This window comes from Nyctereutes procyonoides, unplaced genomic scaffold (genome assembly GCF_905146905.1).
Source record: "Nyctereutes procyonoides isolate TBG_1078 unplaced genomic scaffold, NYPRO_anot_genome, whole genome shotgun sequence".
Lineage (NCBI taxonomy): Eukaryota > Metazoa > Chordata > Mammalia > Carnivora > Canidae > Nyctereutes > Nyctereutes procyonoides.
In genome coordinates, this window is record NW_026575020.1 from 9876154 (window position 1) to 10164511 (window position 288358).

Consider the following 288358-nt stretch of genomic DNA (forward strand, 5'->3'; position numbering starts at 1 on the left):
CATTTTTTAATGTCTGATGCATGCAATGCACTTCACTAGGCATTTGGAGGACACTAAAATGAAAACAATATGGTTCCTGCTCTCAGAGCCCTTACATGAAAAGGAGAAGATACCAATCACTATCATATAATGCTAGAAATGGGATGGACTATTGAAAAGGAACACTTGTTATGAAGCTTTTTTTTTTTTTAATGTGGGGTGGGGGGAGAAAGAAGATCTCTTTCAGCTGAAGCACTCCAGGGCAACTCCAACTCCACCTCTTGTTGACTTTTATTACCTTGAATTCTGGGGGCATCATTAGAGAATGCTTTGGACTTACTCTCTTTCTCATGGGTGTTTGTTTTGCCTCCCCAAACTAGACTCTAGTGTCCCTGATGTCAGGAATGTTGTTTTCTGCTCCTTTCCAGTGGTTACCAAGACTTCCCACAGAGTCTAGCACACCCCCATGTAGTCTCTAAATGCTGACGGAAAGAAGGTGAATTGAATTTGAATCCAATGCACCTATTATGCTGTTATATGATCTGACTCAAGGCACCTTCTCTACACCATAGTCACCACCCAGTGGACTAACTGGGAATTGGAGTTTAAAATCTTACTGGTAAAGAATGTCTGAGCACCATATATATTTGGTCTTTTGATTTGGACTGACAGCCCGTCTACAATTCTTCTATAAATATAAGTGAGTGAATCACAGTTCATTATGGTAACAATGTTGGGTATATTTGAATTGAAAGAGTGTTCAGTCTGAGTGATAATATGATTGGAAAGCAGCTGTTCTGTTCAAGTAAGGTGTGTGAGCTGCAGTGGTGCTGTGCATAACATACCAGGAACTTTGAACATGGTGCTTTTCATTTCTAAACTAATATCGAGATTGCATGGGACCTCGTGATTATGAGAGGACACTGAGAATCCTAGTTCAGTCCTACTTTAAAGATAAGGAGGTTTGGGTTTGAGGAGAGGAAGTAATTTACCTAAGATGACACAGTTATTCAGTAGCAGAGCTGGAGTTAGAGCCCTGGTCAACTGCTCTTGTGCTGAACCTTTCTGCTACAGCGCACAGCTTCTTTGGAGGGAGGGATGCTCAGAAAAATGATAATTCACATGACTTTGTCTCTACTCACTGCCGCTCTCTCCTATCAGTGGGCACCACCTGGAAAAAAGGCAGCAGGGCAGCCTAGTGCACAAGGTTTTTCCATTTTACCAACAGATTGCTCTCATGCTTTTGGGGAAAGAGTAACCTTAAAATGATGAATGTTTGTCCTATTAAAAGCTCCTCCAGCACAGGCATTATTGATAGTGTGTAAAAAGGCCATCCATTTTAGTGCAAATGAAAATTGAAATGGAGAGAACATCATGTCTTTTTTTCTAATATATGATGCTAGCTCAGGAGCTGGGTGATTGGTGTAAGCTGAAAACAGCTGTCCAAAGTCCTGGCGACCTTCGCCTCCTTCCTTCCCACTGGTGATCACAGGGACACTTGATCAGAAAGGAAACTAGCTTCCAAACATCTATGTAATAATGTCTGCAGGCTTCCGTAGGGCATTCAAGGACTCTCATAATCTGGTATCTATCTACTCCTCGGGTTTATCTTCCAACACTTTCAGTCTCCAAATCAACCTGCTGGTCATCTGAGATCATTACCATTATAATTTCTAGGTCATTTTAGGTTTTTCCAGTCTCCTACATATGATGTTTTCTCTGCCTTTTGATCCCTTCCCATGTATCCTGCAAGACTGAGTAATTTCTCTTTCTTTCCCAGTCCAGCCCAGTGATCCCCACCCCTTGGAAACTTCTCCACCCCTTCCATTTTCTAAAAAGATTTATTTACTTATCATACCCTCCATTTTTCAAACTGCATGAGCTGTGGCATCATCAAGACATTTGCCATGCTCTTGAATTTTATTAAGGGTATTCATATTAATGGAATTACGATCAGGTGTCTGTCTGTCCCCCCATCTAGCAGGTGTACTTTCTGAAAGCAGATGGCTGAGGCATCTTTGTGTTTCCAGTGCCCCTACACAGTGCTTGGAAGACAGCAGGCAGTTAAATATTTGCCTAAAGAAGGAAACTATCAATGAGTGGTGTGGCAATGAGTAACACGTGTAGGATCGGAAAGCTTCACCCTTGTGGATACTTCTTCTTTAAGCAGATTGTCTCAGCTCTAGACTCGAGCTTAGCCATAATCCACCCACGTGATCAGGAATTGAGAGCCTCTACCTAGGCTAGCACCTCAGTTGCCAAGAGTTGTGTCATCTGCATATCACCAAGCAATGACTTTCTGGCAGTAATATGGTGCTCACCTGAAAGAGGCTCATCTTTTAAAATGAAATGATCTTTTTCAGTGACATGAAAGAGCATTTGGGACCCTCTGTGCTGCATGATTAACATCCACGCATTAATCTTTCTGCTTTGTCACTGGGTTTGAACCCTTTGCTGGTGATCATTATCTGGTGGTACGAGAATTTCAGAGTAAACTGGCAGTTAATTTAACAGCATTTAGAACTAATGAGAGTAAAGGTGTCGGGATGCAATACACATTTCTTTGAAAAGTCAGGCAAGTATTGCAACTATTTTGAAACCTGGTTAAGCATACAAACCTTAAAGCAGCAGGATGAAAGAGCAGCTGAATTGTGATTTTGCTCAGACAGGGAACCATTAGGGGGGCAGCATGGAGAAATGAAAAGAGGATTAGGCTTAGAGCCAGGTTTGGTCTGGATTTGAAGTCCCTGCTTCACCTGTTCTCCGCTGTGCCACCTCAGCTGCCTCCATCTCTTTTGTCCATTACTGTACATATGAATTTCTATACGGCAGCACTGTCGATGCTAAAATGCAATAGTATCAATGTAAGCTCCAAATCTGGCGGGCAGTTGGTGGTCAAATATGTCCCTTCATTTCTCCTTCAAAAAGGGAACATTCTGACAGGACATTTGTTATATCTCTGTGTCCTTCGTGAGCCTGGGAAAAACAGCTGATTCAGAAATGGGGATGAAGTGGAATCAAATATGCATAAGGAGGTAAGATCACTCAGGAGCTTACTAAACCACTTCAGACTTATTTTAAATTGAGAGAAATCAGAGGGTCTGCTTAATCTTATGGCCCTATTGGTGCAGCAGCTGAAACCACCGGATAGCTAAAATGAATAGGGCATGTCTAATACTGAGACCAGCCTCTTAACTCATAACTCAGACTATGATGGTGGAAAGATCAGGAGCTTTTGTAGCCAACAAGAACGAGGTTCAGTTATGGCTCAGCTACCTTCCTAACCCCAATGGCCCCATAGTCATCTAATCCCTTTGAAATGAAGAGACCAACCTCTCTGAGTACAGTTATTTTGTTGGTAAAAGTGCAGTAGAGTACTTACCTCATAAGGTGGCTCTGAAGTGATCTTTTTCTTTAAATTTGATAATGCGCATAAAGCAGCTAATAGGGCACCTGACACCTAGAGGGGGCATGACAATTTAATTTTCTCCCCAACTTGAATTTTATTGTTGGTTTTCCTTAGTAGACTGAGAATTAATCACTTTAAAGTATTATAGCTGATTCATGGGAATCATCTCCCCCAGAATTTCAAAGTTCTATCACATGAATCCCTGGAAGTTTCTCAGAGTTGTCCTCAGTGCCACCTGAGGGATGGCAGGGTTCTTCATTTTAAGCTGTTTTGTGTTTAAAAGAATGGGTGACACTACTAACAAAGCAAATATCGACAGAAGTGAGGTCTGCAAACCAATGACCTGTCACGACTCCTCATTTGATACTAGAGTGAACTCAAACCAGTGAAGGGTTAGGGCTTGCCAGAAATCATTCTGCCAAGGGAATAAATGATGGCATATTGGGTACTTAACACAGAATTGGGTTATGTTATTCTCATATCCATGAGATGTCATGTAAGATAAGTGAGTAGAAACTCTTACGTGAAAAATTTCCTATCTCCTACCTTTCATGAGTTCTTCCCAAGTCTCCTTTCCTATCCATCCCAAATAACCTCACAATCTTGCTTAAAACTAATTGTTTATAGAGCAGTTTATATAAGAGATAGTCAAGTATTTCTATCACATTGTTTATCATATAATTTAAAAGAAAAAAGAAAGTGGCCCATGTCATGGGTGACACACTAGATAGATGGTGATGGGCATTTGGATCTGGGATGGAAGTGGAGAAATAATAAACCAGTGAATATTCTTTCCAGGATAATTGAAGGTAGCATCTCATGAACTGTGGAATATAGTATCAACTTTCCACAGAAGGCAGCACGTAAATGTACTCATATTAGGTTTGGGGATCAGAGTTGAGTTCTGATTCTGATTCTGGTCCACTCACTTGCTGTGGCCTTGAGCAAGTCGTTTCACCTGTTAGTCCTTCTCTACCTATAAAATGGGACATGTGAACAAGCATTTTGACGGTCCGTCCAAATTCAAACATTCTCTGATGATAGCTGAAAATGACATCTATCTTCATCCACTCCACACTTGTCATATGCCAAAAGTGGAGAAGAAGGTTTGTAGTAGAGGACTTCCCAGGTTTATCTACCCCTAAGCCTTTTAAAGTGACTTTTATTCAAGTCCTTGTCTCTGCTGCTGCAACATGGGTTTATCAGAAGATGCTGCCTTTTGTCCCTGGTCCTGTCCTTTGTGGCAGTAGCAGCAGTAACAGCAGCAGCAATAAAATGGGCCAAATAGCCTATGAAAGTTATTTTACTAAATTTGCTCTGGTCATCAAATGGTCACAGCCCATCAGTTTTGTTTCCTCCTTCCCCAGCACGTAGCTCTTGTTTTGAAATCCATCAAACTTTCCTTCCCCAGCTGAATTTGGTGTTCTTGTTCTTACTGTCAGCCTCTGTAGCCTTCAACTCAGCAAGGTTTGTTCTGGATCACTCTGGTACATTATGAGCAAAGCTTTTCTCCTAAAGACACCCACACTAGTTAGAGATGCTAAATATCATTACTGTGTCAATTATATATTTAACTGGATAATTGCAAGACTGAGATTTGCTGTTAGACATAAATTTATTGTCTAATGCTTCTTTATTTGGCGTTTTGTTCAATAGCATACGTTTTAACACTGCAGCTTGTATCATGCACCCAAATTGGGACTGTGGTAAGGCAGTTTGGCATACAGTGGGGGGCATCATTGTCTTGGAAGAATTAGATATGTTATACGTTGTGGCAGGCTTATATGAAATAGATATGCCTTTAGGGGTGGACAAAGTGTCCTAGACAATGTGCTGTTATAGATGCCTTCTATTATACTTTCTGGCTGTGTGATGTGAGGAGAAGAGTTTGAAAGAAGGATCAATATTTTCCTACTCTATGAATATGTAAAATCATTTATTAAAAAAACTTGCCAGGGGTCAAACCTCATAAAAAAGCAATCCATCCCAGAAATGAAGGGCGCTGGGTTTATGACTTGCAATCTCTATCCACAGAGTAACCTCCAAAAGATTCCAAATGATCTGACTCTTTCTTCTTCCTCCATTTTGTCTGAAGTTTCTCTACCACTCTCATACACCCTTGCCTCCTCTCTTCCAGACTAAGCATCTTTGTACAGACTGCTCCTGTCTCTGTTTCACTTGCTTCGCCATGTCTAGCCAACCTCTCACCTCATGATGTGCCCCTTTCTCACAGAGAACCTTGTCCTTCCCAGAGAAGATCTACTGTCTTCTCTACTTTCCTCTCTCCTGTTACCATGTGCTCTGCCTTCGAAACATTTACTCTGTAGTTTTCATGTGATTATTTAAAATACATCCAACCTCTTTCTCAATGGTTAAAACTCAATGGTTAAAACTATGACAGGTTAAAACCACGCTTATTTGGTTTTACCCAATATCTCCTACTCAGGACATCATGGAAACTCAATAAATATTTATATGTGAATGAGTATTTGTGCTCCCATTACTCATTCATTCAATTCTAGACTCAGCCTCGTATAACTACTATACATCTTTGGATGTGGTGGATACCAACTTACTATAAAAATGGCAACTGATGAAAAAAATTTAATTTTGTAATGAATACTGATCATATTTACTTTAATATAATATTCATTACTTATATTTCAAATGAATATTTCTAATTCTTTTTTAGAAATATTTTATTTATTTATTTGAGAGAGAGAAGGCATGGTGGGGAGGGACAGAGGAAGAGGAAGAGAGAGAGCCTGCCACTCTCTTTCAGGTTCTTAGTAAACAGTTAGTTGGCTAGCCACTTATAGAAATGCAGACGCTTCCATAGTTAATGCAGTTGATTATGCCCATATTTCAGGCGTCTGAATGTGAGTCATGCTAGTAAAAACTTAAGTATTAGAGTTTGGGAGTAGGGATGCTGACAAATGATATGCCCATTCTCCTTTTCTGAGTTCTGAATCAATTGAGATAGACAAAAGATTAAGGAAGAAGGAGAAATGAAGAATTTTATTACTTGTGAAAGCCAAAGTTGAGAATAAGACATAGTTATGGCACACAATGGGCTTCCCTCTTGCCTTGCTCTCCTGTCCCTTTTCCCCATCCTCTTTGAAGTATAGACCTATTGTCAAAATTGGACTAATGAAAGCACCAGCTCCAGACTGAAAACTTCAAGAAATTGCTAACTCCAATCTTATTTAAATTGCTGTAGAGATGAAAAAAATGATGAAAAGCTACCTGACTTAAGATGATTGTCTGATCTTGATACCAAAACCAAAGGAAAATGTGAGTGAAGCAAATTATAGGCCAATTTCATCTTCTAACAATAAAGTCTTAAATAGGTATTGAGCAAACAGAATCCAGTTGTCATATGCAGATAGAAGTGGATTTACCATGGCAATAATGAAATTTAAATCTCAGGGTCAGTCTAGGTCATATTATTTAATTTTGGATTTTTAATTTAATTTGGGATCTTTTTTCTTAAAGGGGGTTCCCCAAATTGTGGAGGTTTCAGGTCCCATAGAACCTGGATTGTCTCCTTACATACAGAGGTCCACAAACATACACATACAATTATTCTAGGAAAGCAAGAATCTGTTAACATAATTGATCACAATAATAGGAGAAAGGAGAAAAATATGATTACCTAAAGAGATAGGGAAAAAAAGCACTGGATGAAATCCAACATTTATTCTTAATAACAGAATCAAACATGCTTAATCTGATAGAGGGTAACCACCAGGAACTTTCTCCAAGCATTGTGCTTTCTTATGAAATGTTGAGAGCATTCCCTTGAAGGAACAAGGCAAGGATGCCCACTGTTGCTGCTTCTCTTCTCTACCACCCTTACAGTCATAGTCAATCCATTAATACATAATAAACAAATGTTATAAAAGTGGAAAGGAAAACATAAAATACATTTTATCTGAAGAGAAATAATTGCATTTATAGAAATTACCCCTCAAGAATCTAATGAACAGAATTAATAAAAGATCTGGCACGTTTATCTGATACAAGTTGAATACGTCAAAATCAATGACTTTCTGATGCAGAAGCAAAAATCAATTAGAAAATTTAGTAATAAAAAGATGTAATTTACACAATAAAAATTGTTATAAGTTCATGCATTTAAAACAGTTGCAACTAAAATCACATCATGGGTTGATATATTAAGGAAATTTATATGGCAGGACCAAGAGTAACCAAAACAAGAAAAATAATAAAAAGTGGCATTCATTCTGCAAGACAATGACCTATTATAAAGCTCTAGTAATTAAAACCTTGTGGTAGTATGCAAAAATAGCCACATAGATAAATAGAACACAATGGAATGTCCAGACAGAAATCTATGTAAACAGAGAATATTGGTATATGAGACAGATAACAGCATAAATTAGTGAGAAAATCAGGGACATTCAGTAAATGTTACCAGGACAACTGGGTTGAATATTGGGGGAAAAGTTCCAGTCTCTTTCTCCAATGAGACATGAAAATCAATTCCAGATAGAATAACAATAGAAATATGAACAGCAACACTTCAATTTTTGGAAAAAAAAATTCACATGGAGAAAGGTTTCATAAATGTCACATGAAGCATCATACATAAAGGAAAGGATTGATAACTCTGAATCAAAATATAAAACTACTACACACCAAAAAATAATAAAACAGTGAAAAGTTGAGCCACTGACAAAAAAAATAGGTATTTACCACATATATCGGCAATAAATGATTAGCGAGATGGACATTAACCGCTCCTGGCATGTTTTGCTTGTCCTTGCTGACATCTGGCATATTTCCCATTATGTGAGTGCTGCTTTTCCAAGGCAGAAACCAGGTGGGGGCAAAGGCAGGGAGCTTAGGTGTTAGTGATCAGATGCACCAGGCAAGACTCTGAGCAGGAACAAAGTTCCAACTGTAGAGGACAGCAAGCAATTTTTCAGCCTTCAGTCTTGAGGTTCATTTAAGGACACACTCACAATGTTTGAGCCTAGCCGTGCAGCAGTGAGGCCTTTGCTGTGGCAATCCTGCAGTGTGACTTGGGTGAACCATAGGCCCTCCAAGTCTGACCTCTGTCCTTCCAGAGATCCTATTAGCTGCCCAATATCCTTTTATTATATAGCTTTTCTGCTTAAACTGGCTAGAGTCTATTCTTCTGCCTCCAGGTAAGAAGAATGAGTAATACAATTCATATCCAGACTATATAAAGAACACTTACCAAATCAATAAAAGAATTTAAAAATGAACAGGCAATTCAGAGAAGAAGACCTGAACTGAATGGCTAACTAGTAGATGAGAAGATGCTCAACAGCACTGGTATGCAGGGAAATGCAAATTAAACAAGGAGATAATGCTTCACATTCACCACAGAAGGCAACATTAAAAATCTACTAAGACCAACCAAAGGAGAAATGTTGTAAAGGATAACTTATCACAATTGCTAATGGAATTGTGATGTAAATGGAATTGTGATGCACAAATTGCTGATGTAAATTGGTCCAACCATGTGGAAGAGCATACCTTGTATCAAGGGAAGCTGTGCATACCTATTATGGAACAAGTATGTACTCTGGAGAAGCCCTTTCTAAATGCTCCAGGAGGCATGTACAAAGATGTTTATAATATTGAAGGCTTGGCAACGACCCAGGGAGTCAATAGAAGGATAAATATATAAATTATTCCATTTTTTTAGTCAATGAAATTCCATGTAGTTAAAATGGATTAACAAATATGCACAAAGGATAAATGTCAAAACGATGTTGAGTGACCAAAAAAAAAAAAAAATGAAATGGCATACTGAAATTGTGTCATGTTGCGTTTGCTCTAAAAAAAGAAAACATTCTGTATAGTTTGGGGATATATATGTAGTGAAAATATAAAATCATGGGTATAAAGGGTAGTCACCAATTTTGAGATCATGTTTACCTCTATGCAGGAAGGGGTAGAGGGGAGGAATCCAACCACTTTCATTGTTATTTCCTTAAAAATATGATCTGAAGCAATGTGCCAGAATGATAAAGTATTAAAGCAAGTGGTGGGTATATGTGTGTCCATAACTTTATTTCCCATTCTTGTTTATGTATTTGATATATTCCTGCTTAAATTGATACTTGAGAACTTTATAGATGTTGAAGTGAAAGACAAAGAGCAGGAGGAGGTGAAGGCCCACAGCCTGACAACAGGAACAGCATGACCATATCTTTGAGTGATTTCAGTTCAATGCAGCAAAAGAATGTACAACAACCCTTTACTTATCAGTCTCCCCAGAGGTTGGGTATAAATCCTCCTTATTCTCTAGACCACTTAAGCTAGTGTGCAACAAGGGATTCCATGTGAGAAAACCGAGTTCCTTGAAGCTAAATTACCCTGAATAAGCAGATAGCAGATATTCGAAAATGCTGGTTCAGGGGGTGACTGGCTGGCTCAGTTGGAGAATTGTGTGGCTCTTGAACTTGGGGTCGTGAGTTCGAGCCCCACTTTGGGGGTAGGGATTACTTACATAAAACATTTTAAAAATGCTGGTTAACTGACTGAATCAATAAATCACTACCAACATACTAGCAGACAAATGCACTGTGTGGTGGGATAACAACCTGTGTTAAGAATAGAGGGGAACATATCTTTGTCCTCCCTGCCACAGTTGCTGTCAGGTATGCACTCAGTGAGTGGAATAGTAGTTGGAATCACTTGCTATTTAAATCTCTCCTTTGTCTTCATAGACCAAGCAAATACAATAGAATTTACATGAGTTAATTGAGAAGATGATGTGACTCAACTTTAAATGGGATGTTTTCATTATTACCAAAGTAACATCATAAACTAGAAACCTATGGTTTTAACAACTGAACATCATCCTGAAATGCTCATATTAATGACTTTAGGCTCGTTTGTTTATTTTGGATCAATTCACAAGAGGACAGCATCCTTCTAAAACTTTACCCTTACAACTCTTTTCTCCAAACGGCTGCACCTGCACCTTAAAAATTCTCTGTGTATCATAATTTTCCACTGTGTGTGTGCCTGTCACATGGTATATTCCAAAATGTCAGTCTAGGAGACAGGCATTTTTTAAGAGCATGATACAGAGTATTGTCTACAGCACTGACCTCTTTGGGAGTTTTACACCAGGTTGAAGGAAAGCTAATCAAATTTGCAAATGACAGGAGTCTCTCGGAGTTACAAAAAAATATTTTCATATGGAAAAAAAAGGAAAAAGAAAAGAAACCTGACAGTTTGGAATGATATATGAATAAAACAAAGTGGAATTTATTTATTTTTTTAAAAAGGGTTTTTTTATTTGAGTGTAGTTGACATGCAACATTAAATTGGTTTCAGGTGTATCACATTACAATTTGACAAATTTATACCTTATGTTATGCTCAACACCAGTGCAGATACAACATGGAATTTAAAAGAACTAAATGTTAGCGGTTGCACCTGAGTTGAAAAACCAGCTACTCAAATAGAAAATGGGGCAGATAGGTGTGAGGAATACCACATTTGAGAAAAATTAGACATTTTAATCAACAAGGTCATCGGAGTAATGACACAGCTTGGGATGTCACACAGAAAATAAACACTTTAATGGGAATGAATGAACTTAAATTCAGGACAGTAGTATGAAATGTATACACTTGAATGATGCTACTAATTTAAGCATGTGAATATGTCACCGTCTGGAGGTTGGACAGCTGCATTTTAGTGTAAACCTTTTTTAACAAATGAGCGAATACATCCACAAATGGCTGAAAGATAGTGTTTCCATCATCCACTGCTGTGTAAAAAACCAGCCCCAAACTTGGTGGCTTTAATGTGCTATTTTCCACAATTCTGTAGGATGAGGATGTGGTCAGGGTTCAGCTGGGTGATTCTCTAAGTTGTAGCCACTGAGGAGATTCACTGTTTCAGCTGTGTTCAACCAGCACCATGACTGGGCAGGACAAAGGGCCAGTAAGTCTTCTGCTCCAAAGTCCGGCGCCCCAATGTGCTCCATGTGGCCTCTCTCATGTTCATGCTCTCTTCATTTGTAGCTGTGCCAGGATTTCTCAGCTCCTGCACTACTGATGTTTTGGGCTGAACAATTTTTTTTTTTTTCTGCCAGGTGCAGTTCTGTGCTTTATAAGATGTGTAGCAGCCTCCCTGGCCTCTACCCATCAGATGCGTGGCAGCTCTTCCTCCTCTCCCCCACATCATGACAGTCAAATGTCCTGAGGCAAATTTGCCCCCAGATTGAGAACCATCAGTCTGGCCCAACCAAGATTTTTAGGCATGGCACCTGGCTTCCCAGAGAGAGAAAGAGGAAGCTCCCAGTGGTTTCAAGGCTTGGGCCCAGATGTCCCAGACCATTACTTTTGTCACATTCTTTCAATCAAAGTAAGTCACATAGCAGCCCAGACTGAAGGAGAAGGAAAATAATTCTACCTCTTAAAGGAAGAAAGGCAAAGAATTTGTGGCTGACCTTAATCCACCACACACAGCCTCTCTTCTGGTCTTGTCTGGGGTCCTCTTTCCTGCTCTACGATGATCCTTTTCTGGATCTCATTCTGTTCTTGTGCTACATAAGGCTGCAATGGGATGTCACATCCCATATTATGGAACAATGTAATGACCAAGAGGCAGAGTCAAAGGCTCAACACATACCTGGGTTGAAATCCCAGCTCTGACACTTACTGATTATGTCATTTTGGTTAAATTTAAAAGTCACTTTGCCTCCATTTCTTCATTTGATCTACTTTTTCATCTTACTACCCCTAAGAGTTGTTACAGATATTAAATAATATAAGTGCAAAACACTGCACACAGCTCTGGGTGTTTAGTAAATGGCAATAAATATTTACTATTACTTTGATATTCTTACCAAGGCCATATCCTGAGCTTCTACTTATGGATTTTCCCAAGATTCATGTTAGGGAAAGCCATTATAAAGTGATTTCTAGAGAAGTTGGCACCCTGTAAAGCTCTCTGAAAAATACTTGCTCCCACTTAGGTTAACCTGGAAAACCCTTCTCTGTGTGTAGAGTTTTTTTTTGTCTCTGGTGTCTAGATGGAATACATGGTATCCCATGTATTGTGTCCCACAGTGCTACATCTATTACCATGGTGAGGAATAATTTTGGTAGAAAGAATTACTTCCCAATTTCAATCTAAGCAGAAATAGGTCTTTTATCTGTTGAGTGTGAGCATGATAACCATATTATTTATCCATAAATCAATAATCATTTTGTTTGGACTTCAACAGTTCACATTTAACAAGTTAGTTATGTGCTTCTACCACCCTATTAAAAGCAATGCATAAAATTGTTGTAGAAGAGATGTATTCTTTAAAAAGTAGATTAAATGAAACTTAAGTTGCTTAAAATACTGAAATGCTATAATTTTATTTTAATCTGTGTACATTTCTCAAGGTACTAACTCATATTAGGACTATTCTGAAATGAATATATAAAGGAGGGATAAAAATTTCATGCATTTGTGTCCAAGGGGAATATAATTTTGTAAGGCATTAAAATTATGCAAACATATATTAATGGTGATATTCTTTGATAGGCAGCCCTTAATATGTTTGTAAGGCAGTTATTAAAATTCACTTGAACTTGGACAATAACATTCCAGTAAACAATACTGAGTACAATTTCAATCCAGGTGAAATTAGGTTTCTGTTCTGTTGGAAACTGCCACCTACACAGTAGGATTTCAACTTTGTCTCAGATGTGTGGGATAGAAACTGTATCTAAATAACAAAGCAGAGAAGAGAAACAGAATTTGGTGTACAGAATATGACAGGGTTGAAGAGCTTGCCAGAGTCTTGGAAATGTGATTTGCCCAAGAATGATAAGAACAAAGACATGATTATACCAAGTCCTTCAAAGACAGCTTAGATGTGGCAAAGTCTGGGATTAAAATGAATGGATCTGTTTAGCTGCATCTAGCATAAGATAAGATGTCTTTTCACATTGATGGAATTGGAAGATGAAAAAGGAAAAAAAAATCAACCTGCTTTTGGATAGATGAGAGAATACAATGAATGATTAGAACTAAGTCATTTTCAGGAAGTGTGTGCTCTAAAGAAACTTGTCAGGAGAACAGCTGCAGGTGGAAGGCACCGTGTGGGCCAATCTCAACCTGGAAGTCTCCAAGTGATCAAAAGAACATCTTAGCTTAGGTTTGTCTTTTAGAATTCTTTTATAGGAGGGCTGCTTTCTGTTCAGCCATTTTAATAAATACATAGTTCCAACTGGACAGTTCGGTGTCTATTGAGGGATTTGGGTGGACAGAACTTTCAGATCCCCCTACCTTAATATTACTTAGCTGTTAATGTCTACTATTAGCTATTAATGTCTACTCACACCCTATCTTTCATGCCTTTATTTCTGGGCACTCACTTCCTCAGAAACGTATCCATTATTGTTTTCTAAACTATTACTCCCTGGAAAATGGGTTCCAAATCTAAATCTCAAACCATGGATCTTATTATTTACTGTCCATCCTGATGAGCATATTGACTGTTTATACATATCTAGTACTGTCTATAGGATATGTCTGGATGGATGGCACATCTATAGTAGTCAGGGCAGGGCAGACTGTTGCACAAAAAAATAAACCTGGCAAATTAGTGACAATACAGTGAAATTTTATTGCTGTTCATGTCACACCTAATGTGGAGCCAATTGCTTTCTTTTAAGCAGAAACTCAAGGATCCAGACCCTTCCCTTTTTATTTATATATTATCTTTTAAAAAAGATTTTAATTTATTTATTTATGAGAGACACACACACAGAGAGGCAGAGAAACAGGCAGAGGGAGAAGTAGGCTCCTTGAGGGGAGCCCGATGTGGGACTTGATCCCGGGATTCTGGGACTACGCCCTGAGCTAAAGGTAGATGCTCAACCTCTGAGCCACCCAGGTGTCCCCAGATCCTTTCATTTTTAAACATATGGTATCCAACCCAGACCAGAGGTGGAAGTGGCATACATCTCTTCCAACCACATCTGATTGGCCAGAACCCAGTCACATGATCCCAGCCTAACTTGAAGGAGACTATAAATGTAGTCTTCATGTGAGCACCAGAGGAAACAATATTTTTTCTACTACAACATTCTCTCTAAAGTCCAACCTAACTCAAATCTAATTCATCGTCTTCCTTTCCAAACTATAGTTAACCAATTATTACAAACTATTTCCAATAGTCTTCCACTACTTTTTCGTAAGTATCTCAAGATTAAAAACATTATCTTTAACAAGTCATTCTACTTTATTCCTTATATAAAATTTGACACCAAAATTTATTATTTTTTTCTTTTATTTTTATTTTTTTTAAATTTTTATTTATTTATGATAGTCACACACACACAGAGAGAGAGACAGAGACATAGGCAGAGGGAGAAGCAGGCTCCATGCACCGGGAGCCCGACGTGGGATTTGATCCCGGGTCTCCAGGATCGCGCCCTGGGCCAAAGGCAGGTGCTAAACCGGTGCACCACCCAGGGATCCCTATGAGTCATACATGTTCAGTATTGCTGTCTTTGACTATCTAGTCATAAACTTCTGCTCGTATTACTTCAGATATCTCATTATATCATTTCTCTTTTCAGTTTATCCTGTATTGTTTTTCTGGAAATGTCTTCTTAAAGCAATGTTTCCTTTACTTCTCTCCCCTGCATGTTTTTCTCAGGATCAAGCCTGAACTCTCAAGGACCTCAGAATTTTGCATAATCTCGTCCCATACCACCCAGAGGACTTGACCTTCCATTGCTGTAGTAGTCAGGACTCTCCAGAGAAACAAAACCAATAGAATGTCTATGTCTAGGTTTGTCTCTAACATCTACATCTCTATCTAGAAAGAGGTTTATTCTATTGTGTCAGCTCACATGACTATGGAGGCTGAAAATCCACCATCTGCTGTCTGCAAGCTGGAGACCTAGGAGAGCTGGTGGTGTAGTTCAAAGGCCTGAGAGCCAGATAGCTGACAGTGTAGATCTCAGTGTGGATCTAAAGGCCTGAGAACCAGGAATGCTGTGGGCAAAGGATAGATGTCCCATCTTAGGCAGTGGGGCAGAAAGTAAATTCCAAACTCATCTGGTTTTCTCAATGGATTGGATAATGCCAACTCACACTGGGGAGGATCATCTGCTTTACCTAGTCCACGAATTCAAATGCTAATCTCTTCTAGAGATACCCTCACTGACACCCAGAAATAGCGTTTGACCAGTTACCTGGGCAAATTGTGGCTCAATCAAGTTGACAAATTAGATTTACCATTATGATTGCTCTCCAGCATGATCCCCATAATTTGGACAGGCCATTTCCCTCATAATTTCCACCATCTTCCTCCATCTCCCATACAAACAGGCCAGTGATCTTTTCCTAGTCTAAATGGCACCAACTCTTTTATTCACCTACCCAGATCCTATTTACCCTTAAGAACCAACCTCTATACTACCTCTGTGAAACATTCTTTGTCTATCCAGGCCATGCTAATCTTTTCATTTCCTGTGCCTAGTTTAGCACTTTTCTTGGTTTTTCCTTGTTTCATGTTCAATTTTTCTCTTAACTTAGTAGATAAGAACTGAATTTCAGGATTCAAAGTTTTTCATGATTGTGCAATTCAACTCATATGTGCTCATTTGTATCCTATTTTTCTCTTAATCTCTTGCAGAGCCTGGGAAAGTGATAGGCATATAGTCAATTCTAAATAAAATAAAAATGTTATAAGGTTCAGAAAATTGCCTTTAGGGTCTTGTTTTTAAAGTCTGATTCTGATTTAAATATCTACAGCTGTCTAAGGAGACAGGAAACCCAATGTTTAGGCCCAGGGAGAGTTGTTTATTTTTGTAGCACATCCTTCTATGGACATTTACATGAATTCTATCAGGTTGTTATTTTCATGGGATATTGTCTGGTATATAAAATTTTTACAGGACTACTGAAGAGGTTCAATATAGTGTAAGTACTCTTAACATAAACCTACATTAAGGCATTTAATTTACCAGAAATATTAAATAACACATTTATTTAATATTAAGCATATGGGCTATATATAGACACTAATGGTTTCTGAGCAACTTCAGCCTCTAAAATCAACTCACCTCATCTACATGCAGAATTTAAAGTTTGTACATTAATGTTTTTCTGAAGGTTTAGGTATTCCCAGAACATACGCGGCTAGTCTTTTGAATATTTGTGCTTTGGTCAAGTTCAATTATGAGCTTTCAGGATTTGATGATTCATGTCATTATTTCAGGCTGCTAATATGGTTTTTCTTCAACTTGCAGCTTCCTATCAATGAATTCTTGATTGTCCTGCCGGAATGGCAAGAATCAAACCCACTTTGCCAACAATTGTTATGTTTCTTTATTCCTTTAAATCCTTTTGTCTCTGGAGAGTTATTTTCTGTGCCCATATATTTCTCTGTGAAGTACTCTGCCCCTTAATTCTCTAGCACTCTCTTTGGTACATTCTTATAAAAAAAATCCTGCAACTCTCATTTCACTCTCAAATAAATACTTGACCATGAAAACTTAAACCAACTATGTTTATATGTATACTCACCTAAAATGAGTTGAACTACAGCAAAATGATTCAGGATATTCACAAACACCAGCTTTCTGTGCTATTTCCAGCTTGTTCCGTATATGTGAATCCTCTAGGGTCTCTGGCTTTCCTGTCAATCTGTATTATCTTACATTATTTTCCAAGCAGCCTAGCGATGATGTGAAGGCATCTAAGAAAGCCTTTCTTTTAAGAATATTGCTATGTTGTGAGTGATAAGCTAGATGAGACACTTGAGGAAAATCCTGTTTTAGGATCTGATTTAAATATCCACAGCAGCCCCAGAAAGCAGGAAAACCACAGTCTGGTCCTAGCATGGCCACTGATTCTGTATGACCATGGACAAACGAATGAATCTCTCTATATCTCAGGTTCCTCATTTGTAAAGTGACAGAGTTGGACCAGATGATTTCTGAGACCCATTTGCAATCTTCTATGCTGTATTTTTTTTCATCATTGATATTCATTGTGATTTGCAAAGAGATGAGAATTTTGAGCAAAGCTTTTGATTTAAAGTCTGTGTTCGGAAGTGCTGCTCATTGGGTTTGGGGAATACTAATGAGGGCATTTAGATATTTCATAGGATGAGCTCCATTGACTACCAGGATCTTCCTTCTCTTAAGCTTCAGATCCAGGAATACTCTTTTTCAGATCCATGACTCATTTTTCAGGATGATTATAGGTAACAATAAAAATGATTTTTTTTTTCTTTTAGAAAAGCCAAGATAATATAGTCCAGCCTTGTAAATAGGAATCACACATTTACCAGCCCACCAGGAGTGTTTTCAATCCTCTTTCTACCAAGGCAGGCCTGCCTGGAAAGGAACACTTAATTTGTACTTGCTTTCTAAAATCCTTAAAAATGTCTGAAATAATCTTAAATATGTCAAGAATGACCTAACCAAATACTTAATAGGATATGAGAAAACCCTCCCTGACTTGAAGAAAGCCCAGCTTAAGCCCTATTCTAATGAATCTTGATTTCTAGTCCCTAGCAAGTTTATCTAAATATAAAGCAAATGGTTCTCAAGCTTTAGTGAGCATCAAAGTTGCCTAGAAAATTTGCTAAAATGTGGATTCCTGATCCAAAATCTAGCCATTTTGATTCAATAGGCCAAGAGTCAAATCCAAATAGTTGCATTTCCAACAGGTGCTCAGGAGATATTGCTGCTGGTCTGATGAGTACACTGAGTAGTACTGTTCTAAAGTGCTACTGCATCATTGTCTGTTAATTTTGCACACAAATGATGTTAAGTATCAGTTAACTTAGTAGAATATATAGCAAACAGATATAATATTTTCTCTGATTAAGAATTAATCTTTTACTCTGATTCTCATGTTTCCTGTTTCTAACATAGTAGAAATTACAAAGCTCTTGAGGTTTTTATGAGGATTAGACGAGATGGTATATGTGCAAGCACTTTCTGAAATGATAAGTTTTATTCAATAGTACGGTGTGGTAGTAATTAATAGTATTAATGGGGATAGCACTCACTGAAGTATGATAGCACACTGTAAATTGAGCTATGGACAGAGAGTCCTCAATCCTGTACCAGAGCTTATTAGGTTTCTGTAGTTGAGCCTGGGGACCCATCTCCAACATAAAATAGAGTACCATGTCCACAATTGTTATTGTCCATGGGAAAATGCAGCCCAGATTCCAAAGTCAATTTTTAGAACACACCTATGTAAATTGGAAAGATATATCATATGGTTAAAAATACAGACTCAACAAGTTTCTTACTGTTAGAGAACTTACAAAGGAGCAAGAGGAGAAGGCCAGAATAATCCCTTTGGCACTGGGTAGCAGTCAGAAATGTCAGTATAGGGGTGTTGGGGTGGCTCAGTCAGTTAAGCATCTGACTCTTGATTTTGGCTCAGGTCATGGTTGTGAGACTGAGTTGGGCTCCCAGCAGGGAGGCTACTTAAGATTCTTTCTCTCCCTCTGCTCCTCCTCCTCCACTTTCTCTTTCTCTTAAAAAAATTTAAAAAAAGGAAAGAAAGAAGAAAGAAAAAAGAAATGTCAGTATAAACCCATATTTATAGATAAATATAGAAAGATGGATAGATATAGCTATGTGTGGATACATGGATGTGTGTGTGTGTGTGTGTGTGTTTCTTAGGTCTGTCTACTGAGGAGGCCTAGAAACAGTGCTAGCTCAGTAGAAACAAGCACATTCAACACCTGGGTTTTGATTTCTAAACACCATACTCTAATCAGAGAAGTCAGAGCTCCTTGAAGAAGTGGCTGATATTATTGGGGATGGCACAGAAAATACAGGATAAGCATGGAGTACAATGCCAAAAAAAGTAAGAAAATGCTATACATACATACATACGTACATACAATATCAGTATTGAGTTATAATCCAAAGAACAAAATAAGTAAAACTAAAAATAAATTTAGTAAATTAAAAAAGAACACCCTACTCATTAACATCTTAAGGATTTCTCCATGGTATTAAACAGGCACTGTTTAATATTATATGAAGGATAAAGGATTTGAAATCAGAAACCTTCCTTTTAAAGTGTGGTTCTGACCTTTGTAGTGTGTTCTTAGGTGAGCTGTCTTGCCCAATCTTTGATTTCCCAGTTTGTTATATGCCTTTCCTGAATTGCTATGACCCCCACATGGGATGATACAAAAAGTAATGTGAAACTGTAAAATGGTATGAAAATATTAGTTATTACCTATTGGTTTTATTAGCCTATTGCAGCGATTTCTCAAAGCATGGTCTAGGGACCTTAAGGGTTTCCTAAAACCCTTTTATGATGGTCCATGAAGCCAAATTATTTTCACAATAAATTTAAGGTGTTTGTTTCACTCACTCTCATTCCTTCATGAGTGAACAGTGGAGTTTCCTGGAAGCTGTGTGATCTGTGATGACATCATCACTGCAATACATCATGGAAGGTGTATTGTTCATCTTTAAACAATTTCTCAGTTTTAATTTCCAATATGGCAAATATTGATAGACATAGCCCACATAAATCGGGACTTTTGGGGTCTTTAGTTAGTTTGAAGAATACAAAGGTTTTTGAGACCAAGATGTTTGAGAGTATTTTATGACCCTAAAATAATAATTAAAATAAATTTTAAAATCTAAAATCAGCCATTTTTAGGGCAGACTCCTCATTAAAGTAGTGGAATGACTATTAAACTACTCTAAATTTGAGAAATCATTTCATTCAGGGAACAGGGGCTTCAGCCTAGCATGTCTGAGATACTGAAATGCAGTTGTGATCACAGCATCCAATCTGACGCAAGTGAAGTGATACAGAAACATAAACAAATAATTCTAATCTAGTATGGTAAGTGTGGAATTTGTCTGAATGCAGAAGCCTCATTGAGGAGAGACTAGGAATATTTATAATAACTTATAATAATAAATTTATACATAATAATAATTTATAATAATAAAATTTATGATAAATCAGAGCAGGAAACATTTGAAATTGGGCTTCAGAAAAAGAAGAAAGGAAAATCCAGAAATTGAAATTTTAGTCCAGAATTCCAGACATTCTAGAAATCAGTGATAATACTAGTAAAGGAATGGCAGCATGGAAGAGCAATGTTTCTTTAAGAGTAGCTAGAAGAGTCATGATTGATTTTTCCTTCAAAATATAGGTTTTGTTTGCCTGGTTTTACTATCATTCTTTGAGAGATTCCCACTGATGTTTAAATGAAAGTTTTATGGGTTATATGTCACTATAGGTCAAAACAGCATCTTTTTTTTAAAGGACTTTTTAAATGAGAAAAGAAGACCTAACAAAGATTCTTTGTTTTTTTTTCATGGCAGGTATAGAATGTTCTACTATTGTTTATTGTATTAAAAGTTCTTTTCATGGCTAGCTCAAGTGAGCCATACTTTGGTAGTTTGTCTGCTTTCCATATCTCAAATCATATTGTACTGAAGCTTCAAAGTTCTGTTTTCATTATTTCTGTCTTAAGAACTTGACAAAGAGCAAAAGGTTTACAGTACAGGCAAAAGATGATGTGCATTTCACATGCATCAGCTTGTGTTGAAAGAAGGAAGTAAATCATCTTTTGATGGCCAGCTGACTGCATGCATATGCGAAAAGAATGCTTTTCTCCTTTTCACACATTGTCTAAACCTAATTATCTTCCTTAAACCCTGGAGATTTTTGTTCTCTGGAGTTTGATAATCATTCAATGTTCTCCACTGTTCCTCTGGCATAAATATACCATTGTCCTCCTGAAATCAGTTTTTATTTGTATGTTCAGGTGTCCAGGTTCATAATATCAATGATAATTTTACATTTTCAAAAATTCAACTATTTCATAAGGCATTTGCTTACTGATTTCAACTATTTTAAAATTTTCAAGTTGATAAAGAGAAGGTTGATACTCAGACTTCATAGCAACTTCAGTTAATATTCATAGATACCTGTTTAGTAAATTTGCTCAAATATTATGCCACTTAACAAAGGGCAACTGGTTAATTTTTTAAAGTAAATTTTTATGTCCTTTAATCCAGATTAGACCATAGCTAGTGATACACTGTACATTTCGAATAGCAAAATGGTTTCCAATTTATTCCAGTAAGTCTAGACATAATCCCACACAGGATAATGGGCAATATCAAGATCTTATATAAGGAAATTTGGTTTTCCTTTCTTTTCCAATTGATCATCTGCCTGAATAACATAATTATGGAACACAGCTCCTGCAAGAAAACCAGCAACATATATGGGATCCCTGATCCTGAAAAATACAACTCATTGATTTACAGACTGTTGTTGACAATTTAAAAACAAATGCTTTAATAAAGCAAGTTGTTTTTTGAATGTTAACATAATAACCATGATAGGCAGCTCTTTATAATCAGAGGCTAATCTTTATTAATTCCTTTGACATTCAGTGCAGTGACATTAATTATAACAAACTCTTTCAGTGAGCATCTAATGCAGTCTAGAGCTCAATAGCAAATATATTGCCATTTGGAATTCATTGTTGTACAGTCACTGGGAAGTGTGACTGTTTTCTCCAATTCTGAGCATCTTCTTAAAGTGAATGTCTTACTTTTCTGTGGATTAAAAAAAAAATCTTATCTCTGAAATGTTTGATGATTATATCTTATTTTTTCTTCTTGAATTCCATGATTTTGAAGTTTTGTTTGACCTAAAGAAAAAGTTTTTATTTTCCATATCTAGACATTTTCCTCCAGATCTCTCTATTTGACTTATGCACATTCTCATTATTTTTTTATTTTTCCTGACTCATGATAACTTAAAAAAAGAATATTATAACCGCTTGCTATATGCAGTAAGCTGAATGGAGAACAACTATGCAAATCATTTATTCACTTTCAAAATTTAGTTGAAATAGAAAACAAAATCAGCCATGAAAACCTGACTACTTGAAATTCGTGTTAATTTATTTTGTCTCAGCATACAGGTTTTGTTACATCATCATGCTTTTGTTATCTTTTTTTCTGAATTGCTTTTTTCAGTAGGATCTTATTTTAGGAATAGTGATGCAGCATAAGGCATGCAGACTCTGTAATCAAACAACTCTGTTGTTTATTTATTGCATGTTCCTGGTGAAAAGATGGCATTCAATCTAAGGGGAGAATAAATTTTAGGCATTCTGTAAGGATTAGTTATAAGAGAGCTCAGAACACATCGTAGATGCTTGACTAATGATGAGTAATCAGAGCTAACATTTACTGATCAATTTGTGTTGGACAATCTACAGCTTACATATAACATCTCATCCAATACTCAGAACCCAGTGTGATAAGTAAACCTCTTACTCTTGCTTTAAAGGTAAAGCTATTGAGACTTACATATGTTTATTATTTTACTCAAGGTCACATAACTAGTAAGTGATGAAAGAATGAGTGGTTTGGGGACTATAAACCTAGGAAGTCTGATCTTAGAATCTGTTCCTTACTCTAAGTTGTTTCCTCAATATTATAGCTATTATTCCTTTTCTTAAATTTGTGCCAGAGAATTTAGTTTTTCAGTAACAAGTTCCCTTTTAGGAATTCTGAACAAGATGAGAGTATTGTTCTAGGTATATTCCCTACCCTCAAACTGCTTTGGGTAAGCTTAGGCCAGGGGTTCTTCTGAGTTCCTGGTGTATTAGTTTCTCCTTTCTTCCTTTTTTCCTCTCCTTCTTCTCCTTCTTTTCTTGCTTTTTTTTTTTTTTTTAAAAAGACATTTATTTACTTATATGTGGAATTTAAAAAACAAAATAGAGGATCATAAGGGAAAGAAAGGGAAAATAAAATAGGACAAAATCAGAAAGGAAGACAAGCCATAAGAGACTCTTAACTCTAGGAAACAAACGGAGGGTTACCAGAGTCAGGAGGGGTGAGGGGATGGGGAAACTGGGTGATGGGCATTGAGAAGGGCACTTGAAGTAATGAGCACCAGGTGTTTATGCAACTGATGAATCACTGAACTCTACCTCCCAAACTAATAATATTCTATATGTTAATTAATTGAATTTCAATAAAACAAAATTTTAAAAAAGATTTATTTTTAGAGTGGGGTAGGGGCAGAGGGTGAAGGAGAGAGAGAATCTCAACCAGACTCCCCGCTGAGCATGGAGCCAATGCTGAGCTCTATCTCAGGACCCTGAGATTATGACATGCGCCGAAATCAAGAGTCGGACATTCAGCTGACTGAACCACCCAGGTGTTCCTCTTCTCCTGTTTACTTCCTCTTTCATTACACTCTGCCACCTTCCCTATTTCTATTTTTTGTTTTGTAGAGATCAGCTTTATTGAGATATAATTAAGAAATGGAAATTATATATATTTAATGTGTATAACGATGTTTTGATGTACATACATATTGTAAAATGTTCACCACAATCAAGCTAATTAACATACCCACCATTTCCTATAGCTACAACTTCTCTTTTTTTCCCTTTGTTTGGTAGTGAGAACACTTAAAGTCATCCTCTTAAAAAATTCCAAGTATATACTACAGTATTTTTTTAAGGTTTTATTTACTTATTCAAGAGAGAGACATGGAAAGAGGCAGAGACAAAGGCAGAGGGAGAAGCAGGCCCCATGCAAGGAACCTGATGTGGGATTCCTGGGATCACGAGCTGAACTGAAGGCAGATGCCCTACTGCTGAGCCACTCAAGTGCCCCACACTACAGTATTGTTAACTACAGTCTCAGTGTTATACATCAGATTGCTAGAATTTATTCTTCTTGCATAAATAAATTTTTGCCCTTTGACTAACACCTCTCCATTTCCCCTTCCACTGAACCCCTGGTGATCACCACTTTGCTCTGTTTTTATGAGTCTGACTATTTTAGATTCCACATGTAAGTGTGGTCATGCCATATTTATCTTTGTCTGGCTTATTTCACTTAGCATAGTGTCTTCCAGGTTCATCCATGTTGTCACAAATGGCAGAATTTCCTTCTTTTTTGAGGCTGAATAATATATCTTTTTCTGTATAATTCACATTTAGGTTGGGTCCATGTCTTGGATATTGTGAATAATGCTATAAAGAAAGTGGAAGTACAGATATCTCTTTCAGATCCTCCTTTCATTTCCGTTGAATATATGCCCAGAATTGGGATTGCTGGATTGTATGGTAGTACTGTCTTAAATTTTTGAGGAAACCCCATACTGGTTTCCATAGTGGCTGCACCAGTTTACATTCCAACTGACAGTGCACAATGATTCCCTTTTCTCCACCCCCTTCTAAAATCTGTTATATAAATCAGAGCTGCTAGCATGTCCTAACCAGCTGAATTTAGCATCATACTGTGATCCCAGGGGTTATGCAGAACTAACCAGAATGGAGACATTCGTTCTCCTCTTTGGGGCGTAAACTATTCTCATAATCACCTCCATCACTCTGTCACTTCTTGTTCCACTTTTAAGAGTGAAAGCAAAAGAGAAATAGAATAAATAAAACAAAATAAGCTAAAAGATCACTCCATAAGATGGCAATGATAAAATAGTAAAAAAAAAATATGCAGCTATATTAAACACACACACACACAAAAGCCCATCTAGGCAAAACCAATTCAGAAGATTAATTAGAACCAATCATGTAAATCATAAATTACTAAAAGGGGTTGGGAGAGAAGTATCATCATGAGTTGGCTGCTTATTCAAAGAAAAGGACACTTCCATAAGACAGTCAGTAGAGGTTGCCACTGGCTGCTCTTGTTCCTTTTTCTTCCACCTTTCTCAACTTCTTCCAGCTGATTCCTCCCTTCACAAAGCTCAATCCTGCCCAAAGATTACTGGTTTATGTTACTGATTCCCCCATGTGGTTGACTTAAAAGAATCCCTTATGGAATTATCCCAATGAACACAGTTACTCTCCACTTACCTTGAAGGCAGAAGAATCTGGCCAATGAAGCTTGAGACAATTTTCGGGTTATTCTAACTCGCAATTCCCCTTCTTGTTGCCCTGATTCTTGAATCATAGTTATAGACTTTTTGAAGTGGGGCTGTTCCTTTCCCTTTATTTCATGATAAAAGCATCAAACATGTTATAGTCTTGGACCAGTACCCTGTTAATGACTACAGAAATTGATGAAAGATGAAGACCTATGGTATCTGGAGACTTTCTCCACTTTCTCGATTAAATAATTCTTGTGCATATGGGTCCACTAGAAGTTTCTTCTACTTCAGATCCTAGAAGTTAAGAGTTGGAAAAAACCCACTAGAGTCTTTAGTAAAGCCTAGTATATAGGGTCCAGGGGAAGGAAATGCTAGACCTACCAAGTCCCAGAGCCAACTGGTGACTAAGACAGGACTCAAGCCCAGTTCTTCTTGTTTAAAAAATACTCTGTGTAGGTGAGAGGTCATTCTGAGGAAACTGCTGGTATATCAACAAGCTGCTAATATTTTCCCCTCCTTGATCTTCTTGAAATGTCGAGAAGACTCATTTGGTCACTAGAACCTCAGAGCATCTGGTTCTCAAACAATGTGACTGTTCTCACCTATGACTCAGGTTTCAGGAAAATGTGATCCTGATGTTTTTCTGGTACTTTTATTAATTGCATCACACTTTATACTTTAAAGTAAGTCTGCCCCTTCATCCTTGGTTGACTCCTTGAGTTTTCCAATTCCAAAAATCTTCTGCAGGCTTATATCTATTCTGGATAGCAATATACAGCATCCTTTATAACAATCCTGAGTTCCTGGGAGTCTGTGTAAGCAAGTATAGGAGAGACAAGGCCACAGTTGCTCAAAGTTTGAGCGCAATTTTCTAAAAAAGATTTATGTATTTATTTATTTGAGAGAGAGAGAGTATGTGTGTGTGAACAGGGAGAAGGACAGAGGGGGACAAATAGGCTTCCCACTGAGTGAAAAGTTGGTCATGGGGCTCAGTCCTACAACCTGAAGATCATGACCTGAGCGGAAATCATGAGTCAGACACTTAACTGACTGAGGCACCCAGGTGCCTCTGAAGACAAATTTTCAGATAAAGCCTTGTGCTCCTCAATGTCCAGTCTCAATTGCAGACTCCATTAAAATGATATGCAGAAACGTCAAAGGGAAGTCATGATAGTTGAAAAGGGAACAGGGAAGTTAAGGAAGGCAATGCAAATGTCTATGGATATACACATTACAATCTAAGGAGCTTGGCTTTAACACTCAATACCTGTGTGACCTTGAGAAAGAATCTTAAACTCTCTGGGTGATAAATAAATGTTAACACTTACTACTCTAAAAAATGAATTATTAAAGAATTTGTTCTCAAGAAAGACGGAATGTGAGGGTTTCTGACTTTGTCTAAATCCTAAGTCTCGACTGTTTGATGTCACTGTAATTAAATAGCTAGTTTTCAAGTGTTTTTAAAACCAAAAGTTTTGGGGCAGCCCAGGTGGCTCAGTGGTTTAGTGCCTGCCTTTGGCCCAGGGCCTGATCCTGGAGACCTGGGATCAAGTTTTCTCTTTAAAAAATAAAAATCTTTTTTAAAAAGGCCCAGCGACTGGTATTTAGTATAGATTACAGAATGAATGGAATAGAACCATCTTCATCTCTAATTCCTCCCTTTGACCTGACTATACTACCCAATTATATTCAGTGCTATTGTTCCCTCACATAGGTGAGTCTAGCCATCATTTGACCCTGGATTCAAACCCAGGATAACTAGAGGATTTGTGACTTTCTAGACATTGTACAAATATTGAACTTCATTTCGAAAATCGGCAGATTGAAAGTCAGGTTTAAAAAAAAAAAAAAAAAAGAAAGTCAGGTTGTGTTAAATCTTTGGTTACAAACTTACCAAAGCTACAAAAGAATGAAAACAAAATAGGACAACATAAAGACCATCTATCTCCTTTGGGTATTTTAGCCTTCAGATTTAAAATTCCAGATTTTCAGAGATGGACAGAGAAATGCAGGAACAACCTGGAAGACTGAGGACTCTCCTGATAAGGCAGAGAGCAATAAGCATAACTTATTTGGTGGCCCACAAAAGACAGATACAAAACTCACTTTTCTCCACTGGAATGTTATCAGCACAGCAGAAATGCATTCGTGTTCTGGGGGTCGTACTGGGGGAGGATGCCCTTACAGCTCTCTTTGTGCACTCATAGGTTCTGTTCATCTTCCAAAGAATTGCATCTCACAACTCTGCAATTCTACCCAGACAGTTTTCCCAGGCTGGGGACCAGAGGTTGGACACAATGCAGTGTTAGCTTTGTACTTGGTAACTATATGAAGCCTCAATAAAGGAAAGTTGGACTAGTTCACCCTCCTGCCCTTGTTCATGGGATCTTCCAGGGGTTCCTCTATTGTCCAGCTCTTCCTGTTGCTGGCAAAGGCTTCCCAGTCTTGCTCATGTTCATCTCTAGTAGCCCATGATGCTGCATCGTTTGTTACCCCCATAAGCAACCACTCTTAACCTCTTGTAGTACTGTGGGCCAACTCATGTTTCTAATACCTGCTTTGTGTTACTTATCTTTGGAAATTTATTCCCACTCTTGTTCAATAGGTGGTCATTTTTCAGTACTTGACTAGCGTCACCTCCACCATGAAGTCTTTCTACAGGAAGAAATGAGCATCCCTCTTTTGTTCCCGACACTGTACATGCAACAATTCTGGCACTTAAAATTCTTACTCTGACTTCCTTTGTTTGTGTGCCTGTCTTTTCTACCACGCTGTAAGTTTCTTGAATGAAAGATTAGGTCTATGTTCATTTAAAGTGCAGTCCATAGATAACATGCAAGTTTCTTGTGCCCCACTCCAGATTTACTAAATCTCATTAATTGGAGAGGGAGATAAAATCAACATGTACTTTGATGTAAACAAGTTTGAGCAGCACTGAACTGTGACTTATTATTTCTCTACTCAGATTATTTAGAACAGTGACTACAACAGGTGTTGAGTGAATGAGCTAATGAATGAAAAGATGGACAGATGAAAAAGCTGTATAGATTCATATGTAATCTTCTAAAGAGATCTAGTTGAAATTGTTTCTGACTATGGAGTTCATCCAATGTGGAAGTCTAAAGACCTTTCCACTCTAGCGTCAGTATACGTACTTTCTGTTTTGTTCCACATCAGCCCAGACACAAAACTTAATCCTCCTACCAGTGTCTAAGACAAATCTACTCACACAGAACATTTTGTAAGGCTAGTAGGCTTACAGAGGATTGTGGAGGTCATAGAGGACAAGTCCCATCATGAAATCTTCTCCTTTTACTTCCTCTCTCCTCTTCTATCTGAATTACTCCCAAATATTTTTTTTCTTCTTGAGTGTAGCTCTTCTGCTCTCCTTAGCACCTCAAAATTACCCAAACTCAACTTTAGCTGCTCAGTAGAACTACATAGGTTGTTTTATTGACCCACTATCTTAACAAGGCAGTTGGAAGTTTTGTTTTTGGTTCTGGATTTAATACTTTTTACCTTTATACTTCTCTACACCGTGCATGATTGATAGAGAGAGGCTATCTTTAAATCATGGGGCTAAATTCTTTGTGGTGTCCTGGTGTAAACAGGGGGGTGGTTTAGCTGATTAAAAGTTAAATCTGGGGCAGCCCGGGTTCAGCTCAGCCGTTTAGCGCCGCCTTCAGTCCAGGGCCTGATCCTGGAGACCCGGGATGGAGTCCCACATCAGGCTCCCAGCATGCAGCCTGCTTCTCCCTCTGTGTCTCTGCCTGTGTCTCTGCCTCTCTCTCTCTCTCTCTGTCTCATGAATAAATAAATAAAATTTTTATTAAAAAAAGTTAAATCTTACAGGGTGTACACAGGGGGACAGTACAGCCTGGGTTCCAAGATGGATTTCTGTGTTGGTAGGAAGAACCAGAAGGGGAAAAGATAGGAAATAGTAAGTCCCTGCCTTGTCCAACAGGATGCTGAGCCTTCTGTTCTATTTTCAAGCTTTGTTTCTTACACAATCCTCAGTTCAATCCTTGTCATACTTTCCTCACATTTGGCTGAACCCAGAAATCCAGAGCTGCACATCAGAAGTTGATGAGTCCAGACTTTTAGTGGAAATTAATTTACTCATCACTCTGTTTAATTCACAAGGCCAGCGAGCCCTGGTGTACCCGTCACAATGAAAACTTTTCATTGTTCTCTATTATGATTATGATTATGATTATGATTTTGTTCAACAAGGCATATAAAGAGGAAAAGCACAAGTTTTGATGATTAAACATACTGAAACCTAAACCCAACTCTACCATTTAATAGTCTGTGACTCTGGGCCAAGCAACTTACCTACTAATGCTTCAGCTTCCTTATTTGTACAAAGGGATAATAATAATAAATTAGATTATATGGTTTAATGAGATAAATGCATAAAAAGCACCCAGCATGATGCTGATGGAGAAATAACTCCACCTCCCCTCCCCTTCAGTTCTGAGATCATTTTGTCAATTAGGCCTGTCCTCTGTCTATGAAATATGGTGGCTTGTGCTCAGGTACAGAGATGCCCAAGAAAAAGAGCTCTATATGTATGTATGCATATACATGTATACAGGCAAAAGGATTACCTTTTCATTTGTTTCAAACATATTTGAGCATATATTAGATTAAGTGGTTATCATAGTTTTAGATGTTCATTGTTATTTATAGTTTTCAAATTGATTTAATTACCCTGATGATCTTACAATAACTCTCCAAGATAGATAGGGCAAGAGTATCCTCTATTTTATAAAAGAAGATATTGAGACTCTCAATGGTTTTTCAAATTCACCCTTCGAGGAAGTGATGGAGACAACTCAGTCCATTTCTAATTAGTGAGAATTGCTTTACACTCAGCTGCAAGACGTAGCTTTTTTTTTCCTTTAAATTAAATCTAGCTCAGCTATCCCTCCACCAAAGCTGTTAGGCAGTGCAGGGACTGTCATCTTTCAAAGGTGTATTCTCTTTCCTTGGACTAAACAACTCTTTAGAGAGGATTTTTTGCCATAGTGGTCACCGGTGTCATTGCTCCTTGGCCAGGCCTAAGTGGTCTCCTTGAGGGTAAGAAGCTCCCCTAGAACACCATTACCTCCTTAATGGTTTGAGCCATGGGAACCCTTTCCTGACATCTGAAGGTCATACCTTTGTGGCCACCTTCATAGGCATCACCAATGGTTATCTACTGGCATGGTATGAACTAACCCAAAACATGGTTCTGCTGAGATGATTCCAGTGGCTGAATCTGGAACAACTGGAGCCTGACCAGAAATCTGTTTCTCTCTCCCCACCACTGTCTTACCTCTTATGTGGCTAGCTGGGGTTTTCTCATAGCAGGACAGCTTCTGGGTAAAGAGGGCTTCCGATTCCAAAAGTGTTCCAGGAACAGGCTACAGGAGCTATTCCCAAGGCCTGGGCTCAAGTAATGTGGCATGGTATGACTTTCTCTTGGTCAACACACCCCCACATTCTGCTCAGATTCAAAAAGAGAGGGCATAGTTCCATAGGTGGAAGAAGTGTCCAGGAATTTTTGATAATCTTTAATTTGCCACACCAAATTTCTGAGATCCTCTCACTTTTAGGGAATTACATTCCATTTCACTCATATGTTTACCCACCATGGATGAGCTATCTTTAAAGCATGTTTATCCTTGAGGTATAATTTCCTCAATTCTAATGCTAGGTTGTCTGTCTCATGACCAAGGTGAATGAGATTTAATCACTTATTAGGACATTCCCAATAGTTACATATCCATGTCTCATTTCCTAAAACTGTAAAAGTCTTAGTTATTCTGACAGCTGTGAAGTGATACCTCACTGTGATTTTGATTTTCATTTCCCTGATGACAAGTGACGGTGAGCACGTTTTTATGTGTCTTTCGGCCATCTGCATCTTTGGAAAAACGTCTATTCAGGTATTTACTCATCTTTTAATTGGATTTTTTTTTGGTGTGATTTGTATTTTTTTTATTTGGTTAACATATACTGTAATGTTAGAATATTAGTTTCCGGAGTAGAATTTAGTGATTCATCAATTACATATAATACTCATCGCAGCAAGTACCCTCCTTAATCTCCATCACCCATTTAGCCCATTCCTCTGCCTATCTCCCCTCCAAAAACCCTCAGTTTGTTTTCTATAGTTAAGAGTCTGTTTTATGGTTTGCCTCTCTTTTTTTCACCCTATGTTTATCTGTTTCATTTCTTAGATTCCACATATGAGTGAATCATATAGTCTTTGTCTTTCTCTGACTTATTTTGCTTAACATAATATAGTTTAGCTCCATACATGTCATTTCAAACAACAAGATTTAATTTTTTATGGCTCGGTAATACTCTATGTATAATATACCACAATTTATTTATTCATTCATTAGTCAATGAATGGGGCTTTTCCCATAATTTAGCTATTGATGATAATGCTGCTATAACCATTGGAATACATGTGTCCCTTCATATCAGTATTTTTTTTTATCCTTTGAGTAAATACCTAGTATGCAATTTCTGGATTGTAAGGTAGTTCTGCAGCTAATATTATCCTCAGTGGGGAAAAACTGAGAGTTTTTCCTCTGTGGCCAGGAATAAGACAGTGATGTCAATTCTCACAATTGTCATTTAACATAGTACTAGAAGGCCTAGCCTCAGCAATCAAACAACAAAAAGAAAAGCATCCAAATCAGCAAGGAAGAAGTCAAACTTTCACTATTCACAAACAACATGATACTCTGTGTAGAAAATCCAAAAAACTCCACAAAAAAAAAATTACTAGAAAAGATACATGAATTCAGTAAAGTTGCTGGATACAAAATCAATGTACAGAAATCTGTTGCTTTTCTATATACCAATAATGAAGAAGCAGAAAAAGAAATAAAGGAATCAATCTCATTTGCAATTATACCAAAACCCATAAGATATCTAGGAATAAACCTAACTAAAGAGATAAAAAATCCATACTCTGAAAACTATAGAACACTTCTGAAAGAAATTGAAGGTGATCAAAGACATGGAAAAACATTCCATGCTATGAATTGGAAGAACAAATATTGTTAAAACATGTATACTACCTAAAGCAATCTACAGATTTAATGCAATTCCTATCAAAATATCACCAGAATTTTTCACAGAGCCAGAACAAACAATCCTAAAATTTGTATAGAACCACAAAAACCCACAAATATCCAAAGCAATTTTGAAAAAGAAAAGCAAAGCTGGAGGCATCACAATCCAGGTTATATTACAGAGCTGTAGTGATCAAGATGTTATGATACTGGCACAAAAACAGACACAGATCCATGGAACAGAATAGAGAACCCAGAAATAGACCCACAACTATATAGTCAACTAATCTTCAACAACAGAGAAAAGAATATCCATTGAAAAAAAAGGCAATCTCTTCAACGAATGCTATTGGGAAAACTGGACAGCAACATTCAGAAGAATGAAACTGAACCATTTTATTAAACCATACATAAAAATAAATTCAAAATGAATTAAAGAGGGGTGCTTGGGTGGCACAGTTGGTTAAGCATCTGCCTTTGGTTCAGGCCATGATCTCAGAGTCCTGGAATTGAGCCCCACATTGGGCTCCCTGCTCAGTGAGGAGTCTGTTTCTCCCTCTCCCTGTGCCCATTCCTCTGCCCCCTGCCCCCCCCCGCCCCGACTCATGCTTGCTCTCTCTCTCAGATAAATAAAGAAAATATTTTTTAAAAATGGATTAAAGACCTAAATGTGGGACAGAAAACTATCAAAATCCTAGAGAACACAGTAAGCAACTCTTCAACATTGGCTATAGCAACTTCTTACTAGGCACATCACCAGAGGCAAGAAAAACAAAAGCAAAAATGAACTATTGAGATTTCATCAAGATAAAATCTTTGGCATAGTGAAGGAAGCAAACGATAAAACTGAAAGGCAACTGATGGAATGGGAGAAGATATTTGCAAATGACATATCGGATAAAGGGTTAGTATCTAAAATCTATAAAGAACTTACCAAACTCAACACCCAAAACCAAATAATCCAGTTAAGAAATGGGCAGAAGACATAAATAGACACTTTTCCAAAGAAGACATACAGCTGGCTAACAGACACGTGAAAAGATGCTCAACATCACGGATCATCAGGGAAATACAAATCAAAACTACAATGAGATACTACCTCGTACCTGTCAGATGGCTAAAATTAACAACACAGGAAACAACAGATGTTGGTGAGGATGCAGAGAAAGGGGAACCCTCTTACACTGTTGGTGGGAATGCAAATTGGTACAATCACTCTGGAAAACAGTATGGAGGTTCATCAAAGAGTTGTGTAAGTTCTTTATATATTTTGGATATTAACCCCTTATTGGATATATCATTTGTAAATATGTTTTACTTTTCAGTATATGGCCTTTTTGGTTTGTTAGTTATTTCCTTAACTGTGCAGAAGCCTTTTTATTTTGATGTAGTCCAAATCACTTATTTTTGCTTCAGTTTCTTTTGCCTCAGGAGACATATTTAGAAAAATGTTGCTACAGTTGATATCAGAGAAATTAGTACCTGAGTTCTCTTCTAGGATTTTTATGGTCTCACCTTTAGGTCTTTAATACATTTTGAGTTTATTTTTGTGTATGGTGTTAAAAGGTGGTCCAGTTTCATTCTTTTCATTCTATTTAGTTTTGCTAGAACTATTTATTGAAGAAACTGCCTTTTCCCCATTGTAAATTCTTGTCTCTTTTGTTGAAGACATGTAACTGTATGACTGTGGGTTTATGTCTGGGCTTTTTATTCTGTTCCATTGATATCACCTTGTACCTGTTAGAATGGCAAACATCAAAAAGACAAGAAATAACAAGTGTTGGGGAGCATGTGGAGAAAAAGGACCCCTTGTATGTTGTTGGTGGGAATGTGAATTGGTGCAGCCACTGTGGAAAACAACATGGAGATTCCTCAAAAAGTTGAAAATAGAAATACCATATAATTCAATAATTCCACTATTGGGAAATTCTCAAAGAAAATGAAGTTTGAAATGATACATACATCCTTATATTTATTGCAGCATCATTTACAATAGCTAGGAATGGAAGCAACATAAGTGGCCGTCAGTAGACAAATGTATAAAGAAAATGTGAGGTATTTATATATAATAGTATATATAAGTATATAATATATATAACAAAATATTACAGAGCCATAAAAATGATGAGAGTATGCCATTTGAGACAAGATGGATGGCCTGGATTATGCTAACTGAAATGAAAATAGACTGAAAAAAGCAAATACCATATGACTTCACTCATAAATGGAATATAAAAAAACAAATGATGGAACAAACAAAAAGCAGAATCAGACCTATAAATACACATAATAAACTGATAGTTGCCAGAGTGGAGGGAGGTGGGGGGTTCGGCAAAATGGATGAAGAGGAGTAGAAGATACAGGTTTCCAGTTATGGAATGAATAATCATGGAGATAAAAGGTAGAGAGCCTAACAAGTATTGTAACAGTGGTGTATCAGGACAGATGGTAGCTACAATTGTGGAAACCATAGCACAATGCATCATCTTGGGGAATCACTGAATTATACACCTGACACTAATGTGACATTTTCTGTCAACTATACTAAAAAAAAAAATAATCCTACAAAAGGTCTTCCCATTTCCTCAGGTTGGGATTGGAAGAGGGAGATATTTTATTGTGTTGTGGTAAGTCAACTTTCTTCAAAAAAGTGATTCTTCCAAATCAAGCCCCAATCTTCTATGTGTTTGTGTCCTGCTAATTTTAATTCTCGTTAAATCCTCCTACTACATATACTATATATATGTTTCATGGGTGTTAACTGAGTAAATGAGTGAATGAGAGAATACATAATATTGAAGGCATGCACATCTGTCTTTCTTAACAAAGATAGCATTAATTAACAGCACTCAATACTAAAGCTACTGTCTATGTCGATGTGGACACTCTGTCCTCAAGGGACTTTGACATTCATTGTTTCATAATACTAAGACACAGTAATTCAGGTGCAGTATGCTAAGTGCACGGATTCAAGAAATGGCAGCTGGTTTTGTTTTCTCTCCTATGATAAGACTTTAAATGGCAGCTCACTGCGATAATGAAGTCATTGTTAATTCTTACGTGGGAGCCCCTCAGGCAAATCTCTTTAAAGCACTAATTTCTGAGATAACTCAAATCAGACATCAAATTGTACTTTTCATAAAAATTCAATGTAACATCAAGCCAAAGGCAGGACAGATGTTGCCCTTATGAAATGATCAGTGGATTGCTTGCTAAAAGTTCATTTATAGGTACATCATTTTGTGTAACGTGCTTGTTAGTAATATTCAGAATGTCTGGCTAATGAGGCATTTCAGTAGTTTCCAGATCTGGGGCGGGGCCCTGGCACCTGTATTTCTAACAAGCTCTTTAGGGGAATTTGTTACATATCAATGTTTGAAAATTGATCTACCTGGTTCATATGCACACACATGTATACATATATTTGCATAACCACATACATGTATATATACATACACCTGTCCCCAAAACACAAAAAAGTAAAGAAGCCAAGAATTTGAGAAGTGGGATAGTAAGAAGGTTAAAAAGAGAAAGGAGGAAAAGAAAATTTCTAACTGGTTTGTTCTTCTGGCTTTAATTTCATTTTAGCTCCAGCACATTCTCCATTATGTTGGGAATAGTCACTCTTCTAAACCACAAATCTACTCATCATTTTTGGCTGAAAAAAACTTTTGACAGTTTCTTATTACATGTGGAACAAAGCCTAAATTACAGATCATGACTTTGAATGGGGACCCTCCCATTTTCTGAGACCCAAATTTTCTATGCCCTGCTTTGTATTTACTCTAGTCATTCTTGGCTACTTTTCCACTTGTTACATAAGCCTCTTATTTCCACATTTCCATGCCTTGCTTTAAGCTTTCTTCCTTAAATGCTCTTCTTTCAATGCAGATTAAGAGGTATTCATACTTTAATACTAAGCTAAGTCTCAAGTTACTGACCTTTCCTGACACTATCTAATATTTTAAGAGAAGATTAAGAGAATCTGTCTTCCAAGTCAATACTTGCAGGACTACATTTTGAGGCAAGGTCATCATTCCAGGGGATTACTAGAAGGCACCATTATTGAAAATTATGTGGCTTATGGAAGCCACACTGGGATTTTTTTTTTAACTTTCAGATTTGCTAACGGTAATATCTTCCTTAAATATGTACAGGACAGATACTTAAAAAAAAAATATTTCCTTATTTGAGAAGTGGGTGAGGGCAGAAAGATAGGGAGAGAGAATATCAAGCAAACTCCACACTGAGCACAGAGCCCATCATGGGGCTTAATCTCAAAATCCTGAGATCATGATTTGAGCTTAACCAACTGAGCCACCAGGCACCCCAGGACAGATACTTTTCATTCCTACTTTATGATGGAGACTTTTAGGGCCGAGAGTGTACATCCAAGTTTTAAAAAGGTTAATGTTCTATTTTGTCTGGGAAAAAAATCATGTATTAGTTCTGCACCCATTTAAACACCTGCATGTATTTTCAATGCTGATAAAGGAAAATCAGGATTTTCTAGTTTTTTTACCAACATCTCATGATAAAAATTGTGAAACATACAGATAAGTTGAAAGAATTATATAGTGGACACCCATATCCCTACTATAATTGTTAACGTTTTGCTCTGTTTGCTTTGTCACATTACCTCTTCTTCCATCTGTTCATCCATTGATCCATCTTACTTTCCATGAATCTCAGAGTGAGTTGCAAACAGTACACTTCAGATCCTTTCCTTTGTTAATGCAGAATGTTAAGACTTCCAAGTGAAAGCTTAGCAATTCAAGCATATGTGCTCCCTTCCATCAATAACATGTAATATCTACACTATAATCTTAAACTGCATGTGGTTTGTTTTCTGTCAAAGCATGGTTAAACTAATATTTGGGCAAACACACCTATTTCTCTGGTGCCTCACAAAATTCTGTCAGGTCACGTCACCAGAATGCAAAACATTTTTAATACTGATAGCTTACATATTGGAGAAATTCTGTGAGAAAAGTGATTTGATACTATGCTATTACTGCTTACATGAAGTTACTATGAAAATTTTGCTGGATAGCATATGGGGTTTTTTTTCCAGCTTATATAGATCTATGGATAATGACAATTTCCTTAATACGACTACTATCCTTAAAGTATAAGTCAAATGATAAAGCCTGGTTTGAATGAATGAGCAATGAATGTTTAGAGATCTAGTCCTTGAAATTACTGAATTGCTCAGTGGAGGAGAGACAACAAGACCCAGAAATAAAAGGTGGGGGAGGGTTGGAAGATTGATGAATCAAACGCTTGAATATTATTTACCTCAGTGAAATTAACAACCAGATGCACCAAGCCTGGAAATCGTTAAAAATTAGGACCTCTTGGGAGCTGGACTGAACAGGAGAAGTTTGTGGAAACTGGTGATTTCCACCAGAACAATAAAAAGATAATGATAATAACAGGATTTTTGTGCTTATATGTGCCAAGAACTCTTTTAAGTTCTTCACTTTTATACTACATCACAGTTTTACATTTACTTGATTTTCTTTTAATCTTTATAAAAGTTCTATGAGGTAGATGTTGTTACCATCATTTTGCAGATGTGAAAACTGAGTCTCAAAGGAAGACTTGATTTTTTTAAATCGATAAGTGTGTTCTGAAGTTCATGTTCCTCACATGGCATCTTGATAACACCTGTGAAAGATAAAGATATCCATGAGATATTAGATATTTTTAGCCTTTTGTAGCAGGAAAACTTTCTCATTTTAAAAAATCTTGTAAGCTTTTTTTTTTAATCAGATAATAAAACCCATGTAAGACCTTGTGTAAAGCCCTCTTCTCTGTTTTGTTTTAGAAGCTCAGACAGCAGTATATTGCTCAAATACTGTAATTATTCCACTCTTGTTTTGGTTTCTGATCTCACTTTTATCTTTACCCTCTGTGCACATAGTCAAAATATCCAAAGTAAATAAGCAAGTACACAGACAAATGTGACAATAAATTATTCCTTTAGTTACTCATTTGCTTCTATTCTGATGATTTTATTTAAAATTCTACACCTTTCATAATTTTTGGCATTGTTATGACTTCTTTAAGAATGCTCCCTGAGGATTCAAAATAGTCATCAAGCCATTCACTAATAAAAATTCATGTAGCGCTGAAAATGCAACATGAAAATCGTTACTCAGGGTACATTAAAATTGATATATCATTTGTTTTTCACTAATGAGAGATTTGCAGTACTGGTGGATTCTGGGTAGAAAATCTGATACAGAGTCGGCACCTGCCTTTCTGAAGATGTAAAGAGATCATGGGTCTTACATTCTTTCTCTGGAATAGTGCTTCCTTGTGTAGATTACCCTGTATCATATTCTGACCATATCCTTTTTGATCATTCCCCCCTCTTGAATGAATTTGTTCCTCAGCATTCTAATGGACTTCTATACCCCCAAAAGGATTATTAAGATGCGATTCTGGTCACATAGCACTAGACCTCTGAACAAAAGCTGTCATGAAAGAGCACTGGGAACCTTCCAAGTGGGATCCACAGACATAACGATGACTTAACTTTTTATCTCTGGTGTCAGGTAACTCTCATTTCAAAAGGGATCCATGTGTTAAAATAGACTTAAAAAACATCTTTTTAAGTAGTATAGCCTTAAAATATATATCCTCCTCTTCTCTCCTAGGATTGATGGGTTTTTCAGTCTCTGGAACCAAGGTGAGCTAAGAAAATGCCCGTATTCAAGCTAAAACAAAACAAACAAACAAAAACCTGCCAAAGAACATACAGTTGCAGCCTGAATCTATCTCAAAATAATCAAAGGAGAAACTCCCCTATTATTGCTACAATTCCAGCTCCCGGCGGAGTTGAAATATAAGATGTGAGCAACTGTGCCTGATTTCATGGGGTGTTTGTATCTCAGCTAGAAATATCATGCTGCTGTTCCTAACATAATAAAAAGAGAGGATCTTAGGATTGGAAATATAAAAGCAAGCAAACAAAAAAGAGTTTGAGATGATGTTACTATTAAAGCAATCAATGAATGGATGTATCAGATGGTATTAAGTGTTAAAATAGACAAGAGACAACATCTGAATTATATTTAAAAGGCAAAAAAGACTTGACTTGGCTGTGGTGTAGAGAAGATATGGAGTGTTGTAGAACAAAAGCAGAGCGATCAATGAGGTGGTTATTACAACTGACCAGATATCAGATTGTAGTGGGGTAGATTATGGTGGAGGAAGTGAAATCGGAGAGAAGTATGTACCTGTAGTGCATACTGTGGACCTAAATAAAGCCTAAAAAGATGAACCAATAGATTATATGGGTGATGGAATTATGGATTGTGAAAGGTTGGAATTAGGGATGACCTTTAGGTTTTTGGGTCGAGCAACCAGATGATGGTGGTAACATTCACTGAGTTGGTAAACTTGAGATTGGAACAAGTTTGGGGTTACACATAGGAGCTTTCATTTTAGATACAATAAATATACTATTGATTCCCAAGTGGCATATGAAAAAGAACTTGGGAAGCTAAAAGAAAAAGAGCTATTCCAATCTAAAAGACAAGAAATAGGTAATACACATGTAGAAGCATGCATAAGATAGAACAAGAAAATGCATGAATTAGGTTTCCCCTTACATGTCTAACAGCAGCTCCTGTGTTTTAAGTTAAATCCAAAGTCCTGATTAAGTTTGCAAACATCAGATAGTGATCACTCCTTGGAAAATTTGATGCTTTAGTTTATCATTAACAGTTTGAAGAAGAAAACATTTTATTGAAGTAGACTTTCAAAACATAAATAATTTTATTTGTCCACAAAAGAATGAAAGAAATTTCTGAATTTCTCGATGTAAAGGATACAAATTACAATTACTATTGACTTGTATTTTTCTCCACCTTTATTAACATTGTTCATTATAAAGGCAAAATATTTGTAGAATGAATGACCATTTTCATATCTTGTGTATTCAAATAGGCTGTTAGCTCCTGACAAGATATGTTATACTTCTTGGAATCCATCTAGTAATTAGGAACATAGCATAATAAAAAAGAATTAGGTTTTGGATTATAGAAGATATGGATGTGAATATCAGTGTTACTGCTTATCCTTTGTTTTACTTTGAGAAAGTTACTTAGCCTTGATAAATTTATATTTTTTCATCTGTAAACTGTACTAATAATACCTGTTTCACATGTTTGCTGTGGAGATTAAATAAGAAACATTTAGCAAAAGCCTAACACAGTTCTTGGCATATATTGAAGTACTTAGTCAATGTTGATTTCCTTTCCCTAAGCATGGTTTTATGGACAGACTCAATAAATATTTGTCAAATGAATGAATGACATTATCTTTAGAATATCATTACCATTAATACCTAATGGGCCTTGCATTTTGGGTCAAAAGGACGCTCTTCCAACCCTTTCATATTTGGTGTTAATAGCCATATAGTGTCACAGATCACAAAACCATACTTAATGTTTGTTGCTATTATCAATCAGGACAGCTGAACACAGCCCACAGAATATAATTGAGTCAGATTAATTTTAATAACTGAAAGTGAACATTAGCATTCGTGGGAATGGGAATAAAATTGTCCCCATCACAAGTTAAATTACTGCTGCTGTTCATAAATTTTAAAACAGCTGACTCTGAATTTCCACCTGCATCTTTTAAAATGATCTTTCTATCTTCCCATTATTTTTTTAATAGACACTTAGGCAGAATTCATTTCAGTTGTACTTGGAGTAAAACTAGATAGTAGCTGGGGGAAAAAAGAACCACCCTGTTTCTTACTGAACTACTTATACCAATATTACGTATACCTTAAGTGAGAAATTAGGGGGTGCTAAAAATCATTTTCCTCAAATTTTGTTTTGCCTTTGTATTTTGAATGATTATTCTTTTCTTAAAATATTGATTTATAGGAACCCTGACTACTAAGTATTATGTCATAATGCATGTACATTATTAAACTCTAGGTTCTGGGCAGAAATTTAGTAACTACTTATTAATAAATAACTAGATTTTCTAAGTTTTTTCTAGCTTCCAGAGAAGTCCTTCTGCTCTAACTTCTAATCAGCCAAAGGCATTAAACTCTTCTGCTAACATTCATTATCTGTAGAGGTCTGTAGATTCTTCTTTACTCTACCATTGAGTTTAGGAAACTGGAGTTTATATTTTAAAACCTCGTCCTCCAAAAAAATCACATGTATTTGAGCCATGTATACCAGGGGGGAAAAGGCTACTCAGTTCTACCAAGGATCAGAGTCACAGCACTAGGTTCTGAGTATTAAAAAAGCACTTCAGCCTTTCTCTCCAGTCTGGTGTAAAATAGCCGGCTTTATTGGAGAAGGTCAACATATCAAGGATGCATTCCTAAGAATAAGTGAAAAAATAATCTAAAAAATGCAGGCTAAATCATTTGCAACAACGTGGATGGATCTAGAGGGTATAACGCTGAGAGAAATAAGTCAATCAGAGAAATATAAATACCATATTTCACTCATTTCTTAAATGTGGAATTTAAGAAACAAAACAAATAACAAAGAGAAAAAGAGACAAATCAAAAATAGACACTTAACTCTAAAGAGCAAACTGAAGGCTACCAGAGGGGACACAGGTGAGGGGGAGGGATGGGTGAAATAGGTGAAGGGGATTAAGGTACATGCATCATGATGAGCACTGAGTCATGTAGACAATTATTGAATCACTACACTGCACACCTGAAACTCATATAGCACTGTATATTAAGTACACTGGAATTTTAAAAAATGTAGAAATACAAAGTCATTAAAAAAAAGGTAGGCTAAATTAAAAATATGTAAAGTGCAGGAAAACACTCTTAGGAAGGATGGCTTTACTACACACAAGAATTTTACATGGTTCATTTGAGATAAAGAAAGTAAAACTGGTCAGATGCTAGGGACTGTGCATACCAACAGGTTAGCTAAGGCTATATAAGACTTACCTCTTTCTAGGAGGGGTGATAAATAATGAGGAGAGCAGTAAAGAAACTGTCTACTTCTTGAAACTTGGCCCTAGATCATCTAAGATGAGAATTTGTTTTCATTTGTTTTATAATGACACAGGAAATTATAATTAAAGAGTTGACCCTGCTTCTGTTCTGAAACTTAGGCAAGTACATTCATTCATCAAAGAGAGAGAGAGGGCTTATTTAATGTGTTTTTAAGATATTAATAGGCAAAAGAGGTAAGCCTATATTTACTTTAGCACATGTCAGAATTGGGGGAAAATACCTCTCATTATCCTTTATTTATAATACAAGTCATAGAAAAATAGATACTTTTTTTAGCTTAAAGGAAAAAAAATATACATGTGATCAAAAGTAATAAAAATTAAATTTAAAAAATCTATATGCAGTCAATACCATGCTTATGGAAGGATAAGTAGACTGTTTCTTTATAGTTAGAAGCATGGGGGATCCCTGGGTGGCGCAGCGGTTTAGTGCCTGCCTTTGGCCCAGGGCGCCATCCTGGAGACCCCGGATCAAATCCCACGTCAGGCTCCCGGTGCATGGAGCCTGCTTCTCCCTCTGCCTGTGTCTCTGCCTCTCTCTCTCTCTCTCTCTCTGTTGACTATCATAAATAAATAAAAATTAATAAAAAAAAAAAAAAAAGAAGCACGGGCCTTGGAACTGGGCTGTCCTGAATTAAATCCAGTTCTGCCGTTCATTAGCTGTGTGATCTTGGACAAGACTCTTCACCTTTTTATATTGATTTCCTCTCCTGGGAATAGTAATGTTAACTATCTCACAAGGTTGTTGCAGAGATTAACTGAGTAATCCACATAAAGCATGTAGAACAACACCTGTCATATTTATTAACTACTATATGTTAGCCATTTTCTTTTTTAAAAAAATATTTTATTTATTTATTCATGATATATATATATATATGTATATATATATATATATAGAGAGAGAGAGAGAGAGGCATATATATATATATGGAGAGAGGCAGAGACATAGGCAGAGGGAGAAGCAGGCTCCCTGTGAAGAGCCCAATGAAGGACTCATCCTGACCCTGGGATCAAGCCCTGAGCCAAAGGCAGAAGCTCAACCACTGAGCCATCCAGGCATTCCTATGTTAGCCATTTTCATTCTTGAAATTAAAACATGAATACCTATCAGTAACAGTAATATTTGGTGTATATTAAAAATACCGGACATTGCAATAACATTAGAAAATAAAAACACAAATTCTCAGTAAGTTTGAAAAAGCAAAATTACCATTGTACTCAGGTTATATTATTGTTCATCTGTGGAGATAAAAAAGAAGAATCAACTGAAAATCACTGTAAAAATGAAAAGTTTAAACAACAGATGAGACAAATAGCAAGATGATATATTTAAGTCTAATCAAATGTAAATGGCTTTAACATTTGGATTAATGGAAAAGATTGTAAGACTGGATAAAAAGGTCAAGATCAAACTATTTGCAGTCTATAGGATCACCTGTTTTCAATAAACGACAGAGATTGAAAGAAGATTAATAGATGCAAAAAAAGAAAGAAAGAAAGAAAGAAAGCATTCCAGGGACACCTGGGTGGCTCAGTGATTGAGCTTCTCCCTTTGCCTTGGGCTAAGATTCCAGGATCCTGGGATGGAGTCCCACACTGGGCTCCCTACGGGGAGCCTGCTTCTCCCTATGCCTGTGTCTCTGCGAATCTGTGTCTCATAAAATCTTTAAAAAAAAAAAAAAAAGCATTCCATGATGATACTAAAAAATAAAAGCCGGAGTGGCTATATTAGTATCAAAGTAGATTTTAGACAAAGGGATAGTACCTGAAATAAAAAGCATCATTTCATGATGGGAAAGTGACCAATTAATTAAGAGGATATAACAATCTTAAATATGTATGCACCTAAGAACAGAATTTTAAAGTGCATAAACTAAAAATTAGTAGAAGCGAAAAGAGAAACTTAAAATTAGCAAGTACTGTTGGAGATTGCAACATTCCTCTTTCTTTCAGTATTTTTTTTTAAGATTTTATTTATTTATGAGAGACACACACAGAGAGAGGCAAAGACACAGGCAGAAAGAGAAGCAGGCTCTGTTCAGGGAGCCCGATGTGGGACCTGATCCCACAGCTCCAGGAACATGCCCTGAGCCAAAGGCAGGTGCTCAACCGCTGAGCCACCCAGGCTGCCTCTTTCAGTAAGTAATTAAAAAAAAAAAATAGGAAGAACACTAATAAGAATATAGATGGTTTAAATAACTCAAGTTAAAATAAAAATTAGTAAAAGGAACAATATCTGCAAAAATTCCAAATATCTGAAAATTTGAACAAGTCACTTCTAAATAGCTCAAAGGACAACATGTGTACACACAACACAAATAAAATTAAAAATTATTTTGAACTGATTGAAACTGATTCTGTTCCTGGCCATTGGCGTTCCTGGCCTCAGGCCCTCAGACCTGGGTTGGGACAATTGTACTGGCTTTCCTGGGCCTCCAATTTAAAGTTGGCCAATAATATAACTTCTTAGTCTCTATAATCACATGAAAAAATCACTGATAATAAACTTCTTTCTATCTCTTTCTCACTCTCTCTGTCTCTCCCTCTCTATATATCCTATTGGTTTTAATTATCTGGAGAAGCTTGACTAAAATGACCTCCATTTATTAAATTGGCAAAGGTCAAGAAGTTTGATACATTCATTGTTATCAAGATTATAGAAAAATTGGTACTCTCATACATTTCTAATGGGCCTATATATTAATACCTTTAGGAAATCAGCATGTGAATGTGTTCCCAAATGTAAAATTACATATTTTCAATTCCAGAATTCCTCTTCTAGAAATTTGTCTTCATTAAGAAAGGGCATAAACTTAACAGGTATAAAAATATTGATAATAGCATTACATTTTTAAAACGATTTATTTGTTTGTTTATTTATTTATTTATTTATTTATTTATTTATTTATTTATTTATTTGATAGAGGAAGGGAGAGGGGCAGAGAGAGAGAGACAATCTCAAGCAGACTCCTACTGAGCATGGAGCCTGATGCGGGGCTTGATCTCATGACCCTGAGATCATGACCTGAGTTGAAATCACAAGTGGGTTGCTTCACTGACTGAGCCACCCAAGTGCCCTTGACATTTCTTTTAGTAGAAAGTAGCATTAAGGGATCTCTGGGTGGCACAGTGGTTTGGCACCTGCCTTTGGCCTGGGGCATGATCCTGGAGACCTGGGATCGAATCCCACGTCGGGCTTCTGGTGCATGGAGCCTGCTTCTCCCTCTGCCTGTGTCTCTGCCTCTCTCTCTCTCTCTCTCTCTCATAAATAAATAAAAAATTAAAAAAAAAGAAAGTAGCATTAAGTATTTTTAAAAATAAATTCTGATTTACTTATGATAGGGAGACTGTAATAACAATAATGTCATTTGAATAATAGGAATAAAAAGCATTATTATGGCATTTACTGTCAGTCATTTCCCCATTGAAATGATTATGTAGCTCTGTGCTTATTGACATAGAAATATATTTATATCCATTTTATATTCAAAGCAGGAAAGCCTACAAAACTGTATAGTATAAGCCAATTTTTCTAAGTAGGTAGGCATTCTACTTACTTGAATATAGTATGGTATATTCATAGAATAATTCCTGGGGGCTTATTAGGGTGAGTATGAGTCTTGATTCACCTGGCATGGTCTAAGAGTAGTTATTAATACATCCTGCATTCTAAGAAGGTCCTAGTTTGCTTACACATAATATAGCCATGCTAGTTTTGTGTGATTTTTTTCACTTTCTTAATTATTTACATCTGTATTCAATTAAGTCTTGAAATGAGCATATATCTTATAAATCAGGCATAGGAGAAACAATGATGACCCTATTTAAATGTGGGGGAGTCCCCAAAATAAGAGTAAACCCATTTCTAAAAGGTGTTTTGTAAAGAAAACTGCTTTTCCGTGAAAGGTGTAAAAGAGTCAGTTCCCATAGATAGAAAGTAAGATGATAAAAATCTCTAAAAGTTGAAGAGGATCTGCAAAGAGCAGTTGCATATTCAATAGGCAATAAATGTTCTAAGAGGAGGAAGAGAATGGAGAGATATGAGACATGGAGAAAGTCACTAATGTGATTCTTTCTTGGTTAAAGGACATCATGGGAGGTTACTACTGTGTTGGTGACAATGTGTGCTTTCCCCTACCCCCCCACTATCTGGATTTATCATGAAAGAGAGGTTTACAGAGAACTGGAACAAAAATCTCTTACTAGTATGATGGGAATGGTGGCAGGATCAGGGGTTCCGAATTGGCGTGGAAGGCTTCAATTAATTAAGACTTAGCTTGAAGAGTTAGCATTGCCTCATGATGCAACAGAGAGGCCTGGACTGGGGAGAGGGATTGTTCTTACTCCTTGGAATTGAAGTTTGAATCAGCATCACTCGGAAGATTTCTGACCTTAAGAAAAGACTCATGATAAAGTTAAACCAAATCCTTAGAGAATGCCAGACTTATTTTAGCAGGAGCTGATATTGTTGAAGTTTGGATTATTAAGTACACCAGCACATGCTCAAATTGACCCCCCAAATGTCAGCTGGGATAAATCTGTAACACCTAAGTAAGTTTATCTAGCCCCCTGTCACCCTATTGCCAACATTCTATGATTTGTGGAGAGTCCAAAGCTCACCCCATGAAGGCTGCAAATTCCGAGGGGAATTCTCTTATCAAGTTCACCCTTGATCTGAGTTCTGCTTCTGTTCACTGTCCTATGCATGTGCCATTCCTCACAGAAGTCTGTAAATAGAATTTAGTCCTTTTCTTTATTACACACACACACACACACACACACACACACACACACACTGCTCACCCACCTCTTATTGAAGAAATTTGTGGGTGCAGCTGACTTTACTGAAAATCTGGGACTAAGGAGAAGTTTACAACCATGCAAACATTCTTCACTGATTATTAGACCCTCTGCATTTTCAAGTGTCTTAGCCGTTGCTGCAGATCCAGCATTTGCTTTTTGCATCTGTGCAGCTCACCTCTACCTGTCTTTCTCTCTTTGCATCTTTTATCCTCTGTTTCTTTTTTCTCAGACATAAAAACAAATGTTTCCTGTGCTCTTCTATGGAGAAAGTTAGCTTTCACACAGGCTTAGTTTTGGGCTCTTTTTATGGATTTAAGCCTTAAAATTACTCTGGTCTAATTAAATTCGTAGACAATATGTCTTCTTCTCCATTACCCGTCTGCATGAGGTGATTTTGTTTTACAGTTTTAATTGTATTTCTCAATTTGCTACCAATTCACAGAAGTTTTACATTTTTTTATGGTGGGCAGTTAAATAATTCATACTTCATTTTAATAAATAGCCCATTATAATAGTCATTCATTGAAAAGGGAAGAATGTTTTCATCTTATCTCCAGGAGTCAGTCATGTTTGGAGTAAATTGAAGCATTTTTATTATATTTAAAAAACTCAAAGCAATATTCTTTATCTGGTGGTATAGAGCCAAGTTACCGGCATTGGAGAAAGTTTGGGTAAGTAATGTAAGTAACTAACATATGTTGAATCCCAGAAAACTGGCTAGAGTTCCTTACAATATTATGCTTGTCTTTTTATTTATGCATTAATTGAATTTATGAAAAGTAGAAGAAAAAAAAGGAGAAGGAAGCTAGGAAAATACTCAAATCTAAACATATATTCTCACGAGAAATAAAAATATTAAGTAGAATCAGTGGCATACTAGATTGGTAAAATGTGAGGTCAAAGTTTTCATTTTTGCTTTTTTACCACATTTACTTATTGAAGTGATAAATACACAGATTTGGGGAGAAGTAAGTGCATAGAAATAGGTATTCCCCAAAACAGTCCAACAAAAGTTTGAGATGGTGATCAGTTCAGATGCAGGATTAAACTATTGGCTCTTTTATTCTCCATTTTTTTTTTCTGTCATAGAAATTCCAGCATAGGAAGTCCTTTCCATGTTCGGTTGCTCTAGATTTCACACATCGCTGGCAGCTCTGTCAAATATCACTGTGCCTGGGCTTTTTTTCTATGTTGACAATGATCATTTCACTTTTTCCAGTGGTTCTTCATCTGAAGGCTTTGTCATAGCATTAACTGAGGTTTTTCTAGACAAGAATTTATTTAAAAGTAAAATAGTAGTAACAACTATAAATCTTCAGAAACACAAGAATTCAGAATGTGCGGTGATTTGATGGCATAAACCAGCTGAGAAGAGAATGCTTTCTATTAATGGCCACATGTTCCTACTCAAAATGGTGCTTCTTGGGTCTCTTTCACTATCAATGGAACCTTGCCACCAGTTTACTATCTCCAAAACTTTGGGATGCATTTTTTCCCTCATATCAATATGTATACATTTTAACTTATTTATTTGTCACTGTAGTCCCCAAATACATAAATTGATTACAAGTATGTTAGTTCACCCCAAATTGGAAGGTGGGTGTAGTTTACTGAATTCTTTCCACTGAGCTTCAGAAGTAGAGGCTGTCTTCACAACAAATTCTTTTATTTTTTCCCCAAAAGTATAATTTCTGAGACTTTAATTATTATTTGCCTATGTTTCTCCAATGCTTTTTATGAATGGAGATTCCAAATAGTGCATCTGGATGGAGCTAATGCTACACGTGTGTATTCATCTCAATATCATGATAGCATGCCTTGCAAGTTTCCTGTTTTGTTAACTCACATTTGCAGACAATTAGATCTGTTAGGAATGGAGAACAGTTGGAATACAGAACAGTCTGATTTTGTCATGTGGTTCATTTTCCTCCTTTCCAGTCATTTAGTCCATTCATCCACCTGGACATGATATGGTATTGGGCATCATATCATATGATCTAGGCTCACTTGGTGTGGCAGGTTGGGTTCCTCAGAAGCGGACTCTGAGATTCAGATTCACGACCAAGATGCTTATTAACAAGTGTTCTGAGGATATAACAGTGGGGAGAGAAAGGGAGCAGGATTGGGCAGAAGAAACTGTGATGCTATCCTCAGGCAGAACTCAGTAGACCACATGGTGGGGCTCTGGAGCATGGGATGGCTCTTCAAAGTTGTCTCAAATTGAGTCAAGATTCAGGCCCTTCTACACACATAAAGATTAGTCATTGTATAGAGACATTCCCTGGATGGAAGCCAGTTGTCCCAGGCAGCTTTTTTCACCTGAGGCAGTCTTCTAGGATGAATGGCAGCTGAGGGTCATCTTTAGACAGACCCACAAGTGCTGGGAGGAAAATTTTTGTGTTCCTGAAGATCTGGGTAGCACATCACAGTACGCATTATACATGTTAACGGTCACTCAACTTACAAGGTTCTCTAGACCAATGGATTAGAAACTTTTTTTTAAAGAAACATTACTTTTTGTTCCAAGCAATCACCTACACAAAATCTTTCTATAGAGAAGAGACAAGAACTGCTGCTTTCCCAGGGTGTCCAAGAAATGATTCCTAAGATACCTCTACAGTTACTTAGACACCCAGAGTTTCTTGAGATACATTTCAAAACCTACTAGATAGTTGAAAACTTAGCTTAATTAGAATCAGCTGAAGAACTTATAAAAAAAAGTGAAACCACACATGTGGATTCTTGGGCTTCCTAGAGACTCTGGTTTGGTAGGTCTAGGATTAGGCATAGAATATAAATGCATAAACACACAGACACATTACCCATGTGATTCTGAAATGGTGCTCTTGGATAAGAGCTTTTGTTAAAACCTTATTTTTTATTAGAATAAAAAAATATGTATGGGTTTCTATTTATTATTTGAAAATGATAAAGGCTAGGGTAGATAGATTGGGAGGTGAGCAGCAGTAGGATCCCTGCTGTGCTGTAATCTTCTTCTGTTCTTAATCTTCTTTCCTTAGCTAAATGTTGTTGAAGCTTATGGATTTGTGTTATTCCTCAAAAGTAACTTGATTACTCCCTTTCTAGGTGCTTACTTTATTGACTCATTTGGTTAGGTATTAGGGAAAGGAAATTCTGAGATGACTCAGCCTACCATCTTTTTTTTTAAGATTTTATTTATTTATTTATTTATTTATTTATTTATTTATTTATTTATTTATTCATTCATTCATTCATTCAATCATACATTCATTTGAGACACAGAGAGAGAGGCGGAGACACAAGGCAGAGGGAGAAGCAGGCTCCTTGCAGGGAGCCCAATGTGAGACTCAATCCCAGGACTCCAGGATCTCGCACTGAGCTGAAGGCAGACGCTCAACCACTGAGACACCCAGGTGCCCCTCAGCCTACCATCTTTGCATTGACTTTCCTGGTACGTGCATCTCCAAATATATGTGGCAGACCCATCTCCAAATATATATGGCAGAACCAAATGTCTCCAAAGTGACACTCTCCACCAGCAGTTTATGAGTGATCCTGTTACTCTACATTCCAGTTAGCACTTGATGTTGTTTATTTATTTATGAAATAAATATTTGTTGACTACCTACTGTGTGCCAATCATCATTCTAAGTGTTTGGGATAGATCAGCAAACAAAACAAGACATGCTAGCAGTTAGCTAATAATAGACAATACAGCATGATACATAATCAATTGTATTGGATGTTAGAAGATGATGAGTACAGTGAAATAAAGGACAAAGAGAGCAAAGTAAGATCAAGAGTGGGATAGAGGGAGGAATTGAGACGGTAATTTTAAATAGAGGAGTTCAGAGCAGTCTTTCTGAGAAGGTGACACTTGAACAGATTCGAGAAGCGACAAGGGAGTTAACCACGTAGTTATCTGGGAGAAGTCTGTTCCTGCCAAAACTGGGTTCCTCAGTTAGGGCACTGTTGACATTCTGGGTTGGATAATTCTGTGTTGTGGGGGCTGTCCTATGCTTTGTAGGATGTTCAGCAGCATCCCTACCTCTACGCAGTAGATGCTGCTAATTGTATCCTCCCCTCCGGTTCTTGCAACCAAGAATGATCCACACATTTGGCAATTTGGATCATTTGGTGTTGAGGCCAAAATCACCCTGATTGAGAACTATTAGTATAAACTACAAATATAGTTTTGTCTTTCTCTATATGGGTCCTAATTGTCTCAGCTACCTATTATAAGGTCTGTCTTCCTGCTGAATTGTAAAATGCTGCTTTGTCAAACAGAAAGTTTTCATAATTTTGGGGGGTCAGAGTCTATCACTCTCTTATGTTTCTAAGGTATATTTATCTTTGAATAAACATTCTCTTAATTACTGTCTTGATATCTGATAGGGTGAGTTCTTCCTCCTCATTCTTATTTGAAATTAACTTAACCATTCTTTGCTATATACCCTGTTCCATATGCAATTTCAGACCAGCTTGTCACAGTCTATAAAAAACTGTGATGGGATTATGATAGGAATTCATTAAATTTATAGATTAATTTAAAGGGAATTGACACCTTTATGAAATTGATTCTTCCCATCCATGACCAAAAGTATCTCTCTCCATTTATTTAGGGCTTTTTTATGTCCTTCAATAAAGATATTATTCATTTTCTTCATATAGGGCTTGGACCTTTCCTGATAGATTTATTCCTGGCTATGTGATAGGTTCTGTTGCTAATGGAATGGTGTCTTTAAAAACAATTATTACATTTTCTTGATTGCTGTTTCTAGTGCATTGGGTTGTAATTAATTTTTGTATCTTCAATATAACAATCTTGCTTATTATTTCTGGCAGTTTCCTGCAGATTATGCTTAATAGTCCAAGAGGACAATCATATGTGGATAACAAAGGGAAAAAAATTTCCTTTCCAATCCTTTTACCACTAATTGCCTTTTGTTGTCTTTTTGCTTTGAATAGCAGTATGGCAGAGATTTTTCATTCTGTTCATCATCTTAAAGTGATTGATTCTAATATTTTACCTGAAGTGCAGTCTTGTACTTGGTTGATAACCTTTATCAGGTTAAGGATGATCCCTTCCATTTTCAGTTCACTATGAGTTTTCTCTCTCATAAGTATTAAATTTTAAACAATATTTTCTTGCATCTACTGAGATGATCATATGATTTTTCTCCTTTAATGAATGAATGGAGTAATTGCATTCACAGATTTTCTGAAGTTAACCATTCTTACATTCCTGGTACAAACCCTAATTCATGCTATCTGGAAAGAACAATTCCACTCTGCAATAAGAGGTTATCTGTTCCATTTCTAGAGACCTCATCTCTAGAAGAAGTTGCCTACAGAGGCAGATCCAGGTTTATAGAGACCTGAAACTATTCAGTTTGGAGTCTGTTTATAAGAATAAGCACTCAGATTTATGAACACAAATTAGCTATAAAAGTGAATACCTTTTTAAAACTGAACAAAACAAATTACAAATGTTATAAAGCTGATGAATATCATAAGTATCTCCAAATTTAGAAAGGTAACTTAACAGTTCATGAATTGCTTGATGATACACCACTGTAATACTGTTTCATTTTGTTTTTTTCTTTTTAGGTGACTTTTGGCCACATAATCTTGAAACCAATTCTTTATGGGACAGTGATTTTAATTTTTAAATATTTTCTATGTAGATTCTGGATAAAGTATTTGATCTTTCCTTTAGCATGAACAATCAACACTAGTTTTTAAAAATATTGAGTATTCGTAAAATGTGAAAATTCCCATGCATATATCCTGCTTTGTATTTCTGCAAACTATCTGCCCACCATAAATGCCAGAATTCTGATAAGTTCTATTTTGTGTGATTTGCATAAAAGTATATCAGTTACATTTATAAGTGTATAACCTGCTTTATTAGTATACTCATGACAGAGGAAAATTTCTTCTTTGAATAGACATTTTATGAAACAAATCTTCTGCTTACAATTTTACATGTGTGAGATCTGGAAGAAATTTCCAGAAACTAGCTTTTAGCTCCACAAAATTCAAACTTGGTTTCTTTTCCATTGCTCACACATGACCATTACTGAGATCTGAAGGATACCTTGAGATTGTGATAACACCTCTGGCTCTGTACTTTCACATAATTATTAGCTTCATGGTTAACCCACCATGGTAGGGACCACATATTAAAAATTCCGTAGAAAGAAAAACAACAGAAAATATAATGTATGGCATTAGTAAACTCGCATGACATCTTTCACAGTGTGTTCCCCTTGCAGCCTTGTGAAGTGAGGACATACACTCAACTTTTCACAGAACATTTACTTCCACATTGCTAATTAAAATAAGATGCTCATCAATCCTGTTTCTGACAGAGAGCTTGCTCACTGAGACAAAGACAAGGAAAATTAACTTTAAGAAAATGTTGATAATTAAGCTTTAACTTTCCTTCCCATTCTGAAAGTTTGCTTTCTTTTCCTACAGATAGAAGTGTATTTTTTCCAACTTTTTCCAAATACCCACCAATACCCACCAATATTTGATATTAGTGAAATAGTTCACTAAATAGTCTTTCATGTGATGATTCTCCATTTCCTTATAGATGGGTGACAGATAACACTTCTGAAGTGTTTTGGTCTTCAAACTCTTAATTCACATTTGTTTTTATAATGAAATCTTCAGAAATTTTGAATAGATGTTCTTGAACTTGACCATCATTGGCAAACAGTTCCAAATGCTGAAAAATCAAAACATCTGCTCCATGTTCTGCTCCCCAGAGTATGTTACAATTTCTGAGAATTTTGGGGGAAGGTGAGCAGGGGGATCATTCTAAAGAATTCAAGAGAAGATAATGTTGTCTTTCCCCACAACTTCCCTGTCTATGCATTGTCCCTCCTTCCCTTCTAGGCTGGCCCCTTATGGGTACTCACAGCCTTCAGATCCTTTCCAGTCCTTCTCAATCTGACTTTAGGGAAGGCTCTCATAGACTTTTGTCCACTGATTCATTCCTGATAGTTTATTTTTCCATTAACATTTCTGCTAGGATTCATGAAGCTTAACACACAAATGACCCAGAGAATGATTACCTGAGAAAGTATTCAGAACAAGGAGATAAATGTTGGTTCCAAATGTAACCATAAAGCATTCAAAATTAAATAGTTCTGGTTTATTAAAAGGGGGATAAACAACAAAGAGACATCCTTAAACAGAGGGTAAGGAAAAAATAAAACCTGAGAAAGATATTGAGGTTACTATCGCCTTTTAATGTCGAAGGAAATTTAAAGCTGCAGCAATGAATCAGCCCCAATTCCAAAATATTCAGAGTGTCTAGGATGAATAAAGTTTTTCAAATAATACATTTTGAAATTAGAAAATTAAAACAGATACCAGATGAGGGGAATTAGTTTTGCTCATTTTGATCCAAGAGACTGGAAGTTCTAGTGAAGAAGAAGCCATTTCCTTCTTTCTTAAGTGTAAGGATTTGTAAAATACCTGACATTTTTATTAAGCACTCTAACCCTTTGCTCCTGGGGATAAAAATAAATGCATCTAGTGGGGGAAAACACGTTGGAACTGAAAAATTGTTGGTACGATGTACCCCAGATGTGGCTGAGCATCAGCAGGACCCAAGGAAATTGTTAAACTGCAAACACCAGGATGCAAAGCCAGTACTAGGAACTGCTGGCCTTTTACAAGTAGGTCAGAGGAAAGAGGTTGAATTGGCTGCCCTTAAGGAATGGAGACATAATATTTTATATGTCCTATAATATGTAATATATATAATGGAGACATATATGTAATATACATAATGGAAATATATTATATATATATATATATATATATATATATATATATATATATATAAAAAGTTGTGGTAATCTAATAAATAACACTCCACTAATAAACATAATCTGGCCAAAGTATCCACATAGTTATAGAGTAGATCCCTGAGTTAGTTCTGGAATCTCCAACTCTTCTTTGTTTCCCTCAGTAAAAACCACCCTCCTTTTAGCACCTGCCACTTTAAAGCCAACCTTCTTCATGGTGACAGACTCATTTAAACTGTCATAAAAGTTTGTGAGGATTAAGGATACAAGTCTTGGAACTAGATCATGACCTGAATCCTAACTCTGCTGCTTATCTATCCTGTGAACTTGGACAAGTCACCTAATACCTGAACTTCTTTACTGCATCTGTCAAATGAAGGTAATGGCATCTAATTTATAGAACTTAATTTAATGGGATCCCTGGGTGGCGCAGTGGTTTGGTGCCTGCCTTTGGCCCAGGGCACAATCCTGGAGACCTGGGATCGAATCCCACATCGGGCTCCCGGTGCATGGAGCCTGCTTCTCCCTCTGCCTGTGTCTCTGCCTCTCTCTCTCTCTCTGTGACTATCATAAATAAATAAAAATTAAAAAAAAGAACTTAATTTAATTTAATGATGTATGTGAAGGTGCTTTACGAAGTCCTAGACATATTTTAGTTATAAGTTGTAATTGCTTTCTGTTGGTGTTTGAAATACACATGAATCCCTTTAGTGAGCTATTCACATATGGTATTGTTAGATATGTCACTCTTCTGAAAGTTTCATTAAAAACAACCTAATTTTCTTGACCAGTTTTTCATTATTTGCTGAAGTATATCTATTTGTAATCACACCTATAAGTTCTAGAACACAATATGTACCCAGACATTATATAATAGTGGGAATATATTATTTATCTTTCCAAAGGAAATAGTTACTATTTCCTTCCTATGGGGTCTACCTCACTCTGATGTCATAATAACCTTCATCAGATCCCATACCCCACTGGCTAGTAAAGAGCATCTCAATAGTGGATACCACACTTATTTTAGGGACAGGCATACTGTACAAGTTAGACCTAGAGTCCTTTCCTGTACTTTTGCAGGAGTTTGTTGAAAAAGACACCCCTTAATATTCTCCAAGATCAAGGCTGCAAGGGACATGCAAGCCTGAAATTGCTGGTTGTTCTCTTTCCCATCAAAGGAGATGAACTCCCTGAAAATCAAGGCCCTGTGGATGGGGAATATAGAAAAAGAGACAAACGAGGGATGCACACAAACACCTAGTTTCACTCATTCCTGAAGTGAATAGTGAATGTGGGGTAGCTCCATGGATGTTCTAGTTTTATAAGCTAATAAACCTTTTTAAAAAAGATTTTATTTATTTATGCATGAGAGACAGAGAGAGAGTCAGAGACATAGGCAGAGGGAGAAGCACGCTCCCTTTGGCAAGAGCTCTATGTGGAACTCGATCCCAGGACCCTGGGATCACACCCTGTGCCAAAGGCAGATGCTCAACCACTGAGCCACCCAGACATCCCATTAACAAACCTTTTTTTCCCCCAAGGTAGTTCATACTGGCTGTTTACCCTACCTCCAACCAGAAGAGTTCTGACCAGTAAAAACACATCTGTCTCTGTATCTGTGGAATCTCAGTTTGTGAATTCCACTGTAAAGCCTTCCTGAATCATTTTCTCTTTTCTATCCTGGCTGAATTAATGTTTGCACCCTCTGGGTATGCCTCCAATGTCGGTTAATTTAGCTGTCTTAAGTGTGAGTCTTCCTCATAGACTATAAACTCCCCTGGGACATGGACTGCGCTTAATTCAACTTTATAATTCAGCATCTTGCAGATTACCTAAAGTCTAGTAGGAGCTTAATGAAATCTGTTGTACAATCTAATGACTAAATGACTATAATAAGTCTGTTGCAACTCTCAAATGCAGAGACAAAATTTTATTTCTTCATTTCTACACCCTCCTATCACTAGACGCAAGGACTATTTGATCACAACATTAATTGAATGAGAATATGGGAATCTGGGAGACAGCAGAATACATCTTCCAGGATGAGAGATACTGAGCTAATATAGTTCCAGTACTTTGCTTTCTGATGATTTAACAAGCTGGAAAATCTAGAAGAATAGATTGTTTACACAATCCATTAGATTCTCTCCTTAATATCATCTCTCTTAAATAATCTTTTAGCAGACACTGGCTTGTCATCAATTATGACTGAATCCTCTAGCAAATACCTCTCTGAAGTAAGTTTCGCCACTGGGAAGGGAATGCCCTGATCTGCTGCTGTGGATACCTAGAATACCACCAGTCAAGTTCTCCTTGTAACTTACTAAAGTGGCTTTCTAATACCAATTAATCCCATGTGGGTTTGATTGGTGTAAGGTAGGTTTCCTAGGGCTAGGTTACTACAGGTAAGCCATTCAGGCTGGGTACCTGGGAGGTCAGTGTGTGAACCCCTGTCTGCAGGAGGCCTTCCCACTGGTAGTTGTCAGCCTTTTATTGCTCTCTGCTACTGTAAACTGTCTTGTCTTGATGGAGGTACACACTGAACACATCAATATTCCATCAGGACATGCATATAATTTTCCTTTAAGTGTGGCATATGCTAAATCCTTAAGACACTCTTGATATTTTGTCTTGGACTCTTATCTCTGAAATTTAAATATAAGGTAATGGAGAAATAGAATTTAATTCTTTAAAAATCTGATTGCTTAGCAATTTTAAGACTAAATGTATTGTTAAAGAAAGGTTGGGGAAACTGTAGATTGTATAGTGCCCAATGGTTATAAAAGTCCCCCCAAACTCCAGAGACATTAGCCCTCTTATACTGGCTCTTGATTCTTGGGCTCACATATTTTATCGCTACCTAAGACATTTCTCTGGGAAAATTTTCCGAAATCCTACTTAATACTGTGTGGCTTGAAAGGAAGGGTGTCATTCTTTGGTCTGAGAATCTCTTGAAGATAAAACAATGCTAACCTTTAGTATAATTACTGAGCAATTGCTCCCAGTGGGTGTAAATTATAGTTTGTTTTGCAAACTTTGGCTTGAGTTTCTTCAGAAGGATCTTCAGGGCAGCAGGGACTCTAATAAGGATTTAGGTGAGAAGGGGGAGATTTGGTTCACCAGATCAGAGGCAAAAAGGCAAACATTAGCATTTTCTGAACGTGTCCTATGAGGCCAGCATATCAAATATGCTCTGTCTGCAAAATTCACTTACAACTATGGGATGCAAGTAAACACAGAAATTAGGAGGTCATGATTGGTGGGATCAAGTTACAATTCTGTCCTTTACTAACTGAATAAACTTAGGCAAATGACTTGACCATCCAGAACTTCCATTTCCTTACTCATAAAATAGTATAGTAATAATCCCTCAATTCATATTTTTTTGAAAATGAGAATTAAATAAGATAATGCCTGCAGTCATTTCCTTCAAAACCTGTTTGTATGTAATGGTCTTTATTATTATAAAGTTGTCATTATTATTTCATTCAACCAGATAAGCAAACTGATTCTCAAGTAAGATGCCCAAGGCCATTTATACTGGCTGGCTGACCTTCTCCCTGACAACCCTAGTTTTTTGTATTTGGAGGGAGAGGTGACCAGGTGCCTGGGTGGGTGTGCATTTCAGGGGTGGAGAGATAGGGTGAGGATTTTTGCGGAGCCTTGCACAATGGGACGAGGACAGCAGGGCTCCCTGTTCTTTAAGTCTTATTGCAGCTGCTCAGCCTACCGTTATTTTTTATAGGCTATTTTGGAGCCTTTGCCATTTTTAGGCTTGCTTACCACATGTTTTAGTTTTTCGGGTGTCAGAAATGGCTTTGAAAAGCTATACGGTACCACAGCAACCTTGGCCATTCATCAGCTCTCAACATCCAAAGTGCTGCCAGTATTGTTGAGCAACATTGAAGGAAGGGAATTCACCCCTTGGGACTTGCTTTTGATTGCTATTAGATTTTTAGACATAGCGATTGCTCTCCTAAGAAAAATCTGCACCACCTGGGCTGCCCTGAAGTTTTTCATTATAGTGCCCAAGCTGTTCATTGAGATACAGTGAGAGTGTAAGCAGTGTCATCTATCCCAGTCTTGTTTGACTTGAAAGTAAGACCCGGTGTCTGAAATCCCTGTCTCTTGCCATGCTAAAACTGTACCCATCAATCTTTCTTCTCATCAGTTCTAGCAGAGATGACAGAGATGGACATTTTCCTTCTTGCTTCTCAAGTGAAGTCAACTGAACTTACTTTTAGATGCGCCACCTTGCTCATGCTACACAGCTAGAGCAAGAGCCTTAGCTGTTCTAGGATGAATGCAAGTGCTGCATGGGGCTAGTTTCAGAAGGACAATTTCCTGTTTTCTCCTGGTCCTTAGAAAAAAAGGTGAACTGAAGCTTCTATCACTGAAATGTTTCTCAGAGCCCACTTTATTCATTTGCCACAAGAGAATCTCAATATGCTATAAAACAAGTACAAGTGTTTGATGTTTTGGCTTCAGATCCAAACTGAAGCTGTGGTAGGAAAGAACCGTTATCTGGTTCCTAAGGTTTTGATAATTATTTTCTTATACATTATTGTCATTTGTTAGCTGCACAACCTTTAGGACGGATGTTACTGGTAAATCTAGGTCTGAGTATTTGTCTCTATTTTATTTTTCTCACCATGGCTAGACAACTTCAAGGTCATTGGACAAGTAGTCAATATTGTCAAGGAACTACAGTGATAAAAACAGGGTAGATATTCTGTCTCAAGGAAACTGCTTTGGGACAAAGTCTTAAAAAACTGCAGGAGAGGCTTGTCTTAAATATGCAAGGTAGAGCTTTATTGGAGAATGCCCTATAAGGCCAGAGAGAGAGAACTAAATTCTTAATCATTTTAATGCCATAGGGACTTCCAGGGATGATATATATCTATCCATGTGTTGAGGGTCTGTTATACCAGATTTTAGGACTGTTGGGGGAGTAGAATATAAAAATGACTTGGAGAGATTCTGGTAGAGGTTAGAAAATGTGGGAAATCCTAGACTGACTAAGTGGGTGCTTCCAGAAGGAATGCCATCTTGTCCTGATGGATGACTGCTTAGATGGACAAAGTATAACCCAGAAACTCTGTATCTGAGATCTCGATTATCCATTTGTTAGCAATGGCCTGAGAATGATGGTCAGAAGACAACTGAAAAGTGATTGGACTAAGGACATAGGAGATATTAGGTCTAGAAACCGTGTCAGGTTTTTTTCAAAGTATCTCACAACTACCGAATCTCATGGGCTATGGGAAGTGCTAACTATCAAGTACTGTAAGTTAACAGGAACACTGCAGAGGACAAAAGGAATCACAACCTCCTGGCAAAAATGAGTCTGGAAGTGATCATACCTTATCATTTTCCCACACAAAGACAGCATTGGTATTTGCAATGTCCTAAAAGTCCAGTTTTGCTGCAGAATCAACTTACTAGTCATTGGGTAGTAACATTGGGTAGAAGCCTCAGCTCATAAATAGTTTTATTCCAAAAAAGCATCAGGGAATGACAGGATAAACAAAATATAGTATGTCCATACAACGGGACATGATTTGGTCATAAAAAGGAACAAAGTGCTAACGTATGCTACGGCATCTGTAAACCTCAAAAACATATTACGTGAAAGAAGCCAGATGAAAGACCATACCTTGTATGATTGCTTTTATATGAAATGTCTAGAATAGGCAGATTAGTGGTGGTGGATGGCTGGGGATGGGAACGAGCACAATGTTTTTTTTTTTTTGGGGGGGGGGCTGTTTTAAAATGGGATTGTGGTGATTATGGCAGAACTCTGTAAATTTACTGAAAACCAGTGGCTTGCTTACCTGACATGGGTAAATTTTTATGGCATGTGAATTTTATCTCAGTAACACTGTTTAAACACAGACACACACACACGCAAGGGGTCTTTGCAGAGAAAGAACAGACCTAATGAACTCTACAAGGTACCAACAACTGGCTCATTAAGAGAGCACATGTCTTTGACATAAGCCCCAGGCGTCAGATCATTTATATCATCTCATTTTCTGCAGAGAAAAAGGAGGCTTATCAGCCTGGGGTTCACATCACAGCCTCTGGGCACAGTTAGTTGAGCTGTCACTAGAGGGCACTATTATGCCATTGCTGGTAGGGGCAATACTGGGCTGTCTCTGGATTTCCTCCCTGCTGCTGTGCAGGGACACTGCAGGCCCAGGGGCTCCGGGGGACGCCGACGTGCACGTGGTGTTTCAGGTAGATGACTAACCCTAGACTCGGGCCCTGTTGTACTAGCTGTTGGTACTTCAGATTGTGCTGGAAGGTTCTAGAAGGTAGGAGAGTCTCTGAAAGTCTTAGATGAAAACTGAACTCGGCTTTTCCCCCAGGACTGTGCTGCTAGTATGACTTCTGGGATGAAAATAAATAGGAGCTCTAAAAAACTCCAGACTTCAGGAGATAACTTTTGAACAGTCACTGACGACCTAGACTCTCTGCGGGCCTCAGGGAGAAGGGTTAGGTCACAGTGCTCCACAGCAGCCCCCCAGACACAGAGAGAAGTTGACTCTGATCTACTTCCCTGAACAGAAAGATTCTGCGGCTGTAGGGTTTGGGACAGAGGGGAACTCCTGTCCTTGTTCTGGGTGAAGGCAGATGGGAAAGGTATTAAGTAATGATGAGGAATGGGCAGGGCTCAACACATTGTCTAGCATTTGACTAACAATGAATATGCTAAATGAAAAAAAAAGAAAACAGTGGAATTAAAAGTCAACAGGGTGTTGTAATGTAATAGACTTTCAGAGAGAAGACTGGTTTGGGGGAGCAGCATCAGAAATTACTCTCTTTAATTCAGAACAATGGAAAGTTGGCCAAAGATGAACTAACCTTGAGTTTGCTCCTTGGTGATTTTCCGGGAGACTGCACCATGTGGAGTCGTTACAGGAAGGAAACTTTATTTGCAGCAAGTAAGGAGATCATGGGGCATAACTTCCAAAGCTGTGACTCTCCAAGCAGGGTCACGTGAGTGGGATTCTCTTATTTGGGGCCAGGATGAATATTCAGAGAGCTTTGTCATCAGTTGGAGAGGTAGACAGAAGGTCGCACAGGCATCTTATGCCTATACATACCTGGTATGTTATGTTAATGAGGTTTGTGTTCTTCCTTGGGTGGAGATTTTAACATTATAATGAAGCAGAGGTAACTGCCAGGCAAGCAGAAGAGGCTATGGGGCTGCTCTGAGAGCAGGGGATGCAGGGCTTGGAGGCAGGACCTTGCTTTCAAAACAGCACTGAATTTTTACCACTGATTTACTGTCTCTGGTATGGTTAGGCTATTTTCAGGCCTCACAGAGACTGTTCTTTTTTTGCATTCTCTTTGTCTCCTTAATATCCTTAACTATTGATATTTTTGCATTTTTCTATTGCAAGAAGTGGTCGTGGAACATACCTGGGGCTCTCAAATTACTTCTCTTGGGGCAGGAAAGCTAGATCTCAGTTTTCTTTTTGGTGGGGGGGGGGGGATCCTTTCACTTTCTACTTACAGTCTGAGTATAATTCAATAAGATGGGACAGCTCTAAGCTTGGAGTCTACATGGACTACCACCTAAGCCTAAATCAAGTTATTACTTAGTAATGTTTTCTTTGGATGTAATAGAGCAGGACAAAAATGCTGACTTAATTTCTTCAGATAACCCAGGAAGAGACAAGCTGTTGAAGTAAGTTCTTATTTACTACAGCTGAATAACTAGTATCTCATGGTGTCACACACTTTTATATTTCATGTGTTAAAGAGTTTCTGTGAAGTATTCAAATTTATGCAACAAAAAGAATAATTGCCATTAATTTCTCCATAATTTCTTCAGAGGCAATCGGAATTACAACACTGTTCCTAGGAAGAGTGCCACCAACTCCAAGATTAAACAGGTGCTAGCATGATGGATCAGGCTCACAGAGCTAAACCACAGATGTGTCTTTATCCTTCTACAAACACAATGTTTTCACCAGGAGAAAGCATTATAAGAGTGGCCTTTATGGCTTGCTAGCGGGGAGTCCTATGTTTTAGTGAGGCGGACCTTTGGTCGGGGATATAGGGGTTTATGTTATTCACATATTCTATTGCTCTCATAAATCGAGGACTAACAGGTTTTATGGTGCTGTCATTGTTGCTGTGTTTCCTGGCTTCTTTGTTGGTAATTGAGTTTATTTTGTTGGAAATTCACACAAAGTCAGAGGGTCTTTCTGAGCCATGGCTGAGCATTTGTGGGGAAGAATAGAAAAGGTCATGTTTGCTTGAATCATAAAATTTCTTTTGGAATTTTTTTGGGTAGTGTCTTTGCCTGATTTTGGAATCAGAGTAATGCTGTCTCCCTAAAATGGGTTGGGAAGTGTTCCCTCTTTTATTCTTTGGAAGGATATGTGTGGAGCTGGTTTCTTTATTTCTCTTTGGGATTTATTTCATGGACATTCACTGTTTGCATCACTGTTTTTGCAGAGAGGGTTTGTTTTCTTGGAAACCCTAAGAGTCAGGCAGATGCTCTCACATTCTTGATCAGCTCCCACCTGGGGAAAACCTACTCCTATTTCTTTACAGTTTTGAGTGCCCTTTTGGGGCACGTTTCTCATATCAAACAGGCCTGGGTTCCAATTCTAGCTTTGCTTCTGATTTTCTAAACTTATTTTTTTTACATCAGTTTTTAGGTTTACAGAAAGAATTATGCAGAAAGCATAAAGGGTTCCCATTTATTCCTTTTCTTCTCCCTACACAGTTTCTCCTGTTTTTAACATCTTGCATTAGTATAGTCCATTCACTGTAATTGGTGAGCCAGTACTGATATATAATTATAAACTAGAGCCTGTAGTTTATGTTAGAATTCGTGCTTGGGCTACACCATTGTTTAGCTTTGGACAGATGTTTAATATCATATTTTGACCATTATAGAATCATATAGAAGTTTCACTATTCTAAACATGCCTTGTGATAACATTTATTTATCCTGCCTTCTCCGCCCCTGAGGCCCTAAAATCCACTAATATTTTACTGTCTTCATACTTCTGCCTTTTCCAGAATGTCATAGAGTTGGAGTCATGCAGTACCTAGCCTTTTCATATTAGCTTCTTTCACTTAGCCATATGTTTTCAATTTTCTTCCATGTCTTTTCATGGCTTGGTAGCTCATTCCTCTTTAATGCTGACTACCATTCTGTTGTCTGGATGTACTAGTTTATTTATCCATTCATCCACCGAAGGACATCTTGTTGCATTCATGTATTGACAATTATGAATTATGAATGAAGTGCTATAAACAGTTATGAGAAATAAATTTTCAGTTTATTTGGGTGAGTGTCTAGGAATAAGACTATTGGCTTATATGATATGACTATGTTTAGCTTTGTAAGAAACTGTTTTCCAGTATCATTACCATTTTTCATTTTCACCGGCAAAGAATGAAAGTTTCTGTGGTCCCACATTCTTGCCAGCACTTGGTGTCATCTGTGTTTTCAGATTTAGTCATTGTAGTAGATGTGAAGTGACATTTCACTGTTGTTTTAATTTGTAATTCCCTAATGATATATGATATTAAACATCTTTTTATGTGCTTCTTTGCCATCTGTAGATCTTTGTTGAAGTGTCTATTCAGATCTCTTGCCCATTTTTTAATTGGGTCATTTTCTTATTATCGAGTTTTAAGGTTCTTGGTATATTTTGCATATGCTCCCTTTATTGGATATATGCTTTGCAAATAGGATTTCTCATCTGTGCCTCAGTTTCATTAATGGTATGAGCTGGGCCAAGGCTCTTAATCTTTCTCAGCTTTAGTATTCTCCTCTCAGAAAATGAGTATAATAATATCCATCTTACTTGTAGAATTGTTTTAAGAGATAAAGATTGCAAGTTATGTGAAGGAACCCAGGCCACTGTCTGTCTCAATAAAAGCTGGCCTTTTGGCTTTGCCTCTTCTCCCAACCCCCAAGCATATGTCCATTTACCATTTCTCATGTTTTATATGTAGTTGTTTTCATCAGTGCTTTTCACACTATAATTAAGCATAAGAATTGTAGACTCTGATTCAGTGGATCTGGGGCAGAGCCTGAGATTCTGCATTTCTAACAAGCACCAGGTGATATTGGTGCTATAGGTCCAGAGAGCACACTGGGAGTAGCAAGGGAAACACATGTCTGTCTCCTCCAAGTCAATGCTTTCAAACTTCTGTCTTAACTAGTGGGCTATGAAATCAATTTTGTGGATTAGCAATCATCATTTTTATACACATGGAGTACAATAGAAAATATCATAAGGAATTAACCATTGACAAAATTGTTTCATGAGATAAGCCTTAAAGTTACACACACACACTATGAATTTTGAAGTCCAGGTAAAGGATATTAATATTTACTGTATTACATAGAAAGAAACCTAAAAACTTTGCTTGCCTGTTCATGTAAATATTGCCAGACTCAAAAATATATATTTGCAACTGATAGGTAAATTAATACTGTTTGTTTATTGCAGCTGGGGTGTAGAAAAAAAGTAAGATAGGTAAGGGTTTTTTTTTTTGTTGTTGTTGTTTTTTAATTTATTTATTCATGAGAATCACACAGAGAGCGGTAGGGACATAGGCAGGGAGAGAAGCAGGCTCCTCACAGGGAGCCCAATGCCTAACTCAATCCTGGGATTCCAGGATCACTCCCTGAGCTGAAGGCCGATGCTCAACCACCGAGCCACCCAGGTGTCTCAGATAGGTAAGTTTTAGAATAGTCTGAGTAATTTTCATGATGAAGCAAAGACATGGATTGGGCTTTGAGGAATAGGGAGGATGACACTTGGTAGAAAAAGAAGGGGGTGGGAATGACCCTTGAGCTTTAAATAGAAAGTGTGCAGTGGAGGGCTCATCTCCAGTGGGGAGACAAATGAGAAAGGATAGTCCAGGAATGGGAGGAAAAAGGGAGCTAGTGAAGGGTTATGAGTTTGAAATTAAAGGTAAAAGCAGAAACACACTGTGGATTAGTCGGAGTGGGGACAGTAAAAGGAAATGAGGCAGGAAGCCCAGCTAAATTTCTCTGTTGTATTAATACAGGAATGAGCTGATAAGAGCCTGAGTTAAGTTAATGGCAGAGAAAATGAGGATCACAAATCATTCCAAAGGATAATTCAGTGCCCTAAGCTCACCCTCTATTCATACTGCTATGGGGTATCCCAGTTAAAAGAAGGAAGCAGACTCATAAGCCTCTTTGCCTACATTATCAGATGTCACATGATGATAGTAATGACTCTACTTCCATCCCTAGGGAAGACTCAAAGTATCAGTAGAAAATGAAGTACAGAAGGAAGGGGTGGAGAGGAAATTGGAGATTCTAATCTGTCTCTTTATCTCTGTCATACTCTCTCCAAGCCTGTCTTCCACAGCTTCTCACACCACTAAATAAATGCAGGCCCACATCTAAACAAGCAGCACAGTACCACGTTTGACCATCCTCATGAGTTTCTCATTATGTGGCCAGGAATAGAAGAGCTGGAAAACACCCAAGAGATTTTCCAGCCTGACCATTTCATGTTACAGATAAGGAAAGGGACTGTGAGCAGTTCACATAGGCAGCAGCACAGCAACTGGCAAGGGACAAGCACTTCACAGATGGTTTCTTTTGTTTTGTTTTTAAGATTTTATTTATTTGAGAGAGAAAGAGAGAGTGCTTGAGAGAGAGCAAGGGGAGGGAGGGGCAGAGGGCGAGGGAGAAGCAGGCTCTCCACTGAGCAGGGAGCCTGATGAAGTGGGGCTAGATCCCAGGACTCTGGGATCATGACCTGAGCTGCAGGCAGACACTTAATGGACTGAGCCACCCAGGTGCCCCACCACAGACATCTGAATAAAATGAAGGAGATACTTGCAGGGAAAGGATTAGAATCCAGAACCTCTGACTTTCAGACAACTCTCTTTTGCTTGCTTGGAAGCTGACTTCTCCTAAACCCTTCCTACTTGAGAGAAATCCAAGCTGCACACAGAGAAACTGGGGTTCATCCTAAGACTCTAAGATCATGCATACTGCCTTTTAGTAAAAGGTGCACAAAAGAGGAAGACAAGTATATGGGAAAGCCAGGAAATTCAATTCATTAAGATGTCAGACCCCTGAAAAAATCTGGGCCCACTTGTGAAACACTGAAATAAAATAATGGGTTGGGCTAGCCACAGAGGACCGTCGGTTCACAGACTAAAGTGAGTACTAAAGGTAACTTGAGGAAACACAGTTCCAGGAATCTCTCACAGCCAGAGGTACTTTGTTTCCTACAACTCTATTTTCACCCAGCTGTGTTTTTTTACGTTGTTTGGGGCTATTTTATTAAGCCCATGGATTCCTCAGACAGGTATATAGCAAAAGGGTGAAATAAAAGGAGGAAAAATATTTGCTATGCAATGGAAAGGATAAAGAAAAAGTCTATCTTTTGTGGGGAGACTCTGGAAACCTTGACTCTTTATGTCTCCCTTCCTTCTTAGTTCCCAGAGGTTAAAAATGGGCAATTGGAAGCTGAAGGGGAAGTTCCAAAGAGGGAGTGATCCTGTTGGAAATCCCCAGACTGGTGGGTTAGGAGGAAAGCAGAGGAGTCTCTTGACTACATGTATGTAAGATTTATATTCCTGGGTGCTAAAATCAAAGAGACCAGGGCTGAATCTTGGCTCTTTCATCTGGGGCAAGTTCTTAACAACCTCATGTGGTTTGCATTTCAAAAATGAAGACAATGATCATACCTCTTTCACAGGTTGTTTTGAGAATTACGTGGGGGTAATTTATGTAATACGTTGAGCACAGCCTGGTGCACAAGAAGCACACAGCTTACGATGAAAATGATCATTATGACTGGGGATTATTATTACATACTAGGGAGCTTCTGGGAGCAGCAGTGGGGGGGAGGGGTGGAGGAGTGGCTGCAGCATTGGCCATAGGTGCCCGTGGATGAGGATGATAAACCAAGAGTCTGCCTCTAGCACTCTGAGTTTCTATCCTCACTCTAATACTTCCCTGTTACATTTACCTTGGAAAAGTCCCCAGTCCCCTCCAGGTCTTGGTTTATTCATTTCTAACTGGTGAAAAATTATAATAAAAGCCCTAGGGGCATGATGGGCTGGATAGCAAACACCATGCACTGAACTGTTATACAAGTGAATGATTTTTTTTTGTTGAAACTGTACCAGATGTGGTCAGCTCCTTCCCTTGTACCTCCAGCCCCCTGTCTTGTTAACCTTTGGAGCTAATCTCAGAGTGCTACTGGGTGATCACAATTATTAAAGTGAAAATTGGCTAGCACTTCCTATTTGCTTGCTGTGGTGACCTGAACTGAGATTTTTGGACAAGTTCATTGCCACAGCATATACCTTTAAGAGGAGATGTTGTTCACTCATTGTCCTACTTCCCCATCTTTTCTAACATCTTCCACTTCCAGCATCCAAATGGTATAGGGACACAGCCTTGCTGCCTAGGAGCCAGTTTCATGTCACATGGGAGGGATCTCAGTCACTTAGAAAACCAGGAACGAGGTCAAGGGCCATTAGAGAGTGCCAGTCAATATAGTATTGTTAGCTATAGGCATTATGCTATATAGTAGATCTCCAGAATTTATTTATTTTGTATAAGCTAACAATAGTGTATAGCTAGTGGTATTGTATAATTAAGTGACAGCATTATATACTGTAATAGCTAATGGTATTGTATACTTAAAATTTGCAAAGAGGGTATTAGACTTTCTGTTAAGTGTTCTTACCATTAATAATAATAATAATAATAATAGTAATAACAAAGGGAGCAAGAGCAAAGTTTGGGAGGTGATGGAAGTGCCTATGACTTTGATAGTGGTGATGATTTCATGGGTGTCTAAGGAGCCCCAAATTCATGGAGTTGTATGCACTAAATATGTCCACTTCTTTACATGTTGATCAGACCTCAAAAAAATGGTTAAAATGTCCAAAAAAGAAGAATGCCATCCTGCACTCTCATTTCAGCAGGGTGGCTTCAATTTTCCTTGGCTGGTTGCTGCAGTCTCCTCAAACAGATCTGTTTCTGAGTCCCTGGGAAGGAGAATAAAAGCAGAGAGATTCTTTTCACCAGGGGGGAAAGAACGAAGCTCACAGATTGAGTCTTGTGTTCAGGTAACATCCTGCCAGCCAAATCGTGCCTGTTTGCAAAAGTCCTCAGAGGCCAGTCTGCATGGGATCCTTGTGTCCCCGAGCCTGTTTCTGGGAACTTGGGTTGACTATAAATCACAGAGAGTGCTCTTTGAACAAGTATTCCAGTACTCAAGCATCCAAAATAATGGTGCTCTTCAAAATAGATGCTCCTGAAGGCTAGTACCTATTCCCTTATTGTAAATGGACTCACTGTGTTAACTATTACTATGCAAAATATTGGGGATTCTTCCTTCAGTATGACCCTGGGGGAAGTTATAAATCAAAAACAGAAAAGTTGCTCATCTTACATTCGATTGCTGAATTGTATTGCTCAACTTTATCAGTCATGTGATTTGTTTTTAATTTTTTTCATGAAAACAATAATGGATAGGACTTATTAAGTATGTTAAGTCTCTGAATTGTGTGTTTTCCAACAACTTTCAAGGCAGGAACAGTCATCCTGTGATAATCCCCAGTTTCTAGTTGTCATTCCAATAAGCTTCTCAGGGTAAAGTCACACTCAGAATTGTTTAATTCCAAAGTCAATAAAATTTCCATTAGGGCAAAGTGATTGTTTTCCAAGTTCCAATCTATCTTTAAATGGCCAAAAATTGCCAGAGAATGTGCTATGGGTAATTCTAAAAGAGGTTGTCTGACATATAACTTGGGCCAGCTCTATTAAAATACATTTATATGCTCACATAATGTAGAACTACTTTGAAGGAGGGGTGATTGCTCATTTCCTACCACACATTTCATGTTTAGTTGGGAGAATAATTTCCATCTCATCTCTACTCCATGGATTCTCTCCTTATGCTGTATTCCTTTTTATTTTTAGCTTGAAAGGAATTTCTAGAATGTTTATTAGGTCACCCGGTTGCCTGTGTATTTACTGCCCAGCTCAGGGAAGACTGATGAAGCCGTCATTAATTCAGCACACCAGCATGCCCAGGTGCCTTCTGTGGCTGTGAGTCAAGTCCAAAACAGCTTTGCATATCTTTGAGCACCCTTGAGCACCCTTTGAATCGCTCTTCATCTGACGGTTGAGTAACATCCCCCCTCAGTGATACCACTGATGGTTTGCTCACCACTTATGATAGGAAGCCAAGCTTGGTAAGTATCCAAAGGTAATGTGTATGGCACCAAAGAGTAGAGGTTTAAGCTCTCACCAGGAAGCACAATCCAAACTTAATAAAGTGGGTTATGAAGGAATCAATACAGTGCTTGGCACAGAGAAAATGCTCTATAGATATTCATATCTTCATTTTCTTCCTTTTAAAAAAAGATTTTATTTATTTATTCATGAGATACACACACACAGAAAGGCAGAGACACAGGCAGAGGGAGAAGCAGGCTCCATGCAGGGAGCCTGATACAGGGCTCGAACCCTGGACTCCAGGATCACGCCCTGAGCCAAAGGCAGATGCTTGACTGCTGAGCCACCCAGGCGTCCCATCTTCATTTTCTTCCTTAAATTGCCTGTATTGGGCATGTCATGTGTCTACATGGGCTAAAAGTAGTATTATTTCAGGAAAAATAGTCTAAGGATCATGTACTTTTCTAGATATTCTGAATTCGATCACAGTACCACTTAGATGGATTGTAAATTCACTTCACAGAGTCTCTTGACCAGTGATTATCTGCTCTGTTTGAAGAAACTCTAAGACTTCACTAGTCATCTTCCAGAGTTCATATACAAATATTGTTTACATACACATATATATGTGGATAGATAGATAGATAGATAGATAGATATGAAAGAAAATATAGTGGGGAGATAATAGAGGGAGAAACATAAAAGATTACTCAAAACTAACTTGTTTCCTTCATTTTTTTGTTTGAGGGAAAATTAATTAGCTCTCTAATTAGTTTACAACTAGCTCTTCATATATTCTGGATATAAACCCCTTATTAATTATATGATCTGCAAATATATTTTTTCATTCTATAGTTTGCCTTTTACTCTCTAAGAATCCACAAAATTCATAAGTTTGATGTAGGCCCATTAGTCTATGCTTGCTTGGGTTACCTGTGCTTTGGTGTTCTATCCAGGAAATCATTGCCAAATCCAATGCCATGAAATCTTTCTTTTACATTTTCTGCAAGGAGTTTTATAGGCTGGGGTCTTACATTTAGGTTTTAAACTATTTTGAGTTAATTTTTCTGTATGATGTAAGACAGGGTCCAACTTCATTCTTTCACTAGTTCATTTTCTTCCTTGGCTAGTTCCCACTACTCCAAGGTACATAATTTTTTAGTTAGCAACAATACTCAATTGCATGGCTCACATATCAAGGTTAGTATTTATTTAATGTTGTATATGTATATTTGACTTTTTTTTCCCATATTCCAGTGTCAGGTGGATCTGCAGTCATGGCTGCTGCATCTGCCTCAAGAGCCATGGAGTAAACTGTGCCTCTGATTCCTTGTCTATGGATTCCCAGCCAGTTGGATTTAGCTAGGATACAGACTAGCACACCTCTGATCCTATTATTCTCCTGGTTTGAGCTGGTATATGTTTGTGTCCCTACTGAGATTTTAATTTTGGTCATCCCTTCTCATATGGATTTGTAATTATAGGAGATTTCTTTGGCCAGTGTCCTGGATCCTTGTGCCTTCCCCTACTTCCTCACTATTACTATAGACAACTCTTTTGTTTGTTTGTTTGTTTGTTTTTTTACTATAGACAACTCTTAACTGAGAGTTGAGAGAATTCTCCTTTTGACCTTCTCAGTTCTTAAACTCCCCAAATATGGGAGCATGGAATTCTTAAAATAAGGAGGAACGTAACTACTCAAAAGAAGGTAGAGCCCTGATAGTTTTATAGTTAGAAATATTTGGAAGAGCCAATTTTGAAAAAAGGAAAACAGCCATTTATCCTACATTAAGATTAATTATAAAAATATAATACAACTATTCCACAAATTTATTAGATGACCCACTTTAGACCCTTGGCAATTATAGTTTACACTCAACTTGAGCCCCCATTTAGTACTGTTATTTATCAATTTTACAAAGTTTAACAAAGCTTGTTGTTTTGGCTCTTGTTATTTTGCTTTACTTTCTGTGCCAGTTCTAACTTGGCTCATTTATTGGGCCAGTAGTTTCTCAAAATGAGATCCATGGGCTGGCTGCATATTAATCATCTGAGTAACTTACAAATTCAGCTCCTGGGTGAATCCTACTATGGGCCTCTTGGTTTGGAGCAATCAAATCTCAGTGAAATTTTGGTAACCCAGCACTTTAAATTGTGTTTTACAAGTACAATTGTCTCTGATTTTTTTTTTTTTTAAAGTTACTTGTTCTTTAACTTGGGTGAGAGTTTTATCTGAACTCTAGCGATTGGTCTATGTATTGATCTTATGGACTCATCCGTGGTACTTGCTCTGCTCTTCCTGCAGTACCAGAATTCCCTGGATCTAAGGCAAATTTCTGCTTGTCTTCACCTGTCCAACTCAGTGTATGCTCTCTTTCAATAGTTGTCTGCCACTCTCTTCTATTAACTGTCAGCAGTGCCTCCATCTCTTCCTTACACTTGGTAATTGTCATGTGGTGCAAGCATTGACTGATTATTGAATAGCCATGTACTCTTCTATATTCCGCTCAGTCCCCTTGAAGTTGGGCAGGGCCATGTGGTTCTCTGGCTAATGGAATATGGGGGAAATGACTAATGTCACTTTCAGGATGAAATTTTTAAGAGTTGGTGTTCAATTCTTAATTTTTCTTTTTCCGACAGAAGCAACATGTAGATAAAGCATCCTAACAAATTCAAAACATCCAGAATCGGGGCTCCTGGGGGGTGTAGCCAGTTAAGCACCCGACTCTTGGTTTCAGCTCAGGTCCTGATCTCAGGGTCATTAGATCAAGCCCTAGATCAGGCTCTGAGCTCAGTGAGGAGTCTGCTAAAGTTTCTCTCTCCCTCTCTTTCTGCCCTTCCTTGGGCTAATTCTCTCTCTCTCAAATAAATAAATTAAAAAAAATAACCAGCCAGATTCAAAGAATCACTTCAAGTAAGGCAGCTTCTCAATATTGTCTTTATTGCATTAAGCCACAGAGATTTCAGAACAAATGTTACTATAGTTCAGTCTAGCCTATGCTCACTAACATAGTTGGTATACATATTAATCTATTTGTTTTGCCCCATTAAGCTTTGTGGTTCTAATGAGTTTGTGATACTGGCGAGTCTTTCCCACTTTTCATTGACCATTTGACTTTGAACACATCAATTTGAGAAATATCCTATCTATAACGTATTTCCAGTAACTTAGATGTGTAATCATTTATGAGCATGGTAAGCCTTGCCAAGTTCCATGTAAACTGCAGCATTGGTTACAGAACTTACTTCTTGTTTACGTGAGTTTCTCCATGTCTTTGATGAATGCTGGTTTCTATGACTTCACTTTCCAATACTAAGAGAAATTCTCTTAGCCACTGTAAGCAAGATTGTTACAGATAAAAATGTCAATTTCACCTAAGGGGACAAATAGTATGTAGTAGAAATTAGGTATCCTTCCTATCAGTCACATTTCCAGTAATGAGGTCATTTTTACCTCTCTGGTATAGATATTGGTACAGTGCTTTGGAAACAACAGGTACTTAATGTATGTTTATTGGAATGAGCTTGTAAATGTATTCATCTTTTCCTTTTGGATTATTTGCCTTTTGAGGGGAAGGACTATGCCTTGTTTCAATTTTATGCTCTACATAAAGCATACTTTGTTCATATTAAGAGCTTGGTAAACATTTAATTTAAATTTAGGGATGCTGGGTGGCTCAGTGATTGAGCATCTGCCTTTGGCTCAGGGTGTGATCCCGGGGTCCCGGGATCGAGTCCCACATCGGCCTCCCTGCATGGAGCCTGCTTCTCCCTCTGCCTGTGTCTCTGCCTTTCTTTGTGTGTCTCCCATGAATAAATAAATAAAATCTTTAAAAAAATAAATAAATTTAGCAAGTAAGTCTGACAATGATGAAATTGGAGAAGGGTAAGTCTTGGGCTATCAGGTATAACTAGTGAGCCTCCATCTGTTTTTGATCTCAATGGATTAGTGTCAATACAATATTCAGCAGCAACATCTTGGTGAGCCATCTATTTACTATATTTCATGTTCCTCCACATTCAATATTCAGCCATAACATTAATGGACAATAAGAATAGCAAACAAATATGTAAAGCCTTTAATTTCAGCATAGCATGCTTCTGAAAATTAACATTGTGCTTTTTTGCATGTCAGTGAGATCAATATAGTCTCAAAACCACCCTTTGTAAGATGAATTCAACTCTTGGATTGATTATATATATATATATATATATATATATATATATATATATCCATTTCTTCAAAAGAAAGTAATTTTGTTTTAACATTCCTCTTTCCTACAGGAAGGTTTCCACCATTAAAATGTTATTCTTCCTTTGAAAAAAATCACTGAACCTTTGGAATTTGAAATGATTTGCAAATTATTGTGATTAATTTCTGGTACAGCTAGAATTTCCTTGGTGATATTTTCTCATGTAACTGAAGAATTATTTTCCCACTCATTTATCTACTGAATGGCCATTGCTCTGTTGACATGAACTTCATAATTAGCAATTCAATTTGTCTCCTTTATCTAGAATCAATTCATTATAGTATTTGGTAACGTGTTTTACTCCACTTTGGGACATCCTTCCTGCTTGATGAATAGTGTTTAAAAATAATAATAAAACAATTTATAGTCTTTCCTAAAATTTCTACTTACACATGGCCTTGAAAATAATATAATATCTTAACATGAATGTTAAAAGTCTGGACAGTGATTATTATTTAAAAAACATTAAACTTAAAAAATATTTCTTGGTAGAGCTTGTAATATTTTTAAAGAGTTTAAACACCATATTGTTAACTATTCAAATTGATCACATTTATGAAATTCATACTAGGTAACCCACACTGCATGATGCTCCAGGAATGCAGAGAAGGATTACTTGGTAACCCCTATTCTCAAGGAACTCATGATCTAGTCAATAAGATGTGCTAGCATTCAAAACATCATCATTGTGATGGATACTCTAATTGGGTATTGAGAGGAAAGAGGAGACGTTAAGCCTAACACCACTTACAAGCAGGTTTAGGCACAAAGGGGTGAACAGGAGGGAATAGGGTCAGAAAAGATAAATACTGAGTTGTTTCTTAAAGGATGAAAAAGATGTTACCACGCCGAGAGAGTAAGGGCTTATATAGCATCCCAGGCAGAGGGAAGAACATATTTACAAGTATGAAGGCATGGACACTGTATGTTCTTTGACTGAGAAGACCGTGTTTCAGGATATACAGGAGAAAGAAGAAGGAAATCAGACTAGAGAGATGCAGGGTTCCAACCACAGGGATATCATGCCAAATCAGAGTTTACCTTCCAGGAAAATGAGCAAGTTATGAAGGATTTTGTGCACAAAGTTGCATAATCAGGAGAATTTATAGCCTCAAGTTTCATGATTAGGAAACAGAAAGTCATATGATAAATTTTTCTGTAGTTTTCACCATCTTTAAGCCCTATTAAATGATATTAGCTTTTAACTCAAATATCACAGACTTCCCTGGCTGGTGATTAATACCATGGTCACATTTTAGCAAGAAACCAAATCTATGGTTTCTGAGTCTGTACATAATGACTAGCAGGAAGAGCCTTCATTTCTAGGAAGTTCCTCTTGCCAATATCCTCTCCAATTTTGGTGATCAGTGACGGCTACTTTCTTCTGTTGTATTATCTGGTGTTGGGTGAGGCACAGAGATGCCAATCCCCAAGCAGTCCCCAGAATGTTCTTGTTTCCATGACTTCTGGAAAGTTAGGATATCCTAAGATATCTCAGGGAAAGGTATTACCTTAGTCTAAATAATGGCCAGCTTGGCTCTGATCCAGCTAATAACGCCTACAAATATAACACATTTGATGGATGTAAGATGACTATTGGTTGTAGTATTTCAAGGAATATTTTTTAAACTTCTATAATGTGTTGAGTAATACTTCTGTTGAGTAAGGTGATTGTTATGAATCTTCGCCTTTTCCAGTCAATCAATTCTGGGGGAGAGAGCTCCCAGGGTGAGAAGGATATGTCTTGTTTCTAGTTCTTCTCTTCTGTTCTCTGAAGAACAGGTCCCTGGGATGTGTACATTTGAAGTGACATGGAAAACTATACTTTAAGCCCTCAAAAAAAGTAGGATTTGCCATTGTTGACTGAAAAAACAGAGAAAAAGACTTGAATGTGATAGATACTGGACACTGCATTTGTCTGTTCTGTCATTTGTACCTTTGTTTTTGGAACTTTCCCTATTCTATGTGATCTTGGTAGACAGGTCAGTCATATAACACATTATTTCCTTGAAAAAAAGGATGAGCCTGTGACATGTGGTGTGCCAACAGTTTGCCTTTACAAATGAGAAAGTCCTGATTTTTTCATTTGCTTTAGTTCTGTCTCCAACCTTCCCATCATGGCTGCTTCAGTCTTCCAATATGAAATCACTAAATGTGAACTGGGGAGAGGAGCATGGAATTGGCTATCTAAAGTTGATATAAGCCCCTTTCAGGTTACTGCCAGCGGGTTTATCCTGAGACTTTATACTCCTCTGGACACTGAGATTGGCCCAGTACTCAGTATATAAATCCAAATGATACTGATGAACAACATTGTGAAGGATTGGTACAGCAGCTTGTGGGTAGAGTATCCTGCACATTCCCCTGAGACGAAGGCTGTGAGGAACATGTTAGCTTAGGGTTACTGGTCACCACTTATTACTATATGAAGAAAGAATATGTGAAAATAAGGGAAGATGATGGCAGAACCAAGAAGTGAGGAGAGAGTGTCCAGGTGACAATTTGAAATCCTGGTCTTAGTTTTACCTGGCCAGATTCAGCCCTCTGGGATTTTCTGATTTAATAAGAAAATGAATTCAGTTTTTTGCATAAGCTAATTGGGTTTCTGTCACTTGCAAGCAAAATAATCCTCATCCTAACGAATAAAGAATGTCTTAGAATAGGGGATTTATATTTTTGTATACTGAGAATGGAAAGTTTAGAAATCTTTGGGGACCCAGATAAGAATGATTAGGCTTTCCTTAAATAGAGGGTGTGCAAAGGAAAACCTGAAATTTCTTTGGCAAACAAGTGAGGAGACCACAGGAGCAGAGAGTGACCTAAGACCGAAAGACTCCAAGAGCAGCAGGAGCCAGGTGACTTGGCCAGAGACTTTATGCTTCTCCATACAGTGAGGGATTCTCTACCCTTTTAAAAAGTCAACTCTATGTGCAAAAAGGGGAGGAGTAATAACAGGTTCCTGGATGCTAAATAAGATCTACTCTAAAAATTCTATCCTTTATACTACTGTTGGAGTTATCTTTATGGCTGGACATTTGATTACTCCATCTTAAATGTAAAATGTTTCATAATTTCCTTTTGTAATATTGTGATTTAAAATACGTATATTTGGTCTTTGACCCTGTTTCTGACACAGAGCTCCTAAGACCCTCAGAGTTTCCTAAGTGGGGAGAGCAACAAAGGTACCATTTGTTGAGATAATGAGGTAGATCTTGGAAAGCACCTAAGGATGGAGGCTGGTTTCCAGTGGAGCCATCCATGTGATTAGAGGATTGGAACTTCCAGCCCCACACATTGACCTCTGGGGAAGCGAGAGAAGCTGGAGGTTGAGCCAATCACCAATGACCAATGAATTTGTCAAGCATGTTTATGCAATGAGGTCTCCATAAAAACTTAAAAGGAGGTAATTTGGAGAGTTTCCAGGCCTGTGAACACCTGGAGAGGGCATGAACCCTACACCTTTTCCCCCACACCTTGCCCTATGCTTCTCCTCTATCTGGATGTTCTCGAGTTCTATCCTTTTATAGTAGACCAGCAATCTGGTAAGTAAAGTGTTTCTCTGAATTCTGGGTACGGCTCCAGCAAATCAGTCAAACCTGAGGAGGGTGTTGTGGAAACCTCTAATTAAACCTCTAATTTATAACCAGTTCATCAGAAGTATAAGTTATAGGCTGGACTTTCCACTGGCATCTGAGGTGGGGGTGGGAGGGCAGACTTGTGGGATTGAATCCTTTGCCTGTGGTATCTGATAGTATCTCCATACAGAGGGTCAGAATTAAGTTGAATTGTAGGATACCTAGCTGGTGTCAGAACATTTCTCTCTGCTGGTGGGGAGCACTTCTCTCTTACTGGAAATGAGTGATCAGACCCTTTATCTTTACTTTGGCAGAAAAAAATCAAAGCCCCTTCTCATGATCTGTTAGTCCCTTTATAATGTGGCCCTATTCCATTTCATTCTCCTCAGACACTTACCTCCTAGGTCCCTGGGTAGACCTTGCTCACATGTGTTTCTGAATATTTGTGTCCTAAAAGGTGCTCACTCTGTTGTCAACCTAGTTAAGATCTACTTGCCATCTATGCTTTAGCATAATAATCATTTCCTGTAAGAAGTATTTCCAGATTCCTCTAGGAGACATTCATAACTTCCATTTCTATTTTCCTTTGCCACCATATGTATGTCTCTATTATAGCATTGATAAATGTGTTTGCATTTTCATTTTCGTACAGCTGTTCCCAACTAGACTGAAGACCCTTGAAGATGGGTTCCCATGACTAAGCCTCTTAAAAATGTAGTCTAAAGGATGTCACAGATATAAGCCTTATTTCGTCTCAGCAGTTAGAGTTAGTGGGCTGATTCTATTCCAGAATATTTACTAAATGTCAGACATTCTTCAAGGAAGCAGAAATATTAGCAAGAAATAGATTAAGTCCTTTACATTCTAGAGCAGAATATAGGTAGGAGGTAGATAGATGGATAGACAGCCATTTAGAGAGGAGAAAGAAGGTATGTATATATAAACTGCAATGACTGGCCAGGAAGCATTGTGCCTAGATCAACTGTAGAAGGCTTTGTAGAGAAAATAACATTTGAATTGAGTCTTTAAAGCATATGTAGAAACTCTTCCAGAAGGAGAGAGAAAAAGAAGAAGGGAAAGCTCATTACAGACAAAAGTGACTATACATATAAACTCACAGACAAAATAGGACAAATGTAGTTCATGGTGTAGAGCCAGATTGGGTGGCTGCTATGTGATGTTTAACTCAGTTCCTGGCATATAACAGGTGCTCAGTAAATGTTTGGTGAGTGAATGAATATCAGCTACAAGAATAAGAGTAATAGGAGAAGTGTTTGGAAGATAATTTGGGACCTAAATTCAAAGGGTCTTAATATGACCAGGTAAGGAGTTGGCACTTCATCCAGATTTCAATAAGGCAGTGTTTCCTAGTGGGTAAGCCCAACCAGTAGTCAGCCTCTGGGTCTGAATGCTGGCTCCATCATATACCAGTTTTGTAGCTGTAGGAAAGCCTAAAACCTCAATTTTTTCACTGATAAAATCAGATTAATAATTCCATTTGCTTTGTAGATTTGCTCTGAGAATCAGAGTTAAAATATTTAGCACAGAGGTGCACACAATGTGAATCCCCAAGAAAGGTTCTCTGTTATTATTATTAAGTGCTCTTTATGCTCTGGAGGGATTTTGAAGAATTTTAAGGAGAGAGCGACAAGAGCAGGTTTTATTTCTCTAAGATGCTACTGAGCTGTTGACATGTTGGGGGTCTCCAGAAAGTCACCTTTCCTGATTTTTTTCTGGCCTATTTTGATCAGCTGTGAACAAAAACACACACAGCTCCTTGAAAAACATCAGTGATTCCTTTTTAAAAAAAATATTTTATTTATTTATCCATAAATAAAAAGAGATAGAGAGAGAGAAAGAGAAGCAGAGACACAGGCAGAGAGAGAAGCAAGCTCCATGCAGGGAACCCGACATGGGACTCGATCCTGGGGTCTCCAGGATCATGCCCTGGGCTGAAGGCAGCGCTAAACCACTGAGCTACCCGAGCTGCCCAACATCAGTAATTTCAAAGAGAGGTAAGAGGCATAGAAACTATCGGTCAATATAAATAGATATATTAATATTGATAATAATTAATAATAACATCATTGCTTGCAGAGACTGTTTTAGCCTTGGAGGATGAAAACAGCAGCTTGGTAATGGAGCTGAGAGTTAGAAAGGCTAGTATTAAATATCAGGTTTAACCGAGTGTGGGAGAACAGGCAAAGGGAACTAGAGATAATGGGAAAATGGCTAAATGGCCAATAATAGTTACTAGAGGAAGAAAATGTTCTAAAATGTGTAGCTATCTCACTGCCCCTGTCTGCCTCTAACCCTTTTAAGGACAGCTGCAAACTCTTGCATCCTCACAGGCAGGATGAGTGCAGCCTTGGATGGAGCGATTTTGGCCAGAAGCCTGACTCAGATTGGAGCGGGATGGGGAAGAACCTGAGAGCAGGCGTGGAACTCTAGCCATTTCCTGCAACTCTGATTGCATCCTTTGACTATGGAGTGAGGTGCTTAGGTGCATAGGACAAGCAAAAGTCATCATTTCTAGCAACTATACTCCTCCATTTGTGAATCCCATTGCACATCTATGCAACCTAGTTATAGGAATTGACAGCTCAGTGGCAGTAAAGACAGTGCTCAGAGTAATGGTACCAGGCTATTCCTCGGAGGTTTTGTGAGATATTAAGGCATGGTTGGTGAAAAAGTGATTCTGTGGCCATATTAATCTGGAAACAGTAACGTAAGCAGAATGAGATCAGTTTAGTCACTGCAGGATTCCCAGATGCTTAATAAGCCAATGTTCATTGTTAATCTAGAGGAAAGATCCAGGCAGAGGGGAAAATGGTGGACATTGAATAGAGTTCTGCTCTCATTGTGGGAGTCTAGTGAGAGAGATGGAGAAGTAATCCAACAAGAGCAATAACTTGTGAATACTTCTGCTGAGTGGAATATCCTGCTTATTACATACCCATTTCACTTATGTCACTCCATTTTCTCAGTACCAAAACCAAACCACTGACCTTGTCCTGTTGGTATTTACTTCTGATCTAGCTTGTGACATCAGGAGTTGGCTAAATACCTATGTAGACCCTTAGACATGCAAAGGGGAATCTCAGTCCTACATCTGGCCTTCAGTTTCATGACTGATTCTGTCGTAGTGCTCTTTAATCTTCTAGATTCAATGCTGTGCATAAAACAGAATTTCAAGCTATTTATTTCAAGCGCATAGAATTCCTAGCATCAGATACATTAGAACAGGAAGAAATCTTAGTTCTCATCACATTCAATCTCTTCATTAGATATTATCATATTCAATTCCTTAATTTTATAGCAGAGTTCTGCTAAAGTAAGTAGGCGGTCATGTCTAATGGCTGCCCAAGTTGTGCACTGCATAATTGCAAGATGTCTTTCATCAGATGATGATGTGAATAGCATCCCCGATGATAATCTAGGCAACTGTAGACAGCAGCCCTAGTTAGGCATATCAGTGTTTAATTTAGTTTCCTCTGGAAGAGGTAGCTGTGTGTCCTAAGGAGGCTGAGAATAGTAATTAAAATGCAATAATCAAAAGAGTATAAATCTTGAAGCCCAAAAGGTGTATCATGTTTCTAAAACACAATGTTTCATTATAAAATAAATTGCTAGGGTGAACATGTTAACAGTTATCTAGCAAAAACTTGTATTATATCCCTAATTTCAAAACTTGGCCTTCTCTATGAAGGGGATGATTAAAACCTAATAGAAAACCTAATAGAAAGAGCAGGCAGAGACAGAGAAGCAGTGGTAAGTGACACTAATGTTTAGAAGAGGATCAGGGCAAAGGGAAACATGCCTAGAAAACACCTGAAGGAAACCAGAGGTCAGAATAGCAATGAAATAGATACACAGACAAACTTAGGTCTATGTAATACTTCTTGGTGAGTCATCTCACTCCACAAAAGGAGTAACCCAAGTATGTTGGTTTTATAGATAAGAGAATTGAGGAAGAGGAAACTTTAATGTGTTTTCTACAACTCCTTGCAGGTTAATTTCCAGAATGTCTCACCGAGGCAGCATCTCCATTCAGTGCCAGTCCCACGCCTGCTCTAGCTTTTTGATCTGCCTCCATTTGGCTTGCTGAAGTGTTCAGAACATATTTAAGTGGCCTTCAGGAATAGTAACTCTTCTGTGTTCCGCTGTGAGGTTTACCTTTGTCAGGCAGGACTCGGATCTTAGTCACTGGAGGGGATTTCACAGCATTGCCATGGTTGCTTTTCTTCCTTTGCTTGCTTTACTTATTTCTCCCACTAGACTGTGACAGCATTGAGCATAGGGCCTCTGTATTCTATTCTGAACATCCCTCATTTCTAAAGCAGTGCCTGCCATACAGTAGACACTCAATAAATAATTGTCAAGGAAGGGAGAGCTGTAGCTTCCCTAACCCATCATTTGAGAATCTCAGCTCCAGTCCCTGTAAGCTGTTTTTTTCATGCCTATTAAGCCCCAAGCCCATTAGTGCCCTACAAGGTCCAAAAGGCTATTTTAGCCAAGATAGATGTTTGCACAGCTTCCTCACTGCCCTGGCAAGTATGGGGGTGGACAGCACTAATATTCATTCTGGATCAAAATCAGGAATTCCTGTTTGCTTAGGTTCCAGGGGTAAATCTTCCTGTACATAGAAATGTATCATGTTGATGTTCCTGACGGGCAGGCTGCCCAGAGCTTCATTGAGTTATCAATGTTTCTACTTGATCTATTGACAATGGAGGCTTGAAAGTAAACAGCTTTGCCAACTCCAAATAGCTGGTTTGAGGCTGGGCAAACAGGAAAGCTTTACACAAAGCTGAGAGCTGGCACACGGTTTGGGGTTTTCAGTAAGTTTCTGCAGTTGGCTTCTGGAGGGGAAAAAGAAGCCTGGATTCTAAAATCAGAGGAGAGGAAATGAGACCTAGAGTTTAATGTATTAGGAAGCACTGGCTACATGCAGGTGACCAGAGAGAGCTACATAAGAACGAGAAGGATGTCAATTTTAAGTCTAAGTCTACCACTTGGTCAAGTCATCTGACCTCTCTGATACCACATTTCTGCAACATTTTGTATCTCTGATAAGGATATAGTGACAGAAAAAGTGACTTGGTAGAAAGGGACATTTAAGTGTTGACATTGAAGTGAAACAAAGCTGGACTCTGTTCCTGGATCTACAAAGCCCCACCTAGGAAGACTTAAGACACTGCTCAGCTTCATTTTGTTTTCTTCACCGTAAAGTGATAATACCACAAGGGGTTAGCCACAAGTAGAGAGCTTGGTAGTCCACAGCAACAGACAGAGCTCTGACATTTAACACTGAGTGAGGAAGACAATAATCAGAACACACATAACATGCTGTGTGTGTGTGCATGCACATGTGTGTTTGTATAAATTAATATATGCAGGGAAAATTGAAAATACACCCTTAAAATGAACTATGGTTAGGGGGTAAGATGAACTGAGGGGGAAATGAGTGGAAAAAATGATGAAGGATAAAAGGAAAAAAAATAGAATTGTCTGGCATGGACCATAGATAATTATACTCTTGAACTGAGCAATAGGATTAATTCAATTCTATGGTCCATGAAGGGAACAAAATAATTTCCATGCAAATAAATATAGAACTACAAACATGATAGCTGGTGTGAGCAAAGTAAAAATATGCTCAAGGATAAGGGAAGTGGGGGACGCCTGGGTGGCTCGGTGGTTGAGCATCTGTCTTTGGCTCAGGGTGGGATCCCAGGGTTCCAGGATCGAGTCCCGCATCGGGCTTCCTGTGAGGAACCTGCTTCTCCCTCTGCCTGTGTCTCTGCCTCTTTCTCTGTCTCTCATGGATAAATAAATAAAATCTTAAAAAAAAAAGAATAAGGGAAGGAGGGGAGCCTAATATGGATGTGAACGTGAGCTGGGTGAAGAATGGAGGAAAGGACATTCCAGACTGCAGCAACAGCCTGTGCAAAGTCCATGGCACTATGAAGAGCTTGGTGTATTCAAGGCACTGAGAGTCATGAGACTGCTTGCTGAGTGAGGGCAGGAGTGGTTAGAGATAAGCCTGAAGTGGTAGACAGAGGCTGAGCTCTCCCGAGTTGTGTGGAACACATGAAAAGGTTGCCTTTTAACTTAAGTGTAATGGGAAGTTATTAAGAAGTTTTAAAAAGCAGGAGCTGGTGGACAGTGATGGATTTGATGGGACTAGAATGTATGTGGCATGGTCAGATTTTTGTCAAATATTCTAACTGCTGTCATGAAGCGAGAGTGGATGTAGATAGATCTATTAAGAGGTTTCTTGCTGCTGTCCAGAGGAGCCACAAGACTGGTTTGAAGACAGTTTGGCATTGGGAATGCAGAGAAGTGACTGGTTAGAAAAGTACTTGGAGATAGTATCCACAGGTTATTTAAGACAAACATGTCCTTGGCATGGATTTCGTCTTAGTGTTCTTTGTTGCAGGATTACACATCCCTTTCTGAATGACATCAGAAATAGCCATGTTACATTTCTTTAGTCAGTGAATGTTAACTAAAGTAGTACATGTCCTTTCTAGGTTAAAGTTTTAAGAGCTAGGGGATGCTTTGAAATATTCTCCATTTCCTTTGGCATGAGACCAGCAATGCCCTAGATAGAGATTGCTTCACCAAGCTGGGTCTCAGGATGATAATGATGTGTGACAAAGCTGTAAATGACCAGTGATAAAGTGAGTAAGAAATTAATCTTCTTGCTCAAGTGTACATCAAATGCCTAATAAGATATACTGTATGGTAGGCCATAAAAAATCTCAATATGTTTTAAAGGAGCAAGATAATACTTAGAATATTTTTGGGGCATGTGGGTGGCTCAGTCAGTTAAGCATCTGCCTTTGGCTCAGGTCATGATCCCAGGGTCCCAGGATTGAGTTCCACGTTTGGCTCCCTGCTCAGTGGAGAGTCTCCTTCTCCCTCTTCCTCTGCCTGCCGCTTCACCTACTTGCACCCTTTCTCTCTCTCTCTCTCTCTCTCTCTCTCTGTTTGTTAAATAAATAAATAAAATCTTTTTTAAAAAAGAATATTTTCTTAGCACAATGGTATTATTTTGGAATCAATAATAGAAAGATATCTGAAAAACCCTCAAATATTAGGAAATTAAACAACTCACTATAGAGTAACCCATTGGTCAAATAAAAAATGATTAGGGAAATTAGAATATATTTCTAAAGAGTAAAAATGAAAACTCAGTATGTCAGAATGTATGGTAAGAAACTGAGGGAAATGTAAATTTTAAATGAACATATTAGAATGAAGAAAATATAAAATCAATGATCTGTGATTCCATTTTAAGAAGCTAGAAAAAGGAAAGCTAATTAAACTCGAGGTAAATGGAAGAAAGTCTTTAATAATATATCTGTGGAAATCAATAAAATAGATAATGGACAAGCAATCGAGAAAATCAACAAAATTTTAAAAATTGTTCTTTGAAAAGTTTAATAAAATTGATAAAGCATAACAAGAGTAAGAAAAATGATAGAAAACATAAACTACCAATATAAAAAATGAAAGATAAGACATCATCACAAATTCTAGAACATTGAAAAGAGTATAAGGGGAAGGTTAGTATGAGAAATTTATGGAAATAAATCCAGCAACTTAGATAAAATGAAAAAAGTTATTTTAAAAGCACAATGTACCAGAGCTGTCATTAGAAGAAATTTTTTGTTTAATTAGAACGGTCTACTATCTATTTAAAAAACTGAATTCAAATTTTAAAATCTTTCCACAAAGAAAAATTTAAAGAATTTTTTCTAAAGTTCACATGGAAATGTACAGGACCCTAGAGGCAACCCCTAAAAAGTCTTGGGAAGGAAAATTTGGAGTACTTAGACTATCTGATTTTAAGATTTACCATAAAGCTGATGTAATCAAGGAAACTTGATATTGTCAAAAAAATATCTATATCTATAAATCTATGAAGTAGAATAGAAGCTCTAGCAATGGACCCACATATATTTGGAAAAATACAATGGTGCCATAGAGATTCAATGGATAATGAAAGTGTTCTCATAAAGTGCTGGAGCAACTGGATATCTGCATGGGAAAAATGAAACTCAACACATACTTTATGTCATATAATTTATTTGAGCTATAACATATATCTAAACATAAAAGCTATTATCTATAAAACTTTTCAAATAATACACCACAACATTGAAAACCACCCCTACCTTTTTCCCCCCCTTAGGAAATAATCCAGAAAACACAGGAACTAAAAGGAATATATTGATAAACTGAACCTCACCAAAGTTAAAAACCCCTGCACATCAAGAAAACAAACAGGCAAAGCATAGGTTGGGTGAAAATATTCACAAAACATATATTTGATAAAGGGCTTGTATCTAGAATATACAAAGAAGTCCTACAACTCATTAATAAGAGAAACAACCCAATTAAAAATAGGAAGAGAGGTGCACCTGGGTGGCACAGTCCATTAAGCATCTGACTCTTTGTTTCTGCTCAGGTTGTGATCTCAGGATGGTGAGAAGGAGGCTCATGTCAAGCTCAGCATAGAATCTGCTTAGGACTCTCCCTCTCCCCCTATGCCCTAGTATCCCCACCCCCCAAGCACACACACTCTCTCTTTTTTTCTCTTTCTCAAATATTTTTTAATTAGCAAAAGATTGAAGAGACACTTCACAAAAGAAGATACTACTGTGGTCAATAAATATATGAAAAACTGTCCAACATCATTAGTCATCAAGGAAATGCAAATTAAAACAAATAAGATACCACTATATACCCAGTAGTATGATTAAAATGAAAACTTTGGCATGTATATGGAACAACTAGAATCTTAAACACTGTTGGTGGAGGTGTAAAGTGGCACAACTGCTTCAGAAAACTGCTAAAGTGTTCAGCAGTTTTTTAGATTTATCCATTCTATGACTCAGCAATTATAGTCTAAGGGAAATGAAATCACACATCCACTGAAGACTTGAATATAAGTGTTCATAGCAGCTTTATTTATAATAATCAAAGACTGGAAGCAATCCAAATGTCTATCCACAGGAGACTGAATAAGAAAACTGGTGCGTTCATATAATTCAATACCACTCAGCAATAAACAGTGTGAACTAGTAATACATCGTGAAAATTAACCTTTATATGGCCTTTCTGATTCAAACGTATACTGTCAAAACTGTTGACCTCTAGTCTTGACCTTGTCATGCCTATTTCCCCTTTAGCACTATATTCCAGCCACAATGTCCTTCTTTCAATTATCATGAGACTTATAAAACTTGACAGATGAATGAGGATGAAGTAGCATGGAATATGTTCCTGTATCAAGAATGCTTTCACTCAGCCTTTCACCATCTCTAATACTCCTGAAAGCACGCTCCCATTTTCTTCAAAATTAAACAGTGAAAATTCTCAAAAGTTGAAAAATGTTACAGTAAACATCTGTATACCTACCACCAAGATTCTACCCCTAACAAATTATTATGCTTGCTTTGTCACATGTCTATCCATTATCCATCCTTCTATACAATGGCCCACTTTTATTCCAATCAATTCTTCAGGGAAGCTGGCTTTGAATCTCCAAAGAGGTAAATACTTTATATCCTGTTCTGGTGACCTCCCTTACGATTTCTTACTCTTCTCTTATGATACTTGATTTAATTACCATGAATAGCTTTGTTTAATGTTTGTCTTTTTTGCTGGACCAGGGATTCTCAAATCAAGCTTGCAACAGAATCATGGGAGAGATTTGCTAAGACACAGGCTACTGAGCTCCATCTCTCAAATTTCTGATAGAACAGTTTTGGTTGATGATTCAAAAATTTGCATTTCTCACAAGTTCCAGGTGATGCTGATACTACTGACCCACAGACCACACCTTGAGAACTACTGACATTGATTGTAAGCACCATGGCTTCAGAGATCAGGGCTGTTTTATTTATTGTTGAATCCCATCAACTATCATAGGGACAGAGTGGGTACTCAGGACATGGTATGGATTTGCTGAGTGAGTGAATGAATATATATATTCATATATATTTCATTTATATCATAGGAATTCCTCATAACCATTATTGTCAATAAATAGCTTAATTAGTCAGCATGTCCTTTTACTTATCTTCCCCTGTTCTTAGATATGAACATTGTTCCTAATTATATTCTATTGATTATAATTCTTTCCAAATAGGTTTTTATTGTCACAGGAGTTCCTTAACATCAGAAAAAATAATTGTCACCAACAAAGGATGAAGTATACTTTCTGATTTTATGTATTTTTCTTATGATCTCAGGTGTGGTAAATTCAGCATATCATTTCCCACTTAAATGAGGTAAGAATTATGACTTCAAAAAGCACACTTCTTAAGGGAAAAAGCAAAAAAAGAAACAAACAAAAACACAAAACCAAAAACCTTAAGCATACTTTGACTAGTTGCAAACAAGGTAACGTTTGTGTGAGGTTTGATGCACAGATGTGAAGGTGAGAGGTGAGGCCACAGAATGTGCCTTGAGCCGTCGGTGTGCAATATCCTAACTATGAAAACACCTGGTTCTAAATGACTGCAGGGACCCACTATAACTAAAGGAATTGCTTGGCCCTCACTTTTTGAGTTCTCAGTAAAGGATGCAAAAAGAATGGCCTTGAGTTGAATGTGCCTTTTTTTAAAAAATAAAATTTATTTTATAGAGCAATTACTGGTGCACAGCAAAAATTGAGAATGTATAGAGATTTCCCATTTATTCTCAGCTTCCGCATGTGCATTGACTTCCCTATCATCAATATCCTCCACCAGAGTGGTACATTTGTTACAGCTGATAAACCTACCGTGACATCACCCAAAGCCCATACATTGTATGGGCTTGTTGTATATTCTATGGGTTTGGACAGATGTATAATGACATGTATCCATCATTATAGTATCATGAAGAATATATTCACTGCCCTAAAATCCTGTGTGCTCCACCTTATTCACCCTCACCCCCAACTCTTGTTAATCATTGATCTTTTTACTGTGTTGATACTTTGCCTTTTACAAAATGTTATCTAGTTGGAATCATGCCATGGGTAGTCTTTTTAGATTGGATTCTTTCATTTACTGATTTTATCTATTTTTCTTAATACATTAAGAACCTTAAATATATATATTAAGGTTATTCCATATAATTGCATGGCTTATTATATCATTTCTTTTTAGCTTTGAATGGTATTCCATTTTCTGATTGTCCCACAGTTTATCCATTCACGTACCAAGCTACATCTTGGTTGCTTCCAAATTTTGGCAAGTTTGAATAAAGCTGTTGTAGTGCAGATTTTTTGTGTACACATAAATCTTCAATTCCTTTGGGTAAATACCAAGGGACACAATTGCTAGGTTGTATGACAAGAGTATGTTTAATTTTCTAAGAAACCACCAAACTGTCTTCTGAAGTGGCTGTACCATTTTGCATTCCCTACCTCCCCCAGCAATGAATGAGTTTCTGTTGCTCCACATCCTTGTCAGCATTTAGGGTTAGCAGTGTTCTGGATTTGGGCCATGTTATGTCATCGTGCTATGTATATTGTGCTATCTCATTGTTTTAATTTGCAATTCCCTGATGATGTATGATGTGGAGCATCTTTTTATATGTTTACCATCTCTGTATCATCTGTTGGTGAGGTGTCTGCTAAGGCTTTTGAACTATTATTTAATTGAATTTTTATTTTGTTGTGTTTTAAGAGTTCTTTGTATGTTTTGGATAACAATCCCTTATCAGATATTTCTCCCAGTCTGTATGTGTGTGTGTGTGTGTTTTATTCTATTGACAATATCTTTCTCAAAGTAGATATTTTTAATTTGAATCAAGTCTAGCTGCCTTGTCATTTTTTTGTTGACAGCTGGACACGATATACTGGGTAAAAGGAATTGCAGTAAATAGGCCTTCAGGAATGTGGTGGTGACGTATGGGTAGAGGGGACGTGTTTTATAATCCTATGGTTAAGTCTCCATATTTTATTGGACTGTGAACTTCACACGTGCTTCTCAGCTTTCCCTTCCCTTTTAGAGGGACAAGATGGCTAGAGTGGACTGGAGTTGCATGTTCCTCTTCTTTCACTGGAAGGCTAGAGATGGCTGGTGTTGAGTTTTTCACTTCCCTCAGGTCAGGTAGGCTCTCATAAAACTCCAGCAGGTTAGGCTTTGGTTAACTAGTTTTTCCTGAGGGCAGAGCTAATTAGGAAGGACCAAACACTATGGCATATTTCAAAAATGGTTCCTTTTGCCCTCACCCTATGGAAGCAGGAGGTGATTTTTTCTCTGACATTCACCATAAGAACCTGGTGGAGCATCAGTAACACTCACAAAAGTGTGGGATAGCTCTCTGAGGAGTTTTTACCTCAGACTTGTCCACACTGAGTATCCTGCAATTCATCCATGAGAACTCATGTTTTCCTTTCCTTATACTGGTTCCTGCAGAGATTTCTGCTCCAGTAAATAGTGCTTCTCCATACTCACCTGTTTTGGGGGGTAAAGTGGTTCCCTTTGTGATCTTCTCTTACAGATCTATAAGAGCTGTTGCTTTCCCAATTTGTTTAGCTTTTTACTTTTTAGGATAGAGGGGAGACTTACAAACTTTTCATGTGCTAGCTTGGAAGCCTGAGTATGACTTTTAAGTCTGCCTTTCTTGTGGTTCCTTGGCTGCAATATGGGGGTGGAAGGGAGATGTTGGTTGCATAATATCTTTGAAATTTGGTAATTATTTCTTCCTATTCAAATGATGAAAAATCTCCAAAATGATCTTTATCACTTTTATCATTTCCCTGCATTGGAATTGAGGAACACAGTTCACAGTTACTCTAGGCACCATTCTCACCTGATACCAGAAGCTTCCCCCTTCATTTGAAAGCTACCATGAGCCCCCTTACAATGTTCTTTATTCCACACAAAATAAAGTTGCCTAAGTAGAAGGCATAACATTCATCTGTCTGTAAATTCATCCAGCCTCCCCGGTTCTGGGTGGCGCCGTGTCATGAGTGGGGGTGGGGGGGTGCAAACGGGGATAAATTAGATGTTTCTTTAGTTTATGGGGACGGGCCGCATAGATGTGGTAGTGGGTGTTGGAAGAGGGGGATTGGTGGTATAAGTTGTTGCTGAGCAGTGCAAAGGGCGATGGCATCCTCATGTTTTGGTTGCAGGTGTGATGGGAGGATATAAGGTTGGTATTTGGTGTTTTTGTAACATGAGGTGGAGGCAGCTGGGGGTGACACGTGGCTGAGTGGGGTTAGGCTTTGGACGGGTGGTGATTTGTAGTGGGGCTTATCTGGCGTATACTTACATATGTTATATTTTGTAGTTTTCTGTCGCATGCGGGATAGGAAATTATTATGGCAGACGGGGAGGTGGAGTGTTGGTCTCAAATACATTTTTAAGGGGAATGGTAGCGAGCATCAGGAAGTCTGGAGGTTTTATACAGAGCAAAGTGTGCCTTTAGTCGACTTGATGACGGGGCACTTGGGTGGGATTTGCGGTGCGGTGAGGGGGCTGTTTGTTGCTGTTTGTGGGGTTCTGGTGTCCCGAACTGGTTTGGGTACACTGGCGGTGGCGGAAGAGGGTGGGGGCCTGGGCAGACGGGGGTTGCGGGGGGACTTGCACCCGCGGGCGGCGGTGTGCTGGAGAAGTTTGAGCGACGGGGGTACCTCATTCGCCTCGGGTACCGGGTCTCTCTGCTTGGTGGGGGGAGATGGTCTGCTGAGGGTCCCTGGCGTTGATTGTGGACGATTTTCTGGCTTGTTTGGCCGCCTTTGATGGTGGCTCTGGGTTGAAATCATTGGGACACGGGTTTGGTTTGCGGGGGAGTGAGGGACTGAGGAGAGGGGACGTGGCGAAGGGCATCTGTGAGGGGGAAAAATGTGGGGTGTGGGATTTTGGTTACAGGGGCTGCGCCCTCTCGAGGCGTGTGTTGTGATTGACTCATCGTGTGTGGGACGGGAGGCGTGCAATCTGGTGGTGGTGCGCGATCTATGAGTTGAAGTCCGGGCTGGGGTGGTGGGGTGTAACTGTATGTTGGGTTGTTGAGTTGACTTATTTTGGGTTGCATTTTGCGTGTGGAAGGGGGAGGGTGGGAGTGGCTGTGGTTTGGGGGGGATCGGTTGAACGTTACCATTTCGCGGGTAGGGGGGGTTTTCGTTGGGTGGGTGTTGGGTTGTGGCTGGTGGGTTGGGGTGGATTGGGAGATTGTGCAAAGTGGTGGTTCGGCTAGTGGTTTCGGTGGGCACCGCTGACGGGAGAGTTTAATGAAATTAAATGGCCAAGTATATTTGTCAGTTCCATACATATGTATTGAGTACCTTCTATGTAGCAGGTACTGTTCAAGGCTCCAGAAATATAGCCGTAGGTAATGCCAACCAAGTCCAAGTTTCTGTTTTCATGGAACTCATACTCTAGTGGGATGTCAGTTAGACCCTCAGAGATCTCCGAGCTTGGAAGATGAAGAACCAGTCTTAACTTTAGGTCTCCTTGTCTTTGATGCCTTTTACAGGCTGCTGCTCTATGCAGTCTCCCTAATAGGGGGTCCAAAATAAATATATTTTCGCTGATGATCACATTCAGCCTAATATAATCCTTGGGCATCACTCCTTCCTTGAGAACACCCCTATCAGTTTGTGCGGTGACCCAACCTTTTTTGGCCATCTTGAAAAGAAAACATTGCTTTTATCATCATCGCCCCCATCAATCTTTTGCTATCTTTTGCTAGCATTTATTGTTATTCCAAAAGCAATTCACATAGTGTTCTTAAGTTCAACACATATCCCAGCTCTAGAGGAATCAGTTGTGGGTTGTCATTTTTTGTGTGTTTTTTTCTGTAAAAGGAAATATCTTTAACTTCTTGTTAAATGGCATATGACATTAATGTAGTCCATTTATCTGGTGCAGTCCTTTCATTTTGGACTTATTTTTTAGAGGTTTGGCTCTTACATACATATTTCTTTGGCCACTGAATTAATAATCCCCTCTTAACATTGCCCTCTCAACCCAATTCAGAGAAGTGCTTTATCTCTAAATGCTGTTTTCCTTTTATGCATATTTATAATTCTGATGCTTCTGTTACCTAGTATACATTTTCTTACTCTGAATTCCTGTCTCTTAAAGCCTTGTTTTAAACAATGCACTGTACTGCTCTTTCTTCTCTCTTTGATAATTCCAAGTATCAAGTTAGTCCCATTGTGGGGGGAAAAATATAACAAAACAATAAAACACTCCCACTGATTTGTATAGACCTAGTGTTGTCCCCAGAGATCAGTAGGTTATAACTCTAAACTTCTCTAGTCTTCTTTATTTTTTTAAAGATTTTATTTATTTATTCACAAGAGACACAGAGAGAGGCAGAGAAGCAGGCTCCCTACAGGGAACCTGATATGGGACTAGTTCCCAGGACCCCAGGATCACACCCTGAGCCAAAGGCAGATGCTCGACCACTGAGCCACACAGGCACTCATCTTCTCTAATCTTCTGTTACCTGTGCAGTAGTTTGCTAGGGACTCAGTCCCCACAAGCACCTAGCCTCCTCGGCATCCCTCTTTTCTTCCCCTCTGACATTTCTCTTAATTCCTTTTCTGCTTCTCATTTCCTGCAGGCCCAGTTAATCTAAGACCCAAGCTTCTCAAGCATGGACCTCCTCTTCAAATTATCTCTGGTATTCCCGGTTACATTTATTGTTCTACCCTCTTCTTATTTTTTTTTTCTTTGTAAACTATAGCCAGGGATCCTCCCTCTGTCTTTCTGCACCAGAAGGAGACTTGTTTCTGCTATTGTCATATTATACTCCTTGCTCAAGAGTCGCTATGATATTTCTCTTCACTGCTTCCTGAAATGGACCTTTACCCTTATTCTATTTTTATCAACAAGACCCTTCTATTCTCGTTTCCTTCAGGTCCATAAATATTTCTTGTATATTTTGGGGAAGATGTTAAGACTTACTTCATGAGTCTTGGACTCACAGCTTTCCTTGCTGCATTTTTGTAAACTTTTCCAAATCGTTTCAATGTTGATCCCTCTTTTTCCACAAGAGTTACACTACTTGTCCCTTTTTGTAAGGGCACAGCTGTGTTCTTCTTTTTCAATTAACCCTTTTTCTTCTTTTTTTTTTTTTCCTTTTTTTAAAAAAAAGATTTCATTCATTTGACAGAGAGGGACAGAGAGAGAAGAAGAGCAGGGGGAGTGGCAGGCAGGGGGAGAGGGAGCAGAAGCAGCGTCAGTTAAACAGAACAGGGAGCAGAACAGAAAGCCCAATGCAGCATCAGTCCCAGGACCCTGGGACCATGACCCGAGCCAAAGACAGCCATCTAACTGACTGAGCCACTCAGGTGGCCCTCATCCCACCTTTTTTCATATCACATTCATGACATGTGGTTTCTTAATTCTAGGAATAGTCATGTCTTTTACAAAACTTAAAAATAAAATTGAGTAATTATGTTATTTTTTTCTAGGAATACTACAAAGCCAGTAAACACTAGTTAATCCCAGGAATTTGATTTTTTAAAAAAATATGTTACTTTGGTTATTCTTTTACTTCTTGGAGTACCTAAGTATTCCGGATAGTATACTATCTTCTAGGAAAACAAAAATAAATTTCCTGCTTAAAATGTACTCAAAATTTCATGGAGACATTGGAGTATAAATAATTTTGATTCATGTGGTAAATAAAACTATGTGATAAAGAGTTATGGGAACATAGAGGAGACAGAAATTCATCTAAAGAATTAGAGACAGCTTCATAGGGGAGCACATCTTTGAATTGTGTATGAAAAAAGTGAATAAGCATACACAAAATGGAAAGGATATGAAAGAGATGCTCATGTTGCAGAAATATATTTTATATGTAGAAGTAAAAGGTATAAAAGAGCATGATACAGTTAGGGAAAGGAAACAAGTATGGCTTGAGTCAAGACTAGATTATGTGAGGAGGGGAGATAGAAATCTAGTGGGCAGAGTATATTAGCAATAGATTATGTAGGGACACCGGGGTGGCTCTGCCATTGAGTGTCTGCCTTTGGCTTAAGGCGTGATCCCAGATCTGGGGATGGAGCCCCGCATTGGGTTCCCTGAGAGGAGCCTGCTTCTCTCTCTGCCTATGTCTCTGCCTCTCTCTGTGTCTCTCCATGAATAAATAATAAAATCTTTTTTTAAAAAAAGGAATAGATTATGTAGCTCTGTTTTGCCAGAATTTGCGCTATAGTCAAAGGTGAATGCAAACGTGGAAATGTGCTAGGTTAACATGTAGAGTCTATTTGTTGGAACTGTTGTATTCAAATAATGGAGTGTTTTTTTGTAGCAGCAGGCAGAGTTCTTTTGCTCTGCATGACTGTGGTGGTGCCCCCACTGAAGCAGACCCTGCCATCTTCAATTCCCTGGACATCAACATGTATCTGGCAGAAGGGGAGGCAAAGAGACCATAAAGTGTAGTACAGAAGGTTTTTATAAGCCAGCCCTGGAGGTAAGGGCACTTCATTCTTTCTTTAAAAAGATTTTATTTATTTATTTATATTTTTTATTTTTTTATTTTTTAAGATTTTACTTATTCATGAGACACACACAGAGAGAGAGAGAGAGAGAGAGAGAGAGGCAGAGACACAGGCAGAGGGAGAAGCCGGCTCCATGCAGGGAGCCTGACATGGGACTCGATCCCAGGTCTCCAGCATCAGGCCCTGGACTAAAGGTGGCACTAAACTGCTGAGCCACATGGGCTGTCCCTGATTTATTTATTTTAGAAAGAGCAAGAGAGCAAGAGAGTGAGAGTATGTGCTCACAAATGGAGGAGGGGTGGAGAGAAAGAGAGAGAATCTTGAGCAGACTCCCCACTGAGCACAGAGACCCATACAGGGCTTAATTTCATGACCCTGTGATCATGACCTGAGCTGAAACCATGAGTGGGACATTTAACTGACAGAGCCACCTAGAAGCCCATATTTTTTTCCATACTCTACTGGCTAGAACTAAAGGACAAGCCTATATATCTACCTGGAAGAGACATTGGGGAACATAGTGGATTGTATGCCCAGGATAAAAGTTTCTGCCCCAGTAATGCAAAAATTTTAAAGTGGTAGGAGTTTTCTTTTCTTTCTTTTTTCTTTTTCTTTTTTTTTTGGTAGGTAGGAGTTTTCAAGAAGGGAAATGATGTATCTAGTTTCTCACTTGGATGAAGAATACCAAGAGAGCAAGCTTGGAGGAAATAAAGCAAGTTTAAAATCGTATATGTTGAGTTTGAGATGGTTTTAGCATAGGAATATAAGAGAAGGGTAAGCCTGGAGCTTGGAAGCACTTAAATTATTGTTAAATCTTTGAGAATGATCCAAACAAAAGTGAGATAGTTGAAATTACAAGGATTAATTATCTGACCAGGAATAGTGTGTAGGGTAAGTAGAGAGCAAAAGATCTACCTTAAAATTTCTTATTTAAATAATTGAGTAAATTAACATGAATCAAAAAAGGGCAATGGTTGTCAGAAAAGTAGGAAGAAAACTAAAAGCAGTGTCACCAAAGCCAAGAGAAGGAGTGGTTTTAGAGGAGGACTTACTCAACAGCATAAAATGCAATAGAAAATCCAGGTAGGAAAAGGATCAGCCAATGAGCTTGACAATTAGAGGTTTTTAATGGCCTATGGAAAAGCAATTTCAATTAAATTGTTGGAGTAGAGGCTAGGATGCTGTGATTTAAAAAAAGAATGGGAGAGAACTATATAAAACCAAAGCATGACTCTTTCAAGAAACCTGGATAAGAGGAAAAAATAAGAGAAAGAGATAGTGACTTTAGGGAGAACAGGGTTGAGACAAGGTTTTATTTTGAATTTTTAAAGGGTAGTAGATATTTGAACATGTCTGTCGGATCAAGGGAAGGAGCAATGGAGGAGGTTTGAAATATCCAACAGACAGAATAATTGATGGAGCAATGCTTTAGAGGAGGAAAAGTTGCAAACATAGGTAGGGGCATCAGCTTTAGAAAGAAAATGTCAATATTTTCTTTTGGAGAGGAAAAAAAAAAGAATGAAAAGTTTAAAGGATACAGCCATTTGAGGCCAGAGGGAATATGATTCTGAAACTCAAGTTCTACTGTTATTTTCTTGAAGAAGTAGGAGGCAAGGTCTTCCAATGAAAGTGAGTTAGGGGTGAGAGGAGAGTTGATGGCTGGATAAAATGGAAAAGGTTTAGAAGATTCATGGTAAAGGGGAGGAGGAGGCATCCAAAACCCTTGTGAAAGTGTTTCTAGGTATCACTGAAAACCCAAATAGGACAACAGTTATATTATGTCCTGTGTCTTCAGAACAAATTCTCCATTGAAGGGTAAACCCTTTAGCCTCCACTCTCCTAGAGCCTGTGTGGGTTCTCTACAATTCCTTTGGGTCCACCATTCTTTATGGAACTCTTTTGGAAGGCAAATTTATTTACCATAATCTGCCAAACTCTACAATTTGACAGGCCTTATGGGTAAATGGGCAAAATCTTAACCATTTCCCTGTTTTCTCTCTTCTTCAAAATGCTTATTTGCTGATAACTTTTACATCCTAAGACAGAGGAAGAAAACTAAGTCTGTTACTAAAATACCATAATTTAGCTGCTTTTCTGCATATGCATTAATAAAGCATTAGTGATCACATTCCTTGTAGCTTCCACATCCATAACACTCAGTATCTTAAGATCTTGACCTTCTAGTTCATGATTCAGGACATCTCAAAAGCCATGCATCTTATCATCTGGGGTGCTGAGATGAGGAAGGAAACAGACATGGGGTAAAATTGAGACTAAGAAGTTTAATTTTGATTCACCCTTAGCTTGGCTCTCAGATGTTTACATATTAATAGAACCATAGTTCAGAAGACTGCCAGTACCAAAGAGTCCAAGCCAGTTGTCTTAGTCTTCCTAGGTTGCTATAATAAAATATCATAGATGGGGTGACTTCAACAACAGAAATGTATTTTCTTCTTTGTTCTGGCAACTGAAAATCCAAGATCAAGGTGCCAGCAGGGCTGAGATCCAATTTGATCCTCAGGCCTATACAAAAATGGCCAAGATATACAAAGAATGTCTGACCCAATCCAGGGAGCTGGGACTCCTTCAAAGGTAATAAGTCTTCATAGAAGGTCTTGAGACTTTTCTGAGACACAACTCTCCCCACATGGTAAGGCAGAGGCTACTGATACAGAAATTGGGGATGGTTTGTAGCCACAGGTATATATCATTAGTCGCTTCAGCTGAAAGAAAGGGCTGACACATCCTGTAGAACTATTCACTCACTACAACCATATTGCTTTCTTCATTGTCTTCTCCACTTCTGAGAAAGCATGGGAGAAAGGATGGGAATGTTGAAAGAGGAATCAGCATCATAAGATTAAGCCAACTAATGGTAGTGGTAGGACTAGAACCCAGGCCCCAAAATGTCCAAGTGTTATACTTGGACAAGTATATATTATTGCTAGTCTAGTATATATTGCACCCTAACTTTGAAGTCAGATTGACATTCTCTATAGGGAGCAGAGACCTCATCTCTGTTTTATCACTTCTAAATTATTGTTTGAGACTTAGAGGGTGAAGTGGCTTCTGGAATGATGAAAACAAGGGCTCACCATTTTGTAGCACTTATGTGTCATCCACTTTTGATGTGTGATATCATTTAATTCCCCCCAAACAACACTGTGTAGTAGATATTATTACCATTTTCATTTTATAGATAAAGAAAGGTTGAGAGGAGAATGAGGGGCCACAGCAAAGAAATAGCAAATCCAAGATTCAAACCTGGCTTGACTGAGTGTAGAGCCAAAGGTTATTACTAGGAAACCATAGACCGCGTGCCTGGTAGAAACTGCTTGCTCTCATCAAGCAGAAAAGTGATTTCATATAAATCTTTAGTATATTGGTATTTTTTACAACATGTATTTTGTGCCAACACGTTGTTGGACCCAGCCATTTAAAGATAATGCAAGTTTTCCCCTAAATGATAAATCAAACATTAATGATGAAGTTTATTCTCCTCCTTCTCACAGATAGACTTTCAGAAACACAAACCTCAGAGAGGCAAAATTAGGAGCCCTTCTCTGGAAAGAATGAACAATTCAGAATCCCACGATTGTTTGAAATAATGTCCTGATTCAAAAAAAAAAAAAATGCAACCAGAGGCTTAAAAAAGAATGAGGTTGAGATGTTAGTCCTAAAATTATCCATTATCCAACCTCAGTGAAACATCAAATATACAGTTGGTCTCTTCCCCACCCCAATCCCCCATCGCCAGCTTAGAGAGTTTCAATTATCCCCAGAGGCACACCGACCTGCTGTGCTAAGTAATAGTCTCAGAATTCCATTCTGAGACTCTTTCTACAGCCCATCTCCACTACTGACTCACTGCATGATTTGCTAAAACTTGGTTTGCTCACTCACTGAGATGAGCTAAGAGAAATAACACTCCTTCTAATGTTTAAGACTATGAGCAGACAACCATGCTCTCTGGGCAACAAGCAAAGAATGCTTAACAGATGTAATTTGCTTAGTGTTGCAATCAAAACCTATATACAAGAAATCATCCAACAGATAGTTAATGATATGCTTCATCATTATTTGACTGCATTGTAATTTGACCTAAATGGTGAACGGTTTGTGTAAATTACTATATTTATTAGCAATGACTATCTCTTAACGTTTGTATGGCACTTTAAAGTTACAATGCACTGTACCATAGATTATCTCATTATCTCACATGAGAAGATCTAACGAGCTCAGTAAATATTAGTTTAATTTAAATCACTCAAAACATGTTAGAAAAGCTGGCTAGTAATTACTAACTCCTTTTATGGATGAGGAAGCTGGGACTCAGAGACACACAGCTATTTTGTGATTGGGCCAAAGCTAGAGCCAAAGCCATTTGACTTCCAGGGATGGCTGGTCCTTTCACTACCACACAAACATAGCACTTCTGAAAGTAACATTAATGCTGGGTGGAGGTGAAAAATGGGTGGACTAAGTGAAAAAGTAACTTTTCAGCTGTCCCTCTACAGTTTAGTTTCCTCTATCTCCTTCAAATGGCTTATCCTTCAATCCTCTCTTCAGTAGAATTTTGCACCACCTCCCTCTTTCAATGCCTTAAGGCAGATGGATCTGTCCTTCATATTGGTTGAGATTTCAGAGGGTAAGGAGGAGATACAAAACATATACCTCTCAGAAGACTATTGCTACCTATTAATACTAGTTTAAAAATTGTATTTGTATTACTGTGCTTTATAGTTTTTAGAGAATTTTCTTTATGTAAATGGCAAAAGTTTAAATAGCTTATCACAGGAGGGTTTCTATTATCTTGCTCTTGCCTGTCCCCACCTAATATCAGCTCCCCTATTCCTCTAGATACACTCAGCTCCAGTTACACGAAACTTACAACAAAACTTGAAGGTGATAAGGTACTTTGTACCCTCCTAACCTAGCACGTGCTGTTTGCATTGATTGCCTCTCCCCTACTTTATCCAAAGACTTTAATTCTTTCTCTTCAATGCTTAGTCATCAGAGTCCCCTGAGGGTGATTTTAAGGAACACTATACCTAGGCTCTGTCCTAGGCCAGTTGTATCTGAATCTCAAGGGCGGCAAGCTATAAATATGTCTCTGTTTGATTTTGGTGCATGAGAGGGTTGAGTGCCATTATTCAGATTTCTGACTATCCCATTAGGCCTTCAGCTCTTTGAGGGGATGGAGGATTTCATTCAATTTTGTATTCCCAGAGCCTAGCATAGGGTCAGACTCATTTACTAGGCTTTTATTTATCTCAGAAACAGAACTGTCTGGGTATACCAAGGGATGCTGGAGTTTCAAACTCTGCTTTTATTTACTTATATAAGTAGGCTCCACGCCCAATATGGGGCTTGAACTCATGGCATTGAGATTGAGAATTGTGTGCTCTACCTCCTGAGTCAGCCAAAAACCCCTTAAACTCTTCTTTTAAACAAAGGCACTTTTGTACTGGGTCTTTGTATAAAGCTGCAATATGCCTCACATTGCTAGATGATACCTCTGTGTCATCTTTTCTGACTTGATGCATTTCATTCTTTTTTCTTGGTTTCCTGAAATCCAGTGTGTTTCCATTTTGGCTTCTGCCCTCTATCTAGCCCACATCTCTGATACTGCCATGTCTATGACTGTTACCAGTAATTGGTGCTGGCTCTGTTTTCCAGTTAGCCTGAACATGGCCTCAGAATCCTTCTCAACCCAGAAATCCAAGCTTCATTTCAAATAAATCAGTAGATATGCAAGTCAAAATCTATTTGTATTCCCTGATCTGGACTCTTGAATTGATGACATAAATTTGGGTTGGCTAATCTGCCTAGTCCGTGTTTCCTAGTATAGAATTTCAATATCCCCTGGCTGTAGCACTACATTTATAGAAAAGAAAGGTGTTGCCCTGTGCCCTACATACTATAGACTGAATGTTTGTGTTCTTGCAAAATTCATATGTTGAAAACTAATCTCCAGTATGATGGTATTTGGAGGTGAAGACTTTGGAGGTGATTAGGTAGGTCATGAGGATAGAGCCCTCATGTATGGATTAGTGTCCTTAGAAAAGAGACCCCAGAGAGGTTCCTTGCCCCTTCCACCATGAAAAGTTACAGTAAGAACATGGTCATCTATGAACCAAGAAGTGAGACCTTACTAAGCACTGAACCTGTTAGTGCCTTAATCTTGACTTCCCAGCCTTCAGAACTGTAAGAAATAAATTTCTGTGTATAAGCCACACAGTTTATGGTATTCTGTTTTAGCCTCCTGAGCATACTAAGACATCATCTCAAGCCTTGATTTTTGTCCTCAACAATCAAAGGAAATGAGCAAGTATTAATTGCATTTCATGTGACCATCCCATACCGCTATGTCAAATTTGGAGAGTATAATAACCGACTTAAGAACAGTTGAAGTCATCTAATTATACATTCTCATCCTATTGATATTTACAAGTAGCCCTATCCTGGTTATTGCTGTGGGGCCACTGTCTTGGCCTTGACACCCACTTGTCTCTAGGCTCTGGAAGTGGTTGGGCTTGACCTTTTGAGCTTTAATCATCACCATGAGAGAAAGTGCCCTAGGGAAAAAAAAAAAGAAAAAAAGAAAATGCCCTGGATAGCCTGCTAGTCCAAGAGGGATGTGCGACAAGTAGAGTAGACAAGCTCAGCTGCACCTGACATCATTTAATTCTTATATCCTATAAACAGCAATATGACTTTGGGTAAGTGATCTCACATCCATATGCTTGTTGTTTCAGACTTGTAGAATGAACTGTTTATAAACTGTTCTAGCCTTAAAACTGATTCTAACAAACTAGCAGTTGGAGGGGGAGGCAGAGATTAATGTCTCTTAATATACATAAGGAATATAGGATTCTTAGATTATAAATAATTTGAGCAAGGACATTCAAAACATAAGTGTGAAGTGAGAATTCAAATTCAGAACTTCTGACTACAACACGACAAAATCTTTTACCATGCTATATAGATTCTGATTAAATCGTAGTTCTCTGCTTTAGAAAAGCAAGATGAGTAAATTTATCAACACTAGAAAATTTGGTTTGGAGAATACTGTGGTAAGAGTATTGACTGAAAAATGATTTTAGAACTTGTAAAACTTAGGGCAGACTGGAAAATGGCTCAATTTGATGGTGAACATTGTGGGATTGGAGGAACCAGAGAAAGGGTCCTATGTCCTCAGGAATTGGATGGGATGAAACGAAGGTGATATGATCATTGTGTCTCACCAGAGAAGCTTCCTAGTGTTTCTCAAACCACTAATGAATTAAATATCTATGGAAAGCATCCAGGAATCTACATTTTAATAAGCTCCTCAGCTGATTCTTTTATCATGTATGCATTAAATATTGAGACTGCCTCAGATGCCCTTTAATACAAAGATCAACACCTGGGGTGCTTGGGTGGCTCAGTCAGATAAGTGTCTTCTGCCTTCGGCTCAGGTCATGATCCCAGGGTTCTGGGATTGAGTCCCACATCAGGCTCTCTGCTCAGTAGGGAGCTTCTCCCTCACCATTCCCCATTGTTCACACTCTCTCACACTCTCACTCTTTCTCAAATAAATAAATCAATAAATCTTAAAAATACAAAGATCAACACCTGAAAAACCTGCCATCAGGGAACTATCCACACCTGCAGTCATTATTGTCTCACATCTGGAAGGATGTCCTAAGGTAAAACAGAAGACAAGCCATCCCCCACCCTAGAATCCAGTTATCCTTTATCATACAGGATTGAGCAATTAAAGGGCTAATTGCATGTGTCATTCCTGAATCAGAGATAATTCTCCAGCTTCTCTGTTAAATTCTGTTCCCAACTTTTTCCTCCATATTTGCTTCTCAGGTACTACATTAACTTGTTCTGTTGTTTTCTTGATTTCAAGATTGTGTCTGTGTTGCTTCCCTAATTTGGATTTAGAGGAAGTTATTCTAGACATCTGTTTTCTTGAGCAGAAACCTATAGTTAACATCTGGGTAGGACTTTCCCTTTTATAGGATACTTTTCTTCACACCATCCATGTGGTTTGGTAAGAGTGGCTTTGTGCTTGCTGTGAGCCACCTTCTGGTTACAGCTGATAAATTGGAAGATGGGAAATTGCCTACTTGACCCAACCTTGCTCCCAAGATTATAAAAGTAGATTTAAGTGGTTTTCTCTTTGGACTGACTAGTCACTTCAAAGAAGTAAGTTTACATCAACAACTATTAGTGGTAATATTTTTCCAAAACAGAGAAGGAGAGAAAGCACCGGTGAGGTAGGGGATACATAGAAAAAGAAGCAGATGTGCAAAGAAGTACAAAGAAAAGAGAGAGACAACCATTCACTTTTTATCTCCAGTTGATCTAGAGAGAGGAGTTAAGATTCTTTTTTTTTTTTAAAAGATCTATTTATTTATTTGAGAGCAAGTGAGCAAGCAGGGGGAGGGGCAGATGGAGGGAGAGAGAATCCTCAAGTGGACTCTCTGCTGAGCATGGAGCTTGATCCTAGGACCCTGTGAACATGACATGAGCTGAAGTCAAGAGTTGGATTCTCAACCAACTGAGCCACCCAGGCATCCCAGGAGTTAAGAATCTTATTTTCTCATATGGATATCCTATTGGCCCTGCTCCATGCTGAATCGCCACTGCATTGCAAAGTCATCTTTGTCATAAATTGATACTTTTGTCGGTCTATTTCTGGATTCTTTACAGTATATTTATTTGTTTATCTTTGCACTGTCTGAAAGTGTGCCTTTTGGAAATCTTAATATGTAGTAGAGTAAGTCCTTCAGTTTTGGCCCTTTGTATTTTTATATCATTAGAAGTTTATTAGTTTCTACCATAAAGAACCTACTTTGATGGGGATTGCATTGAATACTTGAATCTATGAAGAGATCTATTTTTTAAAGATTTTATTTATTTATTCATGAGAGATACAGAGAGAGAGAAAGAGAGAGAGAGAGAGAGAGAGAGAGAGAGAGAGAGAGAGGCAGAGACACAGGCAAAGGGAGAAGCAGACTCCATGCAGGGAGCCTGAGATTGGACTCAATCCCAGGTCTCCAGGATTAGGCCCTGGGCTGAAGGTGGTGCTAAACCGTTGAGCCACCCGGGCTGCCCCTATGAAGAGAGAATTAAAGTCTATATAATGTTTTATGATTCAAGAATATGGTACATTTCCATGATTTAGCTTTGCTTTAAATTCTCTTAATCCTATTTTATAATTTTTACATATTTGCACATTGTTCATAGATTTATTCCTTTTTTGATACTTTTATAAATGTATCCTTTAAAATACCCATGTTCTATTTTTTGTGACTATTTAGAAATACAGATGGGGGTGCCTGGGTGGCAGAGTCAGTTAAGCATCCAACTGTTGGTTTTGGCTAAGGTTATGATCTCAGGGTCATAACACTGAGCTCTGAACTGGGCTTCACACTCATCATAGAGTCTGCATAAGACTCTCTCCCCCTCTCTCTGTACTCTTCCTCCACCCTCTAAAACAAATCTTTTTTTTTAAAAAAAGGAATACAGATGATTTTGGGGGTGCCTGGGTAGCTCAGTTGGTTAAGTACTGATCTCAGCTCAGGTCTTGATCTCAGGGGCCTGAGTTCAGGCCCTGCATTGGGCTCCAAACTGGGCTACTTAAGAAAAAAAAGAAAAGAAAAAGAAAAACAGATAATTTTAAAATACACTGACTTTGCATCCAGCCACTTCATCCTATGTACTTAACAGTTGTAATAGTTTTTCTGTATATTATTTTGGATTTTTAATCTAATAATATCATCTAAGAATAAGACAGTTTTATTTCATCCTATCAAGTTCTTTTAAGAAATGTTTACTATACATGGTAATAATCAGTATTTTTGTCTCCTCACAATCTCAGGGAGAAAGTGTTTTGTATTTCACCATTCAGTATGATGTTTGCTATACCTTTTTTAAGGGGAGTGGATTTTGTTAATTATATACATTTATTTTCAGTTTTCTTAGAGGTTGTATCATGAATGAGTATTGGTTTTTATCATATGATTTTTTTCTGTGTCTATTAAGATTATTGTATTTTTTCTTTTTTTTAATCCGTTCATATGACGAGTTATATTGACTTTGAATCTTAACCAAGCTTTTTATTTCTGAAAGAAACCAAACTTTAATCATGGTATATACTATCTACCTTTTTAATTTAATTTAATTTTTTTTTATTATTATCTATCATATTGTCACTGGGTTTGACCTACCTTCCTTCCTTCTACTCTTCTTTTTTCCAGAAGATATGCAGGTAATTTCATTAGAGAAGAGGCTTATAATCTTCATTTAATATCCCTGTCATCTTTTTTTTTAAGATTTTTATTTATTCATAAGAGACAGAGAGAGAGAGAGAGAGAGAGGCAGAGGCACAGGCAGAGGGAGAAGCAGGCTCCACGCAGGGAGCCCGACGTGGGACTCAATCCCGGGTCTCCAGGATCATGCCCTGGGCTGAAGGTGGTACTAAACTGCTGAGCCACCTAGGCTGCCCTCCCTGTCATCTTTTTAAATGAAAATTAGGCTGACTTTATCACAAGAGTTAGGATGTGGAAATCTCAGTGTATTTATATATTTTTTAAGGTACATTGACTTATAAAGCAGATTGGTTGTGGGATGATAATACAACATAACAGCAGAAGCATTGTAAACAGTGCTGAAGGCAATTTATAAAAAGGTAATGGTAGTTGCTCAGGGAGTATAAAACTAAGTGAATCTACATTTGTTGAGACTAGTGTTTGTTTATCTAGCACTTTATGTGTCAGCCTATTGTGGGACTCCTGTCTTCTTCAAATAGTGCTTAGCACTTTATGGATTATCTTAATCCACCCTACAATACTAAGTGGTAGGTACTTTTAAAAAATATTTATTTATTTATTTATTTATTTATTTATTTATTTATTTATTTGAAAGAAAGTGTGGATGTATGAGTTGGGGCATGGTCTGAGGGAGAGGGAGAGAGAATCTCAACCAGATTCCCTGATGTGGAGGCCTGACACAGGGCTGGATCTCAGGACCCTAGATCATGATCTGAGCTGAAACCAGGAGTTGGATGCACAGCTGACTTAGCTGCCCAGGTCCCCCATTTGACAATTTTTTTTTTAATTTTAAATTTTTAAACCTCCATTTTGCAGGTAGGAATATTGAGATACACAAAGAATAAATAACTTGTCCAAGATGATAAAGAGTTCATATTTAAGATGGGATTTGAAATAATGACAATAATCTTATTATATAGGTATTTTCCCCATTTTACTTATTAGGCTATTCCCTTTCAGAGAAATTCAGAAACTGCCCCAATAGGGCACAACTAGTAAGGAACTGAGGTAGGTTTTAAACTCAAATCTGTGTAATTCCAGCATATATGCTTTTCCTTCCTTCCACATGGCTTCAGGGACATCCTTGGGCCTACTTTGCATACCATTCTCTGTAAAGAGCAGATTGCAACTCTCATCATTGTAAAGCTACACATTCTCAGAATTGGTTGAGTGAGTACATGGGCCTCCTGCCCAGATTTAGAATTCTTATCTCAGCTCGATCATTCATTAGCTGTGTGATGTTGGTCAAGTTGTTTAATCTCTGTGAATGACATGGGGTAAAGGAATGAGGGTAATCTGTTTATTATGACTGTGTGGTGGTGGGAGCATTGTTGGGAGACATTATAATGATTCTCTTTCCTCTTGAGCACGATGAGTTGGGTCTCACTCAAGTGTGCTAGGGCTTCATTTGTGTGTTAGCATGAGTGTCTCTCAGTTTTCAAAAAATATGGAGTGCTAAACACAATCAACATAAGGTTGGCACTACTTGCTTTATGACAGTTTTCTTAAAAATGTATCCATAATATTGTAACTACTATCCTTCCTCTACTAAAACAGAAGTCAGGTGAAGTGATTATGAACACAACTCTGAACCCAGAACCTGAATTCAAATCCTGTCTCTGTCACTTAGTAGCTGTGTGACCTTATGGCAGATTACTCAACCTTTCTGTGCCCAGTTCCCTTCCCGAGATATGATTATTGGAATGGTGTCTACCTTGTACAGTTATTATTAGGATGACACAAATTCATTAAATTAAAGTTTTTAGAGCAGTGCCTGGCACTCAGTAAGTGTTCATTTATTATTGCTGTTGGCATATTAATTATTATTACTACTACATGTCTTCTAACTGTTATATGAATAGTGAAGAAACATAAAAACCAAGCCATTTGACACCACCAGAGCTGTCAATTCAATAAGATCTGTTTGAACAATTTCAAAAGAAGTGTTTCAACATGTGCCATGAGCAGTACTGTGACACATATGTCATATATAGGGGGAACACATTACTTAAATATACATATATATATATATATATATATATATAAATGAATTTATTCCACCATGAATTAGACTTCCTATTTGCAATACATATTCTGTGTATGTGTGTGTGTACATGTGTGCTTACCTGATAAGTAGTTTGTAATGTACATAAGTACACAGGAATACTATGTCCTTACCTGTCCTCATCCCCCAACCATCACCATGTTGCTTCCAGCCAGATAAGCTCACTGTGTCACTGTTAACAGTTTTGAGTGAATCCTTTCCATTCTTTTGCTATAAATAAATAATCAATCCAGTTCTTTGTACACAAATGGAATATCTATTTTTATGCAGTCTTTCCCATTACTTAATAGTATACTGAGGAAATCTTTCCATGTGACTATGTATAACGCTACCCCACCCTCTTTAGTCCTTGCACCTTAATTTATTTTTCTATACTTTCCCTATTGTTAGACATTTCAGTTGTTTTCTGGCTTTTACTGTGAAAACAGTACTTCAATAAACATTATCATGCATATTTTTCCATGTACATAGATATGCATTTCTTTAGGATAGGTTTCTGGAGGTTAAGAGTTTGTGTGCCCCCAGTGTTTTAGTACTTATAAAACTTTTTTTAAAAAACAGTCAATGTAAAATATCTGCTAGACATAGGACACAGGACTAGGAGTTTAAGTGTGTTGTGTCATTCAGTCTTTACTGTCAATTCTATCTGTAGGTGACAAAAAAGGCTCCTGTAGACTAGGCAACTTATGCCAGTCATACTCCTGGTTGCTGCTATTCAATGTTCATTTTTTTGGTGCCCTTCTGAGTAATTTTTATGCTCAAAAAAGACTATTCAGATTCAAATTGTTTTTAGAAGCTAATGTTTAATTTATTAAAGCAAAAAATCCAATACCTTTCTTCCTTATGCTTTTAAGTTCTGTCGATATATAGTATGATTCTGTTCATAAGTCTCAAGAATTTCAGCAATCACAAGTGAGGGGATTTTGCATAATGTTTGCTTCCATTTACAACCTTTATAATTAAACATCTTTAAATATTTTTACAAGTATAAAATTTGATATACAGGATTTTTTTTATTTAAAGCATTCAGAATGGTGACTGACAAGCCTTCCCAACTACTTGCATAACTCCTAGAAACCTAAAAAATAAAACATAAATAAGCTGAATCTAAAGTCACTTTTTAGTGTTGAACATAAATTGAACATGACTTCAACTTAAAATATATATCCAAATCGGTTGCTTACACATATCAAATTAGAGTAAGAAAAGTAGAATCTTATCTCAATTGGCTAAATTACATAAAATGTGAAGAATATAAAATAAGATTTTAAAATGCACACTCTTTATTTCGAATATTAATATTATCGGTTTTGCTTTCTTAAATATGTATAGAATTCATTCTAGATCCTCCCAGAATTTAAGATGCTAAGCCATTAAGAATAATAGTTTTTGTCATACAATTTCAGGATTAATTTCTAATAAAGATTTTTGGTGATTGAATTCTCAGATTCTTGAGGTTATATAGTATCTCTTCAAAATTATCCAGAATTTTGTCAGTCATCCTGACAAGATGCACTGAACTATTTAGTCACTTTGTTAATTACAAAGTGATTGAATTCTCAGATTCTTGAGGTTATATAGTATCTCTTCAAAATTATCCAGAATTTTGTCAGTCATCCTGACAAGATGCACTGAACTGTTTAGTCACTTTGTTAATTACCCAAATGAGCTGTATGTTCACCTCTAACATTTTGAAAGAAGTACATTTCAAACACAGAATAAACATAAAAGTTTGTTACTCAAAATGTAGTGTTTAAAAACACATATTGAAAATAACATCTCATTTTCCCTAACCTTCTGAGACTAATTGAACAGATGCCTTTAAATGAAAAGTTAACAGGAAAATTAACGGACAGTTGTTAGTCTTTATTTGATATACTTCTCAGAAATTGAAGAAATAAATTCCTTTAATAATGTATACTAATTTTGTTTGTTTGTTTATTTATTTATTTTTGCCAGTTAGACCATTTCTTTTCCTTTGCTTTCTATAAAATTAAAGTAGGACCAAGGCCAGGACCAGGGTGAGATAAGCAAGGCATCTAGAGAACAAAATTTAAGAAAGCACTCACCATCCTGTAAGCATCGACTCCATGCCCGCATGGCCCTGACAATAAATGCCTCTTTCCTTGTCTTACCCTGGCCTTAATTCCCATCCATAATCCTGGCCCCAGTAAGACCTACTTGAAATTGTTGCTACTTCAATAAAAATTAAAGACAATTTTTGCTATTAGAACACTGCACAATTTTTGTTGTAGAACTCAGAAGGGGCTCAAAGAAATGATTGCCACTGCTATAATGAAAGTACTACATTGAGAATAGGCTTCTTCATGCATATATATATATATATATATATATATAAATATATGAAAACAGGTTAAAAATTCTGAATCCTGTCTCATTTCAGTGATAATTCATAATCCTCCAGGGATAAATGGACACATTTTTAAACAAAAGCTCTGCATTAGTTCCCTATAGATGCTGTGACAAATTACCTCAAATGTAGTGCTTTTAAACAGCACAGACTCAACATCTTGTAGTTCTTGATGACAAAAGTCCAGAGTCTCACAGGGCTAAATTCAAGGTGTCATCAGAGCCGTGTTTTCTCTGAAGGTTCCAGGAGAACCCATTTTCTTGCCTTCTCTGGCTCCTGGAGGGATCTGCATTTCTGAGTGCATCTTCTGCTCCGTCATCTCATCTCTTTCTCTCACTTTGATTCTTTTACTTCCCTTTTCTAAGAACCCTTGTGATTACACTGGGTCCACCCAGCATAATCTCCCTGTGTCAAGATCCTTAATTTAATGACATCTGGAAAACCCTTTTATCTTGTAAAGTAACATATTTGCTGATTCTCAAGATTAGAACATGAGAATTTTGGAGGGAGCATTATTCTATCTATTACAACCCCCTTTCACCTCATTAAGAGATGTATTTTATTTTATTTTATTTATTTTTTATTATTTCATTTTTAAAAAGATTTTAGTTATTTATTCATAAGAGACACAGAGAGAGAGGCAGAGACACAGGCAGAGGGAGAAGCAGGCTCCATGTAGGGAGCCTGATGTGGAACTTGATTCTGGGACTCTGGGATCACACCCTGAGCCAAAGACAGATGCTCAACCACTGAGCCATCCAGGAGTCCCAAGCAATGTATTTTAAATGAAGTTTTAATACTTACATAAAAAATGTTTTATTAACACAAACAGTATTCTTCTATTCTTTAAAATAAATTCTGTATTAATTATAGCAGCATGAATATGTTAACCCAAAGACCTGAATTTTAACAATTAGAATCTTATGGTTACCGAAAAATCCAATAAGCAAACTGTACAACATAATAATTTTTCATTATGGAACAGTGTGATAGAATGACAATATGACAGTCCTTCAAGTATAAAAATATGTTACACAAGGATAAAATTCTATTGGGATGCAAAATAGATCTATGAATTGAAAAGCAAAATGGAATGATACAAAATTTTTAAATGTTAAAGACCTATTTCATGTAATCTACAAATGGATAAAGGCATGTGTCAGATCGTGAGTGGTATTTAGATTCTTTTGAATTTATTGAAAATATAAAAAACTCTTATTTTCAAATATTAATATTTATAAATGCTAGAAATGATATACTTTACAGTTATTTGATCTTATTATAGAAACTTTTAGGTGAAAAAATAAAATTGTATGATAGGCTACATAGTTTCAAAATATTTTATAAGATAAATAAGCAGAAGTTTGTAGCCTGGAGGTATAGGGTCCTAATGTCACACTGAAATATTGTTCTAGGTCAAGAGCTGCCCATCAGTATCAAGTTGTTAACAAACAGAATTTGATGCATAATTAGTATGTAAACTATTTTCGATCTCAATCTCTCTTGAGTCCTTATCTGGAGATGATGATACTAGCACTAGCTTTGTTTCCAGGGTTTTTGTCAATACCTAATGGAACAAATTGTCCATTTTTTCCATAAATGATAAAGTGCAATACAAACTATAGTTATTAACGTTGTTTACTCTTATGTAAGTACTAACCAGTAATAGGGCTTTTCCTGAACCCTTTGTTTTGGAGACAATTTTGCCATGAACCTGCTTATGAGGAGATCAAAAGATCAAGTAGGAAATCCTGACAAATGCTCTTCTTCTCACTCATTAAATCTCCCTAAGGGATGACTTTAATGGGAACAACTGGTGACTGTTTACTGAGTTGTAAAAGTTCAGGTCTTTGGAGATTTTCATTTTACACAGAATCTTTCAAAGAGGGATTTTAAAGGTTACATTGAAATATGTCATCCTTACTCCTCAATCTTCATGCCTCTGACCTGCGAAGGACACTGATAATAGCATTGTGGGGGGGGGGGGGGGGAGGGTAGGATTTGCTACTCTCTAGAGGCATTGGCCATAATTACTTGGTGGGAAAAGCAAATGATTTTCTCACTTGTAAGAAGACCAGAGCTTCCATTGGTTGTCATCCCTTTGGTAAATTGAATGGCTTTTCTTATGGTAATGTAGAGAATGAATGAACTGCACGTTAAGGAGCTGTCTGAATAGGGAAATGTATTGACGGTTCAGCATTATCTGAATTGTGTTAAGAGTGACTTTGTCAAATTAAAATGAATGGCAGGTCAAAGCAAGAATTAGAAGCTCTTTCCTGCTACGCAGAAGACATATTAAATGTTCTCTAATTCTAAGAGTCCAAAAAATATAGCCAATTTAGGTTACAGACACAAGCTTTCTTTATGGGTCTTATGTTAGAAACATGGAGAAATGAAAGGTTGCAACAGGCCCTTGCAAAAGCAACTCTTGCCTCTTATTTTGCTGCTTTCTGTCATTTTCCTGTCTCAGTTCCTTACACAGAGGACGGCTTTGTGTAGTAGACATGGCATCAACTGGAGTCCATGAGAATCTGATTCCCTTTCTCCTAATTTACTCCTAGATATGTGGTAAGCTGCTTTATTTCTCTGGTTTTCATTTGTAAACTTTCAGCTATTGGGTCAGAGCAGCAATTTTATATATATATATATATATATATGTATATATATATATATATATACATATATATATATATATATATATACACACCAGAAAGCCTCATAACCTTCAGCATTTTTCTTTTTTTAAAAAAATTTCTTTAAAGATTTATTTATTTATTTATTCATGACAGACACAGAGAGAGACAGACATATAGACAGAGGGGGAAGCAGTCTCCCTGCGAGGAGCCTGATGCGGGACTTGATACCAGGACCCTGAGATCACAACCTGAGCCAAGGGCAGATGCTCAACCACCCAGCCACCCAGGTGCCCCTAGCATTTGTTTTCTACTCCAGAAAGCCATCAAAGTATCAGTGGGGAAGATGGACGTTATTATACAGATAAATTTGAATGTACTTTAATTTATTTTAAAAGTATAATTTTTTGAGAGAGAAGTGACAGATGAAGAAGATAGATATCCAGTGAGGAGATGGAGCACCAGAGATGCAATGTGGCTTCCCCAAAGACCTAGAATCTTTGCAAATTATCCTGTGAAAGAAAATATGCTTAAAGTCTAAAGAAGCTGGAAATCTCTTCCATATGGCTGGGAGTTAGTTGTGCCAACACTAGATGAGCTGGATTAGAACCTCAGAAGGGAGAGAAGAGAGTGAAACTCTGGGGTCCACCTTCAGAATTTATTATAAGAAAACTTACTAAGCCTTCAACCTCTTTGTAAGCAGAAGAACATAAGCCAAGAACCCTGTAGCAGAAATATTACCTGATGAATGCTATGCAGATAAAAGCCTGATTGTCAAATGGAAAAGAGGGTTATGAGAACCTGTGAGGCTACTGATGTATTTCAACTTGGAACACCAACTCTGGAACTAATTTCATTTGCTGGTTACATGGAAGAGAGCTGGATGTGGGGATGATCATCACGAATCTTCACTGTGGCTACAGAGGCTGCTAGGGCTGAGACCACTGTGGCTCCAGTTTTTAATTTGCTCCTGACCTTAAATTTTAAAGACTTCTGCTTTTTGTACTTGCAACTGCCACCTATTCTCCCAGCAGCAATTTCCCTGGTAGTGCAGACAGAGGCCAGATTTGGAACACAGCCTCTACTGGTGATTGTTTTGGTGCTCCTCAGTTTCTATTATTTGTGATTAAAAACAGTGTGTCTTTAGACCTCAAAAAAATAAATAAATTGTTTTAAAATATTTAAAAATTATTTAAAAATACTTGTAATGTTATTGCAAGTAACAGCATATTGAGTTAAGACCTATTTCTGAACTATAATAGTATCTTCAGACTTCTGCGAATAGTCTCACCTAAACTTCTCTATCTATTATGTCAAAGGAAAAGGTTAACAACCACTTGTAGACTTCTGCTAGTTAGCTGACACCAACTCCTTTGGAGAAAAAATGATGCTTTCAAATTATCGATTCCAAGAAACTCATAGAGCTATTTTTTTAAGGATAGAGAGTCTTGGTAGGAAGAATATAAATAACTGTGTCTCTTGTATCCAAGAATCTTCAAAAGAAAATCCAGCATTAGGTCTTCCTTTCTCTGTGTCTACTTTCTTCTGGCAGAAATTCTTGGATTAAGACCCTGGCATCTATCTCCCTTTCTCTTGGGCTCTTCCTTTGCTCCCTTTGGATTTTTCCTACAAAGCCTGGAGCCCTGAAGCTTTGGAAGCTGCCTCTCCTATTACAAAATCCTGTGACATGAAGCCCAAATCAACCTGCTCTCGGCATTGGTATACAACCTCTTATACTCCTATGCTTGTCTTTTCTCCTTGGCTACACGTTCTACCTTGGAACACTCTTTCATCATTGTTATGACAAGGAGGCTTGGAAATCAGGCATGAGTTTATGGAGACAGGAACAAAGGGGGGGGGGTTCAGTCTGTTTGGCTTGAAGATTCCAGATATGTCTTTAGCTAAGCAAAAATATTACACAAGTGTAAGTCTAGTCAAACAGGCCACTGTACTGAGCTTTCAAATCAAAACCTCATTGTAATCAAATAGGGGCATTTGCCTGAATATTAGTCAAGTAGCATCTTTGTCCTTGCTTTCTGTTGTCATTTTAAGATAATAACTTGAACATAAATTTTGGCTTAGGGGAAGGAGCTGGTGGAGAAATAGGTTACAGAATCAGAAAATATAGGGAATATTGGTGAAGATAGGCCCCTTTATTTTTCTTGAGATAGGATGGAAAGGATTAGTATTGAATGAATATTTAAGAACTTAATTTGGAGATAGAAGATTCTATTTTCAAACAATCTTTTTCTTGGTGTGTTCTGTTTTAAATACTGTCTGATACCAGTTCTATCATCTTTTATTCTAGGTCTAATCCTATCCCACACCTAGAGGAACCTGTACTCATCAATATTTCCTTTATTATCTGATTCTTCATTCTCTCTTTCTCCTCTAGCTTCTTCACTTTAGCTTATAAACACATTCAAGTACTCATTATCTTAAAACACTAACAACAACAAGGACAATGATGTGAATTGGGTAATGCTGGAATGTGCATTAAGCTAAAATAGCTCATGTGGACATGGTAGTTCAGGATGCGTAGCAACTTGGGGAATCAAGAGAATGAAGTGAGGAATGAGACCTGGATATTTTTTTTTAAGATTTTATTTACTTATTCATGAGACACACACACACACACACAGAGGCAGATACACAGGCAGAGGGAGAAGCAGGCTCTTTGTCAGGAGCCAGATATGGGACTTGATCCCAGGACTCTGGGATCATGCCCTGAGCCAAAGGCAGATGCTCACCACTGAGCGACTCAGGCATCCCGAGACCTGGATATTTTAAAAACTACGTATGTGAATAAGTATGTGTTAGAATACTCTTTGTAAACAGAACCTGGTGCATAACCTCCTTAATGTTTTGTAATTTTGGTATCTAAAATATAGAATCAATAAAGGACACCGTGGTGATGCTTGCTTACATGGGGGAAAAGGTATTATCAGTAGGATCATGTCAAAGAGCTTATGGCATATGAAGTGATCATTAAGCACCTGAGGTGTTTTGCTAACACTATGCTTAAACCCTGAGGTATGAGAGGTAAATCAAGATCTAGAGGTCCTTAAAATGGTTCATAAAAATCTAGGACCCAGTTGGGAGCATTGATGTGAGACTAAAGTGTTAAAAGAGCTCTGAAAGTGGAATATCTTCTGGAGAACGGCTGTGCATCTCTTTCTAAGGGAGAGATTCTGGGAGGAGAGTAGGTTAGCCATTATCAACACAACTGTACTAAAACAATTATTTGCCTCATAGAATTTGGAATCAGAATCCTTGAGGGTGAGGTTTGAGCATTAATATGCTTTTAAAAGATTCATCCGGAGACAGTTGTTTGTGCCTGGCTTACACTGCTGTTTGGTAATTGTGACTACCGTGTCACAGTCACTTAAATGGAATAAAGGAGGTTTGAGTTTTAAGTTTATAGTTTTCATAACCTCTTAGATTCATGAAATTCAAATGTTTCCAGAAAATCCTCCATTTAACTTATCTTTAGCATACACATCTATTTCTGTGGAAGCCTAATTCCAGAAACAAGGCTACCAAAGCAACAAATAAGACCATAAGGTTGCAGGGACTTTAATGGTCTGCTTGAACACTAGCATGGAGGAGCACATGAGGGATTTGGTCTTGGATCATGTGTTCTAGAATACACAGATCATAGTGATCCTATAAGAACTTTGCCAAGTACACAGAAAGGAGTTGTATCAGAGCACTGTCAAAGTTCTTCCATATGCCCTCAAACACAAATTTTGTCCTGCTGCAGACACCAATGGCTTGCTGCTTCTGCATGTGACAATGGCACTACAGTGACAATGGCAGAGGATCTTCCAGAGCAGAGGGTAGTCTAGACCTTCTGTTAACTGAGAATGTGGTGCTTATAAAACAAGGATGATATAAACTGTGACTCTAAGCCCTAGAAAACACAGAGTTCATTACGCAGGGGGCTCAAGATGTTGATGATGATGGGCTTGCTATTTCCCCTGATCTATGCCATGAAGCGGCATAAGTGGTCAGTTCTCAAGAGCTGGATGCTGGCGTATCGGCCACCAAAGTGACCCTGCCCCATGATTGCTCACTGTCTTTCCTGAGGGGGCCCTGGAGCCAAGGAGCCACCCTGGACCTGTTCAGGCCTCAGCTGGCCCTCTTGGCCAAGCCCCTATTTCTTTGGTTAAGAGGGGAGGGGGCAGGAGACCAGGTTTTTGTTCAGACCCTTCAGCCCCCGCATCATGGAAATAAATTAAGTTTCTAAAAAAAAAACAAAAAACAAAAAACAAAAAAACAAAAACTGGCACTGAATTAGCTTTCCAGAGGTTGTCTGTCCTTTGTTCTTGTGTGACTGGGGTGCTCAATCCTAGCCAAGAAAAATCTTGCAACCAGGCTGATTGGTGCTTCCACAAATGTGTGGATTTCAAGCTTGCTTAGGCCCCTGGGACTACTTGGTAATTCATCCCTATTTGTCTTCCTTTCTCTATTCCTCACAATAATGTATCCTAAGAATTCCCCACATGCAATTCAGTGTGTTTTGAAAACACCATTTTTATAAAAGACTACTTTCTATTCCATCATATGGTTGTTTTATAATGTATTTAAACATTCTCTTATTGTTGCGCATGGAGGTTGTTTCCAATTTTTAGCTGTTATGAATAATGTTGCCATGGATATCTTTGTACTAAATCTTGAAGAAATCTCTTATTATTTTTTTTACAATAGATTCCTACTTGTAGAATTACTAAGTGAGAGTGTAGAAAATTTAAATATGTATGTGTACATATGTGTGTATTTTTATAATAAAAATAATACATGCTTATTATAGACGAAATATACAGATAAGCACCTATCATCTATAATCCCAAGACTCTGAGATTAACAGTTAACATTTTACTAAATAATCTTTTGAAAATGCTTTATGTATATACATAGTCATGAATTTTCCAGAAAAAAAGGCCCATTATACATCTTACCAATGCCCTTCAGAGGAACATGACAATATAAACTCCTATTTGCTGTATATGAGCACTTCCATTACTATAATTAAATAAATATGTCAGGAAATAATGTTTCATTATTTTTATTAGTATTTATATAACTAATGAGTCTGATGATCATTTTACATGTTGATTTTTTTTTTTTTTTTGGTCTTTTCTCTCACTTTGTTCCCTCTTTTGGAGGGTAACGTTATTTTAAAGTGAAAAAAAAAGCACAAGGAAGAAAATAACAGTCATTCAAATACCCATCACACTGGATTAACCATTATTTTGTTTTTAGTAAAATTTCTCTTTTTTTATACATTATGTTACACAAGTAGTGTCTGAACACATTGTCTCTCTTTAATAAAGAAAGCACCTTGTACATCAAACTAAAATCCCCTTGACTTTGACCTTTCAATATTTATATATTTTTCTTCCCTAAGAACTAACATGCATTTAAGAAGTCATCTTCTAAAAAATTACATCTATATCTGTATTTCTATATCTCCACAGAAAGTACATAATATGGTCTTGTGCCTGCACTGTTGGTCACCTGTTTTCAGCTAACGTGTTTCTGAAATACCCATATTGATAATTTTGAGCCACTTCATTCCTTTGAAGTACCACACATGCTGTCTGAATTCACAGTGTTTGTACATATGGATTTCTACTTTTTCCTAGTGTTACACATTTAGTTTGTATAATTACTTAAAAAGAAGTCTCAGTTCTTCGCAGGTATATGAAAATGTTTTATTCTTTCCAATAACAACAATAGCAGTGCTCTGTCCGGCTTTCTCCTGCCCCCTCCTGCTGAGTAGTGGAATCCCTTAATGACACTCATTTGAGCTAGTGAAGTCCCTTTCTGTTATTAAACCAGTTCTGCTTCAGTTCTTTAAGACTCAGTAGTGTACCTTTTATCACTGTTATCTCAGATTCTATTCAAAGCAATATCCTTCACTGCTGCACTCACACGGCATGTGGTTCTTAGGGTTTAGACTGGGGGCTGGGGAGCAGAATTGACTGCCCATGAACCCTCATCCTCAACCTTGCCCCACTTTTCCTTTCCCTTCTTCTCTCTCTTGGTGAGAAGGGGAATAACACACATCATCTGTTTAAAAGCCCAACCTGGAGATCCTCTCTTGGGTTGGTCATAAGCACTTTCCTAGCTCACTGATTTCACAGCAGAAGAATGGTAGCAGCTTTCCACGGTCCTATTCAAGGCATTCCTTTGTGGCTTTACAGCTCAGTGGTCCCCAGCAAGAGAGCAGGGCTCAGTCTCCTCACCTTCTGTTGCCCCGATTGAGTCTAGTGAGCCAAAGTAGGACCTGCTTTCTAGATTTATGGGAGGGGGGACTTGAGTGGATTGTCAGTGCCCCCTGCTGGCTGCCCCTCTGTGCTGTCCCTCCTTTGTGTGCCTTTCATCTGCAGCAGGGGCTTTCTGGTGACTACGCAGAAATCTAACCAGAGGTAAAATGTCAGTCTCCCTTTCTTATAGATATCCCCATACTGTCCCCAGAGATTCTCTGGGCTTTTCCTTTCTGGGGTATGGAAACTGGAAGAACCTCTTCCTCCCAGTTCTCCTGATATGACCACAGGGTAGGAGTGGGTGTCACATGTCAGTTCTACTGCTGTGTTGTCTCTGTGTAAGCTCAGGGGGAGAGAGCTGGCTCCCCACATGGGGCAGTTCTTTGTACTTAGAGAATGAGAGGCTTTTAATGTCTTTTGTTCTCAGCTTTGTACTTTAGTTCTAGGAAAAAAGGAAATATCCCATTTGTACCTCACGGTATCTTTTTTACAATAGTTTTCAAGGTTTTACTGTCCCACACAATGCAGTACTGAACATTCTTGTACTAACCTTCTTGTACACATATGAGTACTTGTGATACGAAACCTCTAGAAGAAGGCCTGTGTAGTCACAGGGCATGCATATTTTCAATTTTAATAGATACTGTGAAATTGTCTTTCAAAATGGCTCTACCAACTTGCACCCCCACAGCACCCTAAGAGATTATTTCCCTAAACCTTCATCACATTGACATTACAGGCTTTTTGTCATATGGATGAAAAGTATTATCTCATTTTTAATTTGTCACCCTTAATTTTTTTTTGGCAAAGAGAAATATATTTTCATTGCTCCCCCTTTCTCCTGTGGTAATGTTTGGCTTTTAAATTATGTGTATGAGACCTTAATTTTAAGAGAATGCCAATGCTTTGTCACAGTATGTTTCACTACCCCCTCCCCTAATTATTAGCAGCCCTTCAGTGAGAATATTTTTTCTAAAACTTAAATCTTACTACAGCACACTCCTGCTTAAAATGTGATGTTTCCAATTGCCTTCAAACATAAATTTTAAACTTTAACAGGCATGCAGACTCCTTTAAAATATACCCTTGATATACTTGGTCAGCTCATCAATCAATATGGTCTGCCTTATATACCCCATGTGTTCCATGCATACTGAACCATCCTTGGCTAATCATTATTCTATTCCTTCTCTTGTTCTCTACTTTGGCCTGTGTTTTTCCTGTTTTCTCTGGAATAGCTTTCTACTCCTCAACTTCTATTCCTCTTTGAAGATTCTGATTACACATCTTCTCCTCTGGTACCTCCTGTCTCTTCTATGTGACTTGAATATCTCTTGAATCACAATTCTGACAATTGAGTGATTTCTTTGGGGCCAGGTTCTAGTTTAAGATCCTTAATATCCTGAGATTTAGCATTGTGGCTTGCACATAGGATGACCTGGGAGGGGGCACGGGAAACACTTTAGATGAATGAAGAAAGAAGCTAAGACATAGAAATCACAGTTATAATATCATGAACTATCTGAAAGAAATATATATTTATGGAGTTCCTGGGTGGCAGTTGGTTGGGCATCTGACTCTTGGTTTTGGCTCAGGTCGTGATCTCAGGGTGGGGAGATCAGGTCCCATGTGGGGCTCAGCACTCAGTGGGAATCTGCTTGAGATTCTCTCTCTCTCTCCCTCTGCCCTTGCCCCTTGTGCTTGTTCTCTCTAAAATAAGCAAATATATCATTTTTTAAAAAATACATATTTTTTGAAGTGGTTAAGAATATAATTATACTTTAAACAGTGAAGTTGGTAACTAGACAGGTTGAGTTGAGAGATCAAGAATTGAGGCATAGAATGGGTAAAGACTGGTGACTCCAGAAATGAATTGCTTTACATGACGATATTTTACAATGGAGTTTTCTCCTAGTTTGTAAGCAAATAGGTATCAAACACCAAAGTAAGCATAACAATTTAGAGTAGAGAATTCACAGGAAGGCGTGGTTGAAAAGTGGTTAGTTGGTTTATGACAGTTCTAAACTCATCCACATCAAGCAGATGTAAATGAACTGAGGATTAAAATTAAAAGTTGTAAAGAGGATTTTGGAAAATGTTGCTGGTAGACACTGAGCTTTCCTACTCATCTCAAAGCAAAGGGGTTGGTTATGCCTGTCCTTCGTCTTGTGCCCACTTGGACCACACAGAAAGTTAACACACACACTGACCAGGTGTCTGATTCCTGCCTGAGCAAAGGATAGTATAAGACATGGTCTGACTAGCTGTAGATAAAAGACCTAGAAATGTTGGGAGTACATACAGGGGGGAAGAATGCATGACTATGTCTTATGGACCAGTGATGGATAAGATAAAGCTGGGGAGGAGTCAGAGGATTGCCTGGAGAGGCAAATAGCTTTGGTTTATCTCAGTAGAGATAAACTGAAGGTATCAACCAATTTTCAGAAGGTGAAGATAGAATAAGTGACCAGACCAACAGGAACAGAGATCAAGGCAACTGCAGGTAGAGGTTTCCCAGAATAGCTCCCACAGATTCCATCAGAACACCATGGGAGAAATGGTCAGTTCAGACATCTGCCAGTTCTAGAGAAAAGCCACCATTCAGTAAGGACTATCCTTAACTCTTTTCCTCTCTTTATTCCTCATGTTTCAACCCAAATAGGGTTGGAAGTTTGAACACATATAGAAGTGGACATTTCAATTCTTAAGTTGAAACAATATTTTATAACTTAAGAATAACCAACAATGTCTTGAGGTATGCCTGAATTTTCTATAGGGATGGGAGAAGACAAACTTTCACTAAATAAATGGGCAAAAATAATGAAAGGCAACATAAAATGGCTTTATAATTTCATCCCATGACTCATGATTGTTCAACAGACTGATTACATTTTATGTAGAACCTGGTGAGCACTTGTGCAGTAGCACTTACTGAACGTGTCTGTGCCAGGGTAAACTATTTTAATAATTTACCTGTTAAATCAGTTCTATTATATTTTATAAACATGCAGATTCCTCTTGAATTTCCCCCTAGGTATCAATGGTTAGGTTCTTCAATTTTTGCCTCTGTCTTCTGAACCTCTGCGGTCAATCTTAATAGTGAGAAGCTGCACATGTGGTGAGGCTAACTCAGATAAGCTGGAATAGATTTTCATACTCTCCTGTTCTGGCCCCCTGGATAGAATCAATACTATTGATCATAGTGGCTGAGTTGGCAAGACAGCCACTACCCCCAAGAAAAGGATCTCATCAGTCTGCCAGTGAAAACTCACAGGAAGACATGGAAACATGTTTTAGAGAATGCTATATTCTGGGCAGGCCAGGTTTGCAAGTTCACACAATTAAGGGGAGTATGCTCTTTATAGTTTTCTCTGTTTTTAGTATTGACACTAATACTAGGGATATTCTGTATTTAGTTTATTGTAACGTGACTGCTGATTTTCAAAAGAAATGAAGATTATTTTTTAGGCAGCTCTATCAGAGTTCAGTATAAAGCACAGCCATTCTGAATAAGGAATTTGTTATAGGAATTAGACTTTAGATATTAGAAGGAGGAACTGGAGAATTAAAGGATTGAAAAGGGGGGTTAAGTGCTCAGAGAGAAAGGTCACTAACCATCCTGGGAACAAGGGAGTTAGAGCTTACAGGGAAATACAGAGGTTCCTGCGTGTCCAGGAAGAGAGCCCCTGTAGATGTCTGTGACTTTGCAACAAAGCATTTGATGACAAGCATGGGATGCTGTTAGTCAGCAGGACCAGCAGCTGGGGAGGAGAGGTGGGTGCTGAGTGGGAAAGAGTGTGGACCAGCTGGGATCTGCTGGGACCTCTGTATCAATCCTCAATATCTCTAACTTTGCAGAATGATGGTTGTTGCTTGTGTCCTAGATTTCATATGACTTAATTTTTGACAAATTCTAACTCAGAATTACATAGACAAGGAGATTCTGGAAAATGTAGTTCTCAGCATAACCAAGGTGACAATAGAACAACCAGAACGACCCACCAGTCAACCCCTTATCAAATTGGCATACATATACACCTCTTTTATTATATTTAACTTCCAAATGAGGACAATAGCAAGTGAGGCTTCTGCCTAACATGATCTAATCATTCCTCTGTACAGCAGGCATGCTAACATTCCCTCCCAGTGAGAACACACAAACTCCCGCTTTAACCATTTTTTGGATGATATTTATTCTTCTGGTGAAGTCACTCTCCCTTGACATCCTGTGACTTAAATATTGAGTTATAAGTTTGACTTATGGAATGGGAAAAAGAGAAATAACAAAGGAAAAAACAGAATTAACATCGCAACACAAATATATTCATATCAGAACAAGGAAGAGAAGTACGCATTCATAGCTACTACAGTTTGTTTTTCTGCAGTTGTTCACAGGATCATAGCTGGCAGTTATAACTTCTTTCTACTACTTGTTTGACACTCCTTTTACCCTCAGCAAGCACTTCAGCTGGTCATGGTTCCTTGTTTATGAAGATGACCAAAACCTTCATTTTTATATGAGGTTGTTGTACTTTTCCATTAACATTGACCAGAGGCCATGGGACAACTAATAGAAGCACCAGAGGATCTCCTGCATTCTAGACCTGCCCCTCCCTGTTCCTATTGTATAGAAGCAATTTAATTTCCTTTTGTCAGGGAAATAAAGTAGGCTCAATCACCCAGATGTATAGTAATCCTATCTTTACCCATTGTTTCACTGGTTCAAGTAGATCAAAGTGACCATGTGTCAGTTTCAACTTTTATTTTAATGTCATAATTACTGTCTCCCCAGTGGAAGCCTTTTTTCCTCTTGGAAATGAAGACCTGTAAATAAACAGAGCTCAATGTTATAAGGCTGGGGGAAAATTTACCTAGATGACCACTATGAGAAATAATGTGGCCGCTTTCTACTTCTTGCATCCCTGATCTGTGAAGGAAAGATAGCGTTGTATATCAGTTGCAGACAAAGGGTATTTACCATGTCTTTGAGGCGATCAACCCAACCTTGCAAGATGTTGCTACCCAACTAGTACACTGTATTTTCAAAAATACATTCTATCATCCAGCTCTCTCAGGGTGTTAGGAAACATGTAACACCACTAAACTCTGTGAGTGTGAGGCTATTGCTGCACTGGTCAGATTTCTGTTAGAAAGAATGTTATGTGATATTATTGATACAGTGGATCAGTGTAAGAAAAGAAGAAGCAATCATGCACCCTGCAGACTAGACTGTGATTTAGCGATTAAGATTTGAATATAACCCTGGGATAAGACAATGAATGGGTCTGACCTTGCCAGATGAAAGTAAATCGTTTTTGGTATATAATACCTACACTATTAGGTATATGGAAGAAAAAGCATACACCGGAACAATAGCTGGATACCAGGTGCCAGTGGATGTGTTGACTTACTCCATCAGCTGCAATTGCAGTTCTCAATAAGTTTACAATAATCCTCTGACATTTTTAGAGGATCTTCTGTCTTCTGTATATACCAGATAGGAAGGTGGAATAAGCATGTGGTAAGAATCACCACTCGTGTATTTTCTGAGGCCTTCAGGGTGGCAATAATATTTTCAATCTCTCCAAGAACGCAGTATTCCTTTGGTTTATTATTTAAGTAAGTAGAGTCAATTCTGGTCTCTTCTATGTGACCTTTCCTTTAAGAGCCATCACATTATGTGTCTGGAAACCAATGTGGGGACTCTGCCAGTTTCTGAATATGTCTACTAACTTTATATCATGGAACACAGGAGATAAGCATAGATTGGGTTTGGGAAGGAGTGGAACTGTACATGTTGTGAGATAGACCTGGGCCAAAACATCATAGTCACTGGGCCTCCATAAGCCCCTACTCTGACTGGTAGATCACAGTGACATTTTAGTTCACCAGAAATTAGTGTCAACTCAATGCTATTGTTTAATAATTTCTGAAAGGCCGGGATGCCTAGGAGGCTCAGCAGTTGAGCATCTGCCTTCTGCTCAGGGCATGATCCCTGGGTCTGGGATTGAGTCCTGCATCAGGCTCCATGCAGGAGCCTGCTTTTCCCTCTGCCTATGTCTCTGCTTCTCTCTGTGTATCTCTCATGAATAAATAAATAAAATCTTTTTTTTTTTTTTATAAATTAATTTTTATTGGTGTTCAATTTACCAACATACAGAATAACACCCAGTGCTCATCCCGTCAAGTGTCCCCCTCCGTGCCCGTCACCCATTCACCCCCACCCCCCGCCCTCCTCCCCTTCCACCACCCCTAGTTCGTTTCCCAGAGTTAGGAGTCTTTATGTTCTGTGTCCCTTTCTGATATCTCCCACACATTTCTTCTCCCTTCCCTTATATTCCCCTTCAATAAATAAAATCTTAAAAAAAAAAATTCTGAAAGGCCTGTATAACCATCCCCCCTCTTCTATCCAAGCCATCTCGGTAAATGGTCACTGGTTACACTGGAGAAGACTAGAAGAAGGATTTGAGGTATAAATTTTTAGTAGTGCTTAGATTCCTTTCTCAAGGGGATGGACTTAGATTCCTCTTTACTCAAGTGACTGGGTCTATAAGCTGGCTCAAGTCAAGTTGGGGGCTGTATTTTGACAATTCAAGACCAATTTCATTTTGATTGAGAACTTTTTTCACTTATAAAAGTCAAAACTCTAATTTTCTGTCCTTTTATTTTAGTCCCAAGGACAATATAATCAATTAGCCAACATCAACGATCTTTGTGGCTTCAACCGTTCTGATGTTCTGATAACTGCATTGGCTCTAACTATTCAATGTAACTTGGAAAAAAGTCTTGCAATTCTTTTTATGTGCATATGGCTTCTTTTCGTGGTTGTATTTTGCATCTGAGCCTATAGGTCATGTCAAAACTTGGGCCTAGAAGAAATGACAGGTGATGGGAGAAGGTCTTGAGGGGGATCAGCAGTCCCCTTTAGATAACTCCTTCACAGGAATCGAATGCAGGTTCTTCAGCCATAGCGGGACACTATTCAGGCAAGGGAACAAGGTCTGCTTCTATTTGAGAAGGAAGTGCAGCAGAATTTTCAGGGTGTGATGTGTTCAGTTTTATTAGAATCTCCCATTAGATCCCTCCATCCAAATTTTCAACATCCTGTTCCTTCCCTGTCAATACCCTAAATTTAACATTTAAAAAAGCCCCTGTGCAGTCATGGATTCAATCTGCATTGTACTTAAGGCACCCACAGGATTAGACTTTTGGTTTGATTTTTTAAAATTGTGTGCCTATGGTCATAGGAGATAAGGTTTTCTTTTAGGGCAGTTGCAAAAGCTTTCTGATTTTTTTTAATGGACCTTGCAATGGAAATTTAAAGTCGCAGGACCACAATTTTATTTCTCTCAGTGCTCTGATGCATTTATAATTGGCCAAGTAACCTCAGTAGGCCTTATTTTAACTAAAAATGTTTATAGCAGCAATCACCTGGTCCCCCAAAGCACTGCCTTCTATGAGAGCTTGAATGTAGATGTCTAGAAGTGATAATTTTGGTTTCTATATTGTCACTGAATTCCTTGGACTACCAATGTGCTCTTTAACACTGGTGGCAAGGTCATTAATGCCCATAAGTCTAATTAAATGTTAAAACCAATTCCAGATATCCATTCTAAAGATTCTATTGTCCCACTGCCACTTCTGGTACTAGTCACCATATCAGTCATGGTTCATTCAGGGAAGCAGAACCACTATGAGTATTATGAAACGAGAAAGTTTTTATACAAATTAGATGCTACACAATTACAGAAGGAGCTGGGGAATTAGAACTAGCAGGGAAATACTGAAGCAGGCATATCTAGCTGTTAAAGAGTAAGACCATCAAGAGAGGCTGGTGAAGTCAATGAATGTATTTGCTCTTCATGGCTACTGCCTTTGGATTTTCAGCAAGACATCTGATAGTGTGGGTCTGGGGTTTCTTTTGGTGAACAGATATATCAGTTATCTGTTTCTATGAGCATGTATTAAATTATTACAACAGATATATTAGTTATCTGTTAGTTTGTAACAAAGTACTACAAAGTTACTGGTTTAAAATAACACTCATTTATTATCATGGATGTTCATGTATCAGAAGTCTAGACACAGGTTAGCCTGCTTCTCTTCTTAGGGTCTCACAGGGCTGCCACCATGGTGTCAGTGAGGGCTGGGGTCTCATCTGAGGCTTGGGGCCTCTTCCAAGCTCATGTGGTTGTTGGCAGATTCTTTTCTTTGCTGCTGTAGACCTCATGGAATTTATGTTGTCAAGGCCAGTAGGAAGGAACCTCTTGGACACTTCACCTTCTTTTCTTTTAAAGGCTCTGATGATTGGGCCAAGCCTGCCCCACATAAGCTTGCTTTGATTAACTCAAAGTCAGCTGATTAGTAACCTAGGTGTGGGAATGATATCCCATCATAGTCACAGTCCCCCCTCCCCCCAACTCAAGGGCAGGATATTACACAGAGAAGGTACACCAGGGAGCAAGAACCTTGGGGCCTTTCTTAGAACTCTGCCTACCAGAGCAGGGATGGCAGCTGAGAAAATATCTGGGCAGACTGGCATAGACTAGCACATCTATATATCTGCCTCTCATCACCTGGAGCCAAAGAGCAACTTCAAAGGGTAACAGTCACACAGCTTTACTTCTTCCTCACCTAAATCATGCAACGTCTTCTGACTGACCCCAGAACCTTACCGGAAAGGGAGTTCTGGAAAATGCAGTTCCCAGTGCAACCAAGCTGATGACAAAACAATTCAGTACTGCCAGGGTGGAGAAAATGGATTAACTTGGACTGACCAGGGCACACCTACTCCCCCGAGAATCCATCATATATACAAAATAGTATTAACTATTATTATTATCTTCTGTACTGCTAATAGAGCCAATTCACCTGAGTTGCCTTTTAGGGAAATGAAACCAGCCAGGTTCTATTTGTTTGAAGTACAAAGAATGGTGTTTCCCACTCTTACTTTTATGACACAGCTAGATCAGAATGGATATCTTTCTTACAGTGGAATTTTAAAGAAGCCACTTTTCTATTTCACGCAATTTAAATGAATATTTGATAGTAAGAGAAGATGAGATTATTTGCAATATTGAATATCTGCCTTTGTCTCCATAGTGCCTTTCTCCAAGGAACTCAGGTGACTGTGTCTCTTATTATCATCATGTATAAGCAAGTGCAAGTTACAGCTAAATTATCATTTTATACCTGGAGATTTTGATTAAATGAAGCAACCTATAAAATCAGAACAAATTAGAAAATTCCAAAAGATCCAAGGACTTTCAAAGAAATTAGTCTAGATTTGGAAAAAAAAATTAGCACTTGGTTGGAGAGAAATGTAAAAAATTGGACATAAGGCAAAAAGCAAACCCAGGAGGTTTTGCCATAAATTTCTTGTGAGACCTTCTTAAGTTGCTTCAGATTTCTGTGCTTTATATCTCTGCTCATCTGAGATTTTTGCATTTCCAGAGCTGAGGACACTCTCTATGCTTCAGACCTGTTGCATGATACACTCTCTATGCTTCAGACCTGTTGACTCATTTGATCACCCAAAATCCATGGAAGAATTAGAATTAATTTTTGCCCAGCTTTGATACTCCAATTTTATTACTTCCTCTGATTTTATAGTTAGATTTTCATTGACCTCGGTGATTTTTTTCTAGTACTTGAACAAAAGGCAGGGCTTCTCAATTGGAGCTATTAGCTCAGTGCTACTTTACATCCTAGAATTCCTTACATTTTATTTTTTATTTTTTAAAGATTTCATTTATTTATTCATGACAGACACACACACACACACAGAGAGAGAGAGAGAGAGAGAGAGAGAGAGAGATTGGGAGGGAGAGGCAAAGACACAGGCAGAGGGAGAAGCAGGCTCCACGCAGGGAGCCTGATGCGGGACCGGATCCTGGGACTCTAGGATCACACCCTAGGCCAAAGGCAGGCACTAAACCGCTGAGCCACCCAGGGATCCCCAATTCCTTACATTTTAATAGATTGTGTATACTATGTCAATCTCTAGATATCATATCAATTCTACAATTGCTAGGCAAAATGCCAATGTGCAGAAGTTCCCACTCCTTGCCTTTTCCATTTCTATTCTTAGATAGTTATATAAAGTTATAAAACCATGCCACTTCAGCTCTTTATAGGTTGCTTTCCACTGAGTCCTCTTGCTAATCATGTTGCCCTATAAAGATTCTACTCATCTCCTTAGAGTACTCTTCTAAATATTCTACTCTAATAACTATACTCATCTACTACTCACAAAACAAGTGCACTCCTTAATCCCCATCACCTTTTTCATCCACCAACCTTCCATCTGGTAACCATCAGTTCTCTGTAGTTAAGAGGTTTTTTTTTGGTGGTGGTGGGGGTAGTATTGAGTTGTACAGGTTATTTATATATTTTGGATATTAATACTTGATCAGATATGTCATTTACGAATATCTTCTCCCATTCTATAGGTTGTCTTTTAGTTTTGTTGGGTGTTTCCTTCACAGATTTTAATTTTGATATAGTTCTAATAATTTATTTTTGCTTTTATTTCTTTTGTCTTAGGAGATCTCTACAAATATGTTGCAATGGCCAATGACAGAGACACTACTACCTGTACTCTTTTCTAGATTCTTATGATTTCAGGTCTCACATTTAAGTCCTTATTTCATTTTGAGCTCATTTTTTTGTGTATGTGGAAAGACTGTGGTCCAACTTCATTCTTTTGCATTTAGTTGTCCAGTTTCCCCAATATCACTTATTGAAGAGACTGTCCTTTTCATTGCATTTTCTCACCTCCTCTGTCAAAGATTAATTGACCACATAATTGTGATTTATTTCTAGGCTTTGTATCCTGTTCCATTGATCTATATATCTGTTTTTGTGCCAGTACTGTTCTGTTTCAATTACTACAGCTTTGTAGTATAACATGAGGTCTGGAATTATGATACTTCCAGTTTTGTTTTTCTTTTTCAGGATTGCTTTGGCTATTTGGGGTCTTTAGTGGTTACATAAAGATTTTATGATTATTTGTTCTTGTTCTGTGAAAAAATGCTATTCTTATTTTGATAGGGATTTATTAAATCCGTAAATTATTGTGGGTAGTATAGACATTTTAACAATATTTGTTCTTTCAATCTGTGAGAATGGAATGTCTGCATTTGTTTGTATTTTCTTCAGTTTCTTTCATCAGTATTTTATGGTTTACAGAGAACAAGTCTTTCACCTTTTTTGGTTAAGTTGATTCCTATGTATTTTATTATTTTTGGAACAATTATAAGGGGGATTGTTAATTTCTCTTTCTTCTACTTCATTATAAGCATGTATAAATGCAATGTGTTTCTATACATTGACTTTGTATCCTCAACCTTACTGAATTTGTCCGTTGTAGTAATTTTTTGGTAGTCTTTAGAGTTTTCTACATATAGTAAAATGCCATCTGCAAAGAGTAAAAGATTTAGTACTTCCTTATCAATTTAGGTGCCTTTTGTGCCTTTTTCTTTTCTGAAGCTGTGGCTAGGATTTCCAACAGTATACTGAATAAAAGTGGTAAGAGTGGGCATCCTTTTCTTGATCCTGACCTTAGAGAAAAAGCTCTCAGTTTTTCACCATTGAATGTGATGTTGGCTGTGGGGGCTTTTTCTTTTTCTTTTTAAAGAATCATTTATTTAATGTTTTATTTAAGAGATAGCAGGGGGAGGGGAAGAGGGAGAAGGAGGAGGAAGCAAACCCCCACTGAGTATGGAGTCCTGCACTGGGCTCAGTCTCAGGACCCTGAGATCCAGACCTGAGCAAAAATCAAGAGCCACACATTTAACTGAGCCACCCAAGCACACCTTTGCATATATATATATTTTTTTCTCTCACTGGCTCAGCTTGATTACTTTCCAGATTACTGAGTCATTTTTCTGCCTCTTTTAATCTACTGTTTATTCTATCTAGTATATTTTTAATTTCATTTATTGTGTTCTTCATCTCTGATTGGTTCTTTTTGTCTCTGTTAAGGGTCTCACTGATATCCTCCAGTCTCTTCTCAACTCCAGTATCTTTATGATCATCATTTTAATTTCTTCATCAGTCATATTACTCTTCTCTATCTTGCATAGGTCTCTTGCTGTGGTTTGGTCCTGTTCTTTTCCTTGGGGTCTATTCCTCTGTCTCCTCATTTTGCGTAACTCTGTTTCTCTGTGTTAGGAGAGTCAGCTATATGTCCTGCTTCTGAAAATAGTGGCCTTATGAAGAAGAGGTCCTACAGTGTCCTGTAGTGCAGGACACTTTTCACTGGAAACTGGCACTTCAGAGGTGTCTCCTATGTGTTGAATGTGCCCTATTGTTGTGGCTGAAGTGCTTTTTCTTCAGTCCAGTCATCTGCAGTAGCTCTCTTTGCCTGCTATGGGCAGTGTTTGGTCATGTACTATTAATGGGCCAGAGTGGGGATGCCTTGGGTTTGAGTTAATTCAGATAAGGTGTCCACAAGGTGCAGTAGCACCAAACTACAGTGTGCTTTCCCTGTGTTGTCCCCTGAGAAGCTTTCATTGGTGGGCAGACCTGCAGTCAGACCAGTTATCTGCCCCTAGTCCACTGCTAGGATCAAAATTTGACTGATATGTGTGGTTATCTTTCTCTGTCCTCAGGGCAGGAGTCTCTTGGAGTGGTGCTGGCTCCTGCTGGGGCTGCTTGCATACTGTCAGGCTTGTGGTATGGCTCTGGATGGGTTCCAGCCAAAAGCATATTTGAGAGGCAGTTCCCCAATGTGTGCGGAGGCAGGACATGCAGTGTTTGCAAGATTTGTGCACAGCCAGTCCTCTGGAGGACAGGACCTACAGCACAGGGGCTGAGGCAGGCCTGGCCGGAGGGGGCAGGGTGGTAGGGCAGTGGTATTGGCAAGCTAGGTAAAGGGTCAGTGCTGTACCGGTTCCCAAGGTGGCCATACATTTATGCTAGGGAGTAGAGGAGGGGAATGGCTCTTGCCAGCTCCTGTGTTCCTGGAAGAGTCTTCTGGTGATCTCTGTCCCTCTCGGACACCTCTGAATGAATAAATAACTCATCTGTATGCCCAGGCATTTTTCAAATAATTGCTTCTATATTGTATCTCCATGGGCTTTTGGTTGTGCTGTCTCTTTCAGGGCAGGGCCTCAGTTTCCTCTTGCCCAACCAATTCTCCTTGAGTGAAGCCACTAATTTTTTAAATTTGGGTTTTAAGTCCTGTTGGTTGTAAGAACTCATGAATCTTGGTCCCTCTGGTTTTCAAAGCCAGCTGTTACGGGGATTCATCTTTCCTGTGTGGGCTACCCAGTGTGAGGGCCCCTTCTCTCCCGTCTCTGCACACTCAGGTCCTTCCCTCCTGTGGATAGTCCTGCAGGTCTATATAGCTCCCCACCACATCTCCACTCTTCCTCCTCTCTGATGTGGCCTCTTATCTACGTTTAGTTGTGGAGTTTGTTCTGCTAGTCCTCAGGTTGTTTTCTGGGTTATTTACACTGATGTTAGTGTTATCTAGCTGTAACCCATGGGGCAATCCGGGTCTTCCTATCTGCCATCTTCCCAGCAATACTTAACACTCACAAGATATTAAAATGATCTTCCCTTTTCTACTTATACTTCTTCCCTCACTTGTTTACCTCATCATCCTGCTTAAATTGGCTCTAAAATCTTGCTAAAGTGTTTTTTTTTCTCAATTTATTTTTTGCTCATCTCACTTGCTTTCTCATCTTCAAATAACACATGGATGCAAATGATTCCCAAGTCTGAGTCCTATATGCAGATTTATTTCCTCATTTCAAATCTTACATTTCCAGATATGTACTAGATATTTTACCTGAAGTTTCTATCATGACTTCAAAATCAGTATGTTTTAAACTGAAACGATCAGTTTTTCTCTGGTTCTCCCACTAATGCAAATGGAATCATTGCTTTTTATGTCACTTGGGTTTGAAAACTTGCTGTCACTCTGGACTCTCCTCCTCATTATTTCAAAATGCTGTCAAGTTCTGTTACTTCTACAGTGATGCAAGGCATTCTGAGACCACTTTATTGTGGAATATGGAAGATAGAAGGAAGGCAGGGCTAAGTGGAGCCAGTGTTGGAGAATCTGATCCAGCTTTATAGGGCTGCCTTCTTTGGAAGGAGTCTTATGGACCCCATTTATGGTCCTTATTAGGTGTTACTATAGGATGTGATAAACGAAACACAGGCTTATTGAGATCACTCTTGATATACAGAATATCTAATTAGAAGACAGGAGAACTCTGAGGGCATGAACAACACTTGAAGTCATTTACAAAACAGAGAGGACACAGTCATAGAACTCTGTTATTAGGGGACCAGGGCTCTGCTGATGCATGTTTATCCTGTTAATCTTTCTAAAACAGAGCTTGCATCATGTCAGTTGCCTGGTCAAAATGTTGAGAGGCTTTGCATTTTTAACAAAACGATATTCAGACCTTTCTGTCAAGGTTTTAAAGTTCTCTACCATTTTAGTACCAACATTCCTTTTCTAGCTGACTGTTCACTCTGCCAATTGAACCTTGGATTACTTCCCAGTACCTACTACAGAAAATAAATAAAAATAATCAAGTATGCCAAATAGTGATTGGTTCTATTAGGAAAAGATGAAGGAAGTTTATGTGATGGAGAATTAGGTGGATTGGAATATGTATGCTATTTTAGAGAGTGGTAAGGGAAGATTATTTGGATAAGGTAATATTTAATAAGATCATACAGATGCCCTGAGTTGGAAGCATGCTTGGTGTACTCCAGGAGCACATAGGAGGCCATAGGAGTTGAAGAGCAAGTGATTGGTTCTATTAGGAAAAGATGAAGGAAGTTTATGTGATGGAGAATTAGGTGGATTGGAATATGTATGCTATTTTAGAGAGTGGTAAGGGAAGATTATTTGGATAAGGTAATATTTAATAAGATCATACAGATGCCCTGAGTTGGAAGCATGCTTGGTGTACTCCAGGAGCACATAGGAGGCCATAGGAGTTGAAGAGCAATGAGTGAGATAAAGGGACACTAGATCATGTAGGGTCTTTTAAACATGGTGACTCTAAGTCTTCCAACACTCCTAATCTATGCTTGTCTTCCCAGAGAAATTTTTTAATGATTCCTTTTCTGTGCTCCAACATGTTCTGGTTTGGATGATACTCACATTTGTCTGGTGTTCTTTGGTGAGTGTGGAGAAAACAATACCTACTTACAGAGAGATTTATAAGATTGTATCAGGGGATTAATTCTTTCAACAAACCCTTACAGAGAGTTTACTATATGTTTATTATCTGTGGATGCAAAGATGATTAAGATGGGTAGCCCGGGTGGCTCAACAGTTTAGTGCTGCCTTCAGCCCAGGTCCTGATCCTGGAGACCCAGGATTGAGTCCTATGTCAGGCTCCCTGCATGGAGCCTGCTTCCCCCTCTGCCTATGTCTCTGCCTCTCTCTCACTCTCTCTCTATTTCTCTCTCTCCCCCCCTCTCTCTTTGTGTGTCTCTCATGAATAAATAAATAAAATCCTTAAAAACAAACAAACAAACAAAAAAAAAAAACCCCACCCAAACCAAAACAAAGGTGATTAAGAACTGGTTATAGCCCTCAAGAAACTTGTAGTATATAGGACAACCAAAAAAAAAAATTTAGTAGGTATGATGTATTAAGGGTGTAAAAGGTATAGAAATAATACAGGGTGGTCGATTCTTCTGGAGCCTTGAGCATATTCTAATAAAGGCTTCATACAGGTAATTACATGCCTGTGGAACTTTACAGGATAAATGGGAGTTTGACAGCCCAAGGTGTGAGAGGAGATCCAGGCAAGAGACAGAGCAAATACAGAATCAAATGGTAAGAAATACTCTGTTTTATTTAAGTACAAATTAGTGAGTGATACTTGAAGAAATTCAGATGGTGGAATGGAGGGAAATTGAGTTCTAGGAAATAAAGAGAAAGAGATAGGGGCCAGAATTTAGAGGTTTGTTTTTGTAACTCCAAGGAATTTAGACTTTATTATCTAGTCAATAGAGAGCTGCAGGAGAGTGTCCTAGTTATTAAGAGTGATAGGATCTGATTTATATTTTTAGAATTACTCCAGGGCCATCTTAAAAGGATTTCCTGAATGAAGCCAGGGAAATGAGTTAGAAAGTCATTGTAATAATTCAGAAGAGAAATATATATGAAAGACATATCTGAGTGTACAATGGCTGATATATAGTTGGTGTATAGTAAGTGATGGCTTCCTTTCCTGTTTGACAATTCTCTAGGTTAGTAATAGCAGCTGTGATGATCACCATTTTACAACTTGGGGAATTGAGTTGCTAGTTCCACTGACTTTCCCTGGGGGATTAGATGATAAATGACAGGGCAGAGCTACTACTTTTGTGGTTTTGCTTTCAGATTCAGCATTCTCTCAGTATGCTTTGAGGACACAAATGAAAATAGCAAGTCTTTAGATAAATAGGGTATACATGTTGTGTATATGGCCTTCAAGGGTCCAAGTATGAATCAGAGCCTTCCTTAACCAAGTCCCAGCTCTACAGTTCATCTACTCCAGCAGTGCTTTTGGAGAATTTATTATAAGCAGAAGCTGGGGACACAGTGAAGAAAGAAACAAAGATCTTGCTCTAGATGAGCTTCTATTCTTCTGGATGAGTGAGACAACCACTAAGCAAGTGAATAAATGGATCCTATGATTACAAGCAATGATAAAATATAACTATGTAGCAAATTAAAAGAGTGGGGGACAGAAAATAATGGGAGGTCTTTATTATAGTAAGTGGGGTCAGGAAGGACCTCTCTGGGCAAGTGACATTTGGGTTGAAATGAAGAAGCAAGACTTGTGAATTCTGTAGTAAAAGATCATTTCAAGGAGGCAGAAATACCGTCAAAGATAAAGGCCCTGAAACAAGCTATATTACATGGTTAGAGATCAGTCAGATGGCCAATGTGGGTGGCACTGAAAGAATAAGATGATAATTGAGAAAGAAGGTGAAAAAAAAAAGATAAAAAGAGAAAGAAGGTGGAGAGGGCACAGGAAACAGTTTGCATTTTAGCTTAGTGTTTAGTTTGGTTTAGCTTGGTTTGGTTTTCCTAAGAGACCTTCAGTAGTAATGTTATATACTAAAAAAAGGCATGGATGAAGCTTCAAGGTAAAATCAAGATACAAGAAGGTTAAGAAACCTCCTAAAAGCCCAAACAGAGATGAGCCCCTTGATATTAATGGAGAACTCAGGAATATAGAACAATTTTAGATAGACTCCTTCCCTAGATGATCTTATATAGAGAAAAGAGGGGAAAAGACCATATTTAACAAAATTTATAGATTGATAGATAGATGATAGAAATATATAGATATATAGATTTAGATTTTATTTATTTATTTATTTATTTATTTATTTATTTATTTATTTGAAAGAAAGCGAGACAGATCACAGAGGGAGAAATAGCAGACTCCCTGCTCAGCAGAGAGCCCAACACTAGGACCCCAAGATCATGACCTGAGCTGAAGTCAAATGCTTACCTGACTTAGGCACCCGGGTGCCCTAAAATTTATAGTTTGGCAATGAGAAGCTGCTGATGAGGAAAGAGAGAAACATCAAAATAAAGTGATTTCCCAGCAGCCCAGTGACAGAAAGATTTTAAGAAAGAGGGAATAGTCAACTGTCAGATGCTCCCAAGATGTCAAATAAAGGGAGAACTGAGCCTTAACCAATGGGTTTGGGAAAACGAAGAATATTAATGACCTTAACAAATGAGGGTTTGGCAGAGTGATGAGGTTGGAGGTCTAGTGGAAGTGGGCTAAAAGAAAAAGGGAGGCCCACAGGTGAATACTGATAACTCTTATTTTTTCTGGGAGTTTACCAAATGGGGGAGGTGGGTGATAGGATGGTAGCTAGAGGAGGTAATAGGGTGAAGGGGGGTGGATTTTAAAATGAGAGGTATTATAGACTGTGTGATAATGAGAATGATCCAGTAGAGAAGGGAAATTACACTGCTAGGGAGTTGGGCAGTTGAATTCGTCTTTTCAGATGAATTCATGTTGGCATAACTACGTAGACTTGTAAGCAACCATACTGAGGAAAGAACCAGAATTAGCTAATATTTATTGCATACATACCATGTAGAGGCATTCCATAAAGCTTGTCCCCATATAACACACTGCAACTCTCTGGTGTAGGCACTATCATTTCTTCTAATTTATAGGTGAAAAAAATGTACCTTAGTGTTCCAGTGACTTGCCCCAAGGTCACACCATTAGTAAGTGGTAGAAGCTCATTTCAGACCTGGGTTCACTGGATTGTGCACTTAATTCCTCTACTGAAATGTTCAGGAAAGGAGCGAGGACTTCTGTCTAGCTCAATGAGGAATAGCTGTAGATAATCAAGGATGATAATGTATAGCTTAAACCTTATATCTTCCTCCTTATTATTCTGTGTGGAATTTTTATTAAAATTAACAGGTGCTTCAATAATAGTTTGACATCTCAGAGTTTTGGTTAATACTAATTCCAGAGTTGTAGGATGTAGGTTATTTCTGTAATCTGACTGCCCAGAAACTCAGCCTAAAAGTCACTATTTTGCAGAAATTGTCCTGAGGACAGATTCCTTGATCATGTATTATTATGCAATATGCTTTTTACTATTTTGTTGTAATTTCTCCATTGAATTGAAACAAACAAACAAACAAAAACCCACAACTTTTTATTGATCTACATTGTAGATGTACTAGTTGGTGGGCATATATAACTGAACAAGATAGTTTCTGTCCCCAAATGTTCAAAGTAAGAAGCAGATTCAGGGTGGATAGATAGTGCCTTATCTAGGCTATTTCTGTCAATAGAATTCAGTTGGGTTCTTTAGGTCCTCACATCATTTATGCCCTGAACAAAACTATATCAAGGCCTTGCATTTTGGGAACAAAGAAGGAAGTCAGACAACCAGTGACAGAAAACATTTTTTTTAAGGGTTACCTGGGTGGCTCATTGGTTGAGCATCTACCTTTGTCTCAGGTCATGATCTTGGGGTCCTGGGATCTAGTCCCACATTGGGCTCCCCTCTAGGAGCCTGCTTCTCCCTCTGCCTATGTCTTTGCCTCTCTCTCTGTGTCTCTCATGAATAAATAAAATCTTTTAAAAAAAAAACATTTTTTCAAAGAATAGGGTGATTGAATGACTAATTGATTTTCTATTTCATTCCAAAAATAATTTGAGGAAGTGTGCAAAGATATGGAATACAGAGCTAATATAATTAAGGACAGAAATTAGAGAAGAAAAATAAGAAGACTTCAGAATAGGGGCTGAATACCTCTCATAAGTTGTGAAGATTTGGCCAGAGGTAGGGAAAAAAAATTCATATACAAATATAGAGCAGATGCTCTCTAATTGGATAGAAATGGAATAATTATGTTAATCCGTCTTTTCTAAATCTGAAAACGTTTTTAATTCTTTGTATAAATTTAAAATTAAAACATACCCATATTATTTGGCCCTTGCCTCAATTTCTCCTTTCAGGACAAAGCTGCCTTGTGGTGTCACCTTCACTTAGCATAGATTTTTCTTATAAAGATCATGTCAGCAGGAGGTCTTCCTCTTCAGCCATTCCCATGTGCCCACCTGGCTATTGGGCAGATGTTCTCCTGTAGGGTACACAAATCTCCCAACATTAAGTTTTAATTGCATCTCCATAATTGTTGTTTAACTGTTGGCATTCATTTTACGAGCTGATTTTGCTATGCTAATCAGTGCTCAATTCAATCCAGAACAAACAAATAAACAATAACAAGAAATACAGAACGCCTATATTTATAGCTTGTGACTAAAATAGTACCACAAATCACAACTGTGACTAATTGCTTGATGTCTATCATAGGGCCAACACACACACCCTCTTCTGAGTGTTCATCACTATAAACAAAAGCTACTCTGATTTGTTTTAGAATAAATTTGACTTGAGAAGGCACTGGGGCTCTATCAATAAGCAACAAATAAAATATAGTTTCCTTTTAATGGAACTGAGGTTATGCTCTGAAGAGCTTGCTTTTCTTCTTCTTAAGGGAATTGGGAAAACCGGGCTAAAACTCCTTTCCCAGTGGCAAATGTAGGAACCAGTTATTTAGAGTCTCAGATGCTTTTCTTCAAACTCTTTGGGCAATAAGAAAAAAAATTGCATATAGTCAAGAATGTGATCAATCAAAGCATAGGAGAGATAGCTTAATGGAATGAAATATATTTGGGATTTGGAGTCAAAGGATTTGGCTTTGGTGTAAATTTGGCAGGAGTATGGATATAACCAAAACCATTATGTGATTTTGGGCAGCCCCATGTCTTCTGTGAAGATTTTTTTTTCTCAGATTCTTCTAGAGCAGAATGTGATGATAAATAACTCAAACTCTGTATGTCATTGTAAGAATTAAATATATTTCAGTGTGTTATAGATGATTAGGTTAAATAACAAAGAAACATTATGTCTTAAAATATTGTGTTTCTATACATATTTGATGCATAACACAGCTTTAGCCAATGCTTTCCAGACTTTTCTGATTGTCCTATTCCAATTTTAGATGTAAGAAAGAATCAAAAGTAGTAGAGATTTGAATTCTGCAGTTTAGAATAAATAGGTATTTCTATTGCTGTGACTCCAGATTTAATATTCAATAAATTATCGATTTGCGATGGTCTTAAAATTAGAGAAATTTGATCAGTATTAAACATCAATCTCCAAAATAGTTGTTTTCAAGACATTTTCTTGTTTGGTTGACAGGGATCCAATTTTTCATGAGGGCTTTCATTTCAGTTTCAGGTCCTCTGTTACAGCTCTGCTCCTGTACACCCAAGTACATCATTGGGATTTAGCACCCTGAACTTGGGTGTACATTATTGGAATTTAGCACCAATATGAAATGAGTCAGAAAACTATCTGATAATGAGTCAGAAAATTACCAGACACGTTCTTGATTGCCGTAGTGAATTACAATTTGTCCTCTTGATAGAAAGCTTAGGAGGCAAGAGTGGGGGGACAGAATTATACTTACAAATGTGCATATTTTACCAAGATTTCTGCCCTGACATTAAAGCAGATGTAAATCCTGGTCTGCCAGGACTGCCAAAAAGTGATGATTCTCCCTAGACATGGTGGGCTTGTGCAGAATAATTCTCCCACCTTGATTTCCAGTTCCACATGGTTTGCTTCCTGAGGGTGTTTTAACAGTTGTTGACATCTATCCTCCTTCAGAATATGGTTTTGTCTTTTTCAGGGCAATTAAGGCAAGTCAGACATGGCATATACTTAGTGCTCAATGATGAAATCTCAGCAATATAGGGAAGCCTGGGTGCCTCAATTGTTGAGCCTTTGGCTCAGGGTGTGATCCTGGGGTCCTGGGATTGAATCCCACATCAGGCTCACTGTGAGGAACCTGCTTCTCCCTCTGCCTGTGTCTCTGCCTCTCTCTCTGTGTCTCTCATGAATAAATAAATAAAATCTTAAAAAAAAAAGGGGAAAATCTCAGCGATATAGACTCTGGGGGAACAAGAATAGAAGCAAGAAGACCAGGTAGAGAGTGACTGCAGTTTTCTAAGAATCTTCTTAAATTTTAGTGTAGAGAAGAATTCTAAAGAAACTTGTCAAAATACAGCTTTTCATGGGGGCAAGGCTCAAGGTTCTGCATGTCTGTAGTCTCCCAGGCAGTGCTGATAATGTTGGTTCAAGGAACATCTGTGAACAGCAATCATCTATGGGGGCCTGTACCTTGTTGCTACTTCTATGCTCTCTCCTTTGACTTGACCCTTCAGTGCAGTTGTTCTTTACTGACTTCGCTGCATGCGAATTCCAACTAGAGAGTATTTTAAAAAGATATTGATGTCTGACTCCACATCCCAAAAATTCTGATTTGATTATTATGTGGAAGTACCAGACATCTTTTTTAAAAGCTCCCCAGGTAATTCTAGTGCATAATCAAAACTGAGAAGCATGGCTTTGGTTTATTTGGCTTGATCCCAGCTTCACACTTTGACACTACTTTCATGTCTCTCTTGGCTCCATACTTCACAGCATGTAGACCAATTACCCCATCCAACTGACCCCAGGATCTGACTACTGTGCTGTAGTCCTGATTTGTCCAGCAGAAAAACCATAAAAAATGGTCACACTGTCTCTTCATTTGGTGTCCTCAGTTCTTGATGTTCCAACAGTATCTTTATTATTTTACTTTACCACAATTTGTTTATATGTCTCCCTCATTCAGCTACTCAAGGACAAGGACTCTCTTTATTTTATCAGGTGCCATACAGTGTACACAGTCTGCACAGATGTACAGAATAAATGAAATGAATCAATGTAGTGAGCTCCCAGAAGATCTCCTTAAAATTCTTCAATGAGGCATTCAAGTATGGAATGTGGAAGGTATACATAGCTGCCTCTATTTCCCAAAAGTGGGCAAGAGAAACCTGATTAAAAAGATAAAATAAACATCAGTTAACAACTTGACTTCTTATATAGTCACATAGAATTGTCTTACTAAAAGTTTAGGATATTACTCCTATCATAATTTATAACACTTTTATAGAGCTTATTATATTACTAGTTACTTTTCAAAAGTAAAAAAATATATGTATGTATACGTATGTATATGTGTGTTTGTGGAAAAGTGTATATGAGTGTGTGTGTGTATATATAGAATTATATATATATATATGTATATATATATAATTAAGGGTATGTGTGTGTGTGTGTGTGTGTGTGTTTGTGAGTATGCATGTGCTATAATAATTTCCCATTTTACTGGTGAGGTGACCTCTGGCTTGGAGAGTTTCTATAGTTTAGCTTAAATCACTTAGCTGGTAAGTGCAAAGCTGGGATTTAAACCAAGCATTTTGAGTCCAGAAATTACTCCCATAAAGACCACCTTACACTAACCTATCTGGCCTGAGGAGTTCAGAAGCAAGTAGAGCTATCATACTTACCCTAAACACCTTTAAAAACACCTCTCCAGGGTAGCCTGGGTGGCTCAGCGGTTTAGCGCCACCTTCAGTCCAGGGCCTGATCCTGGAGACCTGGGATTGAGTCCCACGTTGGGCTCCCTGCATGGAGCCTGCTTCTCCCCTGCCTGTGTCTCTACCTCTCTCTGTGTTTCTCATGAATAAATAAATAAATCTTAAAAAAAAAAAACAACAACAAAAAACACCTCTCCACCCCTTCCGATTTTTCTTGCTTTTTTGTTGTTTATTTTTACTGGTTATATATCTCATGCTCATAAACAACTTAAATCTAAATTTTTAATGCTAATATATTGCTTAAATTATTCTGTCTTGTATATTCAATCACTCCCTATAATCTGGATCTTCCCAATCAGCTTCTAAATATCTTTGAATGGTTCCAAGCACTAAAAAGAAAGGATCACTATGTAACATGGTAGATACTAATGATAGTAGCACTGTAAGGGCAATCATATTACAATGGATAAATGTATCAAATTAACATGTTATACACCTTAAATTTACACAATATTACGTGCCAAATGTAATTCAGCAAAATAAAAATTAAAAAATACCCTTGAAGCCTTAAAATAAAAATAAAAAAAAAAATAATAATACTCTCAAATTCACATTCCTTTTCAGTTGCTACCCCATCTCTTCCCATTTCTTTGTAATATTTTATAACAGCCTTCCTTTATCTCTGATTTAATCCGTGGCCTAATGTACTTGACATCTATCCTCATCACTCCATCAGAAATAGCTCTCACTCTGCCACTCATGACCTCTAAACCAATAATCTTTAACCTATTAATTTCAGCCTCACCTTACTTGATCTTCCAGTAGCTTCTGACAATGTTAGACACTCTTCTTAAAACACTTATTTCTTTGACTTCCATGATGCTACACTGCTCTGTTATTCTGCTTCTCTGGCTGCATATCTATCTTCTTTGCAGATTTGTCCTCATCTGTGCAACAGTTAAAGGACAGAATTCCTTAAGTTTTTCTCCTATGCCCTCTCCTCTTTTACTCAGTGCTGTCCTTGCAGATGGTGTTTCTCACCCTAAGATTGTCTTTACTACTATATTCAAGTTAGACATTGCCTTTGAGTTGTCAATAGTCTCACCTGACTGATACCCTAGGATGTTTCAGGGGTCCATCAAAATTAATATGTCTCAAACTGAACCACTTATTTTCTGAGTTCCCTAACAAATTATCTTCCTGGATCCTCTGATTTCCCTAACAAATCATCTTCCTGGATCCTCTATCTCAGGGAATGGCGACTTCTTCCATGTGGGCTATGTTCCCCACATATGCACGAGTCATCTTTGAATCCTAATTTCCCCTCTATAACCCTTGACTTACCTCTTCAGTACACTTGTATTAAATCAATGCTTTCTACACTTATGACAATTTTTTGGTTGATCCTTTCCCCTCCATCTTCTAGGAGTCAAAGGATTACTCCAGCGTGGCCAGTTCTTTTGAGGCCCTGAAACAATGTTTACTTGAATCCTTAACTCTTGATTTTCTTGAGTGCTTTTAAAATTCTAAGTTGCACAAAGCTATATCCATCACTAAATGTTGATGTTGACCCTTCAAAGTCACTCTTTCTGCCACTACAGAATCCAATTTTCTCTCTAAAGCTCAGCCTGAATTCTCTGCAAACTGCCTCTTGATTCTCTTCTCCAGCTGATGAGCTCGTTTTGGGGGAGAAAGAACACAGAGACCAGAGTTTTTCTTCTTCTCCTCCTTTTCAGCAGTCTCTTTAGTTTCACATTTTGCTCAATTGACAAGTACTCAAGTCTTCCTTCTCTTTTTCTATTTCTGGAGGTTTCTGAGGGGCTATTTAATGATTTTTCAAGCATTTCAGTCTTTCCAGTTGATTCTTCCCTGCCTGGCACACATGGTACGTGGACCCACACATCTCTGAGAGCATATCCATCTCAGTCTCTTAACTGAGTGGAAACAGATGCTCACTGCAGAAATAAGCTTCAGATGGATGCACGTAGAATAATCATCCTTCTGAAGACAGACTCCCCATGGAAAGAGAGCAGAGCATGATCAGACTAGAGCTGAATAAATGAAAATGAAGAGCTTAGCAGGGAGGGGGCCACACCTTGAAAGGATACCCATTGAGTGTCAGCAAATCAATGCTGTAACTTAAAGTCTTTTTGCTTTACAGATGAGGAAACTGAGTCCTAGAGAGTTGAGATAATTTGCTGTTATAGCAAAAGTAGTGACTGCAGTAAAAAAAATCTATTGCTGCCCAGACCTCTTTGGATGTGTGCTGGTATTTGCTAATTAGGCTCCTATAACACTGCCTGCTTCTCAGGATGAATGTTGCCTATCCCATTTATAATCAGTCAATCTCCCCCCACACACCTTTTCTCTCTCCCTTTCTCTGTGAATTAAATTTGTAAGAAAAAAATTCTGAAGTATAACAAGTGTGGTTACTTTCCTTATACATATTTTATAGAAGATTTTTTGTGCATTTTTTATTGGAGTTCGATTTGCCAACATATCGCATATCACCCAGTGCTCATCCCATCAAGTGCCCCCTCAGTGCCCGTCACCCAGTCACCCCAACCCCTCGCTCACCTCCCTTTCCACCACCCCTTGTTCGTTTTCCAGAGTTAGGAGTCTCTCATGTTCTGTCACCCTCACTGATATTTCCCACTCATTTTCTCTCTTTTCCCCTTTATTCCCTTTCACTATTTTTATATTCCCCAAATGAATGAGACCATATAATGTTTGTCCTTCTCTGATTAACTTATTTCACTCAGCATAACACCCTCCAGTTCCATCCACGTCAAAGCAAATGGTGGGTATTCATCATTTCTAATGGCTGAGTAATATTCCATTGTATACATAAACCACATCTTCTTTATCCATTCATCTTTTGATGGACACCGAGGCTCCTTCCACAGTTTGGCTATTGTGGACATTGCTGCTAGAAACATTGGGATGCAGGTGTCCTGGCATTTCATTGTATCTGTATCTTTGGGGTAAATCCCCAACAGTACAATTGCTGGGTCATAGGGAAGATCTATTTTTAACTCTTTGAGGAACCTCCACACAATTTTCCAGAGTGGCTGCACCAGTTTACATTCCCACCAACAGTGCAAGAGGGTTCCGCTTTCTCCACATCCTCTCCAACATTTGTGGTTTCCTGTCTTGTTAATTTTCCCCATTCTCACTGGTGTGAGGTGGTATCTCATTGTGGTTTTGATTTGTATTTCCCTGATGGCAAGGGATGCAGACCATTTTCTCATGTGCTTGTTGGCCATGTCTATGTCTTCCTCTGTGAAATTTCTGTTCATGTCTTTCACCCATTGGATTGTTTGTTTCTTTGCTGTTGAGTTTAATAAATTCTTTATAGATCTTGGATACTAGCCCTTTACCTGATAGGTCATTTGCGAATATCTTCTCCCATTCTGTAGGTTGTCTTTTAGTTTTGTTGACTGTTTCTTTTCCTGTGCAGAAGCTTTTTATCTTGATTAAGTACCAATAATTCATTTTTGTTTTGTTTCTCTTGCCTTCATAGATGTATCTTGCAAGAAGTTGCTGTGGCCAAGTTCAAAAAGGGTGTTGCCTGTGTTCTCTTCTAAGATTTTGATGGATTCTTGTCTCACATTTAGATCTTTCATCCATTTTGCGTTTATCTTTGTGTATGGTGTAAGAGAGTGGTCTAGTATCATTCTTCTGCATGTGGCTGTCCAGTTTTCCCAGCACCATTTATTGAAGACACTGTCTTTTTTCCAGTGGATAGTCTTTCCTGCTTTGTCGAATATTAGTTGACCATAGAGTTGAGGGCCCATTTCTGGGTTCTCTATTCTGTTCCATTGATCCACGTGGCTGTTTTTGTGCCAGTACCACACTGTCTTGATGATCACAGCTTTGTAGTACAACCTGAAACCTGACATTGTGATGCTCTTGGCTCTGGTTTTCTTTTTCAATATTCCCCTGGCTATTCGGAGTCTTTTCTATTATAGAAGATTTTTAGAATTTTTTTTTCCTATTTAAAAAATATTTATTTTAGCACAGGACGTGGGGAAGAGAAAGAGGGAGAGAGAGAGGGGAGCACATGTGCAGGGAAGGGACAGGGCAGGGACAGGGCCTAGGGAGTCTGACAGGGGCTCAGTCTCATGACCCATGAAATCATGACCTGAGCCAAAATCACAAGTCAGACATTTAACCAGCTGTGTCGCCCATGTGCCCGTTTGTTCCTATTCTGGATCCGCACACCAAAAGAGTCATCCTGGGTATTTTTGACCAACTATCCTCCCACTGGCTAAACTTCTCTACCTCTTCTTGAACCAATTCTCACCTGGTATTGGGCATTTGGTTCTCAGAAGGTATTACTGAATTAGCTACGATGGAAGGGAATGGGAAACACAGGATATTTCACGTAGAAATAGGGAGTAAATAATTCATTTCTGTGGTGACCCAACAGTGATGATGTATTATGTGTAAGAAATTACCAAAATAGGGATCCGTGGGTGGCACAGCGGTTTGGCGCCTGCCTTTGGCCCAGGGCGCGATCCTGGAGACCCGGGATCGAGTCCCATGTCGGGCTCCCAGTGCATGGAGCCTGCTTCTCCCTCTGCCTGTGTCTCTGCCCCCCCCCCTGTGTGACTACCATGAATAAATAAAAATTTTAAAAAAAAGAAATTACCAAAATATGGAATAGAGAATGTGGGTCTGTGGTAAGAGAAGCTCAATTTATAGCCCCATGAGATTAGATGCTACTTTCTCACCTTTATCCCTATATTTGTTTTCCCTTTAATAATGGACTAGAAAAGCTAAGGAGAATGTCTGAGTACACTGTGAGAATGCCATCTTTACACAAGTATTTGTTAAAGGCTTATAATACATTATGTACTTTTATGAATATTGTACTATTCCCCTCTAAAAAAGTAATCAAGATAGAGGTAGGCTCTCTTCACATTTTGCTTCTATTCCAACCTATGGAAGTGCTTCTGGCCCCTCTGCACACCTGAAGGATCATCTAGCTGCTGAGCCATTCAAGGTAGGTGGATAGTGAGAGCACAGTAAAAAGCAGAATTACATTGAATAGTTGAGTTGAATTCTTAGCTAATTATTTATTGAATACTGTATTATCTGTATTAGATCCTGATCCATATCCATCCTCTTCTATTTTTCCTGATCTAGTGAAATGCCCCATGTCTGTTTTTGCCTGCTGTGACTTCAATATCCCCTTTAACCATATTTGGTGCCATCCATTGGCTAAGCTGTCTTTTGTTGCTCATCTCTGGAGTCTCTGAACATAGTACTCTTTCTTTTGGACTATATATCCTCCTCTAATCAGTAGTAAATTTCGCCTTTTTCCTCCTTAATATCTGCCCTATCCTGTAGGTATATCTAAATGAAAATCTTATGCTCTTTTCTGTGTAGTAGACCTACCGTGGCAAGTCATATACAAGCTAGCATACTCCTTCAGTATCTGGGCATGTAATTGCCCTTTGTTCGGATTCATTGGTTTTGACTCTGCTCAATCAAGAGCCTACCTTCCAGGCAGTTGATTCTACCTGGCTTGTCCTAGGAGGAGCCTAGGAGACTCCTAGGACAAGCCCAAGGCCCAACCCTTGTGATAACTTAAGCTATTATGAAAAGTTTACAACTATAGATATGATCTTGCTGGCCATTTCTGATTTGCAAAGTAAATCATACTGTCAATTTTTTTGACCCAATTCCCTCACTGACATCAAATGCCCAATTATTTGAAAGATCTTTTCATTTCTTTATCTTAAAATGTCAATAATGGCAATAATCAAAGATTCCTAAAATAGGCCAAGTATTATGTGTACAGGTGAAACAAATTTTAACTATATGGTTTATTTTTATTTACCCTAAAAGAGAAGATGTAACATTGGAGAAATTGTTTCACTGGCAATATGTATGAGGCATTGAAGAGGTCAAATCACTTGCCATGGGCAATCAGAATCACAGAGAATCTGAGAGTTGAGATTGACCTTGAGTATCTTGTAAGGAGACTTCCCTCACATCTTGAACATCCTTGGTGGTGGCCTTAGAATTCAATGATAGCAAGTGAAAGTGGCAGGTGGCTATTATACAGTACATGTGTCGCCAAATTGGCAAAACTATAGAAATGCCAAGAAGAACAGTGGCCTTTACAAATACTTCTATTGATTTTTGAGAATGGCTTAAAATTTAGAACTTCAGATAGGAATGATAATTCCCATGGCAGTTATTATATAGAACTCCCAAAGAATCCTTTCAGACAATTATAGCTATATAATCTACTATATGCCAGACACTGTATTTTTTATAACCCTCACAACAACACTATGAAGTATTAACAGCTTCATTTTATAAATGAGAAAAATAAATGAATTAGTAGGGAGGAGAACCATATCTAGGATTACGCAGGTAATATGTAGAAAAGAATTAGATTTGGATCCAGAAATGCCTGACTCTAGATCTCTGATATTTTCAAAACACCTTGTTGCTTCTTTTTTTCTAGCCAAACAGCCATTTTTTAGAGGTTGCTTCTGATTTCAACTTAGGCAATGACTTTTATCAGCTAGGCATTATGTAATATATACAACATTTTGTTTCAAAATAAGCTGTTATTTATGTGGTGATTTGGGGAAAAATATTTCACTTAAGCTAGGTTGCAAGCATAGCACAATCACTAATAAGAATGAGGATATACAACTGATGCAATTTTGAAAATAAGGAAGCAAGTGAGAGTGGATCAATTTAAAAGATTTTTTTTTTTACCAAGTTGTGCTGTAGTGGTTTTGCTGTATTCAAAAGGAATGAAGAGGGTTTTGACTAAACCACTGTCCATGTAAGTACAGGAGGAGGTGGTTCGTTTTGAATCAACCTAGTTCTAAGGTATCTAAAATCTATACATAGATCCTTCCAGGCAGTGACCGCATTCACTTCTGTTGTACCCCAGCCAAGGAAAATTTTAAAATCTACAATGGGTTGAATTATATGCCCAAATTCTAAACCCTGGTACTGTGAACACAATCTTATGTGGAAATAGGGTCTTTGCAGATGTGATTAAAGATCTTGAGATCATCCTGAATTAATCAGACAGGGCCTAGATTCAATGAGATGTGTCCTTAGAAGAGAAGAGAAGGGAGACAAAGAGGGAGAAGTCCATATGAAGACAGTCCATATGAAAGTGATTCTATTCACCAGGAGGTGGAAGAGCCAAGGAAAGGTTCTCACTAGGGCCTTTGGAAGGGACTCCAATAGCACCTTGATTTTAGATTTCTGGTCACCACAACTGTGAGAGAATAAATTTGTGAGCTTCTTTACAAAGATTTTGTTTGAGAGAACACATGGGGAGGAGCAGAGGGAGGGAGAGAGAGAGACAAGCAGACTCCATGCTGAGCATAGAGCCTGATGTGGGGCTCCATCCCAGGACCCTGAGATTATGACCTGAGCTGCAATGAAGAGTCAGACGCTTAACCAACTGAGCCACTCAGGCACTCCAAATTTGTGGTGTTTTTAAGTCATCCAATTTGTAGTAATTGGTACAGTAGTAGCCCTAGGAAAGTAACACAATGTCTAAATGGAAATTTCCCTCACTCAAATGTTTTATTCCTTCCTTCTGCCAAGGGAATGCTGACCCTTTTCCCAAACTACATGCAAAAACATGAACTGAGGTGAATTCATACTTGAATGTTTCTCCAGGAAATTCTCAATTCCTACAGTGAATTAGACCAATGAGGATTTGAACACAGTTGGGAATGGCTAGGCAGGTCCTGGGCTCACTTTTCCAGCAAGCTTTCTGACTTAGCAATCCAGGTACCCTGCAGAACACTGTGTCAAAAAACTGATGCTAATATTCCTGGGGATGAGAGTAGCAAGAACAGAGTAGGCTTCTGCTCTGTGTTTGGTTTGTATTTCACAGTTGGGTGGATTTTTTATCATCTGGAAGTGAAAACTCTGTCAATATGTGTCCCTCTTTTTTGGCTACCAGTTTATTCCAGCTAATATAGTCAGACTTATTACTTGATATGGTGCGACTTTGTATGTTGTGGCATAAAAGAGAAATAATATCCACTGTAATGGCCAATCCTGTTTCTTAGCAAGCATTGCAATTACCCAGGCAAAGTGATTTCCTGCTGAGAAAATTCTGGCATGGAACCATAAAATACTGTCTGTTCTTTCTCTCCTACATGACTTCTTCACACATGTTCCCAAATAAACCATCCTCCAAACAACATGTTTGCATAAGTGCCTACAACTCTTACTGATGGTGAGTGATTTTATTTTATTATTTTTTTTGTATAGCTGGAGGCTTTGAATAAGAGGAATTTTGGCAGAGGACTAGGGATGGTTGGGTTTAACCCAAGCTTGAGGAAAATACTAGGTTCTGGAATGGAGGCAGCTATCATTAGGGCAAATATTTAAATGCATAAAATCAGGAAACTACCCTCAACCTTCTTGTGTGTCAATTTCCTACAAAATGGTATATCTCTCGGCTTTTCCACTGAGATATTTTCATGCTGTTATTCTCAAGTTCAACAAATATCTGTTAAATATCTATTGCCTCCCAGAGAATGTTAGGTGATTTATATACTTTATCTTATTAAGTCCTTGAAAATAACAATGCAAGGGTAAGAATTATTATCCTTGTGGAGCAGAATCTAAGAGTTAGAAAAATTAGATTATTTGTCCCAAATTATAGTGTAAATAAATTTCAGAGCTAAGGATTTTAGTTAGCTCTGGTCTTTAGTCCCAAATTTATTTATTTCCCCCTTTCTTTTTGTTTAAAAAATTAAATTGGTCAAGTATTTCTTAATATGACTTAAGAAATGTGTATCAGTACAGGTATTCTTAATGGGCATTATTTTATAGTAGTGTTTACTACAGCAGTAACTACAGAGAAAGTTCTTCAGGGTAAGTTATAGTAGAAGATCACTCTGTATGGGGATATTTAATTTTATAAAAAAAAATAAAATTGCCCTTCAAACTGCAAGCATTTAATTTTTAATGTGCTAACCTTAATTAAGTTTAATTAATGCTGCTGAGCTTGGTAAACTTAAAGAACTTCAGATGACACCCCCAGAAGCCTTGAAACATCTTTCTTACTTGTTGAACCTGCCTTCTGGCTGAATCTCAACTCATGCCTCAACAGAAATTGCTTACTCTTTGCTCTCTCTGAATTCATGCTATCGTTTACCCATTTGTTATATGAAATCCAATTTGTAATTGAACCTTTGTCCAATACTTTATCAGTGAGAGAGATGGGCTCTAAGATCATTTATTATCTTAAGTAGTACAACTGAGTTCTGCTGAGTTCTGCTGAGTTTCTTCCTCCCCTAGTTAATAGCCAGGCTGTGTCTTCTTAAGGGTTTGCTGTTTCATTGTTCATCTTGCTGTTTGTATCACAATTAATATTTCAGGGGTGAAGATTCTCCCTCTGTTTACCTGTGCAAATAATTACTTTTGGAGAAAAAGACCTGAAGCCTAGTATCTAATCCTACAGGTTTCCAGGTTCTGTTTCTAGATTCTTGGAAAACACAGAATAGATGCTAATAGATAAGATGTCCTTTAAAGCTCTGTGGGGAGGTAGAGCATCTTGTACATTTAGTGGATCAGAAACATTCTAGATGCTGGTAGAGCCACAGAGCTGTAGAGTTTTCCAGATTGAAGACTCTAGAGAGTTCTGAAATTTTAACTCCTAAATTCAGTCCCTGGAACAAATGTGTGAATTTTCTCAAGACTGACTCAGATTCTTTGACTAAGTCTCTTCCTAATTCTATACCTCGGTGTGACTCTCCAACTCTTGGTGGCTCTCTTCGCACCTTTTCTCCAGTGGTCACATCACTTCTATCTTCCTGCCTGTCTTAACTGGGGCTGCTGTAATAAAAACCTACAGACTGGGAGGCTCAAGCAGCAGAAATTTATTTCTCACCCTTCTGGAAGCTGGGAAGTCCGAGATCAAGGTGGTAGCTGATTTTGTTCCTGGTGAAAACTTTTCTTCCTAGTTTGTGGAGGCAAGTCTTGCTGTGTATCTTCACATGGTAGAGAGAGAAAAAGAAGGGGTCAGGGGATTAGCTCTCTTGCATCTCTTGTAATCTTCTAATAGGGGCACTAATCCCATCCTGAGGGTTCTGCTCCCATGACCAAATTGCTTCCCAAAGACACCACTTCCAAATACCATGACATTAGGGTTAAGGCTTCAACATAGGGATTTTGAGAGGACACAAACATTTGGTCTATGGTTCTGCCTGTTAACCAAGAGGAGCAATACCTGCTCCCCATCAGCCTCCCCACCTATGTGCTGGAGCCAAGCTCCTCACACCCATCTCAAGAACTTAGCTCTGGAAGACTCCACTTCTCCTAAGTTGTTTTTCTCTGCTAGAAAGAGGCATTCCTTTGGGTATGTAATTCTCCTACTTAAAAAAAAAATCCCCAAGTAAAGTGAAAACTTATTTTCATTCCCCCTGAAATCTACCACATCATTTTTCTGTGTTCACCTGTATAGTATAATTCTTCAAAGGATTCACATCTCATTCTCTTCTTCTGTTTTCCTTTAAACACGCTTCTATCAGGCATTTCCTTTTTTTAAAAAAATATTTTATTTATTTATTTATTCATTCATTCATTCATGAGAGAGACAGAAAGAGAGAGGGAGGCAGAGACATAGGCAGAGGGAGAAGCAGGCTCCTCATCAGGAGCCTGACTTGGGACTCGATCACAAGACCCTGGGATCATACTCTGAGCCAAAGGCAGATGCCCAACCGCTGGGCCACCCAGGTGTCCCTCTTCTATCAGGCTTTTCCAGTTCTAGTTCAGAGCTGCTTTCCCAAGCCACCAACTTTCTGATTCCTTATGCTGAGTTCTAATCTTCATCTTACATGTCCTATGAGCAGAAGTTATCATGGTGGACCACTTCTCCTTCCTTACTGTTCTGTTCTCACTCTTCTGTTTCTCCCCCTATGTCACCCATGATTGCTCTTTCTTAGTCTCTTTTGCAGTTCTTCCTCTGTACCCACACCCACCCCAACTTCCAAATTTATTCCCAGTCAAGACCTCTCTCTTAAATTCTATACCCATCTATTCAAGGACTGACTTAGATATAACATTTAACATGTCTAATTTAACATGTCAAAACTGAACTCTGGGAAATCTCCTCCTTCATACACAAACCTGTTCCATCTACAGTTTGTCCTATTTCGGTTGATGGACAGTCCATCTCTCTATTACGTTGCTCAAAAATCTTTAAATCGACTCCTCATTTTATTACATAAACCACATCCAATTCAACAGGAAATCTTATTGGTGCTCCTTCAGAATATATTCAGAACCCAAACACTTTTTACATTCTGCCTTACAAAACCATCACCTTAATTCTGGGTTATTTCTGTAGTTCCCTAATTGGTTTCCCTACTTCAGCCTTGCTTTGTCTTAGTCTCCTTTCCTGTCTTTGCTTAGTCCTTTGTTTCTTCTTAGAGGAAACAGTGTTCAATCTGTTCTCAACAGAACAGCCAGAGTGATCCTCTTTTTCTTTTTCTTTCTTTTTCTTTTTCTTTCTTTCTTTCTTTCTTTCTTTCTTTCTTTCTTTCTTTCTTTCTTTCTCTCTCTCTCTTTCTTTCTTTCTTTCTTTCTTTCTTTCTTTCTTTCTTTCTTTCTTTCTTTCTTTCTTTCTTCTTTTTTAAATTTGAGAGAACGAGAGAGCCAGAGAGAGAGAGAGAGAGAGAGAGAGAGTACAAGCAGAGGGAGCAGCAGAGGGAGACAGTGCTCCATCCCAGGACCCCGGGATCATAAACTGAGCCGAGACAGACACTTAACCAACTAAGCTACCCCAGGCACCCCAAGAGTGATCCTTTTAAAACATAAATCATGTCTTTCTCCTGTTCTAAAGTTTACAGTGGTACTCTACTTCATTCTTAGTGAAAAGTCAAGGTCCTGGTAGCTTATAGTAGAAGTAATGACTATTTTTTTCTGATACAAATTAGCCATTTACTTATTATGAAAAGTAAAAGAATAGGTATCTCTTTAGAAGCCCTTTAAATTTTTGTAGTGAACTGCAAGGCTTAGCAGAATGGTACATAAAAGTTGGAAAACATTAGACATTTTTATTATAGTCAACAAGCAAATATTAAACATTTGCCACAAATAAAATGACATGTTAGATAAGCTGGGGATTAAAAATCATAGACTAATCCTCTAGGGACTCATACAGATACATATTCATAGAGGTGCATGCCATAAGTGATTCTTATACAAGGGATACATGCCTTAGAAGAGGTACAAAGTACTGATGGAATATAGAGTAGGAATATTAGAATGAACTGAGTTTTAAACAGAGTTCTGAAATTTAGGGTAGATTTAAACAGACTGGAATACAGGGTAGTGCCAAACAAAGGCGTTGCATAGGGAGGTGAAAATAGGAACCAAGTCAAATACGAAAAAACTTCCAAACATGCTACAGTACCAATGAATAGTCAGGATGACTGAGGGGTAATGTGATTATCTGAAAATGGAGTACTAGAGAGGTTGTACGTAGTGTATAGGTAGAGACAAATGACAAAATTTGAAAGAGCTGAGGCCTGTTAACACAGGATCTTAAATTTCTCAGCTTGACATTCTAGTACTTTTCTTTATTCCAAGGGGAGCCATTAAAATTGTCAAGGGAGTGCCTTGCTTGATTCACAGCTTTAGTTTAATTAATCCAATTGTAATTTATTAAAGAGCCAATCTGTCCTCACTACTACTATTCTGGATATTTTGATATTCATAAAGAGCATGTAGGCCATTTCACAAAATACAAATTCCAGGGCCTATGTCCAGATGTTATCTGGCATGGGATGCACACTGAACACAAGCCTATGAATGATTGTGTGGGCAGTTGGTGTGCTGACCTATTTTGGTGAAATACTGATTTATAGTGTACAAAGCTGTAGAAGATTTTTAAGCTTGTGCTCTCTAGTAGAGCTTCTATATTTTAATGTTTTAGTTTGAGAGTCACCATTTATGTTCCTAGTCTGCAAATATATGTGTGTATGTGTATAATGCTTTTAGACACAAACACTTCCCCTTTGTTCATACCATCCAAAAAATGTAATAGATGTTGTGAAATATCATTTTTTTGTAAATCCCAAGAATAAAAGCATTCTCCTGCACAAAACATCATTGCCAGAGTTAATGAAACCAATAATTTGATACTATCATTAAAGGTGTAATTCATTATTAAAGTCCTACAGTTATTCCCCAAATATATTTTATAAACTATTTTCTTAAACCCAAGATTCACTCAAGGATTATGCATGGCACTCCCTGTTTGAGGGGAGTAAGAACCTTCTTACTGCCTCCTTTTGTTCTTCATGAGATAAAATAATTTGAGGAGTTCACTTAAAAGCTTCCATATTCTAGATTTTTCTGTTTTCTCATGATTAAGTTCAAATTTTTAAAAAATCTAAAAATAGTTCTACAAAGGCTATGTTCCATACTTTCTATCCATCACATCAGGGAGTGCATGTCAGGCCATCCAGCAAAAAGATATATAACCATACAGATAAAATAATTTATTCAAATACACACAATTCTGATTGTACTCTTAGTGGAATATGTTCCCAGGACAAAAATACTGAAAAATTTTGGACTTCATTTTGTAGGTTTTCTTATTAGTGGTTTTGTCTTAGTAATTGTTGGGCAAAGCAAATGAGAACATGTATTATTTGTAGAAATATATTTTTGAGAGCAGCCTGGGTGGCTCAGCGGTTTAGTGCCACCTTTGGCCCAGGGCGTAATCCTGGAGTCCTGGGATCGAGTCCCACATCAGGCTCCCTGCATGGAACTTGCTCCTCTCTCTGCCTGTGTCTCTGTGCCTCTCTCTCTCTCTGTGTTTCATGAATAAATAAATAAAATCTTTAAAATATATATTTTTTATCCCATTTTCTCACTATTCAAGAAATGAAATACAAATAAGGAATGGCAGAAGCTTTTGAATTTGGATTAGAAGTATTAGTAGGAACTCATGATTAAAAGAAAGTAGGATGGGTCAGCCTGGATGGCTCAGTTGGTTAAGTGTCATGATCCAGCCCTAAGTTGAGCTCTATTTCAAGCTCCCTGCCCAGCAGGAAGTCTGCTTCTCCCTCTCCCTCTCCCTCTGCCCTCACCCCATTCATGCTCTCTCTCTCACTCTCCGTCAAACAAATATATAAATAAGAAAGTAAGAAGGAATGATATTGTAAAACCAATTAGCACACATGTTTCTTAGTTATTGGTTTCTAAATATAATTTCTCAATTCTAGTGCCAGAATTCCTTGGAGAAATTGCTAATTTCAGGAAAAGTACAGGTTGAGCCTAGAATAAAAGCATCCTTTTATGCCAGAGCAAGAAAAGGCTCACATATTAATGAAGTTATGTCAAAAGAATATGTGCTTACAGAAGTTGGTGTGAAGGGGATTTAGCTGGCCAAATTTGGGATAATTAAATTCTCAAATTAATCATAATGGCAATGGGTTATAACATAAGGAAAAAAATATATGTATGAATTTACAGCAATATTCCCCACCACCAACACCTAAAGAGAATAAAGAAGGGCAGATAGATTTTTTTTAAATAGGATAATGCCAGTTCTGATGGATTAAAGATTAAATTATTTGTTACTTTTTCCATGTAGAGGTGAGATATTGAACCTGGGCTGGATGCATGTGGTAGAAGGGATGCCATGACAATTCTGGGTTTAAATTTTAATAAGGTAGGAAATCTTCTATTTCCTTATTCTTTGAACATTGGATCTGGCATGATCATGCTCTCTCAGAACCCAGCTACCATGCAGTGAGACTCCAAACCCACAAGAAGGTGCTAAATTTTAGGACATGGGTCAAGAACCTCAGCTGAGTTCCCAGCCAACAGTTAACTTTACCTGCTAGCCAAGTAAGTCAGCCATCTTGGAAGTCCCAGCTAAATCCAACTCCTACATGACTACACTTAAAATCATATGAAGCTAAAGAACCACCCAGTTGGTCTCTGTCAATGCACAAAATCATGATGGATAATAAAGTAGTTGGTTTAAGCCATTCCATTTAGGTATGGCTTATAATGTACAATAGATAACCAAGACAGTGGCTAATACATATAGAGGGAACATTAGCATAGAAAATCTACACTTTTTATACTGCAATATAATAATGGACTCAGGCACAGATTAAATTAAATGGATGCTAAAGCTTTTGGGGGAAATCAGACGAACAATAATATGTATTCTCATCTAAGGTACTTAGATTTATTTACATTTATTCAACTGGTCCTTTAAATCTCAGTAGATTTGGGGCTTTGACTTATTCACTATTAGCTATTATTTTTTCACCCAGTTTGGAATACAGTAGATTCTCAAAAAAGTTTATTAAATGAAAAATAAATGAATATAAACTTAAGGAAATGGAAAAATTGAAAGTGAAATCACAAAGGATATTACTTTTAAAAGACTCTTTTCTCTGTTTGATCCTTGTCCCCAAGGATATTCATTTATCTCAAGAAGACAGAGGCATCCTGTCCCAAGAGAAGAATAGGATCTTAAAACCATATTTGTCCAGATCATTTTCTCAACAATAAAAGACACATTGCAAACCAGCTGTGTACTTCAGACAATTCATGGGTCCTGGTGTCAAGTGATTGACACTGAACTCTGAGTTGGAGCCTTATATTCTAGATGAAGTTTCATCCCTTACTCTCCCCTATGACCAACAACTGAGTCTTTGATCATGAACTTCCACATTTCTTTATTTCTAATGTGGAGCAAATAAGAGATTAAAGTGAGAGAATATGTTAGCGCAAGGAAGGAAATATATTTAAGTAAACATCTTTTGAACATTATATATTGCTGACTAGATGAAAGAAAGAGGGAAAGCTGAGAAGGAGATAAAGTAAACAGCTAATACTTTGATATTACGGTAATAGGAGGAATAATCACAGATTTCAAAAGTGAAAAGTACTGAATGAAAGAAAGTATAGGGAAATTCAGAGGGATCCAAACATAGAAATAGGCTCTGCCATGTCCCGGATATGTGATTGATGAAAAAGAATAGGTAAGCAAATCACTTGTTCTTAAATATCATCTTATTCATGATCCTGTTAGAATGCTAGGTATTACATGATTTTTAGCAGTAATTTGTTATATTGATAATACTTGCCACAGAGAAGTTTGGGTAGTAGTTTGTAATAAAGGATGTCTCAAAATATAAGGCTGCCACGTGAGTTCAATTCATTAGTAATGGTTAGTTAATATATGTGTAATCCCTGCCTTCTAGAGGACAATTGGAAACAAAAGACAATATTAAAAATATTTTTTTAAGATTTATTTATTTCAGAGAGAGAGAGGAAATGCAAGTGTGGGGATGGGCAGAGGGAGAGAGAATCTCAAGCAGACTCCTTACTGAGCACAGAGCCCAACACAGAGTTGGATCTCACAACCCAAGCCAAAATCAAGAGACACTTAACTGACTGAGCCACCCAGGTGCCCCAAAATATTTTTAAAAGATAGGAAAATGACCACACCTTAAGAGTGGTTGGCTGGAATATTTATGCAGTGATTGAGTCATGCATGGTGACGGGAGTGGTAGAGGCAGAAAGTCCTGACTGGCTAACTCTCGTTGATCCTTTCTATCATCACTTATACAGGTTCAATTGACAAAGAATACTCACTAGCTGAATTTCTCTATTATCCAGCCCCTTCTTGCCTGCTATGTTTGACTAATTATGGAGTAGTAAATATCCAAATCAAAGTTTTATGGTTAATTGGTGAGTTAACAAGGCAACAGAAAGCACTTTAATTAATTCCCCTTGTTATGCTGACAAGAGAGGACTGAATCTGAGTATTTGCATTGGAGATGTTCAAAATCTTGATAACAGCACACAGATGACACCTCAGAAGAACTACAATCTGCATTCTATTTGAGGTTAGAATTTTCTTAAGACAGTCAACCTTTGAATAGTTGTCAAGATGTGGATTTCATATGAGTAACAAATAATTCCTTTTGTCCATAACCTGACTTCTCTTCATAGATACTCTGGTGTAATCAACCATTCCATCAATCTCCCAGTCACCTAGACTTGAAGCTCAACACAATCTTTTATTCTTCCCTTTATAAGTCAGTAATGAAAGGCAAGAATGTTAACAATTATTTACTAAAAACAGTATTGTGGATTTTACTATATCATTTATTTAATTACCTAATTTTATCCTGACAAAAATGCTATGAGGTAAGTATTATTAGCCCATTACATAAATGAGAAAAATAAGACTGGTGAAGATTAAGCAACTTGCCCATGGTTTCCCAATTATATCAATAAAAATTTAACAGGAAGTAATTTATATTGAATACACACACACACACATATTATACACAGGACAGAAAAACATGTTGTATTTTAAGTATACAATAAACAAAATCCAGTGTGGGAAACTTTAAAGGTCAAATCATCTAGCTTTTTCAATACATGTTTAATTGGAACAAGATCAGATAGTTCAAAGAATCTACAGAAAATCTGAGAAACTAGACTTGGCAAAAGAAAGCACTTAAGAATATTCTAAAGTGATAGATAGTATATTGGGCATTCTAGCTTGGGAATTCTCAGGGCTGTGGCCACAGAATTCTTATTAATCATTTCAAAAATCTTTTAAAACTCATTTAATTTTAAATTAAAACACAGAGAACATGACATAAAACAAATGTATAGCTTAAGGAATTATGATAAGGTGACTACCTCACCATTACTCCTAGAAATCTGCGCCCCCGCCCCCCAGCATTCCTCTTTCCTTCTGTGTATCAATCCACTCACCCCCTCAAATGTCATCACTACTTCAATTTATATTAATCATTTCCATGCATTTAAAAAATTTCACCCAAATGTGCATCTCTAGACACTATAGTTTGGTTTTTCTCATTTTTAAAATACATACGTATGAGTTTCTATTTACAGGTTCCCTCTTCATCTCTATTTTACTTAAGATTTCTTTGTTGGAGAAGTGGATCCATTTGACCTGTAGAGTTTCCTCTGTCTGAATTTTACTTCTTGCATACTTTCAATGTAGTGCAACATGCTGTTGTTGGTGTTGTTGTTCTTTAAATTAATCCCTTCTATATTGCATCATTCTCTGTTTTCTTCCAAAATGAAAATCCTGGTTCTCAAGGGACACAAAGGACAGTGACATTAGAATATCAGATACTAATAATTTATTCACCCCAATTTTATGTACACAGTCCACAGTGACAATACTCCAACTGCTATTTTAAATACTGAAAATAGTTGAATATTTTTGCATATGTTCTCTCTATTCACCAATTTATATGTTTAAAAAACAATTATGTTGTATCTATTTAACTGAGCCTATAACCCTTGCTTACTATATTTTATTTATTTAATCTTAGCTTGAAGGTAACCACATTTAATGCTTACAATTCATACTTAACTTGTCTTTTTTTTTTTTTCTTTTTGGTTGATTGAAGCATGTATTCTAGTAAGTTCCTAAGGAATGGCTCATGGGAGTAAATTTCTCTGAGTACTTGCATGATGACTTCAGTTTATGCCTTTACACTTGAAAGTCAGTTTAGCTGGTTATAAAATCTTTGGCCCATATTTTCTCTACTTAATATCTCTTATTTTAAATAAAAATGTTATATACCTGAAGAAAATGGAATAACATACTATATAATTTTATTTCCTTTATAAATCATGTCTTGCTTAGATACTTGGGGGTTTTATATTTCTTTAAAGTCTAATAGTTTTGCTATTTTATAATTTTGTTATGGGTCATTCAAATATCTTCAGATATATGATACAATTTTGATATGCAGTCAAATCCTATTTAATGTAATGGGTTTTTAAAATAATTTTTTAAAATTATAATTTAATATTTGTTTCTATTATTTTGGCTTACTTTTTCAGAGACTCTCAGCTACATTACTTTTCAGAATATTTTTATCTCTTTATTTCTTCTTGATTTTTCAGTTTTTTTCTTTGTTCCCTCTGTATGTTCTATGGTACAATCATTTTGTTTATCTGTCTTACGTTCTTTATAATTTAGTCTTTGTATTAGTTCTCTGGTGCTGCTGTGTTACAAATTACCACAAAAAAAGAATGACTTAGAACAATAAACGTGCTTTTTTAAAATTTTTTTTTATTTTTTATTTTTTTACCATTTCTGAGTCAGAGACTTTTGTAAGGTTGTGGTCATCTTAAAACCTGACTGAAGGCTAAAAAGTTTGCTTTTAAGGTAGGTAACACTTATGGCTGAGGGGTTGGTGCTGGCTCTTGGTAGGAAGTCTCAGCTCCTCTCCTTATTGGTCTTTTCCATAAGGCTGAATGAACCCACCATATGGAAAATGGCTTTTCTCAGAGCAAGATATCCAAGAAGGTAAATGAAGCATGCAATGCTTTTTATGACCTAGCCTCAAAGGTCATGTGCCATCACTTCCATGGTCCTCTACTGATCAGTCCTGTGTCAATGTAAAAAATATTATAAAAAGGCTTAAATATTAGGAGACAAGAGTCACTGGAGGTTGTCTATCATATCCTAATGTCTAAAGTAATTTTTAAAGTTTTGGAGTTTTCCTAATTCTGGTTTATGCTGTTGGTAATGTCTTGTATCTATTTTTTAATATCTATTAGTTCTTTTCAATATAGATATTTACTGTTTTGATGTGGACTTTCAGCAAGACTTTCTGATGTGCTTTCATTATCTGTAAAAATGGTATTCTGTTTGTTATTCTCTTTTCTCTTATGACAATTTTAAGATAAAATTTGACTTTGGTACTTCTCTATTGCTCATTTTACATGAAATTAGTTTTCCTGAGCTTTTAGAAGATGTGGTTCATGGTAGCTATTATAACTTCACAGAAATTTATCTTCTCTTGTTTTCCTGGAGTAATCAAAGATATGATGGCTTGCTTTCTAAGATAGTGGCTTTGTTCTCCTCCTCAACTTTTATCTGGATCTCTCTTTGTTACATTTCTGTTCAATTTTGATTCAACTCCTAGCAGTTTCCTCAAAGTTCAAGGCTCTTACCTGAAAGGGAGTCCTAATGGGTTAGTTCTTAATGTTCAGAGAATGTAGACTATTCTAGTTCCTTTAGTATTTGCTGTATAACCTTTATATTCATCTGCTATTAGATTGGACAAAACCCTTCCAGCTGTTGTTCTTAAATTGGTCCTCTCTGCTTTCTAGTGAATACTTGTTGTTTACTTTGAGACTCTACTGTTCTCAGGTCCATTAGATGCCTTGTTACTTCCTTGTGCTTTCTCATCTGCAGAGATGGTCACTGAAGGTCAAATAGTTATTGGTAGTTTGTCTTTACCCATTGCATTTTGGAGTTTTGGGGGGGTGTCTCATCACCTATTTTTTGAATAGATTGTAGGATTTTAGTTTTGTTGTCTAGTTGCCCTTTCTGTTTTTATGTTGACATTCAGAGAGACTGAAAACTAGGCTGCACCATCTATCATATTCACAGTCCCTCAATAGCTGCATTCTCAATGCAAATACTGCTACCAGTAATACCTTCTAGAGTGTCCCTGAATATTTGTGTCACTTTCTCAGCGTTTATAATCCTGTTCTAGAGCTCTAATCACCTGGCCTATGGGATATGCTCATGTTCCAGCTGCTAATGGGCACCAAGGTGAAATATATGGCCCTAAGTATTCAGACTGCACTAAACACACAAAGGCATGTATATGTCACACACATATGCCTCATTTTTCCATATTAAACAACAAATGACTCTGATTTTCATTATTTAGTTTCTTAGTCTGTTTGGGCTGCTATAAAAAATGCCAGATACTGGGTGGCTTATAAACAACAGAAACTTATTTCTCATAGTTCTGGAAGTTGATAAGTCCAAGATGAAGGCACTGGCAGATTTGGTGTCTGGTGAAAAGTCATTTCCTGGTTCATAAATAGCTATCTTCTCAGTGTCATTACAACATAGAAAGAATAGAAAGCTCTCTTGGTTCTCTTTTATAAGGCTACACTAATCACATTCCTGAGAACTCCACTCCATGGCCAAATCACCTCCCAAAAGGCCTATGTCCTAATACTATCACACTGTTAGTTCTGATTTTAACATGAATTTTAGGGGTACACGTTCCGTTCATAATAGTTAGTATACTCAGGATAAGGCCCAGATTATTGGACTCCTAGTCCTTCTAGGTCTTTATGATACTGAATCAACATTTTAACAGCATTGGACCAAAATGTAAAGTTAAGCACCACTAACATATACTGTATAAATAGAAGATGGGAGGGAAGTTGGTTTAACATATGAATATATACTTTGACATGCACCTGAATATGCTTTTTAGCCAAATACCAGATGGCTAAATGTTAAAAATAATAATCAGCTAAAATTTGATATTTCCATCATAAAATGAACTTTTAGGATACAGGAACAAATCTTAAGTATTAGCACAAATTTAACTATTATTGAACTTTTAATATTAAAATTTTAGTGGTCGAATTTTGTTGGTTTGGTATTATGGTGTAAGGACAGCAGTTTCTCAGCTGGTAACTGCTATATTGTTTCTGTAATCATGCTGCACATTTGTGATTCTAAATAGATGTTCACTTTTCAGCTTGGATGCTGTAGGAACATGAATTTTTTTAGGATAGATCATTTGCTTTACCACTCTTCTTTATTTCATATTCTTTATAGTCTTTAATATATATTGGTCAAAGATAATTTATAAAGGATTTAGTTGCACATGCAATTGGAACTATTCCTCCCTTTGAAACTTGAAGGTAGTGAACTTGACATTCTGCTATTAATTCATACTCGCCAGATGTTAAGAATTCCCAAAAAGGGATTTTTTATGATTCCTGGCTTTAATTCAATTAAATAATTTAATATATATATATGTATAATTTACTTTTGAAGGCTAATACATCAAAAATTATGTGTTAAGTTTAGGATATAGTTCTAATTTCTGTTACTTTTTCTCTAATACTAATTATACCTTAAAGACATTAGATATTAGTTTTCTCTAATACCTAGTTCTCTTATTTGTATTAAATGACAAATTATTTCTCTATTTTTGAACTATCTAAAAGTTTTTAATAATTTTTCATTCATAAAATTAAGAAATTTTACAATCCCTGTTAATTATGGCAACATTTTGCCTATGTAATATTTTTTCCTTGAATCAAGTGACAAAATGTTAACATGTAAAACACACAAGATCATTATTTGAGATAACATATATCTGATAGTGAATATTTAAACATTAGAATTATATCCAGAGTATTAACAGACCAAGTAGTTTGTGCCAATCACCTTGCCATCTAAAAAATACTGATAAATTAGACAAAATATATTTTAAAAACATGCCTTGGATACCTGAGAAAATCCAAAGCATTGTACAAGTTAGGATCCAAGAGAGAAACCCAAAGAGGTGAGACTTAAATTTAGGGCCACTTTCCCCCAGTGGATAATTACCAACTTTAAAAAGAACATAAGAAGCTGAATAGTATTTTGGATCACCTCTGAGGCTATGAGTAGAAAAAATAGAGCCCTGGACCCACCAAACTTGGGGTGGAGGTCTACTAAACCTCTCATATCTTAGATTTACACTATAAATGGCTACAATTTGTAGTAAGGGTGAAGGATAAAGTAGATCAGTCCTCATGGTAACTAAAGGCCAGTTTTGAATTATCTAAAACACTGAAATTGGATTAAGCTGATCCTGATTGCTTATGCCTTCAGCTACTTACTGGAATCAAATGTAATCTTCTATGGAGGAAGGTAATATATCATTGTAGGTCTCAAATTATTTTTATAGTTTTTCAAATAAAATTTCTGGCATTCAATTAAAAAAGTCACATGAAGAGTGTTAGAAGTAAAATTGTGTCCCTCCAAAAGCTATGTTGAAATCCTTACCCCTGGTACTTATGAATGTGACCCTATTTGGAAATAGGGTCTTTACAGATATAATTAAATTAAGGTTGGTCTATATTCCATTTGGTGGGCCCTAATCCACAAAACATGCAGACACAAACACACAGAGAGAATGCCACATGACAACTGAGGCATAAATTTAAGTAGTGCATTGTAAGTCAAGATATGCCAAGTTTTACTGGCAACTCCAGAAGCTAAGGAAAACACGTGGAACATATTCTCCTCTAGGGTATGCAGAGAGAACAAGGCCTTGCCAAAATACCATAGTTTTGGACTTTTAGCCTCCAGAACCATGATAGAATAAATTTCTGTTGTTTTAAGCCATCTAGTTTGCTGTATTTTGTTACAGCAGGCCCAGGAAACTAATACAACAGGACAGGGAAACATGAACCAACAATAGAAAAAAATAATAGGTAGTTGAAACAAATCCATAGGAATTTTATCAATTTCTGATAAAGATGGCATTTGTGAGTTTACTTTTGAATTTGCAGCTCTTCTTCAGCATAAGCCAATTATAGTTAAAATGTAAAAAGAGAACATTAAGATAAATATCTCCATTGATCAAATATTACATGGAAATAGAGCTGTGATCAGAAATGAAATTATAGATTTGTTGACATAAAAGTCTAAAAGCAGAGAAAGGAAGCTGAGGCTGTGAGTTTGACTCCCAGTAAAATTACAATTTTTTTTAAAAAATGAATCAATGTTGAAGGACTGAATCAGGCCAAGTGCATGAAGCTGGTGAGAGGGGGAGTTCACTGCCAACCACTGCCTGAAGCTGCAGCCTATATGAAGCTCTCTGCCAGTAAAGGCAGAGAACACAGAGCTTCTAAACAGACCCTCATAAAGTTGTTTTTTACTTAATTACTGCACAGTGGGATTTGTGGATTTGTGGACATAAACACAAAATCACTAGACCTGGAAATGTAAATCCAGACAAGGCAGAAGAAAGAGAGAGGAAATCTCAAATTCGTGAACAACGTGGAAACCTCTAAATAACTAACAAATAAATGAGAAGCTGTTCTTTGGTGGGTATAAAGCTTCAGTTGTACTAGATAAATAAGTTCTACGTAAGTGCTGGACAGCATCGTGCCTATAAATAATAATTTGGTTTTGTGCACTTCAAAACTTGTTGAGAGAAGACATCTCATATTTAATGTTCTTACCATTAAACAACAAAAAAAGAGAAACACATGAAAATTCTGGAAGGTGTTGGATATGTGCATTACTTTGATTGTGGTGATAGTAACAAGGGTGTTGGCACAGACGCAAACTCATCAAAAGGCTCACATTAAATATGTAAAGTTCTTTGTATATCAATTATAGCTCAATAAGGCATTTTTTAAAAATGAAAACATGGCCACTATTAGTGGAGTACAAAATGTGCCACTAACATTAATACTGGGAGTAAAATTGTTGGTGTTACTCTTAACTTTCTTGTCATGTATCATATAGGAATGAGGTAGTACTAGAAGAAGAAATTTGAATTCTAAAACATGGGGAAAGGGCCTCTTGGACCTTAAGCCTTCTTAACTTTTTCAGGAAAATCCAAGGTGCTAAAATAAAAAATGGACTGCTCCCTAAACTAGCAATAAATCAGCCAGTAAGCCACATCTTTTGAACCACTTTGTGTGGTTCTATTTTTATTTATCTACACAGAATTTTTATTCAGTGTTACAAGCATTGAAGTCTTGTCTCAACTGTGATCAGAGACATTAAAGAGTTGTCTATTCTTGGTGATTGTGGTTATTAATGATATATTATTAAGACAAAATTGAAACTGGGAACACAGAACAGGACTGTGGTGCCAGCTGCTCCATCTGCATGGATAGTCACATTCCAGGGGCAACCTAGAGAACTGGGGTCTATGGCAGTCTCTTAAATACTGTTAAATTCATTTCCTGGAAATGCAATTCTGATCCTATTCCAATCCTCCAATAACTAACATCCAAACTCTTCGGCCTGATGTGTAAGGCTCATCACAGTCTTTCACCTATTTTCCCTGTCTAGGATCCAACAATTATCTTTCAAGTAGTCTTCATTTTATCTCTGTTCTTTACTTTATTCCAGGCATGATGTCCTACATACATTCCCTCCCCCTCCACACACACACAATAAAAAAAAACCCTACTCAACAGAGTCATTTTTTGTACATTTGAAACTACAGAAGCCATCTTGCTGCTATGAGGGAACAAGTATGAGGACAAAAACATAGGCTAAAGCTGTTGTTCTCAAATGGTAAATGAATAAAAGAAACAACTAGGAATACATGGTTCTGATTCCATAGGTTAGGGTGGTGCCAGTAACTTTATATTTCTAACAAGTGCCTGGTAATGCTAATGTTGCTGACCCATGGACCACGTGTTACGTAGTACAGGTTAACATAGGCAGATGAGAATGGTAGAAAGAGCTTAGGTCTCTGAAGACATTGCAGAGCACTTGAATGCAAACAATAGCCTAAATCTGAATTTTTTGTTATGTGAAAAAACTTACTAAAATCCTATAAATCTTTAGTCCGCTCTTATTTTACTTCCAGCCAATCCCATTCCAAATGTTACCATTATCATTATTATGAAAATCATCAGCATTTTTATCATCCTAGCCATTATTTATACTATGTGCTGGGCATTATATGAACTCTTCTGACAAAAATGTATTTAACAGCTTTGGGAAGTGAGTATAATTTTCTCTATTTCTGGTAGAGGAACATGAGGCACAGAGAAGTTAAGTATCTTTACCTAAGCTCATAATTAGAGGGTTGCTATGAAGACCAATATCTCCCAAATTTGCCTGCTCTTAACTTCTATGTCATAAGCCACCTTCTACATCAAGCCTACAACAGATGCTTAATAACAGTCAGTGAGTTTTTTTTAAATTTACTTATTTGATAAATTTGTCAATTTACAATTTGTAAGTTTAAGGTATTCAATGTGTTACTTTGATACATTTATATGTTGTAATATGATTCCCATTGAGGCAATATTTATGACATTATTATAGTACAGTACTATTGGCTACATTCATTATACTTTTCATTAGATATCTATAAAGCAGGCACATGAAAGGATGCTAAACATCACTAGTCATCAGGGAAATGCAAATCAAAACCACAGAGAGATCATCTCACACCTGTTAGAATGGCTATCATCAAGAAGACAAGACAATAGGTGCTGGCAAGGATATGGTGAAAAATTCCTGGTGGGAATGTAAATTAGTCCAACCATTACAGAAAACACTATGGAGGTTCCTAAAAAGATTACAAATAGATCTACCATATGATCCAGCAATTCTACTGCTGAGTATATACCCAAAGGAAATGAAGAAAAGGATTTTGACGAGATATATACATGTCCATATTTATCTTAGTATTATTCACAATAGCCAAGATACAGAAAATTAAAATTTTTTTGGATCATTCCAGGTGGAAGCTTTCTCTTTATATTATGATTGCATGAGTCTTAACACTTTGCCATTCATTGCTAATTACTATATCAACACTTAACTGCTATGAGTAAGGATCTGTAGTAAACACTGAGAGTATAGAGGAAACAAGTCATCCCCGGTCTCAACAAAATTATAGGCTAATAATGGAAAAATGATTTTTTATAATACAAACTAAGTTTTATCGTGGTATTAACAGAAAATATATCCTCCAATTTTGGGTAGCTATTTGCACACAAGTGATCTTCCCTAATAGAATTGCTCTATTTGGCAAAAAATAGTCCATGTTTATCTGACATTTGCATTTCCAGCACCTAATAGATTCCATGCATAGCAGGTTCTCCTCAAATTTGAATAAATTAATACATCTCTGCATAACAGCATATCACAAATATATATCCTCAGTATTATACTTTTTTTTTTAAAGATTTTAAAAAAATCATTCATGAGAGACACACAGAGAGAAGCAGAGACACAGGCAGAGGGAGAAGCAGGCTCCCTGCAGGAAGCCTAATGAGGAACTCAGTCCCAGGACCCAGGGATCATGACCTCAGCCAAAGGCAGATGCTCAACCACTAAGCCACCCAGGCACCTCTTAGTATTATACTTTTAAAAGGATTTTTTGCTTTTGGTGAATTTCTTATTGAAGTAGAAATATACATGTTATCTTCATTTTGTGATTTTGAAGAGAAACAGCTAAACAATATAAATACTTTAAAAATAATCACTAGCACCATTAAACAGTTAATATTTATTATATTATATCCTTTGCATGTTTATTTAAAATAATTACAACAATCCCACAAAGGTAGGATCATCTCAGTTTTATGCACACAGAAAATATGATGATTATGTAAACCAAGGGTTGGCCTATTTGGGGAACTAAATTTTTACTTCTTGTCTATGGCTGGCTTCAGTTTACAATAGCAGAATTGAGGGGAACAAAGGCCCTATTGTCCACAAAGCCTAAAATATTCATTAGCTGGCCCTTTATAGAAAAACATTTCTAATCCTCAAAAGTTAACTTTCAAAGTCACTGAGTCAGAAGTGATAAAAACTGATTTTAATTGGGTTCTGCCTATTTCTAAATCCTACTTAGGGTAGATGGGATTTGGAAATAATTAGGCTTTGATTCTCAATTCCAGTTTGACCAGGCGCTAGCTATGGATCTGTGGACTGTGTGAACATTGATACTCTTCTGCTCAGTTTCCTCATCAGTAAACTGGGGATAATAGTTGTATCTAACCTGTTAGTGTTACTATGAAAATCACTGTGTTGATTCACACAGAAGTCATTGTCATAAGATCTATCTACTACCTGGTAATTAGTGGAGACATAGACTTTTGCTATTTCTAACACTTCTATCTTCATAATGACCATTACTTTTACTACTGCCATAACCACTGTAATAGAAGGCATCCCTACAGCTTCAGTTATTTTATGGCCAAACTGCTATAAGAATGCCATTTCTTATTTACTATTTTAGTACTTTGTCCTTTGTCCATTGTTTCAGAAATTGTGTGACAACACCCTCTGATTATCTTTTTAAATTTATATTGAACTAATGATGGTCAGTATAGGTCAAAACCAAGACAATAAATTCCATTATGGCAAAAACTCTGTGATATGTATGTATACATGCTTATGTGTGGCATAGACTAGACGCTGAATAATTGTTAAATTAACATTTAAACATTTATTAAAATATCACATATGAAAGATAAATATAGGTATAAAAAGGCTACTTTATTTTCTAGGGGATAAAAAAAGGAAGCGATGTTTTGTCTCTGAGAGAGAATCCATGAAAACGACTTAAATTTGATATTTCAAATCTTAGTAACTAATCCTTTTATCTCTGCCTATTTACATATTGTATTGGTTCTGTTACTGGGCAATTCACTTCTTTTAGACATGCACTTGGCACTCCCTTATATTAAACAGCTAAGGGGATTTTGCATTTAAATTATTTTCCACCCAAGTACAATATGGGGAACCTGTATTGTTCCATAATGAAATATTCAACTCCAAATGAGACTGTTGGTCTGCACTGCACAAAGCCATCTCACTTGTAAGAATCCTGCAGGGACAAAAAGGAGAGTAAAGAAGCCTTATATGTTTCCCTAGTGCTTTTGAAATTAATAGCTAGCACATGTTGAATCATAGTACAAGAATGACAAAAGAGATTTATTTTAATAGACTTGAATATATATCTGGAAGGATATAGTGAGAACAGAGATAAGATGAATTTGGCCAATTTAGTATTCCAAAAGGATCTTGGTGTAGGTGAAGCTGTACAAGAAAATAACAAAATTGCTACACGTGGTACCATATGTAATCATGTTCTTTCTTAGAGTGGAGAGCATATTTTATTAGATTTGGAAAACAAAACATCTATTAAACAATGAGAATTGATTGGAAACCATAAATACTAACTCATCAAAACATTAAAATAATTAAGAAACTTTCAGAAACCCAGTGGATTTTTGAAAAAGCTAGTAGATCAAAGGTGGAGTTAATAGAGTATTACAATTCAGTGAAAATGGAATTTCCTACCTCTAAGTATTGGCATACCCTTGATCCACTTTTTGTTAATTCAAACATGAATTATGTATTAGATGCTGAGGCTACAAATATGGGTGTCAGTTCAGGCTGCTGTAATGAAATACTGCACACTAGGTGTCTTATAAACAACAAAAACTTATGTTTCTGAAGTTCAAGATCAAGTTCACCAGACACTAAATCTGGTGAAGACCCACCTCCTGCTTCATAGACAGGTATCTTCTCACTCTATCGTTGCATGGTAGAATGGACAAGGAAACTTTCAGGGGTCTCTTTTACAAGGGCATCAATTCCATTCATAGGTCAACCCACCTGACTGAATTGCCTCCCCAAAGCCCTGTATCCAAACAGCTTCACATTAGGGATTAGGCTTTAACATAGGAATTTGCAAAGGATAGAAATAGTCCATAACAATGAGATATGGTGATTATCCTGAAATTGATTTTATTTTATTGAGACATACAAATAAACAATTACATTTGCTAACTACAGTGGTAGAGTTATATGCTAAGAATCACATGGAGTCACAGTGAAGTGGGATGCAGAGAATGGTTCATGGAGAAGATGAGGCATGAAGTACTATCATTTCTTTGTTGATTCTGATATCAGGGCAATGCTGCCTTCATAAAATGAGTTGGGGTGTGTTTATTCTTCTGTTTTCTGGTACAGATTGTGAGGAATTGGTATTATTTCTTCCTTAAGTGTTTAGTAGAATTCACCATTGAAACCATTCCAGGCTGAAATTTTCTTTGTGGGAAGAATTTTAACTTTGAATTTAATTTCTGTAATAGATATGAAGTTATTCAGCCAATTTATTTCTTCTAGTTAGTGTCTTCAAAGGAGTATGTCCCTTTTATCAATGTTTTCAAATGTATTGGCATAGTTTTATTTGATATTTTAGTGTCTATAGGATTTGTAGTAATGTCTCTTTTATTCCTAATATGCTTCATTTGTGCCATCTTTTAAAAATTTCTTTGTAAGTTTGGCTAGAAGATAATAAATTTTATTGACTGTTTATTCAAAGAACTGGTTTTAGTTTGATTTATTTTCTCTGTTGCTGTATGGTTCCTCACTTTATTAATTTCTTAAGATAACTCTTTATTATTTCCTTTTTTCTTTATGCTTTGTAGTTTATCTGATCATTTTTCCTTGGTTTCTTAAGGTGGAACCTGAGGTAATTTACTTCAAACATTATTTCTTTTCTAATATATACAATTAATATTATTTATATTTTCCTATAAACACTGCTTTAGCTTCATTCCACAACCTTAATGTTTTATTTTCATTTCTAGTTTCCTTTGTGATTATTGTATCTATGAATTACACATATATTTTTAATTTCCAAATATTTGGGGGGATTTTTCTGGTATCATTCTGTTATTGATTTCTAGTTTAGTATGGTTGTAGTCAAAAAACATACTTTGTGTCATTTTAACTGTCTTAAATTGCCCCAAATTGGTTTATTTTTATGAATTTGTGTGTACACGTAAACTATAAATGTGTGTTCTGATAATGTTGGGTGGAAAATTCTAAAATATCAATTACAATAGCTCTCAATTACTGAAAGGGGTGTTAAAATATCCAATTAAAATTATGGCTCTTTATATTTCTCCATTTAATTTCATTTTCTTTCATGTATTTTGTACTTCGACTATTGAGCAAGCGCTCATTTAGATATTTTATATCCTCTTGATGAGTTGATTCCTTTATTTTTTTAAATGGCATTAGTTATCCTTGGTTGCATTTCTTGTTCTGAAGTCTAATTTCTCTAATATTAATGCATACACTTCATCTTTTTGAATAGTGTTTATATAGTAATTTTTTTCTTTGTACAAATGTGTTTATGTGTAAAATATATACACATACATATGTATATATATGTGTGTATATATATAGAGAGAGAGAGAGAGAAAAAGAGGTGGAGGGGAGAGATTCCATATATAAGGGTCTCTCTTTTTATTTTTTTTCTTAAAAGCCAATTTGACAATCTCTCCCTTTTAATTGAAATGCTTAGTCTATGTACTTTTTAAAGTAATTATTGTTATGGTTGGATTTGAATCTGCTACCACGTAGTTTGTTTCTTTTTTCCCTATATATTATTATTTCTTTTTTTAAAGTCCTTTTTCTGCATTTGATTTTATTTTTTCATCCACTATAGGCCTATTAGTCATAACTCTGATGTTTCTGTTGTTGTTCTAGAACTTACATTATTATCATACCATTCCATTTATATTGTAATATTCTTTAAAAAGTATATCTCTATTGCCCCTCTCTTAGTTCTTGGGTTACTATTGTCATACAGTCCCAAGAATAATTTTTCATTTGTTACTTTTTTGTTTTATTTTATCATGAGAATGTGGCCCACTTTTTAATTTCCCAGAATTATAGAATTGTGTGTTATTTTACTTCATTTAAAAAATATCTACCTAGAAGTAATAAAAAACTGAACTGGTATACTAGATAAATTTGGAAAAATCTATTTCTCATAGTCATTTGATCTTTTCAGATAAAAAAATACTGGCTTGAGGTAGACAGGTAAGTTGGTGGTGGTTTAAAAAGTACATGTATATAGGGATGCCTGGGTAGCTCAGTCAGTTGAGCATCTGACTATCTCAGCTCAGGTCTTGATTTCAGGACCATGAGTTTAAGTCCTGCATTAAACTTAAAATTAGGGATCCCTGGGTGGCACAGCGGTTTGGCGCCTGCCTTTGGCCCAGGGCGCGATCCTGGAGACCCGGGATCGAATCCCACATCGGGCTCCCGGTGCATGGAGCCTGCTTCTCCCTCTGCCTGTGTCTCTGCCTCTCTCTCTCTCTCTCTGACTATCATAAAAAAAAAAAAAAAAAAAAAAAAGAATACCTAGACACTTAAAAAAAAAAATAAACTTAAAATTAAAAAAATATATATATATGTATATATACACACACACATATATATACATACACATATATATTACACATATTATATATAATATATATAATATACAAATATATATAAAAAGATGAATGCATAAATGTATATATTATTCATATATATGTATAATATACATATTTATATATATTACATGTATAATATGTATAATATGTATAATATACAAATATATATATATAAAAGCTGAATGCAGAAATGTTTGGAAGAGATTTAAATATAACTCTTGTTAATTGTTATGTGACTTATATTAATGTGATGAAATGAGATGGTATATATCAGTTATACATAAGGTATAACACGTTCTATATAGAATGATAGTCGTGTAAAGATTATAAGTTAGTTGTAATAATGTTGGTCTAGCAGTAGATATGAGAGAAAATATAAGGAAAGGGTATCAGGCAATAGTAGTTTTTAAAAATTCTCTTTGAATACAGCAAACAAACAACAAAAATAATCCACCTGTTTGATAGGTTATAACATGATGAACATGATGCTAAAGAGAATTCTGCCTACATTCATCTTTAGATTCCTAATTATCTCAGTTTTAAGTATGATTCCATTGACATTTACATAAACTACTATTCTACGAAATGTACTTGGAATGGAGGAAGTTAGAATAAGAAAATAGAAGAAAAATCCTATTCTCAATCTATTCTAAATTGAAAGAACAGTTTTTCTAGAGATACGAAAATTCAAAAATGTTAGCTGTATTTTAAAGAATTCAAAAAATAAAAGGAAGTAGAGTATGACACCATATACCTAAAATGCAGGGAGAAGAGAAGTAAAGAATGAGTTCAAACTTAAATGACTATCAACTTAAGGTAGATGGCTATATGCAGAAGATATTATATACAAACCTAATGGTAACTGCAAATCCAAATCTAGTAATAGATAATAGAAAATAAAGAGAAAGGAATCCATGTGTATCACTAAAGAGAGCCAAATTCTGGTGAAAGAAGGGAGCAAGGGAAGAAAAAACAGAGACGATCTATAAAAAAAAACACAAAACAAATAATAAAATGGCAATAACTACATACTTATCATAACTACTTTGAATATAAATAGATTAAATGCTCCTATCAAAAGACAGAATGGATTAAAAAATACACATCAAGACCCATCTATATGCTGCCTACAAGAGATTCACTTCAGACCTAAAGACAAATGCAGACTGAAAGTGAAGGGATAGAGAAATGTTTATTATACAAATGGATATGAAAAGAAAGCCAGGGTATCAATAGTTGTATCAGACAAAATTAACAAGAAACAAAGAAGGACACTATATAATCACTGAGGGGACAATCCAACAAGAATACATAACAACTGTAAATATTTACACACCCAACATGGGAATATTCAAATACATAAAACAGTTAATAACAAACATAAAAGAACTGATAGATAGGAACACAATAATAGTAGGGGACTTTAACACTCCAGTTACATCAACGGACAGATCATTTAAACAGAAAATCAATAAGCAAAAAGTGGCTTTGAATGACACATTAGATCAGATGGATTTAACAGATATTGTCAGAACATTCCATTCCAAAACAGCGGAATACACATTCAAGTGCACATGGAATACTCTGCAGAATAGATCACATAGTAGATCACAAAACAAGTCTCAACAATTTCAAGAGCAAAATTATGCCATCTTTTCTGACCACAACACAGTGAACCTAGAAATCAACTACAGGACAAAATCTGGAAAGAGCACAAAATAATTTAAAATCTTTAGGATGCAGCAAAAGCAGTCCTACCAGGGAAGTTTATAGCAATACAGGCCTACCTCAAGAAGCAAGGAAAACCTCAAATAAAGAAACTAACATTATACCTAAAGGAGCTAGAAAAAAAATAAAAAGGAATAAGCTAAACCAAATCCAACAGAAGGAAGGAAATAATAAGGATTACAGCAGAAATAAATGATATAGAAACAAATAATAAAAACATAATAGAACAGATCAATGAAACTAGGAGGTGATTCTTTGAAAAGATCAAGAAAAATAATAAACCTCTAGGAAGAGTCAGAGAGAGACAGAGAGAGAGAGAGAGAGACAGGGAGAACTCAGATAAAATCAGAAATGAAAGAGGAGAAATAACAACGGAGCCCACGGAAATACAAAGGACCTTAAGAAACTATTATGAGAAATTATATGCCAATAATTTGGAAAACCTAGGAGAAATGGATATACCTCTACCAACAAGAAAGCTACAAAAATTGAAGCAGGAAGAAACAGAAACATTTGAACAGACTGATTACCAGCAGTGAAATCGAATCAGTAATTAAAACACTATCAACATTGGGGATTTACCCCAAAGATTCAGATGCAATGAAACGCCGGGACACCTGCACCCCGATGTTTCTAGCAGCAATGTCCACAATAGCCAAACTGTGGAAGGAGCCTCGGTGTCCATCGAAAGATGAATGGATAAAGAAGATGTGGTTTATGTATACAATGGGATATTACTCAGCCATTAGAAACGACAAATACCCACCATTTGCTTCAACGTGGATGGAACTGGAGGGTATTATGCTGAGTGAAGTAAGTCAATCGGAGAAGGACAAACAGTGTATGGTCTCATTCATTTGGGGAATATGAATAATAGTGAAAGGGAATATAAGGGAAGGGAGAAGAAATGTGTGGGAAATATCAGAAAGGGAGACAGAACATGAAGACTCCTAACTCTGGGAAACGAACTAGGGGTGGTGGAAGGGGAGGAGGGCAGGGGGTGGGGGTGAATGGGTGATGGGCACTGAGGGGGGCACCTGACGGGATGAGCCCTGGGTGTTATTCTGTATGTTGGTAAATTGAACACCAATAAAAAATTAATTTATTAAAAAAACAAAAAAACAAAAAAACAAAACAAAACAAAACAAAAAAACACTATCAAGAAATAAAAGTCCAGGATCAGATGGCCTCATATGTGGTGATTTCTACCGCCTCTGGTGATAGAAGAAAGATTATCCTCAATCTTTTCCCAAAATAGAAGAGGAAGGAAAACTTCCAAATTCATTCTATGAGGCCTGCATTACCCTGATTCTAAAACCTGAGAGACACTACAAAGAGAGAGAGAGAGAGAGAGAGAGAGACAGAGAGACACAGAGAGAGAGAAACTACAGGCCAATATCTCTGATGAATGTAGATTCAAAACTCCTCAACAAAATATTAGCAAACAAAATCCAACAATATATAAAAAAAATTATTCACCACAATCAGGAGGGATTTATTCCTGGGATACAAGGGCAGTTCAATATTTACAAAGCAATCAATGTGATATAACTCATCAATAATAAAAAGGATAAAGAACATATCATTTCAATAGATAAAGAAAAAGTATTTGACAAAGTATGATATCCATTCATAATAAAAAAAAAAAACCCTCAAGGAAGTAGGTTTAGAGGGAACTTACCTCAATACAATAGAGGTCATATATAAAAAATTCACAGCCAACATCATACTCAATGGTGCAAACCTGAAAGCTTTTCCCCTAAGGTCAAGAACAATACAATGATGCTCACTCTCACCACTTTTATTCAACATAGTACTGGAAGCCCTAGCCACAGCAATCCGGCAAGAAAAAGGAATGAGAGGCACCCAAATTGATAAGGAAGTACTAAAACTTTCACTGTTTGCAGATGACATGATTCTATATGTAGAAAAGCCTAAAGACTACCAAAAAACCTACTAGAACTAATAAAAGAATTCAGTAAGGTCACAGGACACAAAATCAATGTACAGAAATCCATTGCATTTCTATATACTACTAATGAAGTAGTAGAAAGAGAAATTAATAAAACTATCCCATTTACAATTGCACTGAAAACAATATCTAGGAATCAATCAAAGAGGTGAAAGGTCTGTACTGTATAAACTATAAAACACTGATGAAAGAAACTAAAGACAACAGAAACAAATGCAGATACTCCAGGTCACAGATTGGAATAACAAATATTGTTAAAATGTCTGTATTACTTAAAGCAATCTGCAGATTTAATACAATCCCTATCAAAATACCAATTACATTTTTTTGCAAAACCAGAGCAAATAATCCTAAAATTTGTATATAACCACAGAAGACCACATAGCCAAAGCAGTCTTGAAAAAAGAAAAAAAAAACCTGGAGATATCATAATTTCAGTCTTCAAATAAGAAATCAAAAAGCATGGCACTGGCACAAAAACAGACATATGAGTCAATGGAACAGATTAGAATGCAACAAAATAAAATCACAATTATATGATCAATTAATCTTTGACAGAGGAAGCAAGAATATGCAATGGAAAAAGTGTATTCAACAAATGGCGTCAGGAAAACTGGACAGCTACAAGCAAAAGAATGAAACTGGATCACTTTTTACACTATACAGAAAAATAAACTTAAAATGGATTGAGGACCTAAATGCAAGACCTGAAATCATAAAAAATCCAACAGGAAAGCACAGGCAATAATTTCTCTGACATTGGCCATAACAACACCTTTCTAGATATGACTTCTGAGGCAAGGGAAACAAAAACAAAAACTATTGGGACTACATCAAAATAAAAAGCTTCTGCACAGTGAAGGGAATAACCAACCAAACTAAAAGGCAACCTACTGAATGGGAGAAAATATTTACAAAAAACTTAACTAATAAAGGATTATATCCAAAATATACAAAAAATTTATAAAACTCAATCCCCCACCCAAATAATCCAATTATAAATGGGAAGATGATATGAACAGACACTTCTCCAAAGAAGACATCCAGATGGCCAACAGACACATGAAAAGATGCTCAACATCACTCATCATCAAAGAAAGGCAAATCAAAACCACAATGAGGTATCACCCCATACCTGACAGAATGGCTAAAATCCAAACCACGAGAAACAAGTGCTTAGCATAATGCTAAGCAAAATAAGACAGTCAGAGAAAGATACATACCATGATTTCAGTCATATGTGGAGTTTAAGAAATAAAACAAATGAACAAAGGAAACAGAGACAAACCAAAAAACAGACTCTTACCTATAGGGAACAAACTGATGGTTACCATAGGGGCAGGGATAGATGGGTAAATAGGTGAAGGGGATTAAAAATACACTTATCTCTCTCTGTCTGCCTCTTTCTCTGTGTGTCTCTCATGAATAAATAAATAAAATCTTAAAAAAAAAAGAGGGACACCTGCGTGGCTCAGTGATTTAGCACCTGCCTTTTGCCCAGGGCGTGATCCTGGAATCCCAGGATCGAATCCCACATCGGGCTCCCTGCATGGAGCCTGCTTCTCCCTCTGCCTATGTCTCTGCTTCTCTCTCTCTGTGTGTCTCTCATGAATAAATAAATAAAATCTTAAAGAAAAAGAATACACTTATCTCATTAAGAGCTTTGAATAATAAATAGAATTGTTGAATCACTCTATTGTGCATTTGAAATGAATATAGCACTATACGTTAAGTACACTGAAATTAACATTTAAAAAATCAAATATATTTTAAGGACAAAACAAATCTTACCTGTGTTATTCATTAACAAAGAAAAAAATGATAATCACTAAGAAAATGGAGGTGGAAAAGTCTCTAGTATGTAGGAACTGCTTTGCAATACATTTAGAATATATCTTCATGCATTATAATTTTGAGTAGAATAAAATAATAAGTAAAATAATAGACAATAATAAATACTTATGGAAGGATCTTTCTGATCATGGTAAATACAGGAAGGTGATAAGAGAAGATGCAAATCAGCCACACACATCAGTTAAGAAATAGTTGTAATAGCTGCGATTAGTGGATAAGAATTGCATAAGGACAGTGATAGATGGGGGCTGGGAGGGGATGTTTACAAGCTCTTTAAAAAAAAAAAAGAAGGAAAAGGTAGAGCAAAATCTCTGTGGTAAGTAGTTTCTAAAATGCCTCCCAATGATCGCAGTCTCTTGGCATTTAAATTGGGTAATCCCCTCTTCTTGAGTATGGGCTGGACCTAGTGACTTGTTTCTAAAGAATGGAATAGCATGAACTTACTCTAAAGAATGGCAACAGTGACTGAGTGTTACATAGAGATTGTTATAAAAGACCGTGACTTCATTCTTAATCCTTCTTTTTCTTATTCTGTCTATATATCTGGAACTTCTTTACTCATTCTGATGGAGCAATGTGCCAGGATATGAATTGCCCTAAGAACTGAGATCCTCAGTTTAGTTGCCTAGGAAGAGGTGAATTCTACCAAGGACCACATGTGTGAGCTTGGAAACAAGTTCTTTCCTAGTTGAGCATTGAGATGGCTATAGTGCTAGCTGACATCTTTGTTGCATCCTCATGAGACACACTAAACTAGAAGGCACAGCTAAGATAGGACTGGATTCCTGACCCACAGAAACCGTGAGATGATAAATTGTGTTGGTTTAAGCTTCCAACTTTTGGAGTAATTTGGTATGAAATAATTGATGACTAATACAGTATCTAATTTACTTCTTCTCCCTCAATGCCTTCAAGAAATAATATATTAAATATCCTTTTGAGAATTTTGATGCTTAGGACAAGATAAATGTATCTCTTTGGTTTTCTTTCAGTCTAATTTATAATAGCATCCCATTATTTGAATAGCATGTGATGATTTTCACAGGGCTTTCACAGACATCTATAATAATACTATAACCTGGACTTTATTATCTCTATTTTACACTGAAGAAACCTTGGCTCAGTATTGTTAGAAGATACAATAGTCATAACTGTCAGGGAAAAGAGATTAACCAAGAAAGAGCTGGTTCAACTCCCAGCCATCAACACAATAGTGCATCACCTCTGAAATTACATAACAGTTCATGCTATGAAAATCATGGCAGAGGTAACTTTTGTTCACCAAATATAGGCCTCTCCACATTGCTCAGGCTTCTTTTAGTCATATGGAGCTACTTTATTGACTGATTTTAGCTAATGCCCTGTTAAGAGAAGTGGCCTTCCCATCTCTAGTTTTAATCATCTTAACCCTGACGCCTAAACCTTCATTGCTCTCTTCTCGTACCACAGAGAGCCCTCGTACTTCAGAGGCCCTGGTTCCAAGGGGCACAGCCACAAAAAGGTATGGCGCCTGCTAGCCTGGATCCCTGAGTACAGTATGGATCAATGCTTCCTGCTGACTCCTGATAAGTATACACCATGAGTAAGAAATCAATGTTTTGATGTTTTACTGCTGAAATTTCAGTGAAATTTAATTGCTGAATAAATTTACCTAGCCTAAATATAGCACAGAACTGAAGATATATCATCCCAAATGAGCAGGAAAAGTTCTGTTTTCTCCTTTACCTGAAGATGTATAGAGTATGTTGTTCTCCCAAAGAAGATCTTTCTCCTTTCTTTCTTTCTTTCTTTCTTTCTTTCTTTCTTTCTTTCTTTCTTTCTTTCTCTCTCTCTCTTTCTTTCTTTCTTTCTTTCTTCTTTCTTTCAATTAGCATATAGTACATTATTAGTTTCAGAGGTAGAGTTTAGTGATTCATCGGTTGCATACAAAATCCAGTGCTCATCCCATTAGGTGCCCTCCTCAATGCCCATCATCTAGTTACCTTATCCCCCACCCCACCCCCTCCAGTAACCCTCACTTTGTTTCCTATGGTTAGTCTCTTATGATTTGTCTCCCTCTCTGATTTCATCTTATTTTATTTCTCCTTCCATCCCCTATGATCCTGTTTTGTTTCTTGAATTCCACATATGAGTGAAATCATATGATATTTGTCTTTCTATGACTGACTTTGCTTAACATAATACCCTCTAGTTCCATCCATGTCATTGCATATGACAAGATTTCATTCTTTTTGATGGCTGAGTAATATTCCATTGTATATATGTTAAAGTAGATTTTCTTAAAGACGATTTGTTTAATGACATCACTTCATCTTCAAATTCTGACATACACCATATCACAACCTCAATTGCTGGTCACCACTCTAGCATGGCTGACTGATGGCAGGAAGACCACTTCCTAAAGAAGGAAGGACACCGGGATCCCTGGGTGGCGCAGCGGTTTAGTGCCTGCCTTTGGCCCAGGGCGCGATCCTGGAGACCCGGCATCGAGTCCCACGTCGGGCTCCCAGTGCATGGAGCCTGCTTCTCCCTCTGCCTGTGTCTCTGCCTCTCTCTCTCTCTCTGTGACTATCATAAATAAATAAAAATTAAAAAAAAAAAAGAAGGAAGGACACCAATAGTGGTTGCACAGAGTCTGACACCAGAAAGACTTATGCTTAGGGTTTGGGTTCTGTTGTTGCTGCTTTGAAATTCTTAATAATTTTACCTTTAAATTTGTGTTTCATAAGCAGAGCCCAATAGAATAATGGAACATGAGCCTGACCCTCTTAGCTCACATGGCCCTGCCTTTACCTGTCTTTCCAGGACAAATTCTCAGCTTTCCTTATCCTAGTCCCCTGCCTTGCCTGGCCTCTCCTTTCCCATGCTGATTTCCTTGCTACATTCTGGCCCTGGTATAAACAGGGTTTTGGAGTTAGGCACAGATATTCCATGGCTTCTAGAAGCAGGAGTTAGTGGTTACTGTCTCTGCCCTGATAGCTCAGTGGAGTGTAAGTAGAGAGCTTTGGTCAGGTATGAAGGGCATACAGGTATTCAGGTTATGATATCCTTGAGAGTTGCCTATAACATCAGGCTGGAAAGGTAGACCTATGGGAAGGGGAGATACCTGGCTCACTTCTCAAGATGCTGTCCTGGCCAGTGCATGGTAAGTAATTCTGGCAGCTGTTAGGCAGAGCAAGTATGCACATGGCCTATATCATCTGGCAGAGACTGGATGCATGAGAGAATCTGGCTCACCCTGCAAATATCCTCCATGCCTGAGGGGTGCTTCCCTGGATTGCTCCAGGCCTAAGAGCATCCCTTATCCCTCATTACAGCCTTCCTGAGTCTCACTTTTAATTTTTATTTTTGCCAGTTCCAGGCATTCTCTGGGAATAAGCCACAAATAAGAATTGTGTAATTTTAGTGATTCAGCATACAAGTTAAATGCTCTGATATTTGCATGTAAAAGTGGCATTTCACAATATAAAGATGGATGGTAAGATCCATGCTAATAATTTAGAATTATAATTTTCCTTTACTTAGAATTGAAGAGCAAATAAAGGGGGGAAAGCAAAGAACGGGAAAAAATTTATATTCTAATATTTCTAATGACGCTTTTCCCTTGATTTTTGAATAAGAGGATCAGCATTTTTATTTTGCACTGAGTCCTGCAAATTGTGTAGTAGGTCTTGAGGAAGAACCAGCATTGGAAAACAAAAACAAAAAACAAAACTAAGATGTGAATAAATCACACAACAGTGTGATCTCTTCCAATACAAATCTCCTACTGTAAACTCCTGGTGCCTTAAGATGCTGTTTAGTTGTCCAAATCTCTTTAAAAATCACAACAACCTACAGCTGGCTTCACCAAACCACTTCTGAAGTCTTTCTGCTTTGAATTGGGTCCAGGTATACACAAAAGGCTTACATCCCTTCCTTAACTATAAGGCTAAAATAAAACATATGAGGTCTAAAAAGGAAGTGCTGAATGAGTTTATCAGATCCCGGCAGCGGTGGGAAGTCACAAAGAAAGACAAAACAGTCTTTCGCTTCATACTTGCTTTTGAAATTCTATCCCTCCAGCTCCTCTGTGCTTCTTTCTTGCAAAGGGCAGACTTTATTTCTGCCAAAATCTTTGCAACAGAGCCAACAGAATTTATCTTGAGCTTGGCAGCCAATATACATTATCCACAGGTTTCTGGCTAAACTATTAAAATTAATCAGGTGGCAAACTTTCATTTTAGCAGCTCTAATAAACAAGAGAACCAGATTCCCAGGGGGTGGGAATGTCAGTAAATATAGCAGCTTTAAAAGGAAGAAATTCTTCAAAATGTCTAAGGATGTACTCAAGTTTTAGTCAAATGGACCTACACTATAGTTACAGTATAGGTACAACCATTCATTTTTATTGAGACATGTTTCACTGCAGGAGGAATCAAGTCCATTCCCATATGAAATTTTAAGCAAACTTTCAGGTAGCATGAGAAGATGTTCCATTTGCAGGGTGGGAGTGGAAAAAAACCCCGTCTTTATGGATATTGTTTTCCTTGTGGACACTAAAATAATTCTGAAGCAACAGCTTCAAGCAATAGACCTGATGTTGGATTTTTAGAAGGCACACGTGGCAGAAACAGAGATGCTCACCAAATAATTCAGATGTTCTCTGCTTTCCAGTACTTGTGCAGTTAAGCAGATCCATATATAACTTGTTCTGAGCTAGCGTGATGTGTATTACTTCCAGGCTAAAGCACAGAAGAGCCATGTGAATTCTCCAGGCTTCTCTCTTCCCCTGTAGCAGTGACAGGTTGGATTGCAGACTTCACTCAATTTGGATTCCTGAGAGACCACATGGAGCATGCCCCCTTGCCAAATTGTGTTGTATATGCAGCCTGTAAAGGAAACAAGCACTTGTTGTGTGAAGCCACTGGCATTTGGAGGTTAATGTGTAATGCAGTATATCTAGCCTGTCCTCATTAATGATAAAATTAGTACCAGTGGTGGGATGTGGTTACTGAAAAACTAAAAACGATAAAGAGCAAGGCCACTAAGAAAACAGGGTGGAGTAATGCAATCTTTGTTCTGCAGTGGCCAAACATTTGATAAAACTGTGCTCTGCAGTAAACTTGCAAGGAAGATGATACACCTGATGAACTATAGCTCTGGGGGAAAAGCGGTGGAAAACAAAATGATTGTAGTGTGTACTTGTGGTTATTTTCTGCATTTGGTTTGAGATTACAGAAAGAAAGAGATAAACCCACAAAAGAACTGGCTGGTTGCAAATAGAAAATGAAGCACATAGAAAAATTCCAGAAATGCATGACCTGCCAACATCGAAAAAGACAAATTTGAATGGCAATTTCAACCTTTGGGAAAGATTAGTTGAAGGGCATGACCTTCAAAACAGCTGTCACAATCCTTCAATGGATTAATGTACCACAGGAGAAATATCAGATTAAGGATATGATATGCAGAAGAGCTTAATAATTGATTAAATATTTCAAGACAAAGCTCATATTAAACAAGTCATTTCTATCTACTATTTTAGGTAAACTTGATGTACCACCACTAACTGTCAGGAGACAAAAGTTTTGGTGTCAAGAAGATAAAGAAATGTAAGAAATGTGAGGACCAAGTTTCTAAAAAGGCCTGTATGTTATGGGAAAGGAGGTGTTCTTTGTGTTTGGAAATGACTGGAAATAAACAAATGAAGTCTACGACATCTTTGAGTGACAGAGAAACCAAGAGCTTGGGCTAGCACATAGTGGGCCACAACCTTCTAATGGATAGGGAGTAGATTACCCCAACAATCATTTTTGTATGTGGTGTGGACGATAAGGGACAGTAGAGAACCTCCCAGTGAACAGGGATCACAGAGAACAAATGAGAGTACTCCAACCAGAAAGCAGAATTTGAGCCAAAATTGAAAATTCTTTCCTATCCCTTGGGATGCTATTCTTTACATCTGCCAGTGGTGTTGTAGCACAGACCTGAGAGCTGCATTGCATGAGTCCCATTTTAATCAGTCACTGTGATTATTTGGCACCTAGTATTAGGTGGGTTCATTGGAGGACTGTGGATTTCCTGGCCACATAACCAATAGGAACTTAGACTATGAAGAATTACCACTATATTTGATGCCAAGGCTATTATGCATTGCTAAAGACCTCAGGACTTTTGGATTCTCTGTATTGGGAGGATAGAAGCATGCTGTAGGTGTGAGAAGAAGAAAGTAGAGAGATTTTGATTACCAGAAAAACAACCTGTAGCGAAGATGGTAAAACAAATATTTCAAGCATTCCTCCACATTTTCCATGTAGGAGTCATGTGATTAATTATGTGTTAAAGAATATAATACCATGTTCAAGACTTTCCATTATTCTTCTTCTGCCATAGTGACCAGTGTCATATCCAGTGGTGGAAATTCTGATCAGGTTGTATCCCTGAGGGAGCACGTGAAGCAGTTCTACACCCATATAACCACATTGCCTATGTAACATGAAAAAGAAAGATTCATTGACTTAAGCTGAGATTTGGGGGTTAATTTATTACTGCCACGTAATCTAACTTAACTGAATGCAGGAAGATATGGAATTTCTAACGAATGGAAAAATGTGGGAATGAAAGCAAGGAGTTTCAATAGTAGAGAGGGAGCTCATCACTAGTGAAATTGATGTGGGAAGGACCCAATATCCTCACATGTAAAGTGGAGGCAATGAAACCTATCTCAGGTTGTTATAAGGGCTAAATTATATAACTTTATACAGAGGAATCAATGACTACACACATGCCAGCTAGTTTTCCTCCCCACTCCCTCCCCTGCCAGCCCTACCATACCTTATTGGATGAACATGGTAAAAATTCATCAAATGAGGCATAGGAATACCTCCAAAAATTCAATTGCTTTTCAGAGAAAGGTCAGAAAGATAACACAAATTCTTGAAGCAGCTGGGCATAAAACTATTGAATTGGTGTCAAATTCTGGTGAACTTGAAAGCTCATAACTTTAAAGCAAATTATAAAACAAAACAAAATGAAAGGAAAGAAAGAAAACAAATAAAAGCTCCAAGCAGGTGAAAAAAAAAGAGTCAGTGGCTAGAAAATTAATATTCAGCCATAGGTATGTCAGTATCTACCCTAGAATGAGAGAAGCCTTAGGTCTCTTACATCAGATTGCTTCATCTGAATCTCATTCTATCCACTAGTTTTGGAGCAAGTTTCTGGACATCTCTAAGGATCAGTTTCCTGTGTATTAAATTGGAATAATGATAGTTTCTACTTCATAGGTTGCATGCATTCCTCGTAGCTGTATCATACTGCCTGGCAGGTATGACTACCATCACCATCATCATCATTACCATGGTTCAATATGAGGTCAAAGTGAAGGGGACCTTGAAAGTTAGAACAGTGGGGATGAAATTGGTAGGCTGAGAATATGAATCTGTTAGTATTGTTTATGAAGGTTTGAGCTAATTTTCTGATCCCTCAGTACACACTCAACAAGCAGATACACTTTCAATTTGCATTCTTAAAAGGAGAGATAATCAAATTAATAACATGGAAACTAAAAGTTGAATGCTGACCATTCAAGGTTTCAAGAAATCTTTCAGTAGTTACAGGGTAAAGGTAATGTTCTGAGATAGCTACTATGGCTAATTATAAATGATTGTCTTTTATTAAACATATATCTCATTTGTTGCACAAGTACTTCACTGATTACCTTAGTCATTTTATCTTAACCTAGGAGGCGAATACTATGCCATGTTCTGGGGATACATCAATAAAAAGAACAGACACTGAGTATCTTAGCCTTCATGGAATTCACAAACAAAAGCTCCAGAACAAATGAATCATTCATGATTCCCCAATATCTATTACTGTTCTTATCATCTTGCTCTCCCCTAATTTGTTTGACCTCCATGATAGCAATAGGTATCTGTCACTTGAGGGCAGTGACAATGCCTTATTCATCTTGATAACAAGTGCTAAAAGTATATTATTTTTATTAAAACTTGCTTAATTAATTAATGAAAATGAATTAGCCTTAGAATAATCTATGTATTTATATCCCCAATTTTATATATAAATACACAGCTTGTTTTAACCTTTGATTGATGAGTTCTGAGATTGGGTTGAAACTTGCATACATAATACCTTTAAAACTTAAATAATATTTGATTTCCTTAGTCTGAAATAGATTCAATTTTACTTTTTATATTATGTTTCTTGATTTTATGCAGGTGTAGGAAGTCTGGATATCTTTCTGTCTTATAAGAGTCAAATGATTTCACAAATTTTGTGTTGCAAATAATGTAATTAAGGTAAGGAAATCCTACTCTGAACATTCATTCTCACTTTTAAATTAAATTGCAAAACATTGGCATTGCCCATATACATTAAGAATCTTTTCTCTTGAGTATGCAATGCATTCAACAAATAGGCAAGGTTGTCTATTTATAAACATCCCTTCCCCTGAGACACCATAACCAACCACTATGGGCACAAGAGCTGGGTTAAGTAGGAGAGGGATTTAGTTTCCTACAGAGAGATAGCTGAGACAAACTCCTGTCAAAGGCAACTGGAGAAAGCAAGTGTGGATATTAAATTCAAAGGAATTGGAGTAGGAGGAGATCAATATTGGCTTCTTGATGCCAAGAGATGAGTACATCAGCAAAGCTCTAATCATAATACAAGACTCAGGGTCTTACATCAGCTCAACCATTTATAACCCACATTATATTTAACAGATTATTTAGCCACCTTGAGAACTAGTCCTTGAACCTCAGTGAATTCATTAGGGTAGAACTGTACTCTTTCCTGGTGGATTATTGCAATCCTTCTCTGAAAACCACATAGATGATATTTTTATTATGGCTCTATTTTCCTATTGTATTTCTAAATGAAACATTTAACACCAGCACTAATATGTACAACTAGTAAGAATGTGAAATGGCATGTCCTTCCCAGAAAATAATTTGTCAATAGGTTAAAAACAACAAAAACAACAACAACAAAAAACTGAAAGTAGGCATACTTTTGACCCAATAATTCTACTTGTAGGAGTTAGACCTAAAAGCATTTGTGATCAAGGATTTATATCCAGCCTTTTAATTATAGCATTATAACAATGTGATAAAGCAGATACAATTTAAATGTTAAGTAGGAGAATAAGGGGTACCTCAATTGGTTAAGCATCTGCCTTCAGCTCAGGTCATGATCCCAGGATGCCTCACATGGCCTCCTTGCTCAACAGAGAGTCTTTCTTATCCTCTGCCTCACCCCCCAGTTTGTGCTCTCTCTCTCACACACTGACTCTCTTCTCTCAAATAAATAAATAAAATCTTAAAAAAATAGAGTAATATAGATAAATGAAAGCATGTTATGCAGCCATCGAAAATTATATTTTCACAGAATATTTAAAGATATGTGGAAATAATTGTCATAGAGCATTATAAGAAAATAGATATTTTAAGTATTTTAATCCAAGTTCTATTTGTTTATGTGCATATGCACTTTAAATATGTATTTATGTAATATTAAAGAAAGAAATACACCAAAATGTTAAAGTTTGTTCCTATTATGGGCTAAATTGTGTCTTCCCCAAATTCATATGATGATGTTCTAAACCATAGTACCTTAGAATATAACTGTATTTGAAGATAAGGTCTTTAAGGAAGTAAAGTTAAATGAGGTCATTAAAGTACGCCCTATCCAATATGACTGGTGTCACTATAAAAACAAGAGATGCATACACAGTCACACAAAGAAGAAAGACTATGTGAAGGCATTGGAAGAAGGTGGGTCATCTTCAAGTCAAGGAGAGAGGACTCAAACCAACTCTGCTAATACCTTAATATTGGTCTTCCAGCTTTTAGCATTGTAAGAAAATAAATTCCTGTTATTTAAGTCACCTAGACTGTGGTACTTTGGTTTGGCAGCCCTAGCTAACTAACACAATTCCTCTGGAAAGTGGGCTTTTAAGTGGTTCTTATTTCCTTTTTTGAATGTGTTTATGTAGTTCCCAGCATTTTTGCCATGAGACCAAGCCCTGAGTATAGACACTATTTACTCAGAGAGAGATACATCCTCCCCCGCTTTTTAAAGATTTTATTTATTTATTCATGAGAGACACAGAGAGAGAGGCAGAGAGACAGAGAGACAGAGGCAGAAACAGAGACACAGGCAGAGAGAGAAGCAGGCTCCATGCAAGGAGACTGATGTGGGACTCCATCTCGGGTCTCCAGGACCACAACCTGGGCTGAAGGTGGCACTAAACTTCTGAGCCACCTGGGCTGCCCTTTTCCCCCTTCTTTATTTTTTGCTGAGTTATGGGTCCAGATCGTACTTTTGTAAGTAGTTTATCTATGTGTGTGTGTGTGTCTCTACGACTTGGCTGTGAGCCCTCCAAGGGACTTTGTCCACATAAACGTTGTAATACTTCTGCCTGCTGTTGCAGTTGGTATATATTGGACTCAGACATATTGGACACAGACAAATGTCTGTGGAATGATATTTAGGTAGTACTGATTTATAATATGTTTGGTCTATGCTCTACTATTATAGAACAGTTTACTCTGTAGCTATGGTGAACATTCTGAGTGTTTGCATCACCTCTAAAGAAGCATCATTTATGGATGCTAAGTTGAGACTTCCCTTCAACATAAGGAAAAATTCAACCTGCTGTTCTTTTGGCTTCTTTCTAGTGCTGCCTAGTTTCTACTAACTTTCCACCAGCAACCCTTCTCTTCCCATACCTCTTTATAATCTCTTTTCCTCCACCACCACTTAGTTTCACACACACACACACACACACACACACACACACATCTTTGTCCAAAGGATGGGTCAAAGATACTTTGAGCTCACTAAAAAGCATTTCACTATAAAAGGCTATTGATCTAAACTCTGAACTAGAATACAGTTTAGGGAAAGTAGAAGGTCAAAAAATGGGTTTCTTTGTCTATTTGGAGAGAGAGGATGGAAGTTGGAGAAGACGAAGAAATCAAGTATGAGATCAGGCATCAATACTTCCTGTCTCATTTTATGGGGTTATGCTTTGTCTACATCTAATCACTTCGCAGAAGTAAATTGGTCTATTTTTTAGAAAAGAAGAGGGATCCCTTGGAGGTTTGGAATCAAGGCTAACCCTCTTCTATCCACTGAATTTTCCCTTGAAAATGTCATTATTTTAAGACATTGATATACTTTTCTAGATACTTTTGAGCACCTACTAAATCCAGGGTACTTTGCTCATATAATATTCCAGAAATCCAGAAATCATCCCTGAAAAATAGTATTATCAATATTAGATAAACCAATTCCTAAAGGTTAGCTAGCTTACCTAAGATCATAGGAAATGTCTTGGGATAGGCAGTCATCTTAGAGAAAGTTATTAGGATCATTGCAAGAAGAAAAGAATCACATTTATTGCAGATCTAATATGACAGTCATTTTTCATACATAGTCTTGTTTGATTTCCCCAACATTGCTAACAGGTAGGAATTAGCATTGCTAATCTTACATGGCAGGAAAGGTGGCGTAATCTGCCAATGAGCACAATTTTAACTGATAGAACTGAAATTTAAACCCAATTTCATCTGATTTGGAAGAAATCTAGATAGAGACTTTTAGGAAATGATTAAGAGAGTGCCTTCAAGTAGAAAAAGGTGTGAGGAGGATAATGGACCCTACATCATTACTGTCTCCAATTCAGTGAATTTCTCTTGGCTTAACAGAGATAAGAGATAGTTCCATATCTCCAGCATGGGAGTAAAGCTACTGCACATTTTGTTTTTAACAAGTTGTGCTGCTCTGCTTTTAAACACCAGCAAAAAAGACACTTAAATTCAGATCATATATTAATAATATTTTCTCTGTTGCTGAGCAAATAAGAATCTGACATTCACTGTTATTCAGGTTATGCTTTGTCTACATCTAATCAGTCTAATATAGTAGCCACTGGCATGTGTGGCTATTAAAATTAATTTAAACTAAATAAAGTTAAAAACTCAGTTTCTTAAATGCACCAGTCACATTTCACATACTGGAGAGTCAGATGTGGCTAATGGTTACTGTATTGGACATTGCGGGTGCAGAGTCTTTCCATCATTGCAGAAAGATCCATTGGATAACACTGGTTGATATTAAAATCTTACAGAGGGCTATAATGTCTTCTTTGCCAACAGAGTATATAGTATAAATAGCTGTTTTATTAAACAAATGTCATTGAGGTCTCATGTTTTAATCTCCTCTATTCACAGAGGATGATTTTTCAAGGTTAACATCAAGACCTACTGGTAGATGAATGAATTGTGAGAAGGAACCCAAGCAAAAATCATGGATTGAGATACCCATATTCATCTATATTTCATAAAAATCACAATCAATGAGCTATTAAGGCATTAAAAGATGAAAATTGGAGAACTTGCAGAGCTTTGATTTACTTGTTCATTCATTTATTCTTTCAAGTAAATCATTCAACTTCTGCTACTGATACGGGTATTGTAGAATTTATAATAGAATACCCTAAAAGATTTCATAATCGGTGGCAGAGGCAGAAATAGACAACTGTATCTGAAACTCAGTGGGATAACTGCTAGTGGATCATAAGCATTTTGTTCATAGTACAAGTTTTTGTGGGAGCTTGATTCAGGCTTTGTCTAAATAATGGAGGAGAGAAAGGACAGATCTGCTGGAGTGCGTGCTCTTGTGGGGAAATGGTGGTTGTGCTGGTCATCCTTAGCTTGCCACCCCAAATCTGTTCTCCTTCAATTTCTGTCTTATTCTTTGCAAGAAGGGAGGCTGACCTCAATGAATATATTACCTACACCCCTTACTGGCTAGTTTTCAGTTGAGTTTGACTAATAGAACCTACCTATCAGATATCAGAGGTCAGGAGGGGAGAGAACTATGTTATTTTCTTCTGGTTCCATGGCAGGAGCTAGAACTCTCAAAGGTTACAACTCCCAGGTTGTATCTCTTGGCTGGCAATCTCTTGGCTGGGAATTTACAATCTCCTCACCTGTCCTTCAGCTACAGGGCATCTGCTAGCTCTCAGCTCTGGGTGTTTCAACATTGGTTTTTACTTCCTTAACTCTACCCAAATTCTAGAAGGAGTCCCTTCATTAAAGTGTCTCCATTTGAAACATCAGAGTTAAATTCCATGTCCATCTGGGACACTGACTTAATACAGCAAAAGAAGAAAAGAAACTGGTAGCTGAGAGCCAGAAAATGGGGCTTTTGAAGGAAGGCATGTTTGATGAGGCTTTTTAAAAGCTAGATTTAAAAAAAAAAAGTGGGAAACACCTGGGTGGCTCAGTCAGTTAAACATCTGCCTTCAGTTCAGGTCGTGATCCTGGGTCTTGGGATGAGTCCCAAGTCAGGCACCCTGCTCATCAGAGAGTCTACTTCTCCCTCTCCCTTTGCTGCTCTCTCTGCTTGTGTGCTCTCTTTTTCTCTTACTCTCTCCATCTGTCAAATAAATTAAAAAAAAAAATAAAGAGTTGGACTTCACATAGTGTGCTAATGCCTTTGGTGTTAGAGGGATTATTTGAAGAGTTTACAAGATCTGTGTCCTACCTCCCAGCTCCCCACCCTCCATTCCCACTCCTTAGAGATTATCTTAGTGAACAATTTCTGTATGACCTTCTAAAGATTCTGCACTGAATGCTCAAACATATGGTTTGAGCACCCAACCATGCTCAAGCACACTGATGGAAAATAAATTCACCTCCTATCTGTCAGGGAGGAGAATGGTAAACACCATCATAACTTTTCCTCCTTTGAGTACACACTAGAGGTTCTCAAAGGGTGATGCCATGACCAGCAGCAGCAACAGCAGCAGCAGCAACATCTGGGAACTAGTTAAAACTACAAATTCTCAAGCCTTTCTCAGACCTATTGAATCAGAAACTCTGGAGGTGGAGTTCAGAACTCTAGAGTTTTAATAAGCCCTCCTGGTTGCACACTTAAGTTTGAGAATCAGTGAAATACACAGTTCTGAATTCCTGTCTTCCTCACCCATCTGATGGTCATTACTGCTTCACAGAGAGTTGGGTGGTCTTCCTGAACTTAGGCTCTGACACTGTCAATTGCTCAAACAGGCATTCTGTGCCAAAGTGAGTTTTGAAATCATGGTGTTTTGCTTTCCTCTTTAAAAGTGAAAGTTTATGTGATATTTCCTTCTGCCTTGACTTTCTTCATGACTCACACAATTTAGCTTCAGTCTTCTCCAGAAGCCCAAGACCCACTGGTTATCACATCTTACCACATCTTATAATTGTATTCAATCTTCTAGTCCTCTTAATGTATTTCAAGAAATTTTGGCCTAAATTCAACAATCTTTCATATGTTCTCAAACACCTCTCAGAATGATCCTAACAGATACATAGATGTTTCCTGTAGTTCTCATGAGTCAAAGCTGATTTTCATTTCATACTCCAGATGCCTATAGTTCTTCCCTTTACTGTTTTCATGGTACATATTTTTCTATTTCCACCAAAACTCACAGTTATCGGCCATTACAACTTAATATTTGGTAACCTCCCTTTTGCTTTTGTCTAGTAACCTCTTTAATTTATGTTTAGCATTTGACTCATTGCCTTTCTCTCTGTCACTAATTTCTTTCCAGCTTTAGTAACTTCAGGATCCAAATGGATTATTTTTCAAGCTCTTTGGAGCTAGCCCTAGACTTCCTTACTTCTGATTTTCTTTTCCTTTACCCCACTTCAACCACCAACTCCTGTAAGGCCAGACTTAATATTTTCATCCACAGTAACTACATTCAAATAATAAATTATAAGGATGCTCATGAATAGCTCCCATCCTTCTAGAAGGTAATTATGATAGTTCAGAAGTTCAGATAGTTGTTCTAGTCTGCCAATTCTATGGAGGTAAGACTAATGAAGGATATGATTCTTGCCAGAGCCTGGAAGCATGGAAATTAAAGGAGTGTGCAGAGTTGCAAGTGAGGTGCAGCAGGAAACCAGAAAAGAAAATCCACATTGGTCATTGAAATAAATAGGTGCTCTAGAGTAGAAATCAGTGGTTGGGATTAGGAAATCAGTAATCCAAAATGATACAAGCAAAGAGTGATAGATCTGATAGGCATATAGGAAGATTCATAGTAGTAGCAAATAATCATCCAGAGGTTGTTATCTCAGCTGGTTTCCATGGAGGTATGATTTTTTTTCAAGAATCTTGTGTTGAGCAAATGCTATCAGGATTATTCCCAAGATCAAATACAAGCATGTTGTGGGTGCAGAGGAGCTTTCCAATGAAAATATTGGTTGTTACTACTATTCTTGATTAAAATGACCCACCCTGACATTATAGGAAGTACTGATATTGTGGTCCCTCCTTTCTCTTTAAACCCAGCAAATGTTTCTTTCCTTATTTCTTCTGTGGTTAAGAGAATTATGCAGAAGCTAGCTGGGGTTGGTTAATTATTCAAATGTGCTTATTATACAAAAGCAGCATATTTGTTCTGTTCCTATTTGTGCATATATATTTATTTTTTATGAACCTTATTTCCCGTCAGTGAAGACAAGAGAATAGAATTAGCACATCTGTCCCATTTGTTGTGACAAAATATGAACTTAAGATCTGTATACTGATTTAGGGAAGCATATTCCTAGGAGTACATGGTGAGTCTGATGGAATAAAATTTCAGTAATAAATACAGTTGTGGGAATCTGCATTAAAAAAAAAAGCAGTACTAAAACCAAATGACATGAAAGACTGTTATGGAAGCTTTTTAAAGAGAATCTGAACAGAAATAGAGCCATCTCTAGAGAGGTGGAGCATTGGGACAAATCATTTGTGGAAAGGGGTTGGGAAGAATTAGAACAAGGAGGAGGCTTCTCCCTGCCACGTTTCAAATTTGTGAATGCCAGCACTTTGGAGGAGTCATGAGAAAGATGCTGAAGAACACAGAAAGGAGGAGAAAGCTACAAGATGTATGCATTGCTTCGTAGGCAGGATATACACAGAATTCTGTATAGCTGCGGAGATAGTAAGAGAGGAGACATGCCTAAATGTGTTGGAGCTAATTGTATTTGCCAATTACATTTTCTTCTATTGACACTCTCTCACCCAAGTCACAATGCCTAAGGACAGACACTGCTATTGCTTTTTTGAGACACCCAGAGGAGTGTCCAGAGCACATGCTGGGCTTCTTGCCGCCTTATAGGGAATATATCTTCCTTGGAAAGCAGGTCCACTTGCAGCATACCCCAAATTCCTCCTTGTAAGGTATAATTAGGAACAGGAGGGAGGATGCCCTTTGAGATATTTTTCAACATAGATTGATTGTTCCAAAAAAAAAAAAAAAAGATTGATTGTTCCTCGGTGTGACATATGCTAGACCTGAAATATGGATTTAGGTAGGACACAAACATATAGTGTTAATTTTAATATCTGTACATTCATCTTTTGCTTATAGCAACTGATACTGGTCTTCCATTTTCAGTAACCAATATAAATATTGTTATTAAAGACAATATACTTAAATGAATAAAATGAACTACCTATTTAAAAAATAATTACCTATTTAGTATTATTAGGTCAGGCAGCATTATATGCAAAATTTGTGAAGGTAGTTCTCAAATGACTGACATTTGAGAATCACAATAAGAAAACATGCTGGGGCAGAAAGAAGATAGGGCAGAGAATCAAAAGTTATGGGTGCTCACCCTTGCTTATAATACCTGTGCATTTTGGACAAGTGGTTTAATGCATTTTGGACAAGTGGTTTGATCTTACTTAACTTTGTTTTTAAAATATTAACAATAATTCCCAATATAGCTAATTTACAGTATTTTTTGGTGAAGATTCAATGGAATAGTGTATTTGATAGTCTCTAAAAAAAAAAAAAAAAATACCCAGTGTTGCAATGGGGAAGTGTTTTAAAGGCCCTTAAGAGGGCCTCTGCTGAGTCATGGTCTTAAGTGTCTCCTCATCTGAGTAGGACCAGAACCTCTGACTCACTTCTAACAACAGAATATAGATTTCAAAGGTGATAAGATGTTGCTCATTGATGAGGTTTGGTTACAAAGGTTTTAGCAGACTGTTGGCGTTGAAGAAGCAAATAGCCCTATTGTGGACTGCCTATGGAGAAGGCCATGCGGCAGAGAACTGTGGGCAGTATCTAGGACCTAAAGTGGCCTCCAGCTGACAGCCAGTAAGAAACTAGAGCCCTGGGACATACAACCACAAGCAACTTAATTCTGCTAACAACCTCAGTGAGCTTGGAAGTAGATCCTTTCCTTTGAGAATTAACCACCCAGATGAGAACACAATCTGACCAACACTGATACAACGTTATGTGTTCCTAGGAAATTAAAAAAAAAAAATCACTTCTTCAGTTATACTAGCCACATTTCAAGCTCATACAGTACAGATACAGAACATGTTCAACATTATACAAAGTTCTATTGGTCAAGGCTCCTTTGGAGCTCCCTGAAGAAACAAGCTGAGTTTGAGACTTCCCCTAAAATTTAACCCTGGTTTGACTGCTTCCTTTTACCCGTTCCACTTCCCCTGCTCTCTTACTGCTATCTCCTTGGCACATTTCCTTCATAACACTCTTGCAGGCAAGCCCTTGTTTCCACCTAAATTTAGGGAATTCCATCTAACATCCCAGAGAAATCCATCAGAAGAAATTTCAGTTCTTTTTATTTCTCTGTATGCTAAATGCCAAAATCGACTCATTACTACTGATTTTTTAAATCTTCATTCCTTCATGGTATTCCCCCTCAATTGTTCAATATGGAACTACTGGCTACTACATTTGCAGTTTACAAAGCAGTTTCCTCGACATTTTAAAGGACAATATTTAAAATTTTAGCATGTTTGTGCTGATTTATAGCAGGTGACCGATAACAAATCGTTATTGATATCCTTATATTAAGGACTGTAGAATTAAAACACAAAATGGTTTTAATAATTCTAAGACCATATTTCAAACAAGTGGCGCATTTGGAATTCGTGGCTGGCTCTTTTGACCAAGAACTCTGTGCTCCTTCTATACAGTGCACTCACCTTAGAACTCAAGGGATATATACCACATCTAGCATGCGGTGCATGCATCCGTAATGGACAACAAAGTGTATGTTTGTGAAGGGAGACTGTGCACTGGAAATGTAAGCAGTAGTTGGTTTCAAGATGACTATGGTTTTGCATGGTTTCCTTTAAAATACTGATGATTGTTTAGTGCCCTAATGGTTTGTGTCTGCTTCAACCATGGAGTTATTCTGACCAATTTCTCTACCATGCATTCACAAAGTGAACTAAGAGGTCAAATACACTTAATTGTCATCATCGTCTTCCTCCTCCTCCTCACCATGAGCAGCAACAGTATCAGCATCATCCATTTATTGAGCCAGGCAACATGCTAAGATTTGACAGTCACTATTTTATTCAACACTCATAACAAACATAGGAGTTGGTGACATTATTATTATGTCCATTTTGTAAATGAGCAGAATGAGGTGAATATCAAAGATCTATAGTAATGACAGAGGGTATAACTTATTTCCTGCCCATCATGATCCCAATTCAACACAGTTATCTTGGCCAGGCAGGGAATAATGATTCTTAACCAATACTACTTGGTTGGTTAAGTCTGTGTCCTTTTTACCCAATATATTGTCAGTAGCAGTGGAGTAGATTACTAAGAATAATGCCAATGTCTTTTCTTTCAGATTTTCTGACTTATGCTAACTTGGAAAGTAGACATCAACAGATATGGTTCCATTACTTAAAAAACAGGTATCATTTTTTCTTTTTTTGCGTCACTTACAAAGAGCTGTTATTATTGTTTGAAAATAGAGCTAATTAATGCAATACAGCACTGTAAATTAGATCCTCTTTGTCCTAGAAATTGGCCAGACACTGCAGGTTTATCCAAGAGAAAGTTCTTGGGAGAATAATGAGTCTCATTCACTCTTAGCCTAAGCCCCATGTGAGCTAGTGACCCAAGGGTGGATGGCTCAGAGGCCCATTACCAGCCTCCCGAGCAATCTCTTGTGACACGGGTGTTGATGGATCCAGCTTAATGCCACCCAGATATTATCTCTGAATCTTAAGCAAAAGACAAACTGCGGCTACAAGGCAGATATAAAAGTCTCTTGCTGAGATTTGTAGAAAATGTTGTCATTTTAATTAACATTTCCAAACAATAATAATAATTATTTAGTGCTGTAAAGCCAGCCACACACCAAATGCTAAATTTCTGAGTATTTTAAAGCAGAAAAATGCTCTTCTGGGAAATGGAGAGAAAATTTGCTTTTCTGTTTTTAGACTGGGAATATCAGATCAAGGCATTCTTTTTCTCCTTTTAAATAAAAACTGTGTGACTTATTCTAAAATCATTCTTCCTTTGCTAATTTGCCCCCTGACATGTAGCACCTTGGCAAAAATTCTTACAATGGATTAAAACTGTATTTTTAAAAATGAGCTTGAGATCTTGAGCTTTATGGGCTGCTAAAATACAAGGTAATTGGGAGTGCTTTGGAACTTGGAACATGAAGGAATAAAACCAATTTCTGCAAGAGATTAAATGTTCTTTTCATGCAAAAGAATCCCACCACTTCCCTTCATCTGTCTCCCTATCCCCATAGTCTATGAACCACTGATTTATCTCACAGATTGATCCCTTATCCCCTGCTATCTCCCAAACAGAAACAATGCTTAGTCACAGAAGGCAAAGTGCTCTGATCCTTCTAGCCCTTCACAGCTGGTCTCTCTCTTGAACCCGGTTTTTTTTTTTTTTAACCTTTTCTTTTTGTCTGTGTTGCTTGACCCTCCCTGCTCAGCAATAGACCTCAATGCTGTACATCTCCAGGCTGAACCCCACTGAGCCCATAAATGCATTCGGACTCAGGCAGAGCAATTTTAGATTAGCTGATGGGTCAAAATATTAATAACAGCTAACATTTACTCTTCTCTTGACATGTGCCAGGCTGATACTCTGTATTATTCATTTGGTCCTTTTAGCAACCCTATGAAGTACTTACTATTATTATTCTGATTTTACAGAGGAGGGGACTGAGGTACAAATAGGTTAAGCAACTTGCCAAAAGTAAATAACAAATTCAGGATCTGAATCCAGACAGTCTGGCACATTTGAGCCTCTTAACCTCTATGTTCCATTCCCTGTTCCTTAGCCAGAGTCACGTGGATCTAGGCAAGGCTAGAATTTGCCTTGCTCACTCTCCTGCCCAGGTCTTAGCATTGCTTTAATTAAAACCCCTGGGGGGGGGGGGGGACCCTGGGTGGAGCCAACTTTCCCTCAGTGTTTTACTTTGTTCTCTGGCTCTTCATGGGAACTAGGGAGGGGTCTCGCTTTGAGTCCTAAATCTCAGCCACTTGATGGTTCTTTAGAACCTCTTTCTGGTTCTCACCAGTCCTTCAAGCAACGAAAATTCCAGAGACATTCAACTGTCCCTCAGTGGCTGACCTATATCTCCATTTAAACAGATGACATCTTGCCTCTTTGTATTTAATTTGGCAGTATTTCTCTTGAATATTCCACTTTACTTCATTTCTACTACCTTCACGTGCTTATCTGGGCCACCATCTCCTCTCACCAGATGAATGCAATAGATTCCCTGAGTCTCCCAGCATAAACTCCTGGCCTTTGCAACCCATTTTCCCTCCTTAACCAAAGAAATCTATGGACTTTGAAAACCTGGTCATTTTCATGATTAACATCTTTACTCTTGGATAATGGGTACTTATCAAGCCCTAAATCTCTGATGCAGTTTATGAGGCTTTGCCTGACAGGACCTCACCTTTACCATCAGGTGCACTCTCTCCAGATCCCATGCTCTCTCCTACTATAGGATTTTTGCACAAATTCTCTCTGCCTTGGAGCGATCTTCCTATTGTCTCCACACAAATCACAAACTCATCTTTCAGGTCTTTGCTTACAATTTTTTTCCCTAGGGAATTCTCATCGTTCTTACAGATCAGATCAAGCCTCTTTTCATAAACATTTATAGCACTTCCCTTCTGGGCGCTTAATATTAATTGAGCATGTACTGTGTGCCAGATACTTATCAGTTGTAATTTGTTACCATGTGATAGGACCCAATGGTGTTAAGGCCAGATTTGTCTTGTTCACAGCTATGTTCCCAGGTATCTACAGAGCACTATGTTCCCACAGCATGTATTAGATAAGAAATGAATGTATGAACTAATGAGCACATTGCTACATGGAATTTCCAGTTTCTGGCAGATTGGGAAGCTTCCTAAAAGATAGCATTTATTCAGCACCTACTATATGCTAAACCTTGTCAGGGACTTAAGTCCCTCCCTTTTTTTTTTTTTTTTTTTTTTTGGTTTGAAATAGTTCATTTAGAGACAGATATGATACATTAGAGGCACAAACAAATCTGTCCTATAAATAGAGTCTAGAAAAATTCTTTGCAAAACAAGCATTTTCAATGGGGAGAAGCAAACTCAAAACAATGAAACAGTATGCTATTAAAATTCACATTTACAAAGTATGCAGTTAATATGGAAATATATTTGAATTACTACTGCTAAGTGAAAAACACAGGAGATATATATACCCAACACACATCCCAGAAGCGCACATATATCCCAGAAACATCCCAGGCAGGTATGTGAATATGCTAAGAAAAATTCTTTAGTGTAAAGAAAAATCCTTTAGTTTAGAGAAACAGACTAAAGTCTCATACATGAAAAAAACAGATTATACAAAGATGATCATGCTGGTTGATGTATTTTTTTTCCTCTTTCTTCCTATTACCAGGTATTATCTGAACAGTATATAATTAATACTAAACCCTACTTCAGAAACTGAAAAAAAAAAAAAAGCTGTAAATCCCACTTGATATTTTTGCATAGAGCAAATTGAGTCACTTAGCAGATTATCCCTAGGACACTGTATGTGTGTGTGCGCGTGCGTGCTCCTGAGTGGGAACATGTCCGGGTCTTGAGACTTCAAGTCGGCTTACCACCAAGCCAGCTTGAACAAAGCTGCCCCAAACTGTTTTTCATATTACGGTTTATGACCAGAGTCTATTTTGTATCTTGACCTGCTGAAAACTCTATCTCCCACCCCTGCTCCTGAACAAAAGCCCTGGGAATGAGATATTTTATCTCATTTTATATTCACAACAACCTTATAAGGTAGCTTCTGATATTAACCTCATTTTACAGGTAAGAATTTTAACTGATCGACCAAATCGCTATGTATATATCATATAATCTATGTATGTATGTATATATGTACATATACACATGTATATATATGTATACACAAGAGCAAAAAGCTATTTGTGTATTTCCTCTATACATGCATATGCACACACATATATATACATACACACAGGCACACACATGAGACAGAGGGAGAGACAGGAAGAGGGAGAAATAGATATTCACCTACCAAATGTATTACCAGAAATGTAGGTCCTACAAACAGATTTTTTTTCCTTATAATTACAGACCTCTCCATTCCTAGCTCTATTATACTTACACTCATGTACTGTATTCCCAACTTGTACCTTGATTTATGATGCTTCTGATTCTATGGCCAACGTCAGGATTGGGATGAAGATAAGAAAAGAAATATATTCAAAGAGGACTTCGCTCTTTTCTGCTCCAATAGAAAGATCTCTCTTATCCAATTGTTCCCCTTATTCTCTTGCAAATCAGCTACAGGGCAGGGGAGTGACCAATAAGAAGAAATGGAAGAAGGAAACAAAAATGGGCTTTTGTTTTTCTCCTGAGGCAAAAATCCCATTTACTTTCAACAAAGAATTTCCCCTTTGGAGACTCCTCAAGTGACTTCCCACCTCCTCTTTAAGCCCTCTGAGTGAATGTTCTTTGGTGCGCTAGACATTCTCTGTGGGTTTAGCTCATTAAATAATCAAAGTGTGGGTAACATATGCTGTGTGACTGAAGTGAAGAGGGCAGGAATTGGGTATATACTTTGCAAGATATTTCTCTATTGATGAATTCAGGGTTTTATCTGAAAACACTTGGTTCTTATGATTTTTCAATGACAATGAAAAACATTTTCTTTCTATCAGAAGTGAAAACATTCAGAAATTATTTGATAAATACAGCATTTGAAAGAAAAAATATTTATTTTTAGTAAACATTTGCTAATTATGAGAATCGCCAAATGAGAAAACTGCAGACACTGTTTTTTGTTGTGTTATTTTGTCTTTTCTTATTCCCTGGGTTAATTAAGTTTTAAAATCCATAATTTGGAAATTATCAAACTGCAGCATGGATGCTGGAATCCTCCAACATATTTATAAAACACAGGTTTGGTTAATTTGGGAAAGTTAAGCTCAGGCCAGCACATTTTATTATGGCTTCAAGTTTCCTGCTTTGTATTTTTTTTTAATTTAATAAGTTGTTGGGTTTTGGTTCTTCCCCATTGAGAGCCATATTTTCACTTTTGACAACAGCTAACTCAGTCACTGGATAATGCCTTCAAGAATTATCTGACAAGATGCACTGAAATCAGGATGACAGGTAGATGTGTTGTGCAATTAAATTATATCTAACAAAGGACCAGTGGCTTCTCTACATCTAAGAATGATTGGACAACCATGCTTATGTTTGATCATTCATCTCTGCTAAAGTTGGGATGACTGGCTCAACCTGATCAATGTGATATCATATAACTTTTACCATTCTTTAATGACATGCTTTCTAGGGTAGATTCTCAGGTTCTTGACAGATTATATATTTAGCAATCTACAGAATTTCATTCATTAAGGTGTTAGAAGGAATTTTCTTAGTGAAACAAGATACATGCCTGTTAATGTTAGCTATTCGTAGGAAACATCAGTACATGCATTATAATTTTTTAAGCCTCTCAAGGTGATTTGAATATGCAATTTTGTATTTCCCACAATATGCCATTAAGCTGATGTAGGTAGGAAGGAGGATGCCTTTGTTAACACAATCAATTGAAAGATGTATAAAGAGGAGGGACAAAATTAGTTTATACTAATCATGACTCCTTGATAATAGACTTGTCGCCATTGTAGTTAGAGAAAGATTGCTCTTCAAAACCGATTCTTCCAAGATAATAAAAACAACATTTCAAAAGCACATAGAGGAGTTCTTACAAGAAGGTAAAATAATGAATTATTAAAGGTACTGCAGCTTCTTGATAAAAATTTTATGATAACTGTAGAGTGTTCGTCTAACCTTGCCTTTTAGCAACATGGAAACATGAACTCTGCTTATTTCAAGTTGTAAATTGGTTTCCTCTTATTGTCTCATTTAAACAATCTTTTCCAGAATAGACCCAGAGGTGCCAAATGACTCCCGATTGTAAACTACAGGTTTTTTTTTTCTCCTCCAGAATTACTGTACCCATTATATTAACACCTTCCACTTTGTTGTAAAACTCCTTGCATTTACAGAGGTTATTATGCTTCTCCAAAACAATGTGCCAACAGATTATATGCATTACTGAAGAGAAGGAGAATCTGAGTGCTGAGCACAATCTTAACTGGGAAACATCTACAAGTACAGTATTTAGAATGCACCAAAGAGGAAAAACAGAGTAAAATAAAAATTTCATATTGGCATCTGCATCCATTATAGAACTGACAGAGGTATCTGGTGAACATAAGGAATGCTTACACTGGCCTTTTCTGTCTTTGGGTCCCCTAATTGCTTGCTTTCTCTCTATCACAGACACATAGAGAAGATGGGGGAAAAGAAGAACATACTCCCTTTGGGCACTTTTATATGTAGGTACCACAAAGCAAAAGTTTTTGTATCAGTTTTGCATGAGTTAGGATCTTCAGGTATGGTGACTATTGATTGCATGTATGTCTCTTACAGATTATTTATTCTAGAGGAATTGAAGCCTGACATCATAAGAAGGGATAATGCCTCATTACATTGCTAGTAGATACTACTGTCTCTCAGTCTGCCAGCACTCCACCATAAAGCATTACATTGCTAGTAGATACTACTGTCTCTCAGTCTGCCAGCACTCCACCATAAAGCACATAAAGGTGTTGATTAAAATTTGGTCAAGGGCAGCCCGGGTGGCCCAGCGGTTTGGCACTGCCTTCGGCCCAGGGTGTGATCCTGGAGACCCGGGATCGAGCCCCACGTCAGGCTCCCTGCATGGAGCCTACTTCTCCCTCTGCCTGTGTCTCTGCCTCTCTCTCTCTCTCTGTCTCATGAATAAATAAATAAAATCTTTAAAAAAATAGAAAACTTGGTCAAAGCCACCCAACATCCTAGGGACTGTGTTTTATGGAAATAAACAAACTGGAAAGCATTTCACTGAGCAGAGTACTGAAGAAAGCCCAGCTTGCACAGACAGATCACACCATTATCACTTATTATTGAACTTAAGTAAATGCTTTTCCTTTTTTTTTTTTTTTTAAACTTCTTCTATCTTTCTATAGGGACTGAAATTGAGATGATTCCATCTAAAAGTAAATGATTTAAGATAGGTGAACAGCCTAGTATAGTGCCTATCTCAAAAATGATTCTCAATAAGTAATAGTAAATTCACATTGATTTATCTCTGGGGATCTGTTCTGCACTATAGAAGAGTGGCACACTTTAATTTTGCCTCTGTAATTATGCTGATTGGTCAGAATGGCCACTAATTCTTCATTTTTAATATCATGAAATTTTAAGGATCAGGATAATCTGAGATTGTTCACCATGTAGAAAATATGGATATGTTAAAGTAAGCTAGGTAAGCTTATTATTTAGCAGAATTTTCTCAATAGAAACCCATGGTCTTGTAGTAACCATCAGTTGGGTTCTATATGGCCAAGAGATGTATATACGTATATACATTTGCTTAAGGAGATAGATGTTTCATTAGGAATAATTAATCCCATAGTTTGTAATGAAATTCAAAACAGTTGACCTCAGAGGTGGACTGGGTGGCTTAGTTGGTTAAGTGTCTGATTCTTGATTTCTCTCAAGTCATGACCTCATGGTTCTGAGATGGAGTCCCATGTCAGGCTCCGTGCTGGCGTGGAGCCTACTTAAGATTCTCTACCCTTACCCTCTCCCTCTGCCCCTGTTTGTTCACGCTCTCTCTGAAAACAAACAAACAAATAAAAACCAAAAACACAGTTGACCCTATTGTATATACATTGGAATCTAATGGTGGCTCCAAAATTTTCCTTATGAGGAAATGATACATGTTCTCTATGAGCATTCAAACAGGAATCTGTCATGTTTGGTTCTAGGCATTAATTTGAAAGTAACACTCAGGCCCTTTTTCCTGAGAAGGCAATCTCCAAGCACAGTTAGCATGAACTTACATAGTGTTCACTACAGGCATTTTCCAAGTTTTTATATTCATTTTCCTTTACTTATCACACATGAACAATAAGGAGATATTTCCTTCTAAGGAAAAAGGGAAAGATTATTGTTTGTTGAGAAGAACTTAGTGTCTTCAACTTGTATGTCTCAATCTTCCTCTTCAATATAAGAGTTACAGGAAGGAATGCCTGGGATGATCCTGAGTTTGTACATGTTGTTACAGCATGAATTAGTCATGCTTCTTCCTTTTACATTCCAGTCTGAACAATAAATTACATAGTCTCCTGCTTATGGGATCTGTATTTATCTCCAGTTTGCCATGCCCTACCTTCTTCCCATGCTCAGCCTGAAGGTAGCTGCTGCTTTGGTCCACCTGTCTTGCCAGAGCCTTCTTTGCTTTGCCAAATAACCTCTACCCTAATCACACCTCAGGAGTGATACAGAGCAATAAGATGGCCAAAGGCTTTTTTCCAACAGCTTGTGTTGTGGGACAGTCACTTTTTCTTTAGAATCTTAAAAACTATTTAAAAATAGTTTATTTTATTTGATTTCATATTATCTGTGTAAAACCAATAAATACCCCCCATATTGTATCAAGGATATGGAAACTTAATGAGTTTGTGTTCAACAGCATATAAATAATTATGTTTCAGATAAGGGTGGCAACAAATTAGTGGGTAGTGAAATCTATTTAATGGTTCAAAAGAAACATTTAAAAGTAAAATAGAATAGAGAATATTAGAGGATGTTGTACATATAAGGCTATATGTTACTTTGGGAAAGTTTGGTTTTAAGTGTGTGTGTGTGTGTGTGTGTGTGTGTGTGTATGTGTTGTGGGTATGGGAAGGAGAGGTTGCTAGTCTCCAAAATGGTTCCCCATTATCACTGCCTCTTGGTATTCATATCCCCGTATAGTTCCCTCCCATACTCATTCATGGCTGGTTTGTGTCATCAATAGAATATTACAAAGGTAATGGTACATGACTTCTGAGGCTAGGTCATAAAGAACTGTGTATGGTCTCCTATGGATTTGCATTGTTTTCCCTGTGTGAAATCATTGCCATATCATGAGGATGCTCAAGCAGCTGTGTAGAGAAATCCATGTGAGATTGAATGGAGCTTCCTATCAAAAGCTAGAACCAACTTGCCAGCCATGTGAATGGACCAAATTGGAAGTAGATCCTCCAACTGCATTTAAACCTTCAAATGACCACAGCTCCAGCCTACATCTTGACTAAAACATTCTGGGATACCTGATGCCAGAACCACCCTGCTAAGCTGTTCCCAAATACCTGACCCATAGAAATTGTGAGAGATAATGAATATTATTGTTTTAAGCTACTTAGTTTTGAAGTCATTTTTTTATGTGACAGTAGATTACTACATATATTCACATTCAGGGACATGTGCACATGCACACACACATATATATAGAGAGAGGAATTTTAAACCTGTTGTGACATAAAATGTATTTCTTACTACTTATTGTGATAAAAAAGATTTTAAAATACTCATATAGAGGAACAGGAAATCTTATTGCTGATGGGAATGTAAAATGGTACAGCCACTTTGGAAGATAATTTAGCAGTTTCTTACAAAACTAAACATGCTCTTACCATAGACTCCAGCAATTGTATTCCTTGGTATTTATGTGAGGGAACTGACTATGTATATCCACAGAGAAATCTGCATATGGATGTTTATAATATTTTTGTTCACAATTGCCAAAATTGGGAAAGTAACCAAGATATCCTTTAGTAAGTGGATGGATAAACTATGGTACATCTACAAGATGGAATTTTATTCAGCACTGAAAAGAAATAAGATAAAGACATGGTGGACACTTAAATGCATGTTACTAAGTTACATAGTGACAACTATATGACAGGCAAAGCCATGGAGACCAAGAAAAGATTAGTGGCTGACTGTTTAGGAGGGATGGATAGATAAAGCACAAAGGATTTTTAGGATAGTAAGACTACTCTGTATGATACTATAATGGCAGAGATATATCATTATACATTTGTTCAGGTCCACAGAATGTACACTGCCAAGAGTGAAGCTCGAAGCAAACTATGGACTTTGGGTGTTGATGATGCACCACTGCTGTTTCAGCAGTTGTGACAAATGCTCCACTCTGGTGAAAATATTGATAATGAGGGAGGCTGTGCATGGGGCACAGGGAGGGCATATGGGAACTCTCTGTACCTTCCTCTCACATTTTCTGTGAATCTAAAACTACTCTAATACAATAAAATCTTTTAAAAATGCCAGTATATATTAGAAATGAAAAGGAAGAGAGAAAAGAAATATGTGAAGCCCTCCAATGTGCCTTTTGCTGTGCAAAATTAAGATGTTTGTTAAAGATTATACTCTTTATATACTATTTATATTTAACTCTTATAATGTTGTAATTATTATAGACCATTTTTTAAACAATTAGACATTCTTATAAACACCGTTGGACAAATGGAAAGGCTGTATCATTTTATAATTCAAATAATTGGTGTGTAGGGGATGGTTCAGTCAATCCAGTGTCTGCCTTTGGCTCAAGTCATGATCTCAGCGTCCTGGGATCGAGTCCTGCATCAGGCTCCCTGCTCAGTGGGGAATCTGCTTTTCCCTCTCCCTCTGCTCTTCCCCCTGCTTGGGCATACACACACACACTCTCTCTCAAATAAATAAATACAATCTTTAAAAAATAAATAAAACAGCAAAGGATTCCACTTAATTGAACAATGGTGGTTAACATTTAAAAAGATTATGAGAGGGGCACCTGGCTGGCTCAGTCAGAGGAATGTGAGACTTATGACCAAGTGGTCATGAGTTCAAGCCCATGCTTGGTGCAGAGATTACTTAAATAAATTTAAAAAAATATAAGACTAGAAACTAAAAATCCTGAAAGAGAAGGAAGCTGCAGGGAATATAGAAAGCTTTGGTGAAAATACACATAACTGGGAGATAATAGAGAGTTCCTGGATTAGGCAAAAATGATGTTAACACTGTGCAGAGCTTGATACTCTGCCTATATCTCTCATACCCTCTCTCCCTTCCTCTGTCCTACCTATGAACTGCCTTCAGTGGACTCTGAAAACTGTTACCCTCTAACTGGCTGACTCCTGCTGGCAAGAATTATCTCCCACAAAAAAGTCATTAAGTTTCTTCCACAAAAACATTAACCCTGAATATAATTCATTACATTTCTTCACCAACTTCCTCACCATAGAACACAGCAAGACAAAAAAATTTAAATTCAGAGTAAGATAAGGGCTTCGTCAAAGCAACCCCCAAAATACTATTTTCCAAAATTGTGTAATTTCAACAGAGATTCAGATTTGTAAACATTGATATAATATTTTAAAGTGAAACTCAGTAAAAGATAACATTTTTAGGAAACTACACATTGTGAACATAGTCATCCCTCACTGATTGTTTTTAAAATTTTATTTATTTGAGGGCAAGAAAGAGAGAGAGAGAGAAAGAGAGAATGAGTGGGGAGGACAGGGAGATGCAGGAAACCAATGCGGGTCTCCATCCCAGGACTCTGGGATCATGACCTGAGCTGAAGGCAGATGCTTAACTGACTGAGCCACCCAGGCGCCCCTCCTTTTGTGGTTTTAAAATCCTATAGTAATTGGCTGGGTTTGTGGAGGTAAGAAAGCACTGTCAAGTCAGCTTCCATTTCTTCCATTGCCTTTACTCTTAGTAAAGACATCAGTGGACTAGTTCAATACTAGCAAACCATCATCTGGGCCCCAGAGCACTCCACATCTTTTCCCTGACATGGAGAGCTGCCATTTCTGTTTTAGCACAGTGATTCTCAAAGTTGGCTGCACATGAGAAATGTTGATGACTGGGCTCCATGCCCAGAGAATCTAATTCAATGTTATATTTTGCACTGCTATTTTTTAAAAGCCACCCAGGTGATTTTGGTGTATGATCGAGCTTGAGAAACATTGCTGTAGAGTAAGTTATCTGGCAAGTTTGAAAATAACTTTCATGGTAGCTAGCACACAGAGATCTTTCTAAACAAACCATACGTCTAATTGTGTATCTCCACATCCTTAGCTCTTCCCTGGAGGATGAAGTTCAAGTTCAAGTTATTATTTCTCCAGCCTCGCTACCTGATAGCTTGCTCCATTTGATTTATATTCCAGGCATACGGATGGCAGATTCCCAATTATATTCCTGCATATCAAGCTTCCGTGACTTTTCCTCACTGAAAATACTCTTTGTCTTCCTACCCCCTTGTTTCTTATATTTATCCCATCAAATCACATTTCAGAGGTCTCCTTGCTGGAAAACTTTTCATGATGCTTCCTATGGCATACCTGCCTTAGTAACGTTAAACCTTATGCAGTTTTAGAGTTGTATATATATTTTGATGTAATTTATTTACTTCTGCAACTGTCCTAGGTTGTAAGTCCCTTAAAGATAGGAAGATGAAGGGCCTTTTCTCTGTATCCATGCATGAATGTGCACATACATATTTGTGAAATGGGCTATAGTCCCTTTCTCCCAAATTTTATCGTAAAGAAATAAAAAGGCACTTTTCATCAGATCAGTGCCTCCTGCCACCTAAACTCACCATTCTTTGTAGGACACAAATTGAACCCATTGCAAAAATCCAAGGCTTTTCTTTTGCTTTTAACCTACTCACATTCTCTTCATTCACTTCAAAGGTAAGTATCTTAAAATGAACATTGTGTCGGGGACAGAGACAGGGCAAAGGCAACCACATTATCTTGTGTCTAACGAGACTCTCCTCAGTTACAAGAGATAAATGATTTCTATTTATGCTATGGAAAGATTTTCAAAGAATAAGAAAAATTCCAAATATGGTCTAATATAGCTAAGCATTAAAAATACTTTGAAATTCTAAATAAGTATTAGTTACTCTGCTTGGGAATTTTACAATACATAAAGTTTTCCACCACAAAGAACTGCTACTAGACTACATAGATCAACATGATTCTGTTATTGTTTTTGTGTTTCTGTCTTCCCACTCATCTATTTTTTCCTTCCTTCCATCTTCCTTCTTTCTTCTTTCCTTACTTCCCTCTCTTCCTTTTTAATTCCCCTGGTTCTGTTATTCTTTTTTTCTCTAAATATGAAAAACAATCATACATTTTTTACTTATTTATTTCTCACAACACTATGTGCCATGACTGTACTAAGTACCAGTTAAATCAAAGATAAATAAGTCCTAGCCCCTACCCTCAGGGAACTCCAAGTTTCATGAGGCAAACACACCAAAAAAAAAAAAAAAACATCTTCTATGATATGTCTTAAAATAGTTGCATTGCAAAGTACTATAAGAACACAGAAAAGCAAACAGAATGCCTTACAAAGTATAAAATATATTTAAAAGATCAAACCAAAGATTAAGTAAAAACGATTTTGAGCTGCAACCACATACAAACCTCTTGCTAAGCACTGGTTTCTTCACATAAATGAACTCACACAATCCTGATAATTAACTATCCAAGATAAGAGTATGACTGTTACCATTTATTTAGATCTGAAAACTAAATTTCAAAAAAGTTGTACGACTTTTCAAGGGCACACCTCTAGTAACAGAGGAAGTCTTATCTTAGATAGAGTTATAAATATAATTATTATTTGCAGCTTGGAGGTACCCCATGCTACTGGGATAGAAGATAAAGGTGTAAATTGGTAGCTAAATTTATGGAGAGCTAAATCTGTGCTAAGTGCTATTCTAGTTGTTTTTGATATTAACTCATTAATAGCCACATGAGGTAGGCACTGTTGTTACCTATCTGAAAGGTCAGTAAACTGAGCCATGAAGAAATGAAGATCATAAAGTTACTTAGTGGTTACTGGGCATTGGACTCAGCCACTCTTCAGCTGGCAACCCAAGACAGACAACTACAAGCACAAGTCAGGATATAAACTGTGAGTTCTAGGTGCCAATGAGTGGCACAGATGATATGGGCTTTATTTTTTTATAATAAATTTATTTTTTATTGGTGTTCAATTTATCAACATACAGAATAACACCCAGTGCTCATCCCGTCAAGTGGCCCCCTCAGTGCCCACCCATTCACCCCCACCCCCCACCCTCCTCCCCTTCCACCACCCCTAGCTCATTTCCCAGAGTTAGGAGTCTTTATGTTCTGTCTCCCTTTCTGATATTTCCCTCACATTTCTTCTCCCTTCTCTTATATTCCCTTTCACTACTATTTATATTCCCCAAATGAATGAGAACCCATAATGTTTGTCCTTCTCCGATTGACTTACTTCACTCAGCATAATACCCTCCAGTTCCATCCACGTCGAAGCAAATGGTGGGTATTTGTCGTTTCTAATGGCTGAGTAATATTCCATTGTATACATAAACCACATCTTCTTTATCCATTCATCTTTCAATGGATACCAAGGCTTCTTCCACAGTTTGGCTATTGTGGACATTGCTGCTAGAAACATCAGGGTGCAGGTGTCCCAGCGTTTCATTGCATCTGTATCTTTGGGGTAAATCCCCAACAGTGCAATTGCTGGGTCATAGGGAAGGTCTATTTTTTAACTCTTTGAGGAACCTCCACACAGTTTTCCAGAGTGGCTGCACCAGTTCACGTTCCCACCAACAGTGTAAGAGGGTTCCCTTTTCTCCGCATCCTCTCCAACATTTGTGGTTTCCTGCCTTGTTAATTTTCCCCATTCTCACTGGTGTGAGGTGGTATCTCATTGTGGTTTTGATTTGTATTTCCCTGATGGCAAGTGATGCAGAGCATTTTCTCATGTGCATGTTGGCCATGTCTATGTCTTCCTCTGTGAGATTTCTGTTCACGTCTTTTGCCTATTTCATGATTGGATTGTTTGTTTCTTTGGTGTTGAGTTTAAGAAGTTCTTCATAGATCTTAGAAACTAGCCCTTTATCTGATATGTCATTTGCAAATATCTTCTCCCATTCTGTAGGTTGTCTTTTAGTTTTGTTGACTGTATCCTTTGCTGTGCAAAAGCTTCTTATCTTGATGAAGTCCCAATAGTTCATTTTTGCTTTTGTTTCTTTTGCCTTCGTGGATGTATCTTGCAAGAAGTTACTGTGGCTGAGTTCAAAAAGGGTGTTGCCTGTGTTCTCCTCTAGGATTTTGATGGATTCTTGTCTCACATTTAGATCTTTCATCCATTTTGAGTTTATCTTTGTGTATGGTGCAAGAGAGTGGTCTAGTTTCATTCTTCTGCATGTGGCTGTCCAATTTTCCCAGCACCATTTATTGAAGAGACTGTCTTTCTTCCAGTGGATAGTCTTTCCTCCTTTATCGAATATTAGTTGACCATAAAGTTCAGGGTCTGCTTCTGGGTTCTCTATTCTGTTCCATTGATCCACGTGGCTGTTTTTGTGCCAGTGCCACACTGTCTTGATGACCACAGCTTTGTAGTACAACCTGAAATCTGGCATTGTGATGCCCCCAGATATGGTTTTCTTTTTTAAAATTCCCCTGGCTAATTGGGGTCTTTTCTGATTCCACACAAATCTTAAAATAATTTGTTCTAACTCTGAAGAAAGTCCATGGTATTTTGATAGGGATTGCATTAAGCGTGTAAATTGCCCTGGGTAACATTGACATTTTCACAATATTAATTCTGCCAATCCATGAGCATGGAATATTTTTTCATCTCTTTGTGTCTTCCTCAATTTCTTTCAGAAGTGTTCTATAGTTTTTAGTTTTACCTCTTTGGTTAGGTTTATTCCTAGGTATCTTATGCTTTTGGGTGCAATTGTAAATGGGATTGACTCCTTAATTTCTCTTTCTTCAGTCTCATTGTTAGTGTAGAGAAATGCCACTGATTTCTGGGCATTGATTTTGTATCCTGCCACGCTACCAAATTGCTGTTTGAGTTCTGGCAATCTTGGGGTGGAGGCTTTTAGGTTTTCTACGTAGAGTATCATGTCATCGGCGAAGAGGGAGAGTTTGACTTCTTCTTTGCCAATTTGAATGCCTTTAATGTCTTTTTGTTGTCTGATTGCTGAGGCTAGGACTTCCAGTACTATGTTGAATAGCAGTGGTGAGAGTGGACCTGTCTTGTTCCTGATCATAGAGGAAAGGCTCCCAGTGCTTCCCCATTGAGAATGATATTTGCTGTGGGCTTTTCGTAGATGGCTTTTAAGATGTCAAGGAAAGTTCCCTCTATCCCTACACTCTGAAGAGTTTTGATCAGGAATGGATGCTGTATTTTGTCAAATGCTTTCTCTGCATCTAATGAGAGTATCATATGGTTCTTGGTTTTCCTCTTGTTGATATGATGAATCACATTGATTGTTTTATGAGTGTTGAACCAGCCTTGTGTCCCGGGGATAAATCCTACTTGGTCATGGTGAATAATTTTCTTAATGTGTTGTTGGACCCTATTGGCTAGTATCTTGTTGAGAATTTTTGCATCCATGTTCATCAGGGATATTGGTCTGTAATTCTCCTTTTTGGTGGGGTCTTTGTCTGCTTTTGGAATTAAGGTGATGCTGGCCTCATAGAAAGAATTTGGAAGTACTCCATCTCTTTCTATCTTTCCAAACAGCTTTAGTAGAATAGGTATGATTTCTTCTTTAAACATTTGATAGAATTCCCTTGGGAAGCCATATGGCCCTGGACTTTTGTGTCTTGGGAGGTTTTTGATGACTGCTTCAATTTCCTCCCTGGTTATTGGCCTATTCAGGTTTTCTATTTATTCTAGTTCCAGTTTTGGTAGTTTGTGGCTTTCCAGGAATGCGTCCATTTCTTCTAGATTGCCTAATTTATTGGCGTATAGCTGTTCATAAGATGTTTTTAAAATCGTTTGTATTTCCTTGGTGTTGGTAGTGATCTCTCCTTTCTCATTCATGATTTTATTAATTTGAGTCTTCTCTCTCCTCTTTTTAATAAGGCTGGCTAATGGGTTATCTATCTTATTAATTCTTCCAAAGAACAAACTCCTGGTTTTGTTGATCTGTTCCACAGTTCTTCTCGTCTCAATTTCATTGAATTCTGCTCGAATCTTTATTAACTCTCTTCTTCTGCTGGGTGTCGGATCTATTTGCTGTTTTTTATCTAGCTCCTTTATGCGTAAGGTTAGCTTTTGTATTTGAGTTCTTTCCAGTTTTTGAATGGATGCTTGTATTGCGATGTATTTCCTCCTTAGGACTGCTTTTGCTGCATTCCAAAGATTTTGAATGGTTGTATCTTCATTCTCATTAGTTTCCATGAATCTTTTTAATTCTTCCTTAATATCCTGGTTGACCCTCTCATCTTTTAGCAGGATGATCCTTAACGTCCACATGTTTGAGGTCCTTCCAAACTTCTTGTTGTGATTTAGTTCTAATTTCAAGGCATTATGGTCTGAGAATATGCAGGGGATGATCCCAATCTTTTGGTATTGGTTCAGACCCGATCTGTGACCCAGTATGTGGTCTATTCTGGAGAAAGTTCCATGTGCACTTGAGAAGAATGTGTATTCAGTTGAGTTTGGATGTAACGTTCTGTAGATATCTGTGAAATCCATCTGGTCCAGTGTATCATTTAAAGCTCTCATTTCTTTGGAGATGTTGTGCTTAGAAGACCTATCGAGTATCGAAAGAGCTAGATTGAAGTCACCAAGTATAAATGTATTATTATCTAAGTATGTCTTAACTTTGGTTATTAATTGATTGATATATTTGGCAGCTCCCACATTCAGGGCACATATATTGAGGATTGTTAAGTCCTCTTGTTGGATAGATCCTTTAAGTATGATCTAGTGTCCCTCTTCATCTCTCACTACAGTCTTCGGGGTAAATTTTAGTTTATCTGATATAAGGATGGCTACCCCTGCTTTCTTTTGAGGACCATTTGAATGGTAAATGGTTCTCCAACCTTTTATTTTCAGGCTGTAGGTGTCCTTCTGTCTAAAATGAGTCTCTTGTAGACAGCAAATAGATAGGTCCTGCTTTTTTATCCAATCTGAAACCCTGCGCCTTTTGATGGGGTCATTAAGCCCGTTCATATTCAGAGTTGCTATTTACAGATATGAGTTTAGTGTCATCATAATATCTTTTCAGTCCTTGTTTTTGTGGACTGTTCCACTGAACTTCTTCTTAAAGGGGAATTTTAAGAGTCCCCCTTAAAATTTCTTGCCGAGCTGATTTGGAGGTCACATATTCTTTCAGTTCCTGCCTGTCTGGGAAGCTCTTTATCTCTCCTTCCATTTTGAATGAGAGCCTTGCTGGATAAAGTATTCTTGGTTGCATGTTCTTCTCATTTCGGACCCTGAATATATCCTGCCAGCCCTTTCTGGCCTGCCAGGTCTCTGTGGAGAGGTCTGCTGTTACCCTAATACTCCTCCCCATAAAAGTCAGGGATTTCTTGTCTCTTGCTGCTTTAAGGATCTTCTCTTTATCTTTGGAATTTGCAAGCTTCACTATTAAATGTCGAGGTGTTGAATGGTTTTTATTGATTTTAGGGGGGATCTCTCTATTTCCTGGATCTGAATGCCTGTTTCCCTTCCCAGATTAGGAAAGTTTTCAGCTAGGATTTGTTCAAATACATATTCTGGCCCTCTGGCCCTTTCGGCGCCCTCGGGAACCCCAATTAAACGTAGGTTTCTCTTCCTCAGGCTGTCGTTTATTTCCCTTATACTATCTTCATGGTCTTTTAATTGTTTGTCTCTTTTTTTCCTCAGTTTCCCTCTTTGCCATCAACTTGTCTTCTATGTCCTCACTTGTTCTTCCACCTCATTAACCCTCATCGTTAGGACTTCTAGTTTGGATTGCATCTCATTCAATTGATTTTTAATTTCTGACTGATTAGATCTGAATTCTGCAGTCATGAAGTCTCTTGAGTCCTTTATGCTTTTTTCTAGAGCCACCAGTAGCTTTATAATAGTGCTTCTGAATTGGCTTTCTGACGTTGAATTGTAATCCAGATTTTGTAACTCTGTGGGAGAGAGGACTGTTTCTGATTCTTTCCTTTGAGGTGAGGTTTTCCTTCTAGTCATTTTGTTCAGTGCAGAGTGGCCAAAAACAAGTTGTATTGGGAAAAGGAGAAAAAGAGAGGAGAGAAGAAAAGAGAAAAAGAAAAAAGAAAAAAGGAAGAAAAAAAAAGAAAAAAAAAGGAAGAAAAAGAGAAAGAAAAAGAAAGAAAGGGAAAAAAGGGTGAGGGAAGCAAACAGAAATCAAAAAGCAAAAAAGCAAAAAAAAAAAACAAAAAAACAAAAAAAAAAAAACCAAAACAAACAAACAAAAAAACACAGGGGAGTATCTTCTGTTTCTGTATACTTTAAGTCCCTTGACTTGGGACAAGTCCCTGGAACTTGTGTGTCTAGCTGGTCTTCTGGGGGAGGGGCCTGTTGTGCTGATTTTCAGGTGTTAGCACTTGGGGGAGCTGCTCTGCCCCTGCCTGCTGCAGGGCTCAGCGGGGGTTGTTTACCCCGTGAGGTCTCAGGAGGAACAACCACAGTGCCGGGGCCAGCTCTGGAGCCCGGGAGTCAGCCCCCGCAGTAACTCCAGAGCTCTCCGTCTGCAGGGCCTGGAGGCTCCGGGGCGGGGCCGCTGATGTGCTCAGCTCGGGGCAGGAGCGTCCTCGCTGTCCTGGGCCCTCCCGGCCTCTGCCTGTCCCGGGGGGAGGCCGGATCCTGGGCTGTGTCCCGGCGCCCTGTGCTCCGGGGCCTGCGCTGTTGGATTCGCGCTCCCGCCCCGCAGCCCCCTCCGCGGAGCCGCCGCCCGAGCCCCTCCGAGCTGCTCCCGGTGCGTGGCGCACTCTCCCGGGGCGCAGGTGTCTGTTAGTGTCCCGGGAGCCCGAGGGCATCCCCGCCCTCCTGGGTCCTGCTCCAACTCCCTGCGAGGCCTTTCCGCCCGGGAAGGTTGGTGCAGCTCCTGCTCCTCCGGGACGGGGCTCTCCTGTCCTGGGGACACTCGCCCCGGCCTCAGCCCGGCTCCTCGCGGGGCCCCTCCCCCTCGGAGGCCTTTTGTTTATTTCTTTTTCCCCGTCTTCCTACCTTGATGGAAGCGCGAACTCTTCTCACTGTAGCATTCCAGCTGGTCTCTCTTTACATCTCAGGCCGAGGGATCCCTGGGTGGCGCAGTGGTTTGGCGCCTGCCTTTGGCCCAGGGCGCGATCCTGGAGACCCGGGATCGAATCCCACGTCGGGCTGCCGGTGCATGGAGCCTGCTTCTCCCTCTGCCTGTGTCTCTGCCTCTCTCTGTGACTATCATAAATAAATAAAAATTAAAAATAAATAAATCTCAGGCCGAATTCGTAGATTTTCAGGATGATTTGAAGGTTATCTAGGTAATTTGGTGGGGACAGGTGATTTGGGGACCCTACTCTTCTGCCATCTTGCCCCTCCTCCTGTGCTCGATATGGGCTTTAAATAAAAAGTTATCCTTGGAAGCAAGAGCTCTTCCTGCTTTTACTAGTCTGACCTGCCAAGGTAGTAGAGCATGGTGTGAGGCAAGTTGCATGGGCTCTGAAATCAGCACAGGGTTTCAATCCTGCCTTTGTTCATGCTTGTGTGATCTTGGGCAGATTACTTAAATTGCAAAGCCTCAAATTCCTCATCTCTCATTTAATAAGGAGACTGATAAACATTCCAACCGATTGATAGGAGGGCCAATTGGATCCTTTGTTAAAAAGTGCCCAACACATACTAAATGCTCAGTAAATGTCTCCCCTGCCCTCAGTCATGCTTTGTCTGACCCCAAAAATTTACTGGTGTTTTAAATAATAAAGGTAAGAATAAAGCATTGCTTTGGCAAGATTCTAAACCTCTTAAATCCCCTTAAATCTCCATAGCAGTTTTATCTTTCAGCCAAATTCAGCATTTAAGTTATTTCTCTAAGAAAAATGCCCTATGTTTTTAACTTTATAATACTCCAGAATTTAAGCCACCTACCACTGTTGTCAATGAGTCTACTGACATCATATCATAGAGCCTTTTACTTCAGAGCCATTATTTCAGTACATGTGGCTGGAGTAGATGCCTCTACTCCATTGTATCAAAAGCTCAGAAAGAAGGCTTCACTTCCTTAGCTCTCAATCCCATCTAAGTTCAAAGAAAGAAAGAAAGAAAGAAAGAGAGAGAGAGAGAGAGAGAGAGAGAGAAAGAAAGAAAGAGAAAGAAAGAAAGAAAGAAAGAAAGAAAGAAAGAAAGAAAGAAAGAAAGAAAGAAAGAAAGAAAGAAAGAAAGAAAGAAAGAAAGAAAAAAACCCTTCTAAGCAGGAGCTGAGGGAGATGGGGTGGCAGAGAGAATTTTAATGAAAGAAATTGATTTAGGAATATAAATCAGCTGACGATTTAGCTTCTTGTAAGGGGGTAATTTTTGGCACCTGAGGCATCTGCCATGGACTCACACCTGTGCTATCTCTTGCTTTATTTCTGTCTCTAAACTTCTAAGCTATGTTTTATTTCTTTCCTGCAGCTTGTCTTGTGGCATATCCTTAAATGGCATCAAGGTTTTCTCATAGGTGTGTACTGTAGCCCATCACTGCCTTGGGAACCAGCAAACCAAGAAGCAAAGGATAGTAATGAGTCTTTACATAACACTGCACTATTTGCTGTTCCCAACAGCTCTGTTCCTTGCTAAGGCAATGTGGGGACCAATTACCACTACCCATATAAAGTCTGACTGCCTTAATCATTCTTGGAAAAACAATTTCAGTACACTCATTAGAGCCAAAAGAGTTCCCCGTTCTCCAAAGGGATTTCTGAAATGGGAACACTGAAGTAGAATCTGACAGAGCAGAAAAGCAGAGGGAGTTCAGAGAGATGAGAAAGCAAACAGAAGAGTTTTGTTTCGGTTGTGTCTTTGGATATGAAATAAGCCCCATTTTGATTCAGGTGTTTTGGGGTTTTTTTGACCATTGATAGAGATAGCCACTTGAAAATACTGAGATTTCTTCCTATGTGTGTAATAAAATGATAAATTAATAGCCCAGCTCTTTTTTTTTAAATATTTTATTTATTTATTCATTAGAGTCACAGAGAGAGGCAGAGCCACTGACAGAGGGAGAAGCAGGCTCCTTGCAGGGAGCCCATTGTGGGACTTGATCCCGGGACCAGAATCATGCCCTGAGCCAAAGGTAGACGCTCAACTGCTGATGCATCCAGGTGTACCAAGCCCAGATCTTTGAATAGAGATGCCAAAGTCAGAATGATCTTCTTTTGTGATTATCCTTTGAGAGCTATGGGGACAGGATGAGAGAATCTTCTACTGCTGTCCATGTTAGGGCAGCATGGATGAGGCCAGAGAACGCCTGACTTCAAGGACCAGGTGGGTCTGGGAAGATTCCTAACAGATTATGGAGAAAAGCATGCTCACCCACCCTGTATTACTGCCGGTATGGGTAGTGGGCATGGGGCTTCTACATCCAGAGGCATATGCCTGACACCCAGTCCCACCAAGCAAACAGTGAGGGGAAAAAACAGTGACCTTTTGATTTAAAGAAAGGCAAGTTCCAGACTCAGTGTATTCATACTGCCAGATTTTGCCCTAACTTAGCCACTCTGGCACCCCTGCCATATCTTGGAAAAATGTTGTGCATGTTTGTATGCATGCACTTAAAAAGTAGACTCACTAAAGACACATACGATGGGGACATCCAGACCGAGGCATAGAACACTCTAATCTTATGTTTAGCACAGCACTGAAGAGGAAGGACCTCTTTCCTGCTCCCCTACCCTTCTTGACTGTCATGCATCCACATACAAGGGAACCTTTACTAGGCCAGAGAAGGAAATCAAACACTTTGGGCAACCCCATCTAACAAGTACTGTATCGGTTGCCATGCGGCAGTTATACAGGTGGCAACAAAGAACACATGATTTGGTGAGTTTGGAGCATTAAGTTTTCTTTTCTTTCTTTCTTTGAGGAACTAGGACTTAGGAGTTATCTCTCTAGGGTTCATGGACTCATCTTAGGACCAGGGCGACTGAAGGAAGGAAAAACAGCATTCCTATAAATAGCCTAATGGAGTCATGGTGTAATTTAACCTGAACACTAAAAAAAAAAACATGATCCTATTTTGTATCCCTCACTGGGGATTTTCACCTGTTGTTTCTCAATATAAACATCTTTAAGAACTTGAGGAGACTTTGAAGGGAAGAATGCCAAGACGAAGGGAAAGGAAATAACACTTATTGAGCATATTCTATGTCTTAGGTACTCGTAAGCTTTCTAGATATGTTAGTTTACTCAATACTAGCAAAATTCCGTAAGATTTATGGTTGGGTCCTATTAATGAACAAAGAGTTAAGGCACAGGAGATGCTAAGTAATTTGCCTTAAGTCACGTGATTGCTGGAAGGCAGATGTAGATTTGGGAAGTGAACTAGCTCCAGAGCAGCGCCTTCTCTTTAAAGGTGGGCAAAATGAGCTGGAAGAAGAAGGGAAAGGGATGCAAAACCAAAACTAGACTTCTGATTTTCTCACTCCCAGCAAGTGCTCTTTCTAGCCCAGTCTCCCCTAACACTGTTCAATGCTTAGAAAAACTGTAAGTAGGCAAGTAAGGAAGAGAAATAAGGAAGGGAAAAAGTTGAGAAAATTGTACTTGCCACAAGTATTCAAGATTATGACTCCTCCTTTCTCCCCTCTATGTGGTTACATAACTTAAGCAAAAGAACTTCAAGAATTTTCAGTCACCACCGTAATGTCCCTGGTAATGTTTTTATGTAGCTTTTATTTTTCCCATGCATTGCTTTTATCACCTGCTGGGTATTATTAGATTTTACACACTATTTGACATGAAACTTGGCCCCTGATGAAACGATGCTATTTTGGATTCTCGTGAAAGCCTACAAGACTGGAAATAGATTTATTATGCCATTTCTCCTTACCTTACTTGAAGAAATCTGCATGAATACACTAACTTTGCTCTTGAGACTGGAGATTTTTTTAAGGGATACATAGATAATAAAAGATAATGCCATTTTATCTTTCCATTTTTTAGCATATGGAAGCATACATGAGCAAAGAGTGCTTTAAGAGGACAAAGACTTGAAATGATTGTTTCTTAATGAATCGATTCATTTAGTAACTGGTAATATTTTTCCTTATGGACAATTCAAATCACATAACACCTTGTTTTCTCTTTATGTTTGTAATTAGGGAAGCCTGAGATCAATTTGCAGTCTTCTTAGATAAATGTAGTAATCTAATGACCTGAATTCTTTATTACTATTTGTTCCTCTGGTCCTAACTTACATATTTTACCTTTACTTTCTCATCATCTGTTTTAAAAAATATTTTTGTTATTTTTTATAATTAATTACAGTTACTTTCCTTGTTTCAAATCCTTTCAGAAAAATGGAAGGATATAGGTAGAGAATTAGCAAGCAAGCAAGCAAGCTACACTTACTCAATGGCATCGTGTCAATAAGAGACAGTTTCTTTTTTTACAGTTTAAAATGAGAAATTTCTTAAAGGGATTTAAAATTTCATCCTGTTTGGCATGGCTCCTAATACCTATAAAGCACTGCCTGCTTTCTATTTTGAAACCAGAATGATAAATTGGGTTAGGTTGGTGGAATTGAGCAGCAATGCATGTGTGATATGTTGCTGTCATGTTCACAGAATATAAATTTTACATTGTGGTTGAAACTAACATATGCACTCTAATGCAGAAATGGCTATTCAGTTTGACTATTTCACTCTATATGCTGATCAGTTTTCTTATGTTTTTCATTTTATTAGTGGTTTGATCACCTTGATTTGAGTTTTTATTTTTTTTGAAATGGTTATTAAAAGATATTTGAAACATTTTGCAATGACTTTCTTAGGTAGTCTAACAAATGTTGTTAAGCAACTATTAAAATTAGCTCATAAAATCTGAATTGTATAGAATAATCTACAAAATAAAATCCTACTAATTTAGGAGCTCAGTTATCAGAATCACTTAAGAGTTGTTTTAGCTCTTTCATTACTATTCTTTCAAAATACAGTCTGAAGACAAATCCTAAGAGAAGAAATATGTCAGATTTGGAAGGTCTTACAATATTTTCAAGATATTCATCTGACTGTGGCTCTTACAATAAAATATACCCAATTCTAACTTCATCCTTTCTAATATTAAGCAAAAAGTTGTAAGACATAACTCTAGCCTCATTTATAATTATACCATCTAAAAGGAACCCTAGTGCTAGTGCTAATCTTATTTAAAACCCTAATATTAATGCTAAGCCTCGTTAAAGCCTCTCATACTAGATTAACATTTACTCTCAAGATAAAGCTAAATCCTAACCTTCTCTTAACTCTATCCTTAATACTAGCATCAACACAAAACCCAGAAAAGAAGTAAATTTCAACTCACATACATTCAGACTGGTGGTGTTTTCTCTGGGTCACTTCTTTGGAGAATAATTTCAAGGCTCAGGAGGAAAGAGTTCTGAAATGCATTAGCAATGTCTGCCTTAATCTATGAGGCAGGAATTGCTACATGGATACCAAGCATTTGCCATCCCTGGTAATACTAACTCTTGCCCTGGTCTGGCCTTAGCTCCCTGAAGGAGGGATGGCCAGATTTGTGTGGCAGATCATAAGTGACAAAAAAAGAGTTTCCTGCTTTTATCTTAATTATAATTAACAGATAGGACTTGAGTTCCTCACTAAGGGTTTTTTTTTTTTTTTTTTTTTTTCCTAGAGGGGACTGTAGGAATCCTTTAAGGAGGAAGATAATAGATTTTTTTTTTTTTAATTTTGAGGAAGATAGATTAAAATTTTTCTTTTATTTTACAGTTTGTCAGAATGAGTCATTCATTCCCTAAAAATGAAATAATTCCAAAAAAGAGTTGAAATTTAAAAGCTCAATACTATATTCTAATTAGAAAGTGACCAATTTTCAAAGAGGCCACCTAATGATCATTCTGCTACCGAGGGAATAAATTGTCCCATTTCTCTAGGACTTTTATTTAATATATCCAGCGTGCTTAATCTCTGCCAATTGTTAATTTGACACAATCGATGGTATATTTCACAATACATAAGGATCATTCTTATAGGGCAATGTTTCTCAGCACATGGGGCAAGATCTTCAAATAATGGTTGGGAAAATTATTTTCTTAATTGGTTTTATTGAAAATTTTGAGCATAGACAAAACTTGAAAGAATAGAATGATGAACTCCCAGATACTTCTGACCAGCTTCAACAATTATCAACCTACGGCTAATCTTGTTTAACCAATTACATACCTCTCTATGGATTTTGACTCAAATTTTAGACATAATTTTATGTTATTTGGACATCTCTCTGCAACTTAATGACTTGATTTTTTAAATCAGCCTTGAGATATATTCAAATACCATAAATTCACTAATTTAAAATGTACAATTTAGTGCTTTTTAATGTGTTTGCTGGGTTGTTCTAGAATCACCACAATAATTTTAGAATATTTTCATTACTCCCAAAAGAAACTCAAGACATGGGACACCTGGGTGGCTCAGTGGTTGAGTGTCTGCCTTCCGCTCAGGTTGTGATCCCAGAGTCCTGGGATCAAGTCTTGCATCAGACTCCCCACAGGGAGCCTGCTTCTCCCTTGCCTGTGTTTTTGTCTTTCCCTCTGTGTCTGTCATGAATAGATAAATGAAATCTTTAAAAAAGAAAAAAGAAACCCAAGACATCTTGTCATTCCTCATTTTACTTCTACCCTCCAGTCCAAGTCAACCACTCATCTAATACTTTTCAGTATAGACTTATCTATTCTGGACATTATATATCAAAGGAATCATAATATTTTATCTTTGTGTTACTTTAACTTAGCATAGTATTTTCAAGACTCATCAGTGTTGTATCAAGTATTAGTATTTCCTTTTTTAAAAATCAAATAATATTTCATTGTTTGGATAGATCACATGTGGTTTACTCAATCATCATTTGATGGACATTTGGGTTGTTTGCATTTTTTGGTTATTAGAAATAATACTGTGACTGTTCATGTATGGATTTTTGTGTGGACTGATATTTTCATTTTTCTTGGATGTATAATTTAGAGTAAAATTAATAAGTAATATGACAATGGTGTTTAAAAAATGTTTAAGGGGCATCTGGATGGTTCAGTTGGTTAAGCATCTGCCTTCAGCCCAAGACATGATCCCAGGGTCCTGGGATGGAGTCTTGTGTGATGCTTCCTGCTCAGCAGGGGGTCTGCTTCTCCCTCTCCCTTTGCCCCCTCCTACTCCAGCTCATGTTCTCTCGCTCTCTGTCTCAAATCAATAGATAAAATCTTTTTTTTTTTTAAAGTTTAAAAACTTTTTGAGGAACTTATCAAACTCCTTCCAAACTGGCTGCACCATTTTACTTCCTCACCAGCAATATATTTAAGTTCCAATTTCTCTATATGTTCACCAACACTAATAAGTGTTTTTTTATTTTTTATTATAACTGTCCTAGTAAGTGTGAATTACTGTGGTTTTTGTTTACATTCCCAAGTGATTAATGACCTTGAGCATCTTTTCAAACATTCATTGGTCTTTGTATATCTTCCTTGAAGAAATGTCTATGCTATTCTTTGCTCATTTTAAAATTCAATCACTTGTCTTTATATTATTGAAGTATAAGAGTGATTTACATATTCTGGATACAATTTGCTTACTGGATATGATTTGCAAATATTTTATCTTATTCTTTGGGTAGGATTTTCACTGTTCGGATGCTATTGTTTATGAACAGGTGCTTGGGTTTTGTTTTTTTTTTTTTTAATTTTAAAGAAGTCTGTCTATGTATACTTTTGTTACTTACGTTTTTGGTGACATATCTACCTAACCATTTCTAAATCCAAGGTAAAGATTATTTTGTTTTCCTAAAGATTTTATTTATTTGACAGAGAGTGAGAGAGCGAGAGAGAGAGCACAAGCAATGTGTGTGTGGCGGAGAGGGATAAGCAGAGAGAAAGGGAGAAGCAAGCTTTCCACTGGGTAGAGAGCCTGATGTGGAGCTCAATCCTGGGATCAATACCTGAGTTGAAGGCAGACACGTAACTGACTAAGCCACCCAGGTGCCCCAAGGTAAAAATTATTGACCCTATGTTTTCTTAGAAGAGTTTTACAGGTGAGATACTCATTCTCTACTGAATTTTTTTTTGATATCCTTATCAAAACTAATTGACCATAGATGTAAAGGTTTATTTCTGGACCTTAACTTTTCAGTTCATTGATCTGTATATCTCTCTTTATGATTGAACCACACTGTCTTGATTAGAGTAGCTTTGTAGTAATTTTTGAAATCAGAATGTATGAGTCCTTTATTATAATTTTTTGAGCATTGTTTGGCTATTCTGAGTCCTTTATTTTCCATAAAAACTTTAGAATCAGGTTTATAATTTCTAAAAAAAAGTGGGGGGAGAAAGAAAACAAAAAAAAGAAGGAAAAGAAAAGAAAAGAAAGAAAAGAAAAAAGAAAAGAAAGGTAGCTGGTATTTTAATGGGCATGTTGAATTTATAGATGATTTGGGGAGTACTGCCAACTCAACAATATTAAGTTTTCCATTTAATGACATAGAATATTATTCCACTTATTTAGCTCTTCTTTAATTTCTTTCAATAATGGTTTGTAGTTTACTTTTTACAAATCTTGTACTGCATTTGTTAAACTTATTAGTAAGTACTATTTATTGATGCCCTAAAAATAAAATAGTTTTCTGTATTCCATTTTCAGATTGTCTTTGTTAATATGTAGAAATGCAATTGACTTTGCAATATTGGTTTTATATCCTGCAACCCAGCTGAAGTCAAATCTTTTTGGTGGATTCCTTATGATCTTCTATTATTTGTTCCTTTCTTTCCAATATAGATGCTTTCTATTTTTCTTGCCTGCTTGGCTTTTCTAGAACCACTAGTACAATATTGTATAAAAGTAGCAAGATCATTCATCGTCATCTTGTTCCTGATCTTAGCAGGAGAGCATCAAGTTCTTATTCACTATAATCTTAGCTATTGGTTTTTTATAGATGCTCTTACCAGGTTGCAAAAGTTAACTCCCAATCTTAAAACTAAGATTGCTGAGTGCTTTTATTATTATGAAATAATGTTGAATGTTGTTAAGTGCTTTGATAAAAATCAGATTAGGTCCTGCATTCTATTAATAGGGTATATTACATTAATTGATTTTCAGATATTAAATCAACCTTGAATTTCTGGGTTAAGTCCCACTTGCTCATGGTATTTTTGTAAGGTAGCTGATCATTTCCCCTTTTCCATTCCTAATTTTGATTCCCTCCCCCTCCTTTTTTGCTACCAGTGTGTCAATTTTGTTGATATTTTCAAAGGACAAACCTCTGGTTTTGTTGATCTTTTTCAATTTTTCTATTTCATGTATTTTTGTTTTGTTATTTTTTTCTGCTTATTTCAGGTTTACTTTTCTCTTGATTTTTTGGCTTCTTCTTCTTCTTCTTCTTCTTCTTCTTCTTCTTCTTCTGGATAGAAGTTAACCATAGTTACTTGCAGCTACTCATTCCCCCTCTAACACTGCTTTAGCCACATTCCATATATTTTGTTCTGATGCTTCAGTCTTTGAATAATGAAAGATAGGAAAAGAAAATAACCCAGCAGACAAAGTAGTCAATCTCACTCTTCCACACATCAAAGGCTTTGACACACAGTGATACCATACAATATGTTTTAGAAACCAGAGTGACTGAAAAACTGAGCTATGGTTGCATTTGCTTGAGAACTGGGGCCATCAAGAAGCTCATGTCCTTATGTTTGTTTTCCTTCTTTGACTTCCCTTTATCCCTACTCTTGCTACACTAGTTCCCTCTGATAAAATATTATCCTGCAAATGTTTCCTCAGATTGCATTCTAGGAGACCCCAGGCTAAGAGAGCATAATTAATGCATCTGCTAACAGTCCTTAAGTGTTGTGGCCATTATCTGTGTGAGAAATTGGAATATTATCTTAGATTTCCAAATTTGATTTAACATCCAAATCCAATCAGAAACATAGGAATATTTATTCTGCCATCTTACTATAGCTGATATCCGTGTTCTCCTCTACATTCCTACAAATTCTACATCAGCTTACTTTTCTCTCTTGTTTCATTCTTTTTTTTTTTTCTTTTTAATTAAGTAAGCTCTGTCCCCAATGTGGGCCTTGAACTCATGAACCCAAGATCAAAAGTCACATGCTCTACCAACTGAACCAGCTAGGTAACTCTCTTTTGTTTTATCTTAACTGGGCAGTTGTATTACTTTTCTAATCAGGGTCCTGCCTCTAGTTCTATCCTGTTCAAACTTTGCTAAAATTATCTTTCAAAAAAAAAAATTTAATGACTGAGACAGATGATGAGCATTAGGCATACTCTGATTATTTGTCTTCCTTTTCCTCTTATATCCTTTTTCACACTTTGTTTTTTTTGTTTTTTGTTTTTTTTATTTTTTTTTTTTTGTTTTTTTGCAAGTGCGATTCTGAATGCGAGTTCGAGTGCGAGTGGGAGTGCGAGTGTGAGTGTGAGTGCGAATGCCTGTGCGATTTTGAGTGCGAGTGCGAGTTCGAGTGCGTTGTGAGTGCGAGTGCGAGTGCGAGTGTGAGTGTGAGTGCCAGTGCCTGTGCGAGTGTGAGGGTGAGTGTGAGTGCGAGCGTGAGTGTGATTGCGAGTGTGAGTGCGAGTGAGTGCGAGTGCAATTTTTTTTATTTTTATTTTTTTGTTTTTTTGTTTTTTTTTCTTTTCTCTGTTTTTTTTTGCGAGTGTGATTTTGAGTGCGAGTGCGAGTTCGAGTGCGAGCGTGAGTGCGAGTGTAGGTGTGAGTGAGAGAGCAATTTTTTTTATTTTTTTATTTTTTTGTTTTTTTTTTGTTTTTTTTTTTGTTTTTTGGTTTCTTTTGGGTTTTTTTGTTTTTTTTTTTTTGTTTTTTGCGAGTGCGAATTTGAGTGCGAGTGCGAGTTCGAGTGCGTTGTGAAGGCGAGTGCGAGTGTGAGTGCGAGTGCCTCTGCGAGTGTGAAGGTGAGTGCGAGTGCGAGCGTGAGTGTGAGTGCGAGTGTGAATGCGAGTGCGAGTGTGAGTGCGAGTTCGAGTGTGAGGGCAAGTGGGAGTTTGCGAGTGAGATTGCGTGTGTGAGTGTGAGTTCGAGTGCGAGTGTGAGTGCGAGTGTGAGTGCGGGTGAAATTTTTTTTAATTTTTTATTTTTTTGTTTTTTTTGTTTTTTTTTTTGTTTATTTGCGAGTGCGATTTTGAGTGCGAGTTCGAGTGCGAGTGTGAGTGCGAGTGTCAGTGTTAGTGCGAGTGTGAGTGCGAGTGCGAGCAAGAGTGCAAGTTTGATTTTGAGTGCGAGTGTGTGTGATCGAGTGTGAGTGCGAGTGTGAGTGTGAGCGTGAATGAGAGTGTGAGTGTGAGTGCAATGTGTGAGTGAGAGTGCGAGTGCGAGTGTGAGTGCGAGTGCAATTTTTTTAATTTTTTATTTTTTTGTTTTTTCCTCCAATAGCACAAGTTAACAAAAGATACTCTGATATGCTGCATAGTTTACCTTAGAGTGTTTTCAAAAGTCTATCTAAAGAAACTCTCAAGATGACTGAAGTATAAAGATTTTAAAAGAAATTATAAGCAGATTTTAATGATTAATATAATTTTTTATACTATACTCCATGTCCTCCGACTTCAAAATTGTAGCATGTTTTTATACACCATTATGCAATGGTAGAGGATCAGAGAATACTTTTAAAATAAGCATATCATCTTATAGTTTACATTTTTTTATTCTCTTTAAGTACTACTATGGGATATAAAAATGCACTGTAGTCCCTTTATAGCTATATAAATGCTGTGGGTTAAATTGTCCAAACGATGTATGTCTCAACTTCTTGATATGAAATGTATGCCTGTTTATTCCCGTAGAATATAGAGGGAAGTAAATATTAACTCAAAATTTTTATTTTGATAATGGATAAGAACAAAATATTTTTTATTCAAACTGAGATAAATAGTGTTAAGAAAGCACTTTTCCTTTATGATTAAAAAACAGCACTTCAATAGAATGTTTTCAATTATAACTGTAAGTTAAAATTTATATGTTGTGAAAAGGACATGATAAGCTTAAGGAAACATTTAGACAGAGTTTGACTGGACAGCCAGTGAGATGGTGAAGAATCAGAGAGAGGAATAGTTTTTGAAGCATTATTAGAGGTAATTTGCAGAGAACAAAGATGGACAATGCTGTTTGGAACTGAGTTTGCTTTTTTGTGCAAGTCTTCTCTACCTCGAATAGAAATGTCCATAAGCTCAAGACCACTAGGTACAGCTTTTGGAGTAAGTGGATTTTTTTTTATATTAACTGTGAAAGGTTTTAGTTCTACTTCAGCATTGATATGGGTGAAAACAGGGGGGACTGATAAATCAGCTCTCAAGGTTGACTCTTCACATCTTTAGTCAACGCCCCTTGAAGGCATATACTCTGTCCAGCCATTCATTTCTTGGCATGGAGAACACATTGATGAGCAGACACCATCCTAGACCTCAAGAGGATTCTGACCCGAACTTAGCTCTGGACACTCATAAATTTACAGATAAAGTAAAAGAACTGCAAAGAAGAATACAAAAGGCTAACAAAGCCATAGGCACTATGCACTCTAGGTAGATACAGTCAAATCACACATCCTAATTTTGGCATGCATCTCAATTCTCTAAATAAATAAATAAATAAATAAATAGCCTACTTTTATTACATAATTTGATTTAGAGGTCCTGAATCAAACTGAGTATGAATATATACAAAATTATGAATTATTTTTCATATATTAAAATACATTGGAGAAAGAGTATAGGCATTGGTGTTAGACATTTGTGAATTCCAGTATTTCCAATATCTTTTGATTATTTAGGTGAATTTAGGAAATTACTTCACCTATTAGTTTCCTGACCAACAAAGTAGACATAAGTTTTGCAAGTTGTTAGGATTAGACCTTTAAAGTAAGCTAATACAGTGTCTGGCACCACCTAGTCAGCATTTGGTAAACAGGAGTTATTGCTGATCTTTTAATAAGCAAGCATTATATCGTGAATTCCAAAGAGGTGTATGTAGTTTGTGGCATTCACTATGCTTATTTAAAGAATATGAATTAAACCTTCAAAAGAAGTGAGTCACATTAGCAAGTTGGAGGAAGAAGTAGCCCTTCCTCTCATAAACACACCAATTCAGCAAAAACTCTTGGATAAATTCTTTGTGAGGACACAGAAACAAATTGAAACTCTCCCATACCCTAGGAAAATGCAAAACCAGACTCACCAAATAGAGTAGAGATTCAAAACAATCTCTCAGTAGAGATTTTGTCACAGGCATTGCACCATATGAATAGGAAGAAGGTGGAAGATTTGGGTATTGAGAACTACAAAACATTGATGAAGGAAATGTAAGAAGACAAAATCAAGTAAAAAGATATCCTGTGTTCATGGATTGGAAGACATAATATTGTTAAAATATCCATACTACCAAAGTTATCTATAGATTTAATGTAATCTCAAAAAGAAGATTTAATGTAATCTCTACCAAATTCTAATGTCCTTTTCTTTTTCACAGAGATAGAGCAACAACAACAAAAAACAATTCTACAATTCATAAGTGCCACAAAAGACCAAAAACAGACAAATCAATCTTGAAAAAGAAAAACGAAACTGGAGAAGTTGTTTTTCCTGATATCAAAATATATTACAAATCTACAATAATCAAAACAGTATGGTACTGATATAAAGACAGACTCATAGATCAATAGAACAGTACAGAGAGTCCAGAAATAAATGTACACATAGATGATCATCTGATCTTCAACAAGTGTGTCAAAAATACACAATGGGGAATAGAGAGTCTCTTTGACAAATTGAGACAGGGAAACTGAAAGACTCCGTAAAAACCTGTTTTGCTACTTTTCCTGCTTCTATTCTTGCTAGGACCTGTACCCCACTTTATACATGCCTCAGAATGTAGATAGAATATGTCCTCCTTGTAAGGGAAAAGGAGGTAATGATTTCTTTAGAATAGATAACATCTAAGGTAGGACCAGGTGAGAATGATCAAAGTGTATTCCATACCACCAGAGCTAGACTTCTTGAAGCCAAGACCCCCTGGCTCCAAGGAATAACACTTGGACCCTTGTTTTTGTTCTAATCAGTTTCTGGATGCCTGAGAGGACACATACACCAGGCCACAATCCTCAATAAAAGCATCCAGACCCTGAACAAAGCCAAGACTTGCATCTTTCCTTTTTGAGTTTCCCAGACATTGTACCTGTCTAAATAAGCTTTCAATAAACTCTGCTTATAGTTCCTGATGGCTTACATTTGATTTCTAATCTGCGCACAACCAGGGACCCTCTTGGCTGGTCCTGCAGGGCCGCCTTTGGGTGCTTGGACTCAGCCTTACTGGCATCAAAACGATGTTGGTAAAATTGGACATTGACCTGCTAAAGAATGAAACCAGACCCTTATCTTACACCATATACAAAAAATTAACTAAAAATGGATCAAATTCTTAAATATAAGACCTGAAATCATAAAACTATTAGAGGAAAGCATAGGGGGAAAAACTCAGGGCTTTGGACTTGGCAATGATTTCATGAATTTCACACCAGAAATATAGGTGTTAAAAACAAACAAAAAGAACAAGTGGGACTACATCAAACTAAAAAGCATCTGTATGTCCCAAAGAACCAATCAACAGAGTGTAAGGCAACTTACAAAATGTGAGAAAATACTTGCATATCATGTATTTGATAAGAAGCTAAGCTCCAAAATATGTAAGGAATTCTTGCAATTCAATAGCCAAAAACTAAAAATAACAGAAAATAATGAAACCTGATAAGCCAATTTAAAAATGGGCTAAGAACTGGAATAGACATTCTTCAAAGAAAACACACCAGTAGCAAACAGATATATTTTAAAAAGTACACTAGACACCGCTATCAGGGAAATTCAAATCAAAATCAGAAAATCACCTCACGGGATCCCTGGGTGGCGCAGTGGTTTGGCGCCTGTCTTTGGCCCGGGGCGCGATCCTGGAGACCCGGGATCGAATCCCACGTCGGGCTCCCGGTGCATGGAGCCTGCTTCTCCCTCTTCCTGTGTCTCTGCCTCTCTCTCTCTCTCTCTGTGACTGTCATAAATAAATAAAAATTAAAAAAAAAAAAAAGAAAATCACCTCAGACCTGTCAAGATGGCTATTTTTTTAAAGATTTATTTTATTTATTTTTTAAAAGATTTTATTTATTTATTCATGAGAGACACACAGATAGAGGCAGAGACAGGCAGAGGGAGAAGCAGGCTCCCTGCAGTGAGCCCGATGCAGGATCACACCCTGAGCCCAAGGCAGACACAACCGCTGAGCCACCCAGGCGTCCCTAAAGATTTATTTATTTTAGAAAGAGAGAGAGAACATAAGGAGCAGAGGGAGAGGGAGAGAAAAATCCCAAGCAGACTCCATGTGGAGCGCAGAGCCCAATGTGGGCATCCCATGACCCTGGGACCAAAGCTGGAGCAGAAACCAAAAGTCAGAGGCTGAGTCACTCAGGCGCCCCTAGGATGATTATTATCAAAGAAATAAAAGACAAAAGTTGGTATGTATATGAAGAAATTGGAACACGTACTCACAGTTGATGGAAATGCAAAATCATGCAGCTACTCTGGAAATCAGAATGAAAGGTCCTTGAAAGGTTAAAAATAGAACTAAAATATGATTCAGGAATTTCACTTCCGGGTATTTTTCTAAAAGAATTGAAATCAGGGGCTGGCTTAGTGGGAAGAGCATGTGACTCCTGATCTCGGAGTTGTGAGTTCAAGCCCTATGTTGGGTGTAGAGATTACTAAAATAAATAAATAAAACTTAAAAAAATAAAATAATTGAAATCATTATCTTGAAGATATATTGGCACTCTTATGTTTATTGCAGCATGATTCATTACAGCCGTGATGTGGAAATACATAAATGGCAGATGAATAAAGAAAATGTGGTATATGCATACAGTGGAATACAATTCAGGGTTCAGAAGAACCAATTCTGCAATATGCAACAAAATGAATGAAACTTGGAGACATCATGTTAAGTGAAATAAGCCTGTCACTTTTATGAGGAACCTAAGTCAAATTCATAGAATCAAAGACTGGAATGGTAGTTGCCAGAGGCTAGGATTAGGGAAAGATAAGGAGTTACTGACCAACATGTATTAAGTTTCAGAAAAGCAAGATGAATAAGCTCTAGATCCCTGTACAACACTGTATTTAGTCAATAATTTAGCATATACTTAAAAATTTGCTAAGAGGGCAAATCTCTTGTTGAGTGATGTTACCACAATTAAAATTTAGCAGTAATATTTAAGAAGAGAAATACTAATTATGTATGTATTCAGTCTATCATAATTAGATAAAAAGCTAAATTTCTATTTAATTTATAATAAACCTGTCAAAATTATTTTTTTAATTTAAAGCAGAGAACACAGAGTTGCCAGGCCTTACCTGCTAAAATGTAAGTAATAAAAAAGAGAGGCACCCCATGTAATGAGAACTAATTTTAATTATCTATAGAAAAGACATAAACAAACTGGAAAAGAACTTTGTAGAATGACAGTCATTTAAAAACAGAAACACCTCAATTATACAATAAGAAGTGTAAAACTAGTTCCACTTTTACATTGTTTCTTTGACCTTTGTCAAGATTTTAAACCCACATGTTATACAAATGAAAAGTTATACAAATGAAAACTCTAATCTAAGGCCCTCACCAGTATTCATGTTATAATTATATATATGTAATTATATATATTACATAATAATTATAGTTAAATATAATTATACAAATTATATAGTTTTTAATTATAATAAAGATTATACTAAGGTGTTTTCTTTTTTGTTGTTGTTGTTTTTTTTATTTTATAAATTAATTTTATTAGTGTTCAATTTACCAACATACAGAATAACACCCAGTGCTCATCCCGTCAAGTATACCCCTCAGTGCCCGTCACCCATTCACCCCCACCCCCCACCCTCCTCCCCCTCCACCACCCCTAGTTCATTTCCCAGAGTTAGAAGTCTTTATGTTCTGTCTCCCTTTCTGATATTTCTCACACATTTCTTCTCCCTTCCCTTATATTCCCTTTCACTATTATTCATATTCCCCAAATGAATGAGAACATACACTGTTTGTCCTTCTCCGGTTACTGTGGCCAAGTTCAAAAAGGGTGTTGCCTGAGTTCTCCTCTGGGATTTTGATGGAATCTTGTCTCACATTTAGATCTTTCATCTATTTTGAGTTTATCTTTGTGTATGGTGCAAGAGAGTGGTCCAGTTTCATTCTTCTGCATGTGGATGTCCAATTTTCCCAGCACCATTTATTGAAGAGACTGTCTTTCTTCCAGTGGATCGTCTTTCCTCCTTTATCGTATATTAGTTGACCATAAAGTTCAGGGTTCACTTCTGGGTTCTCTGTTCTGTTCCATTGATCTATATGTCTGTTTTTGTGCCAGTACCACACTGTCTTGATGACCACAGCTTTGTAGTACAACCTGAAATCTGGCATTGTGATGCCCCCAGATATGGTTTTCTTTTTTAAAATTCCCCTGGCTGTTTGGGGTCTTTTCTGATTCCACACAAATCTTAAAATAATTTGTTCTAAGTCTCTGAAGAAAGTCCATGGTATTTTGATAGGGATTGCATTATACGTGTAAATTGCCCTGGGTAACATTGACATTTTCACAATATTAATTCTGCCAATCCATGAGCATGGAATATTTTTCCATCTCTTTGTGTCTTCCTCAATTTCTTTCAGAAGTGTTCTATAGTTTTTAGGGTATATTTTGAGAACCATTTGAATGGTAAATGGTTCTCCAACCTTTTATTTTCAGGTTGTAGGTGTCAGAAGGACACCTACAACTAAGGTGTTTTCTAAAAGATTTATTTATCTATTTTAGAGAGAGGGAGCATGTATGGAGGGAGGGGCAAAGGGAGAGAGAGAGAGAGAGAGAGAATCTCAAGCGGACTCCCCAGTTGAGCATGGAGCCCAATGTGGGGCTCAGTCCCACAACCCTAAGATCATGGCCTGATCCGAAATCAAGACAACCAACTGAACCATCCAGGCACCCCCATCCTGCAGTTTTTATGAAGATTCAAGTAATCACTCTATTGTGTTATTTTTCTTCTGCATCAATAAGTAGAAAAAAATTAAATGTAAAAAAATTTTTTTAAACTCAACATAAAACAAAAATACTAACCTGCTTTTTTTCTTCTTGGCCAAATAGAGAGTAAAGCAATCTCACAGCATAGAACATCAAAACTCTCAGACTATCTCCCAGTTCCATAAATTTTTAAAAATCTATACAACATGGATGCAGTTTTCATAGGTAAATGGTTTTATAATAATTATAAGCAAAGATGAGGTGGTATAATACTGCTTGATACTTTATAAGTAATTATACTCTGTGATATTTTATAGCCATTTAAACATTTTATGTGTTAATATCATTTCTAAATGCTGACTTCCAAAAACCCGGCTATATAATACTTTGTACTTTGCTACCTCTGCATCCATTCTGAATTAATGTACTTCAGAAATGCATTTGCAAAACAGGATGGCATCTTTATTTTTAACATCTTTTAATTGGTTACGACAATTAAAATAAATGGATACTATCAAGTATAAAATAATCTTATCCTATGTGTCTACTGCTCTTGTTGTTCTGATTAAATTACTTTCTCACTTTATGTATATACTTCAGGTATTCTAGGATGACTGCTCGAATACATCCTTTGCTAGTTATGCCCGTCTGTGGAGAGAAGGCAAACTCATGATAATTGTCTACCATGAAACACTAGGAAGTGATGCTTGGCAGTTCAGAAGCATGTGTTCTATTTTTGTTATGTTGTTTCCCTTCACTCCCTCTTCATTTCAGTTTAAGCAGCATGATGGTCAATCATATAGCTTTTTCCAAGCCAAGAGTACTAAAATATAACCTGGTAAACTGTAGCCCGTCAGTCTCCTAGTTCAGAAACAAATTTTAAACCACCAACCAATGCTTCTCATACAGGAGACTCTGCAGTTGTCACTTTACAAATATCAATGCCAAGTTGACTGAGTGATTTCTTTCTTTTCAGTCTTTTCTCTACTGCACCTTATTTAATTAGCTGTTTGACTATTTCTCTTCTGCCATGGCAACTCTACTGGACAGGACTGCAATAGTCTTCCAAGTGCCTAAATGTATTCAGTGGGGCACTATTCACCTCCCTAAACCTTCTTGACTCATTAGTCAGGATCTGGGATTTGCTTTTGTTATGGTTTTCCAGCATACATCTCTTGTGGAAGTCTTAGAATAAGTGTTCAAATTCAGTGCAAAATTTTAGTGTAAAGCTGAACATACTTTCAGGAATTTGCCCTGAAGAAAAAAATTGAACAAGTGTGTAATTATCTCAGTGGAACCACAATGTATACTCCACAACTGCATTGTTTGATGATTTAAGAGATCCTAATTGTTTAATAGAATAATAAAATAGATTATGAAAACTATATTAGAAAAGATGATATAGTTTTGTTTTATTTAAAGATTTTATTTATTTATTTATTTATTCATGAGAGACACACAGAGAGAGAGAGAGAGGCAGAGACAGAGGCAGAGGGAGAAGCAGGCTCCATGCAGGGAGCCCGACTTGGGATTCCATCCCGGGTCTCCAGGATCACATCCCGGGCTGCAGGTGGCGCTATACCGCTGTGCCACTGGGGCTGCCCAAGATGATACAGTTTTAAAGAAAATGTACATTTATTGAGTGGCCAGATTTTCAATATACATTTTTCATTAAAATATGTTACACAACAATATGTATGACATAACTCATGTTAATGAAAATTAATCATGCATACATGTTTATGTGTTTACCTATGTATATATGTATTAAAAACTGCAATATTAGACAACAAAATTACCAGCACTTAAATTTAAGTAGACTTTTACAAATAATTCTTTTTGCAGATTTACATTTTTTAACATGAACATTCACTACCTATGTAATACTAACTTGTAGAATACTTGAAAAATTTTAATCATGTTCTTGTTCATCCTCAAAAGTATTTTATAAAAAAATTACAAACTCAAAGCATTCTCTGCTATCTACTTTAGTTAGCACATTTCTCCTTTCTTCATTTAGACCTAAACCTTTAAAAATATTTGTTTTTATTTTTGTTTTAGCTAACCTTTGACAAAGTAGGACAGGATATCCAATGGAAAGAAGACAGTCTCTTCAACAAATGGTGCTGGGAAAACTGGAAAACAACATGCAGAAGAATGAAACTGGACCACTTTCTTACACTATACACAAAAGTAAATTCAAAATGGATGAGAGACATAAATGTGAAACAGAAAAACCATCAAAATCCTAGAGTTTACAGGCAGCAAACTCTTTGACCTTGGTTGGAGCAACTTCTTACTAAATATATCTCTGGAGGCAAGGGAAACAAAAGCAAAAATGAACTATTAAAACCTTATCAAGATAAAGAACATCTGCACTGTGAAGGAAACAATCAACAAAACTAAAGGGCAACTGATGGAATGGAAGAAGATATTTGCAAATGACATATGAGATGAAGGGTTAGTATCCAAAATCTCTAAAGAATTTATCAAACTCAACACCTCAAAAACTAATAATCCAGTTATGAAATGGGCAGAAGACATGAAAACACTTCCATTTCCTCACTTTTAAATTATTTTTCAAACTATTCTCACACTCATAACTCTATTGAAGTTTTCCCATGGAAGTTATCAGTAAGTACTTATGGCTAAATACATTCAATTAAAAAAATTTCTTATCTGTCCATACTAAACTCTTCTGTCACACCATGGGTGAAACTTTGCTTGTTTAATTTTCTATCTTTCCAATTGAATAATAAGCTCCATGAAAGCAAGAAACTATATACAATCAATTTGGCTCATAATCCCTGGACTTAGCCTGGTATCATGCATAGATTATATGTCCAACAAATATATATCAAATAACTAACGAATAGATGAAGAATTTTTTAAATAATCTGACCATCCTGAAATGATAGGTCATTGATATTCTATCCCAGTTTCAGGAACTTAATTATTTTAATGTTATGTTTTTCAGTAAAGACCCTATTTCCAGGTTATAAAGAAGGAAATAGTGTTCAGAGCTTTTTGCTAAAAAGTGGACACAGTGAAGTCTAGTTTTACAACAACTTAATAGAGAGGAAACTGAGCCTCAGAATGAATATATCAATTTCCTAAACTCACTGGTAGAACTAGCAAAAAACCTCTTTGGTTGATTTCCCTCCCTATCTCCAACCCGTGCTATCAATCAAATATGTTATACAAGCTTAACCCACACACCAGAAGATGGGAAAAACAACAACAAAAACACAGAGCTATTGTGATTTATTGAACTAAACCACATCAAAGACATATAGCTGCAAAGAATCTAATTAAAATTGGATGTTTCAGTTTGCCAGCTGTATCTATTATTTATAATTAGGGGTTGTGATCTCATTTAAGCTGAGTTCCAAGATTCCCTCCCACTCTCAGGTCACTTGGCAGTTGGGAGGAGCAGGCAATCAACCCTTCCATGTTCTCTCTGGACTCTGCATTTGGCTAAAAACCTCAGCTTCTGCCTGACACATGTGATGTCTGATTATATATGTAGCTACAGAAAGGGAATTCCTTTTTCTGATTTCTATGTTAGTGATTAGTGAGTGTAGAAGGAGTGGTGGTTTCTGGAATAACCAGATCCTGCCTCCCATGTGATCTGTGGGCTTGAACTGATGACCTTGCAGTCTTCTTTAATGAGTTTCTCAAACAAGCATTAGAAAGTGAAGTAAAATTGCATTTCAGCTTTCTTCAAAATTCTAGCAATTTGTTCTATGGCACAGAGTGTATAGGGCAAAATGCTATGAATAATAGCACTCCATTCATTCAAGATGAAAGCAGGAATACTGTCTTGTTCACTGACTATGCTTCTAAGAAAAGTTTTGTTTGTTAGACATGTAATTCATAGAGATAATGCTTACTAATTTAACATTATTCACAAATAAAAGGAGTGTACTTAATTCTGTCCTCCCATATAGGGGATATAGCAAAAGAAAGACATGCTATATGAGACATTAACATATGAATAACGACAACTATGGACTTGCCCTTGGAAATCAAATAATTATGCCTTCTCTGAACCATCATAGGGGTTTTGTTTATGGGTTTTATCAGGTATTTTAACCATAAAGTCAAAAAGGAAAAGGGATTGAATTCATTTAGCTACAAATTATTTTAGAGTACAAGTAGACAATGCCAACAGAATGAGCAACTCAATTGGTAAAATAATCAGTCAAAGCTGTTTATTTTTTCTTATGGCAAGTAATTGGTTAAATGGCAGAAAAGCTTCCCTTCGATTCATCAATTTGTTGTAATATAGATAACATTGGGTCTCCCTTTCAATAGGCTATGACACAAAATTTCATAAACATTCTTATCATGGAGAAAGAAAAACAACCCCCATGTTGTTTATGTCTTGCTTTATGCTAGTCTCTGCATTAGACAGCATGACATACCTTCTATCATTTAATTCTCTTAATCATCCGAAATAGGCATCTTCAATTCTATTGTTCAGATGAAAAACTAAGGTTTAAAGAATTATGTTACTGACCATGTTTGCCCATTCAATAAGTGGTAGCTACACAACACATACTCTTATTTCCAACTATTAAGTCCATACTCTTTGGACTATATACTACATTGCAACTCAAGGTCAGAGTGAAAATAGAACATAGGAAAGGAAATAGGAATACACCTACCATGAATAATGTAGGGCAGGGGAAACAAATTAAAGTCTTAATATAGGTAGTTTTACTTTGATACATGGTCTAGTTCTTTAACAACTGTTCTAGTAACCTAATCAGGACCTTCTGAAGAGCTGGATGTGTAGGCTGGAAGTTTAAACCAGAGTGAGGAAGTGATGCTGAGCATTCATCATTGATCAGCTTGTTTGGCACCTGCCTTTTCTCTTTGTCATTATTTCTTCCACCAACTTTTTAACTTTTTAAAATTTCTTTCCATTCTTTGAGTTTTCCTTTTTATGTTCTTTTTTTATCTTTTCTCTATTTTCTCTCTCTAGGATATTCTAGAGTGTTTTTAAAATACTTATTCTGCTCTCTGTAATGTCTTTCTTCCAAGGTCATTTGTTCTTCTGTAAGTTTTGTTCTGTATTGGTCGGTTATCTCCTATGTATGTTGATCCTTGGCTGATGGTGCAGAGTTCAGAAAGGAACATATTAAAGACGATTGGAAATTTGGAATGAGAGCACCCATCATATGAGCAAATCTTATCCAGAGAGTAATTATAAGAAAAGGGCATTTTTAATGTCTTCTCATAATTGAATGTCTACAGGCGCTTAATATGGAACCTATGCCCAGAAGTAATATCCATACAGCTGCTCTGGAGGTGGACATGGTATTTCCTAGTTGCTAGTGTTTTTTTTTTTTTAACTTAATAAAGGCAAAGGGGCTATAGTAGTCCTCAGCATTATGTAAAATGACTTTCAAACATTACATTATTTCCAGTATGGTACCTCTTTTCTATTCTCAGTTGTACAAATATATTCATGAAATAAACTGTTATTTTTATGGAGTTGAGAGTGGATAGTCACTTGGAAGGTATTTGGGGGTTCTAATTCTTATGTAGGCAAACATACTGATCTCTTTTCAGACCTGCCATACATTTATGTTTCAGAGGTATTTAGTGTCTCCAATTCCTGAGGCTTTCTGAAGTTCTGCAGTTTAACTCACTTTAGTCCTTCCTCTGTCTTGTTTTCTCCCTTTCCTTCTGCCAGAGTTGGGTATCTGCTTCCGTTTGTCTTCTGAGTCAGTTACGATTTATCCATCTGTTTCTGACATCTTGTAGCAGAGATAGATTATCTCCAAGCAAACTTATTATCTTTTTCCCTTGACATGCAGACTATATTTCTGAGCCTTCCTTACAACCATGCAACTGAGTTCTGGTAATAAAATATGAAGGAGGTTGTAAGTGTCATGTCTAGGTCTGGCCCATCGTAGCCTCTCACATGTAGTTTTCATTCTCTTTCACACTTTCTTTTGTAATGATCTAGGAAGTCATATAATAAAGATAGAGGAGTAAGAAAATATAGTTTTCATGACTGAAAACTATATTTAGATTCAAAGTCATTGAGAATATACAGAGTTTGGTTGGTTATAAAAGAGGGCCATGGGAAAGAAAAAGCAAGCTCTAGTTCCCAGAATTCTAAATATGATTGAAATAATATCATCTTTCAGCTTCATCTAGAATATTTACATTGGTGGAATTTACTGAATCAGAGTGAAAAGACAGGCATTTTTATCTTCAGGGTCATATTAAGCACTAGGAAGACTGATTCTGATAAGATGTTAAAAAGGATTTAAAGATTTCTTTGAAGGATGTCTCACAAATAGCAAACATCATTTCAGTTTTTACAGTCTTCTCATAGAACTACCTGAAGAGGCACCAAGGTTGTATGCTTTTGAATGCTGTGGTGCATGACTTTATTCCCACATACTCATGGAGGAGAGACCACACAAAAAAGAGACGCTTGCTCCCTTTTTTAAAGGTGTTTGTATTGGGCACTATTCTCTCAAAGGATATTTTTTTAAAACAGTAAGGATTAACTCATAGTCTGTTTATCTCCTCTGCTAGGGGAAATTATCTCTTTAATCCATAATCTTAATGAGGAGTGTGTTATTTTCCCTCAAGAGTCAGTTTGAAGAACACTGGACATCCAAGCATCTAGCCCCGCTGAATAAACCAGGCCTGGAAATGAGAGAAATGATGTGGGCTGGGGATATCTTCTGCTCTTCTCTCCCTGTGATTAAGACTAGCCATTTGCTCTGTGCATCTTTATTTTCAACTCAGTGATGTACAGTCCAATAAGATGACTTCAAATCCAAGATACATTCTCCAACCTAGGTTTACAACAGAGTTTTTTTTTTTTAAAGCTGACGTAAATCACTCTTTTTTAATTTGTATGTGTTGTCTTCATTAGATAGACCCTATAAAACAAAAACAAAACAAAACAAACAAAAAACAGTCCAAACTCCAACAAAATCATTAGATTTTTATTAGTTGCCACTTCCTAAAGTGACTTAAATCCCAACATAGAATTCCTGAAGTTACCAGATCTTTGCTAGTAGAAGTGCTCCAGGTTTTTAAAGTGGAAAGTCTTTCAGTAAGTGAAAGAAAGTGTATTTCATTGAAAATACACTGAGTTTCTGTTGGTTATAAAAGAGGAACATATAATGATAGGGAAGGAAGAACCCTAAAAGCTTACTATAGTTCCACTCCCACAGATGGGGAGAAGCTTTCATACATTTGATTGAAACCTCAGGCATGGATAATCTCTTTTTTGAACATGATGATAGATTAAACTTCCCCCCAGTGCATCAGGTAGCTGTAAAAAAGTAGAAAACAAACACCTGTATTTCTAACCAGGGAAAACATGATTGTAGCAAAAGCATTTTCATCCTCACTGCTAATCTCATGCTAAGGCATGCAATCAACTGAAACCTGAAATGGATAAGAATCTACATCACTTTTAAATCATAAATAATGTGCCATTTAAATAGCTCTATTGTAAAATATTTTCTTGGGTACAGATGCACTAAGTCGCTTGAGAGGATGAAGCATGACATCTAAGCTAGGCTCTAGAAATTAAGAAAAATAGTGGGGGTACTCGTGAGATAGTAAGAAATGGATACCACTGTTATTATGTAATTCTACAAAACTTATCAATGGCAAAGGAATTCTGAAGGAAGCAGAAAAAAAGAATAAAGATAGGCAGTGGAGATGGTGGTGATAATATAGATAGTATCAAGTTAGTATTAATGAGATAATGAGAGTAATGAGATAGTCTTAAGATTGAGATAGTACTGAGAGTGGTGGTACAGCTGAGGACTGTGTTGTTGTTATTGGATGCAGCAATATTCAGTGTATTGCAGTGGTAACAGCAGAGTGGGTGGTAGAAGAAATAATATGGTAGGAGGAAACTCAGCCTTGCATTCTCTATATAGGTACATATGAGCTTAGGGTATCCTATCATGTTAGTAGGAAATAAGCCTTATAAGTATTAAATTCAAATATATCTGTAAACTAATTGCTATTACTTTGTACTGCATCTTAAATAAAGTCTTGCTTTGAGGGTTGGTGCTAAGTGAAGGTGTCAAATCGCTGTATACAGTATGATATAAATTAATGCTACAGAAGATGATCTGTAAAATGTCTAGCTGAAGATTTGTTGTTTTGTGGCAAGATTTAGCATTGCTCCATGCTCGAAATTGATTTCCTTTCAGAAATTCTTGTTTCTCAAATCAGTAATGTGAGCAAGTATGTGGTGCCAGTTTGATAATGTATAAAATGCCTGTTTCCATCCTTCAAATGGCACATAAAAGGCAAAAGTAAACAATAGAGTATTTCTGACATGTTTGACTTAATTTTTGACTCTCGGGTTCAAATTACCAAAGGAAAAATAGTTCAAACTAGTGCTTACCCCCTTGTAGGGGAAGAGGAGGCCTATTTATCTGACTACCTTTTGTGCTCTGTTTCTTTGGACTATGGTCAACATAAACAAGACATCCAAAGTCATTCTGTTCTAAATAGAGATGGGCATGAGCCTTAAAGCCCTTAATCTTCCAAAAAGTGTAGTTAGAAAAGGACAATAGCTAAAATTTGCTCTTGCATCTACTAGGTGGATCTTGGTTTATTTCATTCAGCCTTTATTAAAACTTTGAAAAGTAAATAATAATGCTAACTTTGCTTTTGAGGAAACAGTTTTAAAATAGTTTATCAAGAACACAGAGATAGGATTTGCATTCTCTTCTAAAAGTAAGGTTCATATTCCTCCTCTGTGTTCTTTTTTCTTTTTTTTTTAGAGATTATTTACTTATTTAGAGAGAACACGCACATGTGAGTGAGCTTGTATGCCCGAGTGGGGGAAGGGTCAGACAGAGAGGGAGAGAGAATCTCAAGCAGACTCCCCACTGTGTGCAGAGCCAAAGAAGGGCATGATTCCAGGACTCTGAGATCATGACCTGAGCCAGAATCAAGAGTAAGCTGCTTAACGGACTGAGCCACCCAGGCATACCTTTTCCTTTATATTCTTAAAAGGATTGATGCACAAATGTAATTTAAAAAAATAGCATGGGAAAGATTTCATAGTGTAGATCTCAAACTTGTTTTGTTCTTAATGTCTATCTCATTTTTGTTTAAATTGTTCATGAATTAATAAAGGCATTTAATATTATCCTATTTTTCTATATAGTTAATTTTAGATTCTTTTCAATTATTACAGGTCATAGTCAAAATAATTAATTACCATACAGCTCCACTATACCAACTAACCACTCAAAATGAAAACCAACTGCACATAATTCTTAGGGGTCTGACATTGTTTACAGGGTGAATGTCAGTCTTGATTTTATGTTCCCTTTATGGTTGTTAGACAATGGAGAGGCCAGAGCATGAGGACTTATATTTCAGGAATATCTGCATTCAGGTGAGGTTTCTCCCTCCAATGTTTGTTTGTTTTAAGATTTTATTTATTTATTCATGAGAGACACAGAGAGAGAGAGGCAGAGACACAGGCAGAGGGAGAAGCAGGCTCCATGCAAGGAGCCCTACGTGGGCCTCAATCTCGGAACTCCAGGATCAGGCCCTGGGCTGAAGGTGGCGCTAAACCGCTGGGCCACCCGGGCTGCCCTCTCCCTCCAATGTTAATGAATCACAAATCTCTGTTCGTCACAGAGAAAAGAAATGAAGAGTTTATAAGAAAAAAATATAAGCAAGAAATCTGAATATGGCCCTTGAGGGCAAGACTTTTCACTTTCAGACCTGTGTTTCCATCTTTCCCTCCATAATCTTGTTTTTCCTATCTTTCCTGAAATGATCTTATTTCTTATTATGGTGAGTAGTTTTCATGATAATTAGAAGGCAGGTATAATCTGGATTATGTTGCAGAATGAGAGAGTGGCTCTTAACTTTTATGTAAATTTTGTGCATGTTTACATTTCTGAACTGACTTTAAACATCACATTCCCTGTTTTAATTATACCAGCAGGCATCATGAAGCTGATTTATTTTCTTTAAGATTCTCCAAACCAGCCTGGTCTCTCTTCATATGAGTAATCTGAGGACAGATTACTCTAAGACCCAAGGAAGTTGCATGTATTTGGTGGTTGGGAATAAGATAAAATGGGAATGACCAGTTATGAAAAGATGCATCAAAGAAGGAATAGGAGATTGTCGAAATGCTAGAGAAAATATAAATGAAGGGCAAATTATAGAAAAGGGGGCAGCCTAAGAAAGGCTAACATGTATAGCAAAAGAAGCAATGTTGTTGTAGCATAAAAAACGCCAAAAAATTGTATGGGGGTCCTTTGTTACTTTTTAGCAGTATCTCTTTGAATAAGTAACTAAACACCATTGATTCCTCATTTTCTCATCTGTAGGATGGACAGGATACTTAACTCACAGGATTGTTGTAAGGGTTGGATGAAATAACACGTGAGAAACATCAGAGTTCTTGGTGCATAGCCACAACAAATTCCAGTTGAATGATATAGTCCCAAAGCCCTCACTGCACTGTGAATTACAAAACACAAATAGCCAGTACCTTTTTTGGAGGGTGGGGAGAGCTCTGATAGATGCAAATATTTAGATAATTTCCCTCTACATGCTGTCAAATTAATTGCTTGGAGCTTGAATTCATTGTAGACATTCCCAATTTCTTTTCTTCTCTGAATAGCTTTCGTTTCTATCTGTAACTAAATACACTCTTTTTCGAGTGACGTTTATCTCTCTTGATGAACCCAGTCATCTGATTTTAACATCTGAAAGCAGATGTTAAGCAGTATTCCAAATAGGTATGACTTTTAAAATAGATAAAATGGAATTTGTTGGGCCTGAAATGTTCTTATGATGACACAGAGACTAACTTCAGTTTAACCTTATTAATTACATTCATGGATTAAAAATCTGGAGACAAACTATTGCAATTGGCCTTCAAAAGTTTAGTGGCTATGACTTATTGATGGTATAAAATGGAAATAATTTGAATGACTTTCAGATTGGACTTTCTTCCTCTCTCTCTCTTCCTTCCTTCCTTCCTTCCTTCCTTCCTTGGTGGTGGTAGTGGTTGTGGTATGGTTCCAGATTCTGTAATTTCAAACAATGGTTCTCAAATTGGCTGGATATCAGAATCACCATAGTAGTTTTTTGGGTTTTTTTGTTTGTTTGTTTGTTTTTAGAATCACCATAGTAGTTTATTAAAATATTTTGCCAGGGACACATTCGTGGTGATTCTTATCCATTGGGTTGGGGCTAAAACTCAGGCATATATATTTTTGATAAGTGATTTCTATGCAAGTAGAGTAGTGTTGGAAACCAAAGATGGATTTAAAAAGGGGGAGGGGACAAGGGAATAAAAAACAGAAAAACAACCAGTGATTTTTATCACCATGAATTTTTGTATGTACTGGACCCCCATGGAATGTTTGTTGGAAAGAAGAAAAATAGGCTTAATTTGACAAAATAAACCTGAAAAATTCTGTTCCCAGCAGCCTCAAATCCATCTGTATTTTATAGTCATATTCTATTAATTCTGAAACTCAAAATACGTTATCTGGAATCCCTTTTCTAATCCAAACGACTCTTATAAACCAAATTTACTTCTATTCCTTGATGTGTTTATGAGGCAAAGACATTACACTATTGAAAGTTAATATACTGGGGTTAATAGTATGGCAGAGTAGAGTGGTACTTTTTTTGTGCTTTCAGGAATAATGAACAATATTGTCAATGAAACTAGGAGAGGCCAGAAGATATGCCTACAGTGGTGGCTCCCAAACAGCCCCGCACAGCTCTTGGATGTAACTGACTTATTCTGTGAGCTACCATGAACAATCCTTTCTTTGAAACAGTGGATATAGGCAGTGTACACACTAGCTGGCCATGGAAACTTTTCTGAGTACCACTGGCTAACACAGAAGAGCAGGGGAGGAAGTGCTGAATGAGGAAACATGTAGATATGCTGTATTTGTGGGAAGCCGTCTGTCAGTGAGACAAGGTAAGAGAGAAAAATAGCTTACTGTTTGCTGGGGAGAAAGAGACTAGAAGATATAACACACATAATATATACTCCTGGACCACAAAGAACTTCAGTCAGAACTAGGGAAAATTCCTCGGAGCCTGATATCTTGTTCTTACCCCTAGCACAAGATCCCTTGAAGAAAGCTTGTCCAAACATAATTCGCCTTATTCATAGATTAATATATATTATATTAATATTATATATTATATATTAATATATATATATATTAGGAAAGATATCAGCTTAGGATAATAAAAATGCTATATAGTCAGTTAATATATAATATATTATATATTAATATATATATATATATATATATTAGGAAAGATATCAGCTTAGGATATATAAAAATGCTATATAGTCAGTGTTCAGGAGGTGAAAATGAAAAACATTTCATCAAGAGATCAGTGGCATTATAATTATCTGATGCAAATCATATTGCATCTGTAAGAAGTATTGAAAAAAGGGACTCTGTTTCCTGCCTCTGAAGCATATGACTGGTTTCTGGGACCTTTTCTAAGGCTGCCACAGAAAATTCCAGTGTCTCTGTAAACATTTGGCAACAGAAAAAGCAGAAGCAGCAGCAGAAGACATAGGGCATTTGATTTCTCTCTTCAAGCAATCATATGCAAATGAGTTTGATGGCCGAATCTAAATATCACCCAGAATCCAAGCTAAAAGTGAGGCTAAGAAGTATAGTTTATGAAAAACACTAATTGAAAACAAATGATTAGATGGGACTGAGTGGCTCAGTGGTTGAGCATCTGCCTTTGGCTCAGGGTGTGATCCCTGGCTCCTGGGATCAAGTCCCATGTCAGGCTCCCCACTGGGAGATTGCTTCTCCTTCTGCCTGTGTCTCTGCCTCTCTCTGTGTGTCTCTCATGAATAAGTAAGTATAATATTTTAAAATAATAAAATAAAATAAAATAAAAACAAATGATCAGAGCATAAGTATACATATAGCTTAATGACTTGCTGTTAAGTAAACTATGATTTAATTACCACCCCCAAACTAAAAAATTTAAAAATATGAAAAGATGTTCATTTTTCCTCATGTTGAGAGAAATACAAATTATGACTATAATGCTATGGCATTATAATGTGTGGGAAATATCAGAAATATCAGAAGAAATGTGTGGGAAATATCAGAAAGGGAGACAGAACATAAAGACTCCTAACTCTGGGAAACGAACTAGGGGTGGTGGAAGGGGAGGAGAGTGGGGGGTGGGGGTGAATGTGTGATGGGCACTGAGGGGGACACTTGACGGGATGAGCACTGGGTGTTATTCTGTATGTTGGTAAATTGAACACCAATAAAAATTAATTTATTAAAAAAATAAAAAAAATGCTATGGCATTTTTACATATCAGATTGGCAAAAAAATGTGACATTGATGAATTCTATTATTGGCAAGAATATGGATAAACAACTATTAAATTAAGTATGCACTTACTGATCCCAGTGTTTCACTTGTAGGACTTTATTCTACTTATATACACACATCTGGAAGTATATTCATTTTGGGATTATTTCTAATAGTAAAAGATTGAAACAAAATATTTAATAATATAAAAGAGACTGAATAAAGATACTTTTATAGTACATTGTTAAAACTGAATAGCCACTAAAAAGATGAGTCAGCTTTGTGTATAATGTTATGGAATCATCTCCAAAATATATTAAGTACAAAAATCAAGGTGTAGAATGGGATCCCATTGTGTATATGAAACACACATATGGTTGTACATGTAGAGAATACTTTCTCTAAAAGACTATTCATGATACTAGAAGGGCAGTTGTCTTCAAAGGAAAGAAATAGGGTGGGTAGAAAAAATTAGGAGATTTCACTGTATTCCCTTATGTGTCATTTACATTTTGCCTCATGAATGTGTATAACAACCTATTCAAAATTGATTTTTAAAATAAGTCACTTAACTTCTATCAACACATTAATTTTTTTGATTTACTATATACTTCTTTTTAAAGTTCTGGACATTTAAAAAGTCATGTTTAGGGAATAATATATATATATATATACATTATAAAATGTGCTTTTTAAGATATACAGTTCAATAATTTTTGACAAATAGCGATGTCACTATCACCACTTTCAAGGTGGAAAGATGATTTTTAAAAAGATTTTATTTATTTTTTTATTTTTTAAGATTTTATTTATCTATTTGAGAGAGAGCAAGCAAAAGCTGGGAGAGGAGAGGCAGAAGCAGATCCCCCTGCTGAACAGGGAGCCAGAGGCAGGGCTGGATCCCAGGACCCTTGGATCATGATCCTGAACCTAAGGCAGATGCTTGACTGACTGAGACACCCAGGTGCCCCTGGAGAAACAATTTCTAACACCTGTTAGAAATAGTAAAAGATTTTAAGAAAAAAAATTCCTAGGTACATTCAGAAGATAGTGAGAAGAGAACAACTATAAATCATTAAACTTCAATCACTGTGAACACCCACATTACTTTCATTTCTGCAAGTGCAAAGATAATTAGTGCATTTTGAACTTTCTGGGTCATTCCTTACATTAGCCTGGTATGAAAACAAGTAAGAAGTTAGAAGAGGAATAAAATGAAACAATCATGCACAGAAAGTCCCAAATGCTAGGTTTTAATGTACTAACACTTCTATAAATATGAACCTTATCCTCCCAAAATAAGTTTCAGATACTGATAGAAAACTAGTCATGGAGGGTGAAATGATTCTTAATTGCATGTCAAGTCATTTAGCTAAATTTTCAGCAATATTACAATATTTTCAAAGTTACCTTCATTTAGCCCCATTAGCCCCAGCCTACATAATTAGATTCTGGGTCACTGGATGTTAGTCACTTCCCCCTACCCTCAACACACTTCTTTTTGTCTCCTTGTTCTTTCTCTTCTACACATGCTCTGCTCCACCTGCCCTCTACCCCCAATATGACCAGGAATGTGAACTATTTTTTAGCCCCAGCATACAAATCATGGAATCTCTGTGCTCCTAACTCAGCAGCTAAGTCTGGATTTGTTAAGGATAATATTGGAATTCTGTGAACAATTTGCCTTTCTCCTCTGATTCTCTACTTTCCCTCAGTTCAGCTGGCTGCAATCCTAAGGAGCAATGGGGTAAAATTTCGTCTTGGTAAAAATTCCTTTGCAATTTGTGGACTATTTATAAAAGACAAAATTATTCCCTCCTTTTCCTTTCTACAGAGGCAAATGCACTTTTCCCTCCTTCCCTTAAGAATTTTAAAGTAAAAAAAAAAAAAAAAGTGGCTGAGAAGGAACCTCAATGCTTGTACTATCTCCTGGGAAATGTTCGGTGGCATCCCTAATGTTGAATAGATTTGAGTCTTTCGTTTCTCCTAAGTAGTCCTCCCCATATTCCACTGAGCTGGCTGGGTTTCTTTCTGTGTTGACCTTACTAATTATATTTTGGCTCCTACCATCTACTTGAAGGAATTTATTAAACATTAAACAATGGCATTTTGTTAGGCAATTAGGAGGAGTGGGGAAAGGAGAGGTTGGCTTTTTTTTTTTTTTTTCCTGTCCCTTCACACAAGATACACATGTAAATCCTCCCTCAGGCAGAACCTAATGAATTCAAGCCATTGGACCATTACTTTCATTTCCTTTTCAGTTTTGTGGGTAATATCCAAGCATATGCTTATTTTAAATTAAAAAACGTTGTTATCTTTGGAGTGTTTTCATAACCCTCAAACTATATATGCAGGCTTTGAATATCCTTGAAGGTAGGCTTTGACGTATCTTTAAACATCAAAATGATAGTCAATGATTTAAGTATTTCCAAAGCACATTAAGAATCATGAAAATGAGCAAATTTTGATGAGTCTTACTGCATTTCAGATGTTAAAATTTGGAAGTGCTGTTGGAGGTCATGTAGTACAATTTTCTCACTTCATAGGTGAATCAGTCAGACCCAGAAATATGCAACAAACAAAACTAGAGAGCAGAGCCAATAATCAAAGCCTCTCTTTCCAGTCTAGGTTTCTTTCCCCTGTAACATATTCCTAAAGTTACCTAATACTGATGAAAATGAGGTATTTAGAATATGTTGGAAATACTTTTAAGCATTTTATATAGTTCTTCATGGTTTTTACTTAAAATATTGCTGCAAGTTGGGGAAGGTCAGTTGTGTTTTTGATTTCTGCTGAAATAACATGTAGACATAACAAAGTTCTTGATAATCACTCCAGAAGAATTTTCCTATGTATGTTTAGGTATGTTCTTTATATATATATATATATATATATATATATATATATATATATATATATATATATAAATCATTTTCTCATTCACAGTTCCAGTCATTCTACTTGGTTAATGGAAAGTAGTTTCTCTTAATGCTGGGTTGGGCTTTTTGTTTTTGTTTTCTTCTGCAAGAAGAGCTTCAAGACACATTATCTTAAGACAACTTGTACTATACACTAATGTAGATGGAAATTATTTCTTTCAGAGCACTAATACTCTTGAGGAAGTCAAAGGGTTGTTGGCAAAATATAAAGCAGGGAGGGTTTACTCTGAATTGCACTGCTTATTCAAATGTAATATTCTGGGAAGTGAGGGAGGACAAGGATTTTCACAGCTCTTTACTAATAAGTAACAGGTGATAATGGTAATGCTCTATTGAAATATTAAGTGAACAAGTTTGAGTTCAGTATTATTTCAATTCTTAAACATCTCTCTGCTCTTCAGACAACTGTGAAAAACAATCAGCAAAATAACACAGAAAACAAAATCAGTCCCCAGGACAAAAGTTTATGGAACAAAATGATTAGAAATACTACTAAAAATGTTAATTATATGGTCTAAGTTTCACTTTCACTAATCAATTGGAATATAACTAATAAAACAACACAATTCTACTACAATGTAGGTATGAATATCTTCAGGGAAAAAGAGGAAAGAGAACTAAAATTATTTGGTATCTATTGTATGTGAGGCATTCTAAGGCAATTAATGCATGTGACCTTATTTAAACTCCATAGCGCAGTACACAAGAAACAGTTTCAGAGAAGTCACTCAACCTACTCAAAGTCACAAGGAAAAGCAAATGCAAGGATAGAAACAGAATTAAATTCCAAATCTGCCTGACTTTAATGTCTCAATTGTTGAGATAGATAGACATATCTATCTATATCTCCCAAGTTGAAGGATATTTTATATACATTAATTCAATATTTCATCTATTAATATTAATATTATATCTACATAAACACATCTTTTTGGCCTGAAAATAATTGGTAAAGGAATTCTTGGCTAGAACTTTGTGTAGCCTAGATTATAAAGAGATTGCATTAATTATAACCCTTGTATTCCTCCTACTTTTTCCTTTTCTACCTCCTCATTATTTTTATTCCTTTGAGTCACATGCAACAAAGTACTACATTTTCAAAGCAGATTTTTCCATGTTTTCCTAAAAGATCTCTTATTCTTTCAGTTACTATCTCTATTGATATCCTGGCATCAACTTTTACAAATGTTCTGTTTTTAATTTTCTTTCTTAGGGATTAATGTTTTACACATGATCCTCTGACTATTTTATCATAACAATTTAAAGTCAAAGTATCAAAATTCTTGTTTGTGTTGACTTTAACTTACAGTATTAATCAGTGAAGTAAATTATTAAAGATAAACAAATTGATCTCTGGACATCCCAGAACTTTTTGAGGTATTGAAAAAACACAGGTAAATAAACATATTCTCTGTCTCCTAGGAACTTACATTCTATTTAACAGTAATATTATCCTATATTAGCACAGACCTCTATGGCTAATTAAATATTTTAACATGTATTATCTCCTAATGAGATAATTTGCAAAGATATACTAAATTTGTTGGTATATATTATATATTATATGGAGAACAAGATTTATTTAGCTATAGTCAGTTTGACTTTTTAACAAAAAAAAAAAAGCCTATTGATGAGGCTAGATTTTATAGCAGAGAGCAGAAAATAAATTTTTCTCCAAAACTTTTTTGATTATGCCTCTATAGGTTTTATGAATTTGACTGAAGAAGTTGGGTTATAATTTATGCATTATTGTAGAAGGATGGATAAAGCAAATTTTAGGAAGAATGAGGTTTGAGGGAGATAATTGGAATTGAGAATGGTGGTTTGCTGCTTTGGCTAAAAATAAGAATTATCTCAGAGCTTTTAAAAACATCAACATCCCAAGATTAGCCCATAGATATTTTGAATTTACTGTTGTAGGGTGAGCCCCAGGTATTGGCATGCTTCTAAAATCCCTCGGGTAGTTCTAATCAGTAACTAGGGTTGAATCCCACTCCTTTAGTATTATTGCTTAGATTTTAGTGTACGTCAGAATCACTGGAGGATTTATTAAACTCAGTTTCTGGCTTATTACATTTGGATTGTGACTATGGACTAAATGTTTGTGTCCCCTTGACATCTATATGTTGAAGTCATAATCCTCAGCAGGACTGTATTTGGAGGTAGGGCATATGAAGAAGTGATAAAGCCCTAATCCAGCAGGGCTGTTACCCTTATAATAAGGAAGAGACACCAGAGCTTTCTCTGTCCGCCATGTGAAGACACTGCAAGAAGGTAGCTGTCTGCAAGCCAGGAAGAGAGCTCTTCCCAGAAACCAAATTGGTGGGTACCTTGATCTTGGACTCTCTAGCCTCCAGAACCATGGGAAAATAAATTTCTGTTGTTTAAGCCACCCAGTCTAAGGTATTTTATTATAGCAGCCATAGAGGACTAAAACAGGACCCAAGAATTGACATTTCGAAGAAATTCCAGGGTGTTGCTGATGCTATTGGGTCAGGGACCACATTTAAAGAATGACTAGTTAAACAAATAAAATCTGTCTTAGTAACAAGAAGTCATTATTACTTGATTATGTTCATGCAAAAATAACAGTGTCCACAGTAGTATTTCAGAATGTATACATCCTCATGGTTTAGGAGTGAAATTCCTCAGTTTCCTCTATAGGTTAAGCAAATTGTCTTGCTAATAGGCATTCTGGTTTCTCTTAATGAGTTACATCAAAGTCTATCATACCTAGAAAACCCACAGAGAAGTGGGTTCATTATAATACCTGGTCTACATGGAACTTTTCCCATTTTGTATTATTCCTAAATAGTCTGAGAGATTTGTTTATTCATTCTAGAGAGAATAAAAGCTGTGGGATTAGTATATTATAGACTTTTAGGGTCTACTTCTTTAGTTTGTTTGAAATACATAAAAACAAGGCACCTGGGTGGCTCAGTAGTTGAGCGTCTGCCTTTGGCTCATGATCCCGAGATCCTGGGATTGAGTCCTGCATCAAGCTCCCCATGGAGACCCTGCTTCTCCCTCTGCCTATGTCTCTGCTACTCTATGTCTCTCATGAATAAATAAATAAAATCTCAAAAAAAGAAATACATAAAAACATACTATTGGATTATACTACCCACTTATGGTAGGCATTGCTGATTTATGGAAGATATTTGGTGATAATTTTCAATAACAAAATTAGTAATTTCATTACAAAGAATACAGACCAGGATCTTTTCCAACCATATGAAACTGCAAGAAGATTAGTTAAAAGAACTGGGATTCACTGTCAGAAAATGACAACCTTGAATACCATAAAATAGCAATCCTAACCTCCAAAAATCCTTTATTTTTCTCAAAAACAAGTTATTCATAAAGGTCAGTCATAAACTATCCAATTTAGTTAGAGAAGAACAGAAAGGAATCCTACTCTAAAAAGATAAGAACTTCAGAATGTCTACATATGTGAAGTGAATGAAGACTTTAATTAATCATATTGGTACCTTATCCCACAAGCATTACTATTAATGAAAAATGTAGGTTCTTCTGAGAATGAAGTTAGCCGATTCTGTGGCTTTATGAGTCTGATAAATGATTAGTTGTGTATTCCACTGTCCTCCCTGAATTTAATTCACAGCGGCAGGTAAAATTCTCCTTTGTAAAGTGGCCAGCTAGGGAAATCACTTTGGGAAGAGAAGGAACTGAAAACTTGGAGAAGCAAAGAAAAATGAATCTGGGGATGACACTGGCGGCTTTGAGAAATGGATAAACTCTTGGTTCAAGAACATTTAAAATGCTATTCAAGGACTCTGAATAATGAGACCACTTGGGTTTGTACATGGAGATTACTGGCTCCCAGGTATTGTCTTCACCTACCACAAATAGCATCATCTGCTCAAGAAACAAAAACCGGAGAATCTTTCTTTTTATAGACAGTTTGTACAAGAGAAGATTATCTGCTTTATGCACATGGTGAAATAAGTATGTGCAGTATTTTATCTTTCCTAACAAAGAGGCAAGTTTTTGTTTTGCTTGTATCAGAGACTCATCTGAAAAAACTCAGAAATAATTCTGTAAGGAAATTAGAGAGCCATTGTGTGGGATAACCCAATGTCTAGAATTTGTGGACGATGAAGAGTAGACTGAACAAAATACTAATTATGCTTCTTAGCTTCCAATTAATTGTGGAAAATGGGAAGTACATGTATTTTAGATTTACAGTCAAGAAAAAGTGACCAGAACTTTATTGGTTCCCAAGCTTCTTTTTGATTTGATATGAGTAATAATACCACCATTGATTATAAATCTCAAATTTAAAAAATTTTCCAGTGAAGATATAATTTTGGTTTAGTGTCTGCTCAGGTTAGAGGGTTTAAATATTGCCTTCACTGATACAGAACTTTTGAATAGTCTCAGATAAGAGGCTATTGTATTTTAAAGGAACATCTTTCTACTTCTAAATTCTGGATTCAGCAGATTTCTGGATATATCTTTTAAAATGTATTTTGTTTTCCTTTTCAAAAAGAAATTGCTAATCTAAGTTTCTTAAGACAATACACTACTGAGGAAGAGGTAGAATTTAAGCAGATAGATCAGTATTGACGATCATTAAAACTGCATGGAGAAATCTGTTAGGAACAAAATGAGATTGTGTCCAGGTTGTATTGGTCTCTCTGCTGAGTTTCATTCAGACTTTGACTCTGGACAGCACTGATTAAGTAAGTAATGCAACCTAAAAATGAGCTCCTAGGCAATGATTCTCATACAGAATATAAATCTTAGTAAAAACATACAGGCCAGAATAGCTATTGATGGGAGCCTGAATATTGAGGTGGTTTAAGGCACTGGTTTTAAAAGTTTTGTTTCTTAACCCATTCCCTCTTTTTTAAAAAATTACTTACTAGTGACCTGAAATTATATTTGGTCAATCAAGATTCAAGACCTACCGATATGCTGACAGAACAATAACTGTTATCCTCCAAATTGATGATAGTTTCATTGTCTTAAATTATAAAAAACCACAACAGATAACTTGCCATCCTGTCTATCTAACACAATTTAGAAACCAACACTTCTAAAGCAGAAATCTTCTTTTGTAGCATCCCACTAAGCATTCCACTGAATTCCACTAAGATATATATATATACACACACATACATACACACACATACATATATATATACATATATATGTATATGGTTTATCTCCAAAAAAATCTATATAGCCTATAAACTAATTTAGTTATATGAAACCAATGTTTTCCAGAGAAGTTTCCAGAAGTCTGTATTACAAAACAATTGTATTATTCCTGTATGTAGTATTGAGATATTTTTCTATTTTGAAACCATTAGACTCATGACATTTTGGCACAGCTATCTTGATATGATTTTTCAAGTAAGATTTTTTACAAGGACTAAAAGCAAGCTATTCCATTTGAGGCATTGTAAAAGGCAGAAAAAGACTACTATTTTAGTAAGGGCCAAAGACTTAGATAGTCCCTAGGAATACAGTTTGGACAAGATTCACAAAGCCTTTTCCTCCATCGACCATACCTTTTGTTGCAGAAACCCACCTACTAAGAATTACAAAATTATTTCATTTTCATCATGATGCAGGCAGTGAGGGGAAATTAGAGGTTGAGAATAGGATTACCTGATTTCTCTTGGGACTCTAGGAAATGTTTATTGATAAAGTGATGTTCATGCTAAGCTCACATGCTGAGGAGGACTTATCTGGATCAAGGGAGCGTAGAGTGTCCCAAATATGGAACAGATTGTGTGAGGCCTTGAGGCAGGAAACATAATAGATTTATGGAAACATAACCGATTTAGGAAATATAATAGATCATTCAATAGATTGGAAGAAAACATTAAGCCAAGAAAGGAGCAGGAATGATAGATAAGTCTTACGAGGAAAGCTGGTCTAGATGATGGAAGGATGTGAATCCACATTGAGGAGTTTGGTTTCTATTCTAAAAGTTGTCTATTAGTTTTGTTTAAGATGGATGTTAAAACTTTATGAGCCTGAGAAAATTCTCAAGCAAATTTAGTCTTGCCTCACATCTTGATTAGTTTAATTTCAAAATGATTCAGCCCACGAAGGGGGGTGAAAAATTTGCCTTGATAAATTACTTTGTTGTTCACCCAATGCTTAGACTGTGAGTTGTCATCCCCCAGACTGTCAGCTCCTCAAGGGTCAAGAAGCACATTTTCTCCAATCATGTAACTTTTCTAAAGTGTTGGCAGCATTCTGCACCCTGTGGAGTACTCAATACTTTTTATTTGATGTTGCTGACGAGACCTAAAAAATAATCCCTTAAAATACCTACTATTAAAATGTAGCAAAATGGATATATTGGTCTTTCTCTTTTCTCATAGACCATAAGACATGTATATTAAAGTGATAATTTATATGAAGAAACATCTAGTATTGTTCACATAAGTATGGTTTGTATGAACTATAAATACCTTTTACTATTATTTAAAAAGCATAAATTGAAAAAAAATAAAAGTGATGGGTAACCATTAATGACTTTTTTAGTAGGATAATTAGAGGGTTGGATTTGTGCTTTCAGTGAAGGAAAAGGTAGAACATGTTAATAAATTTGGAAAAACTAATTGGAAGGCTTTTTAAATCATCCAGGTCAGAGACCAAGGGAGACTGAGGTTTTGGCAAACGAATAGAAGACATATTGACTCAAATATGTGGACATATTTGAGCAGTCACTATCTACAGATGGTTAGGATATAGTGGAAAGGAAGAAGTCTTGGAGGATTATGAGGTTTCTTTCAAAAGCTATTAAATGAATGGCTGCACTGTGCTCTAATGGAACTAATATTGTTTGAAAAGCAAAATCTGTGGTGGGGTTGAGGGCTGAGGGAAGGGATTATGAATACGGTTTTATACCTGAGTTCAAAATTCCTATCCCAGTTCAAAATATCCCAGTGAAATTGTCAAGTAGGCAGTCGGATGTATTAGGCTATAACTACCAGAGATTTAAGACTGAAACTACAGCAAGATGTCCTGCCATGGGGTGGGGCTACAGTAAGATCTCCTATCAAGGGGCAGGGCTATAGCAGGGACTACAGTAAGAACTGTCACAGGGAGAGTTTAAGCAACTCCCTTGTTGCACTAAGGCTAAGTAGGTAAGAAGGAAGTTAGCCAGCCACAGCCCTGCAATTCATTCTGTCCCTTTCCTGAGGAATATCCCAGGAAGGAAAGAAACTTAACCTGATCAAATCTCATTGTAGATATGCTAATGACAGAGTCTCTGGCAAACATCCTAGAAGTACTTACAAACGGAGTGTCCTCATCCATGTAATGCTTTTAAGGCATTTACTTGGTCTTTCCAGGATGGCTTAAGATAAATGTAAAAAAATGTTATGTAAGCTATGTCATTACTGGAACATAAAATGGTGTTTTGGTGTTCTTTTTTTGACTAATACATACATGGACATCACTTAGATTTCTCATAGATTATTTGTGGGACTAGATATGACCCATATATCCTAATGTGACCAGAAACCCTGTGAGAACTTGCAGTGACAGTCTGAATTCTCCCTATTTTTCTTGTGCCTTGTGAATACCTATATCCTTGAACCTAGGACCTAAGACTAACCTTTAAAAAAATCACCAACAATTGAAAATTAAGTGAAGATTGAGCTGGCAAAGGACTCTGAGAAGTAGTTATCAGAGAAACATTAGAAAACAGCAGGAAAATGTAGTATCACAGGAATCAGTAAATAATGCTTATAATTTCATCTCCAAGCCTTATCCCATTGCTGAGCATCCCTCCAGTACCTGGCAGAGGCTTGGGAATGAGCCTGGGCTATATACTGTTAGGGACAAAGGATACTGTGGGTTAGGGATAATAAATATGAGGATGGGCCCCAGAAAAGTCCGTAGCAGTCAGGGAGGAGGTTTGGTCAGAGATGGGGTGAGAGAGGTGTAGTAGTTAGGCACCACCCAAGTCAAATTATGTGTAAGCAAACAACCTGAGTACTACATCAGCTTAATTCAGAAAAGCTCTTCAGTTATTTTAAGCAGAATGTTTGTTCAGTTTCTAACAATTCTCTGATATCCTGAGTGATTTGCTGCTCACATTCACTAATTACTTTATGAACATTATGATGGTCATACTTACTTTCCAATAATAATTTCCAAATACTAATGGAATTTATTTTGCTCTCTCTTTGAAAACCTAGCCGACAAATTAAACTGCTTTTTGTAAGCTTCCTAATTGTAGTAATTTTGTTTGATTGAATCTATATTAGGCACTGGAGTAGAAAGGGGAGAGGAAACTGCAGGTCCATAAAAAGATCCCTTAAATCTGACATCAGCTGTATAGTCAACCCTTGATTAATTTTTTCTCAGTTGGTTCAGTAAAATACAATGCCATGAATAAACCTTAAAATGATGGTTTTAGGATAAATAGCTGAGATCACATAGCCCAATCAAAAATAGATTAACACTTTTTTCTGGTTTATAAAACTAATGCAGACTCATGGAAATTCTAAAATGACAGAAATAAACAGAGTAGAAAGTGGACATCATAATGGGTGAGGGTCAGGGATATGTGCTGTGCACATTATCTGGTAATTAAGAAAAAAAGAGCTATTTTGATATAACTATGTCAATACTTCATTAAAATATCCTTTGCATAAAAATGATTGTATCAAAACTGCTAAATCAAAATGGCTATCATCATAAAAATCTATGGCAAACTTCTAGAGCACATAATAGTGTTAAAGAAGTCTCTATGGTTTTTGGAATACTCTGAGAAAGAAGAGTTTACGTTCAAACTATTCTGAGAAATGCTGCATGCTACCACCCTCTTGCAAATTTACAATGTGCATTAATATTTTAAAGGTTATGAAAAATATTTTTGAAGCCTGCTTAAATTAATTTACTCCAGAATTTCCAAAAGTAATTTTTTCTCAGGACTCTGAATGTGTGTGTTTGTAAAATGTTACTGATATTTGCTCATATTTATTTAGCATTTATTTCATTGAAAGCATAATGCTAAGCACTTTCTGTGCCTATTTCAAATAAATCTTAACCAACCTAGCTGGTAGTTACTATTATAATTGCAGCTTTACATAGAGAGAAGGTAAGACGTAACACAATTAACCCATTGCCAAGGTAATCTGGTTAACACCTTAATTTAGCCAACAAACATCTGTAACTGAATTACAGCTTAGTTAAGTCTGACTGAATTCACAGCTTGATCTCTTAATCATTATACTAATCTCTAATATTCCATGGAATTTTTGCAAATTTTGATATAACTTTTGGGGTTCAGCAGTTAATTTCTAAAACGGAATCATAACTCTGCCCTTCACATCTCTCATTATTTATCTCTTTTGAGGTGGAATTGCTGCAGTTTTGTTTTGGTCTATTTCTCAAAGCACACAGCTGCTTCTATAATGGGTCCTATCATCAATCTAGATTCCAGATCCTTGTTAGAATATAAGATTTCAAATTTCCCACTGCCACTGCCCAACTCTTACTCAAAGTTCAGTGACAAGTAGTTCAGATGAATTGCATAAAAAATATGAAATCCAGTCATTCTTCCCAATCTTCTAAAAAGTATACCCTGATAGAACCACATGATCATAGAGTTATCTCTGTGGATCAATTGCTCGAATTATGTTTTAGTGTTAAGTATATTCTCAGGGAGGAATGCTATTAGAAGCAAATTTACTATTATATTTGTAGTGGAATTAGCTGACTTTTCTCATTTCAAGCAATGATTTATAGTCATTAATATCCACAGTACTTTAGAAGGCATCTAGGGAAAAAAAGAGATCTTTGATCAGGATTGGGGTTTGCCTGTGAGCAATCATATCTGGTGGAATCACGGTTGGGGATGCAGAAGGCAACAGCAACCAGACTGCAAGAGGATGACAGGAGAGAAGGAGCCAGTCAAACATCAGTGTTTCAGAAGTTGAGAGTCATACCTGTGGATGAAATCTGCCACGATCTGACTATCTGTCCTTGATAGCAGGGAATTGACTAGAATACCATTAACACAATTGAAATTAGCATAGTGAATGCAGCTCAGCTTTATGTAGCCCATAATAGAGCCCTGATTTAGCTAGAGTCAACTCTGGGAAACTGCCAGCACAGCTTTCTAAATAAAAAGATGGAGGACTAGAAATATTTGAGTTAAGGGCACCTGGGTGGCTCAGGGGTTGAGCATCTGCCTTTGGCTCAGGTTGTGATTGTGGGGTCCTGGGATCGAGTCCCATATAGGGCTCCTCGTAGGGAGCCTGCTTCTCTCTCTGCCTATGTTCTGCCTTTTTCTGTGTGTCTCTCATGAATAAATAAATAAAATCTTTAAAAGAAAAATATTTAAGATTAAAAAAAAGGCAGTCTCTGCAGAGATTGAAATTCCAATTAGAGCAGGATATCTGGAACTACCAAGATTCATTAACACAAATACAATGGAACTATATGGCTGCCAGGGTGAGCACTGAGATATCCCAGGCACATAAGAATGCATTTACATGTATTCACTTCACACTTTTCTCTTAAAGCAAATTCATGGAGGAAACTTTTTCCTAGGTTTTAATTCCAAAAGAAGCTCTATTTCTCCAAAGATGCTGAGACAGTGTGTGTGTGTGTGTGTGTGTGTGTATATATATATACATACTATATATTGTATAGTATATATATATATATATATATATATATATATATATATAGAGAGAGAGAGAGAGAGAGAGAGAGATCCCATATTGGTAAAATTAACTCTTTGGTGTATATATAGTTCTATGAATTAACACATGTATAGATTTATGTATTCCCTCCATAGTCAGGATACTGTCATAATTGTTTCATTACCTCAAACCACTCTCTCATGCCTCCATTTCATGGTCAGAGCTTTCCTCCACCCCTAACCCCTTAATAACTACTGATCTGCTCTCTGACAACACAATTTTGCTTTTGCAAAATGTCATATAAATGCAATCATATACTATGGGCTCTTTTGAGACTTGTTTCTTCTACTCAACTAATGGCTTTGAGATTCATCTACGTTATTGCATTTTTATCACTGAGTAGGATTTCATTGCATAGCTATATCACTGCTTATATATTCACCCACTGAAGGACATTTGGGTAGTCTTTAGTTTTTACAATTATTAATAGAGATGCTATAAATATTTATGTACAAATTCCTTTGTAAGCATAAGTTTTCATTTTTCTAGAATAAATACCTGGGAATGGGGACATCTGGATAGCTCAGCGGTTGAGTATCTGCCTTCAGCTCAGGGTGTGACTCTGGTCCAGGAATTGAGTCCTGCTTTGGGGTCCTTTCCAGGAGCCTGCTTCTCCCTCTATGTCTCTGCCTCTCTCTGTGTCTCTTATGAATACATAAATAAAATCTTTAAAAAACATAAAATAAAAATAAATAAATACCTGGGAATGGTATTGCTAGATCATGTGGTAGGTATATGTTTAACTTCATAAACTAACAAAACTGTGATGTTGTAATTTATTATAAGAAACATGTATTTGCTCTTCTTTAGAGATCATCTAAAACCCTTGGAATTTCCTAAGTGATGAGAACCATAAAGGTACTTTTTGTTATATAAATGAGGCAAAGTCTAGAAAGCACCTAAAGATGGGGACTGGTTCCTAGGGGTGCCCATCATGTGATTAGAGAGTTGAAACTTCTAGTCCCATCCCCTGACTTCTGGGAAGGGGATTGGGGCTGAAAGTTGAATTCAATCACTGAGCAAATGAAATAATCAATTATGCCCATTTAGTGAAGCTTCCATAAAAATCCAAAAGGAAAAAGTTTTGGTAGAGCTTCCACGTTGGTGAACACATGGAAGTGCTGGAGAATGATGCATCTGGAATGAACATGAGAACTCCACACCCTTTCCATATACCTTGCCCTATGAATTTCTTCCATCTGACTGCACCAGAGTTATATTCTTTTATGGTAAACCAGTAATCTAGTAAGTAAAGGATTTCTCTGAATTCTGTGACTGCTCTAGCAAAGTAATCAAACTCAAAGAGAGTTTGTTGGAACCTTAGATCCATGCTCAGTTGTTCAGAAGTACAGGTGATTTTTTTTAAATTTGCAATTCCCTAGTGATATATGATGTGGAGCATCTTTCCATGCACTTGTCATCTGCATATCCTCTTTGATGAGGTGTCTGTTAAGGTCTTTAGCCCATCTCTTAATAGGATTTTTAGTTTTCCTATTGTTGAGTGTTAACAGTTCTTTGTTTCCTAATAATTATCTTTTATCAGCTGCATTTTTGTAACTATTTTCTTCCAGTCCAGCTTATCTTCTAATTCTCTTGATATTGTCTTTCACAGAGCAGAAGTTTTTAATTTTAATGAAGTTTAGTGAGTATTTTTTCATGGATAGTGCCCTTAGTGTTGTATCTAAATAGTCACTACATCCATCCAGATTTTTCTCTTATGCTATCCTCTTGGAGCTTTACAGTTTCATGTTTTACATCTGGGTCTCTGGTCCATTTTAAGTTAATCTCTATAAAGGGTGTAAGGCCTGTGTCTAGATTCCTTTCTTTTGCATATGGAGATCGAGTTTTCCAGCACCATCTATTGAAGAGCTTATCTTGGCTCCATTTTATAACCTTTGCTTCTTATGTCAAAGATCAGTTTACTATAGCTATGTGGGTCTATTTCTAGGCTATTTTATTTCATTGATCTATCTGTATATTCTTTGACCAGTACCACACTGTCTTTATTACTATAGCTTTTCAGTTAATCTTGACATCAGACAGTATCAGCCTTCCAACTTTGTTCTTCTCCTTCAATATTGTGTTGGCCTATTTATTTTTAGCTTAGTTTTTTTTTTCCTTTCCTTTGAGTTTTGAAAGTCCTTTAATATTTTTAATATCTGGTGAGTCTTTCACCAGATAATGATTTCTAAATATTTCCCCTGATATATATTTTTCTCTTTTCTAGTTATGCTTTTGGTGTCATATCTAAAAACTCTGTCTATCTCAAGGTCATGAAGATTTTTCTCTATAATTTTGTCAAAAACTGCAAGACTGCTTCTACGAGGATGAGATCATTTAGGCTATTTCTCTGACTGCATATTTGGTAGATACTAGATGAAAGATGGTGCCTTTTAATATAGTTAGGTTAATGTATTCTGGTTTGTCTCTTTTTGTTCTGAATATGTTTAAATCATTAAAGAACAGATTTTAAAATAAAGCTATTCAATTCTTTTCATGCAATGGGACTGGAAATTAATGTATTATATTCTGTGTGGGCATAATTTTATATATATACCATAAGTTGCCTTCATGCATTTATAAATATTTGAGTACTGACCATTTGAGAGGAACTGTGAAGGATAGAAGTGATCAAAATCACAATATGGGATGCCTGGGTGGCTCGGCAGTTGAGTATCTGCCTTCTGCTCAGGGCATATCCCAGAATTCCAGGATCAAATCCCACATCAGGCTCCCTGAAGAGAGATTGCTTCTCCCTCTGCCTATGTCTCTACCTGTCTCTGTGAGTCTCTCGTGAATGAATAAATAAAATCTTAAAAAAAATCACAATAAGATCCTCCCCCTTATGGGAAGGATATATTTCAGTGATATATAGATAAAATATAGATAATACACTATTATATATGCTGTAGATCATATATCATATAGATCATTATATATGACCTAAGTCATATATATTTAATATATGTATACTCAATTTACAGTGACTCAAGGAGAGAAAGACAAATACAAATTTAAATGTTATGAGTAATTCTTTCTTCCACTTTAGCTAATGAACATATACCCTAAATCCTTTTGGGATGGGAGCTGTGAATGAGATATTTCTTCCATAAATTCGTTTCCAAATGAATCTGCTGGTGCAAGCATCTCCTGAGATAACACTGATTCCAAGATTAGAAGCCATATTTTTCATACAATATGTTTTTTAAATGCTGGGTAGAGACCTTATTTGTTGGCCAACTTTCTTAGGAATTTTCACTGACATATTTTGATTATAGTAATTTTTTTACATACTAATTTAGAGTCCAATCCTCATGTACTCTCTAACTCTGACTTTAAGTTACATGTAAATATCACTATATTAATAAGGATGATGGATATACACCACTAAAATATGTTTTTATTGACTATTTAAATTTAAACACTATCATGGTTTATATTATTAAAGTAAACAAGTCCATTTTCATTCTAGAAAGATTTGTGACTGTGAACATAAGTATTTATCACAGAATAGAATACAGATTTGAAAGCATTCAAGGTAGTACAGTATAGTGATAAAAGTGGAAAATAAATGTGGTAAGATACAGAAAAACAAGTATGTAATAGAATCATTCAAAATCGTGAAATGCTCTTAAAATCACTGACAGCTTCCTGGTACCAAAATCAAATTGGAAACCTATTAGTTATATGACACAATGCCTATGAAACAACACAATATTTTGCAGTAAGGGCTTACAAATTTAAGACATATTACTCCCAAGTGTTTGCATAAAGTGGTACTAAGAAACATTGGAAAAAAATATGCTATGTAAATGCAAGACTTCATATTATGGCAACAGAGGGTTGCCTTATGAAATCTTAGATTGATTATTATTTGTAATTAAAGTATTGATTATTATTTGTAATTAAAGTAGCACATTGATAACTAACTTTTGGTTTGTAGAAATAGTTATGCTAGTACAGAAATTTCAAAGTGCTAAAAAAGTGTTTTTCTTCTCTTTTAAGATGTTAACCATTGTTTTGACCAAAAAAAAAAAGTTGCCAATACAGTTTGTTTTACAGCTATCCTAGATTGTGCAGATGTAAACTTGAGTTTAGTATATTTATGAATAAATTAGCCTACAATCCAAGTTAATTCTGTCCATTTGCTGGACTTTTTATGTGTAAGTAAAAGAGGAGAGAGCTCTATAGAGAGGGAAATAGAAATAAATTATTTCCAGTAACAAATTATGTGGGAAAAGACAGAGTATTTTGAGAAACCAAGCCTTAAGCATAAACTCTTGGTACATTTTCCCACCTTCCATTGTTGCTTCCTCCTCCAACAGTTTAATCCATCTTAACACTATATAACACTTGAGTAAATTTTTATGAATGATAAATCTATTGCCTCCCAAGAGACAAGAATACTGCCAACGTATTAATTCAATGAACATCATCACTAGGAGAATGTAGTCAATCCTCATTAGTCCCAGATTCATAATTGTGATTTGGACCACTTGCTAAAATTCACTGGTAAACCCCCAAATCAATACTTACAGTAGCTTCATAGCCATTTGAGGATATGGGTAGAGTCTTGAAATTTTGAGCTGCCCAACAAGCATGTTTTCACCTGAGGCTGAACGAGTCATTATATCAGTCATTATATCAACAGCAGTCATTCAGCTGTCATTATATAAACAAGTATCTTTTTGTGCTTTATTTAGCATAGCATTTTTGTGCTTTTTGTTGATTTTGTTTTGTTTAAAATGGCCCACAAGCATAGTGTTTAAGTGTTGTCTAGTGCTTCTAAGCCCAGGATAGCTCTAATGTGCCTTACAGAGGAAATAAACATGTTAGGTGAACTTCATTCAGGCATGAGTTATAGTGCTATTGGCCATGAGTTCAATATTGATGACTCAACAATATGTATTAAATAATGTGACTTTAAGCAGAAACATACTTTTAAAAAGTTTGTAGACAGATTAGATGATGAAAATATTGTGACCAAAGCCTCACAGGAACCTAACTCAGTATTTCCCTTAGGAGCAATGGCTTAGTATTTGTTAATTCAGTGTTTGTAGCAACTTTATAACTACCATGAATAACAAGAATCAATTGTATATTACATCCAAATGTGAAATTTTCTCAGATAAAAATAAGTTCTACAATAATCTTCAGTACTGATTCTACTGAAGCAATTATTTGATTTAATTGATTCTAGTTAAACAGAGCTTAATTTAAATCTTTATTCAAACATTTAAGAAATTCATCCAACTGGAACATAAATATACCTATAAAGATGATATTGTCAAACTAAAAAGTTATAGTTAAATAATTGAATAATTTCTGGCAGAAATTATTCTGCAGAAGGAAGGCAGATACTGTCACTCTTATTATTTTTACTTCTTCCTTTTTCATAAAAAGACAAGATACTGTTAAAGGTTGTGCAATAGTCATTTTAAATTTTTTTTAATTTTTATTTATTTATGATAGTCACACACACAGAGAGAGAGGCAGAGACACAGGCAGAGGGAGAAGCAGGCTCCATGCACCAGGAGCCCGATGTGGGATTCGATCCCGGGTCTCCAGGATGACGCCCTGGGCCAAAGGCAGGCACTAAACCACTGTGCCACCCAGGGATCCCTGTGCAATAGTCATTTTAAAGTCCATGTACTTTTTTAAAATTTAAGTTCCATTCAATGCCACATTATTTACCACCTACTAGGTATGTATCATTCTATGAACTAGGTCCAGAAACATAAATAGATGATTGATAGATGCATAGATAGATAGATAATAGATAGATAGATAGATAGATAGATAGATAGATAGATAGATAGATGATAGATAGATAGATAGATAGATAGATAGATAGATGATGTGGCCAGTGCCCTCTGATGGTTCATAATTGTGTGTGTTTGTGTGAGGGCATGGATGTGTCTCTGTGTGTGTGTGTGTAACAGTGATAAATACATTTAGCTAGAGTTTATATAAGAAAGGGAGTTATTTACTCTGCTTGGATCAGAAAAGAATTCAAAAAACAGATTCTTGAGCTAGGCTTGAAGGATTTTGTCAGTGGGGTACAGGAGCAGAACAAAATATATGCAAAGATAAATGAGTATGGAGTATTGAGGTCACTGTGCTTAGTTATACTCTACATGGTTGGAAAAAGAATTCCTGTAAAGTCTGCCCCAAAGCAAAGAAGAATAATTGTGTTTACTTCAGTCTGATTCTATGGTAATCTATTGTCAACTGTCTAGCAGATGGCATTGATATTACAGATAAATTTACCTGTGGAAACACCTTACAGGGTAACCTACACTTAGCACAAAGGAGGTGCCCTTGGTTTTTGTCAGGAGATTGGATGTAAATATTATGCTTTCAGCAATGAACAAATGAGCAAGTAGTTTCCAATCAGGTAGCAGAGAGGAAAATTAGGAGTTATGGATAAAAGAATTAGAGCTGGCAAAAAAGAGAGGGGAAAAAAACCACATATGCCAGACATAGGCAAAACTGTCATAAAATGAAAGAAATTTAACACTTAATTAAGCACTTATTTTTGCCTCCAGAACTGTGCTGTTTTCAATTACATTAACTCATTTAATACTTAATTCTGATGTTTTTTTTTTTTTAGATCCTTATTTATTTATTCATGAAAGACAGAGAGAGAGAGAGGCAGAGACATAGGCAGAGGGAGAAGCAGGCTCCATGCAGGGAGCCCGACGTGGGACTTGATCCTAGGACCCCAGGATCATGCCCTGGGCCAAAGACAGACGCTTAACCACTGAGCCACCCAGGTGTCCCTGAGGTATGTTGTTCAACAAAAGAAAGAAATGAGTGTGAGAGATTTGTAGGACCTGCTCTAGGTCACATAGCTAAAAAAATATGATTAAGACTAAAATCTAAATCTTTAAATTTTTCACATTGCAATATATGGTACTACTTTCCACCCTTATTTATAAACCTCTTCTTACATGCTGAATGTGCTTAGGCTCGTCTGATATCCTTTCAATTTTCATCCTTTAACCCAAAGAATATTACCAAGGACTTCCCTTTTTTAGCAAGACCTAGACCAAATTTCCTCCCTCACTGAAATGTACTCTGAAGATGTAGTTTTAAGTTTTAGCTCTGGCACCAGAAAACAATTCCTCTGCACATGTTTGTATGTATAGTTGCATATATATTTGCATATATAGATATTTTTAAGTGCTTGTGTTCATATATAATGCATCTTGTTCCAAACATGATTTAAAATTGTTAATGAAAATAACAAGCAATAAAACAACTTACTATGCTGTTTAAATATTTGAAGAGTACTTCTCATTCAAGAGGGAAGACAGTCATATAAATGCTTCCTCCTGGGACCTCAATAAAATAATAGTAATAGACTAAAAGTGCATAGATTCTTAATGATGATTAAAGTAGGAAGAGAATCAGCATTGAATGAGGAATTTCAATAAAATTTTTGAAGATGAAAGCAGACGAATGACAGTTGACTAAAGGAGTAGGGCCATGAATACAGCCTAGAATACATACAGATGGAACTGTAAGATCATTTGGGGAGATATATTTAACTATAGTGATTCCAGAAAGAAAGAATAACAACAAAAAGGGACTTACTAAGGAGACAATGCAAGCAGAAAATTAATCTTAACACTGAATGGGACTATCAAAGTCCAATGAGGAGGAATGAAAATTACCCATATCTAAATATATCATTGTGATATTTTAGAAGATGAAAGATAAAAAAAGAGATGAGAAGAGATGAGAGGAGGGAAGAAGAGAGGAAGGGAGTAAGGAAGGTAAGGTAGGAGAGAGAGAGAAAGAGAATGAGATTAAGATACTGAAACGTTTTATGAGTTAGATAGTATGCCCAAGTTATTGGAAGAACTAAATAATTTGGCAAAAGCAGACAGAGCAAGGAGGGGAAAAAAGATGGTTAGAAATGTCTAAATAAAAATTACATGCTATATGGGAGGGAAAATTTCATCAAGTCTACTATTTGACTCTGTAGCAAAATATAATTAGAAATTCATAATAAAAATAAAATGTTTTTATTGATATTCAACTTTTAGAATTAACTTGGAGACAAAACAGAAAATATAATTTCAGAATAAGTATAAAAATACAGATAATAAAAATTGGAAAAAGAAATAGAGAAATAAAGATCCAAGGAAGTTTAGACAAGCTAATATGCATGTCTTGTACAGTGGGGAGGCAAGAAACATACAGTATAATTAGCATTCTTTTATAAAAACTGAAGAAATAAAGACATTTAAGCAGCCTAAATATGTCAGTCACCTTCACTTTGGAAGTGGGATGAACCTCATGGGAATGAACATCCAGGTAGGGTTTTTAGATACTGAGGCATAGACAAGACATTACTCCTTTCAATTGAATATTGCCATTTGGCTCTCAATATTCATTCCACAACTCTTGTTAGGGGTGGTCTTAAGCAGAATGATCTTAAGACTTGACCCTAGGGATTCCTGGGTGGCACAGCGGTTTGGCGCCTGCCTTTGGCCCAGGGCGCGATCCTGGAGACCTGGGATCGAATCCCACGTCGGGCTCCCGGTGCATGGAGCCTGCTTCTCCCTCTGCCTATGTCTCTGCCTCTCTCTCTCTCTCTGTGTATGTGACTATCATAAATAAATAAAAAAAAAATAAAAAAAAAGACTTGACTCTATCCCCAGGCAAGGACACTGATTAGTCTAAGCCAATTAATTCCTCTAATTCCTTTCTCCTTGATACTGCTTGCTTTAGGAACCCAGGTTTAAGTTAATTGGTACAAATCAGTCTCCTGGTGAAGGTTCCTGGAATAGAGATAGATATATAAGTTGGTCCAATTAAACTGAAAGAGAAACATTTTATCATATGCTTCATGGAATGTAATAAGAAAGGCAATGCTAAATTGCTGCTGGCAACCATCTCATGACTATGAGAAAAGCAAAGGGCAGAGCCAAGAGAATTGCAGAGAAACAAAAGTTTTGCTCTGTGTAAATGTGCATGAAATCCACACCCCCCTCTATTCTAGTTATATGAAACCATCAAATCTTGTATTCTTTTAGTTAAGCTGTCGTAGGTTTCTACTAACTGTAGCTGGAAGTACCCTCTTAAAAATACCACTTCAGCTGTAAGCCAGCCTTGGCAGCTTTATGGATATGATCTGAGGAGTCAATGTTTTTCTTTGTTAACTCACTTCTTTATACATAAGAGCATCATGTAATCATAGCTTCTTTTCTAGAACCCTGGATTCTTATGGGCACAATGATGGGGATAAAGATTCAATCAACTTTAACAGATTTTATCTAAAAATACTAATATTATTAAAGCCTTGTATCATACAACCCTAAATGGGTAATGTATGAAATCTTAACCAACTCCCTAAAGATGCATCACAAATAACTTTGTGAGAATGCTACAAGTATTTTGTTGGTATAATATTCAGGGTATGGATAAAATACTGGAGAAACCATATAAGTTACCATACCAAAATTAAAGGGAAGGACACTTCTCTGTCACTTTAATTGCAAAAAATTGAGACATCTGAGGTTAGTGTTAATGACCAAGGATACCAGAATATAGTTCAACTTTCTTCAGTTAGTTCATAACATGCATAATTATCCATTAAAAATTATCTCTGGTAAATGAGTCTGAAATGATATGGATAGCCACAATAAATGGTCACCTTTAATTATGTTCAAATGGATGCTTTGCCTGATAGATTTCTGTCACATTAATAAATATTGCAGAAACAACACATTCATCATACCAAATAAGAAACAATATTTTCTTATAATTCTATCTAGCAGTTTCTAGATGACAGTGTGGAGAAGGGGAAAGGGATTTTCACAAGTAAGAGGTAAATAGCTTAGGGGTATGCCTTGACAAAAGAGAACATGACCAGAGATTTATTTCCCTTTCATCTTTCTAGTTTAGATGAATTATGTCCCAGGCCAAAAGAGTAAGTCATGTGGAGCAGAAGAGGTCAATGGGAAGGAGCTAGACATAAGTACTCCAAGGACAGATGTTGATACCACCAACCTAATCTTACTAATATTTAGAGTTCATGGGGGGAACTAATTAGATGGAAGGCTTCTAACCAAGACTTCTTGTCAGTGAAAAATAGCAGGAATAGTCTCATGGAGGGTAGAGATATGATAATACTAATGAGTTAGAACACTATATCAAGAAAAAGAAGGAGGTTAGTTCTTCCAGTTGGTGAGATGATAGATGCTGAAACCACTCCATTAGAGCACTTTGGGAGTGGACTTGCAACCTGGGGAGAAACTAAAGCTGTTTGTAAAAGCCATGGAAATTGCAATTCAAGTATATCATAGTGTGAAGGTCTCTTGATGGGTTATAGCAAAGGACTGTCTTTCAGAGACTACCTTTACACCTAGGAAAATAGTTTTTTGTTTCAAGAGCATGTACATTCTCTTAAGCAATAATTTTGATTGGGCAGATATCAGCTCCCTTACATGCAGTGCATGCTTCTAGCTAAAGACAGGCTGTTAGTGAGTTTCTGAGCTATCTCGGACCTTGGGCAGGATTTTAGGTCTCAGGGATGCTGTTTTCACTGTTTCCAGAATCAATGAAGTCATCAGACCAAGTGGAACTCAATATGCTCCACATGGTAACTTAACTCTTTGTTACTCCACATTCATTAACTTGCACTGCCTTTTAGAGCAGTAGTTTTCCAAGTGTGTGTTCAGATGACCACTACCACCACCATCATCATCTAAGGATTTTTCCAGAAATATAAATTCTTTAGCCTCACCCGAGTCAAAACCAGAAACTCAAGGTGTCAAGTCCAGCAATCATTTTTTTTAAAGTCTCCCAGATGATTCTAATGCACATCAAAATTTTAGTAACTCCACCTTAGAATGTTGGGTTTTCTTATTCCTTATCTTTTCATCTATATATTTTCCTCCAACTCTTGTTGCTATCTTTATTGGGACTCTAGCTTATACCCATTCTCTAGGAGCCCATTGTCCAGGAAAATCAATAAAATTCAAATTCAATGCTCCTTGTGGATGATTGAGTAGGAATCAGCCATACTTTGTTTTAAATGCTACATGATACACACCAGGAACTTGTTATTAAAAATCTAGATACATGTCAACTTAAATTATTTTTTTCCTACATAACTGACAAAATTGACAGGAACAGTTTATTCTTAATTTGTAATTTTAAGCCAACTACATAACACTGACTCATAAGTGGAAGAAATGAATAATCAATAGTATTACTAGTGGTCATTATAAACTTTTTTTTCCTTATTCCCACTTATGGTCAGTCGACTTCTCATCTTGTTCTGATTGTCAGCTCCAGCCCAATCTCTTTATTACTCACTCTTAACTAGTCTTGGCATTTGAAAATGATCTCTCTGACACTTGATCTCCTTCACACCTTAGATTTCAGTTTTATCAGCTTTCCTCATTTAAGTGAACCTCCAGCATTATGCCTGTCTATCAGCTTCAATGTGTTTGGCTGCAAGAAACATAATATCCCCCACACAGTAGTATCAGCAATAAACACATCTATTTATATTGCATAAGAATTATCTCACAAGCAAGAAATCAGATAGTAGTTTCATAAGATTAGTTCAATAGCTCAGCACTGACAGATCACCATATGCTCACCATGATTCTCTGTCCTCTCTTACATTACAAAATGGCTGTGTTAATTCAAACATCTTCAATAGGTAATATTCCAAGTAGGAAGAAAGAAGGAAGACAGAAAGAGGGACTTCTTCATGTGTTTCTATCATGTCTTTTTGTTTTATTGTGGAGGAAATACATTCTGGAAATTTTGTTGTTTTTTTTTTTTTTTTAAAGATTTTATTTATTTATTCATGAGAGACACAGAAAGAGAGAGAGGCAGATACACAGGCAGAGGGAGAAGCAGGCCCCATGCAGGAAGCCTGATGTGGTACTCGATCCCGGGTCCCCAGGGTCATGCCCTAGGCTGAAGGTGGCGCTGAACTGCTGAGCCACCCGGGCTGCCCCATTCTGGAAATTTCTAAGCAAAATTTTTCTTATATCACCTTAGTCAGAACTGAGTTACATAATCACCTCCGGCTTAGGGGAAGCCAGAAAATGACTGTGCTGTTGTTGTCTTCATCTTCTCTTGTATAATGAAAGGCACATAGTGTGAAAGGGGTTTAAAGGGTGTTTACATCCTACCTTATGTAGGCCTTCAGCAGTTTGCTGAAGTCTTCTAGGGGGGCAGGGAATGACACCTCAGTGGAAATAAAGAAAAGGAGGAAGGGGTGCAAGACAAGGATGGCCAATTTGACATTTCAAAAGTGATCCAGACATGAAGACCTGAAACTGCATTTTTAGTTTTAAAGCTGCATTGGGTATTTTCTTTTTTAAGATTTTATTTATTTATCTGAGAGAAACAGATGACCAGCGGGGTGTGAGAGGCAGAAACAGACTCCTTGCTGAGCACAGAGCTGTATGTGGGGCTTGATCCCAGGATCCAGGGATCATGACCTGAGCCAAAGGCAGACCTTTGACTGATTGAACCACTCAGACACCACCCCTGTATCGGGTATTTTCAATAATTCCACTTCCATTTCATTTTTATTTTGATAATTTTAACAACTGCAAGGCAGATAGTATTATTTCCACTTTATAAATGGTTGAGCAATGTTTAAGAGAAGTTCTATAACATACCCAAGTGTTGGCAGAATGGTAATGGATTTCTCGCCTCTATTCCTCCAAAACCAGGACACTCTTTATTATCAAATATCATTGAAAAACAAAATTTTATTTTGTCCATTTGTAAACATCCCAAAAACAGACAGTGGAAATATGGATATTTGTCCTTGTGAGATACTTTGCAATCACCTTATTATGCCCCAGGAAAACGGCAGCCACTTAGCTCATTTTTCACAATGATCACAATGTTCTAGACTTTTCGAGTGGTAAGGAGATGGAGCGCATTGAAACTTAGAGTCCCACAATATCAGAGCTCAGAGACTTTAAATGATGAAACGTCTTGTAAAGAGGAGTAATTTTAATATTCATTGAAGATAAATTGTTAATCAAGAGGTGGGGATACTAGGACTATGTATTTGAGAATATATGTGACTAAAATAATAATGATGTTAATAATAGCAGATACTATATATTAATTACCTTCTATGTTGTGAGCACTATGTTAAGAACAGAGTGGGGACTATTCATCTGACTCCAAAGTACATACTCTAAAGCACTGTGCTATACTAAAATATGCATGTGTTGAATGTATGTTTATGTGCATACGTATTTCTCTATATTAGTTAGAATTTTTTTCAATTGCAAGTGAAAGAAATCCAGCTCCAACAAGCTGATAGAAATGAGGATTGACTGGTAAATAAGATAGAAAAGTCTAGTGATATATTGGTTTCAAGAATCACAGTGTTTAGGAACAAAGCATTTAAAATCAGTAGATTGTGAACCATGGTACTTTCTATCTCTTGGTTATGCTTCCCCTGTGGCTTGGCCCCATTCTCTTTTTATGGGCCCATATGTTTAATTCATTCTATATTTTAATTTTTAGATCAGTCATTGTTACTAGGGAAATGGTATAGAGTATTAACAATAAGAAGATTTGGACTATGTACCATGAGAATCCAGGGGCTGACTACCATAAATGGCTATTCTAAGGAAACTATACAGAACAGATAGAATTCCCCCAAAGAAATACAGCCTAGGAAATAAATAGTGCATCTCCACTATATTCCACCCTTTGGCTATAAAAATTCAGACATCTTTCCCTTCACATAATTTCAAAATGCCTCCACTTAATATGAAATTAACCCAAATGCATTCACCTCTTCTCTAAAGTGGACAATTAAAAGTCATATTTAGTTTTGCCTCTAGCTTCATGTTTAGAATAATAATCTAGGACGAACTTCTTTTGATCAGATCCAAATGTGGATCATGATATTCTTTAACCTATGGTGGAATCACAAATTTAACTCCCTTTAACATAATCAAAGTGTCATAAGTCATGGCAAATACAGTGCCTTGGTAGGTACATGTATGAAGGTGTTTTATATTTATAAATGACAGAACCCCAAATCAAACTTGTTTCAGGATATAGTGCAATTTTTTGACTCATGAAATTGGGATACTGAGAGTAGTCTTCAAAATAACTGATTTTGGAGCTTAATAAATGTTTTCCAGGTATTTATCAATTTGCTAATGTCTTTTTGTATCTCTCCATTTGAATTTCTCTTGTATGTGGGGCTCTTGCTCTCCTACTGCAGATGGAATTCCTACTGCAGATGGAATTCCTCTACATGTCTGGGGAAGATGGCCACTGGTGGTCTAATTTCATACATACACAGCTTAGCAATTGAGGAAAAAACAATATTTGCTGCCCCTATATTATTACCAATTAGCTACTTGACTTGATTGAGTTATATTCTCACTTTTTGGGCCAATCACTTTAATTTAGGAAATAGGATACTGTTATTATTGATCAAGGCTGAATCACTCTGCTTTGGCAGAAACCACTATTTTCACCACTTTTTCCTTTGGTAAGGAGTATGGAACTAAATTATATTTTTAAACTTCTCTTCCAGTTAGATGTGGGTAAGTGACAGTTTTTGGTCAGTGAAATTTGGGGCAGAAGCAAAGTCCCACTCTTCCAAGCTTCATCCACATAAACCTATCAAAGAGTTCTCTACTCTCTTTTTTCCTCATCTACCAACTGATTAGACAATTTTGAGAAACTATAAGGAAAACTTTATTCCTGAATAACAACCCAGAAGGCCACTTACCAACCAGAAATATCTACATTGAACTTTTTAGGAATTTGATTCAGAAGTTGTGCATTGTAGCAACTACTAATGTTTATGTTAACTAATATAATTTTCCGTCTCTATAATTGATTGTTGGCTTCTTCAAAACTTCACAAATTTGGGAAAAGGTGGTTTTCAAGGGACAAAATGCTAGGCAGACTGGACAAAAAGTATATGTAAATGTTTATAAATCTATGTATTACAATATGTCTACATAGACAGTCACAGTATATATGTGTGTGGTGGGGAGATTTATACATACAGATCTGTCTCCCAGATCCTTTTTCAAGAAGAAGTTGTTACCCAACATGTGGAGTGCAGTCAGTAGACAGTCACCAGACATCAGTTCCTTTAGAATTTACCTCACCTGCAGGGATTCATCCCATCCAGGATCATCCTTTCCAGAAGCAGTCCAGATCCAGTGACTGAGCAAGGTGGGGAAATAAAGTCCCAGTCATTTTGCCCAGATGTGAGACATTATTATAGTCCAGACTCCTTGCCAAACTGGCAGAGACTTTATTGTTTCTGTAACACAACTCTGTCCCATGATTGATTTGAATTCTCCCTCCCTTCTCTTTGTTATGGACTCCTCATAAACATTTAGAACCTCAGATTTTATCGGTATCTGCTTCTGGAGAATTCAGTCTGCAATAGTATAAGTGTGTGTGAATTTCTAAATAGATAAATTCTGAATCTATGTGTATATGTATATTTTAGAGCAAGTTTATCTAGAAAAACTCTTGCTTCCACCATTTATTAAATGAAGATAGTAAGTTATCCCAAAAGACAGTACTGAGATTGAAATGGTTGAATCCATGAAAACTCTGAATGGTGGTTGGTACATAGTCAGTGCTCAACAAATGTCAGTGGTCTGCATATTAGCTGTATATATGTATGTGTGTCTGTTAAAAAAGATCTCAGGAATATATGCCTCTTGATTTATGCAGAGCACATCCCAGAATATAGTAATTATTCCTAAAAGCTGTCTGTTTCCTATGCTTAAAACAGATTACTGACAATACTGCCTCATTTTCATATACAATAGAATCTCTATAATTATTTTTCACTAATACAACTATAACAACTCCAAACATAGTATTTAGCTTTAACAAGCTACTCTTACTGATGCAACGTTTGCTAAAAATTCTTTCTATGAAAGCTTGTAAGAAAGCTATGTTAGAAAGGAACTTCCACACATTGACACCAGTTTCTCGTCCAACACATAAGGCAGCTACTTCCATTACAATTTGGATACCCTTAAGGCTAGGTTCATTGTTACTGGTAGATACCGATCAGGAGCTTCCTTTTGCCTTTTTGTTGACCCCATCCTCTGCCTTAGAGGGTTTCCTTTTTATCCTTGAAATGTCCACAGAAATGAAAGTCTAGCAAAATAAGAGTCTAACTTTCAAGTCTTTTTTATTTTATTATGTTTCTTCTTCAGCCAAAGTCAAGGGACACTTTCTTGGCATTCTCAATGACTGTGCTGTGAGCCAGTTTTTCCCTTTTAAATGATTTTCATTCACAGTGGCCACTCTCTGATTCCCATATCTCCTAGAGAGAGAAAGTAGGGTTATCTTTTGTCTCCCCTTGAATGTGTTCTTCCAGAGAAAGGTTTCTTCCATAGGGCTAACTAAGAGTTAGTTAGGTTGTAAGAGTATTAAATGGAATGGACTTGGGGGAGGGGAGAAAAAGAGAGAACAATGTGCCTTTCAACATACTTCTCTGTCCTCAACTTTGAAAGTCCAAGGCTGTATGTCATGTGGCTATAGGAATGAAGAATTTCAAGAGCTCTCAGAAGGGATTGTGCATGGGTCAGGAGAGGAATCTCATTTTAAGCTTGCTATCTTTTTTGTTAAACACTCAGCCTTTGTACCTGGAGATTAATACCAGTATAGCCCCTTGTCCAGGTCGTTGCAGCTATCTTTAGAGTACAAAACAGGAAACTAGATTCTTTATTTTCTTAAAACAGCATGCTGTGAAGGAGCAAACTTCAAATCCCCTGTCTTTCCCCCTTGGCTAACAGAGATGTCTAATAAATTATTTTGACTACTCATGAAAAATCCTACTTTAGAAAAATAATCCTTTCAAAAGTTTTAGGATTTAAACAAAATATTGTTGTGATTCTTCAGTAGTTTTATTCTTTCATAAAAGATCAATAATCAGGTTTGCTGGTTGTAATGTATATTTTATATATTGCTAGTTCTGTGAGATACTTAAGATCAGAGTTCATATCTTATTCATCTTCACATTCCCTGGGATTAGTATAAAACTCATAACAGGGCTTTGCATTGTTGTTGCCTTGAATAACATTGCTGTTAAAATTGCCTTGATTGTGGTTATATCAATTGTATATACATTGAAGCTGGTCTTTCTGAAAAGCTAATTAAAAAGGTAACTTTGGGGTATTAACTTGAATATTGGAGCATTCTTATCTCCCACAGCATACATTACATTCCACAAATATAAAAACAAAGAGTCATCTCCAAAAGGAAGGATAAGGATCCTCACTGTTACTATATACTGTTATTATCAGTAGTTAGTAGTATTAGAATATAATAGTGTTTCTGGTATATAAACAAACTAGAAGCATACGTAGCCACATTTGTAATAGTTTAAGTTTTATGAGATGTCTTATGGTAATAAAATGGAGAATAACTAAAATTCATTTAAAATGCCAGTAAGGATGCTTACAGAAAATGTTAAAATATGCATATAGCTTCTATTGAATAATTCATATCTTATAGTAAGTCTCCAGATAATGTAACATTTGAACTGTGTATATTGAAAGTTGACTTGAATGATTGTTTTGCCTATATAATCGACCAACATCCCATGTGTATTTAGATATTGTATTTCCAGAAAACTATGCTGCTTTTAGCTGTAGAGGTGGAGAGTTTGGGCCAATTAAATTATTCAAATGTTAAATTTGTTTTGCTGTGGGATAAATTACCATAATTTGTTCAGGGCATTTTGAAAAAAAAAATGCTGTCACCATTTGCTGATATTTTTCTTTCTATTAAACTAGTGGAAATGGATCACTACAAAACACTCATGAAACCTAGGAAAAATCATTTCATTTTTTAACAGAGTTTTGTACCACTTTTTCAAAGTTCATAAACAATGCTCTCATATAAAGTTTTTATATGTGGTAAAATGACCCAAATTTCATGAATTTGCACTTCTAACTCAGAGAATTTTAAAGATAACAATGCCCTTAACTTTTACAGAATTTCAAAAGTAGTTCCTCTCTTTATTTTTTTTTCAATCTATAAATACTACTGAGTGCCAGCCACTTCTAAGTCACAGGGTATTAACAACAGCTATAAAGATTAATCAAATACTGATTTTCCTCTAGGAGGCAAAGATAAGAGACATTTTAAAAAATACCTATTGTAAACTAGGAATGATACTTTGTATTTTCACATATATTTCCTGCTCATTGATTCTTACAACACTATGATGGAATTATTTTTCTTATTTGACAAATGAGCCAAATGAATAACTAGAATAAGTTTGTCCATTTGGTAGGCATGAGCCAGAAACTAACTCCTAAAGTTTTTTCCACCCCCAACCCCTTCTGTACTATACCCTGTTGCCTATGGTTAAAACAGGAGAGATGAAGTAAATATAACATAATACAAAATAGAAAATGTTAACTGCCAGAAGAGGAGTGCTGATAAAGTAATATGAGAGTTTTACAGTTCTACATTTCACACTATAATCTTCGGAGGGCAAGAAAGGAACTTGACTTATAGCTTGGAATTTAACATTAGTTTCAGCCCCCAATGATTCAAACTCAAGGTGACTTCATTGGAATGGCATGCTATTTTTAGAGTTTAAAACATTAGGAACCACCCGATAATCATGGTATAATTTTTGAGATTGCATAGCCATATTAATACTGGGTATTTCTTCATCCTTTTAAAAAATAATCACTTTTAAAAATTAGCATTCTACTTCCTTCCTTTTCAATAGGTCTTCTAAAAGTCATTTCCAAACTATTACAGCCCATGAAGTATTTACAGTGGCTGGTCTCCTTTCCACCAGATGATGACAACCATAATTACAATTGCAGGTCATAACCTCTCACATATCCCTACAGCTTTAGGGGTTATAAACCCATAAAGAAGATCCACATTACCATTTTTATGGTACAAACCAATCTTTTTACTGTGAGAGTCTCCAGGAGAGCCATAGGTAATCAACCTTTTTCTCCACTGTCAGTCAGCAATTGGACTTTTATAAGAATTTGAAGAGACTATTCATATCCACAGCTATAACTGTTCCAAACACCTCTATTTCTCACTTTCTACTTTTCTCCAAACCACAGAACATTTGTTCACCGGATACTTCCTATGAAGTCTACTCTTGGTCAGATTTAGGGAATATGTGGATACTGAACATCCAAGTGTCAAGAGTTCTAGAGTCATGGAAAATAAAGACAAAAGAGGAAGAATAGGATTCCGGGTCCTAGTTGGTCTCAGTGAAGAAAGATGTATGTTCACCAAGTCTGAGGAGAACAGAGATCTGTCTCTCCCTCAGTTAGGACTTGAATAACATACTGTCATGACAGTCAGGAAGGGTCTGCCACTTTGAAGGCCCCTGAGAGATTGTACCCCATGAGGTGGGTGAGCTATGAGAACAGAGCATCAGTGGGTTAGACAATGTCTGGTGGATGTGGTGGAGATATAATGGAAATCTGACAAGAGAGTGGGAGCAAAAGCAAATTTACATTGCCTGAGAATATTTAGTAAATATCCCTTGAGAATTCCCAGAGCTATTAGAAAGAGATAAGAGTTGCCAGGGGCTTAAAGCCCTGTGTGAGCAGGGAGAGTATAACATCAATGTTAACATGAGCTTATTAGCATATTAATAAAGACCTGAGCTGAAGACTGATCCCAATTTGTAACTATGAATTTGTTTTCTCGTATAGCATTGAGGTTGCCTGCTATATTATAAACTACTTGAGGGCAGAGAACCTATTTTAGACACTAATTTTTTGGCACCAGGTAGCTACTCCTTAAATGTTCGCTAAGCATGATGGCAATAGGTTCCAATATTAGAGACATTGCCAGTCGAATGTTACAGGCAATGGTATAGCAATGGTAATATCTACAATTCAGTGAACATAGGCTATGTGGCAGAAAATTCATGTTTCAGACCTTTACAAATGTAAACTAATTCAATCCTTCCAACTAGCTTGGGAAGGAGAGTTTGGTTTTGGATTTTGTCTCAGGGTTCAATTTGCTGGTGACTTTGGGAAAGTTTCTTGATTTTTCTATGCTTCACTATTACCATATATGAAAAAGAAAAGGGGGATAATACATGTGTTCTAGGGTACTTGTGATAAGTTCATGTTAAGTTTTGTGATCTTTACATACCAGATGCCAATGACAATACTCATTTCCATCCTTCCTTCCCTTTTCCTGTGTAACTGTGACCTCAGAGGATAATGCCTCTGCCTCTCTTTCTATAAAGTGTAAAGGACCATCCAAATGATGTTTACTTAGAAATTACCTGTATTATCCTTTCTTTACTTTCTTTTTCTTTTCTTTCTTTTTTTTTTTTTGTCGATTTGAACAAAAGAACTTTTCACTTTTTGATCAGAATGATCCTGTATCACTCTTGTTCCAGATAGCTTTATGTGTGATTCCTCATTTTCCATCTCCACGCAGCCCAGTATGTTGGAGACATCAAAGGTCACTGCAGAGAGTCATCTATCATTTTGACACTTTTTATGAGTTGACTGCTCCTGATGGTGATTATAGGAAAGACTGCTTAAAAGTGATGACTGCCAGAGGCGCTTGATGTTCATAGTATTGAATGACTGAAATATGTCCAAATGTGGGGCAATAGAAAAAACAATAAAAGTTGAAGAACAGGATGAAAATCAAAACAAAATACAAAGGCAACTCTAAGAAAGCATGTCCTAATGGAGAAATATTGAAACACTGATTTCAGAGGGAAAATGAACCTAATTTTATCCCACCTCAACGATGGAGACTTATGGATTGTGTCTCATCCATGTTGTCAAATTATCTAAACCCTTGGGCCCTCTATCTCAATATTTTGTCCATATAAATTAAGCACTTGGGATCTGGTCAGTTCCAAATATCAGTGTCATGACAAAATGAAATCAGTACCTTTCTTGAAGTCATGTTATTTATTGCTAAAATGAATGTAATATTTCCACTGATCTCCATTATCATATCAGGAGTGTGTTCTTCTGTTAAAAAATGTATACTGAATATGACCCAGTTATATTCAGTAGTAATAACATTGAGTGCTTAGGATGTGCTATGCTCTGTGCAGCACCTTAGCTTTCCCATGTAATCAGTACTGTAATCCACACTAGTGGAGGAATTAACAATATCACATTGACCTGCCAAAGTTCAGAATCAAATAAGATATAGTACAGAGGACTAGGGCAGATAGTAAACAAAATATCCTTTTTATTACTGTAAAGATTGTTGAATAAGGTAACTTTAGGTTTGCAGACAAAAGGGATAGTCGATGCTTCACTTCAATATGAACAATCTTCTTTCTCAGTTACTAAAAGAACTGGAAAACAGGAGGACCCTCCCAAAAGTAGTAATGCCTTCCCCAGTTTGTTTACAACACAGCAGGCAACAGACTAGAATGCATGTCTCCTGGAGAAAAGATGACTCTGAAGAGAAAAGGGATTGGTCAGACTTATTTACTTTTTCAAATATTGTAATCAGACTAGACTCTATGAGGAAGAATAAGTGAAGAGTCAGGAGGTGGTGATTCTCCAGTGATTCCCCTCCACAGAAAATAAAGACCAAGTTTCCTTCTCTCAGTGGAAATATGAGAAGGGAGAAAAAGTTGCCCCCACCCCCAGTAAGTGCATTACCCAGTTAATAACTGAGAAAACAAGCTTAAGATGCTATATGACTTTTCTAGTTTCATAAAATTAGTGAGTGGCAGAGACAAGCTCTTATTAAGTTTTTCAGCCTCCAAAGCTTTACCTATGACTTCCTGCGTGTAATAAATCATTTAGTATTATATATTGTAGAATTCTGAGGAATTTTGAGTTTATATAATCTGTAACATGCAAATGATATTTAGATAATTAGAATTAGTACTATTGTGCAATTAAGATTAAGTTATTTTGAAGAGGAATAGGCATACTCAAGATTTTATTTTAAATTCTTTTTCCCAGAGTAACTGGGAATTACGCAGGCAGACCAAGTTGAGAAGGGTTTTCCAATCAGAGAGAAAAGAACTGGTAGATCACAGAAGCACAAATAATCATACTATGCTCCAATAATCACAAATGCTTTCATAAAGATGTATCCAAGGGTTGCTTGCATGTAGGATTATGGCAGAGGGTTATAACAGGAAAGCTGGCAGAAGACCAAACCAGGAGGCACTTCGAAATATGTGCTAAGAATTTTGGAATTCCTTTTGGAGTTCTCAAGAAGTCTCAAAGATTTGAAAAGAATGTTGCATCAATTTACAGTTTAGAAATATCACTTTGGCAAAAATGTGGAGGGAATATCACAGTAGAATGTGACTGGGGAGAGGGACACCATTTTGGAGGGTGTTAAATCAACAACAACAAAGAAAGGAAGTTGTTGAGGTTCTGTTTCAAGGAAGTAAAAGTAGTTATATAAAGAAATGAATAGATTTATAAGTTGCTTACAGGAAGTATCCGGTTACACTCTATGACCAATCCAATGCTGGGGACAGAAGAAGGGAGAGATCTGTTTCTACTGAGATGATGATCATGACTACTTATCAAAATGGGGGAAATAGGCATTTTGGGTTCTAGGATAGTAATATACTCTGTTTGATCATATTGAGTTTGATGGCCAAGTGGAGATGTCCAGTAGAAAATTACACACAGGATCCTGACCTCAGAAGAGAAAGCTGGGGTTAATACATCTACAAGTCTTGGATTAAAGAGGTAGACATGTAGGTAGATGGGATCAATCAGAGAAAGTATACAAATAAGAAAATGATTAAATAATATCTACCTCATTTAAAAGGTAGGGGAAGAAAGAAGAGTACATGTTTGAGGAGTAAGGCACAGGAAATGAAATTTAAAGAGGACCACACTATCACAGTAGAAATGAAGTTAAGAGAAGAACTGACAAATTCCCAATAATTTTGATGATTAAAAAAACCTCTCTTCTGCCTTTGTGAGAGTAATTTTTGTGGATTTTTCAGGGTTAAAACAGATTGTGAATGTTTGAGTCAATGAGAAGTGAGAAAATCCAGAGGAGTACACCATGTTCTTCCAAGAAGCTGAGCGTTAGGGTAAAAGACAGTTATAAAGAAATGGCCTCTAAAATTAGAGGAGGTTCAGACATAGATATTTTTATATGTATGGTTTGGAAGTTAAGAGATTAAATTAAAGTAAATTAAAGCCAGGTCATGTATTGGAAATGTGGAGGAAGGCTTGTATTAGACCTTGTAGAGAACAGAAAACTAAAAAAATTCTTATAAAGAATGGGAGAGGCATTTATAAAAATGTTATGGGATAGCATTAATACAAGGAAATTTAAATGTGACTCTCACTGAGAAAAAAAGGAAGTAATATTAAAAGGAATTTACTAAAACACTCCAATGTCATTGGCTACATATCATAATTTATAAAAAGCATGATAAATGCCCTTATCTTTTATATTACTCTTTGATTACATCATAAGCTAACTTGAGAGCAAGAGTTGGATATTTTATTTTTGTATTCTTCCCTAAATACAGAGATCTGCAATTTAATAGATGCTATGGCAGACTTTTGGTAGCCAACACAATGGCTTTTTTAATTTATAGAATCTCAACTTTGTTCAGTAAGCAATACAACCAACCCTGGGAGATGAACCATAAATGGTCTATACCTATAACGGTAATCCCATAATTTTTTCATTATAATTTTCATACATTGGTCAAGAGCAGGGTTCAACAAACTTTTTTTTTTAAATATTTTATTTTTAAGTAATCTCTACACCCTACAAAGAGCTTGAACTTATGATTCTGAGATAGAAAGTCACGTGCTCTATCAACTGAGCCAGCCAGGGGCCTTGAGCAAACTTTTTCTATAAAGGGCCAGACAGTAAATATTTTTGGCTTTGAGGATTACACAGTCTCTGTCACAACTACTCAATTCTGCTATTGCAGTGGGAAATCAGCTCCAGATAATATGAAAACAAATAAGCATCTCAGTATTCCAATAATAAATTATTTACGAAAACAAGTGGGATCAGATTTGGCTTAAGCACCAAGGTTAACTGACTGTTGATAAAGAGTTTGGTATAGGACACAGTTTTGGCCAATAATACATAAGCTGAAATCTGTTTGGTTGGAGAATGAAAGATTTTAGACCAAATGTGACATTGAAATAGCTAGTTATGATATATTTATAGTGAGGGTTACATTGTGTGTGTGTGTGTGTGTGTGTGTGTGTGTGTGTAAACCTAGATGAAAATAAACTTTTTTTTTTTTTAATTTTTGAAAGAGGTCTTCCATTCCAAGAAAGTTCAGGAGCAGTAAATCATAAAATGCCACTGACTATCTGATGACAACCAATACTCCGAATCAGATGTTACAGGTTAAAATTTTGCAGACTAATGCTTGAGGAGGAAAATGAAAAAAGTCTGAAATGGGGTCACATGGTATTGGGTAAAGCAAGGCTCTCTAAACCTCTTCATGGCAGAAAATGAGAGCTTAGTAAAGATGCTTCGCGTCAAGTTAGGAATTGCCCTGAGAGGAGATTTGCAAAGAAAAAAAGAAAAAAAAAAAAAAAAAAAAGAGGAAACAGGAAACATTTGTTGTACTGTTGCCTGGAACTCTGAACAATTCTTCCAGTGAAGTATCATTTGATCCACAATTACAAAAAACTTCATTACTAGCTTTAGAATAAGTTCTAATTTTTTTCTTCTTTTAAATGAAGATCAATGAAAAATATATTATTGAAATGTTCAACTTCAACATTCAGATTCAACACAAAACTAATAAAAATGTAATATACCATAAAGATACATTAATTTTGTCTAAGTGTTATAAATAATTTAAAAGTTGGGAAATGAGCTATATAGAATTTATATTCAACAACTTTTGCTATGTAATAAAGCCAAGAGCTCAGTGGCTTAAAAACAGCAACTATTCATGCAGCAAAAGATTCTACAGGTCAATAATCAGGGTTGGGTTTACTTTGGTATTTCTTTTGGTCTAACTGGCTGCTGTTGGTGGGGCTTGCTTTTGTGCATCTATTATTGGTTGGTGACCAAAATGGCTATTTTATGATGGCTTAACAAGGACAGTGGGATCTTTCTTTGTGTAGTCTCTCAAACTCTAGCAGCTCACTCTGAGTTAGTTAGATGGCCACCGAATTTCAACATCAGCCAAAGTAGAAATGGCAGAGCTTCTTGGTGTCCAGGGTCAAAGCTAATATAATAACACTTCCAATATATTCTGATGGCCAAATAGGTCACAAGACAAGCTCAGATTCTACCCTTAGAGTAACTGATTCCATATCTTCCTGGGACAAGCTGTAAAATACAGTGGGCAAATTTGCTATCAAGCAGAAAATCAAATACCAGTTTTAAGATTACTAGTTACTGTTTATAATTTCAAGTCTTACTTTATAAAATATTTATTTTAAAAGGAATGAGTTTATGAAGCCTATAGATGACCTAAACTTAAAGTTATCAGCTGAATCATGTGCATTTACTTATTCTTCTTCTTT